Here is a 229,805-nt window from a genome sequence, read left to right as displayed (position 1 = left end):
CCACGATTCTCCTCATGATGACCCCTCAATGTCATGTCACATACAACTCGAGATGCAAGGTGCATCCTCCACCCAGCGCCAGCCCCGAGAAGATTAGACTGTGCCAAATGGGCATTAAATTCGTTGAATAACAGATTAATGGACAAGGATCAAGAACCAGTGTGTCTTGAAGAAGACTGCGCACAAGAAAAATCCACTTGCAGGCTCAGAATTACATGGCTAGATGGGCTCTTTAGCAGGAGATGGGCTCTGTCTCTAGGCAGGAAGTCAGATAAATTGCATATGTCAAGAGAGACAGTGAATGGAGCCAGGTCGATGTCTCCATCATCTTACAGTTCTCGAGGAAAGGCTGTTTTGTCATCTCCTTCAGTCACAGTTCTGAGCTGTCCCATCCCTGATACCCTGTGCCTGGTACACAAGAACACCTGCGCATAGATCTGAAACATTCTCTTGGCAATCTCCTTGTCTCTTCCACTGTTGTTTCATTTGGGGAGAAACTTCTTGTGACTCAGTGTCTTTCTGACCACCTCAGGTCAAAATCCCAAGGGGAACACCTCCTGCTGGCAAAATTCACCCCATGCCAACCCCAGCAACATTCCACCTCAGCCACCCTCTCTTCCTTGCTGTTGGCCAATGCAAACAGGCCTCTGATTTTGGCTGGTGGGGGCCTAAGACAGGGCATTCACTCCGTGATGAAATTGTTGATCCTGGTCAGCAGCACTGCTGTTTCTAGCCCTGGAGAGGTAAGAGGGGACACATAGGGAATGAGCAAGGGGAAGACTAGAGGAGGAGAAAAATGAGGTGAGGGGAAAGAGCTCTTACCGGTTCTCTGTCTCTCCTTAGCACACCTCCTATGGGGAGAAAAGCTTCACATTGTAAGTTCAGCCAGCATCAAGCACAACCTTTTGACCCTGAGTTCCCCCAAACTGACTTTCCCAGGTTCGAGCCAATTAGACACATAAAGGAAGGGTTTAAGAATCTCCAAGGGTCCAAACAGACCAAACCCCAAGCCCTAGGCAGCATCAATGAGTCTGAATATGCCCCATCACCAGGTCCCTAGGGAGAATGAAGACCCAGAAAGCTGAGGCACAAAGGACTCACCATTGTAGGAGGAAAGTCCACAAAAGCAGCAGGATGGAGACACAATTGATAATGATCCATATTATCAGGTAGGTTCGAGCAGGCTGTGAGACAAGAAAAAGGTCCCTGTCAGTGGCCAGAGTCACCCATATACAGATCCAGGGGATGTATGGGGGGAAATAAGTAAGGAAGAGGGGAACAGGGTTAAGGAGAAGCAGGGATAGGAAAAGAGGAGGAGGGGTGATAGTCCCTGAGCTCTTACAATAAGCCAGACAGGGTAACGCATCTGCTGCAGCAGCTGGCAGTCGTTGGTGGTGACGGAATCCACCCCTGCACACCAGAGTAGGGAGAAGAGCCAGGGCTTGTTCACTACAAATAGGTTCACCGAGACATTATGATGGTGCAGTGCCCTGTGCAGGCGGGGAAGAAATAGGGAACATTCAGAATCTTGAGGCTCCAGGCATAGGAGGGAAACAGCCCCTCTCCATATCTGAATCCACAGTGTCCCTGCTCCAGAGCCATCACTTCTGCCTTTGGATAGCAGGCCCCTACCTGCCCTGTCTCCCAGTGGATTTCACCCATGGGTCCTAGTTTTGCTGTCTGGGGTCACACAAATGTGTCTCTCCTCTTTGTCCCATGCCATCCCTTAAGAGGTCTGAGGGACAGTGTGACCACATACCCCTAAGTTTTCTTTTCTCCAGGCCCAACCACCCCTGTTGCTTCAATCAGGGAAGTGGGTTATCATTCCTTTCACCATACCAACCTCTCTAATCTGATCTTACTCCCATTTACCAATGTTCCTTTTGAAGTATGGAGCCTGCATCTGAATGTGATAGCCTGGGTGGGCTGGGACTAGCTTAGAGGAGAGCAAAACTCCTCCTGCCTTCTGGGTGCTATGTCCATGTGAAGGCAGCCCAGGGTCAGGCTAGTTTTTGGAAATGTCACATGACTTTGGCTCATTTGTTATGCACAGTGTACAATCAAAGTCCCGGTCTTTTTCACACATGTTCGTGCTGATGCCAGTGTCTCCCTCTCTTATTTTTGTGCAACTGAGCTTCCTCTGGACCTTGAGCATGGGTCTTTACATGTATCTCCATTGCATTTTATCTTGGTACATTTGACCTGTCACCTTAGAGTACTTAGACCTTCTGGGGCCTCCATTTTCCCATCACCTTTTTCATTACCAATTCATGCCTTCTGGAAACATGATCAGCAATCAATGTTGATCAGGACAAGACTAAGGGGAGTCTTAACCTGATATCCTATCTCCTCCCATGGTGACAACTTGGGGAAAGATCCTTGAAATACTTAATATGACAACTGGGCTATCATTCAGTCCACATTTTTTCCCTATCTAACCACAAGGATATTATAAGAGAGCTTGGTGACTACAGGTTTTGAAGTCTATTATGTTTTCTGGTTGCATCCACTCACATGTGGGACTCTCTTGCCTCTCTCCCCTGGATCCACCCTCTCTCTGGTGTAGAATGAAAGCTAAAATCCTGGTGGCCTACAAAGTCTTACCCAGTTTGGCCCCTGCCAACCTCTCCAATCTCAACTTCCCCTTGCTCATGAGGCTGCTGTTCTGCAGCTCTTCCCATTGTCACCTCCTTGTGACTTGTCAGGTCTCAGCCCAGACACCACCTCTTTCACCACTCTTTCTCTCCTCTTTTCCAATCTCTACCCCATTCCTAAATTTTTGTCTTCATGTCACTTATCACTATCCAATATGCATATGTTTTGTGCAGTGGTTTATTATCTGTCTCTCCCATGCCCCAAACCTGCAATAAATAGAGCCTGACACATAGTAGGTGTTCAATAAATATGTGTTGTATGAGCAAATGAATGAATGGCCTTTGCCCTCCTAACCTTGGATCTTCTACACCATTAAGCCTCACATGATCCCCTCGGCTCCTTTCCTCTGGCACTCACTTGATATCCAACAGTGGCAGGTCTTGATAGGGGAGGTTGAGAAACTGGGGTCTCTCAGTGCCATGGCCTTCCAGATGTCCGTATATCTGGCGCATTTGGGGGGCCCTTTCCTGGACATAAGCCCGATCTTCATCCGGCAGCCAAAGGACCTGTGGTTCAGGGTAGGTGGGCATGAAGCTGGAGAAGGCCTGGGGATTCTGGGGGTGGCAGCAGGGGTAAAGGTGTATGACCACAGATGGGGTATCTGAGCTGGGGCAGGACTCTGGGGAGGGGGGATGCCTCAACATTATTGTCATGGTCTAGGGAAGGCAGGGGAGAGGGGCAAGAGGAGGCACTTGGGGTCCTGACAACATCACCATGGCTTGGGGCACTCCTGAACTCAGCACAGTCTCCAATGTCTGATTCACAAAACTGTCATGATATGTGTGGTTTCCTGGGGGGCGGCGCAGGTCGAATATGATAGAAAGGTTGAGGCCTTCAGCTTCCTTCAGTATCTCTTCCAAGGATGGCACTGTTTGACTCTCAGCATCTTCTCGATCATGGCCTGACAGCAGCTTAGCCCCCCAGAAGGTTTGCCTCTATAAGAAGAAGAAAATTATTTCAAGACCGGAAGAAGCCTCCAGGCTGTGCTGCCATCCTCATTATCTTTACTCATTTCCCCCACTTGGTGAACAGCTTCGGCCCTCTGTTGAGTCAGAGTTTTTCCTTTTTCCTAACTGTGGCCTTTTCTCGACCCTCTGACACCTTACTCTGACCCCAACCTCCTACCCTCCGGGTTTCCTAACTTCCTCACTCTCACTACACTTTCTCTTGGTCTCATGGAGACCCCTGGGATCTTGACCCCTTGGTTTCCTCCCAGTACATTGGACCCTTTCTAGCCACACTTACATCCCCTACCCATGGTCCATCCTCAGCTTAAACTACTTTTCAACAACCCCCTCAACTCCTTTCCTGCCCCATGTGCCCCACAAATCCTAAACTCTGATTGAATTCTACAATTGTCCACCTCCTCCACCCACTAGAATTGGGGGGGCAGAGAATATCACGTGGACTGTTGGCCCTGTAGTCCTTTTTTGTGTTCTCTGTGCCACTTAGCCATCCTTTTACTTGCTCTTGATTTGCTCCCTCTCCCATTCCTCCTGCTGGCTATGCCAAACCTCTGCCACTCTCCCCTCCTCCCCTTGAAATCAACAAATGACCTTGCCTCCTAATCACATGGAAAAAGTGAGCTATCAACACATTAAATATTTACTACATGCTAGGCAGTATTAGAAGTGCTTTATGTGTATTAATTTATTTAGTCCTCCTGACAATCCCACAAGGTAAGTACTGTTGTTACTCCCATTTTATAGATGAGGAAAATGAAGAGCAGAGACCCTAAAGAATGTTGCCCAGGCTCACACAGCCAGGAAGTGGCTAAGCCATGATTCAAACTCAGACATCCCTTACTCTTAAGCAATCAGATGTCTTCATCACTCAGAATACATACCCAGCTGAAGGGTTGGATTACGGGAGATTTTTCAATTTTAGGTTATTTCTCTGATGTTTTACTTTTTTTTTTAACAAGGAACTTGTATTACTTTGGTAATGAAGAAAAGGGGGGTTAAACAAATTATCCTTTGAAATATTTTCCATCATCTGCAGGATTGAAGTCCACACTTCTGGGCCTGGCATTCAAAGCCCACCAGAGACCAAGACTCTGCTCTCTCAGACCCCAGCCAGCCTCAGCTCCCATGACTCCCATGGGAGTCATGTTTATCTTTATCTCCCATTTACACTGAGCCACTTTTTCATTGTCTTGTGTTTTTTTGTTTTTTTTTTTTTTGGCCACACCACACAGCTTGGGGGATCTTAGTTACCCAACCAGGAATTGAACCCAAGCCCAAGGTAGTGAAAGTGCTGAGTCCTAACCACTGAACTGCCAGAAAATTTCTACTGAGACACTCTTCATTCCCTGAAAACACTTCTTCATATTTCCGGGCTTTACCCAGCTTCTTCCCTCTAACCAGAATTCTTGTTCCCTGCCTTGCCCATCTTAAAAACTACCCTCACTTCATATGCTGCTCAGGCATCCTCTCCTGTGAACCCATTCCTGATCCTCTCCCACACTGCCCCTGCCCAACAGTGACCTCTCTCTCCTCTCTACCCAGTGCAGACCTTGTTCTCACTTGAGGTTTCCTACTCTGATAACCTTACTAGGAAGGAATGATCTGAGGGCAGAGACTGTATACCTATTGCCCAGCACAGGGCTCAGCAGATGGTTATCAATGAATGAACTCTGCCCAGAGTGCCCCTGTACGTGGCTGTCCCTTGCAGAAGGCTGTCCTCACCTGAAGGAACCAGGCCCCAGCATTGAGCCTCTTCAGTTCAGCCCAGGAGAAGTTGCTGCTGTGGCTGTTGACTCGGTCTGGGAACACAGAGGCTACATCTGTGGTCCTGGTTAGGCGCTCATCATGCATGAGAAAGGGGATCCCGTCGGAGCTGAAGGCACAAGGGGAGTCAGAGGACCAAGCTCTGGGGCTGGTCATCACTTCTGGAGCTCCCCTGCTGTGTCATTTGGGTGGGAGAAGGGGCCCCAGCTTTCCTCACCTGACCATCACGTCGGTCTCAAACACAACAGCTCCACATTCAGCTGTCTTCCGCAGGGACATCAGGGTGTTCTCAGGGGCCAGCTGGGAAAGGTGAGGGAGCAGGGAAGGTTGGGAGCCTGGGAACCCACAGGTCTGGCCGCAGCAGCCTGGAGAAGCAGACTTTCCCCACCCTGCCAGCATTCTGCCCCACACTCACCATGGGGGCCCCTCGGTGTCCTATCAACTTAGGCTTGTGTGGTAGGTCTTTGGGTTCCATGATACAGGCTGAGGAGATGAATAGGGGTGCCAGGTAGATGCCCAGGGTGGCTCCAAAATATAGGAGCAGTAGCAGGATCTTGGGACCTGTGGGGAGTGGGGGACAGGCCATGGAGAAAGGGTGGTGGTGGGCCCTCAGGGTAGAAAACAGAGCGTAGGTGTAGGAAATGGAGCAGCAGGAGGCAGAAGCACTGGTGGGCATTAAGGGGACTGGAGGGTAGGGGTAGAGATGGCACCTCTTTGGTGGATATGGTAGAAGGTATCAGCCACAGGCCAGGCCAGAAGGGTGATGCCAGCAGCTGCTCCAATGTGAAGGAATGGGGCTGTGGCCTGTGGACAAGGACTGGTAAGGAGGGCTCTTCTCCTTAGAACCTCTCCCCTTCTCGTCCTAGGAGCTGACTTTTGAAGTTGAGAGCTTCCTGCAGTCTCGGGGCACCAGGGAGCACGCTGTGTCCTGGGGCTGGCCACAGGCGAAGGTTCCCCCCAAGAGCTGGGTATCAGCCACTCACCTGCAGTGACAGACGTAAGCTATGCCACTCCTCCTGCCATTGGACCTCCAGCCCCACAAGGCCAGCAGCCACAAGAATTATGATGAGGAGCAGCAGCACCTGGAGAACCAGGGGTGAGGAACACGTTTGTGTCAACCTGGGCTGCCTAGGCTGCCCCTCACTCTGAAAACAGGAGCATTCCCTTCTCCTGGCTCATCCACTGTCCTCCTTTCATTCAACATATATTTACTGGGCTTTGGGTCCTGGGCTTGTGCCCAGGAAGAGAAGAGCCGGCTGAGCACCGGGTCCAGTGCTCCCCTCTCCCGCGTGTGCCCATCCCCACTCTACCTTGTGGATGGTGTGCAGACACAGAGGCTGGCCATAGAGCCGCAGGAGTAGGGCCAGGAGCTGGGGGGCAGAGGTGGTGGGAGTCATGATGTGCCAAGAGGGGTCACTGAGTGAGTTTCCTAGGCTGACCCCTCCCTCCTACCCTCCCCTCAGTGGCCAGGATGAGAGCAACGGCATAGAGCTGCAAGGAAGGGAGGGCTAAGGTTAGGCCAGCTGTCTCTGCACCCACCAAGAGCAGGGATGCGTATGTGACCAGTAGAGAGATGACCAGCAGGAATGCCGGGGACCAGTCCATCCAGTGCCCCCAGCGCTGGAATAGGAATCTGTGGGAGGGGAGAGGGAGGTGTCCAAGTGGGGAAAGGGTAGTAATAGTGGCCTGAGGGGAGTTGGGCTGGGTGGATCCAGGACCAGGGCTAGAAGGGAGTGAAGGAAAGCACTTCATGGGGTCAGGGGCTCCAAGGTCTGGGGAGACTTCATGGAAGGGTTTTCAAAGAGGCAGGGTAGGGGACAAGCCAGGCTGAGCACCCAGGGGTCCCAGGGTGGGGAGTAGATGGACATGTCTGCTGAGGAAGGGAGTTCGTGACACACTCATTGAAGTTGTGCAGGTCATTGAGAAGGATGAGCACGATGTACAGCCAGCCCAGGGAGAGGAGGAAGGTGAGGAAGAGCAGGCCAAACCAGACGCATTCGCACTGCAGAGGGGCAGGAGAGAAGCTCACAGCAGCTCACATCCCCACTTCGGCTCGGAGTCCCCAGGGGATGGCAGCTCAAGGGGGCTTCCTGCAAGGCGTGGGGCTGCTGTGCTTTGCAGGCAGTTCTTTCCATATTTGAAGGAATTTTCCTCCTGGGGAGAGAAAGTCCCTTCCCCATCCCTGCCCCTCCACTGTCTCTGAGCATACCTGGCTTTCTTTTCCCCTCCAAGTGGTCCCCGCCTTGGACTTCTACCCCTACCCACCCCCGCATCCATACTTCACCTTGTCGGTTTGCCTCCCATCTCTGGGGCATTGCTTCCAGTGGCAGCTGTACAGGCAGTGGAAGCAGCGGGCCCAGACAGAGCAGCAGCCGGGGGACTCAGCCATGGGAAGGGCCTGCGGGGAGGGACGCTTGACTCTCAGGGACCCTGGCAGAAGGCAGATCCCAGCCTAAGTGGAGGCCTGGGCCACTGCTCAGCAACGGAGGTTACAGGGCAGGCTCCAAGTGCCAGATTGGAGGAGGAGATGAGCAAAGGGGACAGTTTCCGGGGTCTTCTTTTCAACGGCACACCTAGAAATTCAGTAAGACACTCACGAGGTCTAGCCTCTAGGCGGATACACACCCACCCTGTCCAACTCCACCCCTTTTAACAGCATCCCTATCTGGGGATGGAGTGCTTGCCTCGGGTGGGGACTCAGGAAAAACTGCCTGGGGTGGGGCAAACAGGGTTTAGCAAGCTGAGGCAAATCTGGCCAAGCTTCAGGCAGCCCCATGGTGTGGGTTTCACCACAGGAACCAGGAAAAACCTGAAGCAGAGGCACCAGTCCTGGCCTGGGACCCAGGGAGGCCTGGCTAGTGGCTAGTTGGTCAGTTGCTGTGGATACAGAGATTGGAGACATCACAAAGCTCTGAACTGAAAGATTCTATTTCCATCTTCTGGAGGGCAGGGGGCACCACCAGCATGGAGAATTCTTGAGGAGTACAAGTTGCCTGGGTCACTCCTTACCTCCTGAAGGAACTTTTCTCCTGCTGGCACACACCTGGAAAATCGAAGCCCTTTTGCCCCAGTCCTGTCCCTTCCTGCCCAGTCATCCCCCCACCCTAGCCAGGAACCAAGTTGCCGCCTTTCCCCTTTCAGGGGCCCCGCCCTCTGAGGTCACTTTGGTGAAAGTACAACAGATACAGGGCAAAGGTATGCTTGGGGCTGTGTGGTTGTCTTAGGGCAGGGGATCCCTGGACCTTGTGCTTTGGGGTCAAGCTGAGACCAAGCTGGCTTACTGATCCCCAGACGAGGCTGGGCATGTGATTGTGAGTCTACATGAGAAGGTGTGGGGTTTGTGTCAGCATTTGCATGTGCGTGTGCACTAGTGGCTGGTAGCAAAATGGGTTTCTAGGTGACTTGGAATATGTAACAGTGCCCCTCGATACACCCAAAGTGTGTGTGGTCTGGGCTCCCCTGAGGCTGTGATGTCTTAGGCGTGCACAGTGGCCAGGACCCTGAAAGGGGTGAGGATGTGGCTGCTCCTGAAACAGCCCTTCTCACCCTCTGCTTGCCTTTGGAAAGGAGAGTTGGGGAAGGGCCTGGAAATTAGGGGGCTGAAGCTGAGGGAGGGTCTGAGGGGAGGAAACCTCTCCCCTCCCTGACACCCCTCTAAGGAAAAAGCCCACCCAAAGGGAGGTCCCCTGCCTCTTCCCATGGTGGGACCAGCAAGTGCTAGGAGCCTGCCTTGGGCTACATCCGTACCTCAGGTCCTGCCCCTGCACCCCAGTCACTGGCTTCCAGGGTCCCCTTTTCCTCCAGGAGCTGTAGGATGGGGCCAGGAGCTGAGCAGTCAGAAAACTCCAGTCAGGGATGCTGACCAGGGGTGCTGCTCAATCCCTGGGCCCAATGCCTGCCAGCAGGAACCGGTCTCCTCCCCGCCACTCCCGCCTGTGGCCCCAAGCCTTCCCAAGCCCTCACACCTTTTCTCAGCAGCAACTCCGCTCTGTGCTCTGCACTGCTTCCCAGCTTCTGTCCGAGTTGTCTGCCTCCTCCCTCTTCCAGTACTTGGCTCAGCCCCACCAGTCAAACAGGTGGCACTGTTGCCACCTACCGGAGGTTGTGTGGGTCCTCTCCTAAGGTCTGCAGCTGCTCTGTGGCCTGTGGTGTCTGTGCCCCGTCCGTCTGTCCGTGTGTCGGTGGGAAGATGGGAACAGGAAGGGGGAGGGTGAGCAGATCTGTTTCTTTACTCGCTGCCGCTGCCGCCGGTCAGGGGGCTTGGGGTGAGGAATTCCTTTGTGCAGCTTTCCCCATCCCTCTGTCCCTCCTCCTGTTCTCCTCTCAGTCACTGCTGGGGCTTTGTCCTGGCTCAGGGAAGCGAGGGCTGAGGAGGGCACGGGTGGGCGGGAAGCTAGGGGGAGGTGACCACACAACTTTGGAACTTGGCAGTAAGGAGCAGGGGCCCAGTTAGTCCCCTGGAAAAGGGTGTGTATGTGTGTGAGGAAGTCTAGCATTCAGTCTCAAGCTCCCTGGGAGGAGAGCTTTAATTTATCAGCCTCCCCTTCCCTCTTGGGATCCACGTCTGCAAGGTGGTGCATCTAGAAGAGAACTCAAGAGTTGCAAGCCACTTCCTGTTTCACCCTGTTTCTGGACCAGGAGTTTCTGGGGACCTGGTGGGGCCTGAGTGACACTAGCAGCCCTTCTCTTCCACCCATCAGCCCAGAAAGGAGATGCTCATTTAAGATGTGCTGAGATTTGCATCATTCCAGCTGCCTTGACCCCAAGGCATCTACAGTCTCTTTCCAAGAATCACTCAGAGTGTATAATGTTAGGCTTTTGGAAGGTGAACACATACAAAGGACACTGTCACCACACCATCAAGCAGGAGAGGGATGGCTGGCAGATTGTAGAGTCAGCTTAGCCCTAAAGCATGGGGCGGGCTCTGGGTGGACTGGGGACTAGGGGCTGGCTTTGACTGACCTTCCCTCTCTACCTTTTGGCTTTTTACTTTTTTACCAAAAGTGTTGGTGGGAAAGAATGTTTTCTCTGGGAATAAGCTTACCCCTCCCCCCAAACGCACTGGATTTGAAAACAGTGAGATGACTGGCTCTCTTATGCCAAGAGCTGGCCCCCCTCCTTCTCTGCCTTTCCATTGTATCCAGAGGCTCTAGTTGGCAATGGCAAAGGCTCCCTTGCTCCCTCGGTATTAAAATGCAAAGAGAAGCAGGGCCGCTTGCTGGCAGGAGGCCAGCAAAGGCTGCAGGGTCACCTCGCTCTAGGCAGGTTATCCTTCAGTTTCCTCTACTTGGACTCTGTTGGATTCTGGAGGAGTCTTGGCTTTCATGTGCCGAATTCTGGGGGTACTTTGGGAGCTTTTTTTGGGGGGTGGGGGCTGGGATTCAGAATGCATGGATGTGAAGGCCCTAGGACCAGGGTCTTAAGCAAAGATAGAGAGCCCTGATGCAGCAAGAGGAGTCAGCCACGACCCTCCTCTTCCCTTTTAGAGGAGAAAGCAGGCAGCAAGTGGGGTGCTGTCCGGGGGCTGGGCAGCAGTAACATCCCACGTCCAGGCAATGCAAGGTCAGGCTGCGGGGCATTAGTTAATGGCCACCACTGTCGTTCTTGGGTCACGTAAGTTTTGGTGTCACATCTGGGTTCAAGTCATAGCTCTATTACTAATTCTGTGACCAGTGAAGTGACAGCTTCTTTGTTATCTGTCTCCTCATGTACAAAATGAGACCTATTCACCTTGAACGTTTTTTTGAGGAGCGGATAAAATTGTGGCAAGCACATGGAAATGATTAGTAAATACGGTATCTTCCCCAGAAATCTGAAGGTCAGTGAAGCTCAGGTCACTGGCCTTGCTAGCATTATTCTAACTTCCTGAGATAACAGCAACATGAAGACACATGGCTTGTGCTCCACATACCCCTTGGGGAAAGAGCGCTGCTACAAGGCGGTGAGGTTTGGGCACTTGCACCAGCTTCCTTAATAGCATTCCTAGGGGTGGAGGAACATGGGTTGAAATTGTATTTCTCCCTCTGGCACAGAAGAATCTTTCCAAACAGCAGATGGACTAAGATTTATTTATTTACTTAACATTAACATTTAAAAAGATTTCATTTACCTCCAAGCAACATGAAAGACAACTGAGGGTGCTGTTAAAACATTGAAATCCAGAGACAGGAAAGATCCCAACCCCATTCTGGAGGTGGCATGAAGGATCTGTGCCAGGCCTCCAACACAGAGCAGGCTCTGCCATTAAGCTGAGACAACCTTGAGATAAGACAGCCTCAGCCTCATTCCCATCTGGAGACAGCCCTAACTGCTCACGAGGAGGAAAGAGCTAGATTGTACTGAAGACTCGTTCCTGATGAATCACCAGAAAGGTCTCTGAAGAGAGTTGGTTCTCTCTTCAGCAGGTAGCTCAGCACCCTTCTGGAGAGGAGAGTAGTCCGGGGCTGGGAGTGCTGGACACCCTTTTTCAGTAACGTGTTGTTCCTTTTATTCACAGCAAGGAGTCCGAAATCAAGAGGAGTCATTAAAAAACACTTCTGGCCGCAACCTGAATGCATCTCCCAGGCCAGACTGGGTCAGAGATGATGAATCCATCTTCAGTGGGCCTCTTCTTCAATGGGGGAGCAGCCAGAGAAGAAGCTGGTGTTGCTGGCCAGGGCTCGTTTCTTTTTCTTCCCTGGAGCTTTATTTCCTTGGGTTTCTGTTGCTACATGTTTCGACTCTGAGAGGCCAAGGGAGGAGGCAGCTGGAGCCGTCTTCTTTAACAGCACCTGCTCCACGTCACTCATCTCTTTCAGGATCTAGGAAGGACAGAGATAGCTGTGACTAGATCTGGGCTGAGTTCAGAAGCTCAGCACAGCCTAGCCACTACAAATACTTAGCACACTCCCAGAGGTGACCCCCCAAATTGCTCTGTTGAAGAAAACACTCTAGCCAATGCCCAATTCTCAGCAAGCTGATTGTACCTTTATTTCCCTTCCCCACCCCACAGCTCTCTGTCAGTACTAAAGCAGAGATGGACACTGATACATTTGGAAACACCTGGCTTTTAGCCCACCTACCTTGCTGTTGGGAGTGGCACAGACAGGGTTAAAGAAGCTCAATCCTGGGGTCACCTCTGTGGGATCCTCCAGTTTGAAGGAGCCTTCAGAATCCTGAGTCCGCTCAACTGTGCCCAGGCTATCCTGGGAACCAAGCAGACTGGCATGTTAGAAATTCAGCTCCTAGGGTTACATAGTTGATTTGCTCCCCTTCAGCCAGTGAGGTACCATCTCTGAGAGCCTCATCAGACAGTCTAAGCAAGTCTTAGGGTGATCCTGCTGGGCGGGGCTCACAATGCTCAAAGGAAGCCTCTGAAGGCAAAGGATTGGAGAGGAGAGCACAGGACACATCACGAGGCAAGGTTTAAAACAAGGCTGAGCCTTGGCCATTTCTTCCATTAATCCTCTCCCCTCCATAATCTACATTATCCTTTTTAGCATTTCTGCAGAGTGTTGCCTGTATCAGTCTTCCTTTCAGAGAGGAAGCTGAGGCCAAGAGAGAGGAGTTGCTTAGGTAACAAGGCGACTCTGTGGTAGAGCTTGGATTAGATTTATAGCCTGTTGTCATGGAAACTGAAGTGGATTAAAAGTCAGGAAGCCTGAGGTCTAATCTTAGCCGCCATGACCAGCTGTATAATATCGGGCGAGTCACTGAGGCTTATCTCTGGGCCTTAGTTTCCTTCTCTGTAAAATGGCAGTATTGGACTAGATCAGTGGTTTTACAACTGAAATTCTTAGAGGAAACTTGATAAATAAACAAGAGCAAGCTGCTTTGGCTGGCATGGGGTCAAACTGAGTTGGGCCATAATCCTCTGCCTGGAGCCACTGTAGGACTCTAGAACCTAAACTGAGAAAAACATGGGAACAGAGAACCCTTAAGGTCTTTCTATAATGCTACTTCTACAGTTCTTAGCCTGACCTCTAGCTTGTCATTTTAATTCTCTAATGACTACCTTTCCTAGAAGTCTTTTAAATAGAAGACCCAGGGCAAAACTGCGAAATGCATGGTGAACTAGTCTTGCTGGAATTCTTGTGTTTTACATGGAGAGCGGTAGGAATGAACTTTTGCTCGTGGGCACAGGTGGGCAGAAGGCAAGGACGGGGATCTGACCTTCCTGGTGCTGCCCATCTCCTGCACATTTTGTTCACCTGAGTTTGCTATTCCCGGGAGCAGTGTAAGAACAGTTACAGTCACCTTGGCTCATGAACAGTGCTTATTAGGAAGACCAAGTTCCTGTGGGTCTTTTCCTAGAGCCATGGAATAGCTGGTACCCATGGCAAAGGTCTAAGTAACTAATGTCTCAAGATGTCAGAAGGATTAACTTCTTTCCTGGAAGATGCTACCTCAGCACGTGGCCCTTACAATTCCAGCTAAGCCTCCTGACTAGTTTGATCCTGTGTGGCTGTATGCCTGTAAATGCTTGCTCTCTGGTTCCTTGTTCCTGCCTTAGACATTGCATAGAAATTTTATAGCCAAGGCTGGGGGTGAGGAACTGCATATCTGGGAATCTCCTGGGAGGGGCTGTGGCTTCTGGAGGGGTGGTGTGGACAGGCTAGCAGCAAGAAAGAAGGACTGAGAAATGAAATAGCTTTTTTCTGGTTCAGGGGGAAGGAGGGTAGGAAGGGCTGAGCAGGAGACTCCAGGTTTCAAGATTGAAGGTGGAAGAAAAGGGCACAGACTTCTGGGAGATCTGAAGGGATGGTGACGGGTGATAGCACTGATCCTACCTTGTCTTGCTGACGGTTCCTACACTTTGTGGCGTCACAGCTGCAGTCTGCGCCACAGTCCAATTTTTGCTTCCTGCACCCACACTGCTTGTTCCCACACCAGCCCTTGCAGGAACACTGCAAAACAGGTTTGTAGAAAGAAACATTACTGAGTCAGAAGACTAGGTTTGAAGTACCTTTCCTTCATTCGCAAGACATTCTAGAAAAAATGCAAAACTTCTATCTTTGCAGTCCTCTCTTCTTTAGTGAAACAATGATCACCAAGAACCACCATAGGTTTTCTAAGAACAAGTCATGCCACAATTTTGGGATAATATACTTGAAAGACAGATTGGAGGGGTACCATAATAATGCAGAGTAATTGACAAAGATTTTCATGATGATTTTATGGCCAAAGTGAAGGACTGTGAGCTGGATGGGAGTAGAGTTAGACAGATTTAATAAGTGAGTAGAGTTGCTCAGTGTCTTGAGATTTATCCAGCTGTACTTGCATCCAACTCACATTTCTAGTTTGTTTAGTGTTGGTCTCGGCTTTGTCCTCAGCAGTTTAATCATTCAACATTTTAATAAATCACTGATGATATGAAATAAAATAATTTACATCTGTATAGCACTTTACAGTTTTATGAGTACTTTCATATATAGTAATGCAAAATCTCATTTGAGTCTCATAGCCAGTCTACAAGGTAGGCATATTCATCAGTGGTAACAATGACATAAAGCTGGAAGGATGATTAATATGTAAGATAACAGAATCACAATACAAATATATTTTGACAGGCTGGAATCATGGGCTGGAAGTAGACAGAAAAGTTATAGCAGGGATAAATGTAAGTCTACCATTTAGGTTCCCCCCCAAATCAGCCATATAAATATAATATGGGTGGAAATCTGGCTTAAAAGAAGTTTGTGAAGGGAATTCTCTGGCAGTCCAGTCCTTAGGACTCTGAGACGTCACTGCTGAGGGCTTGAGGGCCTGGGTTCAATCCCTGGTCAGGGAACTAAGATCCTACAAGTTGCACTCGCAACTGGGTCCAAAACAAACAAAAACCCCGAAAACACACACATACACAAAAAAGGTAGTTTGTGCAAAAAAGGTCTAGGGACTTGAGGTGTCAGCAAGCTTCGAGTCAACAGTGTGAAATGGCTGTCAGAAAGAAAGTCAGGCAGAAATTTGGAGTTCAGAAATCACAAGAAGTGAAGAAATTTGCTTCATTATACTTGGGTCAATCAGATCCCATTTGAAATAACATATTCTATTTTGAAGGGAAGTTGCTCAGTCATGTCTGACTCTTTGCAACCCCACGGACCTACCACGCTCCTCCGTCCATGGGATTTGATCCATACTCGTCACAGTGCCACATTTCACCCTTACTAAAAAGGCTACAGTAGTAATATCTTTTATTAACATATGCCAGGCACAGTTACAAGTGCTTTCCACATATTAAGCCCATTTTATCAATATGTTTCCTTGCACACACATTCAGGAGTTCACCGTGTGCACGTGTTTCATAAAGAGGGCATTAAACAAAAAGCGGCAGGTGACCAGCATTACAGGAAGTGATGTTATAAGAGAAATGGTGGAAGAAAATAGGATAGTTTGACTTGGAACAAATATAGGTGGCAGAGCTCACAGAATGATGAATTAGTCAGAGGAGGCCTCAGTGACCACTTAAAGCCTGATTTGATGTATGAAGCCCCACTCTAACATCTCTAGTCTTATTATCCAACGATCTATTTATCCTGAGATAACAGTTTCTATATAAATTCTGACCTCAGGACCCAATTCTGCCATCTGGAATGACATGAAATCAGTTTAACCCCACTTTCACAGCACAGATGTTTAAACCCTAAGTATCATCTTCACTCCCCAGTCCCACTCTGTCCAAATCCTCTCAAAGCTAAATATACCTAGCTCCCTCAATGATTCACCACATGACATGGTTTCCAAGAATTCTCAGCACCTTAGCTATATATCAATTTGTCCAAGTTCATCTTTAATTGTGACATCCAGAAATGAGCACAACTTTCTAAATGTGGTGTGACCATTGTGAAGTAGATTGAGAGAAACACCTCCCTTGTTATGAACTCAATAGTTCTGGTTATGAGTCCTAAAATCACAGTAACATTTTTTAGCTTGCCATCTTTGTGTATTCATGCTGCATTTATAGTTAAATTCAAGTCCTCAACTCTCTTTCATATGGACAACCATCACCATTGTTCTGTAGTTGTAAAGGTAAAAGAAACCATTAAAACACCTACCCCTCCTTATTATGAGAATAATATACAGTACTCTATAAAATCTGAAAATCAAAATCATGATTTTTAATATTTAACAATTGCATATGGCCTTTCATTATGTGGAGATATCAATGTACTTAATCAGTCACTTAATGTTAGATATTAAGATTATTTTGAAAAAAAAAAAAGATTATTTTGAAAGAAATTGTTTACCATTATAAATCATGTTACACACAGCAAATATCCTGGTATATAAATACAATCCAAATCTTACCATGACTGACAAGGGCCCTGATTACCCCTCTGACCTGCCCTTGTACTGCACTCTTTCATTTCTCAATATCCTCCAGCCACACTGACATTTTCAGCTGCTCCTTGATAAGACAAGATCATTCTTACTCTGAGACCTTTGCAGTTATGGTTTCCTTTCCCTGAAATGTTCTTCTGACTTTTTCCTGGCTTGTTCCTTCACTTTGTTCAGATCTCAGCTTAAATATCTCCTCTTTAGAGAGGCCTCTTCCAAGCACTCTTCCAAAGTACTCTTTTCCGACCCCATCATTCTCTAAGATTTGACTATATTTTTGTTTCATCTCTTACCATCTAAAATTATTTTGTTTTCTGGTCACTATGTGTCTCTCTCCACAAGAATGTCTTCAGTTTCATGAGGCCAAGGATCTGACGTGTCTGTTTATTATCCTCAGCACCTAGAAGCAGGGCCTGATACATAGTCTGATGCTCAAAAATGATTTATAAATCTTTTTACATATCAATGACTATTTCCTTAGTATAAATACCTAGGTATATAATTATAGGGCTGAAGGAAAGGAACATTTTTTAAAATTTATTTTTAGTTGGAAGATAATTGCTTTACAATGTTGTGTTGGTTTCTGCCATACAACAGTGTGAATCAGCCATACATTATGTTCAGTCATATCTGACTCTCTGCGACCCCATGGACTGCAGCATGCCAGGTTTCTCTGTCCATCACCAATTCTGGAGCTTGCTCAAACTCATGTCTATCAAGTCAGTGATGCCATTCAACCATTTCATCCTCTGTCATTCCCTTCTCCTGTCTTCAATCTTTCCTAGCATCAGGATTTTTTCCAATGAGTCAGTTATTCACATCAGGTGGCCAAAGTATTGGAGTTTCAACATCAACATCGGTCCTTCCAATGAATATTCAGGGCTGATTTCCTTTGAGATTGACTGATTTGATCTCTTTGCAGCCCAAGGGACTTGCAAGAGTCTTCTCCAACACCACACTTCAAAAGCATCAATTCTTCGGCGCTCAGCTTTCTTTAAGGTTCAACTCTCACATACATACATGACTACTGGAAAAACCACAGCTTTGATTAGATGGACCTTTGTCAGCAAAGTAATACCTCTGCTTTTTAATATGTTGTCCAGGTTGGTCATAGCTTTTCTTCCAAGGAGCAAGTGTCTTTTAATTTCATGGGTAGTCACCATCTCCAATGATTTTGGAGCTCCCCAAAATAAAGTCTCTCAATCTTTCCATTGTTTCCCCATGTATTTGCCATGAAATGATGGGACCAGAGGCCATGATCTCTGTTTTTTCAATGCTGAGTTTTAAGCCAGCTTTTTCACTCTCCTGTCACCCTCATCAGAAGGCTCTTTAGTTCCTCTTCAATTTCTGCTATAAGGGTGGTGTCATCTGCATATCTGAGGTTATTGATATGTCTCCTGGCGATCTTGACTCCAGCTTGTGTTTCATCTAGCCCGGCATTTAGCCTGATGTACTCCGCATATAAGCTAAATAAGCAGGGTGACAATAAACAGCTGTGACGTACTCTTTTTCCAATTTGGAACCAGTCCATTGTTTCACGTATGGTTCTAACTGTTGCTTCTTGACCAGCATATAGACTTCTTAGGAGGCAGGTAAGGTGGTCTGGTATTCCCATCTCTTGAAAAATTTTCAGCAGTTTGCTGTGATCCACACAATCAAAGGCTTTAGCATAGTCAATGAAGCAGAAGTAGATGTTTTTCTGGAATTCTCTTGCTTTTTCTATGATCAAATGAATGTTGGCAATTTGATCTCTGGTTCCTCTGCCTTTTCTAAATCCAGCTTGAAAATCTGGAAGTTCTTGGTTCATGTACTGTTGAAGTCTAGCTTGGGGAATTTTGAGCATTACTTTGCTACCATGTGAGATGAGCACAATTGTGCCATAGTTTGAACATTCTTTGACATTGTCCGTTTTTGGGACTGGAATGAAAACTGACCTTTTCCAGTCTTTTGGCCACTGCTGAGTTTTCCAGATTTCCTGGCATATTGAAGGCAGCACTTTCCAGCATCATCTTTCAGGATTTGAAGTGGCTCAACTGGAATTCCATGACCTTCACTAGCTTTGTTCATAGTGATGCTTCCTAAGGCCCACTTGACCTGCACTCCAGAATGTCTGGCTCTAGGTGAATGATCACACCATCATGATTACCTGGGTCATTAAGATCTCTTTTATATAGTTGTTCTGTGTATTCTTGGCACCCCTTCTTAATATCTTCTACTTCTGTTACGTCCATAGCATTTCTATCCTTTATTATGCCCATCTTTGCAGGAAATGTTCCTTTGGTATCTCTAATTTTCTTGAAGAGATCTCTAATCTTTCCCATTCTATTGTTTTCTTCTATTTCTTTGCATTGATCACTGAGGAAGGCTTTCTTATCTCTCCTTGCTATTCTTTGGAACTCTGCATTCAGATGGATATCTTTCTTTTTCTCCTTTGCCTTTTGCTTTCTCTCCTTCCCTCAGCTATTTGTAAGGCCTCCTCAGACAACCATTTTGCCTTCTTGCGTTTCTTTTTCTTGGGGTTGGTTTTGATTACCACCTCCTGTACAATGTCACAACTTCCGTCCATAGTTCTTCAGGCACTCTATCAGATCTAATCCCTTGAATACATTTGTCACTTCCATTGTGTAATCATAAAGGATTTGATTTAGGTCATATCTGAATGGTCTAGTGGTTTTCCCTACTTTCTTTAATTTAAGTCTGAATTTTATAATAAAGAGTTCGTGATCTGAGCCACAGTCGGCTCCCGGTCTTGTTTTTGCTGACTGTATAGAGCTTCTCCATCTTTGGCTACAAAGAATATAATCAATCTGATTTCAGTACTGACCATCTAGTGATGTCCATGTGCAGAGTCGTCTCTTGTGTCGTTCTCTTGGCAAAACTCTGTTAGCCTTTGCCCTGCTTCATTTTGTACTCCAAGGTCAAACTTGCCTGTTACTCCAGATATCTCTTGACTTCCTACTTTTGAATTCTAGTCCCCTACAATGAAAGGGACATCTTTTTTTGGTGTTAGTTCTAGAAGGTCTTGTAGGTCATCATAGAATCATTCAACTTCAGCTTCTTCAACATTAGTGGTTAGGACAGAGTTGGATTACTGTGATATTGAAGGGTTTGCCTTGGAAACAGAGATCATTCTGCTGTTTTTGAGATCGCACCCAAGTACTGCATTTCAGACTCTTGTTGACTACAAGGGTTACTCCATTTCTTCTAAGGGATTCTTGTCCACAGTAGTAGATATAACAGTCATCTGAATTACATTCTCCCATTCCCGTCCATGATTCCTAAAATGTCAGTGTTCACTCTTGCCATCTCCTGTTTGACCACTTCCAATTTACCTTGATTCATGGACCTAACATTCCAGGTTCCTATGCAATATTGTCTTTACAGCATTGGGCTTTACTTCTATCACCAGTCACATCTACAACTGGGCATTGTTTTCACTTTGGCTCAGCCTCTTCATTCTTTCTGGAGCTATTTCTCCACTCTTCTCCAGTAGCATATTGGGCACCTACCGAACTGGGGAGTTCATCTTTCAGTGTCATATCTTTTTGCCTTTTCATACTGGTGGAGAGTTCTGACAAAACATGGTCCACTGGAGAAGGGAATGGCAAACCACTTCAGTATTCTTCCTTAAGAACCCCATGAATAGTATGAATCAATCATAAGTATATATATGTCCCCTCTCTTTGATCCTCCCTGCCTATAGGAATATTTTTAAGGCTTCTGATACATATTTGCAAGGTGCTTTCCAGAAAGGTATGCCAAGTTACATTTTAATAACAACAGACAGAAATGCCCACCTCAGTCACCTTTGCCAACACTGGATGTAATAAAACAAAACAAAACCCAGCTTCACTCCTTTGAATAAGACAGAGCAAAAGATAGCGTTCTATGACATGTCCGAGAGATACCTCACCAGAATGACATTGATCCATTGATTGCTATATACTAGATATGGTCCTCTGGCCATTTACACATTTATCTATCTGCCTCAAAAACACTCTGTATACTAGATATGGTCCTCTGGCCATTTACACATTTATCTATCTGCCTCAAAAACACTCTATTACCCAGGCCATGTGTCTTCATTTTATCCACAGGGTTAATGGTAGGAGACTGGTATCTGAGGGGTTGTTATAAGGAAAAACAAGTCAACTTTTACATAGCCAAAGTCTCATTGGGATGATCTATAGGACAGCACACTTCAGCTCAACAAAGTACAGCTTTCTAACAGCCACTTGGAATACAGTGGGATTCCCTGTGAGACTGTGAGCTTCCCCCTAGTAGACTGCTTGTTTTCGAGCAAGCAGAGGCGTGATAAACACCTGGGAGTGGTATTATAGAACAGTCATGACCTACACGTTAGATGTATTTACATGAATGCCATGTGTACTAGCTATAAATTCATCCTGTTTTCTCCCAAACCGGGATCAAAATATAAGAGAGGGAGCAAGACCTTGCCACAGACATAACCTCAAATATGATGTATGTGGTATATGTGTATACACACATGTGTGTGTACCACAACTGCTAGCAACCAACCAGCATGTCCCAACACCATAATTGGGAACCACTTTAATAGAGAGTCTTTATATAGAGTGGGAAGTAGAGATGAAAGACCTTTGGGGTTCCTTTACACCAGTGGTTCTCAACCCTGACCATCTGGTGATGTCCATGTGCACATAAGAAATCTCTGGTGAGCTTTTCAAAAAGGCCAGGTCCCACCTCAGACTAATTAAATCAGAATATCTGGGCATGGGGTCTCAGGCTCCCTGTGTTTAAAAGCTCCCTGGGGGATTCTAATGTGCAACCAGGGTTGAAAATTATTTCTTTAGAGTCTATAATTCTTCTAGCACTGATTTTAGTGCTATATTATATCTCAGAATGATAAAAACTGGCAAAAATTGTAACATAAAGAATACTAGGCTAAGAATTAGGAGACTTGGGCTCTAGTCTTATACTCAATACTTGGCATGCCCTTGGACAAGTCACTCCATCCCAGTTCATCTCCATTCTTTTATTACTAGAGACCAGAATACCTGCTCCTTCTTTTCTGCCAAAGGGGACAAATGGAAATATTTGTAATAGTGGTTACAGTGCTTTAATACCAATACCTGCATGACATTTTATCCTTTACAAGGTGCTCTCACATATATTCCTTCTTTTAACTTCTCAGACACCATATAATACCATATAAAGGTGGTATTATTAAAACCTACATATTAAAAACAACAACAAAACCCATATATACAACTTTAACTCAGGATATTTGTGCTGGAAGAGATCCCTTTATTACATAAATAAGGAATATGAGGCCCAGAGAGATTGTGTGACCTGCTTAAGGCCAACCAACTAAACAGTGGCAAAGACAGAACTCATGTCTACCTGGCTTCTAAGCTATCACTTCTTTATCCTTTGGCATCTCCTTAGTATATATAGGAAACACAGCTGAATGAGGAAACCTATTTTTTCAGCATTAGCTTTGGACAAGTTATCATTTTGGTGCTTGCTGCAGGTATCTGGATAGGATAGTGATTCAGCTGTGTTGCAACAGTAACAATCAGGATGGCCTTCATGCAAAGCATCAAGGTCTAAAGCTGACGTGTCTACAAGCAGTCCGATGAAAGAGCAGTCACAGCATCTGTTATACTTCAAGGTCACCAAAAAGGAGAAATTCAGTTGTCAACTTGCCCCCCTTAAAGCCCAATTATATTCTCAAGTTATAAAATCAGGGGAAAAGCCTAGAAATGAATCATCTCTCAGTGTTTTAGACATAGGATTTATCATTGATAACAATTATTACTTACTTGCAATATTTTGCTATACTTTTATATTTCTTTTTTTAAGCTTATAGCAATAGTGCATATATATATATATATACTTGTGTATGTGTGTGTGATAGGCATTCCTCAAAGATAAGTATACCCATATTTGCTTCCTATTTGGAAACTCCTTCCCAGAGCTTTAGGTCCTCTACCATTTGTTTCTGTGTGTACTTCTCATCTTTGCTTCTTATTACCTGACTGACCTTTTCATCAACATTCAGCTCATGCATTCTACTTCAATCACAGTAGACAGTATAAATGTTTGCTGAGTAAATGAATGAAAGACAATGTTCTGCCCCATTTTCTCTCAATGTCCCAACTCTGTTACACTACCTCTACTATCAAGACTTTGCAATATGCTATTCATTGTGCCAGAAAATGGTCTCCCCAAGACTGTATTTCCCTTTCTGTCTTATAATGCAGCAACAGTCATCTCTTTCATGGCATGACCTTAAACTCTATCTACTTGGTTTGGCTTTATAGTCACTCTTAAAGGCCCCTCAATCCATGTCCCTGAGATGAGTAGGTTGAGGTTCTATGTGTACATGCATGCTAAGTCGCTTCAGTGATGTCTGACTCTTTGTGACCCTATGGACTATAGCCCACCAGGCGCCTCTGTCCATGGGATTCTCCAGGCAAGAATACTGGAGTGGGTTGCCGTACCCTCCTCCAGGGGATCTTTTCAACCCAGGGATCGAACTTGTGTCTCTTATGTCTCTTGCAGGTTCTTTACCACTTGCACCACCTGGGAAGCCCCGAGGTTCTATGATGCTTCCTATTTCTTTGTCTTGTTTTCCCAATAAGATTATAAGCTTTCTGAGGCTAAGGATGAGCTCTTAGTTCCACCAAGAGCACATGGTGACTTTGTTGCATTCCTGATGACTTTGCAAATGACTTAATGCCACAATGGTCTAGTTCTCATGATTTGCTTCTCTCTGGTGTTTGTGGCTATACAAGGCTCAGTTCCCCAGTGGTGTGCTATCAGCTAATGAAATTGAGTAACCTTCTAGGAATCCAGCTAAGGTAATTTGTGAGTTGTTCTCTTTAAGTGGAATGTGGCTGCAGGGCACAGTTGGGGTAGTAATGAACTGTAAGGCCTGGGGAGTTAGTGTTTCAACATAAAACATCTAAGTTTGGTAAATATGTAGCATTGTCATTGTGTAAGTAAATAGCTGCTGCTAAGTTGCTTCAGTCCTGTCGGACTCTGTGTGACCCCATAGACAGCAGCCCACCAGGCTCCCCCGTCCCTGAGATTCTCCAGGCAAGAACACTGGAGTGGGTTGCCATTTCCTTCTCCAATGCATGAAAGTGAAAAGTGAAAGTGAAGTCACTCAGTCGTGTCTGACTCTTAGCGACCCCATGGACTGCAGCCTACCAGGCTCCTCTGTCCATGGGATTTTCCAGGCAAGAGTACTGGAGTGGGGTGCCATTGCCTTCTCCAGTAAGTAAAAAGAGCATGTCTCAAAGTCAGATTTTTCCTAACTAGCCTTAACTTTGGTGTGTTTGATTTTAAAGTTGGTCTGAGGTTTTTACTGATTTGACCATGGTGTGGTAGAAATAAACTGGACTTGGAGTCAGAACATTTGATTTCAAGTCCTGATTCTCACTTGGTTTTCTGTCCCTGGGCAAGGTCATTTCACTCTCCTGAGTCTCAGATCCAGCTGTAAAATACAAACAATAAACACCTCACTGGATTTTTTTTTTTTTTTTTTTGGTGACAACGAAAAGAGGTAACATATGAGAATAGTTCATAAACTGTAAAGTGCTATAAGAATGTGAAAGGTTATTATGATCACACAGGAACCAGTTTCAATGAGACGGTATAGAACACTACTACCTGTTCAGACTGGGTAAGAATCTGAAAACATGAAAAGAACCCCTCTGTGCACCCAGGCAGCCCTCTCACTTAGCCCTGGGTTCCATATAGAGCTTGCCCAATGAACGCCCCTCAGTGGAGCCAGTGCCTCTGAATGGGATCGAGGGGCTGGCACATTCTCACTGGCAGTGAAGACTAATGAACAGAACTCTTGAAAGAGATGAGCTGCCTCCTACCCCTTGGATGTTCTTCTTGGACACCTTAACTAATTTTGTTGGCTTCCATTCCTCATCATTCCCATCGCCACCATCACCATCACTGTCCTCAGGCTCATTCACAGAATATTCCGAACAGTATTTTAGGTCTTCGATGTCCATGCTTTGCTCCAGGAACTTTTCTTTAAAACGGGAAGGTTTGGGCTAAGAAAAAAGGTTTGGAATGGTTATTTAACTAAGAACAACAACAACACTTGGATCCTATCTTCTTAGTAGCTGCTGCCAGCTACATTATAAGAGCAGAGATTTTAGATGTCCTCAAAGACAGCCCACTTGGCTTTACCAATCAGAAGGAAATTCTACTTTAGCCTTTGACCTTACAGTCTTTGAAGGGAGAGAAACTGAAGGGACAGAGGCTGAGTAATCTGAGGGAGGAGGGAGAGACTCATGATATGATAAGTATCTTTAGATGGACAGCTGAACACTGCTCTTTGCTCCTCCTTCTCAGCTGTGTTGCATAATGCCTAAATGACCTAAATGACCTAAATAGCCTAAAGACAGGCTTCTAGGGAGGGAGGAAGTCTATTTTCCTCAAGATTGTACTGTAGTTTTATCTGGGACTCCAAGGAAACTTGGGATGCTGGAATGTAGGAATTTTAACTATCAACCACTTCTAAAAAGGTGATATTTGCACACTCACCACAAACCTTGGCTATGCGAAGGTATCACAGGCACTGAGTAGTTTACCTTAGGTGGGATATATTCAAAAGAAGAGTCTGGAGACAGAAGGGTATCCTTACGAAGATGAGATTTCTGTCTGCTGGCTACTTGGAGGAGGTTCAGTTTCTATTTGAAAAGAAGAGACAAAGTGTACTTTGCAGGGAAGCTTCTGAGAGTGTTCATGGATAAAACACAGAATCCTAATTAGCTTAATTTTAAGCCATGGTAAAGTGAGGCCGGATAATAGCAAAGTAGGTTGAAGGATTCCCACTTTACAGGATCAGTATTAGATTCAGAAAGGAGCAAATTTAAATATGTCTTTTATATCATCTGAAATGGACATGACCATATCACATGGAAACTAGATGAAGACCTCATAAAATAGAGCCAAGTCTATATATACTAGGAGTTGCTCCCAAGGGTTGGTCTCAGTTGCAACAGGGTCTCCCAGGGCTTACTGAATGGGTAGGAAGCTGCAGTACCTGCTTCATGAGTTCATTCTCTTGAAGAAGCTGCTGATTTTGCTCACACACTTCCCGCATCTTCTCAAGTTCTTCATCCTGTTTCCAGATAATGCAGTGATAGGTGGGGTTATTTTGGGTACTACATATGGGTTACCAAACAACTCAGAGATGAAAACACACTACTGCCAAGTTGCTGGCAGCAGATGGTTTTTGCACAGCAGGCATTGGCACCCAGAAAAATGCCTGATCCCTACCAATTCCTAGATGTCCTGAATGCCACCTCTATTCCAACATTCCCAAGCAGCCATGACCACACTCACAGGAAGCATGGGCTCTGCCCTATACATCTTCCACATTTTTTTCTGTTTTCTAGCCTCATATCCCTTATTCACATCAGGATGCCAATAAAGAAACCCACCCAGAGAGTCAGCTGTTTCTTTGACATCTTTGGATGCTTTTGTCCATGCTTCTCAACACAGATTAAGCAGTTTATTTGCTGCACTAATAAGCCTGATTAAACTTTCTTTTTTTTTTTCTGATTAAACTTTCTTGGCACTTAAGACAACTGGATTCATGCATATGACCTTAACAAGTTTGGTTATGTCTTCAGTGAGAGGTGCCAAGGAAAACTTAGAGACTGGTGGTTCAGGAAAAAGATGCTAACTTGGATAAAATAGTGCTCCAACATGCTATTAAAGGGTGTGGTGTTCCCAGACTCTGGAAGAAATGCAAACCCCAGGCATTTTACAAACATGTCAGGTCTCAACTCATAGCAGGCACAGAAAGAGAGAGCTAAATGCCCCTAGGATTCTACTGGATGATTTAACATTCTCAACTCTTTAGAGTTTAGGGTTGAGAGAAAGAACGAGGAGGCCTTAAAGTCTGGTACAGAGTATATACTCTCATTTCTGTACCAAAACAGAGGTTATCCTATGTATGGCTACATCCTAAACATCACTAAATTGACCAAATATGGGCTAACAAAGCAACAGAGGCTACCATTATAAACTTCTTTTCAGTAGGTAATTTTTTCTGCAGGTTAAACAATGGTCTAAATCAGATAGAGTTCTAAGTCAGGCCCATGGATCCCATCTCTGGAGACCTTTGCCTCATGTCCATACCTGACACTTCAGGGTGTTCAGCAGCTGTTGCTCCTTTTCGCTGACTGACTCTTCTAGCTGCTTCTCTGCCATTTGGCTTTGTTGCAGCTGACTGAGGAGGTACAGCACCTAGAGAAAAATACAACCCAATGGTACCAAAGGAATAAGAAGAAAAAGGAATTTCAGTTTAGCCCAATAAAGGACAGAAATAGTATGGACCGAACAGAAGCAGACGATATTAAGAAGAGGTGCCAAGAATACACAGAACTGTACAAAAAAGATCTTCACGACCCAGATAACTACGATGGTGTGATCACCCACCTAGAGCCAGACATCCTGGAATATGAAGTCAAGTGGGCCTTAGGAAGCATCACTATGAACAAAGCTAGTGGAGGTGATGGAATTCCAGTTGAGCTATTTCAAATCCTAAAAGATGATGCTGTGAAAGTGCTGCACTCAATATGCCAGGAAATTTGGAAAACTCAGCAGTGGCCACAGGACTGGAAAGGGTCAGTTTTCTTTCCAATCCCAAAGAAAGGCAATGCCAAAGAATGCTCAAACTACTGCACAATTGCATTCATCTCACACACTAGTAAAGTAATGCTCAAAATTCTCCAAGCAAGGCTTCAACAATACGTGAACCATGAACTTGTAGATGTTCAAGCTGGTTTTAGAAAAGGCAGAGGAACCAGAGATCAAATTGCCAACATCCACTGGATCATCGAATAAGCAAGAGAGTTCCAGAAAAACACCTATTTCTGCTTTATTGACTATGCCAAAGCCTTTGACTGTGTGGATCACAATAAAATGTGGAAAATTCTGAAAGAGATGGGAATACCAGATCACCTGACCTGCCTCTTGAGAAATCTGTATGCATGTCAGGAAGCAACAGTTAGAACTGTTTGGAACAACAGACTGGTTCCAAACAGGAAAAGGAGTACGTCAAGGCTGTATACTGTCACCCTGCTTATTTAATTTATATGCAGAGTACATCATGAGAAATGCTGGGCTGGAAGAAGCACAAGCTGGAATCAAGATTGCTGTGAGAAATATCAATAACCTCAGATATGCAGAAATTGAAGAAGAACCTTATGGCACCCTTATGGCATAAATTGAAGAAGAATTAAAGAGCCTCTTGATGAAAGTGAAAGAGGAGAGTGAAAGAGTTGGCTTAAAGCTCAACATTCAAAAAACTAAGATCATGGCATCAAGTCCCATCACTTCATGGCAAATAGATGGGGAAACAATGGAAACAGTGAGAGACTTTATTTTTTTGGGCTCCAAAATTACTGCAGATGGTGACTGCAGCCATGAAATTAAAAGACACTTACTCCTTGGAAGGAAAGTTATGACCAACCTAGACAGCATGTTAAAAAGCAGAGACATTACTTTACCAACAAAGGTCTGTCTCGTCAGGGCTATGGTTTTTCCAGTAGTCATGTAAGGATGTGAGAGTTGGACTATAAAGAAAGCTGAGCGCAGAAGAATTGATGCTTTTGAAGTGTGGTGTTGGAGAAGACTCTTGAGAGTCTCTTGGACTGCAAGGAGATCCAACCAGTCCATTCTAAAGGAGATCAGTCCTGAATATTCATTGGAAGGACTGATGTTGAAGTTGAAACTCCAATACTTTGGCCACCTGATGCGAAGAGCTGACTCATTTGAAAAGACCCTGATGCTGGGAAAGATTGAAGGCAGGAGGAAAAGGGGACGACAGAGGATGAGATGGGTAGATGGCATCACCCACTCAATGGAGATGAGTTTGAGTAGACTCTGGGAGTTGGTGATGGACAGGGAGGCCTGGCATGCTGTGGTCCATGGAGTCACGAAGAGTCGGACATGACTGAGTGACTGAACTGAACTGAAGTGATGCAGTTATTCCTCTGTGATTTCAAAGAAAATTATTCTCTTTTACTCTCATGGCTTGAAGTAGTAAGCACAGTCACAGTATTATCAGCATGTTCATCTTGGTATTAAGGTTGGAGCTTAAGGAACTTCCCAGGTGGTCCAATGGTTAAGAATCCACCTGCCAATGCAGGGAACATGGGTTCGATCCCTGGTTGGGGAACTAAGATCCCACATGCCGTGAGGTAATTAAGCTTGTGTACCACAACTACTGAGCCCACGTGCTCTGGAACCCTTGGGCCACAACTGGAGAGAAGCCCACGTGCTGTAAGAAAAGATGCTGATGCTGTAACTAAGACCCGAGACAGCCAAATAAATAAGGAGATAAATATTAAACAAAAAAAAGTTGGAAGCTAAGAGCCACTGTCACTGGCACGTGTAAACTTAGATAAGTCATTTTTCTGTTTCTGGTTTCTTATTTGCAAAGATTGAAAAAGACTACATGGCCTTTTGAAGGAAACTTCATACCTCCCACTATTATTATTTTAAACCAACAACAGAAAGCAACGATGGTTTCTCAGTATAGCTTCTTGGCTTGCCAGCTTACCTTCTCTTGGTGCTGTTGCTCCATTCTCACCAGCTCTGCCTGTAACTCTGCTTCTATTTCAGCAAAATGATTTCGTTCCTCAAACAGCATCTTCTGCATGTCAGCATAGCTGGCCTTGTTCTGTTTCAGGTTGCTTTCAAGCTTGCTGACCTGTATTTTGGAGGAGACCAGCTGCAAGGGATAAAAGAAGATCAGTTTATTTGGAGAATGGTCACCTTTCCCCATTCATTAGGCAGAAAAATGTCAGCTTTCTTGAAACTGACTGAGAAATATTCTTCCATGTCCAAGTCTAGTCTTATTTTTTCATGTCATGGATTCTACCATTGAATAGTAACAACACCATTCAAACCAAGAGCCCAGATAGCTATCTGCTGAGATAGATGTCTTAGAGCTGAAAGCCACCACTAAGGTCATTTAAGCTCTTGTTCTACTTCAAGGCAAGAATGAATCTAACACAAAGAGTATCAGACAATTCTAAATTCTGATATTCAAAAAGTTCTTCCTTAATTTTAAAGAGAAATCTATAAGTCACACGCTTATGGCTAATTATGTCCCATTTCAGAGTGCCTGTGTTCACATGTTGGAACTCGTAGACACACTAGCTGAAACTGCAGCTTTGGCTCTTTAGGCTAGATTGATATCCTATGCTGGCCTAGTTTTACATTCTCTACTAGTCCCGATGGTGAACATCATAAATACCAGTGTTCACAAGACTAATAAGGATTTCCTTAGTAGGATAAATCTGCTAACGCAATACAAAAATGTATAAATGATAGCATTGCTCAAACTTGCAGAGTTAGAGTTTGTATGCTTGCCTCAATCACCAGAGGTGATCAATTTTAATTCCTTTTGTGACAATGGATGATGATATATTATTTTAAGGTCAGTGAAGACGGATTTTCCTTAAGATGAATCTTTATATGTCAAAGGTTTTCTCTCTCCTAGATTGTACTTAAAACTTTTTGAAATACATATCAGAGGTAAAATGTAGTATAGTATAATATTTTATGTTTGATCAATGGCCTACTATGGTATCTTAAACTTTTCATAATAACAGTGAACATTATTGAGCACCTGTTATATGTCAGTCATGAGTATCAGCTTGCAAGTTATATATATATATTTTAAGTGACCAGGCTGTACTTGCTCACACAAATCTTTACCCATAAAACTATTTCTCTAATGATAGTGTCATTGTGGTTTCTACCACGAACAGTGGCAATAGCACTATGACAATATTCCAGGCTAATATCTAATTTCAAACCACCAAACCAGACCCCTAATGAATGATAGGAAGAAATGTTTACTTCTCCAGTTAAGTATTTCAGGGCACACTTGGCTTCCAGAATGGTAGCAATATTCTCCCAGCGGTGTTTTGGTCTGTCTTCACTTTCTGCGTCCAGCAGCTTCTGCTGTAGGTCAGCAATCTGAGCACTCCTTCAGGGAAAGAAACAGTGTGCCTTATTGCTAGTAGCCTCAACATCAAGGAGAGGGAGGAGCTCTAAGGAGAAACTACAAATACTTTTATGGACAGAGGTATCAGTGAAATATCACTTAAATAATGACTGAGTCATCTGGTTAGCATTTTACACAGTATCTCAAATATTGTTGTAAAGGAACTCTAAGACTATCCAAATGTTTTTATTTTATTAAATACTGTTTGAAATAAGTGGGTCATATAGTAGGCTTGGAAAGATTTGTTTTAGTGAGGCTTTTGTTGTAGCACATTGACTATAATATGATTTTGTCTTGAGGCCATATAAGCTGGAATTGTGACATGGTGGCTCACATTTACAAGGACAAGGTTCTTTATGATCAAGTATGGCCTGAGACCAAGGTCTGCATAATATTTCAGTTTCATCAATAGCTTCTGTCTCAAATTTGCTAGGTATCCCCATGCTAGGCAGTGTACTGGCATGTGTGTAACATGCAATAAGGTACTATAAAGAAAATGGATACTAAAATAATCTGAGATAGTAGTTCTTAACTTTTTGGGTCTCAGGACCCCTTTACACTCTTAGAAATTACTGAGGACCTCTAAGAAATTTTGCTCATATACATTATACCTATAGATATTTACACTATTAGAAAGTAAAAGTGAGGAAAATATTTATTAATTCACTTAAAGTCACAATAATCCATTATATATTAACAATTACATCTGCAGTGACACTATTGCCAAATAAAGTCACATTCTAAGGTCTGAGAAGGACATGAACGTGTGTGTGTGTGTGTGTATGAGTGTCTTTCTCTCTCTCTCTCTCACACACACACACAAAACAACATTTTCCAATACAAAAAACAATGCAGTAAGAAGGGTGAGATTGTTTCACATTGACATTTCTCTGTAATGTATGGTTCAGTAGAAGACAGCTGGATTCTCACATGTCCCTCTGCATTTAATCTTTTGTGACATGTTCTGGATGATGTAAATGAAGGTAGTCTGGCCACACATGGATATGTAGTTGGACAAAAGAGGAGCATTTTATTTTAATTTTTAATTTAATTTAATTTTGGCCTCGCTGCAAAGCTTATGGGATCTTAGTTCCCTGACCAGGGATTGAACCCAGGGCACTGCAGTGAAAGTATGGAGTCCTAACCACTGTACCACCCGGAAATTCCTGGGAGGAGCATTTTAACAGCCTTTTCAGAAAACTGTGGATATTCTTCTTTGAGACTACACCAAAACCCAACAAGTTCCTTAAAAGAGTTGAAATGTAGTTACTTGCCAACTGAATGGATCTTTTACTCTTACATGATTCTGTAACATGTCATTTGGAAGGTCATACAGAACCCTCAAATCAACACATTTTGTTACACAATAGAAATAAGATAACAATTGTTAATATCACTACTGGGCACATTAGAAAAGTTATGTAAAACTGCCAAGTTAACAGTGATGGATACACATCATACACAAAATTCTTAAGTTTTGCTTGAAAGCTCAAATTTTATTTTTGGTGACAAACACTGACAGTTGTTTTCCTTGATGTGACAGGCTCACTCTGCTCATTTTTGAGAAAATGTCTGCCAAGTACCCAAGTCTGAATAACCATACTTTGTCTGTCAGTAGTTGTTTCAAGTAAAACTGATGTTCTGTGAAAAAAGAGGCCTGTCGAGCTCACACCTCAAACCGCAGAAGTGCTTTTCCTTGAGACAAACATCAGCCTTTGACATCAGCACGAATGCTTTATGTATTCTTCCCGTTCTGTCACACGGAACATTATGAAGATCTGAACTCAAAAGTTGAGATTTTAAAAAATTAACAATTTTTATTGTTTTATCATAGCCATTCTTGAGTAAAACTGATTAAAAAAAAAATGAGAGTGTGTGATGATGAAGTATTCAATGATCGCTAGTACAGGTTTGTGCTGGGCTTCTCAGGTGGTGCTAGTGGTAAAGAACCCGCCTGCCAATGCAGGAGACATAAGAGATGTGGGTTCAGTTCCTGGGTTGGGAAGATCCACTGGAGGAGGGCATGGTAACTCACTTCAGTATTCTTGCCTGGAGAATCCCATGGACAGAGGAGCTTGACAGGCTATGGTCCATGGGGTCGTAAAGAGTCAGACATGACTGAGTACAACACGTGGCACAGGTTTGTGCCATTGCTTTGATTCAAGCTAAGGTGCTAGCAGTTTTGTCCACTATTGCTTTGGCATTATTATGGCAAATGTCAACATAGTAAATATGGCAAACAATTTCTTAATATTATTGTAAAAACAGGGAGTCACATAGGTTCCCTGAAAGGGTCTCAGAGATCCCCAGGAGACTGTACACCATACTTTGAGAACCCTGGTCTAATATGTAGTCCTTTCCTTCAACAAGCTTACAATCTGTCTAGATTGACAAGACTAAGAGATATAAAATAATCAATAAATATAAAGATAACATATATCATCTGTACTACAAGACTGAGTACTGTAATTTCTGAAGGAGTTTAGAGAAGAGGAAAGTTAGTGAGGGATGAAGAGTCAGGGAAGGCTTCTTGGAAGAGGTGGGCCAGAACACTTTAGAGTTGTTTTATCTATCAAATGCCCTTTCCTGTCTTTAGAGAAATTCCTTTGATTAAACTCACCTTTGTCTAATTGCACTCTATGTGGCACCTGCCCTACATTTATATAATCATTTACTTAGGCACAATGGTATGCAGGTAAATGTTTAACAAACAGCACCTAAAAATACCAGATCTGATTTGTAGCCTTTGCTAGTTTCCATAGTGTAAATATTCTCATCACGAGCGATTGTAAGCTATCAACAGTTTACAGCATTCCTGAAATTTTAACAAACAATTTCAACATGCCACTGTCAGTCAATAATGAGTGACTTCACTCAATGTTTCTACTTGAAAGCAAGGACAATGCCATCTATACTTTCTATATATCCCAACTACATCTAGTGTAGCACAAAGTGAAGTGAAGTGAAGTCACTCAGTCATGTCCGACTCTTTGTGACCCCGTGGACTGTAACCTATCAGGTTCCTTTGTCCACGGGATTTTCCAGGCAAGAATACTGAAGTGGGTTGCCATTTCCTTCTCCAAGTGTAGCACAAAGCAGAATATCAATTGCTGAGTGACTTAGACATATCCGAAGATATACAGCTAGTGTGTGTTGCTGAAAACAAATTAAATGATCGCCAAGGTCTTCTGGGCAATAAAATTCTATTATACCTAAGACAGTATAAAATATCTATCAAAGTTCTGTTCCTTATAGATTTCATAGATATTTAAAAGACAGTAATAGTGATTAAAGAGAAGAGCATTTATCGAGCACTTCTAAGATGCCAAGTTCTGTGTTACGTACTTTACTTTCTTTTTATTTATTTTTTTGGCTGTGCTGGGTCTTAGTTGCTTTGCATAGGCTTTCTCTAGTTGCAGTGAGTGGGGGTTACTCTTTGTTGAGGTGCTTGGGCTTCTCATTGTGGTGGCTTCTCTTGTTGTGGAGCACAGGCTCCAGGTGCGTGGGCTTCAGTAGTTGTAGCACGCAGGCTGTTGTTGTGGCATCTGGGCCCTAGAGAGCACAGGCTCCAGCAGTTGTGGTGCATGGGCTTAGTTGCTCTGAGGCATGTGGAATCTTCCTGGACTAGAGATTGAACCTGTGTCCCCTGCATTGGCCAGAGGATTCCTTTCCACTGAGCCACTAGGGAAGTCCTATACTTTACTTTCTAATCTCATTTAAAGCTCATGGTAGTTTACTTAAGCATTTTATCTACTTTGCTGATGATCTCTAAAATTCTTTCTCCCAGGTTGTTGATCTTCTGGTATCATTTATTGGGTTCTTCTAAAGTTTTGTTTTTTGTCAGTTCTTGTGATATATCATAAAGATAATAGATTTTGGAATTAGATAAAATGGGTTTCAAATCCTGGTTCTGTATAATCTTTAGCAAATTTTTTAAGATCTTTCAACTTTAGATCTCTAAAGTGAGAAGAATGATGCTTATCTCATAGAGACTGAAAGAGAAAATGTATCTAACATGCCTAGTGAAGTGTATAGTTCAAAAAAATCATTATTTTCTCTTGTTTCTCCAACATCACAAAGCTTTTGAATCACTGATTGATAGCTTCTATTTTGATTCAAGGCATAATTTTTTTTTATTCCTTTTATTTATTTTTCTGCTTTGATTGCTGTGGCGAAAACTTCCAAAACTATATTGAATAGAAGTGGTGAGAGTGGCCACCCTTGTCTTGTTCCTGACTTTAGGGGAAATGCTTTCAATTTTTCACCATTGAGGATGATGTTTGCTGTGGGTTTATCATATATGGCTTTTACTATGTTGAGGTATGTTCCTTCTATAGTGCTTTCTGAAGGGTTTTTATCATAAATGCATGTTGAATTTTGGCAAAGGCTTTCTCTGCATCTATTGAGATAATCATATGGTTTTTATCTTTCAATTTGTTAATGTGGTGTATCACATTGCTGCTGCTGCTGCTGCTAAGTCGCTTCAGTCGTGTCCGACTCTGTGGGACCCCACAGACAGAAGTCCACCAGACTCCTCTGTCTCTGGGATTCTCCAGGCAAGAATACTGGAGTGGGTTGCCATTTCCTTCTCCTGATTCAAGGCATAAATTGCTATAATGCCTTAGGGATAGTACCATTACCTGAGTTCCATTTCAGTCTCTAGACTTTCAATCTGCTTTTTCATGGAATCCTCTGACTCAGAAACCTGACCACGCAGTTCAGCAAGTGAGAATGTTCGCCTCTGTAAAGAAGAAGTGGGGATGAGGGTGAAGCTCTAATTGGAAAGAAGTTCTCCAAATTAGTGAGGGTTTCTGGGGAGTGTAGAGTATAATCATTGGCAACATATTTCCACAGTGTACTTACCCGGAGTTTAGGAGGTGGATTCTCCCCAGATTCCATTTTTAATTTGAGTTGAGCCACATCCTGAGCCAGAATCTTTCTGTCTTCGAGAAGGTCATTCAGATGGCGTTTGGCTTCCTCAGTACTGACCATTACCTCAATTTCATTTCCAAGCCAACTCTAGAAGATAAATCAATCATTTTAGGTTAAGGATGAGGAATCTCTGGCCCATGGGCTAGATTCACTCCAGGTTTAATTTCACTTGAACCAGAGCCCAAGTAAGTAGAAGTGAGATTTCCATTTGTGCCAAAACTCACCAAAAATCCCAATAGTGCTCTAAGAGCCTTTAGTGGCAATTTCCGAAAAGGTCACAAGAAAGCTTTCTGCAGAAAATATTTCTTCAGATATCCTAGCATTTCTATGTATTCTGTCTTTACCTTCTCCATTTTCTCCTTAATCTTTGTCCATAATAAGTCATAATACAGAATTGAAGTATATTGTGATCATCTGTTCTACTTAATAAACAGATAACCATTATTAATCTTTAAAATAGATCGATGGAATTTCAAAAAATGCAAACAAAATGAACTAAATTCAGTTTTTAGAAAGGTAGCCTGGACTTCCCTGGTGGTACACTGGATAAGAATCCACCTGCCAATGCGGGGGACATGGGTTCAAACCCTGGTCTGGGAGGAACCCACATGCCATGGAGCAACTGAGCCTAAGCACCACAACAGCTAAGCCCGTGCTCTAGAGCCTGCACACTACAACATCTGAGCCCAAGTGTTGCAACTACTGAAGCCCATGTGCATACAGCCTGTGCTGTACAACAGAAGGCACCACAATGAGAAGCCTGTGTATCGCAATGAAGATCCAGTGTAATAAAAAACAGATACTTTCAAAAAATGAAAATTTTCATTTTTAGATGAAGATATACCATGCTAAGAGTAGTCAAAGAAAGCCGAGTGGATATATTTTATAGTAATGATTATTAATTATTATTAATCAAATATAATTATTTGATATTAATCTGGAATCAATTCTGGCAATCTGGAATCAAGATTGCCAGGAGAAATATCAATAACCTCAGATATGCAGATGACACCACCCTTATGGCAGAAATTGAAGAGGAACCAAAGAGCCTCTTGATGAAGGTGAAAGAGGAGAGTGAAAAAGCTGGCTTAAAACTCAACATTCAAAAAAAAAATAAAAATAAAAAAAAAAAAAAAAAAAAAAAAAAAAACTCAACATTCAAAAAACAAAGATCATGGCATCCGGCCCCATCACTTCACGGCAAATAGATGGGGAAACAATGGAAACAGTGACAGACTTTATTTTCTTGGGCTCCAAAATCATTGAAGATGGTGACTACAGCCATGAAATTAAAAGACGCTTGCTCCTTGGAAGAAAAACTATGACCAACCTAGACAGCGTATTAAAAAGCAGAGACATTACTTTGCCAACAAAGGTCCATATAATCAAAGATATGGTTTATCCAATAGTCATGTATGGATGTGAGAGTTGGACCATAAAGAAGGCTGATCGCTGAAGAACTGATGCTTTTGAACTGTGGTGTTGGAGAAGACTCTTGAGAATCCCTTGGACAGCAAGGAGATCAAACCAGTTAATCCTAAAGGAAATCAGTCCTGAATATTCATTAGAAGGACTGATGCTGAAACTGAAGCTCCAATACTTTGGCCACCTGATGTGAAGAGCCGATTCACTGGAAAAGACTCTGATGCTGGGAAAGATTGAAGGCAGGAGGAGAAGGGGATGACAAAGGTTGAGATGGTTGGATGGCATCACTGACTCAATGGATATGAGTTTAAGCAAGCTCCGGGACATGGTGAAGGACAGGGAAGCCTGGCGTGCTGCAGTCCATGGGGTTGCAAAGAGTTGGACATGACTGAGTGACTGAACAACAAATACAGAATTTGCATCAAAGAATATTATTACCCACACTTATATGGGCAATAAATCTATGACAAAGGAGGTAAGAATATATAATGGAGAAAAGACAGCCTCTACAATAAATGGTACTCAGAAAACTGGACAGCTACATGCAAAAGAATCAAACTGGACTACTTTCTCACATCATACACAAAAATAAATTCAAAATGGATCAAAGACCTAAGCATAAGACCTGGAACCATAAATCTTTTTAGAAGAAAATATAGGCAGTGAGCTCTTTGACATCAGTCTTGATAATATTTTACTAAGGGAAACAAAAGCAAAAATAAACAAATGGTACTACATCCAACTAAAAGCTCTTGCACAGCAAAGGAAACTATCGACAAAATGAAAAGGCCATCTACGGAAAGGGAGAAGATATTTGCAAATGATATATCTGATAAGAGGTTAATATCCAAAATACACAAAGAACTCATAGAACTCAATATCAAAAACAAACAAAAACAAAACTAGATTTAAAAATGGAAAGAGGATCTGAATAGACATTTTTCCAAAGAAGACATACAGATGGCTAACAGACACATGAAAAGATATTCAACATCACTAACCATCAGGGAAACACAAATCAAAACCACAATGAGATATCACCTCACACCTGTCAGAATGGCTATTATCAAAAAGACAACAAATGATGTGTTGGTTATCCATTTTAAATATAGCATTGTGTACACCTGAAACTATCACAACATTGTTAATCAACTATACTCCAATATAAAATACAAAGTTTAAAAAAATTTCAAAAGAAACAGTGTTGGTGAGGCTGTGGGGAAAAGAGAACCCTCGTGCACTGTTGTTGAGAATGTGAATTGGTATAGGCACAATGGAAAACAGTATGGAGAGTCTCAAAAAATTAAAAATAGAACTACCAAATGATCTAGCAATTCCACTCCTGGGTATTTATCCAAAGAAAACAAAAAGCATAATTAGAAATCATATATGCACCCCAATGTTTATTGCAGCACTATTTACAATAGCCAGTGTACAATAACCTCAGTGTCATCAATAGGTGAATGGATAAAGATGTGAGATACATATATATATAAGATGGAATGTTACCCAGTCATAAGAATGAAAATCTTGCCATTTGTGACAACATGAATACACCTAGAGGACATTATGCTTAGTGAAATAAGTCAGACAAAGACAAAACTATGTGCTTTCATTTATAAGTAGGATCTAAAAAACAAAACAAATGAACAAAACAGAAACAGAGTTATAGAGAACAAAAAGGTAACTGCCAGCGGGGAGGGGGATAGAGGGAGGAAAGAAATAGGTGAGGGAGACTAAAAGGTACAAAATTCCAGTTGGAAAATAAAGGAGTCAAGGGTATGAAATGTACAGTGTGGGGAATATAAAATAACTATATAATATCTTTGTATGGTGACATATTGCAACTAGACTTATCATGGTGATCATATATTGAATCGCTGTTGTGTAACAGGAAGTAACATAGTGTTGTAGGTCAATATACTTCACAAATAAACTAACAAACTCATAGCAAAAAAGGTAAGATTTGTGGTTTCACAGGTGGGGTGTGGGGGAAGGAGGACTTGAATGAAGGCAGTCAAGAGGTACAAACTTCCAGTTATGAGATAAATAAGTATTAGGGATATAATGTGCAACATGATAAATATAACTAATACTGCTATAAGTTGTTAAAAGAGTAAATCCTAAGAGTTCTCATCACAAGAAAAAATTTTTTCTATTTCTTTAATTTAGTATCTATATGAAATGATAGATGTTCACTAAACTTATTGTGATTATCATTTAATGATGTATATAAGTCAAATCACTATGCTGTACACCTTAAACTTATGCAGTACTGTATATCAATTTATCTCAATAAAATTGGAAGAAAAAAGGAATATTGTCAAGGATAAAAAAAGATAATTTCATAATGGTAAGGGAGTCAATTATTCAAGAACTTAACCCTTAATGTTAATGCCCATAATATACAAAGCACCAAGATGTCTGAAACAAAATCATATATAAGCCAACAAAGGAGATAATGTAGAATCATAAATATACTCAATTGATCCAAAAGAAGCCAGAAAACAAGGAAAAGGGAATGAAGAACAGATGGGACAAATTGAAAAAATTTGCCTGCCAATGCAGGGTACACGGGTTCAATCCCTGGTCCAGGAAGATCCCACACACCATGGGGCAACTAAGCCCATGCACCACAACTACTGAACCCTGCATGCCCAGGGCTGGTGCTCCCCAGTAAGAGGAGCCACCTCAAGAGCAGTCCTGCTCCCTGCAACTAGGGAAAGTTTGTGCACAGCAATGAAGACACACTGCCATCAAAATAAACTGAAAACAAAACAAAGAAGGCACAAAGAGGTTAAAGCTAAAAGGATTAAAAAAAATATACCATGCTAACATTAAAAGAAAGCTTGATGGACTTATTATCAGAAAAAGTAGATATCAGAACAAAGAATATTGCCAGGAATAAAAAAGATCATTTTATAATAATAAAGGGATCAATTAATCTTAAATGTTTATGCCCCTAATAATAGAGCTTCAAAATATATGGAACTATAAGAAGAAAAAAACAAATCCATAATTCTAGTTGAAGATTTCAATGCCCATTTCTAAGTAATTGATAGAACAAGTAGGCAGAAAATCAGCAAGGAAACAGTAGAAATGAACCGCACAATCTATCAAATTGACATGATTGACATTTGTAGGACACTCTATCCAACTATAGCAGCATATACATTCTCAAGTACACATAGTGTGAACATTTGCCAAGACTGACCATATTCTAGGTCATAATATATCTCAATAAATTCAAGGGAATTCAAGTCATAAAAAGTATATTCTCTAACCACAATGGAATTAAATTAGAAATCACAACAGAAAGATATTTGGAAAAAAATCCCCTAATATTTGGAAACTAAATAACGTCCTTTAGATTTCATTAAAGGAGTATTAAGGGGAAATTTATAGCACTAAATGTTTATATTAGAAAAGAACTCAAATCAATGACCTCAGGTTCTACCTCAAGAGACTTAAAAAAAGCCAATTAAATCCAAAGCAGAAATAAGGAAATAATAAAGATCAGATTAGAAATTAATGAACTGGGGTTTTGGGGATAGTTTTTTTAACTATGATAGAATATACATAACATAAAGCTTACTATTTTAACCATTTTTAAGAATGAACTGATTCTTTGATAAACCTTAGCCAAACTAATCAAGAAAAAGGAGAAAAGACACAAAATATCAATAATATGAATGAGATAGAGAATATTACTACAGCTTTTACAGATATTAGGAGGGTAATAAGGGAATATTATGAATAACTTCATGCCTTTATGAGTCATTCATTCATGTGTTTGGCATGAAGTTATTCATGTCGAACACACAAACTACCAAACCTCACTCAAGAGAAAATATATAACTTGAACAACCCTATATCTATTTAAAAAACTGAATTACAGTTAACCCCTCCTCTGACCCAAAGCAACAACTAACAGAAACATCCTTCAGGCCTAGATGGCTTAACTTGTGAATTGTACAAAACTTGTAAGGAAGAAACAATATTAGTTCTATACAAACTCTTCCAGACAATTGAAGAGGAGGCAACACTTTCTCACTTATTCTAGGAGGCCTTGATACCAAAACCAGACAAAGACATTATAAGAAAACAACAGACCAAAGTCCCTCAAGAATACAGATATAAAAATTGTACACACAATTTTTATTTTAGCAAGATTTTAATTTTATACATTGTTGAACTCAAACAATGGCACTTTCCTGCTGGCTTAGCGGTAAAGAATCTGCTTGCAATGCAGGGGATCCCGGTTCAATCCCTGAGTCAGGAAGATACCCCTGGAGGAGGGCATGGCAACCCACTCCAGTGTTTTTGCCTGGAGTATCCCAAGGACAGAGAAGCCTGGTGGGCTATAGTCCATAGGGTCACAAAGAGTCGAACACAACTGAAGCAACTGAGCACACACGCATGCACACACGAACTCAACAATACATAAAAAGGATGATATATCACCACTAAGTGGAGTTTATTCAAAGATTGAAAGACTGGCTCAATATTTGAACATCGAAATCATTCACCAAATCAACAAACTTGACACAAAAAGTGTTTGGCAAAATTTATATCCACAGGGTTTGATCCCTGGTTGGGGAATTAAGATCCTGCAAACTGCATGGTGTAGCCAAAAAAAAAAAAAAATTATATCCACTCAAGATAAGAATTCACAGCAAACTAAGAACAGATAAGAACATTCTCAAGCTGATAAAGGACCTCTACGAAAAACCTATCGCTAATATCACACTTAGTGGTAAAGACTGAATATTGTTCCCCTGAGATCAGGAACAGAAGGGTTTCTACTGTCATTTCTCCTATTCAATATCATCCTGAATGTCCTAGCCAATGCAATAGGGCAAGTAAAATAAATAAAAGATATATATATTATAAAAGAAGAAATAAAACTGTATTTATGGATGACATGATTATCTATATAGAAAGTCCCAAAGAACCTAAAAATAGCTACAAAACTAATAAAGTCAGAAGATAAAAATTAATATACAAAAGTCAATTGCATTTCTATATACTAGAACTGAACAACTAGATAAATAATTTGGCAGTTTCTTGTAAAGTTAAATATACACTTACATTGTTGTTGCTGTTCAGTCACTAAGTTGTGTCTGCCTCTTTGAGACCCCATGGACTGCAGCATGCCAGGCTTCCCTGTCACACTTACCATATGGTCACACTTACCATATGACCAAGCAATCTCAGTCTTAGGTATTTACCCAAGTGAATGACTGACTACCTTTGTTATACAGAAACCTGTATGAGAATGTTTTTATAACCGTTTTATTCATGAGTACCAAAAACTAGGAGAAAAACGACTCCAAGATAACATTTAACAGGTGAATAGATAAAGGAACATCCATACAATGGAATAATATAGGCAACATCATGGATGAGCTTCCCTTGTGGCTCAGTGGTAAAGAATCCACCTGCCAATGCAGGAGACACAGGATATGCGGGTTCAATCCCTGCGTGGGGAAAATCCCCTGGAGGAGGAAATGGCAACCCATTCTAGTATTCTTGCCTGCAAAATCTCATGGCCAGAGGAGCCTGGCAGGCTACAGTCCATGGGGTCGCAAAGAGCTGGACATGACTGAGTATGCACAGACACACATGGATGAATTTCAAATGCCTTATTCTACGTGAAAGAAGTCATACTATATGTTTCCAGTTATATGACATCGATACAATGCAAAGTGAAAACAATAACGACAGAATGCAAATCACTGTTTATGAAAGGCTGGGGATGGATGTGCGAGATGGCTGCAAAGTGTTACAGGGCAATTTGGAGGGGATAACTATTCTATATTTTGATAATAACCAGTTTTAACATTATATATGATGTTAAAACTTGCAGAACTGTACTACACCAAAAAGGGTAAATCTTACTGTATGTCAGTTATATCTTAATAAAATAAATTGGAAAAAAATCAATGCCATTTGCCATACTGAGTAAAAACAAATCATAAGATCATCTCAAGAGGATTCAGAAAAAAACTTTTGGAAAAACCCAACATCTGGTCATGATAAAAAACTTTCAGCAAACTAGGAATAGACAAAAACTTATTCAACCTGATACAAAAACCTATAGCTAATATACTTAATGGTGAAAGATTGAAAGCTATCCTTCTAAAATTAGGAACAAAGCAAGGATATCCTCTTTTTATCTATTCTACTAGTGTTTTACTAGAGGTTCTAGCAAATACAATTAAGTAAGAAAGGCTTTTTTTTAGGGCATACAGAGTGGGCAAGGATAAATAAAATTGTCCCTATGTGCAGATGACATGATCACCTACATAGAAAATCTAGTGACAGAAAGCAGATTAATGGATGCCTGGAGATGGGGGGTAGAGGGAGATTGGGTAGGGGAGGGAGGGATTACAAAAGTGGACAAAGTAAGTTTTGTTCCTGATGGACACTGACATTATCTTGATTGTGGTGATGATTTAAAGGTGTATATCTGTGTCAAAACTTTTAAAAATGTACATATTGAATATGTATAATTTATTATAAGTGTAATATACCTCAATAAAACTGTTAAAAAAAATTTATCTGCTCAAACTTGATCCCTATGACCAATAGGGATCGAGACTCAGGAACAGAAAGAGTTCACTACTCCTGCTCTTTAAACAACCATTTGGAGGTAATCATATCATTGGGAAATAAGGTTTTCAGGTAGAACTTCAGATTTTGTAGTGTTTACTTCTAAATAAAAAGAAAGCAACTTCCCATTTTCCCTATTCCCAGTGTGCATAAGGCAAATGGTGCCTCAAGCTGTCCATACCTTCACCCGAGCTGCAGTGCCTTCCATTCCACGGCTCTGAGACTCTTTCCGCTTGTCTGCGACCTCTCGCTGTTTTTGGAGAGCATCCTTGAGACGCTTGTTGGCAGCTGCTGCCTAAATAAAAATGGTTCATAGTAATGTTGAATTAAAGGGTATGAAAGAAGAACATTCTCATTTCTAGCATAAAAATTCTATGGGTCTGAATTCTATAAGAACCACATTTCTAAGTCCCCATGTACATAACACTGGTTATGGCTTAAGAGCCTAGGGGAGGTACACATTTCAAGGAAGTACTGCTGACTGATAGTATCTAGAAATGTCACATATCAATATTGCTTTTTTTTTTTTGTAAAGAAGCAAGTCCAATCAGGAAAAAAATCCTTATTTGAATAGTGCCATTTTCAGCAGGTTTTATGCTCACAGTTTAAGACCAACAGGGATCAAGACTCAAATTGCTGTCAAGATTGGTATCCATGGTTTCTCAGGACACTGGCTTATTTAAGGGATGCTATTCTGCCAGCATCTAAGCCTGAAAGTGATAAAACACTTGACCTAGCAGATTGGATTTTCTTACCTCCTCAGTTTTACGTCTGAGCACATTAGACTGTTTCTGGAAGTTTCTTTCAAGTTTGAGCAGTTCATATTGCCTCTTGCGGTCCTAAGAAAAAGAGAGTCAGATTTTTAATTGTTATTCAGCTAGTTAAAATAAAACCTTATAATGTAACTGAAGAGTCTTTCAACAGTACAGTCATTATGGAAAACAGAATGAAAATTCCTTAAAAAATTAAAAATAGAAAGACCATATGATCTGATAATCTCACTACTGAGTATACATGCAAAGGAAATGAAATCAGTATCTTGAAGAGATACCTGCATTCCCATATTCATTGCAGCATTATTCACAATAACCAAGCTATGGAAATTACTTAAGTTGACATAAGTTGTTGACAAACGAATGGATAAAGAAAATGTGGAATATATTGATGTCTGAACAACACAAGGTTAGGGGTGCCAACTCTCATGCAATCGAAAATTCGTGTGTAACTTTACAGTTGGCTCTCCATATCTGTGGTCCTGTATCCATACATTCAACCACTTGTGGATAGTATAGTGCACGTGTGCTAAGTCGCTTCAGTCATGTCTTACTCTTTGCGACACTATGGACTGTAGTCTGCCAGACTCCTCTTGTCCATGGGATTCTCCAGACAAAAATACTGGAGTGGGTTGCCATGCTCTCCTCCAGGAGATCTTCCTGACCCAGGGATCGAATGTCTTTTATGTCTTCTGCATTGGGAGGTGGGTTTCTTACCACTAGCACCACCTGGGAAGCCCCTGAATGGTATAGTAGTGTAGTATTTACTATTGAAAAAAGTTTCATGTGTAAGTTGACCCATGAAGTTCAAATCCATGTTGTTCAAGGGTCAATTGTATACATAATGGAATATTATTCATTCACAAACAAGAAGGAAATCCTGCCATTTGAAACAACGTGGATGAACCTGGAAGTCAATATGGTAAATGAAATAAACCAGACTGAGAAAGACAAATACTATATGATCTCACTTATATGTGCTAAGTCGTTTCAGTCGTGTCTGACTCTTTGTGACCCTGTGGACTGCAGCCTAGTAGGCCTCTCTGTTCATGGGATTTTCCAGGCAAGAATACTGGAGTGGGTAGCCATGCTCTCTTTCAGGGGATCTTCCCAACCCAGGGATTGAATCCACGTCTCCTGCATTGTCAGGCAGGTTCTTTACCACTAGCGCCACCTGGGAAGCCCTCTCACTTATATGCAGAATCTAAAAAAGTTGAACTCATATGACCAGAGAGTAGAACGGTAGTTATCAGAGACTGAGGGGGAGGCGTGAAGAAAATGGGGAAAGGTTGGTCAAAGGGTATAAACTTTTAGTTATAGTGTATAACAAAGTACCTATAGTTAAGAATACTATATTGTATACTTAAATCTGCTAAGAGAGTAGATCTTAAGTGTTCTCACACTGAAAATAAAAGATAACTATGTAAGGTCATGGATTTGTTGGAATCAGGAAATGCCATATTTTCAAGTTTCTTCTCTTTCAAGATTGTTATGACTATTCTGGGTCACTTGCATTTCCATATGAATTTTAGGATAAACGTGTGAATTTCTATAAATGAGCTAGATAAAATTTGGTTGGGATTGTGTTGAATCTGTAGATCAATCTTGGGGTATTCCAACTTAATATTAAGTCTTCCCACTCATGAGCATGGGTTATTGTTCTTTTCATTTAGATCTTCATTTAGATCTTCAAAGGATGTTTTGTAGTTTTTAGTATACAAGTCTTACACTTGTTTTGTTAAGCTTATTCCTAAGTATTTTATTCTTATTGATGTCATTATAAATGGAATTGTCTTAATTTCATTTTCAAATTGTTAGTTGTTAGTGAAGAGAAATATAACCATATTTTGTGCATTGAACTTATATCCTGCAACCCTGTTGCTCATGCTATTTGTTTTAACAGTTTTCAGTTGATTCTCTAGGATTTTTTATATACAAGATCATGTCATCTCTAACAGAGATAGTTTTGCCTATTCCTTTTCAATCTAGATGCCTTTCATATATCTTACTTGCCTAAGTGTCCTGGCTAGAACCTCCAGGACAATGTTGAATAGAAGTGATGAGAGTGGATGCCCTTGTCTTGTTCCTGATCTGATGAGAATTCACCTGTTAATTTTATTGGGGTTTCTCTGTATGTGATGAGTCATTTTATTTTGCTGCTTTTAAGTTTTTTGTCTTTGTCTTTCAACATTTGGACATGATGTGTCTTGGGTGTGGATCTCTGTAAATTTATCCTACTTGTAGATGATTGAGCTTCTTAGATGTGTAGATTAATGTTTTTTTAAATCAAATATAGAAAGTTTTCAGTCATTAGATCTTAGAATATTTTGACTGTTGTTTCACTTATTGTTCTCATGAGCTACCAGTCTCCTAATTACTCACTACCAAAATTTCCACTGTTTTTGACAGCACCTTTAGGTTTTAACTTCCCCAGATTCTGTTGCCAAATAAAGTCAGTCCCCTTAGGGAGAACTGCATTCCTATGGCCTGCCTCTCCCCCTGGGCAGAACCATCTGTACCACTGTTTAGGACCTGGTGGGACAGCAGCCCACTTCTCTGAGTGACATCTCTGTTCTAGGATTAGGATGCTGAGCAGGGGCAGCATACCCTATTTTTCTTGGTTTGCCTCTCTTGACATGGAACCTACATCCTATGATTAGAGGGGTTAGGATAGTCAGACCCCAGTAGTTGTGGTCTTTTGCAGCAGAGGTAGAGCTTCCAACGCTGTGCATGGGGGTGAGATGGAAGAAGGGATCCCCAGACCTCTTGGCTGCTCATACTCAAAAAAAAAAAAAACTTCAGCAAAATGGAGCTGTTGGGGAGGAGGGAGGGAGTTGCTCGAGGCTCAAAGGCTACAGACTCTTTGATGTTCTTATTGAGATTAAATAGATTTCCTGGAATGAGCATTTACTTCCTGTATGCCCTTAAGACAATTCCAGAGACTTTTAATAGTTGTTTTTATACATGTCACCAGTTGCACTTCTTTTGCTGGGAAGAGAGTCCACAAAGCTCCTCATGCCACCATTCCTAAAACATTTATCTCATTTCTTGACTCAACATATCACATTCTGGCCTGTTCTAAAAATGATCCCAAATTAATGTCCTTTCCTGTGCTTTCCAAGATCACTGCTACTACTCTAATTCAGGTCGCTATTATCTTTCTGGATGATGCAATATCTGCTTGTATTCTGGCCTCTAGATTCCCAATACTTTAGTTTAACACCTGAATCCCAGATGTAACTTGGAAAGCAGTACTTTGCTGATATTACTTTGTTTCTCAAAAATCCTAAAAGTCTTTATACTAACAAAATAAATTTCATATTTCCTGAATCTTTAACAATCCAGCTTCAACTTGTCTTTCCAATGAAATCTTCTCTGACTATCCTTCATCCAATATGGACCATATGCTATTCCTTGAAAATTCGGACAAAGCTGTCATCTCTGTGTCTTCATTCCTGTTCTTCCATTTATCTGGAATGCTGATATTTACCTCTGTCAAAATCCTTTCTATTATTCAAGGCCTTTTCAGTTATCATCTTTTTAGTCCAGCTAGAAGTGTGGTACCCTTTCTTAACTAAATTGGCATTTTAGACTATTTGTAAAGTACAAATCTCTTTATTTCTTGTATTGAAGAAAACTATGCTTAATTTTTTTTATTTTTTAAGAAAACTATGCTTAATTTTTTATGGTTTTAATTTGTTTATTCTTATAAAAAGATATGACAACTGATAATATTATAATGAACTGTTTTCAGACCTTTGAAAAATTCCATGAGTTTTTTAAACCTTCTAAATAATTTTTAATTACTTTAGAAATATTTTAATTTAAAAATATTTCTAAATAAAACTTAAAAAAAATGGTACACTCTTTTTCTTAAACATTTTATTTTCTAATTAGTCTCCAGTGTACGTATTTGGTAACCACTTGGGCTGAACCTTGCTGGATGTCAGAACAACAAGAAAATGGAAGGTGGGAGGAAGGTTCAAGAGGGAGGTGACATATGTATACCTATGGCTGACCAATGAGGATACAAGGCAGAAACCAATACAACACTGCAAAGCAACCCCTGCCAGCCAAAAATAAACATTTTTTTTAATAAAGTAAACAAATTTTTTAAAAAATAAAAAGTGATTTTTATTATTTTCTGCTTTCCTGATTGTTATCCTCCCTGGTACTACATTACATACAAATATTATATAAACTTCATTATCACTCTCAAATTAATATATTGGAACACTAACTTGTTGAAGAAAACCATACTTATGTCTCACTTTTCCATTTAGACAAGATATTCTCTTTTTGCAATAGATTTCTTTAATAATGCTCAGTTAAAAAATAAAACTACCACCACCTTTAGAAATTATATTCTACCACTCTTTGTAGATAAGACATTGTTCAAGGGCAGAACACGTATATTACTCATCTTTCTATTTTCCATGGTATCTAGTGGATAGTACCTTGCAAATAGTAGACGTTTAAAAAATTCATGTTAAATTCATGAATGTATCATATATTTAGAGATCCAGTTGTTTGAAGAGAGGCTTTAATGTTAGTCAGCCCAGAAAATGGTTCATTAGGTAGGACTCTGAGAAGTTGCAGTTACTTACTCGTTCTTTTAACTGGATTACTTCTTTGTCTTTTTGTTGCTTCCATTGTCTAAACCTCTCTGCATCCTCTTTCATCTGACGCATTAACTGGACCCTCTGGTTTTTTATCACCTATGAAAACAAAAATCAGCACAAGTAGTAGTCATCTGCATTTATTCTGGGCTGATATACAGACGGATAGACTAATCATTAAGGAGAGAAAATCCAGGGCTGAGCTGAAAAGTTTGCCAACAGATTTTCTGATTATGCTTGCAATACTCCTTACTATGCTTGCACAGGGTTTCCAAGTATAGACTATACAAATGAACACTCTGAACAAATAATAGAAAAAAATAGATCAGTCACTCAATCCTGTCCAACTCTTTGTGACCCCATGGACTGCAGCATGCCAGGCTTCTTTGTTCTTCACCAACTTCTGGAGTTAGCTCAAATTCATGTCCATCCAGTCGGTGATGCCATCCAACCATCTCATCCTCTGTCGTCTACTTCTCCTCCTGCCTTCAATCTTTCCCAGCAACAGGGTCTTTTCTAAAGAGTCAGCTCTTCGCATCAGGTGGAGCTGATATTGGAGTATCAGATATACTCACAAAGTATTGGAACTTTGGCTTCAGCATCAGTCCTTCCAATGAACATTCAGAACTGACTTCCTTGAGGATGGACTGGTTGGATCTCCTTGCAGTCCAAGGGACTCTCAAGAGTCTTCTCCAACACTACAGTTGAAAAGCATCAATTCTTCATCGCTCAGCTTTCTTTAACGTCGAACTCTCACATCCATACATGACTACTGGAAAAACCATAGCTTTGACTAGATGGACCTTTGTCCGGAAGGTAATCTCTCTACTTTTTAATATGCTGTCTAGGTTGGTCATAGCTTTTCTTCCAAGGAGCAAGCATCTTTTCATTTCATGCCTGCAGGCACCATCTCGTGATTTTGGAGCCCCCCCCAAAATAAAGTCTCTCATTGTTTCCTTTGTTTTCCCATGAAAACAAAGTGCCATGAAGTGATGGGACTGGATGCCATGATCTTCGTTTTCTGAATGCTGAGTTTTAAACCAGCTTTTTCACTCTCCTCTGTCATCATCATCAAGAGGTTCTTTAGTTCCTCTTCGATTTCTGCCATAAGGATGGTGTCATCTGCATATCTGAGGCTATTGATATTTCTCCCGGCAATCTTGATTCCAGCTTGTGCTTCTTCCAGCCCAGCACTTCTCATGATGTACTCTGCATATAAAATAAATAAGCAAGGTGACAATATACAGCCTTGACATGCTCCTTTCCCAATTTGGAACCAGTCTGTTTTTCCATGTCCAGTTCTAACTGTTACTTTTTGACCGGCATACAGATTTCTCAGGAGGCGGGTAAGGTGGTCTGGTATTCCCATCTCTTGAAGAATTTCCCACAGTTTGTGGTGATCCATACATTCAAAGGATTCAGCATAGTCAATGAAGCAGAAGTAGATGTTTTTCTGGAACTCCCTTGCTTTTTCTATGATCCAAGGGATGTTGGCAATTTGATCCCTGATTCCTCTGTCTTTTCTAAATCCAGCTTGAACATCTGTAAGTTCATGTACTGTTGAAACCTTGCTCGGAGAATTTTGAGCACTACTTTGCTAGCGTGTGAGATGAGTGCAATTGTGTGGTAGTTTGAATATTCTTTGGCATTGCCTTTCTTTGGGATTGGAATGAAAACTGACTTTTTCCAGTCCTGTGGCCACTGCTGAGTTTTCCAAATTTGCTGGCATATTGAGTACAGCACTTTCACAGCATTATATTTGAGGATTTGAAGTAGCTCAGCTGGAAGTCTATCACTGCCACTAGCTTTGCTCATAGCTTTGCTCATTTGCCCACTTGACTTTGCACTCCAGGATGTCTGGCTGTAGTTGAGTGATTACACCATTGTGGTTGCCTGGGTCATTAAGACCATTTTTGTATAAAAAATGTACCTACAAGCTAAAACCAGCTCTAAATTCACTGCATATAAATGAAATTTCAAGGAAGTATCTACTAAGTCTCAAGGACAAATCTACCTAGCAACTACTGTATTCAAATAGGTTCAGTACAAAGATCTGTAACCACCACTCTGTAGATGTCAGAAGTCAAACATCAGTGACCAAAAATTTTCTCTAGGTGTCAGTCATTCTGTAATCACTTTGCAGAATTATTCCACATGATCATGCAAAGTGGTCAAAATATCACCAGTAAATATTAAGGTATCCTTGCCCTTTGGTTTCAGAGAATCTAACATTAAAATTCTGAATGTCAAAACTGAGTTTTGTTATTCAAATTCTAAATGACTACTATCACAATGTCCTTACAAAAAGGACATTTGTAGAGATTCAAGCTACTTACTCAGTTGAAAACACCTCTGTAGTATAATTCTAATAGAATGCCTATGGTTGTTAAGTTTCTACAGGGTAAATGCAAGGATGAGAGTTTATTACTCGTATTTCCTGGTTCAGTTTGGAGACGGTATGCTCTGTGGATTCTTTCAGCTTCAGAAGTTTAGACTGTTCATTCAGTTTCTTCTTCAGATCAGCTATTTGACCCTCTAGCTCCTGGAGACGTTTCCGGCGGCGCTCACTCAACCTAAACACAGATTTTGTAGGAATAAGGACTAGCAAGAGCAAAGTCTGATTTCAAAGGATATAATATTAGACTCCCAGGTTTACAACCTTGATATATTTAATATAGGTGACCAGTCATATAGCCATCTTAAATAAGGAAGACTGGACTTCCCTGGTAGTTCAGTGGATAAGAATCCGCCTGCCAATGCTGGGACAGGGGTTCAATTCCTGGTCTGGGAAGATTCTACATGCCTTGGGGCTACCAAGCCCATGCCCCACAACCACTGAGTCCACTTGCCACAACTACCAAAGCCAGCACACCCTAGAGCCTGTGCTCCGTAACAAGAGAAGTCCAGGCACTGCAACTAGAGAGTACTCCCCACTCACTGCAATTAGAGAAAGCCCATGCACAGCAACAAAGATCTGGCACAGCCTAAATAGAAATTTAAAAAAATGAATACTACCCTAAAAACTACAACTGTCTCAAAAATTAGAACTTAATACAAAGAGTAACGGAAATTTTTTGAGCATATAACTACGCAGTTGTCTCAATACTACCCCCACCCCCGACCGCCACTGCCACTTTGTGTTAAAAGGATGGTTCTTTAAAAGCATTTCACTTCACTTTAGTTATAAGGAATAATTCTGAGGATTGTTACATAAGTCTGAGATAGAAAGCAAACATTCAACATAACTTCTAAGAACGTGAACTTTGAATACTATAGAGAAATATAATAAAATCACTGAGTAAAAAGAAGGTAGAATAGCCAATAAGGCAAAGGTCTAAGGGACAGTAATTTGTCTTGGCTTTATTCTTAACTGACTAAGGGATGGCTAGATTGATTTTTCATTTACTAGCCTGAATATTAATTCTATTCACAAACTAATTTACTATCAGCATAGGGACCAAGAAACTGCTGGTCTGGTAGGTCTGATAATCTTTCAAAATCTAGCTCAAATGCTAACTTCTTTATTTTTATTCTGTTTAATTTTCAAATGCTAACTTCTTATAAAGCCTTCCTTGATTATGCCTCCCTGAACTGATACCTTCTGCCTCTGAACTCTGAAAGCGATTACTGCCTAAGAAATTTATTTGGCTACTAATCACATGCTGTGTTATGGTATTCTTTTACTGTCACCATGAAATGTTATTTAAAATCTCAATTCCTTAATTTTCTTTTGTTTTAGGTCTCCTCTCCATAATTAGGTTTAAATCCTCTAAGGGCAGGAAATGGCTCTTTTACTTTTCTATTTCCTCTACAGCTCTTCACACACAGTTAGGAACGTGAAATAGTATTTGTTGACTTTTTTCTTACTTGGCTTGGTTGACATCCTTCTTTGCTGTTTGAAGTTCAAGAACCAATTCTTCTTTTTCCTTTTGTAGATTGATGACTTCCAATTCTAGATTTTTTATGTTATCCTAGAAATGTTATAGGTTGAGAGAAAGAAAGTATTACAAGGTAAAGGAAGAAAATCATTTCAACATTTCACATCTTAAGAAGATATGCATTCAATTTCTACCACTTCAGTTGCACACTGAAAACATTTCTATTTGATTTGATGGAGATTAAAGTTATGTAGTGGGAAGGAAAAGTACCAACCTGGAATCCAAAGGCCTAGATTTGAACCTTGAGTCCAGCATACTCTATGTAAATAACTTAAGGAAAGCCATTTCATCTCTTTTAGCCTTAGTTTCTGTGCAAAAAAGAGCTAATGTGGCAGATCTGAGACTTATCAGTCTTAAAAACAGATCTGCTTGCAAGTTGGACCTGGGTTCAAGTCTGGGAACTTGGATTTTGGTAGGATTCCCACAATTTCCTAACTGTTAAGAGTGGCTCACTATGCTTGAACTATGCAAGCAATATGACTTATGCTGAGCACATTGCTTTCCTTCTGGGAGTCTAGAATTTTCATATGTGCTAGGGAGAGAATGCCTACATGAATTACCCCTGCTAACAATCCTGGATTCCTAGGCTCAGGGGAGCTTCCCTAATAGATAACATTTCACACACATTGTTAAAACCCATTGGTGGAGGAATTAAGTACATACTATGTGACTCCCCATTGGAAGAAGACTCTTGGAAGCAATCAGTTTCCTATAGACTGCCCCATGTGCTTTTTCCCTTTGATGATTTTGTTCTGCATACTTCCACTATAATAAACCTTAGCTGTGAGTATGACTATATTTGAGTCCTGTGATTCTTCCTGGTGAACTGCTGAACCTGGTGGTGGTCTCATCTGTGTAAACAATTAACAACACTATCTACCTCACAGGTTGTTGGGAAGATCAAATAAGACAAAAAAGTAAAGATATTTTGTAAACTGTAAAGAGCTGCACATTCTTATATTTTGAACTTTCAAATGTATGCATGTAACAGCAACTGCAGTTCTGCATGCATTTAGAGAACAAATTCTAGAAATGATAGTTTGGTAGCTTTTCCAAGATTGGAAAACTCAACGAATAGATTCCTATCTGCTTTCACAGGAAACTGGCTGAATGAGTGGTTAGTATCCAAGAAGATTACATAAAGGCCTTCAACCAGTATTGAAATGAGACAAAGAAGCAGAGGCAGGTTAGGTAGGGCCGTATCTAAATAGGCAAGAGCTATTTTTCAAGAAATACACTTTTAGTCATTTCAATATGAACAATGATCGCTTCTTGGTCTTTTGGCTAAGATCAAGTGTAATATGAACAATGAAAACCAATCTCACTGCTTTATATACCCTGTATATTTAGACTGATGATAATGTATGTGTGTGTACTTACAGAAGTAACACATGAAAACATTCTTACAAAAAATAATCCAAATAATACACATAAAGGGCAAGTTCCCTTGACTGCCCCACCCCTGCCAAAATTCCAGACCTCTCTCCAGAAGTAACCATTGTCATCAGCTTGGTCCAGATCTTCCAGACACTTTTTCCTAGACATTTACATACTATGTATCTGGACATGTACATATTCTAGACATTTACATGGAAGTGTGTGCATTTATTTATTAAACATGTTGTGGCAAATGCCTAGAACATATATGTAAATAGATTTGAAAATAATACATACATATGCATATATGTACATGTATGTAGATACCTACTAAAATATGTTAAAGACAGTGTCACATTATACATAGATAACATTTTGTAACTTTTTTTTTACTTTTTTCTTTTTTTTTTAGTAGTCTTTTTTTTAAAAAAACTTGGTCTTAGAGATTTATTTATATCAGTGCATACAGATCTGTCTCATTGTCTCAGTCTTTTTCTTTTTTGCCATAATGAAACACTCTTGTACATGCGTTCTGTGCACATGTGCAAGCCTCTTCTAGGGTAGAGACAAGTGGAATTACAGGTTCATGGGGGTACACATTTCCAATTTTAATAGATATTGCCAAATTGTCCACCAAAGTGGTTATTCCAATTGACACTCTAACTAGCTATGTATGAGAGTACTTGTTTCCCTGCACCCTTGTCAACATTTGATATTGCTGCATTTCAAAATTTTTATTAATTGGATGGGTAAAAAAAAAATCTTTTCATTATATATGCCACATTCAGTCAATCATTATCTCACTGGCTCTACAAGGGAAATAATTCAAATAGTTGACCTCTGTGCTATTATAATTCATGGTAATCTGCACTAACCAGAGCTTATACCTCCTCAACTTTTTCTATAGCAGGACTTCCCTAGTGGTCCAGTGGTTAAGACTTCATTCTCCCAATGCAGGGGGCCCAGGTTCCATCACTGGCCAGGGAACTAGACCCCACATGCCACAACTAAAGATCCTGTGAACTGCAACAAAGATCAAAGATCCCACATACCACAACTAAGACCTGGTGAGGTAAATAAATAAATAGATATTAAAATTTTTTTCTATAGAAATTCTTCACAGTGATAGGAAAATATTGTTTGAACAAAGAACTACCTTTATTTCTTAGAAAAGGAGAGACATTTATATGTGATTAAAAGGTACAGTTAACACTAAGAATTTATTTCCTTTTAACTTTAAAGTTTGGAAGCTCAAGCATATTTGATTCCAAGGGAAAAAAAAGAATACATTATCTTGCTACATCTATAGCTCTAGCTCATTACCAGCACCCATCATAGGGTCAGAAGTACACTGTGGAAACATATGTTCCTGAGTTTCTAGGCAAGTATACAAGAAAGAGAGGAATAATTTCTCAGCCTTATCATTAATCCTTTGTTTATCCTGAAAAGGCCAAAATACATTTGACCTAAAAAAGGTGCATTGTATGTCCTGTTTATATGGAGGATTGAGCTATGTATTTAACTTGACCTCTCTTGAAAACCTACTAAAATGACCTCCCCAAAGGGTATAAATCAACAAGGATGAAGAGAGAAGTCAAGAAATTAAACAAACTTTTTTGGAAGAGGAAAAGAATTGTGTAAGTGGTAACTGACTTAGTAGAGTAAATTTAAAAAGTTAAGCTATGACTCCCATAGGACAAATGTCAAGAAAGAAACAAGCCAATTTGTATCTGAACCGCAAAGAGGAGCAGAGCTTTCCTCTCTGGAGAAGCTGAACCTGACAGGCTGGACTCATAGGCAGGAGACACAACAAAAGACAGGGATAAATTAACACACTATTGATAGGGGATTAAATAAGAAGTCTGTATAAAACCAGAGAGACTTCAACTCTCCTATTTGCACTGAGTTACCAGAAATAGGGCATACTGCTATTCTCCCCACACAACTCTAGGCAGGAGAATGAAAGATTTCTTTAATGATAACTGACCAGCCCAGAGAAACCTATGCATAAAGAACTTCTTATTGGCTAATTCATTTACTTATGGCTGGGCTGGGTCTTCTTCACTGCATGTAGGCTATCTCTAGTTGCAGTGAGTGGAGGCTATTTTTTGTTGCAGTACACAGGCTTTCATTGTGGTGGCTTCTCCTATTGGCTATTAGTGTCTCTTAAATATCAACAGATAACCAAAAATCACTGGAAATTTGAAGAAAACATCTTACATTAGAGAAGGACCAAATCAAATACACTAAAGAAAGGAATTTGATTGAAACAGAGGCAAGGCAGGATGAAGAAGAAAAGTTCAACAAAATTCAATTTCTATCCTTAAAGATGAGTATTGCATCCATGAAAAAAAAAAAGAAGAGGTTATAAAAAGGAACAATTAGGGGATTTTAAAAAATCTTAGAAATAGGCAAATAAAAACATTTACCAGGAGTGGAAGGAAATCTCCCAGAGAGTGGAATGAAGAGGCAAAGAAATAGATAATATGAGGGAGGAGATAAGAAAAGCAGAGACTAAATCTCAGAGATTCAATATCTGGCTAAGAGGAGTGCAAGAAAGGAGAAAACAGAAAACAGTGATGGGCATTATTAAAGAAATAATACAAGAAAACTTCCCACTAGAGAAGAATACAAATTTCTACATTGAAAGGACTCACAAAGCACAAAGCAGAATACATGAGAACAGATACACACTAAGGCCCATCATTGTGAAATTCAAGAATACTTGGGGACAAAGAAAAGATCCTGAAAGTTGCCAGAGGAGAGGAAAATACAGGTCAAATAAAAAGAATCAGGGGTCTTCCCTGGCAGTCCAGTGGTTAAGAATCTGTGTTTCCAATGTAGGGGGGCTGTGGGTTTAATTCCTGACATGGGAATTAAGATCCCAAAAGCTGTTAGGTGTGCCCTCCTCCCCACAAAAAAAAAGTATCAGGAATTACAATGGATTTCTAATCAATAGCACTGGAAATAGAAGATAATGGAGCAAATCTTTCAGGATTCTGAAGAAAAACAATTCCCACTGCAGAATTCTAAACCCAGACAAACTAACAAATGTAAGAAACAGCACTATTACTTTCACCACAACAAACGAAAAGCTATTTTCAGGCATGCAGTGAATGGTTTAAAACATTTTCCTTTCATGTACACTTTCTCAGAAAGCTATTTGAGTTGTACTCCACCAACACAAAGAGGTAGCCCAAGAATGAGGAAGACATGGAATTGGTTTCAACACAGAGATGAGCAGTAAAGCATTGCTCCCAGTAAACAATGGTCCCAGGCTGATAGCTGGGCTAGAGAAAACAAACCAAGACAGAGATAGGAGGGTTGTCTTCAAGAAAGAAATGGACTGAAAAACTACCTGGTACATTTGTTCTACTGAGAGGAGCTTTATAATTCTGTTAAGAAGTTTAGAGATAAATTATCTTTTACATTATTTTTATTTATTTCTTTGGCTGCGCTGGGTCTCGGTTGTGGCACAAAGGATCTTTGACCTTTAGTTATGGCATGCAAACTCTTAGTTGCAACATGTGGGATCTAGTTTCCCAACCAGGGATTGAACCTGGGTCCTTTGCATTGGGAGCACAGAAGCTTAGCTACTGGACCACAAGGGAAGTTCTGAAGATAAATTATTTTTTTCTAAATTGTATTTATTTATTTTGGCCATGTTAGGTCTAGGGCGATTTTTTTGTTGTGGTGCACAGGCTTCTCATTGCAGTGACATCTCTTGCTGTGGAGAATGAGCTCTAGCTGCATGGGCTCAGTAGTTGTGGCACTCAGGTTTAGTTGTTCTGCGACATGTGGGGTCTCCCCAGACCAGGGATCAAACCCGTGTTCTCCGTATTGGCAGGCAGATTCTTAACCACTGGACCACCAGGGAAGTCCTGGGTGATAAATTGTTGACTGGCACACAGAAGACTAAGTAAATGAAAAAATGAGATTATTAATATTAGCTGCACTGCTTGGTTTATGGGATCTTATTTCCCTGACCAGGGATTGAACCCGGGCCCATAGCCATGAAAGCCCCCAGTGCTAGCTACTGGACCACCAGGGAACTCCCCAAAATGAGATTACTAGCTTCAGGAAATGCAAAAGGCTATACAAGAAAGAAAATGGAATCATATTATACTATGTGGCTCAGCTATAAAACTTATGCAATCATAAAATTTAAACAGTAATTATTCATTTAATCAAAAACTGTGATACAGCCATTTTGAAAGACAGGTGAGACAATGTGCATGGGGGAATGTGTAAGAGAGCTAATATTCCCATCTTCCATAGTGGGAAGTCAATTGATAATGTATAAAAATTTTAAAGTAACAACTATACTACCAACTCTTATCTAGAAATTTGGAGGTAAATGTCAGAGGAGACAGCTTTAAAAACTTAAAGTATAAGCCTAGGGAATAGGAGAGAAGGTAGTTTGCTTTTATTTTTCTGAGTATTGTACTATTTGACCTGTAAAAATGATATACATGCTTTTGTGTGACATAAAAAATAAGTTTTAAAAATGTTAAGACTGTGATAACAAAATGGAAATACAACCTCTACTGGCAACTTGGCTATTATTTTGGAAACAACTTCTACTCTATAGAAAAAAAAAGTGGTGAAAATTACTTAGTAGAAACACTTTACTTGCTTTCATTTTGAAAATTTACGGGAGCTGGTGGTAGAAATGTATAATATAGGGATTTCTTGAGAACAACATACAGGACTTTGGGGTTCTGAATAGGAAAACAATTCATCCTCTCCCCTTCCAGTTCTACTGACATCCCTTTGTGGATGGGAAACACCTGGCTACATGGGAAAATAAGGTCTGGAGCAAGGGTAACCTTGTGGACAACCTATGAGCCCAAGACATGTCTTTAAGTAAAGACCTGATTTTAATTAGCAAGAGACACTTAGGACTACCATTAGGAAAAGCAGTTTACCCATTTGCCAGGTCATGAGATACCCATTACCAGTGCCCTCATCATTCTCTCCTGAACCCAGACCATTTACTAAGAGATGTACCTTCCTTAGAATCCCAGCTTAGTTATTAAAACAATGTTTCTCTACAAGTAGGGACCACATTTATTATAACATTATCTATTTATTAAATACCTGTTATATAAGTAAGGTATTAGATTAAATGAAAGAAAATTCCAGTTTATTTTTCCTGAATGTACCCTTCTGTGTTTAACCAACAATACAATTCCAGTCATACTGTGTATTTTATGTTGCCTTGTCATCATCAAAAACGGTGTGTCTGTTTTCTTCCCGTATAACTAAAGAAAGATGGTCGACATGAATATCGTGTGCCCTAGTAAATATTTTACCTGGTACTGGAAATGGATGGGCTGTAGTTGGCTGTCATTCTGAGTCATTTTCTTGGCTAAGGCCTCTTTCAGTGCAAGGGCTTTATTTAACTCAACCAGCTCCTTAGACATCTGAGCTTGACGTAGAGCATGCTGAGTAGTGAAAGCATCAGAAGACCTGGTGCTCTCTGGACTGACGGCCTCTTGCTGGAAAAGATCAGGATAATGATTTGGAAGAGAAATAAGCAACTGGAGTTCTTAGGCACTGTTTCATCAAGTCTCACAGCCACTTCTCCATTATCAGTCCCTCTGTTCTTTTAAAACTGGCTTCTCATACATTTGCTTTAAACATCAGAAATAAATTGAGCTAACCCATTTCCCTGCTCTCACAAGCACCTTATTTTTCATATCCTTTGACTGACTCTTTCAGAATGAACCAAGTTTCTTGCTCTTTTCTTTATAGGCCTGGCCAAGATTTCTTACTTTCACCTTATTCTAAGGGGTCCTTCGAGGAGAGAGGGCTCTGGCAATGGCACTTTAGTAATGGCGGAAATGGAGAAGAGGTTTCATTTATTCTTAGAGCTGATCTCTGGCACCTGATTTATCTTCTATCTTTCTTCTTTCAGAATATAAAAAAAATACCAATTATATATTTGTTTTAGGGGGAAAAGGCTGTCTCAAGCAAACCATTGTCCAGTCTTTTATTTTGACTCTGCTCTATAACCATCAGTCAATTTCTAATACATTTGATCTATTCTTGCGACTTGAATGTTCAAAACATTTTCTTTGGTTCTTTTAGCCCCTAACCACCACATCTATAGAAAAGTATGCTGAGAAAAAATTCTCTTCCATTTCTTTTCTAATGCTTTTTTGATTTTGCCATAATTTCCTAATTTGTTTCCTTCACTGTCTTAATATGCTAGACAGTTGATGCAGAATACAAGCATCTAACAAGAAATCAGTATGCCAGACTGCAAATATAGAAAGTGGCATCCCTGAGAAGCCCTGTCACCCATTACCAGTTATACTACTAGAGAGAGCTCCTATCCAAGTTAGGGATTTTATACTTAGCTGAGATTTATACTCAAGATTTCTAGATTTCCAGGGCATTCTATGGAGGATGCTAACAATCAGGGATTCTCTTCCTCAGCTGAGTGATCAATTATAAGAAATGGCACAGTTAAATCTCCTGGTTTTACATAAAGGGGCCAGTTACTTACTGTTTCTGGTTCTACTGCAGTATCAATGGCTGCAGTCATGCAAGCAACAGTTTCATCCTGCAATGACAAATGATGTCTCAGTTTAGGAGCTTACTAGTGCATTTTATATGGGTTATTTACTTGTTTTCAAGTGTATATAGAGATCATTTAAGGTATTGGACCAATTCTGTAGTCACATATACCACCCCCCCAACACATGTTTCCACTTCCCAACTCTCAAGAATCTGTCTTCTTTGTAAAGGTCAATTGTGTGGTCTTTGTAAAAATAAGGTCATGTAGCAACTGACATTTATTGCACCTCTCCTGCTCTGCCAGAGATCACTGAACTAGAGTGAAACAGTCATTCGAACAGGCCAAAGTTTAATCCACTTTATAGATGCTACCCTTTCTTTTTATGTTTTTTTACCACTAAGTCTACCTCTGTAATATATAGGTCTAGTCAGTTCTTATGAACACAGCATCCTAAGACCAGATATAGCAAATAAAGGCAATGCAGCAGAAAAGTGAATATGATAAAGGATTATTTTTGATTTTTATTTTATAGCCAGTCAAGGTAGCAAGAGCCTACTCTACAAGGAAATAAACGTCCCAGAAAAATGTGCTCATGAAGTCAGACAAACATACTTCAGATTCTGTGCCTCATATGCATAGGAACCAATCATATGTAGTTACTCCAGGTAGTGGTTACTTGAAGGGAAAAGGTAAGCACTGATTCCCTCTCAGAGAAGGGCACAAACCTTTTTGGGGCATTAGAATAACAACCACCTAAAAGGGAAACCTAAAGCCACTTATTAGGACAAATTTGTTTACAGGCTATCACATGAACAAGCTTTGTTTTCCCCACTGGAATTTAGGCTTTATTTGGCATTGAAACATAAGGATTACCACTTCTGTTGAAGTGATTCTGCAAAGTCCTGGGAAGAAAGGATTGTTTTCAAGATGTCATATGATTAAGGTCATAGGTAAAAGAGCTATTGGCTCAATAGCAAGGAGAGAATTTAGGTTAGCACAGGGAGTCTCTGCATCAGCCCAGTGAAACATTACATAGTTACTGAAACTTCAATCTTATTACCTTTAAGGCAAGGAGTGAAAGAAGCCCTTAGTGGGACTTCCCTGAAGATCCAGTGGTTAAGACTCCATGCTCCCAGTGAAGGGGGCATGAGTTTGATCCCTGGTTGGGGAACTAAGATCCTGCCATGTCACACAGTGTGGCCAAAAAAAAAAGAAGAAAAAAAGAGGCCCTTAGTAAATGCTGTTTGTAAAGCATTTCCCTTATTCTGCCCAGAAATTCCTAATCAGTGAGACTCAAAGAGAATTCAAAGGAAGATCCAGTGTTCTCACATCCTTTCTTATTATGATTTACAGTACTGGTGATTCTCCAAGGTAAGGACATACTAAACTCTTCTTAAAAAAACAGAGCACTTCAAAATACTAAAAGTTAATGGTTACCTTTTCTCCCTCTCAGTAAGTCTCAGTAAAAGGACTAGTTATAGGCCTATCCTAGATTAATAGGGCCTACGACACTGGCTTTTGGAGACTTTTTCTAGGACCTTCCAGAGGGTCAGGATCAGAGTAGATCTGATTCAACATGCCCTGAAGAAGACATGTCATTACTTTGAGTTTACCTTTTGGCCCAATGAAATTTCACAACGCTAAGGTTTAAGCTTTGGTGACGTTCTATGTGAACATGTCAGGATTCTGCCTTTATAATCCTAAAGGTAAATATATAACAATAGGATTTATTTCAATCTAATAGCCTCTTTCTTCCCCATTTTAAGGCTATTATGAACCTCTTGTAATAAAAGGACATACATTTGCTGAAGGTAGCAGTCAGGCGAACAAGGCCACGGTACATTGAGCTACATTAACCAGCAATATCCACCAAAATGAAGTTTGTGCTTATAGGCTGTAGGCAATAGCATTACGGGCATGCAAAAATCTTTTTATGGAACTGGTCTTGAAGGAGGGGGTAAAAACAAAAAAAAATTTTCGATTTTGTGGGAATTGAAAGGACTGCATGAATTTCCTCACAGGTAACTGTTATAGGAGGTTTGCTTGAATTATATTTTAAAGGAAGAAATAGTACAGTTTAGCACTTAAAACCCCAGGGGAAAGGTCCAGGAACAATGACTGCCTCATAACTGAAAAGGGGGTGTTCGCCCATCACTTATAATTCAAAATGAAGGGCACAAGCATTTACATTTGAAACATTTCGCTTTCACTGTAGTGAGTCTTAATAAAAGCCACAGGATACATTGTTGTGTATTTCCAAAAAAATATGTAGCTAGGAGGGTCTCCAAACAATAGACACAGAAAACTCTGATTCAAAAGTCCAGCAGGAACCCTGAGTAAAAGGGTTATTCTACCTAATGGTGACAGTGGATGGAAGCCAGGGACTTTATCAGCTTGTGGCAATCTTTAGCACCCTCCTGCTGTGTGTGCTGAGTGAATTTTAGTGGCAGACACTGCAATTCTCTAGAGTTCCTCTGAGCCAACCACCACTAGCAACTTCCTCCATAGGCACGCCAGGCACCAGTCATACTGCCAGATCTTCACTGAGGATATGACTTCTATTATTTTTAACTTTGTTCCATTGATTTCCTTCTTCATCTTTCCCATGTGACCCAAAGACCCAGAAATAAGATGATGTAGAATCCTTTAAGATCAGTGTAGTGGCTATGAACAATGGTGCCCTGGATCACTCTTTTCTGATCTTAATAAGTTTCAGCTCCTGTAGGGTTCTGCAGCCTTGACTACCTGAATTCTGAGGCAGTTTCTCACAAAATTTTCATACATAAGATGCTTCACCTCTATTACAGATGGTGAAATTGAACCTTGTGATAGTCATTCTATAGCATGCACTCTATTTTCAGTCACAATGATATTCTTACCATGTTCTAAACATTTACACCTCTGCTTTTGCGAGTACCTTTTCCTCTATATAGATCATCCTTTCCCCTTTCTCTGTGTGGCAAACTCCTACTCATTTTTTAGGACCCGGTTTCTTCTTCCTGAATTTTCTAGGCAGTTAATCACTCCTTCCGTAGGGCTCCCATCACACTTTGCTCATATTGCTGATGTAAAAGGGTTAAAACAGACAATGAGAGAGGGTTCCTAGTTTTCCTTGCCTCCTTTTCCTTTCTCCTCTTTTCTGCCATCTCTCCCACCTGTCATCCTTGACCAACTGACAAAAAACAAGACTTGCAAGAACAATTCTTGAAAAAAATTAGATAATTAGCAGAATGGGATTGCATCAAAATTTTTGAGCAAGAAGCATGAAAACTAAAGCATCCTCCAATCAAAAGATTCACAGCAATTAACAACAAAAACTGCCACCTGAGTCAAACCACAAAGATACACATCCCTCTCTTCTTACTCTATGAAACTCCAATCATATTTCAACTCAGGGAGTTAGTTGGAGTTCAGGAGTACATCAGCTGAGTTCATAAGCTGAATAATGTCTTTAATCTTGACTTAAGTCACTTGAATTATTTTCTTTTGATATTAATGCAGTACCTAGCAAGGTTACACAGCTAGTGAGTGGCAGAATGGGCTTCAAACCAGGGTTTTTCTGGCTCTGGAACTCAGATTCTTAAATACTATGGCCTGTTTGTTGGATAAATGAACTGTCATCTTGGACTACCTGTTATAATTTTATACAGTACTACTTATTCTAAAACACTGCTTTCTAGTCTTTTGGTAGTTTATTCATTTTACCTCTTGAACTGGCCATCCTAAACATTCCTTCCACAATATTGTATGCTATTTTTTTCACTGACTCTTTAAGAGTAAAATAGAGGTCTGGATGATTTTATGATACTCTGTTGACAACTCTACAACACCATGGGGCAAGACCCAGGGTAGAGAATCACTGTTCTGGTAAAATTAAAACCTCTGTTTCAGAGTTAGGAATATCTACTTGGCATTTACATACACATTACTGCTTCATAATAATAATCAAGAGAGTACAGATGGAACAAAACAAACCCTAATCTTTTACCAACCAGGACCCTGAACATAATATGATTTTGACCTTTTAAAAAAGTATTTACGCCTAAGGACTAAGAGAAGGAACATCAAAATAAGAGGTTTTGAGGATGGTAGGATTTTAAGAATTTTTCATCAGGAAAAAACAACCACCACCATCCCAGTAAAACCCACCCACAACTACTGTAATAGTTCTAAAAATAAATAGAAATGGAAACTTATAGCAGAATGATCAGTCAAACTAATTTATTACTGGTTATAAAAGAGAGCTATGGTATTTCCTGGAGGCTCTACACTATGGGTCAGAATCCTGCTTATTTAATATCTGGGTATGGTATAAGGCCTCTTATTAAGTTAGCCTATAGTGAAAGGACAGCAAATTAATGACTGCTGCTTGAGCTACCCAGGCAATTTTGCACCCTTGTGTTGCTGTTTCCAGTGTGTGATTAGAATACTGAAATAATAATGTTCCATTGCACATGTGATCTATGAGTGTTTTAACTAATTCAATATTCAGATTATATTCAATGATCCATGATCTTTGTCCTCAACAGCTCACAATCAAGTTGTTTCAGCAAAAGGTACAGGGTTAGACGGGTTTAGAAGCAAATGAAAGCAATATGCCTATTTACACTACCCCTACTTGGCTTACCGAGAGCTGGGTAATCACATGCTGCAGGTTACGAATTATCTCTACATTTTCTTTTAATTCTTGGTCTTCCAAAGTCTCCACTAGCTTCTGAAGATCCACTTTGCAGCTGAAAATTTAAGCAAAGGAACCTAAGGGTTAATCAAAGACCAGCGAGTCCATGGTTATGCACTAAGGTGGTATAGGTCACTAACAAACATCTGGGAGGAAACTTACGCTGCATGCTTCCTGAGCTCTTCTAGCTTGGCATTCATTTTTTCATTTGCTTGTTCTGTCTGCAACAAAGACCCAAGAGATCATCAGGGGCAGTGTCTGATAGCCTCACCTAATTATGCCCTCTCTTCTACTCTTAATGGATTAAAACCTAGGTAGAGAGGCTGCCTCATTTGCTGTAATAGAGGATTTACTGGGCTTTGGTTATTTAGAAATGTGTTTTTTAACAGTCATGGAAATTAGCCTTTCAGTCAACATGAGCTACTAAAAATAGCATCCAAGCAGCTGGGTCTTCTGCTTGCCATGAAGTTCAGCTATGGGGTGGCGTGTGAAGCTTTAATTCCATAGAGAACTTGCAACTGGGAGAAAAAGCAATACTTCCTGGCATGCTATTCCTTGCTGTTTGCAAAAAGCCCACTTGCCTGATAGTTTCAGCAAAATAAAGCAAGAAAAAGGATGAGGTATAAGAATGATGGCAGAAAAAAAAAAAAAGAATGATGGCAGAGAAGACAAAATGGCAGAGACAGCTATGTTTTGGAAAGGGTGACTGATACTTTTCATTTTATTTCAATCACAGTATCTGTAACATGCTAGATGCTGCAACAGATTTGGGAAGGGCAGTTTATATAGGACAAAAATGCTGTGCTTGTTATGAAGTTCTGACAAGACATCAAACAAAAACCCTTTGGGCGGCCATTGTAACAACCTTAAAAAGGTCAGATAGGTACGTGGCTAGAATAACATATACTGTCTGTTACGTCAGCCACACTCACATGTTAAGCACAGCTTCTAGGGTTACTTCAAAGACATAAAATGTAGCACTGGAGATAGAAAACTGTATATAAAAAATCCCCTATACCCCATTTTCACCCTTCTGCTAGTAATGGACATTACAATGGCCCTAGGATTTGGCTTCTTTAAAAAGAAATCTTTAAGAAGCTTACCCTTCCTTGACTGGAGTACACTGATGCATGAAGGTGTATAAATTACAGATGTTCAATTACATTTTAGTGGAAACTCATTTTCACTGCTGGCAATAGCTGTGTTATAAAAGATTGAGTTGTATTTAGACTAGTAGAAAAATGTTAGTGACAAGAGCCAGCACTGATCTAGGAGGTTACTATCCAACAGGTAGTAGGACACAAAACTGGTGTAGTTAGTTACATTGTGATCCACCATTTGAAAATTGACCATATGTAAAAGGAGCTAAAATTAATTCCCCAGATGTTTCATCTCATCATGGCAGCTGTTAGGATGGGATGTGAAATGTGACAACATTTGGGGAAGAGGGATAGAAAGGAACTAAATTCTTAGTGAGGAGATAGTTACTTGGTATTATGGATGATTAGGCAGAACTTAAGTTGACAGAGGGACCTGGTTCTTTCCTCTCTGCTCTTTTAGAACAAAGCCATTTTAAAATGGGATCCATGAAGATTCTTTGTGGTAGATACATAGGTCTTCACAGTATAATTCATTTAACTTCTCTGTATGTTTGATTATACTTTGTTGGATTTTCCCTGGAGGGGTTCCATGGAGGATATGGCAATAGTAATCCATTTCTTTTCATGTAACTTGTCTCTCATAATGAGAAGTACATTAAATATTTCAGAAACTAAAGCTAGTAAATGTCCAGACTGCTAGTTTAGTCTTGGAGCCTCACCAAAATGATCCTCTCCAACATCTGAGCTGTCTGACCAGCAGCCTCACTTAGACCACGACTTAATTTTTCATTCTCCTCTACCAGTGACTGATTCTTCTCCATTAGGGATTGTAGATTCTCTGATGGTTCCACACTAAAACAAAGAAAGTAACATATTAGAAAAATATCTGATCAATAATACCTATATTAGAGGTGGATTAAAAATATATATTCCATAGGCCTTTGGGGGGCTTGGCTTAAAATTACCCCTCGCAAATCTAGAAAAAAAAGTATGTCCATTCTTTCAGCCAGGTAGTATACTGGCTAAATAAAAATGTATGCTTGAAATATTTTAAATTAATGGTTTGGAGGAAAGTAATAATTTAGAGCCAGATATGGTTGGAAAATTCTGAAAGAGATGAGAATACCAGACCACCTGACTTGCCTCTTGAGAAACCTGTATACAGGTCTGGAAGCAACAGTTAGAACTGGACATGGGACAACAGACTGGTTCCAAATAGGAAAAGGAGTATGCCAAGGCTGTACGTTGTCACCCTGCTTATTTAACTTATATGCAGAGTGCAACATGAGAAACGCTGTGCTGGATGAAGCACAAGCTGGAATCAAGATTGCCGGGAGAAATATCAATAACCTCACATATGCAGATGACATTACCTTTATAGCAGAAAGTGAAGAACTAAAGAGCCTCTTGATGAAAGTGAAAGAGGAAAATGAAAAAGTTGGCTTAAAGCTCAACATTCAGAAAACTAAGATCATGGCATCTGGTCTCATCACTTCATGGCAAATAGATGGGGAAACAGTGGCTGACTTTATTTTTTGGGGCTCCAAAATCACTGGAGATGGTGACTGCAGCCATGAAATTAAAAGACACTTACTCCTTGGAAGGAAAGTTATGACCAACTTAGACAGCATATTAAAAAGCAGAGACATTACTTTGTCAGTGAAGGTCCATCTAGTCAAGCCTATGGTTTTTCCAGTAGTCATGTATGGATGTGAGAGTTGGACTATAAGAAAGCTCAGCACCAAAGAATTGATGCTTTTGAAGTGTGGTGTTGGAGAAGACTCTTGAGAGTCCCTTGGACTGAAAGGAGATCCAACCAGTCCATCCTAAAGGAGATCAGTCCTGGGTGTTCATTGGAGGGACTGATGTTGAAGCTGAAACTCCAATACTTTGGCCACCTGACACAAGAGCTGACTCATTTGAAAAGACCCTGATGCTGGGAAAGATTGAGGGCAGGAGAAGAAGGGGATGACAGAGGATGAGATGGTTGGATGACATCACCGACTCAATGGACATGGGTTTGGGTGAACTTTGGGAGTTGGTTTTGGAAAGGGAGGCCTGGTGTGCTGCGGTTCATGGGGTCGCAAAGAGTTGGACATGACTGAGCGACTGAACTGAACTGAACTGAAATGATGGTTGCAACAGGAATGACTAACTTTTATCCTTAGCTCTTGGTTTAAGATCTTTCTACTTATTCCAAATATGTAAGAAGTTTCCCTCTTCTCATTCTCAATCCTTCATTAAAGATTAGGGAAACAGAGAAAGAAGAGGTATGGAGGAGGTAGAAATGAAACTCCTCATGGTCAAATTTTAAGCTCATTAACATAAGTGACTTACCGATCTGTTCTATAGTTTAGAGAAATAGCATTTAGGAACCAAAATGTTGAAAGGATGATCTGTGGTCACTAAGAACACATTTCACAACTTTCCATAAATAAGTGGTCCCTTCTAAATGCTTGCCTTGCTTCAAACTGATGACCCACAGCCTCCTGTTCATTTGTCTATCAATTTTTAATGGCTTAGTGTGGGTGGTGGCAACAATAGCATTCATTTCAAATAGGAGTGAAAGGAAGGGACAGAAATAGTTTAAAAGATAAGAATGTTTGGAATTTATGCAGATAATTTGCTATATCAGTTCCAGAATAATGAAGCAGATCAATAAAAAGCAGTTTTGATTTGCTTTTTTTTCTTTTAATTCACTGGGATTAATTGTTCAAAAGACTGGAAAATAGGACTGGCAAAAAAAGATCAGAAGAAATACGAAGATTCGATTTGAAGGAAATGGCATGGGGAAATGAATAGTTGCAAGGATATAATAAAGAGAAAAAAAGGACAGGGAACAGCTGTTCTCAATCTCAAGAAAGGACAGAAAAAGATTTTAGGAACAGATGCCCTCTCACCCAGTTTAAGACTTCCATGAATTCTTATAGAAGATCTTAGCATGTTCTTTATCAAAAAGTTAATAGCAAGGTCACACTATAGGGTCTCATATTATACTCTTGAGAATTTATTAGCACTCTTATGAAGGAATGCCCAATTAAAATGTGGATTATAAAAATAAACTATGGGTAAATTTAGTGTTACTTTAGATTGCTCTGATGTCTTTATTGTTGTTAAACTGAAAACTTCCAAGTATCATTCATGCAAGTTGACAAGCTCCAAAGTAATACTTTTTACTCAATAGTTTCTTCCCCTCTAAAAATTTCCAAGGTTTCTCCAAATGGAGAAAATACAATGGAAACCAATGTTTCTTCTTTACAGATGCTATTTAACTGCCAATGCTACTAGGAATTCAAGTTAGTTGAGTACGTGCAAATTGACAAACAGGCTCAGATAATCTATATAAAAGCTTCAATGACACATATTCAAAAAGATAAGTATATAACCTAAGGAAAACAAACAAAAAAATTCATGTATATAAACTAAATTTTGTTAAAAAGCCTTAAGAAACATCTCTAAAAATATAAGTGTACATTTTTGAGGAAAGTAGCAGCATCTTTATTTCTCTGAAAAACATTGAACAATTGAGTTAAATTGATTCTTTCATCAACTGTTTCTTAGAATCTGTTACTTTTGTAACTGAAATGATATCCTATAGATTTTTCTAGGTAATCAGAAGTCTGAAATGGTTTTGGTTAGTCTTGTCTTACATGAAACAAGTCTATACTAAATTGAAAGGAAATTAAGATAGGTCAACTGCTTCTAAATTGGCTATACTAGAACGAATGTTTAGCAGACCCTTTAAAAGATCCAAGCTTTCTTCAGTTTCTTTATCCAACAGTCTTAAAATATTATCAGGAAACCAAGATTAAATGATCCAGAGAGGGAGGAATTCAAAGAGAAAGACAGTCATTTCTGGGTGATAAAATTATGGCAATTTTAAGATTTATTCTTTATACTTTTCTAAATGTCCTAAAGAAGCAATGTATCACTTTTATAATCAGAAAAAATGATTGAGTTATTGAAAAATAAGGATATTAAAATAAAATAGGTTCACACCAAACTCCAAATGGAAAAATGAAATGTACAAAATAAAAGCAACATAAGTACCAGAAGAAACATGGGTGAATTCCTCTTTAATATTGGCATAGGGAAAGGCTTTCTAACTATGAATCAAAATTCAGAAACATGAGGAGAACATGAAAACAATGTAGCCACTTTGGAAAATGGTTTGGCAGTTTCTTTAAAAGTTCATCATATGACCCCAAAGTTCCACTTGTACCTTCCCAATAAAAAACATATATCCAAATAAAAACTTGCAATTGAATGTTCATGGCAGCATAATTGCTAATAGCCCCAAAGTTGAAACAACCCAAAAGTTCATCAACTGGGAAACGGATAGACAAAATGTGGTATATCCAGACAATGGAGTACTATTTAACAAAAAAAGGTATGAAGTACTGATAATCTCAGAAATATTATAGGTCAAAGAAATCAGACAAAAAGTTTACATACAGCAAGATTCTACATATATGAAATGTCCCTAATAGGCAAATCTTGTAGAAAGCAGATTAGTGATTGCCTGGGTTTGGGAGTGGGAATAGGAGTGACTACAATTGGACACAAAGGATCTTTTTGGAGTGATGGAAATGTTACAAAATTGGATTGTGGAGATAGTTGCACAACTCTGTAAATTTACTAAAAGCCATTGAATTGGACTTCCCTGGTGGTGCAGTGGATAAGAACATGCCTGCCAATGCAGGCGACATGGGTTCAATCCCTGATCCAGGAAAATTCCACATGCTGCAGAGCAACTAAGCCTGTGCGCTGCAACTACTGAGCCCGAATGCTGCAACTACTGAAACCCATGAGCATAGAGCCTGTGTTCCACAAGAGAAGCCATGGCAATGAGGAGCCCTCACATCACAACAAAGAATAGCCCCAGGTCACCGCAACTAGAGAAAAAAGCCTGGGCACAGCAAGGAAGACCCAGTGCAGCCAATAAATAAATAAAAATTGGAAAAAAAACCCCATTGAATTGTATACTTAAAGTGAATGGATTTAACGGTATATAAATTATATCTCAATAAATCTAGAGGTTAAAAAAATCCAGAGGTAATAAAAAAATGACTCAAACTTTTTATTACATAAAATTTATTTTTTTGCATGATCCAAAAAAACCACGAACAAAGTACAAAACAAATTAGGAGAAAATATTTGTGACACACACTACAGACAAAAGACTAATATCACTAACATACAAAGAACTATTGAAAATAAGGGCCAAAATTAGGGTGGTTATCATAAAAAAAAAAAGAAAGAAAGAAAATACCAAGTACTGGCAAGGATGTGGAAAAATCAACATTTGTACACTTCTGGAGGAATGTAAAATAGTGTAGCCACTATGGAAAAGCGTATGGCAATTTAATTAAAAAATAAAAAAAAGAATAAATATATGATCCAGCTATTCCACTTCTTGGTATATACCCAAAAAACTGAAAGCAGAGTTATTTGCATACCCATGTTCATAGAAGCATTATTCACAATTCCCAGGAGGTAGAAGCAACCCATGTCCATTGACACATGAATGGATACACAACATGTGGTATATACAAACAATGGAATACCATTCAGCCTTTAAGCGGAACAAAATTCTGGGACTTCCCTGGTGGCCCAGTAGTTAAGAATCCACCTTGCAGACTTCCCTGGTGGTGGAGTGGAGAAGACTCCTCCTGCCAATGCAGGAGATATGGCTTTGATTCTCGGTCTGGGAAGATTACAATAGAATGGGAAAGACTAGAGATCTCTTCAAGAAAATTAGAGATACCAAGGGAACATTTCATGCAAAGATGGGTACAATAAAGGACAGAAATGGTATGGACCTAATAGAAGCAGAAGATATTAAGAACAGGTGGCAAGAATACACAGAAGAACTATACAAAAAAGATCTTCATGACCCAGGTAACCATGATGGTGTGATCACTCACCTAGAGCCAGACATCCTGGAATGCAAAGTCAAGTGGGCCCTAGGAAGCAACACTATGAACAAAGCTAGTGGAGGTGATGAAATTCCAGTTGAGCTATTTCAAATCCTAAAAGATGCTGCTGCACTCAATATGCCAGCAAATTGGGAAAACTCAGCAGTGGCCACAGGACTGGAAAAGGTCACTTTTCATTCCAATCCCAAAGAAAGGCAATGCCAAAGACTGCTCCAACTACTGCACAATTGCATTCATCTTACACACTAGCAAAGTAATGCTCAAAATTCTGCAAGCCAGGCTTCAACAGTACGTGAACCATGAATTTCCAGATGTTCAAGCTGGATTTAGAAAAGGCAGCAGAACCAGAGATCACATTGCCAACATCTGCTGGATCACAGAAAAAGCAAGAGAGTTCCAGAAAAATATCTGCTTCTGCTTTATTGACTATATCAAAGCCTTTGACTGTGTGGATCACAACAAACTGTGGAAAATTCTTCAAGAGATGGGAATACCAGACCACCTGACCTGCCTCCTGAGAAATCTGGATACAGGTCAAGAAGCAACAGTTAGAATCAGACATGGAACAACAGACTGTTTCCAAATTGGGAAAGGAGTACATCAAGGCTGTATGTACTGCTTATTTAACTTATATGCAGAGTACATCATGAGAAATGCTGGGCTGGATGAAGCACAAGCTGGAATCAAGATTGCTAGGAGAAATATCAAGAACCTCAGATATGCAGATGACACCACCCTTATGGTAGGAAGCAAAGAACTAAAAAGCCTCTTGATGAAAGTGAAAGAAGAGAGTGAAAAAGTTGGCTTAAAAGTCAACATTCAAAAAACGAAGATCATGGCATCTAGTCCCATCACTTCACTGGCAAACAGATGGGGAAACAATGAAAACATTGAGAGACTTTAGTTTTTTGGGCTCTAAAATCATTGGAGATGGTGAATGCAGCCATGAAATTATTATTATTATTATTATTTTTTTACGTAAGAAGTGGATTTATTTAGAGAGAAACATAGTCCACAGACAGGGTATGGGCCATCTCAGAAGGCAAAAGCCGTTGCAGCCATGAAATTAAAAGATGCATGTTCCAAGCTAAGATGGCGGAGGAATAGGACAGGGACACCACTTTCTCCCCTACAAATTCATCGAAAGAATATTTGAACGCTGAGCAAACTCCACAAAACAACTTCTGATCGCTAGCAAAGGACATCAGGTGCCCAGAAAAGCAGCCCATTGTCTTCTAAAGGAGGTAGGACAAACTATAAAAGATAAAAAGAGAGACAAAAGAAATAGGGACGGAGACTCCCTACTCTGGGAAGGGAGTCGTAATAGAGGAAGTTTCCAAACACCAGGAAACCCTTTCACAGGCGGGTCTGGGGGAAGTTTTCAAATTTTGGAGGGCAACCTAACTGGGAGGAAGAATAAATAAAACCCACAGATTACATGCCTAAAAGCAACTCCCAGCAGAAAAGTACCCCAGACACTCGCATCCACCACCAGCACGTGGGGGCTGAACGGAGAGGAGCAGACAGGTAAGGATCCCTCTTGCTTAGGGTAAGGACCGAGCTTGAATGCCCTGAGGGCAATCGGAGGGAGATAACATGAGATAGCAACTTAAACTGTGGGATAGCAAGAGAGAGAAAATTAACCAGTGAAAAGCCTCTATGACCCACCTCCCAGAATGTTGGAAATAAAAGCAAAAATAAACAAATGGGACCTAATTAAACTTAAGTTTTTGCACAACAAAGGAAACTATAAGCAAGGTGAAAAGACAGCCTTCACAATGGGAGAAAATAATAGCAAATGAAGAAACAGATGAAGGATTAATCTCAAAAATATACAAGCAACTCCTGCAGATCAATTCCAGAAAAATAAATGACCCAATCAAAAAATGGGCCAAAGATCTAAACAGACATTTCTCCAAAGAAGACATACAGATGGCTAACAAGCACATGAAAAGATGCTAAACAGCACTCATTATCAGAGAAATGCAAATCAAAACCACAATGAGGTACCATTACACGCCAGTCAGGATGGCTGCTATCCAAAAGTCTACAAGCAATAAATGCTGGAGAGGGTGTGGAGAAAAGGGAACCCTCTTACACTGTTGGTGGGAATGCAAACTAGTACAACCACTATGGAGAACAGTGTGGAGATTCCTCAAAAAACTGGAAATAGAACTGCCATAAGACCCAGCAATCCCACTTCTGGGCATACACACCGAGGAAACCAGAACTGAAAGAGACATGTGCACCCCAATGCTGATCGCAGCACTGTTTATAATAGCCAGGACATGGAAGCAACCTAGATGCCCACCAGCAGACGAATGGTAAGAAAGCTGTGGAACATATATACACAATGGAATATTACTCAACCATTTAAAAAGAATTCACTTGAATCAGTTCTAATGAGGTGGATGAAACTGGAGTCCATTATTCAGAGTGAAGTTAGCCAGAAAGAAAAACACCAATATAGTATACTAATGCATATATATGGAATTTAGAAAGATGGTAACGATAACCCTATATGCAAGACAGAAAAAGAGACACAGATGTATAGAACAGATTTTTGGACTCTATGGGAGAAGGTAAGGGTGGGATGATCTGAGAAAACAGCATTGAAACATGTATATTATCCAGTGTGAAACAGATCGCCAGCCCAGGTTGGATGCATGAGACAAGTGCTCGGGGCTGGTGCACTGGGAGGACCCAGAGGGATGGGATGGGGAGGGAGGTGGGAGGGGGGTTCAGGATGGGGAACACATGTAAATCCATGGCTGATTCATGTCAATGTATGACAAAATCCACTACAATACTGTAAAGTAATTAGCCTCCAACTAATAAAAATAATTGGGAGGGGGAAAAAAAGAAATGTATATCCAACTGCTTGCTAGAAATCACCTGAAATTCTGTCAGACAACTCAAATGTAGAATTGCTCAAACTGAATTAAACTTCTTTCCCTATCTTAAAGAAAAAAAAGATGCATGTTCCTTGGAAGAAAAGCTAAGACCAACCTAGACAGCATATTGAAAAGCAGAGACATTACTTTGCCAACAAAGGTCTGTATAGTCAAAGCTATGGTTTTTTCAATAGTCATGTATGGATGTGACAGTTGGACCATAAAGAAAGCTGAGTGCCAAAGAATTGATGCTTTGAACTGTGGTGTTGGAGAAGACTCTTGAGAGTCCCTTGGACTACAAGGAGATCCAACCAGTCCATCCTCAAGGAAATCAGTCCTGAATATTCATTGGAAGGACTGATGCTGAAGCTGAAACTCCAATACTTTAGTCACCTGATATGAAGAAGTGACTCATTGGAAAAGACCCTGATGCTGGAAAAGACTGAAGGTGGGAGGAGAAGGGGACGGCAGAGGATGAGATGTTTGGATGGCAGTACCTACTCGATGGACATGAGTTTGAGCAAGCTCCGGGAGTTGGTGATGGATAGGAAGTCTGGCGTGTTGCAGTCCATGGGGTTGCAAAGAGTCAGACACAATTAAGCAACTGAACTGAACTGAACTGAATTGGGAAGATTCTACATGCTAGGGAGCAACTGAGCCCATGTGCTGCAACTACTGAAGCCCACATGCCTAGAGCCTGTGCTCCACAAGAAGAGAAGACGCCACAATGAGAAGCCTGTGCCCCTGCAATGAAGAGTAGCTCCTCCCCGCTTGCCTCAGCTAGAGAAAGCCCATGCACAGCAACAAAGATCAAGCACAGCCAACATAATAATAATAATAAAATAAAAAGAATCTGCCTTGCAATGCAAGGGACATGGTTTGGTTCCTGGTTGGGGAACTAAGATCCCACATGCCTCAGAGCAACTAAGCCCATGCACCACAACTATAGAACACATGTGCTGCAAGTACTGAGCCCGCGTGCCACAACCAGTCTGTGCACCACAATGAAAGATCCTGCACGACACAACAAAGATCCCCCATGCCGCAACTAAGACATGACTCAGCCAAATAAATAGATAAATATTTTAAAAAGAGGAAGGAAATTCTCACACATACTGCAACATGGATGAAACTTGAAGACATCATGCTAAGTGAAACAGTCACTAAAAGACAACTATTGTATTATTCCATTCATATGAGGTACTTAGAGTAATCAATGAACGTAGAATTATAATTGTCAGGGGCTGGAGAGAAGGGGAAATAAGGAGTTATTTTTTAATGGGTACAGTTTCGGTTTTGCAAGATGAAAGAAAAAAGTTTGGGGAATGGATGGTATTGCTGGTTGCTCAATATTGTGAATATACTTAATGCCAATGAACTTTATACTTAAAATGGTAAAAATTTTTATGCATATTTAATCACATTTTTTTTAAAAAAGGGTCAACGGATCAAATAACCCAATAAAAAATGGGACACATGAACAGTTTACCAGAAAAAGAGATAAAAGTGGCCTTGAAACATTTGGGAAAAAAAGTTCAAATTCATTCATGATTAAAGAAATGCAAATTAAAACAACATTGAGATAGAATTTGTCTTGTATCAGATTAGCAAAAATTGAAAATATATGACAACACATTCTATTGGCAAAGCTGTGGGGAAAAAAGCACTCTTACACACCGCTGTTGGGAATACAAATGGGTATAATCCTGGAAGGGAATGTGGCAATATCTAACAAAACCACACATGCACTTACCTTTTGTCCCAGTAATCCCATTCCTAGAAACCTACTCTGAAGAAAACTAACAATATGAAAATATATGCAGGGATTTCCTTGGTGGTTCAATGGCTGAGATTCCACACTCTCAGTGCAGGGGGTCTGGGTTCTATCCCTGGTCAGGGAACTAGATCCCACATGCCACAGCTAAGAGTTTACATGCCACAACTAAAGATCCCCCATGCTGCAACTAAGACCCAGTGGAGCTAATAAGGAAAGAGAGAAAAAGGAAGAAAATATAAACATAAAAGGCTATTCACTGCAGCATGTCTGTAATTGCAAAGTATTGGAAACCTAAATGTCCATACACAGGAGAGAAGGTGAATTACTACGTATGGCACATATACACAATAAGAGTACCATGGAGCTGTACAAAAAAGAATGAGGAAGACTTCTATGAACTGATAAATGACTTTTAGAAAATACTGAAAAAAGCAAAGCCACAAAGTATATTTATAGTGTACTATCATTCATATGAGAAAGAAGGGGATATGAAATAATATGCAAGTAACTGCTCATTTGTACAAAAGAAATATAGGAAGAAACTAATGAGATTGATTAAAAACAGGGGTAAGGAGAATGTGGTGGTAAAGAAGTAGAAATAAGGGTGGAATGGGGACAGGATAGCAGGGACAAACAGGAACATTTCTCTGAGTATACATATTTTTTTCTTTAAAAAAAATTGTGGTAAAAAGCATAACATAAAATTTACCATCTTAACCATTTTTAAGTGTACAGTTCAATAGTGTTAGTATATTCACACTGTTGTGCAATGACTCTCCATAACCTTTTCATCTTGTAAAACTGAAACACCATACCCATTCAACAGCAACTCTCCATCCCCGGTCTATTCTTTTAGTTTCTGTCACTGCTTTTATTCATAAAATGCTCTTTACCTTCACCTATATGCACAGAGAACTTTGCCTATATTTTTTTCTAGTTCTCTTGTAGGTTTTTTCTTTTTTTATATTGTGGTAAAAAAAACACATGGGCTCAGTGGGTAAAGAACCTGCCTATAATGTAGGAGACACTGGAGATACAGGTTCGATTCCTGGGTCAGGAATACCCCCTGGAGGAGGGCACAGCAACCCCCTCCAGTATTGTCGCCTGGAGAATCCCATGGACAGAGGAGCCTGGTGGGCTACAGTCTGTAGGTCACAAAGAGTCTGACACGACTGAAGTGACTGAGGACAGCACAGTACAGCAAAAAACATGTAACATAAAACTTGTCATCTTAACTGCTTTTAAGTGTACAATTGAGTAGCATTACATTTACATTGCTGTGAAACAGATCTCCAGAAATTTTTCATCTTGTAAAACTCAAATTATTTACCCATTAAATAATAACTCCCCTTTTGGCCCTTCCCTAGCCCTTGGTAACCACCATGCTGCTATTCATTTCTGTGAATATGACTACTTTAAATTCCTTATATAAGTAGAATCATACAGTATTTGTCTTTTTGTGACTGGATTATTTCACTTACATAATGTCCTAAAGTTTCATTCATGTTGTAACATGTGATAGGATTTCCTTCCTTTTTAAGGCTGAATGATATTGGGAACGATTGAGGGCAGGAGGAGGAGGTAACAGAGGATGAGATGGTTGGATGGCACAGCAATTAAATGGACATGAGTTTGAGCAAACTCTGGGAGATAGTGAAGGATAGAGAAACCTGGTGTGCTGCAGTCCATGGGGTCACAGTCAGTCAGACATGACTGAGAGACTGAATGAAAACAACAACAAGAACATTTTGTTGTATGTATATATTGTTGCTTAGTCCCTAAGTCATGTCTGATTCTTTTGTGACTCCATGGACTGTAGTCCATCAGGCTCTTCTGTCCATGGGATCTATTATGAATAGGTGGGTAAGCAAGTATCTCTCTGAGACCCTGTTTACAGTTCTTTGAGATATATACCCAGAAGTGGGATTGCTGGATCATATGGTAGTTCTATTTTTAATTTTTTGAGCTACCTCCATACTGCTTTCTATAGCAGTTATATCATTTTACAATCCATTCAACAATGTACAAAAGTTCTAATTTCTCCACATTCTCCTTGCATCCTTTCCAACATTTGTTATTTTCTTCTTCTTTTTTTTTTATAGTAGCCATCCTGACAAGGTGTATGGTGATATCTCATTGCAATTTTGATTTGCATTTCTCTGCTCTGAGTGTATCTTTTTGTAAAACCCTGACTCTTACACCATCAATAATGCTTCACATACTCTTCATATACCCAAAATATGAACAATTAAAACCAACCAAGCAAGATGTAGGGGGGATCCACAAAGGAATACAAATAGTACCTCTGGGAAACAGTATCTTGCCTGGATACTTTAAAGTCTAAAGACAAAAAGAACTGTATATATATGCTGTAATCTAGTTACTAAAAGTGTTTCTCACAGGGGTATGGGCTAGCAATTCCAAAATTATTTTATGTGTATACTAGAACTGAACTAGTAAGTAAACAGAATGCAGATAATGAGAGCTGGTTTTTCACTACTGGAGAAAGAAATTATAAATAAAGAGTGGGAAGATTAAAATAAACCCTGTAGTGTTAGACTGGAATCAGAGGTATCAGTCTAAAATCATGGTTTTTAACATATATTCAGTTAGATAAATATAAAAATATAGATATATGTGTGGTTTACTGTACATACAGATATTTCCTAGCTCTACTCACTGAGAGGGCCTAGAAGTAGTGATATCCCAGTAACAATGAGCACACCTAATGCCCAGATCTGTTTCTAAATACCATTTTGCAATTAAAAGAAAAAACAGGGCTCCTTGGACATATGATTGATTCCAGAGGCAGAGAAAATACAACATCTGGTGGAAATGCTTAAAAACTTGACGGTGTGTTAAAGAATACAAGAGCTACTCTGAAGGTGTTCCTAGTGGACAAGAAACAAAAAATAAAACAAGATATAAAACAAATGATGATAGTATTGGGTGCTAATGCATAGAATAAAATAAATACCCCCAAAAAATAAATAAATAAATAAATACCCATGGGTCTATATGGCTATAAATACATAATCAGATAAATAAGTGGTAGGAGGAGAAAAATAGCTCTTCTTCATAGTAGGATTCCAATTAATAAATTTCTGAGGTCAGAACCCATGCTTTTCCTATTATATCAGGTTGTCTCAAAGCTAACTAGCTAAGTCCTAAATAGAGAGCAAGTTTGTTAAGATCCCTACCTTGACACCAAGTGCTATCAGAAACTTTAGAATATCAGGGGGGAAACAATTATAAGGAGAAAAAGGCTCTGTTAGAATATACATTTAAAATTCGTCTACGAGAAAAAAAAATAATAATAAAATTCGTCTACGGCTCTTACTTTATAGATCCAGGCAGGGTACCTCCACGGGCTTGTAGCAACAAGACTTGTAGCTGCTGGACCTGGAAAAGGCAAAGAAAAATAGTCAGCTAGTTATCAATCAAACCTACCTATCCCTACTCAGCAAAGTTATCATGATTAGCAATAGGGTAATTTTACTTGATGCTTTTGAACTGTGATGTTGGAGAAGACTTTTGAGAGTCCCTTGGACTGCAAGGAGATCCAACCAGTCCATCCTAAAGGAGATCAGTCCTGAGTGTTCATTGGAAGGACTGATGTTGAAGCTGAAACTCCAATACTTTGGATACCTGATGTGAAGAACTGACTCATTGGAAAAGACCCTGATGGTGGGAAAGATTGAAGGAGGGGAGGAGAAGGGGATGACAGAGAATGAGAAGGGGACAACAGAGGATGAGATGGTTGGATGGCATCACTGACTCAATGGACATGAGTTTGGGTAAACTCCGGGAGTTGGTGATGGACAGGGAGGCTTGGCGTGCTGCAGTCCATGGGGTCACAAAGAGTCAGACACGACTGAGCTGAACTGAATTTTACTTGATGCCTATGAAATCTAAGGCATATCTTAGGTTTTACAGAAAGCAACATGGTTGATGATTCAATGATAAAAAGACAATCAGCACTACACGAATAACTAGTACTTAGAAGATGTCATCTCTTTTACCTAAGCATCTTCATAGTTTTTATTGAGCCTCTATTCTATTTTCTTTTTTTAAATCAGACTTAGCACTGAGCTAGGCAATGTGGGGGGACATAAAATAAACTCTTGTGGTTTATTATCTAGTTTACAATCTAGTTGATGAAGACAAGACTAAGGCCTGAAAAAGTAGGAAATAACACAAGACAGAAGATGCTAAGTCATCAAGTATACTTAAGTACTTTAGGGTTCTGAGAAGAAGCAAAGAAATAAAATCCCACAATAGGCTAAAGGAGGCTTTGTGGGGATGGATCTTAAACCAGAGTGCACCTGTAATCATTGTCTCCATTCCCTCTTATGACAAAAGAGGAGCTGTTCTGCTTGAGTTTTGGATCCCAACTCTTCTTGCCTTCTGATAAATCTTACTCTATTTGTTATCCCCTCTCTCTTCTATATATGTGACTTCTCTCTTTTTACAGTATCCTTCCTATTAAGATTAAAACATGTTCAAGTCTCTACCATCTTAAAAGCACCTCTCCCAATCCCACTTCCTATCACTTTTTGCTTGATTTCTGTCCTTCATAAAGTTTAAGAGAATAGTCTACACCCACTGTCTCCATCTCCTTTAGCTCTTCTCTCACTTGCTCTTTAACTTATTCTAATCTGATTTGTGCCCACAACATTCCACTGAAATAACTTTGGATAATGTCACCAATGATCTGCATGTCACTATATCCCATGGGCATTTTTTAGTCTTCATGTTATTTGACTGTTTGGTAGCATTTGGGTTACCAGACACCACACTTTCCTGGTTTTCCTTCTATTTTTCAAGCTGATCTTCTAGTCAATTTCTTAGTTCATCTTTGCTCCAACTGTCCTTTAGGTGATAAAGTTCCTCAAAGCTCTCTGCCTATAGTTTCAATTACCATTTATTAATAAAAACTGGTGACTCCCAAATTTATCTCAAACACAGATCTTTCTGAATTTAGAACTTTTAAAATGCAAGAACACTAGTATTTTACATTTACTGTCACATCATTATTTCCAAAGCATGACTACACATATGATTTCATTTGATCCACACAGATTTCTCTGGGCTTCCCTGGTGGCTCAGCAGTAAAGAATCAGCCTGAAATGCAGAAGCCATGGGTTCAGTCCCTGGGTTGGGAAGATCCCATGAAGAAGGAAATGGCAACCCACTCCAGTATTTTGCCTGGAGAATCCTATGGATAGAGGAGCCTGGTGGGCTACAGTCCATAGGGTTGCAAAGAGTCGGACATGACTTAGTAACTAAACAACAACAACACAGATTTCTAAAGCATTTACAGGGAACAAGGTTGTTTGACAGAGAGAAACTGATATTTTACCTCCATTTTATGAACAGGAGCCTTCAGGCAGAAAACTTAGGGACGATTTGCTGGCCATCAGTGAAGGAACTGCTGGTAGGGGAGTGCTATTCCTTCCAATCCAGCTCTCTCTCCCTTGCAACCTGCAATTAAGGCTTACATCCAATTGCAGGGAGAACTTTCTTGTTCCTTGAAAAGCCACTACCACTCCACTGGGGAGAGATAGTGGGAAAAGTCAAGGGCTGGCTACCAAGTGACTTGGTTCCTGTCAGTCTGCCCTGAACCACCATATTCATTTCTTAGACCCTAGTGTCTTAAAATGGGGATAAAGATACCTGCTGTGTTCATTGGCATATTGTGATGATAAAATTAAATAATGAATATAAAAGGGTTTTTCTGAACCATGTCAAGGTGAGACAGGAAATCTGAAACAAAGGGAACTTCTTTAAGGACTGAGTCTAGCCCCTGAAGCCAGACACCATGGAAGATGGTTTAGATATACTGTCTCATTTAGTCCTCAAATCAGCCCTGAGGGGACTGAGTATTACTATTGGGAAATATTAATATTATTAATAAATAATACTGGGAACTGAATATTACTATTACTGAAAGTGTTAGTCGTTCAGTCAGGTCTGACTATTTGCCACCCCATGAACTATAGCCCACCAGGCTCCTCTGTCCATGCGATTTCCCAGGCAAGAATACTGGAGAGGTTGCCATTTCCTTCTCCAGCAGATCTTCTCAACTTTTTTTGAATTTAGAACATTTATACTGAACTATCTACCTAATATTTCCACTTAGTTGTCTGCTATCCCAAACCTGGTTTTCTCTAGTGTATTCTGGTTCAGTGAATATGCAGTTTCACATGCCAGAAAGCTGGGTGTCATACCTTCACCCCCTTAACTAACCCACTGGTCACTTCTATCACCACCACCACCCTAAGTCCAAGACACCACTTTTCTTTCTCTTGGACCATTGCAGTAACTTCTTAAGTGGTCTCCGTGAGTATATTTTTGCTCCACTATAATCTATTTGTGCACAGCAGCCATACCATCTTTCAAAAGTGTAAATTATTAATGCTGCCGCCTAGGTTAAAATCATTTTTAACATAGTACATGAGGCTTCGATCAGGCCTCTGTTTCTTCTCCAGTCTCAGACTGGATCACCCATTCCTTGCTCTCTCCACTCTAGCCACAATGGCATTCTGAGGTCTTCAAATGCACTGCACTCCTTCCTAACTCAAGACCTTTGCAGACATGCTATATGTCTGGCACTGTTCTAAGTGCTTTATATGTATTAACTCATTTAACCCTCATAAAAACTCTATGAAGCAGGTACTATTATTTCTGTTTTCTAGATAGGGAAACTGAGGCACAGAGAACTTGCCCAGGGTACATAGCTACTGAGGTATAGAGCCAGGATTTGAACCCGGGCAGCTTGGCTGCATTGTCAATACTCTTTCCCATTATACTTTAATACACACACTACTGTGTTTTGCAGGTGGCTCAGTGGTAAAGAACCCACCTGTTAAGCAGCAGATGCTGAATCGATCCCTGGGATAGAAGATCCCCTGGAGAAGGAAATGGCAACCACTCCAGTATTCTTGCCTGGAAAATCCCATGGATGGAGGAATCTGGTGGGCTACACCCCAGGGGTCACAGAGAGTTGGACACAACTTAGCAACTAAACAACAACATGTATTTCTTCTCTCTGGAATCTTTCTTCTTTCTTTTCTGCATAGATGATTCCTACTTTGTCTTTCAGATCTCAGCTCAAATGAAGAAGAAGCCTTCTTCTCAGAGTAGATATTTAACAGAAGATCCTGTTCATACTTTCACAGTGCCCTATAGTACACTATTCCAGGTGTGATTGTGTGCTTAATGTTTGTTTGTCTTCTGTCTGAAGGCAGAAACTGTCTTCTTTGCTCAACAATATATTCCAGCACAGTACCTGGCACATAATAGTGTTCGGTAAATATTTATTGTTGGAATGGATTAACAAGTAAATGACCAGGAAGAAAAGCATTTCTGGCAACAGGAGTACACATGAAAGCAAACAAAGAAGCAGCACTGAATAAGGTACTTTATAATTAATGTGATTTTGTAAACAGATAAATTACTTATATTTTCTATAGTGAACCTTAGGAGGAAGGAAATAAAGGACAGTAAAAGGAAGGAAGACAACAGATTAAATGAGTTGCAATTATTATCACTGAGGAGGAAGCTAGAGATGGAGTGAGCACTAGACTGTTGAGAAACACTAGATTCCCACTGGGAAGAGTACTATACCAAGAAAAGCTGACACCCCTGCCAAGGGGTCAATCTTGCTACCTGCTACTCTGCCAGTGCTATTGAGCTGTTGCACAGTCATACTGATGCCACCACAAATTCATGTTCCTAGTCAGCTACTTCTTCCATTTCCAAGACTTTAAGCCTTCTGAGGTCTCTTCAATCCCTCTATGCTATCATCTGCTTGATTGCTCTTAGAAGATAACCTTGTCTCCTACTTCACTGAGAAGAAAATGGTTATCAGGCTGAAAATTGCTCAATTTCCCTTGTTTATCTAAATTAGTGTCACTGTATCCTTCCTATCTAACCACTTTTCTTCTAGTCTTATGGGCAGGTATTTCCTCTACTGTCTAAGCTGAAGCCCTCTTTATTTGTGCAGAGGATCTCAACTAAAAGAAAACACCTTATCAACTCATTCCTCTTCTCAGTCTCTCCCAACTGGTTATTTCATATGTTCAAGTCTCTTCCATATTTAAAAAAAACAACAACACAGATTTATATCCCTTGACCCTTGACTACCAGCTACTGTCTTCTCTTATCTTGCCTTCCTGAAAGAAGAGCCTACCAACTTCCTCCACTTCCTTGTCTAGCATTCACTGTCCATCCCATAGCAATCTGCTCCTATCATTCCCCTGACCCTCTTCTCACTGCAGTCATCAATAGCTTTCTTGCTGATTAAAAAAAAAAAATCAATGAACTTTTTTAACCCTTATCTTTATACTTTATAAATTTATACTTTTGATAGCCCTCCTTGAAACTTTCTTCCCTTGTCTTCCATGAACCACTGATTTTCTCACTACCTGTTTGCTCTTTCTTCATCTCTCTTGTTGTTGGCTCTCCTTTCCCACTTCCTTAAATACTGTTGTTACCTCCTGAGTTCTATCTAGCCTTCGTCTCTCTTCTTGGCCATTTGCTCACTCAGCAAATATTGAGTAAGTGCCTTTAACATGCCAGGCACTCTTCGATTTCATCTACTTTGTAACATCAGGTACCATCTAAATTCTCACTTTTGTCACTTAGTCATGTCCGACTCTTTGTGACCCCATGCACTACAGCATGCCAGGCTTCCCTGTCCATCAGCAATTCCCGGAGCTTGCACAAACTCATGTCCATGGAGTCGGTGATGCCACCCAACCACCTCATCCTCTGTCATCCCCTTCTCCTCCTGCCTTCAATCTTTCCCAGCATTAGGGTCTTTTCCATTGAGTCAGTTCTTCACATCAGATGGCCAAAATATTGGAGCTTCAGCTTCAGCATCAGACCTTCCAATGAATATTCAGGACTGATTTCGTTTAGGATGGACTGGTTGCATCTCCTTGCAGTCCAAGGGGCACTCAAGAGTCTTCTCCAACACCACAGTTTAAAAGCATCAGTTCTTCAGTACTCAGCTTTCTTTAAGGTTCGACTCTTACATCTATACATGACTACTAGAAAAATCATAGCTTTGACTAGACAGACCTTTGTTGGCAAAGTAATGTTTCTGCTTTTTAATATGTTGTCTAGGTTTGTCATAGCTAAATGCTGATGACATACAAATCTGTATCTTCAGACCTCTCTACATTAAACCTGCATACCCAGCCATGTTTGAATAACTCTACTTAGATATCCCTCAAGAGGTTCAAACTCAGAATGCCCAAAACTGAATTTCATCATTTCCATTTCCCTGCCTGACCCCTATTTTCCTCCTAAATTTCCTGACTCAATGATTGTTACTACCATTTATTCAGTTGTCCAAGCAAAAAAACCTGGGGATCAACTTTGATTCTCCCTACCTACCCTTTCACATCAAATCTGTAACCACATTTGTAAGCTCTATACATTCTACCTCCTTGTGTTTTTTTTTGTTTGTTTGTTTCTATCAATAATTTGTCCCCCTTTCTTTATCTCTATTGCTCTGTCTTTAGTTCAGGCCATAGTGTTTATTTGAGTTATTATAATTCTTTAACCAGTCATACAAGGACCTTTGGGATCTGACTCCTGCATACCTCTCTTGCCCCATCTCTCACTGCTCACTTCTTTATCAGTGAAATATACAGTGCCACCCTATAATCTTAAATATGACCAAAAAACATGTTCATAGGAGTTACTTTAACATGCCTCATACTAACAGAATGCTTAACCAACATCTCTAAAGTCCTGGTGGAGAAAAAGCTGAGAAAAAAGAGCTCTATCATTCCACTCACATACTTGTAATTTTCCCCATCAAATGTTAAGTCCCTTCTACCTGTTGCTTCAGATGATTAAGTTCAGCTGTCTGGGGATCAATATTAACAACAGGTTTGTTCTTGATTTTTCTTGCTCTGTCAGCATAACGAAGAGTGTTTAATGTTTCCTCTAGATTGGAGTCAGCAGGACTCACACAGGCTATCATAAGAGTGTGGCTATTACCTCCTAGAGAATCTGAAAAAGAATAATGGAAGGAAGTGAAATCCAACAAGTAGGACGCAAGCAAAGCTGTCCATTGGGTTGGAGATTTCAATCTCAGAGCTGTAAGAAAATAATTAAGTATGTACAAATTTCCTATTGCATCAATATAAAAACAGTAAGAATTTCTGTTGTGTAAAATGATATAGTTTAGCATCCTATTGCATGTGTCCTCCTTAAGTGAGACTGTGACGTTAGCAGTTAATCAGGTTAAAACAACTGGGGCCTGGGCCAAGTAAGTTAGGAGCCACTATTAGGATTAAACACTCTTTGGATACTCCCTCTAGGTAGATTTTAACTCTTTAGGGAATTTTGCTTGTCAGCATTAATAAATATAGTAAGCAAGTTCATTTCCAGATACAAAGTGCTAAGTACAGTTGACACTCTACAGATTTTGTTGGCTCTCAAATCCATATATGAAGACATTTTTCCATTACCTTAGAAGCCTGCTTGCCAACAGGTCTCTCTCCTGTTTATCAACTGGACAGCTCTGTATGTAATAGTCCAAAAATCTGGCTTTTTATTAATATCTGTCCTATCTTTGCGTTCTCATCACTATCATTCTAAGTTACTCTCTTATTTTTTAGAGGCACTTTGGGCTTACCTTGAAGCAGTCGAGTCAACTTGGAATCTCTGTAGGGCACAAAGCCACCCTTTTTGTCATCTCCAAGAGCACTGATTACATTTCCCAAGCATAGGAGGCCTCGGTTAATATTAATACCTAGTAGTAGGAAAGAAAATTTAAATTGCTTGGTAACATCTAAGATATACCTATCCTGAGAAAGAGAAATGAATAAAGACCCCATAGAATTATTAAGTCAGTAATCTTAAGAAAACCTTTTAATCCTGTTCACTTTTCCAAGAGTCTTTTTTTCCCCAAACAGAAAGCTCTATATAAAAGAAAAACATTATTTAAAAATCTTTAGTGTTCTTATCAAATATTCTTATGCTCTTTGAGAAACACACCATATTTTCCCTAGGTGGTATGGGTAGAAATGGGAATAAACATAATGCTGGTAGAAGCTGGAGATGTTCACACTGATATTTTACTTTCTTTGCATCTCTTCCTCTTTCAAACAGTTGGTCTTCCAGTTAAGTAAAGTTCAAAGGGCAAAGGTGAAAGCACAGTTAAGTCACTTGGCACTTCTTACCCTTTTCCATGGAAACAAAGCAGACAGACAGATGACAGATCACCATGACAACAACCATTTGTATAGTTATTTACTTTTTATACTTTTCTCTTGTTGCTTCAAATAGAGTAAACATTCTTTCCACTTCTTAAATTCCAAGGTTTACTTTTTCAACATTGTAATAATACGAGGTCCTTGAAAGCCCCCATGGTTATGTTTATCTTAGAAAGTCTATATAGTATAATGGTTAAATGCATGGGCAATGGTGGCTAGGTTCTAATTCTGGCTTTGTCACTGACTAGTTATGCAATTTTGGGTAAGTTCTACAGAAGGGGGCAAATCTACCCACTTCATAGGTTGTGGTGGGGAGTTAATAAGATACCTTACACAAAACAAAGTTATATGACATATAAATGGCATCATGATTGTTAGTGCTATTCTACTTTACTTATTCAGCCACTGGACTCCCTTATAGATCTATATCTATAAGATCTATATAACAACTACATCTATAAGATCCTTAACTCCAAAATTCCTCTCTGACTGTATCCTACTACCATCCTTCTGTTTCTTTCATGGATGCTGTTCTTCACCCTTATTGTGGCTACAAATTTACTGAAACTCTTTCTTTCTCTTTTTCACTGCACCACATGGCATACAGGATCTTAGTTCCCTGACCAAGGATCGAACCTGCACTCGCTGAAGTAGAAGCGTGGAGTCTTAACCACTAGACAAGCAGGGAAGTACCTACTGACTCTTTCTAATACCCTTGGTAGATCATCTTTCCTGGGCCTTAAACTACCTATTCTGAACCCTGCAGTCATTTCAGTTATACTTTCCCAAGCACTCATTAAACCCATGACCTTCTGCCATTCCCACCATGTCAATTCCCAGGCCTAGGTTAAACCAGTTGTGTGTGTGTGTGTGTGCGCGCGCGCGTGCGTGCACACGCATGTGTGCTTCTCTCTACACTGCAATGCAGGAGAAAGTTACATAATCAAATGGACTGGATTCATCCATTATAAAACATGGTATCTGACCTTGGCTGAACCCTTGGTTAACTGACCATCTTGTCTTCTTCATTCTTCCTTCACCATGGCAGCTATTCTAAACACTCATCATTTCCAAGACTGGAAATCTACCTTCACTCTATTAGTACATGATTTCAACAAATACATTATGGTGATCAATTCTTCACAAGGGTTCCCTAACCTCCCCTCTCCTCACTTCACAGTCTTTCCTTTGCTGTTACCGATTCCTCTGTTCTTCTCCTTGTTTCAGGAGGAAATAACTACCTTTATTTTCCCTTCAGCCTCTGCTGGTGTTTCTATTCCCTTAGTTTTCCCAGGGACCCTGGATTGCTCAATCTTCCACCTCCCTCTTAGATCTTCAAATTATTTTCCCTTTACGAATTCCTTCTTTTCAGTTTATTCACATGCTCAAATATCCCAATATATAAGGCTGAGTGCCAAAGAACTGATGCCTTCAAATTGTGGTGCTGGAGAAGACTTGAGAGCCTCTTGGACAGTAAGGAGATCCAACCAGTCAATCCTAAAGGAATTCAATTCCTAAAGGAAATCAATGCTGAATACACTGGAAGGACTGATCTGAAGCTCCAATATTTTGGCTGCTTAATGTGAAAAGCCAACTCATTGGAAAAGATCCTCATACTGAGAAAGATTGAAGACAAGAGGAGAAGGGGATGACTGGGAAAGATTGAAGGCAAGAGGAGAAGGGGACGACAAAGGATGAGATGGTTGGATGGCATCACCGACTTGATGGACATGAGTTTGAGCAAACTCCAGGAGAAGGTAAAGGACAGGGAAGCTCAGCATGCTGCAGTCCATGGGGTCGCAAAGAGTCAGACATGACTGAGCAACTGAATGACGATGATGAAAACAAAAACAGTTCCCTCAAGCAACCATCTCTTTCTTTTCCTTTTACTGCCATTTTCCAGGGTCATTTATCCCATCCAGGATGTGAAGGAGATCCTGCTGAGATTGATCAAACCTCACCATTGCCTGTACTAATCCTCATATTAGTTCAGTTCTTTCTCTTCTTATACCTTTTAGCCAAACAGAACATTGTGCCATCTTATTGGCCCATCTCCCATCTGGGATGTGAAGGAAAGACTGCTGAGGTGTTTTAAACCTATTAAACAAAATGTCCATCTATTACTTCACAGGAACAAAAAAAAGTCCAGATAAGCCCTGAGAAGAAATTATGAGAAGAATACTATGATCTAAGCAAGAAGCACAGACTTAAGAATAAAAAGGCTGAATTTTTTCTCCAAATGAGAGTTGGGGTTTTGGAATAGAAAAGGAGCAAGGGAAAAGAATGTCTCTCTGGAAAGAAATCATCACAAAAGAGCATCTGATTTCCTGTTGTTGAGAGAGAAATTCTTGACATGGATGGAGAATATATATCATAAAGACTGGGAAGAACATGTCTGAAGAGACTTAAAAGTTCTGATCAAGGATGGCTATGGAGAAAAATGCCTGGATAAAGTTGTAAGACCAGAAGTTCCTCTTCTCTCTAAAAGACTGAGAACAAAAAATAATAAATAAATAAAAGATTGAGAACAGATCAAGTGAGGAAAGGATCAAGAGTACTACTCAAAGCTTCAGGTATTTGTTCACTAGGGCAACAAATAAATAATAGAGATTTTAACTTTAAAAAGGGACTAGAACTTCACAGGAGAAAGCAATGGCACCCCACTCCAGTACTCTTGCCTTGAAAATCCCATGGACGGAGGAGTCTGGTAGGCTGCAGTCCATGGGGTCACTAAGAGTTGGACACGACTGAGCAACTTCACTTTCACTTTCATGCATTGGAGAAGGAAATGGCAACCCACTCCAGTGTTCTTGCCTGGAGAATCCCAGGGATGGGGGAGCCTGGTGGGTTGCCATCTGTGGGGTCGCACAGAGTTGGACACAACTGAAGCAACTCAGCAGCAGCAGCAGCACCACTTCACAAGTATAATAAACACATGTTACAATAGGTTTTACAAGTAGATTAAAAGGGTATATTTGTCACAGGAGAGATAAACAAGGTAGGAGAGAAAGGAGGTAGATCTATAGGAAGCAGCTCTCAACTGGGGACAATTTTGCTTCTGTAGGACTTTTGACATCTGACAAAACGTGGTCCACTCGAGAAGGCAATGGCAAACCACTTCAGTATTCCTGCCTTGAGAACCCCACGGACAGTATGAAAAGGCAAAATATAGGACACTGAAAGATGAATTTCCCAGGTCGGTAGGTGCCCATTTTGCTACTGGAGGAGTGGAGAAATAACACCAGAAAGAATGAAGAGACAGAGCCAAAGCAAAAACAATGCCCAGTTGTGGATATGACTGGTGATGGAAGCAAAGTCCAATGCTACAAAGAGCAATATTGCATAGGAACCTGGAATGTTAGGTCCATGAATCAAGGCAAATTGGAAGTGGTCAATCAGGAGATGGCAAGAGTGAACATTGACATTTTAAAAATCAGTGAACTACAATGGACTGGAATGGGCAAATTTACCTCAGATGACCATTATATCTACTACTGTGGGCAAGAATCCCTTAGAAGAAATAGAGTAGCCCTCATAGTCAACAAAAGAGTCTGAAATGCAGCAGTTGGGTGCAATCTCAAAAAAAAAAAAAGAAAAAAAGAAAAACACAAAACCAGAATGATCTCTGTTAGTTTCCAAGGCAAACCATTCAATATCACAGTAAGCCAAGTCTATGCCCCAACCAGTAATGCTGAAGAAGCTGAAGTTGAATAGTTCTATGAAGACCTACAAGACCTTCTAGAACTAACACCAAAAAAAGATGTCCTTTTCATTATAGGGGACTGGAATGCAAAAGTAGGAAGTCAAGAGATACCTGTGGTAACAGGCAAATTTGGCCTTGGAGTACAGAATGAAGCAGGGCAAAGGCTAACAGAGTTTTGCCAAGAGAACGCACCGGTCATAGCAAACACCCTCTTCCAACAACACAAGAGAAGACTCTACACATGGACATCACCAGATGGTCAACACTGAAATCAGATTGATTATATTCTTTGTAGCCAAAGATGGAGAAGCTCTATACAGTAGGCAAAAACAAGACCAGGAACTGACTATGGCTCAGATCATGAACTCCTTATTGCCAAATTCAGACTTAAATTGAAGAAAGTAGGGAAAACCACTAGACCATTCAGGTATGACCTAAATCAAATCAGCAGTGGCCACAGGACTGGAAAAGGTCAGTTTTCATTCCAATCCCAAAGAATGTTCAAACTACTGCACAACTGCACTCATCTCACATGCTAGCAAAGCAATGCTCAAAATTCTCCAAGTCAGGCTTCAGGAGTACGTGAACTGTGAACTTCCAGATGTTCAAGCTGGATTTAGAAAAGGCAGAGGAACCAGAAATCAAATTGCCAACATCTGTTGGGTCATAGAAAAAGCAAGAGAATTCCAGAAAAACATCTACTTCTGCTTTATTGACTACGCCAAAGTCTTTGACTGTGTGAATCACAACAAACTATGGAAAATTCTTAAAGAGAAGGGAATACCAGATCACCTGACCTGCCTCCTGAGGAATCTGCATGCAGGTCAAGAAGCAACAGTTAAAACTGGACATGGAACAACAAACTGGTTCCAAATCAGGAAAGGAGTACGTCAAGGCTATATATTGTCACCATGCTTATTTAACTTATACACTGAGTACATCATGCAAAATGCTGGGCTGGACGAAGCACAATCTGGAATCAAGATTGCTGGGAGAAATACCAATAACTTCAGATATGCAGATGACACCACTCTTATGGCAGAAATCGAAAAGGAACTAAAGTGCCTCCTGATAAAAGTGAAAGAGAATGAAAAAGTTGGCTTAAAACTCAACATTCAAAAAAATAAGACCATGGCATCTGGTCCCATCATTTCACGGCAAATAGATGGGGAAACAATGGAAACAGTGAGAGACTTTATTTTGGGGGGCTCCAAAATCACTGCAGATGGTGACTGCAGCCATGAAATTAAAAGACGCTCTGCTCCTTGAAAGAAAAGTTATGACTAACCTGGACAGCATATTAAAAAGCAGAACCATTAGTTTGCTGACAAAGCTCCATCTAGTCAAAGCTATGGTTTTTCCAGTAGTCATGTATACACATGAGAGTTGGACTATAAAGAAAGCTGAGTGCCAAAGAATTGATGCTTTTGAACTGTGGTGTTGGAGAAGACACTTGAGAGTCCCTTGGACTGCAAGGAGATCAAACCAGTCTATTCTAAAGGAAATCAGGCCTGAATATTCATTGGAAAGACTGATGCTGAAGCAGAAACTCCAATACTTTGGCCACCTAATGTGAAGAACTGACTCATTGGAAGAGATCTTGATTCTGGGAAAGAATGAAGGCAGGAGGAGAAGGGGATGACAGAAGATGAGATGGTTGGATGGCATCACTGACTTGATGGAAATGAGTTTGTGCAAGCTCCAGGAGCTGGTGATAGACAGGGATGCCTGCATGCTGCAGTCCATGGTGTCACAACAGTAGGACACGACTGAGTGACTGGACTGAACTGAACTGAGGACATTTGGCGATATCTGGAGACATTTTGGTTGTCACAACTTGGGAGGTCAGGGGGAGTACTACTGGCATCTCATGAATCGAGGGCAAGGATGCCACTAAACTTTCTACAATGCCCTGGACAGTCCTTGCCTCCCAATATTATTTGACCCAAAACGTCAATAGTGCAACAGCTGAGACACCCTGCTCTGTATAAGAAAACATGTATGAGCCTAAAGCAGGTAGCACAGTCGAGAAGATTAGGGAGAAAAACAGAAATAATATGATAGTATAGACACACTCTGCATAGTCAGAGAGAAAGGGAATGATTTGTTACTGCAATTGGTCACAAGACTTACAGGAGTAACTACTGAGAGGTGATAGGGTGAAAAGGAACTTAATTGGGAGACAGAATCTTAGCTCAAACTCTGCCTCTGGTACTTATCAATGTGTATGACCTTGGACAAGTCACTAAAACTTTCCTTTTATCCATGAAACAGGTTTAATACATACCTTACTTACCTCATGAGGTTATGATAAAAATCCAATGTGATCTATAAAGTGCTATCCACATGTAAGTTATTATTAATAGGATAGAGAAGCTTAGATAATGTAGTTATTTGCTAAGTTACATGACATTGAAAGCAGAGCACCCAATACAGTCCTTATCTATTCTCATGACAGTTTCTTCAGCAAAAGGATACTGCAAGAAGGAAATGGCTGCTTTGGCCTTCAAGTCAACACACATAGAAGAACTGACAGTGTAAGTGAAATGATGAGAATCTGGCTGTAGGGGACCGAGGTGCAGGGTCAAATATCAGTATGCTAGATGTTAAGAAAACAGATTTCTAAAACTCAGGGGAAAAGATAGTTATGCTTCTGGTACCGAAAGTCTAAAGGGGGAAAAGTATGAAAGGCTTTCAAAAAATAAAATTTTAATTATTTAAACACACATTATTCCAATAAAAATCGATACAGCTTCACAGGAATCAATGTAACAAAGCTGCATACAAAAAGAACACAGAGAACATTAGACGAAGTTCTGTTCAAAACATAAGAGACTGACCATCAGCATTTCTTTCCCCACTAAGATACCATTAAAAGGAATTTAGAAAGCAATAACCCATAAGATCACAGAGCACAGGAGAGGAAGTACCAACAGGCAAGAGATTTCAATGTTTTTAGAGTACAGGTGGAGAGCAATAACTGACTCAGCAAGATGGAGGAGCCTCAATCTAAAATGACTGCAAAGGGACAATAATGATGATGACAGTGATAATAACAGCTAAGTTTATATGGTGTTTACTATAAGCCAGAAACTTCTAGGAACTTTATACATATTACCTCACTTAACCCTCACAGTGGTCCCATAAAGTGTGCATAAAGCATGATTATCCTTGTGTCAACAGATATGAGAGCTGAGGCACAAAGAGGTTAGGTAACTTGCCTAAGGTCACATAGCTAATAAGTGGCAGAGTCAGGATTCAAATGGAGGCAGTTGAGCTCCAAAGTCCATGATCCTAACCTCTATGCTCTATGGAAATGAGCTCATTTGCTCCCTTAGAGGCACCAGGTACCTTGGAAAGAGGAGAGACTTGAGGCTGAAAAGATGGGGTTGGTAGAAACTATATTTAAAGAAATCTTGAACTCTCAAGTCTTCCCTCCAGAGCCATGTGACTACTATATCCCCCATTCTCAATCATTCCTAGTCTACTTAATGGGGTGAACTTTCCAGTACCCACCCATTAAATGTCGGTACTGTCTTTGGACTGTCTTAAGCTTTTTGCTTACTATATACATTCTTCCTGGATTATCTCATCCTTGCCTAGAGTTCCAATGTATTAATGACTCCCTCAAATCTGCATCTCCAAACCAGACCTCTTTCCTATTGTCCCAAGCTATATTTTATCTGCCGACTGAATAACCTCCAGTGGGCTGTGCACACATGACATTGCATAACACAGACTTGAACAACACAGAATTCATCTTTCAGTGCAAATCTATTTCACTTCCAGCACTGTTCCTTTTCATTGTCTCACCATCTAACCAGTCACCCAACAAACAGCAAATCTGAGATATCCTGGACTCTCCCACTTTTCTCGCCTCATACATTCGAGTCCTTTTCATTATTTAGTGAATATGTTCAATATTCTAGGCACTGTGCTAGGCATTATAGATACAAAGATGAATAAGTTACAATCCCTACTTTCAAAGAGTTAAAAATATAAAGGGAGGGAGACACACCAACAAAAAATAATTGCAAATATAATATTAAAGGAAAAGATAAAGATAGTAAAAATGAGTTCTCATAGGAGGGACTGGGAATTGAAAATTTGAGCTGAATTGTGAAGAATGACTAGGACAATGCTGATGGAGGAGGGAAGAGTAGGAAAAAAGAATGTAAGGGCATTCCAGGCAGAGAAGTAACACATGTCAAGGCACATATTTGTGAGAGAGGGAGAAGTAACATATGTCAAGGCACATATTTGTGAGAGAGGGCATCATACATTTAGGAACTACAGGTAGTTCAAAAGGAAAACAGTGCAAGTTACGAAATAAAGAGTAACAAATAATGAGGCCAGAGGACAATTAGGGGCAGATCATAAACAGCATATGTCATGCTCAGGTATCTGTATTTACCCTGTAGAACAGCGGTTTTCAAATTGTGTTCCTCAGAACCTTAGGGATACTTCAGGGACCCACAAAAATACTGCAGAGTTTCTGTAACTGTAATTTGAATTTTGTTTTAAAAATTATTTTTATTGTGGTAAAATATATAAAACATAAAATGTACCATTTTAACAGCTTTTAAGTGTACAGTTCAGTGGCATTAAGTACATTTACACTGTTGTGCAACCATCACTGCTATTTAAAATTATTTTAACTATTTTAAATAAAACTGCATTTAAATGGCTCATTCTAATATGCTATAAAGCAAATCTTAACACACTGGAGTCTATTGACACATTATCTTGTACAGCAAGGTTAATTAATTTTTCTGAAGTCTTTGAATATACCTCTATTATTTGTACACATGTTTGAATTTTTTGCAAATGTGTAATTTAAGGTTGTAGCTGTGCACGAAATTTTTGCTCAGTTTATGTGCACACTCACAGAAAATTGTACAAATAACTGTACCACTGTAGCACATGAGCTTGTACTGAAACACCAGACAGAGGCAGTTACTCAATTCATGTGCTCATCCCATTTTCTTTTTTTATTTCATTTTTTTTTCATTAATTTTTATTAGTTGGAGGCTAATCGGTTTACAATGACAAGTGGGTCTTGTCATACATTGACATGAATCAGCCATGGATTTACATGTATTCCCCATCCCGATCCCCCCTCCCCCCTCCCTCTCCACCCGATCCCTCTGGGTCTTCCCAGTGTGCCAGCCCCGAGCACTTGTCTCATGCATCCATTTTCATAGTCAGTTGTATGGTACCAAATGAATATGGAACTCAACATGTTATGATATGCTATTAAAGACAGTTTCACAATCTAAGTAGCCACTGATGAATGAATGAATAAAGAAAATGTGGTACACACACACAGAGGAATATTATTCAGCCACCAAAAAGAAGACCTTGCCTTTTTTAACATGGATGGACCCTGAGGGCATCATGCTGAGTGAAATAAATCAGATGGAGAAAGACAAACATTGTATGTCCTTACTTATATGTGGAAACTAAAAAAGCTGAACTCATAGAAAGGGAGTAGAATGGTGGTGGCCAGAGGCTGAGAGGTAGGGGAAATAGAGAGATGTTGGTCAAAGGCTACAAACATCCAGCTATTAGATGAGTAAGTTCTGGGATTTCACATACAGCACGGTGACTATAATCAATAGTACTGTATTATGTACTTGATGGTTGTTAAGAGAGTAAATCTTTTTTTAATTAAAACATTTTTATTGAGATGGTATTGGTTTATAACAATATATGTTCCAGGTGCACAAGATTACACTTCTACTTCTATATACACTATAGTGTGCTCACCATGAAAATTTTAGTTTTCATCCATTACCATACAGTTGATTCCCTTACTTATTTCATCTTTCCCTGACCCCCTTCCCCTCTAGTAACCACTACTCTGTTCTAAGGGAGTAAAGTTTAAATGTTATCACCACACACACAAAAATGGTAATCATATGAGGAGATGGAGGTGTGAAATAACCTTATTGTGGTAATCATTTTGAAATAAATACATGTGTCAAATCATCACATTGTATAACCTAAACATAATATATGATATATGTCAAGAATATCTCAATAAAGCTGGGAAAACAAGATGAAATGCAATAGTGTATATGAAGCACTTAGCCGATGGCACTCAAAAAAAGATGATTTCAGAGCTTATTGTAAGTTTTGTGAGTGTCTTGTTAGACATTAATAGTTTTTATATAACATAAATTAGGAAATATATTGTTAGTGATCCAACATTGAATTTAAATGTTCTATCACTTCTCATCGAAGCTCCTAGATCAGCTTAATAATTGAAGAGACTGTAAAGTAGGCTGTTAAAAAATATTTATAACTCAAAATTATGTATTAGTATGAATCAGGATTTTCTTGATAATGTATGACAAGAAAAAATTATAGAAAAAATTAGATGAAAAACCTTAAAGAAGATTGTAGTTGTCATCCAGAATCCCCATCATGTTACATACTAAGAACTAAGAATGTTCATTGGAGCCTAGTGTGCAAAAGTCTGGAACCAACCTAATGTTCATTAATAGGGAAATGGTATAATTAATACAATGGCACATCTATACAATATATGGACATGAAAAAGAACACAGTAGAGGTGTATATGCTAATATGGAACAATCCCCATAAATAAAGAGTAGATTAGAAGAGAGTACATAGAATACTTCCACTTAAGTAGAGAGACCGTCTAAACACCTAGACAAGGGATCTGAGGAGAGAGAAAAAATATTTTTCTTTATACTGCATTAAAAATATTTACTTTGAAATAATTATATATTCACAGGAAGCTGCAAGAAATATGTACAGCAAGGTCTTGTGTACCATTCACCCAGCCTCCCCCAATGGTAACATCTTTCATAACCATAGTACAATAATCAGCAAAGGGAAATTAACATTAGCACAATCCCCAGATGTTATTTAGTTTTCATATATACTCTGTGTATGCGTATAGTTTTGTATAAAATCACATGTATAACTTCATGAAATGATCACCAAAATCAAGATACAGAACTTTTCTATCATCTTAAGGGTCTCCTGTACTACCCTTTCTAGGCACACTTACCTCTTCACACTCCAATCCCTACACCCTGACAACCATTAATCTTTCTCCCCTACAATTTTGCTAGTTCAACAATGTATAAACAGCACATATAATGTATAACCTTTTGAGACTAGCCCTTTTTTTTCCCACTCAGCATAATAATAATAATCCATTCAAGGAATCTGTTTCAATAGTTCATTCTTTTTTACTGCTGAGTAGTATTACATAGTGTGGATGTACCACAGTTTGTTTAACCATTCATTTACCTGCTGGTAGACATTTGAAATGCTTCTAGTTTTTGGTTATTACAATAGAGCAGCTATGAACATTTATGTACAGGTTTTTGTGTGAACATTCACTTTCTCTGGAATAAGTGTTCAATAGTGCAATGTATGAGAAATTCGATTTCACCACATTCTTGCCAGAATTTGATATTTTTTCTTTTAGTTATTTTGAGAGGTATCTTCTTGTGGTTTTCACTTGTATTTGGTTAATGACTAAGGATGCTAAACATCTTTTCATGTGCTTACTGCCACTGTATATTCTCTTCAGTGTAATATCTGTTCGTGTCTTGTTCATTTTCTAGTTGTATTGCTTTTTATACTATTGAATTTTGAAAGTTCTTCATATATTCTAGATACAAGTCCTTTGTTAAATGTATTGCATTTTTTACCATGAACAATTTCATGATATACAAGTGAATATAAAGAAAGAAATTGTGATAATAAAATAGCTGTAATATTCTTATTGCTTGAAGATTGACCTACTCAGTGTTATATATCTGAACTTACAAAATAAATTTATGTGAATTTTCAAATCTGTTTCTTAATTTATTTCAACCATGAGAATTTATGACTTCATTTTAAAAATAGTTCCTCTGCTTTAAAAGGAAGGCAGATTAAAAACATCTAATGTAGATGATGGACACAAATGAAAGGTTTTGAAGAGGGCATAAACATGATCAAATTTAGATTTAGAAATATTGTTTTGGTAGTCATTTGGAAGGTAGATTTGGGAGTTAAAAAACTGGTGTTTAAGAAACCATTTAGGAGGTTATTTAAATAGTTCAGTTGAGAGATTGTTAAGGACTGGAACCATGGGAGAGGAACAAAGTCTTGAGAAGTTAAAGGTGTTTAAGACATAAAATGACATAACCAAAAGACTTTCTGGATGTGGGAGACAAGAAAGAGAATGAATACAGCATGTGCTCATATTTCAGGAGTAGGTCAGATATTCATATTCATATATCTGGCCAGTCAATGGTTATAGAACACCTACTGTGTGTCAGGCACAGTGCTTAGCACAGGTGGCAAGAAAATACCAACTAGTCTCTCCCTTCAAGGAACTCAGAATTTAACAAGAAAAGAAGACAATATAATTACAATAAAAAGAGAGAATGCTGCGAGACTCAGGCTAACAATCAACTGAGAAGGGTGATAATCTTTTATATATCATGAAAATGCTTTGGATTACAGTCTTTTAGGTAATGCATTTGTCAAAATTCAGCTAAGATACACTTAAAATTTGTGCTTTTCATTGTAAATTTTACATTAAAAAAATCTCATCAAATATTAAACTTCAGTTAATAATACAAAAACTTAAGAATTTGGGAGAAAAAAAAGAATTTGGGTGTGCAATTTATTTAAAAATGCATTTTAAGAAAGAGTGTAGATTAAGAAGTAGATAAATGGACAGATATATAATAAAGGAAATATACTGAAATATTAATGGTGGAATCCAGATGCTAGATGTAGAAATGTTACTGTATAATCTTTGTTGTCTCTTTGAAAATTTGAAAGTGTTAGGAAAAAACAGTATGGGAGCATCAACTGATGGAAAGTCTTCAACCCAAGAAAGAGGTTTTATAGATGGGTGACATCCAAACTGTGAATTGAAATATCAGTAGGAACTACCAGTCAGACCAAAAGGAGAAAAAACTCAGGCATTCAATGAGGGCCTATGACAATACGTCAGGCCCTATGCCAGGCCCTAGGGGTTCAAAGATGAATAAGACCTAGTTTCCACTTTTGATTGGCTTGCTGTCTACTGGGAGTCAGGCAAGGAGATGGCTTTAGTACAGAGTTGGGGTAGTGTTAGCATAGGAAAGAAGCAAGCACTAGATGCAGGGGTTGGGGGTGGGAGAAGTTGGAGGCAGTCAAAGAACTGGAGGTCGTTCAAGGGGATGAAACTGGAGCTGAGTAGAGAAGGGTGAAATAGAATAAGCCACATGAAGACAGGGGGAAGGCATTTTTGGCAGAGGGAATGGGATGTACAAAGACGCATAGACGAGTGAGAACTTAGCACACTTAGCATGGCTAAGCAGACTGTGACAAAGGGCTGGGGAGAGAAGAAGCTAGCCAGGGAGGCAAGGCTGGAGTGTGAAGGTCACTCTAAGTGCCTGGTACAAAGTGAGGAGCTGGGAAGAGCTCTAAGAAGGACTACCCAGTTTAGGGAGAGCATCCTGGCTGCTGGTCGGGAGATAACTTGAACAGGTGCCTAACTGAAGATAAGGAATTCAGTTAGAAAGCTTGCTATATGCTAATGATGAAGGCCTGAATGAAGGTAGCGGTAGTAAGGGTAGAGAAAAGAAAGTGACTTGAGAGATGAGAAAGTAAGACTGACAGGACTTGGTGACTGATGGGATTGGAAGGAGGAGTCAGAGTGAAGGAAGAATGTGAAATGATGCCCTGGTTTCTGGCTTGGGTGACTGGGGGAATGCTGATATTACTGAACACATGTAATGGAGGGACAGGTTTAACAGAGGCAGGGAGGGATGAGGAGTTCAGCTTTAGACACATGGCATGGGAGGTACCTGTGGGACATTCATGAGATGCCCCTTAGGCAAATACATTTATAGGCTGGAATGTAGATGCAAGATATGGGCTGGAGACAGAGGTTTGGGATCAGCAGCCTATGGGTAGGAGCTATAAGCATCTAAGCATTGAGATAATTTAAGGTGGTGTAGAGGTGGCAAGGTGAGGGGCTTGAACAGTGGGAAGAGAAATAAAAAAATCCCAGGCAGAACCTGGGCCATATTTCAATTATAGGCAGGTAGAAGAAGAGGAGCCTGAGAAAGAGTCCTCAGAAAAGTAAGAGGAAGGGCTTCCCTGGTGATCCAGGGGTTAAGTATCTGACGTGCAATTTAGGGGACACTGGTTCGATCTCTGGTCCAGAAAGGAGCAACTGAGCCCATATGCCACAACTCCTGAGCCTGAACTCGAGAGCCCTTGAGCCGTAACTACTGAGCAATCATGCTGCAGTTACTGAAGCCTGGGTGCCTAGAGCCCATGCTCCACAACAAGAGAAGCCACTGCAATGAGAAGCCAGGCACCACAACTGCAGAGGAGCCCCCACTCACCGAAACTAGAGAAAAGCTTGTGCAGCAATTAAGACCCAGTGCAGCCGAAAATAAAAACAAATAAATAATTTTAAAAAAGAAAGAAGAGTAAGAGGAAACCCAGGAGAGGGTAGTGTCACAGATCCAAGGGAGGAAAGAGACTGTCCAGAAGAAGGGGCAGGGTGTCAGACCCAATGGAGTCACCAAGTAAGAGGAGGATTGAAAAGAGCCTAATGGATTCAGTTATTCAGGTCACTGGTTGATCTCAGCAGCGACAGTTTCAATGGGATGAGGATGGAGGGCTGCCAAAAACACAGAGTGAAAGGAAAAGGGAAAAGAGCAGTAGTGTGAGGAGGATGAAGGATTTTGTTTGTTTTAAAATGGGAGAAACACATTGGTATGTTTCTATGCTGAGGGGGGAAAGCCAATACAAGTACCACAGTGCAGAGATCTGAAACAACAGTACTGTTTGGAAAGCAGGGAGTAGAGATTGCTATGGCTAGATCCCTGTAGTTTGTGGGGAAGTGGTGAGAGATGAAGCTGGAAATACAGAGGGGCCAGAAAATGACCAAGTGGCTCCCTGGTCATACAGAATTTCAAAGAAGAAATAATTAGAAGATAAAATAGTTATAAAAAGTGACATCAAAAACCCAAGACTTAAGTTGGACCTTGAAAGATAGCTATGTTGCAGATAGTCTGATGGGGAATGGGGAGAATGACTTCAGTGTGGGAGAGAAGGGGAGACAGCTGTGATATGTACACAGAAGCCAGAAATAGCAGGGTATGTTGTGGAGGCCATGTAGCTGGAGGAGAGAGCGTGGGCAGAGAAGCTGTGAAGGACAGCTGAGGAGGTAAACTGGGACCAGGGTACAAAGGTTTGGAAGGCCTAGCCATAGTTTTTAGAATTCATCCTATAAGCAGTGATGTGCTACTTAGTTTCTAAGCAGAGGAGGTGCCATGCACAAAGTGGTATTTTAAGGAGATCAGCATAGCTATGATATTTAGAAGGAAAAAATCCTCAGAGTGACAGTGTTAGGAGACTCCTGACCAGGTGTGTTGGGAAAGGCATGGGCTTCGCAGAGGCAGCAGGAACAGACTGGAAGTGGGTGAACTGTGGCAATATTGCTAAGGAAGAACTAACAGCAGGTGATGGGTACTGATTACTAGTCAAGGAAATCATGCTGAGTACAATAATTAGCATATTATTAAGAACAGAAAGAAGTGAAAGAAACTGAAAAGGAGTAGTTTGAGTTAAGAAAAGAACTAGGAGAGCTGGGAAGACCCAGAGGAATCGGGTGGAGAGGGAGGTGGGATGGGGGACCGGGATGGGGAATACGTGTAACTCTTTGGCTGATTCATATCAATGTATGACAAAACTCAGTGAAAAATAAGAAATAAAAATTAAAAATTAAAAAAAAAAAAAAGAACTAGGAGAGTGAGGATTCACAAACAAGAAGAGTTTCAAGATGGATATGTTCAAGTGTCAATGCCACAAAGAAGTCAGGTAAGATGGACACTGAAAAGAACCAATTCATTTTGGCAATTAAGATATCACTGGTGATCTTTTACACAGTAGTTTTAGCAAGGTGGGTATAGATTACAGAGAGAGTGAATCAGGTTCCTAGATACAAAGTCAGTATTAAAAAATAAATTTTACTTCCATATACCAAAAGCAAAATTACAATATAAAAATTTAAAAGATTATATTTATCCTGGTTATATGAATTTATTCAGTTTATGAGAATTCAGCAAGCTATTCACTTATGATATATGTACTTTTGTTTGTATATCATACTTTACTAAAAAAGATTTTAAAATATCACTTGCAATACAGTCAAAATACAAATTACCCAAGAATAGAACAAAAGATGTATAAGATGTCTATAAGGAAAATTATCGAGAAATATTAAAGAAGTCCTCAATAAGTGAGGAGATATACATAGATTTGGAAGACTTGTTTTTACTTAATATTTTTACTTAATAGAACAGAGTACCAGAAACAGACAAAGGCACTTAATATATGACAGAAGTGGCACTGCTCATTAGAGGGAAAAGGATGGAGTTTTCAATAAATACTGCTAGGACAAATGGGTGTTTATATGGAAAATGAAAACTGGACCTCTACATAATTCCATGTTTATAAAAGAATCATAAATGAGAGTGAATGAGCAAGTCAGAGATGAATAAGATATTAGGAAAACATGTGGGGTGGGTAGGTTTGCAATAAATATAACTGAACAGTGACTTGCCTTGAGAACCCCATGAACAGTATGAAAAGACAAAAAGATATGACACTGAAAGATGAACTCCCCAGGTTGGAAAGTGTCCACTGTGCTATTGGAGAAGAGTGGAGAAGTAACTCCAGAAAGAAGGAAGAAAAGGAGCCAAAGTGAAAACAATACCCAGTTGTGGATATGACTGGTGATGGAAGTGAAGTCCGATGTTATAAAGAGCAATATTGCATAGGAACCTGGAATGTTAGGTCCACGAATCAAGGCAAATTGGAAGTGGTCAAACAGGACATGGCAAGAGTGAACATAGACATTTTAGAAATCAGTGAACTACAATGGACTGGAATGGGCAAATTTACCTCAGATGATCATTATATCTACTACTGTGGGCAAGAATCCCTTAGAAGAAATGGAGTAGCCCTTATAGTCAACAAAAGAGTCCAAAATGCAGTACTTGGGTGCAGTCTCAAAAACAACAGAATGATCTGTTCATTTCCAAGGCAAACCATTCAATTACACATGGACATCACCAGATGGTCAATACCAAAATCAGATTGATTATATTCTTTGCAGCCAAAGATGGAGAAGCTCCATACCACTAGCAAAAATAAGACCGGGAGCTGACTGTGGCTCAGATCATGAACTCCTTATTGCAAAATTCAGACTTAAATTGAAGAAAGTAGGGAAAACCACTAGACCATTTAGGTATGACCTAAATCAAATCCCTTACAGTGGAAGTGACAAAATAGATTCAAGGGATTAGAAATGATAGAGTGCCTGAAGAACTATGGATGGAGGATCGTAACACTGTACAGAAGGTGGTGATCAAAGCCATCTCCAAGAAGAAGAAATGCAAAAAGGCAAAACTGTTGTCTGAGAAGGCCTTACAAATAGCTGAGAAAAGAAGAGAAGTGAAAGGCAAAGGAGAAAAGGAAAGATATATCCACCTAAATGCAGAGTTCCAAAGAATAGCAAGGAGAGATAAGAAAGCCTTCCTCAGGGGTCAATGCAAAGAAACAGAGGAAAAGAATAGAATGGGAAAGACTAGAGATGTCTTCAAGAAAATTAGAGATACCAAGGGAACATTTCATGCAAAGATGGGCACAATAAAGGACAGAAATTGTATGGACCTAACAGAAACAGAAGATATTAAGAACAGGTGGCAAGAATACACAGAACTATACAAACAAGATCTTCATGACCCAGATAACCATGATGGTGTGATTACTCACCTAGAGCCAGATATCCTGAAGTGTGAAGTCAAGTGGGCCTTAGGAAGCATCACTATGAGCAAAGCTAGTGGAGGTGACGGAATTCCAGTTGAACTATTTCAAATTCTAAAAGATGATGCTGTGAAAGTGCTGCACTCAATATGCCAGCAAATTTGGAAAACTCAGCAGTGGCCACAGGACTGGAACAGGTCAGTTTTCATTGTAATCCCAAAGAAGGGCAATGCCAAAGAATGCTCAAACTACTGCACAATTGCACTCATCTCACACACTAGCAAAATAATGCTCAAAATTCTCCAAGTGAGGCTTCAACAGTACATGAACTGAGAACTTCCAAACGTTCGAGCTGGATTTAGAAAAGGCAGAGGAATCAGAGATCAAATTGCCAACATCCATTGCATCATAGAAAAAGCAAGAGAGTTCCATAAAAATATCTACTTCTGCTACATTGGCTATGCTAAAGCTTTTGTGTGGATCACAACAAACTGTAAAATCCTTCAAGAGATGGGAATACCAGACTACCTGACCTGCCTCCTGAGAAATCTGTATGCAGGTCAAGAAGCAACAGTTAGAACCGAACATGGAACAACAGACCGTTTCCAAATTAGGAAAGGAGTACATCAAGGCCATATATTGTCACCTTGCTTATTTAATGCAGCCATGAAATTAAAAGATGCTTACTCCTTGGAAGGAAAGTTATGACCAACCTAGACAGCATATTAAAAGGCAGAGATGTTACTTTGCCAACAAAGGTCCATCTAGTCAAGGCTATAGTTTTTCCAGTAGCATGTATGGATGTGAGAGTTGGACTGTAAAGAAAGTTGAGCGCTGAAGAATTGATGTTTTTGAACTATGGTGTTGGAGAAGGCTCTTGAGAGTCCCTTAGTCAGTAAGGAGATCCAACCAGTCCATCCTAGAGGAGATCAGTCCTGAGTGTTCATTGGAAGGGCTGATGTTGAAGCTCAAATTCCAGTACTTTGGCCACCTGATGTGAAGAGCTGACTCATTTGAAAAGACTCTGATGCTGGGAAAGATTGAGGGCACGAGGAGAAGGGGATGACAGAGGATGAGATGGTTGGATGGCATCACCGACTCAATGGACATGAGTCTGGGTAAACTCCAGGAGTTGGTGATGGACAGGGAGGCCTGGCTTGCTGCAGTCCATAGGGTCGCAAAGAGTCAGACACGACTGAGCTACTGAACTGAACATCATGCAAAATGCTGGACTGGATGAAGCACAAGCTGGAATCAAGACTGCTGGAAGAAATATCAATAATCTCAGATATGCAGATGACTCCACCCTCATGGTAGAAAGTGAAGAAGAACTAAAGAGACTCTTGATGAGGATGAGAAAGGATAGTGCAAAAGTTGGCTTAAAACTCAACATTCAAAAAATGAAGATCATGGCATCTGGTCCCATCACTTCATGGCAAATAGATGGGGAAACAATGGAAATAGTAAGAGGCTTTATTTTCGTGGGCTCCAAAATCACTGCAGATGGTGACTGCAGCCATGAAATTAAAAGATGCTGGTTCCTTGCAAGAAAAGCTATGACCAATCTAGACGGCATATTAAAAGGCAGAGACATAACTTTGTCAACAAAGTTCCATCTAGTCAAATCTATGGTTTTTCCAGTAGTCATGTATGGATGTGAGAGTTGGATCATAAAGAAAGCCAAGCACTGAAGAATTGATGCTTTTGAACTCTGGTGCTGGAGAAGACTCTTGAGAGTCCCTTGGACTGCAAGGAGATCAAACCAGTCCATCCTAAAGGAGATCAGTCCTGGGTGTTCATTGGAAGGACTGATGCTGAAGCTGCAACTCCAATACTTTGGCCACCCGATGTGACGAACTGACTCATCAGAAAAGACCCTGATGCTCAGAAAGATTGAGGGCAGGAGGAGAAGGGGACAACAGAGGATGAGATGGTTGGATGGCATCACCGATTCAATGGACATGAGTTTGAGCAAGCTCCAGGAGTTGCTGATGGACAGGGAAGCCTGGCCTGCTGCAGTCCTTGGGTTTGCAAAGTGTCTGACACAACTGAGCTACTGAACTGAAGAGTGACTGGAATGCACAGTATATAAAGAATTAGTTTTTTTAAAATCAGTAACAAACAGACCAATACAAAAGAAAAATGAGCAAGAATAGAATAAGCCTTTAATAGAAAAGAAAATATACATGGGCAATAAACATATGCAAAGGTGATCAACCATCCATCCAGGTAATGAAAATTAAAACCAAAATGAAGTTTGCCACTCCACACCCACTGAACTGGCAACTATTTAAAATTCTGCTAAATCATGTGGAATATAACCACCTCAGGAATGCTGAGCAACATTGACTCTCACACACTGGAACACTTTGGAAGACAACTAGGTGTATATGTACCCTATGACCCAGTAATTCTACTTCTAGGTATATACATTAAAAATTCTTACACATATGGATCAGGATACATGAACAAAAATGCATTGATTATAAGAACCAAAAACTGGAAACGGAAATATCCATCACCAGTAGAAAGAATAAACAGTGGTATAATCATACAATGGAAACTATACTGAAATGGAAATAAAAGAACTATGCCTATATGCAACATATGAACCTTTTACACAATGTTGAATAGAAGATGTAAGACATAAAAGATTACATATAGTACAATTCCACTTACATAAAGTTTAAAAGTAAACAGAACTAAATTATATTGTTTAGATATGTATAAACAAGTGGCACCACTACCAAGGAAAGCAAGGGAATTACTATCATAAGAATCAGGAGTGTTTACTCTTAGAGAAAAGGGAGGGGATTGTGAGCTGTGAGGGTTATATATGGGTGCTGGAAATGGTGTTTTTTTAAAATAAAATGTTTTGTTTTTAACCTAAGTGTAACTACATGGATGTTCACTTTATAATTATTAATAAACTATATACATGGTTTGTGCAATTTTCTGTAGGTATATCTCACCAAAAAATGTAAGAGTGAATCACACATGTTGCTAAGCAGTATAAACATTTTTAAGGAGTTTAAAGGGAAGCAGATAGGGTAGCAGTTACCGGAGAAATCAGGATTGAAGAAACTTGTGTATATATGTTTCCCAAAATATATGTACAAGAATATTCACAGCAGCACTATTCAATAGCTCCAGACTCGAAATTACTCAAATGCCCATCCAAGTAGAAAGGAATAAACTGTGGAATATGTATAGTAATGAAAATGAATACAACTACATGCAATAATATGGATGAATCTCACAAATATAATGTTGAGTTAGGGTTACTAGATTTAGCAAAAGAAAAATATACAGGATATCTAGTTAGTTAAATTTGAATTTCAGATAAATGGTGAATCATTTTTAATATATGCATCCTCCATGCAAAATGATTCACCATTTAACTGAAGTTCAAATTTAACTAACCAACCTGTATTTTCTTTGACAACCTTACATTGGATGAAAGAAGTCAGACACAAAGGTTACCCTCTGGCGAAGACAGAGACTGGAAGTGGGCACAGGTGGTAATTCTAGGATGTTTATATATTGTTTCTTGATCTGGGTGCTAATTACATGGCTATATTCACTTTGAGAACATTCATCAAACTGTATAATTATTATTTGAGCACCTTTCTATATGTATCTTATACTTCAATTGAATAATCTACCTGTTATCCATCTGTAATCTATTTATAACCTATCTGGCAGAAATCTGAACATGTTTTATATTTTAAGTCACAATAAAAAGTACAGATAAACTTGGGACTTCCCTGGCAGTCCAGTGGTTAAGACTCTGTGCTTCAAATGCAGGGGGTGCAGGGTTGATCTCTGGTCAAACTAAGTTCCCACATGTTGAACTGCATGGCCAAAAGAAAAAGTAGGGATAAACTTAACAAGAAATGTACAGTACCCACAATGACTAAAGGGAGAGAAACACTTTGAATGGGTAATTTAATCCAAAATATAAATGGCCTATAAATATAAAAGTATGTTTAATTCATTCATAACTATGGAAGTGAAAATGAGATACCATTTTTAATTTATCAAAATGGTAATACTTAGTAGAAAAGTGAGAAAACTTTAGAAAATGAATAATTGCATACCTTCATGGGAATTTAAAAATGTAGATGGATTTTTAACAATATGGTAGGTTAAAGACATCCCAAATTCCCTCTATTCCCAAGTCTGATCCATCTACTCTGCTCTTGAGCCAAGTAGGTACTGTGGTCAACCAAGAGAATGAGGTCACAAGATGGGTTTGAGACCTGAGAATAAGGGGTGAGGCAGGATTTTTCACCTCTGGAACAGATGAGAGCTCTGGGCTACTGGCCTGGTGTCTGATGTAGGAGAGACAAAGTGCAAGAATGAGAACACAGCTTCCAGTGAAGGCTTGGTCTGCAGGACTCTATTAACTCCTAAGGGAGAGTCAATATTGCCTATCAGAGTGTGCCAGGTTTCCCTGGATCTGAAAATGCTGAGAAGAAACTAAAGAGTTGGATTGGGTCCTCCCTACCTTGAGATAAGGACAGAACCCAGGGAACAAGAGTACAGAGAGGCCTCCTCTTGATCCCTCCCAAGAATGTGACAAGCTGACTGACAACATGCTTGCTGCTACAGCCCCGGCTCATGGGCAGAAACCACTGTGACTTTTCCATTCGACACAGCTGGTTATGATGTAAGGCACCCCAGCATTAGACTTGAGCCCCAGTGAGTAGACAAAGGAAAATAACAACACACATAAGGAGACCGGGAAGTCAATAAGAGGAATAAGCAGAATGCTTAGAATAGGGCTTTTATGAAATAGAGTTGCTGAAAGAAGCAGACAACTTGAGCTTAAAAGAGATCTCTCAAGGACATTAAAGTACAGCATAAAAACGACTTCTGGAATTAGAAGAATGAGATGCCATTTACCAAAACCAGTAGCAATTACTATTCCAAATAGTAAAACGCTAAAACTATTCCAATTAAAACCAGAAACTAGATTCCTCCCAAGGAAAGCAACTTTACAAGCTCAGGATGTATCCTGTGACATGCTTCTTACTAATAAAAGCAAAAAAATAAGAGAATTAAAAAACAGGAATAAATTTTGGTAAAACGATAATTTTCTTTTTACTGATATGATTTTATACTAAGAAAATCAAAGACTTTAAAATACCTAGAACAGAGCTATATGCTTTGCGACCCCGTGGACTATATTGTCCATGGAATTCTCCAGGCCAGAATACTGGAGTGGATAGCCGTTCCCTTTTCCAGGGGATCTTCCCAACCCAGGGATTGAACCCAGGTCTCCCACATTGCAGGCAGATTCTTTACCAGCTGAGCTACCAGGGAAGCCCCTTAAAAACTTAGAGCTATATGGATCAAGATGGATGAATCTCAGGACTTCTCTGGTGTTCCAGTGGTTAAGAATCTGCCTTCGATCCCTGGACAAGAAACTAAGATCCCACATGCTGTGGGGCAAATAAGCCTGTGTGCCACAACCAGAAAGCCCACTTTCTCTGGAGCCAAAGCGCCACAACTAGAGAGCCTGCAGGCCACAACTACTGAGGCTGTACACCACTACTAGAAAGAAGCCTGTGCAATGAAAGATCCTCAATGCTGCAATGAAGATCCAACGAAGATCCTGCATGCTGCAACTAAGACCTGATAGGGCCAAATATATAAATACTTTTTAAAATAATAAATATTTTTTAAAAGATGGATAAATATCACAAATTTAACACTGAGGAAAAAAAATCAGTGATGAAAGGACAAATCTATTTGAAACCACTTATGAAAACTTTAGAAATAGGTAAAATATCACTATATATCATTGCTGCTGCTGCTGCTGTCACTTTAGTTGTGTCCGACTCTGTGTGACCCTATGGACAGGAGCCCACCAGGCTCCTCTGTCCCTGGGATTCTCCAGGCAAGAATGCTGGAGTGGGTTGCCATTTCCTTCTCCAACTATATATCATTAAAGTATAACAAGAGCAATGAAATTAGTGGAAAAGATAAACATCACATTCAGAATGGTAGGTACACGCATATCTCAGTCTGACACAACCTGCCCCAATTCCTTACCACACAACTGACACTGTTCAGGTAAGGATCACCAAAAACCTCGATGGAGAGACAAATCCATTTGTTTCTTCTCAGTCTTCATCTTACAGAACTACTCTGAAACATCTGACCCAGATGACAACCCCTTCTTTCTAGAAACTCTTCAGTTTTTTTTAGCTACTACTATCCTGTGTCTCTTGAACCTCTTTAGCTGGCTCCTTTACCCTTGACTCTTGAATATTAATACTCCTCACTAATATTTAGAGCTGGTTCTCTCAATATCTGGAGAAGGAAATGGCAACCCACTCCAGTATTTTTGTCTGGAAAATCCCATGGTCAGAGAAGCCTGATAGGTTATAGTCCACGGGGTCACAAAGAGTTGGACACGACTAAGCGACTTCAATTTCTTTCTTTCAATATCTAGTCTTTCTCTACAACTCTCTCCTGGGCAACCTCACCCATAGATTCCAAATATTTTGCCTCCAATCCAGGTGTTCCTTTTACACTCTAGTACTGAATTTTCCTATTTTTTCCTGGACTTTTCTAATATGCATTCCAAATCTGACACATCCAAAACCAAACTCATTATCTTTCTGCTTTCTGTTTCCTATATACCTATGGCTTGTTTTCTTACTAGCTTTCCTTTCAGTTAATGGCATCTCTCACTTGATTTAAGACTCAACTATGATTTTGTCATAAACTTCTTTGCCTCATAAATCAAATCTGACACTTGAGTACACCTCCTTCCTCCACTCCCAGTAATGCAATATGCAACAAAATTCTGATGAGCCATATCCACCCTCTGAAAATATTTTAGAGGGGCTAGCAACCTTCTTAGCTCTTGACAGGTAGAAAATCATGCCCTCTAACAGTAGGGTCTTGGCTTTGGGAATTATATTTTGTTAGCCAAATAACACAATTCCACTGGTACAAGTCACATTCCCATAAGCCTCTTCCACCCTCAAAAATCTATCTCAGATGATGATAAGCACCATAGCAAGCTCCTAGGAGTCTTAGTTCATCTGAGTTTGTTTATAAGTATCAGTAGGACCCCTATATTCTATATTAAACACCACTCAGAGCAAGTGAAAACACAGAAGACGGAATTAACAATTACTAAGAGGTTATTATATACCAGGAATTATGTTGTATTTTTTTTTTTACAATATGAGTTCATTTAATCCTCACATCTTTATGGAAGTATATATTCAAATCCTATTTTACAAATGAGGAAATAGAAGCTCTGATGCAAAAAAAAAAAAAAAGCAACCTGGGATGTAAATGCAAAACTCTAATGAAATTGAGTTAAATTCCTTTGAGATTTGAAGATGCTGCCAAGTGAGAGGCAATCACTTGTGACTCTATCACTGGTGGATCAGAAATGGCAAAATCTTTGAGAGATTAAAAGCAGCTGAATCAGACTAACATAAGAAAAGATATACAGGAAAGAACTGCTGTAAAAAGGTGGCACCAACTCTATGGATAATGTAGACTTGAAGGTAGTGGATCCAGCAAACAAGAGAGAGCCTTGGGACAATAATCAAGGTAATTGGTTGTAGTACCGGAGTAGGAGTAGGTCAGTGGGGCTAGTAGCAAATGATGTGGCAGGAATAAGTCCAAACACAAACATTAAATAAAACATGTAGAATAAAAAAATCCTCTGTTAAAAAAGAACATCTGATTGGGTATGAATGAATGAATGAATTCAAGATACATAGTTTCAATTAATAGATGCAAAAAGACATACCAAGCAAGGGCTAACAAATAGAATGTAGGTGAAGAAATATTAATCAAACAAAATAGATATAATCATGTAAGAAGATACATGCCATGATACTTTATGCAGCTAGCAACATAGCTTAAAAATATATAATACATAAAGAAATAAATGGAGAAATTGACAAATTCTTGATTGTAAGAAAATAACATTAAGCAAATAACAGGATGGGACGTGGAGGGTGTGAATAATACATTTAATGAGTTTCATAGGTATACATAGGTATACACCCAACAGAAAAATACTCTTTTCAAATATACATGGAATATTAACAAAGATCAAATAAGAGGCAAAATTTCAAAAAACAGAAATCACATACACTTAATGATCATAAATGCAAAAAATCAGAAAGTAACAACAAAAGAAAATACATAGAGATACTTTCTACCTGTTAGGTTAAAGAGAAAATTAAAGAGGAAATCTCCCACAGCTACTAAACCCTGTGTGCCTAGAGTCCGTGCTCTGCAACAAGAGAAGCCACCACAATGAGAAGCCTGTGCACCACAATGAAAAGCAGCCCCTGCTCGCTACAACTAGAGAAAGCTCATGTGTAGCAATGAAGACTCAGTGCTGCCGAAAAATAAATAAGTAAACAAATAAATGAAATTTTAAAAAGGAAACCTCCTATTTAAAAGTGAACAGTTAGAGTACCATTTGTCACAATTATAATATTATATTCAAGTGGTACTTAGAGGAAAATGTATAGTTTTAAATATATCTTTTTAGACAGGGACAGTTGAAAATAAAGGAGCTATACCACCTAAAGAGAGATAATCAAACAGTATGTACAAATAAAAGAAAAAAAAACTGATCCTGAATGTGATTTAGCCGCCAGATCCAACTAGCAATTTGTAGGAAATACAGAGGAAAGACAAACATGTTAAAACTACATGGGCATATAATCAGTGAAGTTCAAGACTATGAGAAATTCTGTAAGAAAACCTGCTTTCTTCAATAAATAAATTCTAGGAAGTTGAGGAGGAAGGGGAGATGGAGGGGGTACCTATAGATTAAAAGACCTATCAAGTAATAACAACATGTGGACTTTATTTAAATCCTGATGCAAACAAATAAAATCAGTGAGACTTGGCAATTTGAATACTTACTAGACATTTGATGATATTAAGTCATTATTATTAATTTTTAGGAGATTATACTTTTAAAGAGTTCTCATTTTTTTTTCAGATACAAACTGAAGTAAATAAAAGCATATGTCTGGGATTTGCTTCAAAACAATATCACAGGGAGAAAGTGATTAGGATACAGATGAAACAAGACTGGTCATAAATTAGTCACTGTTGAAATTGCATGATATGTACATGGGGGTTCATTATAACATCCTGGCTTCCTTTGAATATGCTTTAAAAGTTTTTTTTAAAAAAAATAATTTATTTATTTTAATTGGAGGCTAATTACTTTACAATATTGTAGTAGTTTTTGCCAAACATCGACATGAATCAGCCATGGGTGAACATATGTTCCCCATCCAGAACCCCCCTCCCACCTCCCTCCCCATTCCATCCCCCAGAGTCATCCCAGTGTACCAGCCCTGAGCACCCTGTCTCATGCATGGAACCTGGACCAGAGATCCACTTCACATATGATAATATACAAGTTTCAACACCACCCTCTCAAATCATCCCATCCTCACCTTCTCCCATAGATTCCAAAAGACTGTTCTATACATCTGTGTCTCTTGCTGTCTCGCATGTAGGGTCATCGTTACCATCTTTCTAAATTCCATATATATATGCACTAGTATACTGTATTGGTGTTTTTCTTTCTGACTTACTTCACTCTGTATAGTGGGCTCCAGTTTCATCCATCTCATTAGAACTGATTCAAATGCATTCTTTTTAATGGCTGAGTAATATTCCATTGTGTATATGTACCACCGCTTTCTTATCCATTTGTCTGCTGATGGACATCTAGGTTGCTTCCATGTCCTGGGCTATCAAAACAGTGCTCCAATGAACATCGGGGTACATGTGTCTCTTTTAATTCTGGTTTTCTCAGTGTGTATGCCCAGCAGTGGGATTGCTGGGTCATATGGCAGTTCTATTTCCAGGTTTTTAAGGAATCTCCACACTGTTCTCCATAGTGGCTGTACTAGTTTGCATTCCCACCAACAGTGTAAGAGGGTTCCTTTTTCTCCACACCCTCTGCAGCACTTATTGTTTGTAGACTTTTGGATAGCAGCCATCCTGACTGGCGTGAGATGGCACCTCATTGTGGTTTTGATTTGCATTTCTCTGATAATGAGTGATGTTGAGCATCTTTTCATGTGTTTGTTAGCCATCTGTATGTCTTCTCTGGAGAAATGTCTGTTTAGTTCTTTGGCCCATTTTTTGATTGGGTCGTTTATTTTTCTGGAATTGAGCTGCAGGAGCTGCTTGTATATTTTTGAGATTACTTCTTTGTCAGTTGCTTCATTTGCTATTATTTTCTCCCATCCTTAGCAGGATCCTCTATGACCTACCTCCCAGAGTAATGGAAGTAAAAGAAAAATAAACAAATGGGACCTAATTAAACTTAAAAGCTTTTGCACAACGACGGAAACCATAAGCAAAGTGAAAAGACAGCCTTCAGAATGGGAAAAAGCTTTTTAAAAAAGAAAAGGAAGAGAAAAAGAGAGTTAAGCTTTCAATTCAGGAAGCCACAAAAAGCATGCATGGATGCATGCTCAGTCATTTCAGTCCTGTCCAACTCTTTGCGACCCTATGGACTATATAGCCTGCCAGGCTCCTCTGTCCATGGGATTCTCCAGGCAGGAATAATGGAGTGGTTGCCATGCCCTCCTCCAGGGGATTTCCCGACCCAGGGATTGAACCTGCGCCTCCTGCATCTTCTGAATTGCAGGCAGATTCTTTAACCACTAAGCCACCTGGGAAGCCCCATAAAAAGCATATATCTAAACAAAACAAAATAACCTGGGAGGAAGTCACTAATTGAGAGTAAAAAGTTAAATAGGGGAAAAGTACAGTTAAATACAAATCTGTCAAATAATGATAGGAAAAAAATAGTGAAGATATGTAAGCAAATGAACTGAGACATAATTACAGAATAGATTAAAAATAGTAAATGTGTATACAGTATTACATCAATAAACTTGACAATCCAGACAAAATAATTTTCTAAGAAAATATAAATTACCAAAAATTGGCTCAAGATATACATACTTTAAAAAAAAGTTACAGACTACTCTCTCATAGGAACAGACATGTAAATGTCCTAAATTGGATATCAGTACATGAAATCTTACAATGTACAGAAAGTAATTTATCATGATCAACTGGGTATGATTCAATGACAGAAAATTTATATTTATAATTTATTCTATCAATAATTTATAAAAGAAAATACTAAATGTTCATTAATTCCCAGTCAATGATAAAATCCAATACTCATTTCTTATTTTAAAAATATGTAATTCTCAAACCAGGACTCAAAGGTCACTTCCTTAACTTGATAAAGGCTATCTGCTGGTAGATAAAGGTAAAACACTAGCAACATTCTGCTTAGAGCAAAAAAAGGGAAAAAAGATGAGAATGGTTACTATCATTGGTACTACTCAACCTTATACTGAAAAAAGACATGAAAAAAATATATATATTGGAAAGGAAGAGGTCAAAGTATGTATTTAAAATAATGTGAATATCTACCTAGGAAATCCAAGAAACACAACTGACAAATTACGAGAAACTAAGAAGGTAACTCAGCAGTGTGGTTAGATATAAGTTGGAAATTTGAAAATGAATACTTTTCCTAAACAAGACTAGAAAATAAAATAGAAAAAGAGGTATTCAAAATAGCAACAAAAACTATAAAATTCCAGAATAAGCCTATCAAGATCTGTGGTATAATAATTACATTAAGACTACAAATCTTACTGAAAGACATAAAAGAAGACTTGAATAAATGTGGAGAGATCATGCTCATGGATGGGTCAGGCTCAATTATACTTAATCTATAAATTGAATTCAGTTCTCAATAAAAACCCCAAAAAGATTTTTCATAGAAACTGACAATTTGATTCTAAAATTCACTTGGAAATAAAATAATCAAAACAGTTCTGATAAAGAAAAGTGAGGGGAAACCTGTCCTCCCAGAGATTAAAACATACTACAAACTAGATTCAATAAAAGGTTTAAGAATAAACAAATTCACTAATAGGGCAGAATAGTGGCCAGAAATAGATCCACACATTGTATTGGTCAACTCAATACACTCAGATACTAAGTCAAAGAAGGAGTGAAGGAGTTTTAATAAATGGTGCTAGAAGAACTGGATATTCATGGTGGGTAGAGGATGATCTTCAACCCACATCTCAGTTTATAACCAAAAACTAACTCAAAATAGATTATACAACTAATGTAAAAGCTTAAACTCTAAAGCTTCAAGTAGAAAACTTTGGAAATGATCTTCATCACTTTGGGTATACAAAGATTTCTTGGACAAGATACCAACAGCTCTAAGCATTAAAGAAAACAAAACTTGATAAAAACTGAACTTTATAAAAATTAAAGTTTTTGTGCAAACAAAAACTGCAGTGACATACCACCTCACACCAGTCAGGATGACCATCATTAAAAGTCTACAAATAACAAATGCTGGAGAAGGTGCAGAGAAAAGGGAACCCTCCTGCACTGTTGATGGGAAGTTAAGTTGGTACAGTCGTTATCAAAATAGTATATAGGTTCCTCACAGAACTAAAAATAGAGCTGCCTTATGATCCAGCAATCCCACTCCTAGACATATATCCAGACAAAACTGTCATTCAAAATGATACATGTACCCCTACATTCATAGCAGCACTATTCACAATAGCCAATATGTGGAAACAACCTAGATGTTCAATGATAGATGAATGGATAAAGAAGATGTAGTACATACACACAACTGAATACTACTCAGTCATAAAAACGACTGAAATAATGCCATTTGCAGCAACATGGATAAACCCAGAGATTTTCATACTAAGTGAAGTAAGTCAGAAAGACAAATAACCATATGAATCATTTATATGTGGAATCTAAGCTATGACACAAACGAACTTTTCTACAAAACAGACTCACAGACAGAGAGTTCAGTTCAGTCATTCAGTCATGTCTAACTCTTTGCGACCCCATGGACTGCAGCACGCCAGGCCTCCCTGTCCATCACCCACTCCCGGAGTTTACGCAAACTCATGTCCATTGAGTCGGTGATGCCATCCAACCAACTCATCCTCTGTCGTCCCCTTCTCTTCCCACCTTCATTCTTTCCCAACATCAGGGTCTTTTCAAATGATTCAGTTCTTCACATCAAGTGGCCAAAGTATTGGAGTTTCAGCTTCAGTATCAGTCCTTCCAATGAATATTCAGGACTGATTTCCTTTTGGATGGACTGGTTGGATCTCCTTGCAGTCCAAGGGACTCTCCAGAGTCTTCTCCAACACCACAGTTCAAAAGTATCAATTCTTCGGTGCTCAGCTTTCTTTATAGTCCAACTCTCACATCCATACATGACTACTAGAAAAACCATAGCCACAACTAGATGGACCTTTGTTGGCAAAGTAATGTCTCTGCTTTTTAATATGCTGTCTAGGTTGGTCATAACTTTTCTTCCAAGGAGTAAGCGTCTTTTAATTTCATGGCTGCAGTCACCATCTGCAGTGATTTTGGAGCCCCCCAAAGTAGTCAGCCACTGTTTCCACTGTTTCCCCATCTAGTTTGTTTCTAGCAGATGCAAAGTAGTATATATAGAATGGATAAACAACAAGGTCCTACTCTATAGCACAGGGAACTATATTCAATATTCTGTGATAAACCATAATGGAAAAGACTATGAAAAAGAATGTATACATATATATAACTGAATCACTTTGCTGTACAGCAGAAATTAACACATTATAAATCAATTATACTTCGATAAAAAATTTAAAATTCTTATTCAACAAAAGACATTACTAAAAAGATATACAGGCCACATACTGGAAAAAAATATTTGAAATATACATATCTGATGACTGAATTCAGAATATATAAAGAACTGCAAATCATCAATAAAAAGATGATAACACAATTTTTTAAAATAGGCAAAATACTTGGATACCCTCCCCCAAAAAAGATATGAATAGGCAGTAAGTACATGAAAAGGGGCTCAGCACTGTCATCCTGGAAATGCAAATTAAAACTATGATGAGATGACCAAGTGAAGTAAGTCAGAAAGAAAAAAGGCAAATAACCATATGATATCACTTATACGTGGAATATAAAATATGACACAAATGAACATACCTATGAAACAGAAACAAACTGACAGGCACAGAGAACAGATTTGTGGCTGCCAAGCAAAAGGAGGGAGTAGAGGATGGAAGAGTTTGGGATTAATAAATGCAAACTATTATATATAGGATGGATAAACAACAAGGTCCTACTGTATAGCACAGGGAACCATATTCAAATTCTATGATAAATCATAATGGAAAAGAATATGAATATGTATAAACTGAGTCACTTTGTTGTACAGCAGAAATGAACACAATATTGTAAATCAACTATATTTCAATAAAATTTAAAAAAAAATTATGGTGGTGGGGGGGGAATTCCTTGGTGGGCCAGTGGTTAGGACGTGATGCTTTCACTGCCGTGGCCCAGGTTCAATCCCTGGTCTGGAAACTAAGATACCATAAGCTGCACAGTGTGGTTAAAAAAAACAAAACAAAAAACACTATGATGAGATGTATTTGACACCCACTAGAATTTCTAAGACAATATCTTTATTTATATTCCAGCTGTGATAAGCTGGAACTTTCATAATATTGCTGGAGTATAAAACAGTACAAACCATATTACAGAATTGTTTGGCACTCATAAAATTAAGCATATATCTACCTCTTCCACTCCTAGAAAAATGAAAATGTATGTTAACAAAAAGACCTGTACATGAATGTTCAGGGTAGTTTTATTCATTCATTCATTCATTCATTCATAATAGCTAAAAACTGGAAATAATCCTAATTTCTATCAATAGGAAAATGGAAGAACAAATAGTATTATAATCATATAATGGAATACTACTCAGCAGTACAAAGGAACACATTATTAATCAAAGAAAGAACACGAAAAAAATCTGCCCCAAAATCTTATGTTGAGCAAAAGCCAAACACATGAAAAAATTCCATTTTTATGATTCCATTTATATGATATCTAAGAACACATAAAATTAATCTGGTGATAGAAGTCAGAAAAGTGGTTTCCTAAAGTGGAATATGGGAAGGGTGAATTGACCGGAAAGAGGCACAAAAGAATTTTCTAGGGGAGATGGAAATGTTTTTTATCATGTTTGGGGTAGTAGTTGCATGAGTGTATAGGACTATCAAAACTCAAGAAATTGAGCATTTTAAATATGTGCATTTTATTGCACATAAATTTTACCTCAAGAAAAAACTATATAGGAAGAAATACACACATAAGTGAATCAAAAGATTAACAAATTTAGTGACTTCCTTGGTAGTACAGTGGCTTAAGACTCTGAGCTTCCAATGCAGAGGGCCTGGTCAGAGAACTAGATCATACATGCCACAACTAAGAATTTTCATGGCACAGCTAAAGATCCTGTGTGCTGAAAATAAGACCCAGCACACCCAAATAAATGAATAAATAAGATTAACAAAGTTAAAAAATGAGACAGAAAAATATATGCAATATATGTAACAAGGTTTAATATCTAGAATATAGAAACAACTCCCAAAGTCAACCAGAAAAATTCAACCTGATAGAAGACAAAACAAAGGGATGAGTAGGCAATTCATAAAAGTAGAAAGAGAAATGGAATAAACATGAAAAGATGCCCTATTTCATAAATGATTGGAGAAACACAAGCTTTAAAAAATAACATGCAATGTTCAAGATAGGCACAAATGAAAAAGGTCAATAATATTCAATATTGTCAGCAGTACAGGGAAACATAGTCTCATATATTGCAGGTGATGTGCATACTGAGACAGACATTTTGGAGGACAATATTTAGTAGTATTTAAAAACCTGAAATATATACACTTCAAATTAGCAGTTCCTCTTCCAGGTGCATAGCCTAGGGAATACTCTCATGTGTGTGTCATGCACACGGTTGTTGACTGAGGCATCATTTTGCCACAGTCAAGACTTGAACAACCTAAATGTCAATCAAAATAGGAATAGTTAAACAAAGTGAACTTGGTATACTCTGGATAGTTATAAAAATGAGGTAGATTTATAAAGAGTTCTGAGTTGGGAAGATCCCCTGGAGAAGGGAATGGCTACCCACTCCAGTATATTCTTGTCTGGGAAATCCCAGGACAGAGAAGCCTGACAGACTTCAGTCCATGGGGTCACAAAGAGTCGGACACGACTGAGCAACTAACACTTAACAGAGTTCAACCATATATTGCTGAGACAAAGGCAAGCTAAAAAACAATATATGCTCTGCGTGTATGCAAGCATGCTAAGTTGCTTCAGTTGTGCCCTACTCTTTGCGATCCTATGGACTATAGCCTGCCAGGCTCTTCTGTCCATGGGATTCTTCAGACAAGAATACTGGAGTGGGTTGTCATGCCCTCCTTCAGGGACCTTCCCGACCCAGGGATTGAACCATGTCTCCTGTGGCTCCTGCACTGCAGGCAGATTCTTTATTCCTGAGCCATCGAGGAAACCCCTAATATATGCAATATGATAGCATTTATCTTTAAAAGCAACAGGAAACACCAATAAAATACACAGAAAAAAGTCTTGAATGCTATCCCCCAGGCAGGTAAAAGTAATTACCTCTAGATTAAAATTAGATGGTAAATCAAGGGGAATTTTATCTCATCCATATTGCTTATGTTTGTATACTAGGAATTGATTCATGTACCACTTGTTGATTCATGAACTTTGGGGCTTCCCAGGTGGCGCTAGTGGTAAAGAATCTATCTGTCAATGCAGGAGACATAAGAGACATGAGTTCTATTCCTGAGTCAGGAAGATGCCCTGGAGAAGGGCATGGCAATCCACTCCAGTGTTCTTGCCTGGAGAATCCCATGGGCAGAGGAGCCTGGTGGGCTACAGTCCATTGGGTTGCAAAGAGTCAGACATGACTGAAGCAACTTAGCACACACGCACACTACTTGTGTAATTAAAAGGAAATAAATTAATTTAGCAATGCCAAAATTTTAAAAGGCATATAGCAAATATATTACTAAATGTGCACACACACACACACACACACACACACACACACACACACACATATATTGCTGTTGTTGTTTAGTTGCTAGGTCATGTCTGTTTGTGACTCCATTGACTGTAGCCCACCAGGTTCCTCTGTCCATGGGATTTCCCAGGCAAGAATACTAGAGTGGGTTGCCATTTCCTTCTCCAGGGGATCTTCTCAACCCAGGGATTGAACCTGCTTCTCCTGCATTGCAGGTGAATTCTTTTAATGCTGAGCCACAAGGGCAGCCCATGCATATACATGCATATAAAAATATCTGGTGATGATACACACCAGACTTAATAAGCCATGGCCAAACAAGAGCCTGGCTGAAAACTTAAAAGGAAGATCTGGGGAGTGAAATGTCCACTGAGGACTTTAAAATTGCTGGAGAGCTAGAAAGCTGTATGCATGCTCAGGAAAGACCTAAAAGGCCCTCATTTTATACCTGTGGCTGACTTTGAGGCTCTGCTCAAGAAGTAAAAACTAAGACAGAATTGTAAAGAACCTGGGCATTGAAGATAAGCCCCAACACAAACTCAGAGCCCTAGGAAAATGCTGGAAGAGAGTTATAGGCTCAAGGCATTGAAGGAAATGAGACCAATCATTGGGCTTCCCAAGAGGTGCTAGCGGTAAAGAACCTGCCTGTCAATACAGAGACGTAAGAGATACGGGTTCGATCCTCAAGTCTGGAAGATCCCCTGGAGGAGGCCACTCCAGTATTCTTGCCTAGAGAATCCCATGGACAGAGGAACCTGGCGGGCTACAGTCCATAGCTTTACAAAGAGTTGGACATGACTGATGCAACTTAGCATGCACACTTGCACGTATGACCAATCATTAATTAACTGTAGCTCAGATGGTAAAGCATCTGCCTACAATGCAGGAGACCTGGGTTCGATCCCTGGGTTGGGAAGATCCCCTGGAGAAGGAGATGGCAACCCACTCCAGTATCTTTGCCTGGAAAATCCCATGGACTGAGGAGCCTGGTAGGTTACAGTCCATGGGGTCGCAAAGAGTTTGACACAACTGAGCGACTTCACTTAACTTCAAAGTAACTGAGCATACACTTCTGTGACCACAAACCTCAGGGAATTATAGAATTAGTCCAGTAAAGTCATGAGAGGTATAAAAACAATAAGTTAGATTTATTTAAGGAATACAAGATGGTTCAGCCCCCAAAAATCAATTAATGCAGTATACCATGTTGACAGAACAGAAAATAATGTGATCATGTCAATAGATGATGAAAAAAACATTTGACAAATCCATGATTAAAACACTCAACAAACTAGGTATAGAAAGGAATTTCCTCAACTTGCTAGGGGGATCTATGAAAAATCCACAGCTAACATCAGTCTTAACAGTAAAAGACTGAATGCTTTTCCCCTAAGATCAGGAACAGGACAACAACATCCACTTACACCACTTCTACTCAACACTGTACTGAAGGTTCTAGTCAGGAGAATTAGGTAAGAAAAGGAAATAAAGGTATCCAGACCAGAAAGAAAGAAGTAAAGGTATCTCTGTTCACACATGACATGACTTTGTAAATAGAAATTCTAGAGAATCCATTAAAAAACTATTAGAAACAACAAGTTCAGCAAGCTTACACACACAACATCAATATAAAAGCTCAATAAATAATTTGAAAATGAAATTAAGTAAAAACAATTCCATTTACAGAAGCATTGCATTGAAAGAACAAAATATTCAGGAATAAATTTAACAAAAGTAGTGCAAAATTAAAATTAAAAAATGAAAATTAAAAAACATTATTGAAAGATATTAAACAAGAACTAAATAAATGGAAAGACATCTGATGTTTATGAATTGAAAGACTTGAAAAACTTGAAAGACACCAATACTTACTATATTGATCTACAGATTCAACACAAGCCCTGTAAAAATCCCAGTTGACTTCTTTGCAGAATATGACAAGCTGACTCTAACATTCATACGAAAATTCAAAGGACACAGAATAGCCTAAGTAATCTTGAAAAAGAACAAAAGTAGAGCCCTCACACTTCTCAATTTCAAAACTTATTACAAAGCTATAGTAATCAGGACAGTGTAGTAATGGCCTAAGGATATATCTATATATAGATCAATGGAATAGAACTGAGATTCCAACTGTTCCTTGACAAGGATGCCAAGACAATTCAATGGGTAAAAAATAGTCTTTTCAACAAATGATGCTGGGATAACTGAATATCTACATCATGCAAAAGATAAAAGTTTGGACTGCCACTTTATACCATATATAAAAGTTAACTCAAAGGTTTCCCTGACTGCTTAGTGGTTAAGAATCTGCCTGCTAATGCAGGGGACATGGATTCAATCCCTGGTCCAGGAAGATCCTACATGCCACAGAGCAGCTAAGCCCCTGTGCTGCACTACTGACTCTGTACTCCTGTAAGTCACAACTACTGAGCCCACGCACTGCACCTACTGAAGCCGGTATGCCTAGAGCCTACGCTCTGCAACAACAGAAGCCACCAAAATGAGAAGCCTGTGTACCGCAACAAAGAGGATCCCCTGCTCGCTGCAACAAGAGAAAGCCCAGGCACAGCAATGAAGACCCAGTGCAGCCAAAAATAAACAAATAATAAATCTTTTTAAAAATTTAACTCAAAATGAATCTCAGATCTATATTTAACATCTAAAACTACAAAACTCTTAGAAGAAAATAGAGACGTAAATCTTTGTGGCCTTGGATTAGGCAACAATTTTTTAGATATGACACCAAACACAAGAAATAAGAGAAAAAAACAAATGAGGCGGAATTCATAAAAAAATCTTAAATGTGTGCTTCAAAGGACATCTTCAAAAAACTGTAAAAGCCATCCAAACAATGGAAGAAAACATATGCAAAGCATGTAACTGATAATGGGCTGCTGCTGCTAAGTCGCTTCAGTTGTGTCCAACTCTGTGCGACCCCATAGATGGCAGCCCACCAGGCTTCCCAGTCCCTGGGATTCTCCAGGCAAGAACACTGGAGTGGGTTGCCATTTCCTTCTCCAATGCATGAAAGCGTAAAATGAAAGTGATGTCGTTCAGTTGTGTCCGACTCTTCGAGACCCCATGGACTGTAGACTACCAGGCTCCTCCATCCATGGGATTTTCCAGGCAAGAGTACTGGAGTGGGTTGCCACTTCCTTCTCCAGACAATGGGATAGTATCTAGAATATATAAAGAACACACACAATTCAATAATAAAAATATAAATAACCCAATTGCTGATTCACATCAATGTATAACAAAACCCACTGAAAAATAAAAAAATTAAAAAAAAAAAAAAAAAGAAATGGGCAAAGAATCTGAATGGATGTTTTTCCAAAGAAGATACACAAACTGCTGAGAAGCTCACAAAGCATTATTAGCTGTCAAGGAAATGCAAACCCAAACTACAATAAGATACCACTTCATAGCAACTAGGTGTCTATAATTAAAGACATAGTAAAACAATTAAGAATATGGAGAAATTACAATCCTTATATATTGCTGGTAAGAAAGTAGAATGGTACAGTTGCTATGAAAAACAGTCTGGCAGTTCTTCAAAAAGTTAAATATAGAATTATCATTTGAGCAATTCCACTTAGGTATATACCCAAGAGAAATGAAAACATATATCCACAGGAAAACCTGTACACCAGTGCTCACAGCAGCATTATTCATAATAACCCAAAATGGAAACAATTCCAATGTCCATCAACAAATGAATGGATAAATAAAAACTTAATATATTCATGTGGTAGAATACTGTTTGGCAATAAAAGGAAGGAAGTACTGATACCTGCTATAACAGGAAGGAACCCAGCAAAGACGTTAATGAAAGAATCCAGTCACAAAAGCTCACATATTGTATGTTTACATTTATATGAAATGTCCAGAATAGGTAAATCCATAAAGACAGATTAGTCACTGCCTGGAGGTGGGGTGGGGGGAGATAGACAATGGAAAAAAATGAATGACTACTAATGGGTGTGGGTTTCTTTTGAGGATGATGAAGTATTCTAAAATTGATTGTAGTGATGGTTGTACAACCTTGTGAATATACTAAAAAAGTCACTGAATTATACACTTTAAAAAAGTGAGTTTTATGGTATATTCATCACGTTACTATTTTAAAGAAATATAAACAGCTATCATATGACCCAGGTATAACACTCCTAGGTTATACCTAAAGAGAAATTAAAACATTTGTCCTCATAAAAAATTATACATAGATGTTCACAGAACAATATTCAAAATAGTCAAATTGGATACAACTGATGAATGGACAAACAAAATGTTGTATATCTGTATAATGGAATATGATTCAGCAATAAAAGGGAATGAAGTAATGATACACACTGTAACATGGATGATCCTTGAAAACCTTATGTTAAGTGAAATAAGACAGTCACAAAAGACCAGAAATTATGTGATTCCATTTATATGGAATATAGGTTAGTGGTTGCCTAGGGCTAGAGAAGGGGGTGTGGATGGTGAGTGACTGCTAATGGGTATGAGTTTCTTTTGGGGGGTGATGAAAATGTTCTAAAATTAGATTGTGGTGATGGTTGCACAACTCTGAATATACAAAAGTCCGTTGAAATGTACAGTTTAAATGGGTAAATTTTATGGCATGTGAATTATATCTCAATAAAGTTGTTTTAAAAAAAAACCTCAGAACTGTACACCTAAAAAAGATAAAGGAGCCACAAGAACCTTTAAAAATAGTCTTAAGAAGGATAAATCTCAAAAGTACAAACATAGTACAAAAAGGGCACTTTTAAATATATTCAGAACAAAAAGCTGAATGAGGAAGAAATAGGTCTCTACCCTGTGTCAGCAATATAATAATGATAAATGACAAAGAGGTAAAATTCCTCAATTACTATTTCTGTTTCTGCCTTCTCAGTTCCCAAGAGGGAACTGAAGCCCAATATGAGTAAAGAAGTAGTAAGTGAGAACTCAACTACTTTAATAAGAGTTCAAATATCTTGGACCAGATGAATTATAGCTGAGGGAACTGTGAGTAATTTCAAACAAGAATGCTGAAGCTATGTCAATGATATTTGAGGAATCACAGGGAAGGATGTTCCAGAAGAGTGGGCAGATGTAATTTCAATTTTCAGGAAAAAAAAAGGTTAAGTTAATTCCATAAATTACAGACCAGTAAGTTTGATATGTCTTCTAGATTATTACAGGGATGGAGTATTACAGGGATGGTTTGCAAGAACCTAGAAATGGTAGAATAAGCACTAGAAGCCAGCTTGAATTCACTTAGAAAAAGTCAATTTAGGCTAAACCTTATTTATTTTTTGCACTGTTAGTAAGCTGGTAGCCATGAGAAATATGGTAGACATAGTATATCTGGATATTAGCAAGGCATTTGACAAAATCTTTTATGACATAAAAGATAAATAAATATAAATTGAGAAATGGGAGCTGGTTGTTAATTTTTGTTAGCTAGATTAATAATTGCTTGAAAGACCATTCCCAAAGCATGCAGATTACCAGGTCACTAGCATGCTAGATGAAGGTTTCTAATATTAATAGCATACACCATGGGGTTCTTCTAGCCTTAGGAGCATCATCATTTACATCTAACAACTTAAATGAAGATATGGAAACCATGCTGATGAGGTTTGTAAGTGACAACATCTGGGGAAGGATAGTGAATACTTGGAATGACAGAATCAATATACTGATTTTAATTATAAGTAGTTGGGGATAAAACAAAACAAAAACTTGCCTGGGCCAGATGAAATCAAACCAAGGACCAGATCCAAATCTCATACCTAAATTAGGAAATTAGTGCAAGGGAAAGAAACAGTTTTTCACCATTTCTGAAATCAGCCTCAAACTTGAATTGTCGATACTGTTAGAACATGACCTGAAATATTCCAGTCAAGACACCAAAACAATAGCAATAAGAATATTAGAGGTTTTTAACTATGACTGTGGCCTTAATTACTCTCACCCTCTTTTAGACGATCCCCTTCAGCCTTGGTTTTCTTCTGTCTTTCTGATCCAGCAAGGTCTACGAGATGCAGCTTGGAGCGAAAGCTGCTATTCCTATGAAAATAACAGCATGTAAGTGAGAACGGTACACAACTTTGAGGGTAGGTGAGTATCAAGGCTCATCTGCCTGCTCTCATTTTCTTTCAAGTCAGTCTAAATGGACTGATTCATTACTAGTGCTCAGAGTACTGATGTTTGATTACTTGTCAAATCAAGAAGCAAGCTATTATTCAACTTTAGTAGAACTAACATTAAAAATCTTAACTCTTTAAACTGTAACTTACTTGTCACTTTTCTTTCTTTGCTCTATGGAGATTGTGAAGATGGCATGAGATCGAGATGACTGGGAGTTCATAGCTGTGGAGGCCACAGTCCTACAGTTGTTGCCCTGCTCCAAACAGGAAACAGTATCCAGAGCAATGAAAACAGTCTTCTCAGTGAGTCCCACAATCTAATTCGGAGAAAGAAAAAACTCTTATAATTCAACTTCAAATATTTTATCATTTTAGGGTAGCAATGGATAAGTGCCTTCCAGGGAACCCCAGGTGAAGATAAGCTTTGGCCCTAAGAACAGTAAGGGCAACACAAATAGCTGTAGTATTTCTTTTTGCTACTTTCTCCTCCATGTGGCCCTATGTTCTTTCCTATATCTTGGGTCCATTTTATACTTCATTTTCACTAGGGAAAATAGCATGGCACAATTTCCACTGGATTAGGAAAACAGGGTCCTAGGTTTGGTACTGTATCTACCCAGGAGAATCTGTATAAGTTAAAATCTCTTGGAGCCTCTGGAGATTGAACTAGATGATAATGAAGTCTGTTCTAGCCCTAATATGCTACAATTTTAGTATGCCATAACTTCCAAATCAACTTCTGTGGCCCTAATTTCTAGTCCTACATTTCAAAACCAAACTCATCTTCCTTCTACCAACAGTGATTCTCTCCACTACTTCATTTCTAGATCTCTATTCTCAAAACTTCAGATTTGCCTTTAATTCCTCCTCTTCCTCCATATTTCATCTATCATCAACTCTCCATAATTCTTCTTTTGAATCCATTGCTTCCTTTTCCTTTCCATATCTACCTGTCTAATCCAGACCCATATTACTTCACATGCCTGAAAAATAAGGCAATTTCCCCAAATTGTCCTCCCTCATCCTAGTCTCTCCTTTTCAATCCATTCTTGTTTAGCCTTCTGAAAATCCTGCTTCCTATGTCACCAAACTCCTAAGCCCCATGTGAAATAATGAGAGTACAAAGAGATTTTAAGATATTCTCCTAACCTCCCAGGAGCTAACTTAGTCAGAGATATACACATAAGATAAAAACTTGATAAAAGTAGCCACAGGAAGTATTAAGTAGCTTATATACTATTCACAGGGATAGAAACTAAGCTCTTTAGTCTGGCTTCATAATCTGGTCTTAACATAGCTCCTATTAGTTCCTAAGACATATCCTCTAATCCAGATAGACTGACCTAGTCTTACTACCCCCATAAGTATATTCTCTGCTTTCCTGCTTTAAGCTATTCCATACTATAAGAATGCCCTTACTTCTTTACTTACTTCTTACCATCCATCCCATCTGAACAGTACTTACAAACTTTTCCTTACCCATCACAATTTGAATCAGAAATTCACACTTCTCTGTATTGCAAATTTCCCCTCAAATAGTGTTTGGGATTTAATTCCTGCTCTAGTATAGTTTAAGCACACGGAAGATCTTAGCCCGTCAAGAGCTGGCTAAGTACCAACATTCTTTCTGGTGATAGCATGCATTTTACCCAGGTTTCTTATCCCCACCATGCAAATTGTCTCCCCGTATTCCACACTTATCAGGCTTTCAAAACAGGTCTGATCCTTCAAGCTTTGCCTTAGTGCTCGGTTAATGACTTAACGGCTCAGAAGGAAAAAAAAATTCCAGAAGCACAGGCATCTGCCTCTCAGGCACCTGCAGTCTAAATTTCAACTTTTGGTGCAGAGAGAAGGAGAGGGAGATGGATAAGGTATTATTTTACCAAGTCTACTTGTACCAAGTCTACTAAGTCTGCACTACCCTATTCTTATCTACTCCCCTCCTCAAATTCTCCCACTCCTGAATACTCAAGCTGCTGCTCGAACCGAACTCTGCCTGTTTTCAACACTGGCTTCTGGATTTGGCCCATTCCCATATACAAAACTCCCAACCTGGCCTCAAACTTTGTTCAGCTACAGGTCCTCAGCCTACATCTATACCATGTGACAAAAGCCTCTCAAATAAGTGATCTCTTCTTCCTATGGTAAACTCAAAATTTTTATCATCTTACTTTCTAAATATTTTTACAGAGATCTAGCACAATGTCTCTTACAGGGCTAACAGAATTTTCTATGACCATGTTCCGTATCTGTGCTATCTAATACAGTAGCCACTAGTCACATGAGCACTTGATATGTGGCTGGTGTGACTGAGATACTGAATTTTAAACTATATTCAGTTGCAGTTCATTTAAGTTTAAATAGCCATTTGTGGCTGGTGACTACCATAACGGACAGCCTAGCCTCAGAACTCTGTAAATAGCCAATAAACATTTAATTGATATTAGCATTCCTTCAAGAGGTAATATGGAGAAGGAAATGGCAACCCACTCCAGTATTCTTGCCTGGAGAATCCCAGGGACAGAGGGCCTGGTGGGCTGCCGTCTATGGGGTTGCACAGAGTCAGACACAACTGAAGCAACTTAGCAGCAGCAGCAGCAGCAGCAAGAGGTAGTAAGAAGGTGGTAAAACTTCCTTCCCCACAAGAGTTCCCATCTAGGAATTCTAGATTAACAAAGGGAATTAGGACCTAATTCACACAGAACCTAAAAGACTGAGGTGCTAACGGTCATTTAAAACCACAGTGGCAAATAAAGGGAGTGTGAACAGTTAGAAGTGGCCAACATTTTAAAATAACATCAAATGAGAGACAAACACACCTTTATGCCTTCCTTAGGATCCTCCCGTATATTTATTTGAGAGGCTTTCTCACGAGATGGGCATAGAAGATCCAAAATTTCTTCATTGTAAATCTGGCATTATTGAAAACAAAGTGGTAAAAACAAGATGTCAACAGTGGTAATCAAGGAGTTGTGGGACCACAGGTGATTTTTAAAATTCTTTGACTTTCTGTATTAAAAATTTTTTTTTTCAATAAACATATTTTTTATAATTAAGAAAAGGATTTTAACCCTAAATGTAATCATTGATACTTATAAGAATAAATTCACATTTATTACTTGTAACAAAATTAAAACTGCTATCTTGAGAGTGAGCTTCTTAGGAATAGTAGACACAATGAAAAGTTACATGGGTATTTAAATTCAGTTCTTTGATGGTCATAACAACATCAACTTCACCGATTTTGTTAAAATATAAGTAATAGGTCCTTATTGGAGGGTGAATGGCAATGAATATTTCAACAACAACCAGAACTTTAAGCACAATGTTTGTTTGTTAAATTATATACATTTAATTACTGCTCCTTAAAGATAAGACATCTTATCACTGCTACGGAATCAACCAGGTAGATTATCAGAAGTTCTAAGTTCTCTAAGTATCTGTTTCTGGTATCATGAGGGCTAGATGTAATTGGTCAGTCTTTTGTATACTATTATATACTAGAATGAAAATATCCACAAGAGCAGGGACTTTTGTTTTGTTCACTGATATATCCCAAATACCTAAAACAGGGCCTGTAACACAGTAGGTACTCAATAAATATCTGGTGAATAAACACTCTATCATTACTTACACAGTTCAATACTTCACCCAGTTTTTATAAACATTCTTCATGGAGTAGCAGCATGATCACTCAAGCCTCAAAACAGTAAAGGGATATCAAATATTTTTCTAAAGACTCTACAGGGAATCAATAATAGAGGCCAAATTCAAAGTATTCCTATCTTCTTTTTATATGGGAATGCCAACTTCTCTAACAATCAGATTAAACAGACTATTCTGACAAGTAAAGAACTGGGTGAGAGCCAGATCCAACTGAGCCAGTAAGTTTTCTCTATCAATTTATTAAAATGCAATTTACTAAAAATTCAATTTATTAATTTGAGTCATACCAGAAAAAATTCAATTCGCATTTATTTTTCTACCCAAAGATAAATTTGAATTCAGAATAAAGATAAATCATTTACCTCCAAGTATGATACTTTCAGAGTAAATTCGAAGTCACTCTTTTTATCAATTTCTTTGAAGAGCAGTTGTATTACCCTAGGAATGACCCCAACTGTTGGTTCATTTTCTTGCTCTGCAGTATATGCACCTCCCATCGAATAGGTTTTTCCAGAGCCAGTCTGCCCATAGGCCAGGACGGTTGCATTGTATCCTGGCAAAACAGAAGTCACATGTGTAGTGATGACTCAAATATTTTCATCCAATCAATGCCCTCCATTTCCTTCAGTAATTACTTATAGCAGAACTGAGATTGCTCTCTGGACACAAGGGTCTCTTGGGAATGTCAGACACAAAGAAAAATTATATGGGTGCCATGACTTTGCACTACTCCAAATAAGCAAAGAAGAAAAATATCTAACCCACATGTGTGCTTCTCTTGCTAGCTCTTAAAAGCTAGGAAGTAAAACACTTAAAAAGATATGACTGAGATAGGGGAGGAGCCAAGATGGCGGAGGAGTAGGACGGAGAGACCACTTTCTCTCCTAGAAATTCATCAAAAAAATAACTGAACGCAGAGCAAACTTCACAAAACAACTTCTGATCGCTAGCTGAGGTCATCAGGCGCCCAGAAAAGCAGCCCATTGTCTTCGAAAGGAGGTAGGACAAATATAAAAGATAAAAAGCGAAACAAAAGAGCTAAGGACGGAGATCCGTCCCGGGGAAGGGACTTAATAGAGGACGTTCCCAGACACCGGGAAACCCTCGCTCTGGCGGGCCTGGGGGAAGTGTTGGAATCTCAAGAGTTTGAATCTGACTGGGAGGGATACAATAAATAAAACCCACAGATTAAGAGCCTAAAAGCAACTCCCAGCAGAAAAGTACCCCAGACGCCCGCATCCGCCACCAGCAAGTGGGGACGGAACGGAGAGGAGCGGGCGGCATTACTTGGGGCAGGGTCCGGGCCTGAGCGCCCTGAGGACAATCAGAGGGAGCTTTTGTGTGTTGCCAACTTGAACTGTGGGAGAGCAAAAGAGACAGAAAATTAACCGGCCCGAACACACTGCCGGCCGTTCGCAGAACAAAGGGACCGAGATTCTGGGCGGCCGAAGCCCGCCGGGAGGGTCGTGGCGAGACGGAGGGCGCGGGCGCCCGACCGGCGCGGGCGGGAGCTGCGGCTGGGGACGCGGAGGGCGGAGGGCGCACACGCCCGACTGGCGCCGGCGGAATCTGAGACTGGGACCGCGCGGGGCAGAAGACGCGCCGCACCCGGGGAGAGAGCGCCCGTCAAGCGCCTGGCTGCCTGGGCCGCTCGGGCGGCGTGGGGCCGGAGCGCGGGCCCAGCTTTGTGTGCTGTGCTTTTGTGAATCGCCCGAGGGCTGGAGCCGCGCGCAGCGTGGCGCGCGCTTCAGACGGAGCAGCCCGGAGCCTGAGCAGCGCAGACCGAGAAAAGAGCGCAAGCCTCTCCCGGGAGCGCCGGTCCCTCCCCGCACAGCCCCTCGCCGCAGCGCGACGGAACTAGCTACCTGAATAAGAATCCACCTCCGCCCCCTGTGTCAGGGCGGAAATTAGGCACGGAAGAGAGACCGGCAACAGAACCCAAATAAACAAAGGGAACCGCTTCAGAAGGGACCGGTGTAACAGATTAAAATCCCTGAAGAAACCACGGACTGACTACACCAGAAGGGCCTGTAGATATCGAGAAGTGTAAGCTGGAACGAGGAGCTATCTGAAGCTGAGCCGAACCCACACTGACCGCAACAGCTCCAGGGAAACTCCTAGATATATTTTTTCTTTTTCTTTTTTTTTTCTTTTTTTCTTTTTTTTTTTTTTTTAAGTAAGGAAAAAAAAAAAATTTTTTTTTTCTTTCTTTTTTCTTGGTTCTCTTTTATTTTCCTTTAAAAATTCCTTATTACTCCCCCATTACTCCTTAACTTTCATTTTCATAGATTTTTACGATTTTTTTTAATTAGGCAAAACAATTTTTTTCTCTTTCTTTTTTCTTTTTTTTTTTTTCTTCTTTTTTTCTTTTCTTTTTTCTTCTCTTCTATTTTCTTTTTCTTTTTCTCTTATTTCTTTTAAAGCCCTCTAGCACTCCTTTTACTACGCCTTAATTTTCATTTTCAATCCACTATAACCTTACAGAAGAAGGAGAAAGGGAAGAAAAAAAAAAAAAAAAAGAAGAGAAGCCCTATTTCTATACCAAACTTCATATATATTTCTAAAATTTCTTTTGTGTGTTTTGGTTTTTGTTTTTAATATAGTATTTTTAAGAGTCTAACCTCTACTCTAGATTTTTAATTTTTGTTTTTCAGTATATGATATAAATTGTGAACATTTAAGAATCCAATATTCAGCTCCCATTTTTATTCACGAGTGTGTTGATTATTCTCTCCCAATCTTGACTCTGTTTTCTACCTCAGAACACCTCTATTTCCTCCTTTCCCCTTCTCTTCCCAATCCAATTCTGTGAATCTTTGTGGGTGTCTGGGCTACGGAGAACACTCTGGGATCAGACAACTTCGTAGATCTGTCTCTCTCCTCTTGAGTCCCCCTCTTTCTCCTCCTGCCCATCTCTATCTCCCTCCTCCCTCTCCTCTTCTCCATGTAACTCGGTGAACCTCTCTGGGTATCCCTAACGGGGGAGAAACTTTCCACCATTAACCTAGAAGTTTTATTATCAGTGCTGTATAGTTGGAGAAGTCCTGAGACTATAGGAAGAATAAAACTGAAATCCAGAAGCAGGAGACTTAAGCCCAAAACCTGAGAACACCAGAAAACTCCTGACTACATGAATCTTTAAGTAATAAGTGACCCTACAAAAGCCTCCATACCTGCAACGAAACCAACCACCACCCAAGAGCCAATAAGTTTTAGAGCACGACATACCACGCAAATTCTCCAGCAACGCAGGAACATTGCCCTGAACGTCAATATACAGACTGCCCAAGGTCACACCTAACACATAGACCCATCTCAAAACTCATTACTGGGCACTCCATTGCTATCCAAAGAGAAGAAATCAAGATCCGCACACCAGAACACTGACGCAAGCTTCGCTAATCAGGAAACCTTGACAAGCCAATCGTCTAACCCCACCCACTGGGTAAAACCTCCACAATAAAAAGGAACCACAGACCTCCAGAATACAGAAAGCCCACTCCAGACACAGCAATCTAAACAAGATGAAAAGGCAGAGAAATACCCAACAGGTAAAGGAACATGAAAAGGGCCCACCAAGTCAAACAAAAGAGGAGGAGATAGGGAATCTACCTGAAAAAGAATTTAGAATAATGATAATAAAAATGATCCAAAATCTTGAAAGCAAAATGGAGGTACAGATAAATAGCCTGGAGACAAAGATTGAAAAGATGCAAGAAATGTTTAATAAAGATCTAGAAGAAATAAAAAAGAGTCAATTGAAAATGAATAATGCAATGAATGAGATCAAAAACACTCTGGAGGGAACCAAGAGTAGAATAACGGAGACAGAAGATAGGATAAGTGAGGTAGAAGATAAAATGGTGGAAATAAATGAAGCAGAGAGGAAAAAAGAAAAAAGGATCAAAAGAAATGAGGACAACCTCAGGGACCTCTGGGACAATGTGAAACGCCCCAACATTCGAATCATAGGAGTTCCAGAAGAAGAAGACAAAAAGAAAGGCCATGAGAAAATACTCGAGGAGATAATAGCTGAAAACTTCCCTAAAATGGGGAAGGAAATAGCCACCCAAGTCCAAGAAACCCAGAGAGTCCCAAACAGGATAAACCCAAGGCGAAACACCCCAAGACACATATTAATCAAATTAACAAAGATCAAACACAAAGAACAAATACTAAAAGCAGCAAGGGAGAAACAACAAATAACACACAAAGGGATTCCTATAAGGATAACAGCTGATCTATCAATAGAAACCCTCCAGGCCAGAAGGGAATGGCAGGACATACTGAAAGTAATGAAAGAGAATAACCTACAACCTAGATTACTGTACCCAGCAAGGATCTCATTCAGATATGAAGGAGAATTCAAAAACTTTACAGACAAGCAAAAGCTAAGAGAATTCAGCACCACCAAACCAGCTCTTCAACAAATGCTAAAGGATCTTCTCTAGACAGGAAATGCAGAAAGGTTGTATAAACGTGAACCCAAAACACCAAAGTAAATGACAACGGGACCACACCTATCAATAATTACCTTAAATGTAAATGGGTTGAATGCCCCAACCAAAAGACAAAGATTGGCTGAATGGATACAAAAACAAGACCCCTATATATGCTGTCTACAAGAGACCCACCTCAAAACAAGGGACACATACAGACTCAAAGTGAAGGGCTGGAAAAAAATATTTCACGCAAACGGAGACCAAAAGAAAGCAGGAGTCGCAATACTCATATCAGATAAAATAGACTTTCAAATAAAGGATGTGAAAACAGACAAAGAAGGTCACTACATAATGATCAAAGGATCAATCCAAGAAGAAGATATAACAATTATAAATATATATGCACCCAACATAGGAGCACCGCAATATGTACGGGAAACACTAACGAGTATGAAAGAGGAAATTAATAGTAACACAATAATAGTGGGAGACTTTAATACCCCACTCACAACCATGGATAGATCAACTAAACAGAAAATCAACAAGGAAACACAAACCTTAAATGATACAATGGACCAGCTAGACCTAATTGATATCTATAGGACATTTCACCCCAAAACAATCAACTTCACCTTTTTCTCAAGTGCACACGGAACCTTCTCCAGAATAGATCACATCCTGGGCCATAAATCTGGTCTTGGAAAATTCAAAAAAATTGAAATCATTCCAGTCATCTTTTCTGACCACAGTGCAGTAAGATTAGATCTCAATTACAGGAAAAAAATTGTTAAAAATTCCAACATATGGAGGCTAAATAACACGCTTCTGAATAACCAACAAATCATAGAAGAAATCAAAAAAGAAATCAAAGTATGTATAGAAATAAATGAAAATGAAAACACAACAACCCAAAACCTATGGGACACTGTAAAAGCAGTGCTAAGGGGAAGGTTCATAGCATTACAGGCACACATCAAGAAACAAGAAAAAAGCCAAATAAATAACCTAACTCTACACCTAAAACAATTAGAGAAGGAAGAAATGAAGAACCCCAGGGTTAGCAGAAGGAAAGAAATCTTAAAAATTAGGGCAGAAATAAATGCAAAAGAAACTAAAGAGACCATAGCAAAAATCAACAAAGCTAAAAGCTGGTTTTTTGAAAAAATAAACAAAATTGACAAACCATTAGCAAGACTCATTAAGAAACAAAGAGAGAAGAACCAAATTAACAAAATAAGAAATGAAAAGGGTGAGATCACAACAGACAACACTGAAATACAAAGGATCATAAGAGACTACTACCAGCAGCTCTATGCCAATAAAATGGACAACTTGGATGAAATGGACAAATTCTTAGAAAAGTATAACTTTCCAAAACTGAACCAGGAAGAAATAGAAGATCTTAACAGAGCCATCACAAGCAAGGAAATCGAAACTGTAATCAGAAATCTTCCAGCAAACAAAAGCCCAGGACCAGATGGCTTCACAGCTGAATTCTACCAAAAATTTAGAGAAGAGCTAACACCTATCTTACTCAAACTCTTCCAGAAAATTGCAGAAGAAGGTAAACTTCCAAACTCATTCTATGAGGCCACCATCACCCTAATTCCAAAACCAGACAAAGATGCCACAAAAAAAGAAAACTACAGGCCAATATCACTGATGAACATAGATGCAAAAATCCTTAACAAAATTCTAGCAAACAGAATCCAACAACATATTAAAAAAATCATACACCATGACCAAGTGGGCTTTATCCCAGGAATGCAAGGATTCTTTAATATCCGCAAATCGATCAACGTAATACACCACATTAACAAATTGAAAGATAAAAAACATATGATTATCTCAATAGATGCAGAGAAAGCCTTTGACAAAATTCAACACTCATTTATGATTAAAACTCTCCAGAAAGCAGGAATAGAAGGAACATACCTCAACATAATAAAAGCTATATATGACAAACCCACAGCAAGCATCACCCTCAATGGTGAAAAATTGAAAGCATTTCCTCTGAAATCAGGAACAAGACAAGGATGCCCACTCTCACCACTACTATTCAACATAGTGTTGGAAGTTTTGGCCACAGCAATCAGAGCAGAAAAAGACATAAAAGGAATCCAGATAGGAAAAGAAGAAGTGAAACTCTCGCTGTTTGCAGATGACATGATCCTCTACATAGAAAACCCTAAAGACTCTACCAGAAAATTACTAGAGCTAATTAATGAATATAGTAAAGTTGCAGGATATAAAATTAACACACAGAAATCCCTTGCATTCCTATACACTAACAATGAAAAAACAGAAAGAGAAATTAAGGAAACAATACCATTCACCATTGCAACAAAAAGAATAAAATACTTAGGAGTATATCTACCTAAAGAAACAAAAGACCTATACATAGAAAACTATAAAACACTGATGAAAGAAATCAAAGAGGACACAAACAGTTGGAGAAACATACCGTGTTCATGGATTGGAAGAATCAATATTGTCAAAATGGCTATTCTACCCAAAGCAATCTATAGATTCAATGCAATCCCTATCAAGCTACCAACGGTATTTTTCACAGAACTAGAACAAATAATTTCACAATTTGTATGGAAATACAAAAAACCTCGAATAGCCAAAGTAATCTTGAGAAAGAAGAATGGAACTGGAGGAATCAACCTGCCTGACTTCAGACTCTACTACAAAGCCACAGTCATCAAGACAGTATGGTACTGGCACAAAGACAGAAATATAGATCAATGGAACAGAATAGAAAGCCCAGAGATAAATCCACGAACCTATGGACAGCTTATCTTTGACAAAGGAGGCAAGGATATACAATGGAAAAAAGACAATCTCTTTAACAAGTGGTGCTGGGAAAACTGGTTAACCACTTGTAAAAGAATGAAACTAGAACACTTCCTAACACCATACACAAAAATAAACTCAAAATGGATTAAAGATCTAAATGTAAGACCAGAAACTATAAAACTCCTAGAGGAGAACATAGGCAAAACACTCTCCGACATAAATCACAGCAAGATCTTCTATGACCCACCTCCCAGAATATTGGAAATAAAAGCAAAAATAAACAAATGGGACCTAATGAAAATTAAAAGCTTTTGCACAACAAAGGAAACTATAAATAAGGTGAAAAGACAGCCCTCAGATTGGGAGAAAATAATAACAAATGAGGAAACAGACAAAGGATTAATCTCAAAAATATACAAGCAACTCCTGAAGCTCAATTCCAGAAAAATAAACGACCCAATCAAAAAATGGGCCAAAGAACTAAACAGACATTTCTCCAAAGAAGACATACAGATGGCTAACAAACACATGAAAAGATGCTCAACATCACTCATCATCAGAGAAATGCAAATCAAAACCACAATGAGGTACCATTACACGCCAGTCAGGATGGCTGCTATCCAAAAGTCTACAAGCAATAAATGCTGGAGAGGGTGTGGAGAAAAGGGAACCCTCTTACACTGTTGGTGGGAATGCAAACTAGTACAGCCACTATGGAAAACAGTGTGGAGATTTCTTAAAAAACTGGAAATAGAACTGCCATATGACCCAGCAATACCACTTCTGGGCATACACACTGAGGAATCCAGATCTGAAAGAGACACGTGCACCCCAATGTTCATCGCAGCACTGTTTATAATAGCCAGGACATGGAAGCAACCTAGATGCCCATCAGCAGACGAATGGATAAGGAAGCTGTGGTACATATACACCATGGAATATTACTCAGCCGTTAAAAAGAATTCATTTGAATCAGTTCTAATGAGATGGATGAAACTGGAACCCATTATACAGAGTGAAGTAAGTCAGAAAGATAAAGAACATTACAATATACTAACACATATATACGGAATTTAGATAGATGGTGGCGATAACCCTATATGCAAACAGAAAAAGAGACACAGAAATACAGAACAGACTTTTGAACTCTGGGGGAGAACGTGAGGGTGGGATGTTTTGAAAGAACAGCATGTATATTATCTATGGTGAAACGGACCACCAGCCCAGGTGGGATACAAGAGTCAGGTGCTCGGGCCTGGTGCACTGGGAGGACCCTGAGGAGTCGGGTGGGGAGGGAGGTGGGAGGGGGGATCGGGATGGGGAATACATGTAACTATATGGCTGATTCATGTCAATGTATGACAAAACCCACTGAAATGTTGTAAAGTGATTGGCCTCCAACTAATAAAATAATATTAAAAAAAAAAAAAAAAAAAAAAAAAAAAAGATATGACTGAGATAATGATAGTGACCAAGTCACTGTCTAAAAGCCATTCAGGGTTTTAGAATTCTGCTTTCTACCTGAACAATTCTAAATTATGGGAATTAAATGGAAGTCTTAGAAAATGCATAGATAGAAGGGATTCCAACATGTATTTCTTTGATTAACAAAGTCTTCATTTGAACTCTATTATCAGGTTCCTCATAGAAATGTCATTATTTAAGTATAATTCAATGTGATGTATGTCCTTTTTTTTTTCCTTTTTGAGAGAACTTATTCATCTAAATGAAGACCTTGATGTTCTGGAAGATCTTAAGATGTTACATTGAGATTTTCACTGTAATAGATTGCTAATATCAACTGGCGTGACTCTGGGGCAAGAGAGTAACATTTCATAATCATCTGCACTATCACAGATATATATATATATATATATATATATATATATATATATATATATATATATATATATACATACACACTAATAACAGGGGAAATCAAGTTTCAGCACTTTTTACAAAAAATTCAGGGTGCTGTTGAGCTGACTGAAAAATACTGGCTTTATCTTTGCAGCTGAGAGCAATATTAACCAAACACATATATATTAAAATCACTTTTTACTTTATATTGCCTCTAAAGACTATAATTCCCATAGTTTCCCAAGTTAAGAATATGAAAGTAGGGGACCTGGAGACACACAAACAGGGCAGCAGCAGTGACGAAGACACTGATGATGACAGCAGCAGCGTTGAACAAGGTGGTGGGGGTTACTCAGTGTGGCTGCCAGGTGAACTCTGTATGGCTTTTCAGTTTAGTTGAAATTCCCTCCATGGCCTTCTGGAGTTCCTTGGTGTGTCTCCAGAGTAAATTTAAATTACTCTACATTTCATCAATGTTGGAGTGGCAAGAGAAGGGGGAAATTGATTTGGGGTGAAAAGGTATAATGAACTGTAAACTCCATAAAAATATCTCAAAAACAAAGATGAGTGAAAAGAAACCAGAGCCTTTGGATTTCGTGAAAGATTTCCAGGAATACCTGACTCAGCAGACTCATCATGTCAACATGATTTCTGGATCAGTTAGTGGGGACAAAGAAGCAGAGGCTCTTCAGGGAGCTGGAACAGATGGTGATCAAAATGGACTCAATCACCCATCTGTTGAAGTTTCCTTGGATGAAAACTAAGGAATGTTAGTAAATGGGTTTGAAAGGACCTTTGATGGAAAGCTCAAGTGTCAATACTGCAACTATGCCAGCAAAGGCACCGCCTGGCTCACTGAACACATTTAAATCCACACAGGTGAGAAACTTCATTGATGTCACTTATGCCCATTTGCATCTGCCTATGATTGTCATCTGGAAGCCCGTATGTGTTCCCATATAGGAGAAAAACCATACAAATGTGGACTGTGTTCCTTTTGCTGCAGTGATTGAAGCATCCTGTCCTATCATCAAAAGCACAAATCTAAAATGGCACTAGGTTAAAGGTACTTGGTCTTCCTTAAGCAGCAAGAGAATGTGCAGGGATTTACAAAAGAAAATTAGCAATCTGAGCTATAGCAGAGGAGCACTAATCAACTTAAGCCCACCTTCCACGGTGGTTCAGGAGCCAGACTACCTTAATGATTTTATCCATGAAATCCCAAATATCCAGACTGACTTCTATGGAAGTATGGCAAAAACCACACCAACAGGGGGCCTGCCAAGAGACCCCCCAAGAACTCATGGTTGACAACCCATTAAACCAGCTCTCAACTCTAGCAGGACAGTTGTCCAGTTTGCCACTTGAAAACCAAAACCTCACACCCCCTGATGTAGTTCCCTGCACCAAGAAGCCTTTCACTGATGCAGCAGCCCTCTACCCAGGCAGTAGTTTCTGTCATGTCAGCAAGTATCCCTTAGAGTTCCTCTCCCACCAGCCCTGAACCTCAGCCGTCACACAGTCACAGGAACTACAGTCCAGTGGGAGGTCCAAGCAGTGAACCAAGTGCCCACACAAGTAGTCCGAGCATGGGAAACAGCCAGCCGAGCACTCCAGCTCCCACCCTGCTATATAAATCTAGAGTAAATAAATTTGAATAGGAGGCTGTCATTTTTATATTGTGTAATAACTAGCTTACTCTGAGGACAGCTTGGTCACACAATAAAATATATTGTTACTAACTCTTGCTTTCTGTGTACTTTGCAAAATTTTTAAAATTTGATTCAAATCTTGAAAGTGTTACTAACTGGCTTCTTAAAGCAAACATTGTAACTATTAAGTATTAACTAAAAAGCACTTCTACACTTAGAGTAAGTGAAAGGGACATATTGGTGGTATGTGTCCACAAAAACCCCAAAGTGCCAAGTTAATGTATCTTCTGCCCTCTCTTCCAAATGCTACAAAGCCATTAGAATGAGTTCTTGTGGTTTAATATCTAAACTAATCTCCACTGCACTGTTGAAAGAGCAGCATCAAGGAGTTTCTCCACATAACTCTCCTTGTCAATCTGAGGCTTGTGAATCTAAAGTCTGCAGTCTGTTCTGCTGTTGCTTTTAGCACTTAGCTCAGATTAGTTTTAGAGCAGTCACTTCCAAATGTGTAACTTGGCCCTTGTATGTATATATTGTCAGAAACAGGATGCTGTCATTTTGACACTTTTGTGGCTATTTTTTTCCTACTTATTCTTCATATAAAAGCAATACCACAAAATAGAAAATGAAAGCTTTCATTAAACAAAAAGGAGGACCTCTCATGCTAGAACCAGTTTATTAACTGTATATTCTGGGCCAAGTAGTGACCAACACATTTTTTTTTCTGACAACGAAGAAAGAAAGAGCAATGTTTGAAAGAGCAATTTAGTTCAGATTTTTTTTTTCAGAACTATAAACTAGAATGTATAACTTTAAAATTCCTATGAATTAAAGTTGGAATACAGTTGTATTCCAAAGGTATCAATTCTTGAAAGCTAGTTAATTCTAAATGCACTATATTTTTGAAGCAAATCTACATTAGAAACTTTTTTGGTATTGTATTTTTTAAAATATTTAAGGTTTTAATTTAAATTTTTTGTGAGTTAAATTCTATATTGGAAAGATGTTGGTATCTTCCATTAAGTATTAAATGTTTCTCCCATTTTATTTTTAATCAAATACTTTATAGAAATGAGTTGAGAAAAGCTTAATATGGACTATTTATAATATTTCACTGTTAACAGGCAATGTTCTGAAACTAAATTTATTTTTGTTCAGTGAATATAACTAGATTTTAAAGCTGGTAGATAATTTATTTCCACTAATATTTTTTTTTAAGAAACTGTAAAGGGATTAACAGGGAATAATTTTATTTCAGATTTTTATTAATATAGTATGTAGCTACAACTTCTTGAAACTCAAGTAAAGAATATACTTTTACCTTGAAAAAATTTCACTAGCTATTTTCCAGTGCCATTTCATTTTAGAAATAGGTGTTTGCCATTCATCTGCAGAACTGTTTGACAAAGGGAATATTTACTAAAAAAAAAAAAAGTCCAGAGATAAACTTCATTTAAGTTCTACAAAAATGGATGTATTATTATTTTTTTAATTCCCTACTAGGGACTCTTCATTAAGTAGGCTTAGAGGATATATGATTTCTAGAACTTAGTTTTGTTAATATGTACTTTGATGTAAAGAACGTATTTTGTATGTAAAACATAAAACTTGAGTATGGTTGCAAAACACACTGCATTGTTTAGGGATTCCAGAAATCAGTTTAATGCTGGAATAACTATTTAGCATGTAATTCATATTGTGAATGAAGCCTTGCTTTTGTGATTTATGAACAAAAAAAAATCACACTTTCAAAAAAAGAAACAATATAACAGTAGAACTTTAACATTCTTATGAAGTTGTGACGGTACATTCTGTGAAAGATAACAGAATAATACAGGGTCTGGATGCCATATTTTTCTTTAGGAATGGCTAAAGGAAAGGAGGGATGGTTAATTAGAAGAAAATTAGAATAAAATAATGGTCCTCCAAATATATAGATAGGAAAAAGTTTAACTTTATAGTGGAGATGTCTGGCAGATATCACCTTAATCAAATGATCATAAAGAACATCAGTAGTAATGGAACAAATCAAAATTGTGTGCTGTCCCATAGGATTCAATGAGAAGAATACAGCACCACTTCTGCAATATTCCTGCTAAAGATATACAATCTGAATCTAATCATAAACAAACAGTATTTACAAACTTGGCTTGTGATTTTCAAAACTGTCATGATCATAAAAGTGAAAAGACTAGATGAGTTTTATAATAAAGAAGACAGTACAACTAAATACACCATATGACTTTGGACTAGATCCTTTTGCTATATAGGACATTATTGGGACAACTGGTGAAACTTGAATGAGGTCTGAGTACCAGATGGTAGTGATGTAACAATGCTAATTTCATGATTTTGATGGTCGTATTGTAGTTACATAGGAGAAAGCTCCTGTTTGTAGCAAATATACACTAAAGTATTCAGGGGACCATCAGGTCAACAACTCATGTCAAAAGGTTCAGAAAAAAAAAGTACTTTATGCTGTTCCTGCAACATTTGTTTGAAATTAAGTTTGAAATTACTGCTTTACTATTTTAAAAATCTGAAACAAAGTGTTCAATGTGTCTTAAGCCATGACATCATTTTAAAAAGTGAAAAAAAAAATGTGAGGAGCTGTTGCCTGGTAGAAGGCTTCTGTTTGTCTAGAGGGATGAACTAATGTCACTGGGTAGAAATTACTGGGAAGCAAATTTCATCTCAATATAATCTAACACAATTAGAGTAGTTCAAAAACCAATCTGTGATATTTCTGTCAAAGAAAAAAATTTTAACCAGACGCTGGAAGTTCACTTAACATAGATATTGCTAGAAAGCACTTTACTTTGGATGGAAAGAAAAATAGACTAGATGATGTATAAATATCCCTTTGAACTTTAAAGGACTAGTATGCCATGGTTCTACTTCTTTTAAATCCTTTGAATCTTGAATAACCACTGTACTAGACTAACAATTAGACACCCCTCTGGCACTGCTCCCTTCTTCAGAACTTTGCCATAGTCTTAAATAACACTAAAGCACTGGCTTCTTTCTGTAATCAAGATTATTAACTGGCCAGTGTATGCAGGGGCTTTAGGAAATCTCAAAGGTTTTAACAATTAAAATACTTTTGTCTAAAAAAATGAAGCAAAAAGTTTAATATTTCTTATGTGTTTAAAAGTGTGTATGTAGTCGTCTACTTTCACTCCTACCCCTGGACTTTGAACTCTTTCAGGGCCCAGAAGCTGTATTATTTACCTCTGAATTCCTCAAGAGGTTTTGCAGTGCCTGGGCCTCAACTAGTGCCTCATCAGCACCCATCAAAGAACTTAAAATCTAACGAGGTTTCAGAGCAAACAATCAAAAACATATACAAGCCAATGACGAGCGGAACCATAGAAAGCAAACACAGCATAAAGGTACTTTCATTGGGTTAGTTCTTAGGTTGTGGGCTTTTTGAAGGCAGGACTCATGTTTCATCCATTCCTGTATTCGCAGCACCCAATCACAGTGCCTGACACATAGTGTATGTTCAAGAACCGTTTGAAGAATCAACCAGTCTCACCTTTAAATACGCCTTTTATGAGTGGTGCTACTGCTGTATTGAAGACTTCCTCCTGTTCAGTAGAGGGGTCAAACACAAAATCGTAGGTAAAGGATTTGTCAGTACCAACCACCACCTAGAGAAGGCAAGCGACAAGGAGTAAGTAAAAAAAAGAAAGGCTAGACCATGCCCCTCACTGCTATTTGGCACCAGCTGTTCAGAGGGAGGGCCAGGACTCCACTACGCACCTGAGGTTCCCCGGGTACGAAGGAAAGGCACATTTGGCAGCCCTCATCAATCTCTTTGGGGACCAAAGGGCGACATCGCAGTGCCACTCTTACAGGAATGCCCTTCACCTCTTCCTTCATGATCCTACTTCCGCACCGTCTCTGCTGAGGGTAAAAAAAAGAAAAAGATGCTCTTTGATAAACCTTGCTAGGTCGGCAGGAGTGGGAGAGCGTCCTCCTTCAGCTCTGGCCCTCCTTGGAGGGTGTTGTGGGTTAGGGAAGTCAGCGGTAGCCTACGGCGGCAGCCTTTCCCTCCCAGCGGGATCGCCGCCTCGGGAAAGTCACTGTCTCTCGGACTTGGCCACGACAGGACTGCCCATCACCCTGGCCCTCTGAAAACAGCGAAGAGGCCTCTGAAATGGAAAGCAAAAGCCCAGCGGAGACGACGACAAAGAACCAAAGCACCAGGGTACCGAGAAGGGCAGATCCTGAGCTAAGGTGCCCCCTTAACTCACCAAACTAAACGTCCCTTACCAGGTCTCCCGCCGCCCTGTCCCAACCAGAGCTTTAACCGCCAAGTTTCAAATCACTCCCGGAGGCGCCAGCCAATCGGAGCGTAGACAGCCTGAAGGCGGAGCACGCACTCGGCGCGCGCAGGAAGACGCATGGGAGGGGGACTTGCGCGTCGCGCCCTGACCCCGCCTCTTTCCGACTCAGCCTAACATCCGCTTCCGGTTCCCAGGCTGACTTGGCGGTGAGCTGAGACTCGGCGCCTGAGGCCTGCGGGTTGGAGAGGTAGTAAGACAACTTTTACAGTGCCTGGGCACAGGACTCAGGCACAATGCGGGAAAGAGATCTGGAAGGCGGCTGGTGGTGAAGGAAAGGCCAATCTGCAGACCTCCACCATTACTGATCACATTAGGGAATGTGGGGCGGTGCCTTGCCCCGAGTTTCAATGGATAGTTGGAATCAGTATTCCGTTGAATTTCGAAAGTAGTCAGATATTTTTGGATTCGACCCCGATTTCCTCCTCTCTAGAATGAGGACGGTAACATATGTTTCACAAGATTGTTGTGAGAAAGCAGATTGTTTCTATAGTGTATCTATAGACAGGTTGTTGGCATCCAAATAGTCAGCCAAGTTGATAGTTTTCTTCCTTCTCTCCCAAAATCTATCATCTACCTAGAAGTGGGCTGGGCGTATAGACTGACAGTCTTGGAATGGGTTCGGATTGTTTTCTGAAACTTGCTGGGCTGTTTTCCCTTTTAAACCATTTTCATCAACTTTGATTCATGCTTCCATTCCAGGTCCTAGCTGGAGATGGACAGCCGGATTCCTTACGATGACTACCCGGTGGTTTTCCTGCCTGCCTATGAGAATCCCCCAGCATGGATTCCTCCTCATGAGGTGGGAACCATCTGTACAAGGAATTTTTTTTCCCATAGGCACAGGATGATATATGAAAGGTAGGATGGCAGTTAAAAAGCTCAAGGGAGAGTGGATCTTAGCTAGAAGTTGGATTCTGAGCAACTGGGCCCATTGAGAGCTTCTTGTGGAATCTTCCTACCAGAGTCCATTACACCAGAGAATTCTGGAAATTCAGAGCCCTAATTTTCATTCTGTTGAGGTAAAGAAGTGAGGGGCTCCTGGGCCGCTAGCATTTCCCCATTTCTATCTATCTACCTGTTTGGACAGTGTTATCTGTTTTACTTAAACTAAGTCCATGATTTCACCTTCTCCTGGCTTCAGGGTGATGTGTTTGTGTTCTGGATGAAAGTAGTAAGCCTGATAATAAGATTTCTGGGGTTGCTATGTCTTGCAGAGGGTATACCATCCAGACTACAACAATGAGTTGACCCAGTTTCTGCCCCGCATCGTTACACTGAAGAAGCCCCCCGGAGCTCAGGTGAGCTTATGGAACAATTGCCTCTTATTCCAGGCTAGGTTTGTCCATACCAGGCCCAGAAGCTGGCCATGGTTGGGGGAGATGAACTGGGAAGCAGATAAGAAGGTGAAGAAACTTCCTTTTATGAGCAGAAAAGCTGAGATGCCACTTCCACAACTTCTGACTGCTCTCTGAGGGGCATAAGGCAAGCTATCATACATTGATGCTACTAGATATTCCTGTGTTTGTGGTCTGTATTGAGCCCCCTTTTGTGCTCTTGTCTTACAGTTGGGGTTTAACATCCGAGGAGGAAAGGCCTCCCAGCTGGGCATCTTTATCTCCAAGGTGCGTCTGCCTGGTAGGCAATATGGATAGCTACTTCCCTCTGTTATCCGATTGCTGAACCCTGATGTCCCAAGGCTGGGGAGAAGGATGATTCAGTAGACTTATAAAATGGGCATAGTGAGACTGTCCTTGCCCACTTACAACTTCCTACCTTGCAAGCTACCTGTTTCCCCACATCATCTCTCTCTCACACACACACAACCAGTATAGTACCTTACATTTGAACAGCACTTAATTTCACTTACATTGTTTGAAATTATCCTACCTTGATCATATATATTCTCTCCTTACCAACAGGTGATTCCTGACTCTGATGCACATCGAGCAGGACTTCAGGAAGGGGACCAAGTCCTAGCTGTGAATGATGTGGATTTCCAAGATATTGAGCACAGCAAGGTGAGCACAGCACCTGGGCTGTGGTGAGGCCAGAAGCCATCCCAGATAGGATGTAGCAGATAAGATTAGCCTAATGTGTAACTTGATGAGAAAGAATTTCACCTCGATAAGAGGGAGGCAGCTATTGGTGCCCCAGAAGGTTGGAGTGGCAAACTACTTTCCTCCTGTTATGATTCTGTCCTGGGTTGTATCTCTTCATTTGTACAAGCTGCCATGTTCCTTCCAGGCTGTTGAGATCCTGAAGACAGCTCGAGAAATCAGCATGAGGGTCCGTTTCTTTCCCTACAGTAAGTACCTCTCTCTTTTTTGCTTACCTGGTAGGACCCTCAGTGGGAACTCTTTAAAATACTGATTACTAGAGGCCCCACAAGTTGGTGATGGGGAGTTGGGAGCTCAGGCCAGAAAATAACCTGTGCTTTTCTTCCTTTTCTTTCTTGTTTTCCCCAAGATTATCATCGCCAGAAAGAGAGGACTGTGCACTAGAGAGTTGAAACCCACAGCCCTCTACATGGGATCTCCTAGGACAAGCTAGCTAGGTCTCAGGGAAGCCACTTGGGAAACTACTCTTAGTCTCACCCTGGGAGAGTGGAGTCGGGAGGATGGGGAGACAGCGAGACCCTGCACTGAGCCAGCCAGCCAACTGCATTTTCCCAACTGTCCTGTGCTTTGAGTTCCCTAGGTTTCTTTGTGGGCTTCATACCCTGGAAGGAGAAGGATGGTGATGTCTAGGTATCTCTTAGCCTGTGGAGAACCCTGCTAGAGAAGGCAGCTGACATTTATTGAATACCATGTGCTAGGCAATTCCACAAATGTCATGTCATTTTCATTAGCATATACAAATCAGTAGAAAAATGGATCTTGGGGGCCTCCCCGCTAATCTGCCTGACCATCTCATCCCATCCTTATACTATATACCCATACACTTTGGAGACTGCAGCGGAACCCTGTTTTTCCTCCCCTCCCTCATTCTATTTTCTCCCTGCAAAAAAGTAAAACACAATGCTGAGGACATGTTGGTGTGACTTTTGAATGATACTGGTTGGGTGGTAAATGCTTTTGAGATAAAAATAAAAGCTCTTCCAAAGAGAGGAACCACTAGAAGCAACAGAGCAACACTATACGTGCTTCACAATTATCTCTTTCTGGCCAGAACGTTAGGGAGACCCAGGAAGCTTATCTGGAGTATGACTGAGGAATGGGTATAGGGTGAGGGGTACTGGAGGAAACAGTGTCCCTTCCCCCATGAACTATGGCCACTTCTGTTCAGGGACCAGTATTAATATAGTCTGTCTTCTCTTTTCCCAGATTCTTTCATCTGGAACATAAGCTAAGGGAGAGGCTTAGATGCATTTCTTTTCAGGGATAGCAGTAAGCAATCGGTTCCCATTTTCCACCTGGTCGGTTGAGTAGTACTGACTGCTTGCTGATTTCCCCCTTGTCTTCACCCCAGCCCCCAAATAGCCTTCTGCCATGTTCTTAGCAATCCATTGTTAGATATTCCAGGCCACATGTAGTGCCATTGACATGTTCACAATACCCATTAAGAATAGAAAGTTATCTAATGAGGTATGGGGTGAAGTCGTACCCCATAATGAAAGTCCCAAATTTTCCTTGAAGAATCCTGGGAAACTTCAGTATATATTTTGAGGCCCTTCCCCCTGAAGAGTGATGCTGTTGGTTTGAGATGTAGCCTAAATGTCTGATTTTTTTAAAATATATTTATTTTTTATTTTTTTGTACTTAAAGATCTTTTTATTCAAAGTCACAGTACAATTGTGCACATCAACTATGCCTCAGTTTTTAAAAATCACAATTAGAAGGCTGCACCTCTGCACTTTCAGCACCACTTCTACTCATGTTGCCACAGTTAACTCACTTTGCCACTCTACTCTCCCCAAATGTTGCACAAACCAACCAATTTACTGACTCTGCCAAGCACTAATCAACCAGGGTTTCCATGCCACTTCTTTTTAATGAATTTGAGTAAGTCTTCAAATATGGGAAACTGTTCTAAATAGTAGTCATATATCTCTGTGAGGAAGTTCTGTTTCTTCCTATAAGTATCCCCCGCCCCCTGCAACCCCAGCTCTACTATGGTACCTCTTCTAGAGGCTCAGTGCTATTGTCAGGTAGCAACATCCTGGTGAACAGATCTGGAGGTATAGTCAATCTAGCTGTCTCTGTGTTTCCTGGAAAGTGAAAGTGTTAGTAGTGTCTGACTCTTTGTGACCCCATGGATTGTAGCCCACCAGGCTCTTCTGTCCGTGGAATTAATTCTCCAGGCAAGAATCCTGGAGTGGGTTGCTGTTCCCTTCTCCAGGGAAATCTTCCTAACCCAGAAATGGAACCTGGGTCTCCACTGCAGGTGGAGTCTTCACCATCTGAGCCACCAGCGAAATCCTCCCCCAGCCCCACATAGAATATATGTTCCTATTTGCTCTGCTGCCCCCCAATGGCCATCTGAGTAAGAAACTAGGGGCTGAGATGCACAAAGGCGTATTGGCTGAGTCTACTGAATGTTGAGGTTCAAGATTCTCCCTGTGGGTAAAAGGTTTTAAAACAACTCATCTAAAAAGTGTAGTGAACAGAGTAAAAAGTCCCAGCTAGGTGCCACGGGCCTAAGAAGCAAAAATCCTCTTGCCCTAAATTGGTTCTTACTTTGAGGTACTTAGAATGGTTCTGTGTTGGGACACCACCATGGTGCAACTGCATTGTAGAGGTGTAGGTATGGTGTGGAGAAGGTGCAAACAATAAGAGACTGAGGTGAAAGGACCTGTCATATATCGAAAGTGTAGATAGGAAAACAATGGAGAAGGAACTGTGTTGGTCTTTGAGATATTCTAGCTGCTGTAGAATTGCATCCCCTGCAGATGTTGTTTATCAGTAAGACATCCTACATGGTCAGGTGGGATTGATTCCTGGACTCTGCAAGAACTTTCCACCTTGTAACTGTGAGAAGTGGTCGAGGAAAAAAGATAGCATTTTCAGGGGTTCTGTTTTACTCCTAAGCCTAGGAATTGAATAAGAGCTTTGTAAGTGGCCAAGTATTTAAACTGTAAACGTGAGGTGGGGGAGGACTGGAACTGGGAAGCCCAAATCCAGCAAATTGATCAAATTAGGCAGAAAGATAGCCTAAGCTGTCACCTGGAACAAAGGTTTTTGATGCCTGACTTATTGGAGAGTCCCAGTTGGATTTCACCACCAAAGTGTGTGTTAAAGAAGGAAGGTAGTAGAGTGAAGTGGCTGGAGTCAAATCTCAACTCTCAGGAGCGTCTTCTGGGAGACACAGAAAAGAACTTTTTATCTTCTCATCCCTTTCACCTAAAAGCAAAACAGGCAGCTGCTTTGGACTGAAGTTAGTCCCACTTCCCCTTCAGTATGTCAGGCAGAAAAATTGGCCTGGCCATCAACTCAGCAAAGGAAGTTTGCCTACTCTGCTTGTACCCTCCCTACCTCAGCAAGACTGGGAGAAAGGATCCTCTCCTCTTCCTTCAGCAGAGAGGAATTAACCTCTGGAAAGAAGGGCAGAAGCCATGACTTGGAATAGCTCTGTGTATATGTGTGTGTGTGTGTTTCTGTGTGAAATAAAAAACAAAGGTCAGGTTCAGGGACATGATTCCAGGCCTTTGCACTGCATAGTAGGGAGATGAACCTAACCTCCACCCCACAATAGGATAAGCCAAGGTTATCTGAAAGAGTAAGCCATGGTGAATAACTAGGGACAAATGCAATGGAGAGATTATAAAGAAACATGAGTTATATTTTTTGCATTGCAACTGGTTTTGGCACTGGGCTCAATAATTCTGCCTCCTCTGTAGAGACTTCTCTGGATAAATGAGAAATGAAGGAAGTGATCAGATAGTGGTAAGACCCCTTTCTGACCCAGAGTTACTGGATAGGGATAGTCCTTTCTGAGGCATAATGATGCTTCCCTAGGACCAAGAAGCCTCAAAGCTCTAATCCCCGACACAGGTAAATCTCTCAAGTAAATAAAGTATTAAAAAGCAGAGACATTACTTTGCCAACAAAGGTCCGTCTAGTCAAAGCTATGGTTTTTCTGGTAGTCATGTATAGATGTGAGAGTTGGACTATAAAGAAAGCTGAACGCTGAAGAATTGATACTTTTGAACTTTGGTGTTGGAGAAGACTCTTGAGAGTCCCTTGGATTGCAAGGAGATCCAACTAGTCAATCCTAAAGGAAATCAGTCCTGAATACTCATTGGAAGGACTGATGCTAAAGCTGAAACTCCAATACTTTGGCCACCTGATGTGAAGAACTGACTCATTGGAAAAGACCCGGATGCTGGGAAAGATTGAAGGCAGGAGGAGAAGGGGTCGACACAGGATGAGATGGTTGGATGGCATCACTGACTCAATGGACATGATTTTGAGCAAGCTCTGGGAGCTGGTGATGGACAGGGAAGCCTGACACACTGCAGTCCATGGGGTTGCAAAGAGTCGGACATGACTGAGCGACTGAACAGAACTGAACTGAGACCCTCCCCATTGGGACTGAGCTAGATATGCCAGAAGCAGTTGTAGTTAAGCCTTTCCTTTTGTTCAGATCAATCTTGTTACCCACCAACATGATAATGATATAATCACCTCTCTATGCTCATACATCTTCTACTCACTTATCTGTTTCCTCAAAAAAATTGATGTCTACAGGATAATGTGTTGCAGAGAGTTGAAGCATTTAGTTGAGATTCAAAGAGAATAACATACCTGTCTTTCTCTCTGCTCGTCTTTTTTTTCTCCTTATGCACTCATGCTTGTATTGTTTTTATCCTCTGTGCTAATTTTACCAATCCCTCTATTGCTTCCTGCAATCGCCTTTTCAGGTAAAATGCGGCATAATATCCACTTGTGATGTCGAAGACAACCACAGCAATAATTGAATCACGAATGTTGCTAGAAATTAGGCTGCAAAAGTGCTTCTAGCCAGCTGTGTTCCATAACTGCAGCTAACCAGCTTTCTAAAGGCTAGAATTTAACGAAGGGAAAATCAAAAGAGTCAAGGAAATTGGGTTCCTGAAAAGTAGCGGCTATGGCTACAACCAAGTAAGTGCCTACCATCCTAAGAGAGGTCCTATCTCAGTAGACTGTTTTCATTAAGGAAGACCCTGCAGAGCAACAGATTTAAGTATTTGAGACTATTTGTACTTTGTTACATACAGGTAGAGATTAGATGAGAAGAGACAGAATAAGAAACAGCACAGGATTTGGTGATTTGGGGAGGTTTCACTTTTTTTTCTTATTTATTTAGTTATTTTTGTAGAGGTTTCACTTTTTAGTTCTCCTTTATCCACAGGTAATGTGGGCTTACATTACAGTAAGCACAGCACAATAGGTGCTACCCTACTGTAGATGAATAGGCTTAAGTGGTTGAGGTACCGGGCTAGTGATGTGGGAGTGAACACTCACTATTCGGTCCTCCAAGGACATGACCTTAGACAGGAAGTCAATGCTAAAGGTTGCCGGCAAAGGAGGGGCAGATATTTACTCTGTACGCCTCCTCTACCCCCAGTACCAGGCAGTCTTAGACCCAGAAGTAGAGAATGGCCCTTGAAAAGTGTCCTGGTTCAACTTTTCAACGCTTACAATAGATAACTTTGAGGAAAAGAATCCCCAGGTAAGTCGGCCAAAGGGGGCAAAAGCGTACTGTGTGATGCCTTGTACTGGGCTCACCCAGCAGGTGCCTTCCAAGCTCTTGTACATAAAGTGGGTGAGAATAAGTAGGCCAGATGACACCCTAGGTGAAAAGGATATTGATTCCCCTGAGAGCCCCCTACTCCATTCTGTACCATCACATCTTCTTATCCCCAAAGCCCAACCTAGGTCCCCACCACTCTGCCAGCCAAGGATTGCAGGGCTTGGATTTGCACAGAGACTGGCGCTCGGGTGTGATGGATCCAAGGCTGAAGCCTCGGTGGTGGGCCTTGAGGTGTCCTTTGTGCTTGGCAGATGGGTGGCACTTGCTGCCTGGGGTCCCTTGGCACTCTATCCAACCATCAATGTCACCTTCAGGCCTGGCCTTGGGGCCATGCCCTCTCAGGCCCTGCCCACAGCCCTGAGGTGGGGCAGCTGGGCCGTGTGTGATCCTGGGAGTGGGATAGTTGGGGGTGGGATGAGGGCAGGGATGGCCAAGAAAGCTGAAGCACTCACAGAGGGTAGGTGGCCTTGCCAGAGGGGAGTCGGATCGTTTGGAGGAAAAGCATGTGCTGCAGGAAATCTAATCACTGGTGTGGAGTGGGGGTGGGAGGCTTGGCGGGGGGGAGTTGGTTCATTCTAGATAGTTCCATTACCCTCCTCCAAGAGGAGTAAGTACCAAAGAGATCAGAAGGCACATCCGGACAAGCTGATTTATTGAGTTGCAGTGGGACTCCCACACATAGGTACTGGAGCCAGGTGCTCAGCTGCCCTCATCCCCCTCAGCTGCCAAAGGCTCCTGGCTCTCCTCTCCACTGGGCTCCTGCTGAGCAAACTCCTCGATGACTATGTCCTCAGAGCTTGCAGAAGCAGCAGAAGGGAACGGAGGGTTAGGAACAACTCTCTGAGCATCATCCACTCCAATTTCCTGACCCCAGAGAAGTGATCCCTTCCTTGCCACTCAACTCAGACCCTCACCCCCTCTCAGCTGCCCCCACCCCACATGGACCACACTGGGCTTGTTTCCTTCATTCCTTCCCCAATCTCCCAACACAAAAGTCCCCCCCCCCCCACTCTCAGAGGGGAAATAAGAATGGAGGGTGGGAAGGAGAGAAGGCATGGAAAAATGAAAAACAGGAGAAATAAGGGCTAGGAGGCAGGGAAAAAAGACAAGACTGGAAGGGATGAGGATGAAGGACGACTGGGAGAAGAGCAGGAGGTGGAGGGTGGGGGATGCAAAAAGGGAAAGTGGGGCTTATGAAAAGCACTGCACTGAACTATGACACGAAGTTAAACCATATGTTTCCACTGCACACCTATTGAAAGCAACACTCCAGGGAAGCTTTTTAATATTTCCATTGTCCTAAAACAGAGAGTGGCATGGGGAAAGGGGTGGAGGGCGAGGTTTCCAGGCCTCACATTTTCTTACCTAGCAGCTTCTGTAGTGAGCATATAGAGAGGGAAGGAAATATGGATTAAAGCTGATAAGTTCCCTGAAGAAATGTCTTGTTACTCTTCCCTCTCCCTTTTTGACCGTCTCCCTCTCATATATATACAACACACACACACATGCGCGCGTGCACACACAGATACACACAATTGCCCTGAAAACCTATTCACCCACCCTACCTACTGCTATAGAATCTCTACGCAAACTGCCAGTCCTAAATTCATGAGATCAGAATTGCTTGGTCCCCAACCCTCGGGACCACTGTTCTGTGAGTCCCACCTGGTCACTCACCGTCTGACGGCTTTGGATGCATCAGGATCAGGGGGAGCTCCACACCAACATCACTGCAAGGATCCCAAGGTTGAGTTACAGATCTCCCTCCAAGACCACTCCCTGAACCTCTCTCCCTCAGTTATTTGGTCCTAGGATGCCCTTAGATTCTCCCTCATCACTCTTTTGATCTCCTGATTGCATCCTCCCTTTCTTGCCCTGGTTCCCCCCACCCCATAGTCTCTTACCTGGCTGTCAGGTCGCCTAGGATGCTGAGGGTAGAATGACACCCTAAAATTAGCAGCTGGAAATGGAATGTAGCAACCTACTTTGACACGGGAATTAGGGATTGTAAGGCCAACCCAACCATAGAATCGGTTTCTGGAAGGGAAGGTAGCCTGCTCATGGAACTCACAGGTTTGGGAAACGGGTCCAGAGAAGGGGTGGGTTGAATGGGTCAGTCCAACTGGGAGGAAAACAAAAGTGGCTCCCCAGCCCCTACCCAGACAGACCTTGCATTCTCACTCACCCTCCACAGGACACCATCAGGTTGACTCTGACTTTGTAGGACACCAGGATCCCCAGCAGCTCCTTGTCCACTCCTGGTCGAAGACTGGGAGGTGGTAGTATTCATTGTTGTGTGTTTGAGGGGAAATGGCTGCGAGGGAGCTAACTCATTGAATCCCCCAGTCCCTTCCTGTGCATCTTTTGTCATCTGACAGGTCTCCCAGGCTGTGATCTCCTACTCATTGGGATCGCATTTCTGTTCCTCAAATCCAGTTTTACCATGTCACCCTCTGCTCAGGAGGCTACCTCTCTGAATATAATTAGTACACTGCTTGACTTTCACAACCCTTAACAATTTGGCCCCACCTAGCCTCTCTAACCTTCCTGCCCTAACTCCCTAACACCTGGGATACAACCTAACCGGACCCATCCTCTCTCCTTGCTCACAACAAGCCGTGCAGATTCTTACCTTCTAACGTTTCCCCAGGCTATATTCCCAACTTGGAACTCTCTTTTCTTCCTCTATTGCTATCCAAATCCAACACATTCTTCAAGATCTACCTCCTTCTGTCTCCTCCAGCTATGCTGGCTTCTTTGAACTCCTATTGGATTTATAATCTGAACTACACATACTAACATTTAACTGATAGATGGCATTTGCATTCCTCTTTGTTCCCCATTTAAGCCAAACTGAAGGCAGAGACTATCTTCAACTTCTTTGTACCCTCCCACATTGCTTAGCATAGGAATGAGTATGTAACAAGCATTCAATGAAAACTGACTGATTGAAAAATAAGGCACAGGAGTTCCCTGGTGGTACAGTGGATAAGAATCTGCCTGCCAGTGCAGGGGACACAGGTTCGGTCCCTGGTCCAGAAGATTCCACATGCTGCAGGGCAACTAAGCCCTTGTGCCACAACCACTGAAGCCCACACACTCTAGAGCCCATGCTCCACAAACAAGAGATGCCAGCACAATGAAGAGTAGCCCCTGCTCACCTCAACTACAGAAAGCCCACACACAGCAGCGAAGACCCAGTTCAGCCAAAATTAATTAATTAATTTTAAGAAAAGGAAAATACAGAAAGCTATATGATCTTGGAGATTTTCCAAGATTTTTCATTGTCCTGGGATGCTGATCCTTTATCTGCAAAGTAATGCTATTGGGATGATTTCTCAGGCTCTTTGAAGCAATAACAATGTATTGCTACATGATTAATAAGGCACAGAGAAAGGCAATGGGAATGAATGCTTGTCAGATGGTGGCAGATGGTTTTCGGTAGGAGACACATCTTACACTAGGGCCTCCAAGTGTTAGGCATAGGACCAAATGAATGGCAATATAATTCTATCAGTTCCTATCATGTTCTTTTTTGTCCTCTTTTCTCTCTATTTCTCATCTGTCTTCCACTGAACTTCTATCTTCACTAGAGAGTAGCAGCTACAGAGATCGCAGTGTTAGAGCCAGATGACATGTGATAGCATTTTTTCCACCTCTGCCACTGTGCAAGCTTAGACAAGTTCCTTCGTCTCTCTGAGCCTCAGGCATTAAGTGTAAAGCAGTAAGAACACATATCCAGCCTAATTAATAAGATTCTTATGAGGATAACAGTACCATAAATAAGACCTTTTTGAGCTGTAAAATATACATTAGGAATTTTTCCTATCCACTTTTTCCTTTCTTATTGCCCATGACCTAAGCCTGTCATTGGTCCCATGGGTATTATTTAGCTTACTGTTGGCCCTCTTGCCTAGAGGTGTCTCTGAATGTTTAAAATTTTTTTGAAACAGGTAGGCTTCGTTGAAAGTGAAACCTCAAAACTGTGTATATAGCACACAGAATGGGTTGGGGGGTAGAAAATGAAGGCTGGGAGTTACGTGTGAGCTTACATTGTGCTAGAGGCCAGATTGGTGTCACCCTGCTTGAGTTTGCCATCCAATGCCAGGCCCTGTTGCTGGCAGTTGGGTGCCAGAAGCGGGGTTACTGCAAAGCTCTTGGAGAAGGTGGAGTTAGCAGCTATAGTCTCCCTTTGAAAGGAAAAGAAGAGAAGAACTTAAGCTAGGCTTGCCAACTAAGTGATTCTCATTCCCAAGAGTATTTTGCACAATTCCATGAACCTACTGGAATATCCAAGAGAGCTGACATGTCTGACTGTGGAGAGTGGGAATGATTCACTCTGGTGAAAAATCATCTTGTGCCCCCACCCTCTCAGAATTCGATGATCCTCTTGTGGGTATCCTCCCTCTAGCTCTCTTGAGAATCCCTTCCTTTTTCCACATCAGCCCTCACCTTGATCTTTCTCAGTCCTGCCCTCTTCCCCATTTCCTTCTTTCCCTAATCCTCTCCTCTGTCTCCAGACCCCGACCCTCTTCCCACCACCCTACCCCTCAGCTCTCTGACCCCAGCCCCGGCGCCAGCTCACGTGAACTCCTGAACGAACACAGTCTTGGTGTACTTGTCTAGTGAATACAGGACAACATCTGTGATCTGGTCAACTGAAGAGCCAGGAAAAGCACATGACTATAGTTAGTCATCCTCAAGACCCCAACTCACTGCCCTTGTACATGGGTACACTTCATGTGATGTACTAAGATGTGCATATATGGATGAACAGAGATGTATGTTTTGATAAGCCTGCAATGGAAGGAAAGCCTAGATGAATGCAGACTAGGTAAGTGGGGGCAGAGTTCTGGAAAAAGACCTATGAATTTGGGACCAGGGGCAGGGAGACAGGAAAAGAAGCTCACCTGAAATCTTGATTTTTTTGATGACCTTGTTGGTGGAGTTGTTGATGGAAACATTGACAGAGATGGGTTTGCCATGATAATTTACCTAAAGCAGGAGGAGAGGCCCATTATAAGGTTGGAGGGAGAACACTCAGATAACGACCTAGAATTTGTTTCCTCAGCACTCTTGCCGACCTGGCCTCCACCCTTGTCTTCCCAAGTAGGAGATCAATAAAGAAAGGGTTTCAGAGTGGTTGCATGCTAGGGGGCAAGAAATGGGGGTCACAAACCTCCTTGTCCATCCAGGCCTGGAGTTGTAGGGGCTGAGCTGACAGGAGGAAGCGGCGCACAGTCTGGGCACAGGGGCCAGGGCCTGGTTCCAGGGGGGCAAACTGTATTTTCCGAATCACCAGCCGCACAGAATCTCTAAGTAGAGGCCAAGGGGACAGCCAGAACATCTCCTTAGGACCCACAGACCTTTCTTGTGCCAAACCTATAGCCCAGTCCTCACTTGGGTGGTGGAGGTGGCAGAAGGTTTCCCTCAGAGAATGCCTCTGGACCCTCAGGGTAGGTATCTAGACCATAGGTCAGCAAACTATGGCTCACTGGCTAAGTCTGGTCTGCTGCTTGTGTCTGTATGGCCCACAAGCTAAAAATGGTCATTACATTTTCAAGTGGTTGAAAAAAATCAAAGAACAATATTTTATGACATGTGGAAACTATATAAAATTCAAATTTCAATGTTCTTAAAGTATTGGAACATAGCCATGCTTGTTCATTTACGTACTGCCCATGGCTGTTTTCATGCTACAGTGGCACAGTTCAGTAGGTACAACAGGAAGTACATTGTTCACGAAGCCTAATATTCCTTGTCTGGGCTTTGACAGAAGAGTTTGCTGACTCATGCTCTAGAGCAAAGAAGAGAAATTAGAGGGGAGTCAGAAATGGGCATCTGAATTGGTGATGCTGCTACAGAGGTTAGAAGTAAGGATGTTTTTGTCCTGAGAGCAAGATCTGTGTCCTGGTGCAGGCTAGAGGCAGGGATTTTGAAGTTGACCACAGAAACACCTCTTGGAGACTTTCTCCTCCAGGTTTTCGGCACAGAAACTCTTCACTTCAAAGTCAATACCGCAGGCCTGCAAGGGGGCAGAGGCAAAGAGAACTCATTTCTGACACTGCCCACTCCCTTCCTCATGGGTTTATAAGGAAATGTCTGATCCCATCCCTTAGCTGTCCCTTTCTCCAGTCTTGTCCATTTATCCCTCTGTCCGTCTTTTTGAGAACCCAGACCTCACCTTTCCTGTATCATCAGGACCTGGCTGCAGTGTCACCGAACAGGGCAGGTTGACAACCATCTAAAGGATCAGAAGGAGGTCAACAAACAGAAGAAATAGGGATCCCTTTCCTCTGTTCTCCTTGTTTAGCTTCCTCTCTTAATCTTCCCTAGAAGCCTTACCTAGGGCTTGGGGTCAGTACCTGCAGGGTAAAGGGGTAGGCATTGTCCCCCAGCTTGTGCAGCAGTCGCTCCTGCAGGACTGTGAGGGGGCCCCGGGGGCTGTTGGGCTCAGCTGGGACCACTTGTTGGACCTGTACGTACAGATCTTTGCGGAATGTCAGACCAATCACATCCAAGTCATCATGGCCATAGCGAAAGGCACAGGTCAACATGACAAACACTGCAGGCAAAGGAACAAGAGACCTGTCAGGTCTGATGGGGAAAGGAGGTCTTAATGGCGTCAGAGGAAGCTCAGAGGAAGACATGGAGAAACAATGTAATATTATCAAACCAGTATGGCCATAAAGAAAAGGATTAACACATTTGACTACAGTAAAATTTAAAACTTCTTTACATTAAGAATCTTTATAAATAATGAAACAAGCAAAAGCCTGAGAGAAAATATTTGCAACACATGTAACAAAAGTTTAGTGTTCATAGTATCTAAAAAAACTCCCACAAATCAGTAATAAAAACACAAACATTCTAATATAAAAGTGTGCAAAGTATATGAATAGGCTGTACACAGAAGCGTGGAATGGAATGGCCAATGAAGTATGAAAACATGTCCAGTCTTATTAGTAATCAGATAAACGCAAATTAAAGCCACAATGAGAACATTTCTGCTTCCTCAAAAATTTTTAAGTCTGACAGCACTAAGTGTTGAACAATGCTCCAGATGTGAAACAATTGATTACATACTGTGGTGGGAGTATATGTTTGTACAGCCACTTTGAAAAACTGTTGGGCACTGTCCAATAAAGTGGAATCTGCTCATATCTTATGAAATAAGAAGAATTTAGTGGAACTCTTGCTCTTGTCTATAAGGAGAAACATATGAAATGTCCATGGCGTCAGTGTTTGTCATAGCAGAAAACTGGAAATGATTTAAATATCGATCAGTGGGAGAGTGGGTAAACAGTTATGGTATATTCATATCGTGGAGTATTAAACTGAGGTTAAAATAATGAACCTGAACTCAATGTATTAACATGGTTAAGTCTCAAAAGTTGAGTAAAAGAAAGATGATATACACAATCATACCATGTATATAAAGTTGAAAAGCACGTAGAACAATACCAAAGTTGCTCACTGATATATAAAGTTAGTAGTATAGAAACATCATGGGAACAATAAATATCAAATTTAGAATAGTTATTACCCGAGGTGGAGGCAGGAAGGAAAGGAGGAAGGGAGGAAGGAGTGTGGGATTAGGGAAGGATACACGGGAGACTTCAGTTGGTTTCTGTAATTCTTTTTAAAACTAGGTGATGGGTACAGGGTATTCATTGCATAATTCTCTAGGGTCAGAACCTAGGTTTGCATACAACTTGTGGAAATCCCTCGTGTTGTCTGAGCCTCAGTTATTTCACCTGTCAATAATAAGACTGCAGAAGAGCTCTACAGTTATTACCTCTGTTTTATAGGTAGAGAAAATGAGCTCAGAGCAGCTAAATGACAGCCCAGGATTTTAACTCAGACATGACTCTAAAGCCCAGACTTGTATGCTCAGCTTAATTCACAGGATGGTTGTAAGGAGGTGATGTACGAGAAATCCCTGTGGAAATTTAAATTATAGATGTGGATGATGATGATGATCATGGCAATATTAGAGAAATGGAACAATGATAATTGAACTTATGCATTACAGCTAGTACCTAAGATTATTGGGACAAATAGAAAGCTACTTCAGTGCACTAGTGGAGTGTGGGATGGGGTAGAGAGAGATATCTGTCCAAGGACAGTGACAGAGACTGAGGGAAGGAAAGATTTACAACAGGGGTTGGGGAAAAAAATGGAATAGGGGTCGAGAATCTTATTTTTAATCAGGAGCCCTGACCCAAAGAAAAGAAAACTACCAAGAGCCACACACTAGTAGAAACCAACTTATTTTTGTATTTTTAAGAAATCAAAATATACAACAGCCAGATTATCTGCTTTTAAAATTACAAACAAGCAAAAAAAATGAATCTATATTCAAAAGATACAACAAAGACTGAAAGTAACGATAATGGTAGTGCTTATAATGTCTGGGACAATGGGCAGCCTCATACCCTGCATGAGGGAGAGTTAATTGGTACAACCATTTTGAAGGGCAATTTGGCGATAGAAAGCTTTAAAAATGTGTGACTACCCTTTGGCCATTCATTCCTTTTCCAGACATTTAGTCTAAAGAAATAATTGGACAAGTATGAAAAGAAATACATACAAGCATGTACTTTATGGGGTTGTTTGTCATAGCAAAAAATGTCCAGTGGTTAGTTGGCGAAATACATTATGGTGCACTCATAGAATATAGTACTAGGCAACCAAAAAATTTATAGATTATTACATAGGCAAAAAAGAAGTTTAGAAAGTATTATGTATAATATAGAATTTAAAATAAAAATATAGGTATTTTTACACAGAAAATATGAATAAATGTGAACTGGAATATCTGTGAGTATCTCTGGGTGAGAGGATTACAGTCTTTCTCCTTCATCTGTACTTTCTAATGTTTCTTCATGAAGACAAACTTAACAATTTTCAAAAGATACAACAAATTAAATTCATCTTGGTTTCCCGGTTATGCCAAAAAAAGTGGGAAAAGGAAGAGAAAGAATAGGAAAAGGAAAGAAGGAGCAAAGGAAAGGAAAAAACAGAGAAGATGAGGAAAAGAGAAGGCTGGAAGGAAGCAAGGGAGGGGATGAAGTGAAAGAGAAATCAGAAAAAGAGGAGGGGCCAGGCAAAAGGGTATCTAATAGACCCTGAGCTCAGGGTGTGTTAATCAGATGAATTGTTCTTGACACATCCTGCTGTGGTATGTGGTGGGAAGGGCATCACCCCACCCCCAAGATCTTATTGATTCTCTGACAGTTTACAATCATCCTTTTTTGTGTTAAGAAATAGCTTATTTTAATTTTTTTATTTCAACATCTATTCTAAAGTTATTTATATTTGTGTTTATTATATAAATAATACATATTAGTTGTGTGACAATTAGAAAACAAGAACAAAAAGAGAAATCAAAGTCCTGCCATCATACATATTTCAGAGATAACTGCTCTTAATTTGTTTCATTTGCTTCCCAACTTTGTTTCTGTAATTAAATATAAGGCCACCTTAGATATTTATAACTTCTCTTTCATTGCCTTTTTGAAATGAAACATTTTATTTTGAGATTATTGTAGATTTACATGCAGTTGTAAGAAATAATACAGAGAGATCCCACATCAATTTTTGTTAAACCACACTTCATTCACACTCCCACATATATTGCCCTACAACTGGCCTTTTTCATTCAGTGGTGTAGTGTTAGCATATTTTACAACAAATGCACCTCAAAAGAAAAAAATACATATTTGGAAATGTTATGCAAGTAAGATTATCTTGATAAAAGTAACAAAGCATATAAAAAAGCTAAGGAATAAACTTAAATACATACAGCTTAAATGAATAATAATATAAAACTAAGAGAATGAAGATTAAAATTAAAGGAATAAACATTTTATTTCCTGGGCTGACATACATTTTTTAAACTAAAGATTTTTTTCTGTAGGTTATTCTGAAAATTTTGTAGGGCTGTGAAAAAATGATTTAGGGTTTAGAACTACAGAGTAATTGAGAGTCTTAAATAAGTTGATTAATTTACTGGCTATACCCCAGAATTCCTCTGATATTTAAAAGTGGGTGGACTGCTTATCCGCACTGTTTAATCTGAGCAATTAAGTTTGGTTTATTCCACAATACCTAAAGGTTACATTTGAACTAGTATTCATCAATTTGTTCTGAACCTTTTTCAAATCGAACCCAATTTTCAATCTGTTGGATCACAGAGCAAGAATTAAAGAAAAAAATGGCAAAGCAATTATTTCAGTGTAATCTGGAACTATAATACTGTAACCAGAGTAATGTCTTTTGCTGTTACTTGCTGTAATTATTGTTTTGTTTATTTCTTTGTTTGGGATTTTTTTTTAATGGAAAAAATGGGTTTCCCTAAACAAAGGAGATACGGAAAGACATATGCAAATAAAGGGGAAAAGAAATGCAAAGTGGCAGCCTGAAAGTCACATTCAGCCCTTGGAAAAATGAAGTTTTTTGATTTATCCAGGGCTTTAAAAAAAACCTCTTAATTAGCTGCCAACATTTGAAAATCAGGACATTTGCTTAATGCAAATTTTAATAATTTAATCCATATTTTAGTAATATGGATTTCTGGTGTACTGGATCTTTCAGTAGGCAGTCTAAGTGTGTGTTCAGGTTAGCAGTGAAGCAAAGGCCCCACCAACAATAAGGGAGAAAATTAGAGATTTTAGAAAAAAGCATTAAATTTCAGCACACATGTAAATTTTGTGTGATCTTGGAAAAGAAAATGTAATTAATGCTTTAGAAATATATCTATTTTAAATATTATTTGGAAGAGGCACTAGAATCTTTTCAGACTTTGAGCCTCTCAAAGTCTTATTCTGACCTTTATTTCCAGTTCCTCTTTAACAATCAGAAAATTTGGCCACACAGGGCTGAAATTCCCAGTTGTTAGCTTCTGTCAGATAAGACATTCACAGTTCCCACCACTTTTTAATTTTATTATAACCCTCTGGTCCACTTGTCCAGCCCACTCATTCAGATTACTTGTCTGGTGTATGTGATCTTTTAGGTTGGGATCCCTGGCATATACACAGACCAATAAGGATTTTTACTTACTCTTTCGGCCTTTTAAGTAATCAGGGTCAACCAGGACTACACCATCTATGGAGAGGGGAAGAGACGGCATTCTGGTCAGGAAAAGTCCTCAGACTATGAAACAGAAGTTCTTCTTCTGCATGGTCCTTTCTTGGCTTTCTTTCACTCCCTTGCTCCCACTCCCCTCCTTCTCCCTAGGCTCTTTCTCTTTTCGGACTCACTGACCGATGGGTTCCACCATGTCCACATGGTCCACGAAGTCCCGTTTCCCCAGGTACATGGATAGCTGTTGTGGAACAACCTCCCATGTTACTCTCATAATCTTCTTTTAATGGATTCCCCTGAAGGCCCCAACCCAAGGCCCCATCCCAAACCCCTGAGACCTTGAAGGATGTACACACCTATCCCTTTTTCCCCTTTCATTTGCCCTGCTGGGTCAGGTTCTCTCACCTTGCCATTGGAGCAGGTCTTCTTAAACACCCTAAGAGGAGAAAATCAGAGGATATGGAAAGGGATTGGAAGAGAAGGGAGGGGGAGAAGAAGGGAAAGGAAAGAAAGGGAATTGGGGAGAAAAGGAACTATTTCTAGGATTAGAGGAAGAGACCCAAGAAGAATGAAGTGACACTCAGGTGGAGGCAACACAAGTAGAAGAGAGGTTGCAAACTCCTCCACCCCAAAGGCAGGTCGTTGGGTTTGGGTAAGCCACAAGTCCCAGAAGCAGAGAATTAGCAGTTCTTACTTACCTAGACATGTTGGCCATGGTGTGGATGTTGAGCCTTTTCTGGCAAGAGGGGAAGGAGGGAGGCTCAATCATTTGATCCCATTCTCCTTACCTGGCTTTGATATACCATCTGGACACACCTGGTGTGACATAACCTTTTCTTCTTAGGTAGACACCTCACCACGGTCTATGCTTCCTATTCTCCCTCCTACCAGGGTTACTTATTCAGGCATACTCTCACCCATCCAGGACACAGGAAAAAAACTCCCCTAGTTTTTACAAATTATTGACTAATCATACTGTTTGTTCTCCAGAAAGGATGAGGCTTTTTTAAATAGCTGGGGCCCTCTCCTCTCTAGTGTTTTGGGAGAAGGAATTTGTTTGGAGAAAGACCTTCATCCAGGAAAGTATGAAGAAAATTGTACTGAATGAGGTTGAGCATCACCTAGCACAGGGTAGATGCCAAGACGTGTTTGTTAGATACATGAGTGAATGAATGAACAAAACCCAGACTCTGGTTTCTGCCTGGATTCTGAGCCTGAGTTCACCTCACGGTGGCCTTAACACAACTAAGGAAGGAGAAAGGTGCAGGAGAGTAAAGGTGCCCTCATGCTCTTGGTTGTTGATGGCAGAAGCCTCTATGGAAGTTGAAAGCCTTCCTTGACACTATTCATTGTTCTCATCATCCTCCCCAGATTTGCCCACTCTTACCCCCATCAATGTATCCAGGTGCTAAGCCTTGATCCTTAGAGAAAGATATCTCTCTAATGCTTTTCTTTGATGTGTATTAGATCTGGCCTGAGAGGAACTTAGGGGAGTTTCAGAGGTCTCTCCCAGGGTATCTCGGCCTGAGTGCCTGTCAGCTCTGTTGGGAAAGGTGCCCCTCAAATGCTTCTTGATATATAGAGGAAGGTGCTAAGGGCAGGGGATATGGGACCTAGTATGGGCTGGAAATAAGAGGACTTTGGACTATACCTGGGGAGGAAGGTGAAGCTCACATCCGTCTCCAGCTCTGGTCGCTATGCTCGCCTCTCCAACCTCTTATACCCAAGGTCCTGTGAATTTTCAGATTGGTGGGGGTCAAGGGAGAAGAATAGGGTCCGGGGGCGGGGTCTAAAATACTGCTTTATAAATAGCTCAGGTGCCAAGAGTTTGGAAAGCAGATTAGTGGACAAAAGATTAGTTGCTAAAAGATTAGCTGCTTGTTGCTGAGACAGGGCCAAGGTCAGGGGTTGAATCTGATGGTGTTAAAGTCAGGGGAGCTTGAGAAAAGGAACTACAGGGTTTTGGCCTCATGAGGCCTTGAACCTGAGGACTGGGATCAAAGGGGAGTTGGGGACATTAAAAGAAATGCAAGGTGAGAGATAGAAATAGGAAGGCTCAAAGTATAAGCCTTTGTGATTCTGAAAGGAGAGTCTTGTGTCACATTCCAGTCTTTCTGTATCTCTTGAGCAGGTATAACAGGCCACACAAAAGCCAAGGGTATGGGAAAGAGCACCCTTTCCCTAGCCCACCGCTACTTGGGACTTGGGGCTCTTGAAGTAATGTTTAGAGACCCAGTTATCCCAGATTATGTGCACAGCAGGAGTAGATCTCCTGTAAATGGGGGTGGAGTGGGCAGGGGAGGCTGAGTGTACTGAGCTGTGTGCACACATCTGTGAGCCTTGAACTTCTTTTCTTGTTGAAGAGGAAGGTAACACAAGATTCTTGGCCCAGGGGCAGGTTATCCCAGCAGAATGTTGCCTGTGGACAGAAAAAGCAATTGACATCTTTACATGTCTGCCCCTGCCACAGTCAACCTTCCCCCATTCGCGCCCTCAGCCCTTGACTCGCTCCAATCCCTAAAACTAAGTCCACGCTATAGGCCCTAAGCAGCTTCCCTCACCTCATATGACCACTCATGGAATTAAAGATATTTCTGTCCTGCAGCTGCCAGGACCCCTGCAATGGCAGCAACAAAAGTAATCTTCCTTTCTTGACCGTCCTTCCCATAGAACACAGGCCCAGGTTTCATGGACATGGAGGATGTAGAGACAGGATCTCCAAACTCTGGGGGTACGGGACCCCACCCTACTTTACCTCACCATAGCGCTAGCTGGGCTTCAGTACCTACCTATGCAGCCTCAACCCTCCAGGACAGCCTGTCCATTCCTCACAGGGTGGCCACGGCTGTGGCTCAGGGGCTGGGCCTTCCCTACCTCCCGCTCGCCACTGTGGGTGCTGAATACAGCTGTCCTGTATTCTCTTTGCCCAAATAACCATGTTAGCCTTTGCCATTCCCTGTCAGTATGCATCCCAGGGCCTTGGCTTTTAGTCATTGTAACTCTGCTTCTTTAGCTAGAGCTAGAAGCCCAGACTCTGAGGGGAAGGTTGATGTCCATGGGGAAGGTGAAGTGAGAATGAATGTTCTTTTGGACTAGGCTTCAACCTATTTTTGTCTTTAGACCCACATTTGAAGCTTAGCCTCTCTTTCAAATCAGGTCTATGGTCCTCCCAGCAGGAAGAAAGTAGATCTGGTAGGCCTTTAATTCATTACTATGATTGAACTTAAATCATTCTCTCTTTTCCTGAAGTATGTGCATTTCTTGACTGAGGTATAATTTAGCGAAAGTAAAATGCACAAATCTCAATTGCACAGCTTGATGAATTTTTACCTACTGTAGAAGGCTGAATAATGGGCCTCCAAAGATATCAGGTCCTAATCCCAGGAAGCAATGAATTTTACCTTATATGGAAAAAAGGAACTTTGCAGATGTGATTAAATTTAGGATCTTGAGAGGGGGGAGACTATTTTGGATCATCTGGGTGGGCCCTAAATGTAATCACTAGTCTCTTTATGAGAGGGAAACAGAGGGAGATTTGACTGCTGAGACAGAAGGCAATATGAGGATTGCAGCCAGATGCGATGCTACAGGCTTGGAAGATGGAGGAAGGGAAGATGGAGGAATGCAGCTCTAGAAACTGGAAAAGGCAAGGACACGGATTCTCTCCCGTAGTCCCTCATGGTTGCAAGGTGGCTGTCACAGTTCAGGCATAGCCCTGCTGATACTTTGGTTTTGGCCCAGGGAACCTGATTTTGGACTTCTGAGCTCCAGAACTGTAAAAGAATAAATGGTATTTTAAGCCATCAAATCTGTGGTAACTTTTTTGCAGCAGTAATAGGAAATTACTACAGCTATGTAACTACTACCCAGATCAAGATATAGAACATTTCTAGCTCCCCAGGAAATTCCCTCGTGTCCCTTTCCAGTTAGTAGTCTCCGAAAGAGAACCATTACTCTGGTTTCATTTCGATCAGGAGTATTTTCATTTTAGGGCTTCCCAGGTGGTGCTAATGGTAAAGTGCCAGTGCAGGAGATGTAAGAGACATGGGTTCAATCCCTGGGTTGGGAAGATCCACTGGAGGAGGGCATGGCAACCCACTCCAGTATTCTTGCCTGGAGAACCCAATGGACAGAGGAGCCTGGCAGGCTATAATCTATAGGGTCACACAGAGTTGGACAGGACTGAAGTGACTTAGCACATACATTTACATTTTATGAGGAGGCAAGAGTAAGAAGGCAAAGGAATGCATCTCTAATGGTGAAGTATCTGACCCCTGTGATAGATTAAGGGGAGAGCTATTTTCAGGTCTTTATGTGCCCTCACTCTGCACACCCCAATGATATTTCCAAACCCACCCTTCCAGTTAGGAAGTGATGATCAGATCTCTGAGTGAGAAATGGTTGGCTTATTCCATAAGGCATCGTAGCAGACAGGATTGTTTATCAACTCAATAGGCATCTCTCACTTCCTTCTTTTTGTTTTTATAATTCATTTATTTTTGGTTGAGCTGGGTCTTCATTGCTGCCCTTGGGCTTTCTCTAGTTGCATAGAGAGCTGGGGCTACTCTTCTGGCAGTGGACAAGATTATCATCATGGTGGCTTCTCGTTGTGGAGCAGGGGCTCTAGGCACATGGGCTTCAGTAGTTAAAGCATGCGGACTCAGTAGTTGTGGCACATGGGCTTTAGTTGCCCATAGCATGTGGAATCTTCTCCAACCGAAGACTAAATCCCTGTCCTCTGCCCTGGCAGGTGGATTCTTTTTATATATCTGTATCTATCTGTCTTTATTTATTTTCTTATTTGGCTGCATTGGGTCTTAGTTGCAGCATGTGGGATCTAATTCCCTACCCAGGGATCAAACCTGGGTCCCCTGCATCGAGAGCCTGGAGTCTTATCCAGTAGACCACAGGGAAGTCCTTGCCCTTCCTTCTTGTGGACAGAATCCTCATTTTTCAGGTACCCCACCTTCCTCCACATGGCTCACTTCTCCTCTTGCCCTGTCATGGTCATTTCATCCTTCTTGCCAGTTGTTGGTTTAGTTATGGGATAATGAAACTCAGGCCACTGAGATATGAGGGGAAGCATGGTAGGGCGATTCTGGGAAAGGTTTCCTGAATAATAAAAATAAACACACAGGAAGAGAGCCCTATCATCAGTGGTATTTCCACGTTTGGATGCAATGCCAGAAATAAAACAGCCACCTTGTGACCATGAGGGTTGCTGAACAACAGGCTGAGGGGTGCAGATCAGAAAGATGGAAAGAGTCTCTCTTCCTATAAAGAATTTTTTAATGACAATGTTAAAGCTCCCTGCTCCTGGACTTAGATTATATATTTCCTTATTTTTTTTTTTAATTTTATTTTATTAGTTGGAGGCCAATTACTTCACAACATTTCAGTGGGTTTTGTCATACATTGACACGAATCAGCCATTGAGTTACACGTATTCCCCAGTTGGAGTATTCTGTTATTGCAGCTGACAGCATACCAGCAGACTTAAGTGGCGTGTGGACAATGGCACTGTATCAGTGTGGGAGGATGGAGAGGAGGCAGACTAATCAAATAGTAGAAACAGACTTCCCCTGCTGGCCTAGGTACTGGACACAGAGGTTCTGGCCTCTGGTCTAAAGTTGTTAACAGCCTTGCTGGAGATAAAGAGCATTTAGAAACACTAAAAGGGAAGGCTTTAGAAAAGACCCCTGGTACAACACTAACCTGAATACAATTATATGGAACCAGCCAGTCTCCCATGTTTTACTAATAAATTTGGATTGTTCAGGATTTCAGATTACTACTCCTTTCCATCAAGCCTGTGGGGACTGTCTTTTTCCACTCCACACTGCACCTTACTCTCAGCAGGTGACCTCACTTTTTCACCTCACAAAGAAAACCTAGGGAATTGGGGTGAACTTCTCAATCTCCAAACCCTCCAAATTCACATATACTTTAATTCCTAATGATGAAGAGGCTGATAACTGCCAGACACTGAGAGTTGACACATTGCCTCATTTTCTCCTCACAACAAGGTCGCTACTAGTATCCTCATTTTATACACGAGGAAATAGAAATTTAGGAATACTTATCCACAGTCCTATAGCTAGTAGGTGATGAAGCCATAGGTAAACTCTAAGTCTGTATGACTCCAAAGCCTGCATTTCCCCTACTATTTCACTTTTCTCTCCTGTTCTTCCTTCCTTCCTTCCTCCCCACTCCCCCCACCCCCAACTCAGAGAAAGAGATTAGAAACCATGCCTTTCTCCCTTATCCTTCTTTAGGCCCCAGGGAAACAGTTAACATTGCAGAGAAACTGTCATCAAGACATTTATGAATATTAGATATGAGGGGCCAAGAGGGGGAAGACTGGAAGAGAAGGGGCACCAAAGGATCTCAGCAGCAACAGTATCCATGTTGCTCCTTTCTCTCATGGGAAAGAAGATAATGAACTTTGCCTGGCACACTAAATTCTAGATATCAGTGAGATACCCAAGTGGATACATGTTACAGCAAACAATAAATACAGGGCTTAGATTATAGATGTGAGAATCATTCAATTCAACTAACTGTAACAAAGACTGTTCATTCATGCAACAAATATTTATTCAACACCAGGTGGCGCTAGTGGTAAAGAACCCACCTGCCTAATGGAGGAGATGTAAGGAATGCCAGTTCAATCCCTGGGTAGGAAAGATCCCCTGCAGAAGGGCATGGCATCCCACTTCAGTATTCTTGCTTGGAGAACCCCATGGACAGAGGATCCTGGTGGGCTACAGTCCATGGGGTCTCAAAGAGTCGGACTTGACTAAAACAACATAGCTCATAGGCTCTTGTATAAGATTTATCTACTTTCTTAATATTGAAATGAATGACATTTTTTGGACAACAAGGTGTATAATTTGGGGGGAAAAATCCTGGAACATATATCATCATAACTTTACCTGGAAGGCTTTGAGAAAGACAGAAGTAAAACCAAATTCTTGTTCTTAGGGAACTCTGGGTATGATTTGGGCGTGGGAAGATCTGGAGGAGATACATAAAAACACAAATGAGTATAATTCCAGGCAGTCTGTGGTATGTGCCATAACCTCAGTAGAAATCAAATGTGATAAGAATGTGAGAGAGAAATTTGGTTGGAGACAGATCTGTATGCTGGAACCTCAGTTCAGTTCAATTCAGTTCAGTCACTCAGTCGTGTCTGACTCTTTGCGACCCCATGGACTTCAGCACGCCAGGCCTCCCTGTCCATCACCAACTCCCGGAGTTAACTCAAACCCATGTCCATTGAGTCGGTGATGCCATTGAACTATCTCATCCTCTCTTGTCCCCTTCTCCTCCCACTTTCAATCTTTCCCAGCATCACGGTCTTTTCCAATGAGTCAGTTCTTCACATCAGGTGGCCAAAGTATTGGAGATTCAGCTTCAGCATCAGTTCTTCCAATGAATATTCAGGACTGATTACCTTTAGGATGGACTGATTGGATCTCCTTTCAATCCAAGGGACTCTCAAGAGTCTTCTCCAACACCACAGTTCATTGGTCATTATAGTTATTCATAACTTGTAAGTTAAATCATGACAGTGGATGGAGAGAGAGAGAGAGATGGAGAGAAGGAGAGAGGAATAAACAATGGAAGAATGGAAAGAGAGAAGAGATTATGGGAATAAGCCTTGGGGAAGGGGACATTTGGAGGAAGGAGGACAGAAAGGAGCCAAGGAAGGAGACAGAAGGAATATCCAGAGGAATAGGAGAATCAGAGTAATGTAAAGTCACAGAAATGAAAGTGAGGAAGAGTTTCACAAGAGAGAGCCAGTCTGGTCTGCAGCCTTTCATAACGTAGGCATTCCTTTTGGCCTAGGTGACATCAGCGGAAGCTAACTTCCGGTTGGGGAATGTTGGGAGAGGTGTTTTCCTGAAGTAGCCACTGGGTGGTAGTGGTGGCAGCGGCGGCAGCTGCAACTATGTCCAGGGACTGGCAGAAACTTGGCAAAACTAAATCAGCTTGAAGCAGTAGGAGAAAAACTGGCTCCTGCTGGGGCTTCTCTAGTTTTGTGGACACTGGAGTGTCCTCTTGAGTATATGCCAAGCCTCAGATCACATTTGTCCTCCTCTGAAGAAGCCAGCTCCATCCCAGGGAGCAGAGTAAATAATACGAAGTACTTCATAGATTAGCAGCATTTTAAGGTTTACAAGGGGCTTCCTAGGTGGCACAGTAGTAAAGAATCCACCTGCCAATGCAAAAGACATAAGAGATGCAGGTTGGATCTCTGGATCCAGAAGATCCCCTGGAGGAAGGCATGGCAATTCACTCCAGTATTTGTGCCTGGAAAATTCCATGGACAGAGGAACCTGGCGGGCTTCAGTCCATGGGGTCTCAAAGAGTCAGACATGACTAAACACATTAGCACACATAGTTTGCAAAGTGTTTTTACATCTATTAACCAATTCAGAAAACCCTGAAAGGTTGGTATTATTGACCCCACTTCACTGATGAGAAAACTCAGTTATGAAGAGGGATCTGGGGTGACACAATTAATATGTGGAAGAACAAGGATTTGAATTCAGGTGTGTCTGGCTCCAAACACCTGGGCCTTTTGTGCAATATCACAGTGTTCAGCTACCCAGGACTCAGGCTATGATCTCTTATGCCTCGCCTACCTTTTATCCACACCGTCTCACACTCCCCACCACTGGGCAAGGATATTCAGGCTTTTCCCCCCAAAGAGATTTCTGGACCTTCCAGGAAATCTAGATTCTAACTTCTAGAGCCTCCCCTGCAGCTCTGCCTCCTCCTCCCAGGATCCAGCTGGGTAATATTCTTAGAACCTGAAGATCAGGTTCAGAGTCTCCATTGCTTCGCAGCTCCCTTCAGAGTGGTCTGCTGCAGTCATCTCTCCCTTCCCAAGAGCACTACCCACCTCACCCTCAGAGTCCTCCAGGCCCAGAACTTGCTTCCTGAGCCTAAGACCTTCATAATCACTCAACCTTAGTTAGTCCCAGGAACCTCAGGCCCAGAGCTCCTGACAATTCTGCATTCCCTAGTACTAGCCTGTTAAGCATCTAGGTTTGGCATCTGTTCTTTCTTGGCTGTATTCAGACAAGGGTCTGCTGGGGTGACAGAGAGATGAGAGGTGGCATGTAGGAAGAGGTAGAGACTGTAAGGGAAGCATGTTGGTTAGCATCCTTGGGGAAGAGTGAACCATGTCCTCACCACCTCCTCTTACGTGTGTAATTGTTGTTCAGTCACCCGGTGTCTGACTTTTTGCGACCCCATGGACTTCAGCATGCCAGGCTTCCCTGTCCATCACCATCTCCCAGAGCTTGCTTAAAGCCATGTACACTGAGGCAGTGATGCTATCCAACCAACTCATCCTCTGTTGTCCCCTTCTCCTCCTGCCTTTAATCTTTCCTAACATCAGAGTCTTTTCCAGCTCAATAGGACTCTTGAAATTGGCAGGTGAAAAAAACCTCATCTTTCCCCAGATCTACTTTTCCCAGAGCCTTCCTCATCTTTGTCAAGTCCAGTTGCTCAGGCCAGAAATCTGAGAGTTATTCTTGACTCCTCTCTTTCTCTTATATCCCTTATCAATAACTATTGTTGTCTTTACTTTCAAAATCTGGCCAGAATCTGCCACTTCTTACAACCTTCACCACTGTGGTCCAAGCCACCATCATCTTTATTGGCAGTAGCCTATGATCTGGTCTTCCTCCTGTGTACACCATCCTGTAGTTTGTTCTCAACATAGAGCTGGCCAGGGAGCCTTCTAAAATGTGAATCAGATCCTGACACTTGTCTCTTCTAAACCCTCAATGGCTTTTCAATCACTGAAAGAAGAAGCCAAGGTGTCCTCACAATGTCTTCCAAGGACCTTCATGATTTGGTTCGTGCTGAACACTCTGACCTCATCTCTGTGTTTCCTCTTCCTCACAATCATCTGGTCTTTGTTTAAGTAAGTAAAGTCACTCAGTCGTGTCCGACTCTTTGTGACTCCATGGACTGTAGCCTACCAGGCTCCTCTGTCCATGGGATTTTCCAGGCAAGAGTACTGGAGTGGGGTGCCATTTCCTTCTCCAGGGGATCTTCCCGACCCAGGGATCGAACCGGGTCTCCAACATTGCAGACAGACGCTTTACCATCTGAGCCACCAGGTCTTTGTTTAAAAGTCACCCTAATATTTAAAACAGAAACACTCTCTGTTTTCTTTTTCTCCTATACTTTTTTCCATAGCAATGATCATGATCTGTATATTTTACTTGTTAATTTTATTATCTTTTCCTTCCCACCAGTATGTAAGCTTCATTAGAGTAGGAGTTTTTGTTTTGTTTAGTACTGGTGAACTACCAGTGCCTAGAGCTGGACCAAGCACATAGTAGGCTCTCAGAAAGTATTTGCTTATCCTTTCCTAGATTATGGCCAGTGGCTTAGAGAGGCCACTGAGAGAGCAATTTGCTGGGAGCCAACACATGAGACCCTACCCCTAACAAGGCCATAAGGGAGAAAACCTGACAGGCAAGGCGGATCAGGTTTTCAGGGGTTTCGAAAAGGCCAGCTCACGAGATCCCACCCATGACAAGGTCACGAGAAGAAAACCTGACAGGCAAGGCAGATCAGGTTTTCAGGGATTTCGAAAAGCTGCCCCCGGCGCTCACCTTAAAGATGATATCTGTCTTTCTGATGCCTCAATGAACTACTCTCTAATTTCTCTGACACAGGCAGGAAGGCCTTCCCGATCTCTTCCCAAATAAGAATCAATTTAGAACTTTAATCAATAAGTTTCCCAGGGTGTGGTATTTTATGAGATTATTCAGGGTGAAAGGAGTCTTTTCATTTAAACTCCTTTGCTGGTAGTTTGTTAGCCAAATGCATTTATGCCCTTGGTACTAATATGCATGATTGCTTATAATATCCTAATCATAAAATAGCATAAAGAACCTGATTATATAAAAGCCCTAATAGATATAGAGCCCTTTTAAGGGGTAAAGGAGTCCTATTAGAAAACATAAGAAAAATTATTCTATAGGTGGTTATTGGGTTGTGATTTGCTTGCTGTATTTTTGCCTTTAATGTGCTAAGGTTGTGTTATAGAAACCATTGTTAATATAGTTAAAGATCTAGAGAAATAAGAACTTAGCCCTAGTGTGGTAACAATGAGATGGTTGTTAATTGTCAGTCAGGAGTGCTAGGCAGAAGCTGCCTCACCAAAGTCGCAGAGTCAGTATGGGGTAAACTTCTTAGATAAACGCAACTGACAACTTTTGCAGAAAGATTAATTTTTGTATTAACAAGAATATAATTCTACTCTGTACTATTTCCTATGACACTGTTACCTTTCAGTTAAGGTCACCGTAAAAACGGAAAATAGGTTTACAATCACCTGACCTGCATAAAATGTTAATAGCCCCAAGGCCAGAAGCTCATGTGCTAAGAATTACTATAGAATTAGAAAGCAAAAAAAATCCTGCTTTTCCTAAAAATCAAAATGATGTAATGCTAATCCTGTGTAATCATGAGTAAGCATCTTGTACCTTGAAAACGTTCTGTGAAAGGGTATAAAACCGGTTGTCAAAAAGTAAAACACAGACTTGGCCCTATCAAGGCTGGTCTCACGTGTCTTCTCTCTCTCTCTCTCTCTCTCTCTCTCTCTCTCTCTCTCTCTCGCTGACGCCATTCATCCTGAGGGTATCCCCTGGATCCTGCCGAGGCTGAACCCTGGCAGCAATTAAGTCCATGGATGTTAGAACCTGGTTCAAAAGCCAGCCTGCCTGGGTTCAAATCTTTACTAATTAAATACTTCAACTCTTTGTGCCTTAGTTTTCTCATCAGTAAAGTAGGGATAATCATGATAGCTACTTCAGAGAGCTTGTAAAGCCCTTAATAAGTATAAAGCATTTAGAACAGTGCCTTGCATGTAGTTAGTGCTATATATACATTTCTTATCATTAGATGCACATGGAGTTAAGATTTATATCAGTAGTTTAGATTTTCTAAAATTTTTCAATGTGTTACCCATGTTAACATTCATTTCCCATTTTTCTGCTCATACAGATTTCTATGATCGTCCTTCAGGTTTGGTTATCTCCAGTCACCTGGCTCTTCCTGTGTCAACTTGGATGTTTCCTTGTGTACTTTCTCCTACTGTCATTTAGAAGCTGTTAAATAGTAATCTCGCTGGACCGCAGTTTCCCAATCTTGATGGGCCTTGCTATCGCTAATGATTTCCCAGGACGCAAGGAGGTACAAGCCCCACCCCCAATCCCGCCTCCTTGGTTATGCCCTCTGGCTGCCAAGGGGAAGGGTGACAGAGTCAGCTGGGCTCAACCTCAAGGGGACCAGGTAGGAGACATGTCAAGTTTCTTCCGTAAGGGTGGCAATGGGTTCTGGGCTGGCCCAGGCTGGGGGAAGGCGTCAGAGATCACTGTAGTACAGAGACACTGGGACCAGGGGAGAGAAGTCACTGTGTGGAGAGATGCCCTCTTCACAGGATATCGCTCTTCTGATGAGCTGGGAGAAAATTTGGGTCTGGGTATCTTCCCACACTGGTCCTGGTAGGCCCCAACTCCCTTCAACTAGCTAAGCTCTGAAGGACAGAGTTAGCTGCAGAAGAGCAATCCAAATCTACTCACTGCCCTCCTGAGCCCCAGTGCTGCCTGCTACCTACTACTCCCTGGGCTGGACCAAGGGATCTCTGGAAGAAGCCAGGCTGGCCTAGGTTACCTCCAGATGTATCCTCTCAACCCCTACTTGTGCCTCAACCATTGCCCTCCCTATTCTCTGCTTTCTTTCCCCAGGTTAGGGCTAGGGGGCCAGGGAAATCCAGCTACCCTCACTTCTGTGCTTTCTGTCTCTAGGGGGACCATGGCTAGTACAGAGTCCTTGCTGTTCACAACCTTAGGCGCCCACTCAAATCCTGACAACAGTGAGATGGAACTGGACTGCCAGTTTAACGAGGAGTTCAAGTTCTTCCTGCTGCCTGTGACCTATGCAGTTGTCTTCCTGCTGGGCCTAGGCCTCAACACCCTGACCATCTGGCTCTTCCTCTTTCGCCTCCGACCGTGGGATGCAACAGCCACCTACATGTTCCACTTAGCCCTGTCAGATACTTTGTATGTCCTATCACTGCCCACTCTTGTCTACTATTACGCGGCCCGCAACCACTGGCCCTTTGGCACTGGGCTCTGCAAGTTCATCCGCTTTCTCTTCTATTGGAACCTCTACTGCAGTGTTCTTTTCCTCACCTGCATTAGTGTGCACCGCTACCTGGGCATCTGCCACCCACTGCGGGCGCTGCGCTGGGGCCGCCCACGCCTTGCTGGCCTTCTCTGCCTGTCAGTTTGGTTGGTCGTAGCTGGCTGTCTCGTGCCCAACCTGTTCTTCGTCACCACCAGCCTCAAGGGGGACACCATCTTGTGCCACGACACCACTCGGCCTGAGGAATTTGACCATTATGTGCACTTCAGTTCGGCAGTCATGGGGCTTCTCTTTGGTGTGCCCTGCCTGGTCACTCTTGTCTGCTATGGACGCATGGCCCAGCGCCTGTATCGGCCCTTGCCAGGGGCCACCCAGTCATCTTCCCGTCTGCGATCTCTGCGTACCATCGCTGTGGTGCTGACTGTCTTTGCTATCTGCTTTGTGCCTTTCCACATCACCCGCACAATTTATTACTTGGCAAGGCTGTTGGAAGCTGACTGCAGGGTGCTGAACATCGTCAACTTGGTCTACAAAGTGACTCGGCCTCTGGCCAGCGCCAATAGCTGCCTGGATCCTGTGCTCTATTTGCTCACTGGGGAAAAGTACCGACGTCAGCTCCAGCGACTCTGCAGGGGTAGGAGGCCCCAGCCCCCCAGGACTGCCTCCTCTCTGGTGCTGGTGTCCCTGCCTAAAGACAGCAGCTGCAGGTGGACAGCTGCCTCCCAGGACAGCAGCTGCCCCACCCCTCGGGCAGATAGTTTGTAACATTGGAAGCTTGGAAGTGAGAGAAAGGGGGTGAGTGCAGGGCAGAAGGGGGGGAACCTAATAGTGACACCGGATTTGGCTGCTTTCTCCTCTTCTCTGGGCTCTGGAAAGAGGCCCTCATCTTAAGGTTTAGGAGGAGCCAGAGAAATCACATGTGACCCTATCACTCCTAAACCCTTCAGTTGCCCTCTCCTTTTTAGCCCAAAACACTAGAAGCCACTCTTTTTCCTCAACTCCTTTCTCTTTGTTTCTGTCCCCTTCCTGAGGCCACTGGTCCTGTTTCTTAGTCCTACATGATTTCTGGCCTCTCCCCCTGTTTCCTTGTACAGCATGCATTCCTTCAGCCAGACCAGAGCATTTAACTGGAGGGGTGGAGAAGCTGGGGTGATCTCAGGATTGGGCTGACTTATTTGACGGTGATAGCCAGAATCAAGAAGTGGGGGCCTCAGCATATCACAGGTGCCTGGGATGTGACATATATAGCGCCCACACCCACTCCCTGGTTTCCCCTGGAAGACAGGATGGTCCTGCTTACCCAGGCGCTGAACTAGGGCACAGTCCAGACAGCCTGCCTTCCAGGGTCCCCACATGCAGCTGGAGACATGGCTCTGTTGAGTGGTATGTAGCCGCGACATAGAGAGGGAGCCCTCTCATGGGGTGGGAAGTCTTCTTTTCGGGTGGGGACCTTGAGAAGCTTCAGGGGCAGAACCCCAGCTGATAATGGCCTTTGGAACAGGAATGGGATTGGCCCTTCTTTATGATGTTTGCTGAGAACATATTTGACAGCTCTCCTGTACTTAATGAAAGGCAGAGTGGATGGCTCAGGATAGGAGGGAGGAGCTCTCGTGTCTATGGCATAAATTCCAGCACCAAAGGGTGGAGCAGGTTTGTGCAGAGATCGGGGTGGTGACAGGGACTGAGGCCCACAGCTGGCTCTTCACTGGTCACTCCCCTTTCTCTGGCTCCTGTCCTAGATAAATGATAAATCTGTCACCAGCTTTTTCAGATCATGCTTTAGGACTTTGAGGACAGGGCAAGGCACAGGGGCTAGGACAACTTCCCTCAGAGTTTGCCATCCAGTCACTCCTCTCTAGCACCATCTTTGTGCTTACAGGCTGCTAGGAGTGGAGGTGGGATGTGAAACTTGGGGAGCTAACCCTCAAGCCATGGGAAGAATTTCTGGGCAGGCTTCTGTGAGAAGGGTAGGCTTACACTTCTAGGCATCCACTGTAAATCGCCTTCCAGCCCTTTGGTCTCCTGAATCTGCAGCCTTCCTTTCCTTTTGCCCTGCCCTTGCTTATCTGACTCTGATCCCTTACTTGTCTCCTGGCTTCTGTGGGGTCTCTGTGGAGAGTAAGGTTAGGGTTGGTCTGCAGGAAAAAAATACTCCAATGTCCCTGAGTTCCCTTTTGCATTCTTTTAAGGGCTCCCTCTTCCTCTTTAGATATCAAGGGCCACTTTCCTTTTCCTTTGTTTGTCCTTCTTCATCACTTTCAGTCTCTTCTGTAACAGATTTCATTTTGTCTTTAAAAAATTCTATTCATCTTATTCATTTCACTGTCAAATTTCTGGGAAGAGTACCATGAATTCCATTTCCTCACCACGAAGTCATCCCCTCACTCTCTGGATCTGGTTTCCTTTCTATACTTTTCCGTACCTAGAACACAAATTGCCTCATAAGGAAAACTTTTAAGGATCTTTTCTCTGCCTTCATCCCCTTTGACTTTTCTTCTTTGCTTAACTCTGTTGCATACCTACTTTAAAGCTTTTTTTTAAAATAAAAGCCACATTAAAAAATTCCACTGATCCCTGAATCAGGAAGATCCCCTGGAGGAGGAAATGGCAACCCACTCCAGTATTCTTGCCTGGAAAATCCCATAGACAGAGGAGCCTGGCTGGCTACAGTCCATGAGGTTGCAAAAGAGTCAGACAAGATTCAGCAACTAAACAGAAACAGCATGACAATATAAAATAAAAATTTGAAAGAAAATATTCACCTCTACTTCACAACCCTAGACAATTCTTTTCATTTTTCCACGTTCCATGCTTCTCTAGTTTATATAATACATATGTGTGTGTGTATATATATATATATAGGTTTAAATGCAATCAATGTACATATATTTTAAAATTTTTTTTTAAAAATTTTTATTGCAAATACTCTCCTTGTGTTACAGTCTTTCATATTCATCATTTCAATGATGACATAAAATTCTGTCCATCAGTAGATTCTATTTTATGTGACTGTTCTATTATTGGTCATTTAGGTAACTCCCAATTTTTCTGTGCTTTGAATAATTTAATGCATATAGCTGCTTTTTCCTTCTTTGTAATTCTCTTCCTAGGACAAGTTCCCAGGGGTGGGATTACCAGATCAAAGAGCATGAGTGGTTTCATAGAGCTTGGTTTCCCAAAGGACAGCACAAATTTTCAACATCAAAATGACACGTGAGTGTTCCAGTTCCCTTGCAGCCCTGGTATTGGACTTTATGAGAAATCTTTTTGGATGGCTTAAACATTTAACTTATTAATTTCATTTCTTTAATTACTCATGGGATTGAACACTTTCCCACATGTTCACTATTTGTATTTTCTCTTGGGTGAATTGTCTGTTCATATCCTTCTTGAATTGGTATCTTAGTGGTATTCTTTTCTATATAAATGTATTCTTTATTTGACATACATGTTAACCCTTTGTCATATTTGATATAACCATTCCATTTATTGTAATCCTTTTAGCTTTAGTTCCTTATTTTATCTCCTTGCTTTAAAATTTCTCTCTGGTAATTTGCAACCTTGTGAACATAGTAAAAACTATTGAATTGTGTACTTAGAAATGGTGAATTCTATAGTAAATAAACTACATCTCAATAAAACTGTTAAAAAGAGAAAACATTCTCTCTTCCTACTTTTCTCACTCTTATTACTTCTTCTCTTTGCTTCCTGCTCTTTCTTTTTTATTCCCTAAGTGAACAGAGTTCCAAAATCTGTCATAGTCAGAGCATTTGGGGATTATTTAATCCCCTCCCCTCATCTGAGCTTTGATTTTTCTCTTGGAGAGAGCATATATGCATGTGAATACAATTCAGTTGACTCATAGTCCTTGAGAGTACCTTGGAAATCTTCTAGGGCCTTGGGCACTGCTTCACTTTACAAAGGGGGAAACAGGTCCTGAGATATGACTTGCTCATGACTTAGTAAGTTAGGGGCAGAGCAGAGACTAGGCCCCAGGGCCCCAGAATCCCAGAACTCCTTCCATTACACCAGGCCAACTCAGTTCCAGGTCTGACCTTTCTCCCAAGCTCTACCTTTATGTCTTCAGTTGCCCAGTGGACAATTTCACTTGGATCTTCCATTGTTACTTCCAACCCAAATTGTCAAAAACTAAACTCCCTAAACCAGTTTCCCTACTTGTCTCGCTCATTTGTTTATGGCATCTTCTTTTCTCAAGTCACCTAGGCTTGAGAATACTCAGGTAACTTTGACTCTTTGCCCTCCCTGTTTCCTTTATAGTTCCAGTGCTACCATTCTATAAAAGAAGGCCAATTGTAATTGACATGATGAGGGAATAAATGTCTGAATCTTATGAAATAGGGAGGGCAAAGAGTCAGAGTTTCCTGAATGTTTTCAAGCTTAGGTGACTTTATGGTTCCAGTGCTACCATTCTGGGGCTTCCCAAGTGAGTGCAGTGATAAAGAATCTACCTGCCAATGCAGGAGATGCAAGAGATGCTTGTTTGATCCCTGGGTTGAGAAGATCGCCTGGAGTAGGAAATGACATCCCATTCCAGTATTCTTGTTTGCAAAGTTCCATGGACAGAGGAGCCTGGTGGGCTGCAGTCCATGCGGTCACAAAGAGTCTGAACTTTGTGACATGACTGAGCACACACACTGCCATTCTAATACTGGCTCTTGTCACTTTCTCCCTGACTGTCACTGCCTCCCAACTGGTCTTCCTTACCTCTAATCTCTCCTCGCATGATATATTCAGTGCATATTGCCAGATTAATTGGCCCCAAAACTGCTTTCACAGTTTCACTCTCTCACTCAAAATTCTTTCATGGTTCCCCATTGTCTACAAGGCAAGTTGAAATTCTTTTGTCAGAAATTCAAGAGTACTTGTACATATACCTCCTCATCATTAGCTTCACTTCTCCTCTCTTTGTTTTTACTCTTAAAAATTAAATCCCTCTTGCCAGGTGTGTGAGAAGGTGATCTGTGAACTTAGTTACCATTCTTTCCATTCTTTGGCCACTGAATAAAGATTGTGCTTTGTCAAAATGCAAAACAAAAACACATACAGAAGAAGAAGAAGAAATTAAAGAATGTCTTTTTCAGTCTTATTTTCCATTCTTCCCCAGTACAAATCTCTCTTCTCCAGCTATTTTGATCTCCTCATTCTTTTTTCCAAATATGACCTCCACTTTCTTACATCTCCACTTTTATTCTTCCTTTCCCACACTCTTGAATGCCCTCCCTTTATTTTCCCAGTCTTTTTCCTACCCAGTGTCTAAGGCCCCAAGTGGCACTAGTAGTAAAGAACCTGCCTTTCAGGGCAGGAGACCTGAGAGAAATGGGTTTGATCCCTGGGTCAGGAAGATCATTGGAGAAGGAAATGGCAAGCCACTCCAGTGTTCTTGCCTTGAGAATCCCATGGACAGAGGAGCCTGGCTGGCTATGGTTCATAGTGTTGCAAAGAGTCAGACATGATTGAAGTAACTTAGCATGTACACCCAAGACCAAGCTTAAGTCCCACTTCCTCTGAGGACTTCTCTGCTGACTCTTTTGCACGGTGACCTTCCTGGTCACTCCTACAGTAATTATTGTCTATGTCAGTCATTTGGCACTTATATTGTCTTTTGATATTGCTTATACTACTATCCTGAACTGTTATTTAACCCTTTATGTGTGTTTTGAGTTTCTACCTGTGATAGAAAGGAAAGAGCATAGAACTAAAGATCAAAGAACTAAGTTGGAGCCCTGGTTATGAAAGTGGGGATCAGGTGTGTCACTTGGGTGAATCACTCAGACTCTCTGAGCCAGTTTCATCATCTGTAAAATGAAGATTGTAATCTCAGCTTTAGGTATTCCAGTTTATGGCAAGACTCTGTGAATCTAGGGAGCTAAGAAAATATAATTGTTTGTTATTTTATTATCCCATGTGCTTAATAAATATTTGTAGAATGATTACATGTAGTAATTTAATGTTTCTTCTTCTGGGAATATTTCCATGTTAAGAGACCACAGACCAAGGAGTCTGAAGATCCAGGAACACTTCAGGAGTAGTGGAAGTTGGAGGGCATTGGAAAGATACTGTGAAGGAACGTAGGCTTGTCAGCAGTGACTGCCACAGGGGCAGGGGCTCTGGGTACAGCAGACCTGGGTATGGCATAAGCCCTCTTGGAAGAGGTCACCATTAAACCCACCATAGAGCTGCCAGAACTTACACAGGACTGGGGAAACAGACTCTTGGAGGGCACAAACAGAACCTTGTGTGCACCAGGACCCAGGAGAAAGGAGCAGTGACCCCACAAGAGACTGACCCAGACTTGCTCATGAGTGTCCAGGAGTCTCTGACAGAGGCGTCAGTTGGCGGTGGCCTGCTGCAGGGTTGGGGGCACTGAGTGTAGCAGTGCGTGCATGGGACGTTTTGAAGGAGGTTGCCATTATCTTCATTACCTCCACGATAGTTTGGCCCCAAGTAAATAACAGGGCCAAATAATAGTTCTTTCTATAAAGAAAGCTGAGTGCCGAAGAACTGATGCTTTTGAACTGTGGTGTTTGAGAAGACTATTGAGAGTCCCTTGAACTGCAAGGAGATCCAACCAGTCCATCCTAAAGGAAATCAGTCCTGAATATTCATTGGAAGGACTTGTGTTCAAGCTGAAATTCCAATACTTTGGCTACCTGATGTGAAGAGCTGACTCATTTGAAAAGACCCTGATGCTGGGAAAGATTGAAGGTGGGAGGAGAAGGGGATGACAGAGGATGAGATGGTTGGATGGCATCACTGACTCAATGGACATGAGTTTGAGTAAACTCTGGGAGTTGGTGATGGACAGGGAGGCCTGGCGTGCTGCAGTCCATGGGGTCGCAAAGAGTTGGACATGACTGAACAACTGAACTGAACTGAACTGAGGCTTCTCCAGGATGTCTCACATCCTACTACACTGGCTACTCACTGCTTGGCCTACCTGTAAGAGTACTGTGGATATGAAGAGAAGGAGAAGTTTGTGTATCTGAGCTTTTGCTTTCCCCACATTTTCTACTATAGCATCCCACAGTCCCTAACTGGTTATGCTAAATGCTTCACCTAGGGCCTCTTCTGTCTCATTCATGTGATGAAACTCACTGTCTTGGTGAATGAGGTGATGAGGAGTAGTAGAGGAAACAATTTTAGTCACATAACCAGATGGTATCTTTGAATTCTTGATTTACTGCTCATTAGATGCATGATCTTGGACATTTTACTTAATCTCTCTGAACTTTTAGTTCCCTCATTGATAAACTGGAGATAGTAATATCTATTTGGCAAGGCTGTTATGAAGTGTCAATGGAGTAATGAATGAAAAAATATCATTTACAGTTCCTATGGGTGGAAACCCCTTCTCAAAAATTCTCAACCTTAGTGTAGCTGGACAAAGAACCAGAATTCTAGATATGGATTTGCTAATACTTAGAAGTGATAGTTAAGTTCATGACAAGAATGAATCCCTGAGTGTGAGAAGCAGAAGGCTAAGAACTGATCACTGAGAGATGACTACTATAGTGATGGATTGGTATGAAACAGATTGGGACTGTGGCATTGTATCAAGGGAGAAGGGAGTTTCCACCCAAAAAGGATTTATAAAAGTTATCTTTTGAATGAAAGGAAAAAAGAAAGATTAAGAAACTAAGCAATGGTGTCAAATGCCTAAGAGAATTCAGGGAGGATGAGATATTCAGAAAGGTAATAACAAACAAGTGATTCCCTATCAACCTGGATCTATGCGTACAAAATATATTAGCCAATGAAATTAACTAAAGAGACCAACCTCAAATAACTTTTGTAATCATGATCTGTTTACATGCATGTATACTGCCCCCTCCCTTTGAGTTCCTAGGTGCCTCTACCTCTTTCCAAAGATTTCAGAACAATTCATTCAATGGGTTACTTGCCATAACCTACAGAACTGATATTTCCAGTGTGAACTGAGATATGACTTGTCACCAAAAGGAAGTGCAAAAATACTTGAGTACAACCAAAGAGTGATGAATATCTTGGTATATTTTTTACTTCCAGAGCTTATGTATTTGGTCCCAAAGTGGGAAGAAGGTGAATTATTCCTTATTGAGTCAAAAGTGTACATTATTGTTTTTGTTTCTCAGTTGTGTCCGACTCTGCAACCCCATGGATTGCAGCACGCCAGGCTTCCCTGTCCTTCACCATCTCCTGGAGCTTGCTCAAATTCATATTCATTGAGTCAGTGATGCCATCCAACCATCTCATCCTCTGTCATCCCCTTATCCTCCTGCCTTCTATCTTTACCAGTATCAGGGTCTTTTCAAATGAGTCAGCTCTTCACACCAAGTGGCCAAAGTATTGGAGTTTCAGCTTCAGCATCAGTCCTTCCAATGAATATTCAGGACTGATTTCCTTGAGGATGGACAGGTTGGATCTCCTTGCTGTCCAAGGGACTCTCCAGAGTCTTCTCCAACACCACAGTTCAAAAGCATCAGTTCTTTGGTTCTCAACTTTCTTTATAGTCCAACTCTCACATCCATACATGACTACTGGAAAAACCATAACTTTGACTATGCCACCTTTGTTGGCAAAGTAATGCCTCTGCTCTTTAATAAGCTGTCTAGGTTGGTCATAGCTTTTCTTCCAAAGAGCAAGCATCTTTTAATATCATGGCTGCAGTCACTAAATCCAGTGATTTTGGAGCCTAAGAAAATAAAGGCTATCACTGTTTCCATTGTTTCCCCATCTATTTGCCATGAAGTGATGGAACCAGATGTCATGATCTCAGTTTTTTGAATGTTGAGTTTTAAGCCAACTTTTTCACTCTCCTCTTTCACTTTCATCAAGAGGCTCTTCAGTTCCTCTTCACTTTCTGCCATAAGGGTAGTGTCATTTGCATATTTGAAGTTATTGATATTTCTGCTGACAGTCTTGATTCCAGCTTGTGCTTCATCCAGCCTGGCATTTCACATGGAAAAAGAAATGGCAACCCACTCCTGTATTCTTGCCTGGAGAATCCCATGGACAGAGGAGCCTGGCAGGCCATGGTCCATGGGGTCGCAGAGAGTCAGACACGACTGAAGCGACTAAGCACGCATGCACACACTCTGCATATAAGTTAAATAAGTGGGGTGACAATACAAAGCCTTGATGTACTCCTTTCTCAATTTGAAACCAGTCCGTTGTTCCTTGTCCGGTTCTAACTGTTGCTTCTTGCCTGCATACAGGTTTCTCAGGAGGCAGGTGAGGTGATCTGGTATTCCCATCTCTTGAAGAATTTTCCACAGTTTGTTGTGATCCACACAGTCAAAGGCTTTGGCATAGTCAATAAAGCAGAAGTAGATGTTTTTCTGGAATTCTCTTGCTTTTTCAATGATCCGATGGATGTTGGCAATTTGATCTCTGGTTCCTCTGCCTTTTCTAAATTCAGCTTGAACATCTGCAAGTTCTTGGTTCACATACTGTTGATGCTTAACTTGGAGAATTTTGAGGATTTCTTTGCTAGTATGTCAAATGAGTGCATTGTGCGGTAGTTTGAACATTCTTTGGCATTGCCTTTCTTTGGGATTGGAATGAAAACTGACCTTTTCCAGTCCTGTAGTCACTGCTGCCTTTTCCAAATTCGCTGGCATATTGAGTGCAGCAGTTTCACAGCATCATCTTTTAGGATTTGAAATAGCTCATCTAGAATTCCATCACCTCCACTAGCTTTGTTTATAGGGATGCTTCTTAAGGCCTGCTTGACTGAGCTCTCTGAGATGTCTGACTCTAGTTGAGTGATCATGGTTATCTGGGTCATGGGAACTCTCCAAGAGCAAGAAAATGAAATCCTACTTGGGGCTGACTGGTTATCACGGTTAATTTTGTACCACAGCTTGAGGCCCTGGTCATGCTCTTGGATCTACTGATGAGAAGGAGAAACCAGAGGTACTTAGAAAACTCAAGAGAAAAGTCAACTAATGACCTCTCAGGTGATATTGTGCTGCTGGCATCTGCTCAACGTGTACTTTTTACTGATATTTAGCTTATTGCTCATTGCAAGCCCCATTCCCTTTACTATACCAATAAGCTTTCACTTCCAATGTGAATTAAACATTTTTCTTACCCACTCTCACTTTTGCTGGATTCCTTTCCAGAAGACAGCCATTGCACTGGTTCTTTGAGGATTTAGGCTAGTTTGATTCTACAAGTTTTTGTTTTTATTCATTTATCTACTGCAGTTTCCCAAAGCACATGTTCTCGGATAGTAATAGGTGTTACAAAGTTTTTAAAAATTAATTAAGTTTTCATTGTGCTGGGTCTTCGTTGCTGTACATGGACGTTCTCTAATTGTAGTGCACAAGCTTCTCATTGTGGTGGCTTCTCTTGTTGTGGACCACAAGCTGTAGGGCTTGCGGGCTTTGGTAGTTGTGGCACGTGGGATTAGTAATTGCAGCTCATGGATTTCGTTGCCCTGTGGCAAGTGGAATTGTCCTGGACCAGGGATTGAACACATGTCCCCTGCACTGGCAGGCAGACTCTTAACCACTGGACCACCAGGGAAGTCCTGTAACTAAATTTTTAAGGGATTGGGTTTAAAAATGTTAAGCAGCTTTCTTTACTACAGGTTTTATCAGAGTCTTTAACATTATAATGCCCACTGTGGATTTCTAAGAAGCAGGGGCTCTAGATGCAGTATCTACCAAACTTATTGACCAAGGAAATTTTTCTTTCTTTCTTTCCCTGTGGTATATCTCAAGAACATACTATGTGAAGACACATTTTAGGAGACATTGCTCTCATAAGGGAACTCTAATATCTTGATCCCACTTGGTCAGAGAAAAGCAGTTATCTTATGTCTCCTACTCTCTTAGCTGTCTTGCTTTCCACTAAGAGCAAATACAGACCAAAAAAAGGAAAGTAGTTTTCTTTTTGCAGAAAATCTCATTACTTTCCAATGAAAAAAAAATCACTTCTTTTCCTAATAAAATGTTAAATGTTTTCCTGCAAATCTTTCCCTTTTCAGATACAGTGTATCAGTTAGGACTGCATTTGACTGCATGTAACAGAAACTCAACTGTGGTAGCTCAATAAAATAGGTGTTTTTTTTTTTAACCAAAAAAATCCAAGGTAGGCAGTTCAAGGGTGGGTGCATCTGCTCAAGGTGATCAGCATAGCTTCCTGCTTCACCCGCTTTGTAGTGTGTGTTTTTCATCCTTATGGTTGTAAAAATGGCCACTCAACTTCCAAGCACTGTATCCGTGTTCTATGCAGGAAGAAAGGTATAACAGCATAAGGCAAAAGTCTAAAGGATCTGGTAAACTAAACTGTTTTCCTTTATTAGAAAAGAAATAGCCCTTCTAGAACCCCACCCAGTTGACTTCTGCTTAAATTTCATTGGCCAGGGGTAGGTCATGTGACCACTTTGAGCTATGTGTATGGGAAGTTGGATTTATTGCTGCCCCAAACAAGGTTGGAGTTCTCTATGTGAGAAAGACTGGTGACAATGGGTATTGGGTAGGATATGAGCAGGGTCTGTTACATACTGCTTAGTTTATTTCTGATTTAAAAACTGACTTTCCCACACTGACCTTTTATAACACATTAAACTCCTTTCTGAAAGAACTCAGAGTTACAAAAGCAAGATTAACAGTATATAATGTTTTGTCATATGTATTATGGACTTAAGCAACTTTTTGGAAAAGCAAGAACCTAATGAATCTGAAACTCAACAATTTAAATTCCTCCAGTTGTCTTGTACTCATTGTATACATTCTGTTGTAACATTCTGTTGACATCATCACTTCTCTTTTATGTGCAAAGCTTTATACAGTCTGTGTGTGCGAATATTTGCTACATAAGAAGTCAACGTTAATAAGTATAAACTTCATTTGAATATTCATCCAGTAGACTAAGTTTCTTAAGGACAGAGTAAGTGTCTGACTTATTTATTCCCACTGCCTAGCAGTTAATGGACGATCAATAAATATTGCTGAATGATGTGAGTGAATGTGTGAATGTCTGAGATATCCAGAAGACATATCAGGGTTATCAATGAAGATCCAGCCTCAGAGTAGGCAAGGACTAACCTGCCAGGTGAAAAGATAGCAGAAAAATAGAACAGTCAGCAGTTGATTCAGAAGCAACTTGTTGTGGATTCTTAGAGAAAGTGAAAGCTTTTCCTCTAATAAGAGAAATAGACAAGGATCCTCACTCTCTCCAGTTGTATTAAATATAGTATTGGAAGTCTTTGTCAAAGCAATTAGACTAGAAAAAGAAATAAAAGGTATGCAAGTTGGGAAAAAAGTAAAACTGTCATTATTTGCAGATGATGATGCTATGTAAAGAAAATGCTGAAGACTTCATTAAAAAAAACTGTTAAAATTAATAAATGAATTCAGTAAAGTTGCAGGACAGAAAATAAGTACACAGAAATCTGTTGCATTTCTATATACTAATAATAAACTATCAGAAAGAGAATTTAAAGGAAAAAAATCCCATTTGCAGTTGCATCAAGAAGAATAAAATACTTAGGAATAATTTTAACCAGATCTGCATATCAAAAAATATGACATTAAAGAAGACACAAATAAATGTAACATTATTCCATGCTTATGGATTGGAAAAGTTAAATTGTTGAAATTTCCTTTCTATCCAAAGCAGTGTACAGATTAATGCAATCCTTAACAAAATTCCAATGGCATTTTTTTCCACAGAAATAGAATGAACAATCCCAAAATTTCTATGGAAACATTAAAACCTTGAATAACCAAAGCAACCTTGAGAAAGATGAACAAAACTGGAGTCATCATGCTCCCTGATTTCAAACTATATACAGAGCTATAATAAGACAGTATCATATTAGCATAAAAACAGATGCACAGATCAATGGAACAGCATAGAGAGCCCAGAAATAAACCTGTATATATGATCAATTAATTTATGACAAAGGAGTCAAGAATATACAGAGGGGAAAGGAGAGTTTCTTCAATAAATGGTGTTGGGATAATTGAACAGCCACATGCAAAAGAATGAAACTATACCACTATTTTATACCCTACACAAAAACTAACTCAAAATAGATTAAAGATTTGAGCATAAGACCTAAACTGTGAAACTCCTAAAAGAAAATAAATGTGGTAACCTCTTTGTCACAGGTGTTGGTGATGATTATTTTGAATTTGACATCAAAAGCAAAGACAACAAAAGCAAAAATAAACATGTAGGATCACATCAAACTAAAAAAGTTCTGCATAGCAAAGAAATCCATCAACAAAACAAAAAGGCAACCTACTGAATGGGAGAAAATATTTGCAAGTCATATATCTGATAGGGGGCTAATATCTTAAAATATATAAAGAACTCATACGACTCAATAGTAAAAAACCGAACAAACCAATTAAAAAACGGGCAGAAGATCTGAATATTTTCCCAAAGAAGACATTGAATGGTCAACAGGTACGTGAAAAGATGCTCTGTATCACTAATCATCAGAAATGCAAATAAAAACCACAGTGACATACCACCTCACACCCGTTAGAATGGGTGTTATCAAAACGACTAGAAATGACAAGTGTTGGTGAGGTTGTAGAAAAAAGAGAGCCCTTGGTGGGAATGTAAATTGGTGTAGCCACTATGGAAGGTAGTTTGGAGAGTTCTCAAGAAAATTAAAACTGCCATATTACCCAGTAATTCCACTTCTGGGTATTTATCTGAAGAAACAAAAAACACTAACTCAAAAAGATGTATGTCACCTTCATGTTCATAGCAGCATTATTTTGAATAGCCAAAATTTGGGAACAATTTAAGTGTTCATCAATGGATGATTGGATAAAGAAATTGTGAAATACACACAAAAAATGGAAGATTACTTAGCCATAAAAAAGAATGAAATCTTGCCTTTTGTGACAACATGGAAAGACCTTGAGGGCATTATGCTTAGGAAAATAAGTGAGACAGGGGAAGACAAATACTAATGATATTTCTTGTATGTGGAATCTATAAATGCATACATACACCCAAATTCATAGATACAGAGAACAGATTGGTGGTGGCCAGAGGTGGGATCAGGGTAGATGGGAGAAATGGAGGAATTGTTTTTATTTTGTTTTTTAGTTTAAATAAACAGAATTTTTTTTCATTTATTTTTATTAGTTGGAGGCTAGTTACTTTACAATATTGTAGTGGTTTTTGCCATACATTGACATGAATCAGCCATGGATGCATTTTTGAATTCAAATATGAGTGTTATTATGCTTGTACATGAAAAGAAAGTGTAATAACTTGTTTTGTTCATTAATACAGCTTAAGGCTGTATACTGAGAATTTTAAGAGTATATAGCAACACATATATCTATTCCTTCACAAGGAAACCAACAAAAGACAGATTTAAAAATATAGCAAAGGCTGAAAAGTTGAAAGACCATTTAGAGGGACTTTCCTGGTGGTCCAGTGGTTAAAACTTCACCTTCCAAGAGTGCCCGCGGTGTCCATGGAGAGAGGTTGAGATGGCCGACCTCCAGCCCTAGACACCAGGGCGGCAGGATGGCGAGGATGTCGGCTTCCTTAGTCCGGGCCACTGTCCGGGCTGTGAGCAAGAGGAAGCTGCAGCCCACCCGGGCCGCCCTCACCCTGACACCTTCAGTGGTAAACAAGATAAAACAACTTCTTAAAGATAAGCCTGAACATGTTGGTGTGAAAGTTGGTGTCCGAACCAGGGGTTGTAATGGCCTTTCCTACACTTTAGAATATACAAAGACAGAAGGAGACTCTGATGAAGAAGTTATTTAAGATGGAGTCAGAGTGTCCATCGAGAAGAAAGCACAGCTAACACTGTTAGGAACAGAAATGGACTATGTTGAAGACAAATTATCCAGTGAGTTTGTGTTCAGTAACCCAAACATCAAAGGAACATGTGGCTGTGGAGAAAACTTTAACATTTGACTCCTCAGGACTGCTCGGGCTGCAGGCCCCAGGAGAGCTGTGGAAGCTCTAGGGCTTATTGAAGAAACCATGTGACTATCACATGCTTAAGGTGTGTAATGTATGACTGCCTTCCAAGGAAAATAAAGTGATGCATTTGAAAAAAAAAAAAACAAAAAACTTCACCTTCCAGTGCAGGGGGTGTGGGTTAAATCCCTGGTCAAGGATCTAAGATCCCATATGCCTTGAGGCCAAAAAACATAAAACAGAAGCATTATTGTAACAAACTCAATAGAGTTTTTAAAAAAGACCATTTAGAAACTCTTACAGCTCAATAGCAGTAAAAAACAAATAATCTGATATTAAAATTCACAGAGGATTTGAATAGATATTTTTCCAGAAAAGACATCCAAATGGCCAACAGGTACATCAGAATATGCTCTACATCACTAATCATCAGGGAAATGCAAATCCAAACCAAAATGAGATATCATCTTACACCTGTCAGGATGATTATTATAAAAAAGACAAGAGATAACAAGTGTTGGTGAGAATGTAGAGAAAAGGAAACCCTTGTGCACTGTTGATGGAAATGTAAATTGGTACAGCCAGTGGAAAACAGTATGGAGGTTCTTAAAAAAAATTAAAAATATAACCCCAATATGATCCAGCAGTTGTATGTTTGGCTATATAGCTGAAGGAAATGAAAACACTATCTCGAAGAAATATCTGCACCATCATGTTCTTTGCAGTATTATTACCCACAATAGTCAAGACATGAGAACAATCTAATTATCCATCGTCAGATGAATAGATAAAGAAGATGTGATGCACACATACACAGACAAAATATTATTCAGCCATACAAAAGAGGAAATGGTTGCAAATACCTTGGGATTACAGTGTCAGAGGACATCGTAACCTATGTGAAATGCTTCTGCCAATTGAAATGTAATCCTGAGTAAAATACCTTCAATCTACCTACCTGAAAAGTATGCTTGTTAGCTCAGTGGTATGGACATAAGGAAAAGACATATTTGGGGACAGATGATTACCACACAAAAGTTTGTATTTGAATGTTTATACCAGCATTATTCATAATAGCGCCAAATTGAAAATAACCCAAAGTCCATCAGTTGGTGAAATGAAATGTTTATTCAATCATAAAAAGAATGAAGTACATGCTACAACATGGATGAACCTTGAAAACATCATGCTGAGAGAAAGAAGCCAGTCACAAAAGATCACATATTCTATGATTCCATTTATATAAAAAGTCCAGAATTGGCAAATCCCTAGAGACAGAAAGTAGATTAGTGGTTGGCAGGGGCTGGGGATGAGAGAATGGGAAGTGATTGCTAATGTGTACTGGGTTTCTCTTGGGGGGTTGCAGAAATATGTTCTAAAGTGAGATAGAGTATTTGCACAACTTTGAGTATACTAAATACAACTGAATTTTACACTTTAAATGGGTTAAATTGAGGGTATGTAAATATATCTTAATTTAAAAATGCATTAGCACAACAACAACCATAGTGGTGGTTACTCAGGCTGCCTGGCTAACATTTGAGTCCTTCAGTCCCTAGTGGGTTGGGCTTAGAGAGGAAATCTGGTAGGGGACGGGACAGGGGGCAGGGCAGGGGGCAGGCCTAAAATAGTGACTCAGTGAAGCAATTCAAGGAGGAAGACTGCAAAGGCTCTGTAGCAAGGAAGGAATTCCTAGTGCCCTTCCCTACAACACACAGCCCTCTGGCTTCTCCCTTTTTTTGGTTGGCAGCTAATGAATCTTTTCTCCCAGACTTGTGCTATTGGGCACACTGCCCCTTCAGTCACAGGAAAAGCAGCTTTTGGGTCTCTGGGCAGCCGTACTGGGTCTTGTGCTGATCAAACAGTTTGGTCAGGGCCTTCATATAGAGGGCGTGGTATTTGTCCACCATCTCCTGGCTTGGTTTTTCGATTTTGGGCAGAGGCAGAGGCTCCCCCACTGCCAAGAGAGATGGAAAAAGAGAAGGGTCAAGTGTTAGAATCTTTTCTTTTTTTAACCTCCTTCTCCTTCCCTGGGCCCAATCCTTTCATATCCCAAGTCAGCTCCCAACTTCTCCCCCTAGGCTGTTCTCTTCTTTGGTGGTGGGGGGTGTGGAGATTGGGAAGGCCTGAGGTTGAGGTTGAGGAAAAGCTGAGCTGGCCTAGGGGCTGAGAGCAGGACTCACCCACAGTGACGATAGGCAGCGGGTATGGCAGGAGCCCAATGGAGCCTTGGCGGAAGCCTCGTCCATAGAAGATGCAAAAGTAGAAACCAACCACCTGGCGGAAGTAGCTCTGGAACTTGTACATATAGCTGTCCTTATGGAACACCACCTGATCATACACCTCAGTTTCTCCAAAAGTGTAGGTGGGGACCAGATGAGCCCTGTAAGAAAACCCTGATTTATTTCGCAAACACACCCTGGAGTGGAGAACTCCCCAGGAAAGACTTTTGTTCCTGGCCAGGCTCCCATCTATTATAAAATCCCTGTGGTGTAAAACATTTCTTCTTGCACTGAATACGGCTCCTGTATTTAGTATCTCTTTTTCCTGAAATTTTCAAGGCCAATGAGAATACTCTCTCTGGGCCAGGATCACAAGGACAAGATATGGGGGCAGAAATCCACAGGAACCCACATTGCATAAAGAAAAAGCTTCCAGGAGGTGTCCTGAAGGGGAATATCTATTAGGATATTCTAATATCTAGTAGGATACACAGAGTAAAAGATGATGGTTTGGCACAGATGTGTATGTATATGTATGAGGTGCCTCTCGCCTGCAGGGACTGTGCATAAGGTGTTCTGTCCTAGGTCTTGAGATTAGAGCAGAGTAAAGTTGTTTCCCTCTCACAGGGCCATGGGAATCCACCCTGACAGAGCCCTATGTAGTAAAGCAGGCTCCTTATGTCTTCCTTGTGAGAGTAAGGGCAACAGTCTCTCTTACACAAATCTTTGTGAATTACTACCAGCGATCTCTTAGTGTTTTGGCATATGTTACCTTTTTTGGTTCCTCACAGCAGAGACAGTGGAAAAACACACCAAGGGGTTATTTTCTTTTTTCTACAGCTCCAGAAGCCCACGTTCAGGAAGGGGAGGGTCACATAGGTATTCAGTGAGTGGCAGGAGCTGGACTAGAACTTAGGTCTCTTTCCTCCCAGCTCAGAGCTCTCTCCACCACATTATGCTCCAGACTGACAAACAGGCCACTCAGACAAGGTCCTTAGAAGAAGTACTTCCCCTCTTCTGGGAAGCTGTTATAGGACAGTTGTCCCTGTGTCCAGTGAACTGGCATGCTGACATTATGGAGCCCCCACAGCTCTAGCCTTGGACTCCTACTCTTTTCGTGCATACTAAGTCGCTTCAGTTGTGTCCAACTCTGTGTGACCTATGGACCGTAGCCTGCCAGGCTCCTCTGTCCAAGGAATTTTACAGGTGAAAATACTGGAGTGGGTTGCCATTTCCTTCTCCAGGGGATCTTTCTGACCCAGGGATTGAACCAAGGTCCCTTATGTCTCCTGCATTAGCAGGCAGGTTCTTTACCACTAGCTACACCTGGGAAGTCCCTCCTGCTCTTTATGTCCTCTCTTTACCCTTGATGCAGGAGACTCGGGTTTGATCCCTGGGTCAGGAAGATCCCCTGAAGGAGAGCATGGCAACCCACTCCGGTATTCTTGCCTGGAGAATCCCATGAGCAGAGGAGCCTGTCAAGCTATAGTCCATAGGGTCCCAAAGAATTGGTCCCTGACTGAAGTGGGGCTTCATTGGTGGCTCAGCGGTAAAGAAACTGGCTGCAATACAGAAGACAATGGTTCGATCCCTGGGTCAGGAAGACCTCCTGGAGAAGGGAATAGCAACTTACTCCAGTATTCTCACCAGTAAAATTGCATGGACAGAGGAGCCTGGCGGGCCCCAGTCCATAGGGTCTTAAAGAGTGAGACACGACTAGAGAAACTTAGCATGCACAGCAGAGTGGCTAACGTTTATCTCTTACTGTGTGCCAGGCACATGGTAGGTGTTTTATATGGATAAACTCATTTAAACCCCACAATAATCCTATGAAACAGGTACAATTGTTAGTAGCCACATGATGAAGAGGAAAGCAGCAAGGCTCAGAATGGCTGAATAACCTGTCCCAGAATTCACAGTAAACCATGGGGCCGGAGTTTGAAATTAGGGCCCCTGACTCCAGACCCAACATGCATACTCACCATAATGTACTGCTTCTTGTATTTACTATTAACAGATATAGATATCAATGTTGCTAGAGATGATGTGGGCATCATCTGTGTCTTAGGTAAGCCCTAGCCAAGCCCTCTGATAATGAATCTGGATCTCTGGTTGGCTTTCTGGGAACTGGTCCAGCTAGCTCCAAAGGAGTGGATGACCTAAGTCTCTTTGAAATTCTACAGTCATCTCTTCCACTCACTAGTAAGTTTTATGAGGGTAAGACTCGTGTCTGATTCATCTTGGCATCGCCTACCAGGTCATGCTGCTCAGAGGCCACCCACCTCTGCCCAGGGAGGGACACCTACCCGTGCTGGAGTGCCATGCGCACAAAGCCCTTGCGTTTCTGGAGGATGAGTGTGGTGGTGTTGGGCACACTCTGCAGGGCCTCTCCCACTCCTCCAATTACAATGCCCACAAGGTTGCCAGTGCCATGGCTCAGCAGGTAGTCAATAGCTGGCTGACTCACAGAGCACACACCTGAGGAGAGCCAAGGAGCAGAGAGAGGAGCAAAAGGATCAAGAGAGGGGAGAATGGCTGAGGGGGAATACCCTCTGCTTGACTCATTGGCTTGTGTACCCTCCTTTCCCTTGGGACCCAGAAGGAGAATCAATGAACGGAACAAAGGGTATGGAGAAGAGAGGGCTAAGACAAGCAAATGCAGCACATTTCACTTTGAGGCAATATTTCCAGTTCACAGGAGGCACTGGGTCAAAACTATAGTAGGAAGGGGGAAAACCAGAAAGACTTTCTAAATCCCCAACTGTAATTCTACCCTTTTCTTTTCCTGGATTGCCACTAATAGCAACAGCTATTATTTATGGAGCACATACTATTTGGCAGGTGCTATCTTGGGTGTTTTACTTGTATTGTCTCATTTAATCATCACGCCACATCTGAGGTTAGACTATTATCATCAGCACCACTTTACAAATGAGGAAACTGAGACCAATGGAGGTTCAGTAGCTTGCCAAGACCACACAGTAAGCGGCACAGCCAGGATTCGACCCCAGGCAGTTTGCTCTACAACATATGCTTTTTAACTACTGTGCTATGATGGCAGGAGTCCGGGATGAGAGGGGGCTGAAAAGGAGGGGTGGGGCTTGAAAAGGTGTATTTCCAAATGGGGAGATGAACCAGAAACTCTAGTAAGTATTCTCAGAAGCACCTTTGGCCATGAGGTAGTCCCTAATAAAGGGGATCTTGAAGAACCAGGACAGCGTGGCCAGATGGGGAGTGATGCCTGGAAAGATCTTTGAGAAGCCTGTGGCCTCAGTGCAGAAGTTACAGAAGGCGCCGAAGGTCAAGATGCCGTGGGGGTGAACTCCCATGAGATAGTTGTGCTCAGGTGATAGATCTTTAGTCTTCAGGATCTGCAGCCACAGAGAGAAATGTCAAAGGTGACAAAATGAGATCACACAAGAAAGCAAGGGTGAAGATGCCTTAGAGGGTTCAGGGAACTCTCTAAAGCAGAACTTTTCAACAGAGAGGCCAGGAGTGGCTTTGAGGGGGTCAAGATATCTGACTCCTCACCCTCTGGGAGACCAGTAGGATCGGGGGTACCTACAACTGCTGGGCTCCTTGCCTGTGACTGGAAAGCAGTCTCTGCCCTTTAGGCATGGGATCATTTTCTGTGAGTGCTGTTATATGAAAAAGGTTGGCAAAAATCTTGGCAGTATCTCTTTTCTACTCCAAACAGTGCACAGAGGAGCAGCATAGCAGTACATTTCTAGAACCTCTTCCTGGTATTTTCTTCCCCAACTCCCTACCAGGGCTAGTTTACTGAGTTTTGAAAACCAGTTTAGATATCACTTTGTTTATGAAGCCTTTCCTTACACCTCATCTGAACTACTTGTGTACCTTGTACCAAACCATGAATATGTACTCATCTGTCCTCCCCATTGGATGTGAACATTTTTAATGGCAGAGGACTGCATCTGACTCACTTCTCTTTACCCCAAACTATGTGGTATAGAGTAGGTTTTCAATCAGTGTTTGTTAAACTGATCTGAACTGTACTTGTGTTTCTGCCTGCATCCTCCGGTAGGTCATGCCTACCAGGACATCCAAAGTATATTAGCAACGTAGCAAATGCCCAGTAGCAATGTTGGACCCTGAAGTCTGTCTAGCCTGCACTGAGACTTCTCTGAGATGCTCACGTTCCTTATGGACAGCCCTAGTCATTTAGCATCAATGCTTAGTATTTGGGGAACTGTGAGGGATGCTGGGGAAGAGACACTTACGGAAATGGGAAAATAGTCCCTGATGTGGGTCCAGGCACACCAGTTCCTTACCCAAGCCGATCGCCTGCCACCTGAGATAGAAATATCAGTAGGGGATGTGTCTGTGTGTGCCAAGCCCAGCCCTCCCACTCACCCAGCACTTCCAGAGCAGCCTGGAAGGACTATAGCTCTGCTAGGGAAGTGGCAAAGGAAGAGACCCCAGGATGGTCCTGGCTGGCCCAGCTCCTCTCCTGTGGCTCCGAGAACTTGTATGAGAGGTCTGTGGCATGGTAAGTGGAACTCCTCGGTTACAGGTTGAGATGGAACATTCTTAAATCCTGTTATTTCTAGGTCCATGAGTCTTACCTTGCTCTGGGGTCTTCCAGTCCAGGAGTAGCCAGGCAAAGTAAAGGGCTGGTAGTGGCCACCAGGATGTAAACAGTAGGTAAATGGCCAATGGCTGCAAGATCCAAACTGATGAGGGAACTGATCAGACCAAATTTGTGCTGCCAGCAGAACTTGATCATGTCCAGCCCTATTAAGAGCCCTCCAAACTCTCCAAGCCCCTGGTCCTGGCCTTCTGCACAATCCAGCTCCTGCCTGTCCATCAGCCACATCCACCTGTCCTTTCCCTCTTTCATCTACCGTACACACCAGCCCTATTTCTTTGCTTACCTCTCATCTCTCTGTCCACCTGCCTGCTCACCATCCCCCTACTCCTGCTCCCTGCCTGCTACCAGCTTTTCACCCACTGCTTCCATTAATACACTGTCTTTCCCCTCATCTCCTGTTTCCCTCCCTATTCCTCACCCGTGAATGCTTGTTAAACCACTAGCTCACCCTCCCTTGCCCATATAGTATCGACATCTCTCCATACTCCCTGCATACAGCATCTGCAGCCCTCTATTATTGCCCATTCACCATTCCTTCCATTATCTGGCTCCCCTTCCACCCCAACCATGCTACTACCGCTCCCCTCCCAGAATCCAATGGTTCAAACACAGGTTATACTACTCTGTCTTTAATGCTAATGTTTCTGCCTGACTCCCCATGCTACCTTAAGATTACAGATGTATCATCTTATTCCATGGGCCTCATTTTTCCTCTCCAGATAGTGAGGGTTAGGAAGGGGCTGAACTTAGCTAGATCTGCTCAGAAGTATCATGACTCTGTTCTACCTCCCCCCACTCCTCCTGTCTTTACTGCCTCCGAGGTTCTATCTTTTCCTTCTCAGGGCACTCAGGGAGCTCAAGACTCCTTGACCAGAGATGAGACTTCCCATGAGCATAAAAATTGCCCCAGATCTGGCCCTGGCCTCTGATTATGGCTTCTTGCCATGCTCTCTTGGATCAGTACTCACATATGCCAAGGTAGCTCAGGGGCCAGTGCAGAAGTACCAGACTCTGGAAATGCTTAGGCTGCTGAAAGCAAGGCATTGTGCTCAGGAGCCTGAAGGAAGTGAAGATCCCAGAACGGTGTTCCAACCAAAGGTGCCACTAGCCTCTGGAAGCTCGCTCAGTAGCGAACACATGATTATGAGGATTTTCACCTGCCCTGTCCGTTCTTTGTCCTGCCCCATACCTACCACCCACTGAAGTGGGCAGGCCCTGGAGTATAAGGACAGTCTTAACAGATCTGAGCTCTGGCCCCTGCCCATTTGCCCTTTGACTCTCTTTCCTGGGATTATTAGGACATCAGGGCAGAGAAAAGGTGAGGAGTGCTGTTATCCAGTCCTAGTGACCCAGAGGTCCAGAGAAGGGAAACACCCCTCACATCACAGGTTACTCTGAAATTGTAGGAGTTGTGACCTCAGAGAGATGGCTAGTGGGAAGGGAGCACTGCGAGTTTGTGGAGTTGGGGAGCACCTAGAGCTAGGTGTCTGTTGAAGCTGTTACCCTAAGACAGCCTGGTTTGGGGATGTCCCTCTTTTACAATTTTCTACTATAAAGATTTCCACATACACACAAAACTAGAGAATGCAAGAAATTTTCATCTTTGTATTTATGTTTCATGTTCATCTTCAACAACTATTAACATTTTGTCATACTTGTTTCATCTATCGCCCCACTTTTTTTCTTGGAGTATTTTAAAGTAACTCTAAGACATCATTTCACCCCTAAATTTCACTATGCATCTACAAAAATTTGGATGTTTTCTTCTATAAGAAATACCATTATCACCATTAGCAAAATTAATACTCCTCTATTAATATCTATTATCCAGCCCATATTCAAATGTCTTTTTACAGATAGTTAATTTGAATCAGGATCTAAACAAGGTCCACTGATTATATTTGGATGTTATGTCTCTCTCTTTAAATTTTCATTGTAAAAAAAAATCCCAGATACAGATACCCAGATGTCTTAGAATAGCTTTTAAAATACTCCAAGAAAAAAATGAGATAGATTAAACAAGTATGACAAAATGTTAATAGTTGTTGAAGATGACCATGAAACATGAACACAAAGATGAAAATTTCTTGCATTCTAAAACAAATGTATGGCTTAATGAATTATTATAAGACAAATACCTTGCAACCACCATTAGGTCAAAAAAGAGATGTTTTTCACCCACCCCAGAAGCCACTCACATGCCCCATTACAATCACAACCCTCTTCCTCCTCCCAAAGTAACCATTATCTTTGCCATTTAGAAAAACCTTTCCCTTGCCTTTCCATGGTTTTATTACCCAAACACACTTCCCTAATTACCATAGTTTAGTCCTGTCCATTACAAAAATTATTATGTGCCTTAGGTTCTCTCTTTTTAAAACTTTTTATTTGGGAATAATTTTAGATTGATAGAAGAGTTGCAAAGTTCTCTATGCCCTTTACCCATCTTCCTCTTATGTTACCATCTTATGTATAGTTATCAGAGCTAGGAAACCAATACTAGAACATTATTGTTAACTCCAAACTTTATTCGAATTGCACTAGTTTTTTCTACTAATGTCCATTTCTGTTTCAGGGTGTCATCAGGTTCCACGTTGTATTTAGTCATCATGTCTCTCTAGTCTTCTCCAATCTATGATGGTTTCTTGGTCTTTCCTTGTCTTTTACGACTTTGGCATTTTGTAAGAGTTTAAGTCTGTTTTAGTTTCCAGTTTCCCCGTCCATCCATTTCTTTTCCTGACCATTTTGACCTAGAGAATCTCCCACAGTCTAGACTCTGCTTGCTGTGTGTCTGTATTTCCCCCAGATTGGCAGCTGGATTCAAACACTGGATCAGACTCAGGTTTGAGCCCTTCAGCAAGATCTTCATTTATTTTTAATACAGAACAATCCTACTTCCTATTTTCCTTTACCCCCTGCCATTGACCTGTCAAAGACTATTTCCCTTGGAGTAAGCCAGTCTTCCAGACCTCAGAATCAGCTCCCAGGAGCAGGAGTGAGGGTGTAAAGCCTAGTGCTTAAGTTATCACCACATACAGGCCAAAGTGAGGGGGACAGCAAAGCCCTCATTCTTCTTTCTGATTTTCATCTCTTGCCTTGTTATAATTTCATGCCCGCTGAAACAAATTGAATTGTTGGTGTTTTGTTTTCATTTGATTCTAACTCCTAGGGTTGGTATGCTTCTAAAGGAGTAGGGACCATATCTTATTTTTTAGTGCATCTGCCCATAATGTCTGGAAAGTCCTAGGCCCTCAGTATTAAATGAACAGTGAATGAGTATCTTAGTTTGAGGTCTGTGATTTCTTATGGGTAATGAGATCATAGGAATCCTATGGAGGAGTGTGTCCTGGGTTATGAGTTGGGGGGGCAAAAGGTTATATAGAAATAGAGGACAAGGGACACATTGCAAAATAAGAATGAGAGGAAGGAAGGCAAGTGCTGACCTTTGAGTCAGTTTGGCAAAAGACAGAGTTCTGCATACTTTGCCTTCTCTGCACCTGGAAGGCTGTTCCCACTTCAGTTCTTCCTGCTAATTGAACATCAACCTTGCCCTGGAGCAAGCTTGAGCATTCAGGTATTGCAGCATCTCCTGCAATCCTTGTTGACATCCCTGTACCTGGGGTTGAGGACTAGTCCCTGGCAACATAGGGGAGATTAGTATTCTGTCTTTCCAGAACAGAATTTTCTAGGCCAACATCAACTCCCTGTCCATGCCCTTTCATCCTTGTGAATTGTCTTCTTCAGGACTTTTCCTGGATTAACTTTTAATAATTTGTGCATTTTTAGTTTTTCCCTTTTATCCTCCTGCCAAAAGGAGGTAAGTTGTTGAGAAGACACTCAAGCTACAGAGAGTGTATGTGTACATATATTTTTCCTTTTAGTAGCAGATCATATCCTTTATTTTCCTATTTTAATGTTTACAATATCATGGACTTCCACATAATAATAGTTGTATTTTTAACATCCATTGATTGAGATAGATAGATAGATAGATAGATAGATAGATAGATAGATAGATAGATAGATAAAACAAATGACAACACTATGGCTATACATCATGACAGTATACATCAGGACATTTTAAAAAAATATGTGTAAGCATATTTTTAATTCATTCTGGACAGTGCTTGGGCCATATAGGAATTTCCAGAACCCTTATAATAATAAGTTAGTCCCCCCACCCTCACCTACCCACAGTGGTTTGCTGCTTACAGGTTAGAAACAATGGTTTATTTGCTTTTTTTCAAAATGGAAATTGATTTATTATTTTCCCTGATTATAAAAATAATCCATGTAATTACTAAAAATTTCACACTATACAAAAAAATATAAGGGAAACAAAAGTCACCCATGGCCTCACAATCCAGAAATAACCACTGTACACTGTTCTTATCCTGGTATCTCTCTTTCTTGACTTTTTCCTGTATGAATATAGAGATAAATATTGTGTCACTGTGAAGAGTTTAGGCTCTTGAGTCCAACATATCCAGGTCTGTATCTCAGCTCTGCCACTTAAGGGAACTATGACCAGTTACTTAACTGCTTAGTGCCTCAGTTTCCTCCTCTGTAAAAGGTGAGTGTAATACCTACTGATACCGTCAATTTGTCAGGAGGGTAAGTAATTAATGTAAATCATTTTCTTCAGTTCCTTGTTTATTTATATGGTCATATTTAAAGCTCAATAAATGTTAGTTATTATGTATAATTTCTTAATCAAAACAGAATCATATTCTCTGTACTGTTTTTTTTAAATTAATTTATTTTTGGTTGTGGTGGGTCTTTGTTGCTGTGTGTGGGCTTTCTCTAGTTGCAGGCAGTGAGGGAAACTGTTGCAGTGCTTGGGCTTCTCATTGCAGTGGCTTCTCGTTGCAGAGCACAGGCTGTAGGTGCTAGGTCTTCAATAGTTGCAGCTCCTGGACCCTGGAGCATAGGCTCAGAATTTGTGGCACATAGGCTTAGTTGTTCTACAGCCTGTGGAATCTTCCTTCTGCAATGGCAAGCAGATTCTTATCCACTGCTCCACCAGAGAAGACCCTCTGTACTGTGTTTAATCTGCTTTTTCACCTACAGTATATTATGGACATTTTTCATGTCTGTTTTCTTCTATAATATCATCATTTCATTGTATGGCTATGCCATGATTTGTTTAACCAATACCCTATTATTGAGGAAGCAGTCATTTTTAGATATGCCTCTTTTACTAATCTGGCCAGACTTCTAGGTCTTTTAATGGTAGGTGAAAAGTCACTGGTCAGAAACACTCACTTACCCACAGCCCTTTCAGTGGGCACTGCTCAGTTTCCTGTCTCCCAGCAGTTTTTAGGATTTACTGGTGCAAAAAGTGGGCCACTTCCTCAAGCCTCAGTTAAGCTGGGTAAGGTCCAAGGACCAGGTAGTGTGGTCAGCAGAATCAGCCTCTCTCTCTCCAAAGAGACAACTAGGTCTGAAGAAAGGGCTTGACCCTCTTCTCCAAACAGCTCAGGAAACAGGTTTCTTGAAGGTTCCCAATGTACTAGACCTAGAAGGGCTGCTGATTAGTTTCACTTCCGCTCAAACTCAGGAATGTTTAAACACAAGCCAAGTCCAGGGCTAAGGTGAAACATGAAAAAATGGATCTTGAAGGCTGTGGATCACTGAGATCAGCCTAAACTTAGGAAAAATAAGGGAAAGAAATCTGCTCTGTCAACACGTTGTTTTCTTTACTTTCATATTGTTTTCTTTTTGAGAAAAAAAAAATCTAGTCTCACCTGAACTGAGGAGAGTGATTGCAATTTCCCTAGGCTGGGGACTTTCTTGGTATATAGGTAGTCCTGACCACTAAGAATTGTATCAGAGAAAATGGAGTAATGGACAAAAGAAGTTAGAAAACCTGGGAATGTGAGAACTGACTGTTGGTAAATATATCAATCCTTTCTTTTCTACCCCCACCCTTTTTTAAACATGACCTCACAGAATTGTACTAATTAAAATTCTTGGTTGATTAGACATTCTCATTGTTTATGGAAGTCCCCCTTCCCTAATTATCCACTTACCTATGTATGTATGTATCTACCTACCCATCTTTGCAGTAGGAATTGCCCTCTTGAGCACTACACACGAGAAATACTATCTTGCCCCTGGGTCACAATTTAGCAACTAATTATCTGCTCTTGCCCTTCACTTCCTTCTCAGATGTCCAAAGGTATTTTCGTCTTTTTTAGTTTATTTTATTGAAGTATAGTTGATTTACAGTGTTTTGCCAATTTCTGCTATGCAGTAAAGTGAGTCAGTCATTCATATATATTTTTCCATATTCCTTTCCATTATGGTTTATCACAGGATATTGTTCCTGTGATAGTTAGTTCCTGTGCTACACAGTAGGAGCTTCTTGTTTATCCATTCTATATATTGAAAATATCTTCTTGATACTACAGCTTTGATAATAGAGCTCCTCTTTTTCATATCTTCAGTTCCTGGCCTGATAAGGTTTCATGATAGCAGCATCAAATCCTTAGGTGAGTTCTCTCACAATAGGAAGTGGACAGTAAATAGCCAAAACAGGTCATGGGGAAAGATGGACAGGCATCAATATCCCCCAAAGCTAATCCTGATCCTACGGAGAGCTGGATATCAGAAACAAGTTGAAGTGTTAAGATCTGGAAAGTCAGCAAGGTGTGGAGGTCAAAGCAAGAATAAACCAAAAGACAAGTCCATTCGATAAGTTGACACAGCCAGTAGAAACCACCCAGGTCGATGGCTAGGTCAGAGATGAGTGGAGGTCAGAAGTTGAAATGATCTCCGTCTTTCTTTTCATGTGATAAGAACAATCAGACTGCAGCCTTGTGCTTTCCCTACCTGCTTTGGCATTCAGTGCCACCAGTCAGCCTCAGTTTATTCCCTAAGTGACCCTGCCTGCCTCTGGCTCTCTGCCTAGTCCTTTCTAAGCCTATTTGCTTGCTAAACAATTGGATGCATTCATGCTGTGTGGTGTGTGCAGAAATAGGCAAGCTGGGGGTGGTAGGAATCAAGGGTTTGTTTAGTGCAGTGTGAGCGCTGCGGGAGTGAAAACCAGAGTTTGCAAAGAAAGAACCTGTCATATCACCAAATATGGCTGGGCAGATGCTAACTGGGAAGCTGCTTCAGTTTTCCCGGTGCCACTAGACTCTATGGGGCTAAAAACTGATCAGTCTGAAGAAGAACAGTTTATTGGCTACAGACTCTCTGATGCCTAAGTACCTTCAAGGGATTTTAACTCACAAGTCAAGGCACAGGTTACAGCCAATTATCTCATACTTTATATCCCTGATACAGTTGTTTACCTCATGGGCCCCTTGATGTTGCTGGAAGATTTTCCTTTCCCATCCTTTTCACCTTTGATGCCAGAGAGTCATATAGACTCATTGATGTCTTCCTCTTATCTTCTAGGAGAAACTAGCTGGCTTGGCTAGACTTTTTCAAGGCCCCACCTTTATCTCAAAAGGTGTGGTGCACTTGCTGAAATTTCTGTAACTGCTGGGAGGAGGGTGAAGAGGGCTTCCCTCCACAAACATATATTTGGTATTTCTCTCTGACTTGACTGTTTCCACTCAACCACTAAGACTTTGAGTTTCATCTTTGTTGACATATGTAGCTCTGCTTTTTTGTATTCCATTCTATGAATATGGATGGATGTACTGTGATTTATTTATCCATGGTCTTATTTGATGGACATTTGGTTTGTTTCCAGCTTATTTTTGCTATCATGAACCTTGTTTCTAGGACATTCTTATCCATATGTTGTAGTGCTCATGTGTAAAAGTTTCTCTAGGGCATATGCATAGGAGTGGAACTGCTGAATCATAGGTTCTGGGCAGATTCTGTTTTACTAGGACATGCAAGATTGTTTCCCAAAGTGATTACATCATATGCTTTCAGCAGGGTGTGGGTTCACGTTGCTCCATATCCTAACACTTGGCTTTAACTTTAAAGTTTTTGCCAATTTAGTGTCAAATGCTACCTTTTGCAGTTTGAATTTGTATTTCCCTATTTACTAAAGAGGTTGAGCATTGGTTCTTATACTTATGGGTTATATTTCTTCTGGAAACTCCTTGCTTACATCTTTTACTCATTTTCCTAATAGTTATCTTTTACTTATTGATATGTAGGATCTCTTGACAAATTAGTATTGACAAATACTGATCCTTTGTCAGTTAGGTACTGTGAATGTCCATATAGCCTCTGGAACCAGATTATGTTCAACTCCCAGCTCCTCTCTTCAATAACTATGTCATCTCCAGCAGTTAATCTCTCTGTGCCTCAGTTTCCTTAACCTCTTTGATCTACATTTTTCTCATCTGTGGAGTACTTAACTCATAGACTTGTCATAGTGAAAGTGAAAGTGAAGTCGCTCAGTTGTGTCCGACTCTTTGCGACCCCATAGACTGTAGCCTACCAGGCTCCTCCCTCCATGGGATTCTCCAGGCAAGAGTACTGGAGTGGGTTGCCATTTCCTTCTCCAAGACCTGTCATAGACACACATATATATGTGTGTGTGCCAATTAAAGGAGTTAATATATATAAAGTACTTAGGATGGTACCTGGGCCTTTTGCTCAACATATTATGCATTTCAATAGAATGCTCCTTAAAGGCAGGAATTTTGTTTTGACTTGTCTACTAATTTATCCTAAGGACCATTACTGTCCTGTTAATAGGTGCTCAATAATATTTGTTGAATGGATGATCTTTATCCTTGTTTGTAGACTGTCTTTTCTCTTTTTGTAGAGATTTTTAAAAGTTCTTAATTTTAATGTGAATGTATCAATCCTTTCTTTTAAGGTTTGCATGTTTGTGTGTTTGTTTTAATAAAAATTTCCCCGAGATTGTGAAGAATTTTTTCTATACTTTATTCCAAAATTTGAAAACTTTGCTGTTTTAAAAATTTTTTTATAACTTTGGGAAAAAGACAGAGATGCAAAAATAGTAGGTTTAGTTAGTTACAGAAGACATTAAAATCACCACGAAAGTTGATTTGAGTGCTTTTCAGTCTATAAATGAGATTGAGCTAAGCTTCTTAGCTCCTTTTCAAACTCATTCCTCCATGTTCTTTGCCTCAGGGCTGACCATTCCATCCTAGGCCTTCCCTCCTCATCTCTTTTTTTTTTTTAAGAAATTAATTTTTACTGGAGTATTCCTTCCTGCAAAATTCCATGGACAGAGGAGCCTGGCAGGCTACAGTCCATGGGGTCACAGAGTCAGACATGAATAAGTATGCACACATACACACATGCTTATAGCTGCTTTACAATGTTGTGTTAGATTCTGCTATACAGCAAAGTAAATCAGCCACATGTATACATATATCCCCCCTCTTTTTTGGATTTCCTTCACATTTAGGTCACCAGAGAGCACTGACCTTCCTCACCTCTTTTGCCTCATGTTTTCTCTAAAAATTTTTAAGGTCAGTTACTAGTATAAGGGCTTAAGTAAATCTATTTTACTTATCTCATTCATTCATTCATTCATTCAACAAATATTTATTATGTGCCAACTATTGTATGCAGTGTTCTAAGTACTGGGATTTCAGCAGTAAACTAAACAAGGTCCTTGTCCTCATGATACTTATATTCTAGGGAGGGATAACAACAACAGAGAAATATATAATGCCAAATGGTGATATACTCTGTGAAGTAAAATAAATCAGAATAAGGGGGATGGGAGAGGGATGCCATTTTAGGTAGACTGGTCAGGGAATGTATATAGATATCAAGGGGAAGAGCCATTCTAGACAGAGGGATCAGCAAGTACAAAGGCCTTGAGGTAGGAGCATATTTGTTCAAGGAATTTATATCAGTTCAGTTCAGTTCAGTCACTGGAAAAAACATAGTTTTGACTATGCCACATTTGTTGGCAAAGTAATGCCTCTGCTCTTTAATATGCTGTCTAGGTGTGTCATAGCTTTTCTTTCAAGGAGCAAGCATCTTTTAATTTCATGGCTGCAGTCACCATCTGCAGTGCTTTTGGAGCTCAAGAAAATGAAGTCTGTCACTGTTTCCATTGTTTCCCCATCTATTTGCCATGAAGTGATGGGACTGGATGCCATGATCTTAGTTTTTTGAATGTTGAGTTTTAAGCCAGTTTTTTTTTTTTTTAAGTTCTACCACCTTATTGCTACCAACGCATCTCCCTCCACCCTCATGCACACATGCTCAGTCATGTAACCCCATGGACTGTAGCCCACCAGGCTCCTCTGTCCATGGAGTTTTCCAGGCAAGAATAAAGCCAGCTTTTTCACTCTCTTCTTTCACTTTTATCAAGATGCTCTTCAGTTCCTCTTAACTTTCTGCCATAAGTGTGGTGTCATCTTCATATCTGAGGCTATGGTTATTTCTCACAGAAATCTTGATTCCAGCTTGTGTTTCATCCAGTCCGGCATTTTGCATGATGTACTCTGCATATAAGTTAAATAAGCAGGGTGACAATATACAGCCTTGATGTACTCCTTTCCCGATTTGGAACCAGTCCCTTGTTCCATATCCATTCTAACTGTTGCTTCTTGACCTGCATATAGATTTCTCAGGAGACAGGTAAGGTGGTCTGGGATTCACATCTCTTGAAGAATTTCCCACAGTTTGTTGGGATCTACACAGTCAAAGGCTTTGGTGTAATCAATAAAGCAGAAGTAGATGTTTTTCTGGAACTCTCTTGCTTTTTCTATGATCCAGTGAAAGTTGGCAATTTGATCTCTGCTTCTTCTGCCTTTTCTAAATCCAGTTTGAACATCTGGAATTTCATGGTTCACATACTGTTGAAGCCTGACTTGGAGAATTTTGAGAATTACTTTACTAGCGTGTATCTTCCCTGGTGGCTCAGAGGTTAAAACGTCTGCCTGTAATGCGAGAGACCTGGGTTCGATCCCTGGGTCGGGAAGATCCCCTGGAGAAGGAAATGGCAACCCACTCCGGTATTCTTGCCTGGAGAATCCCATGGACGAAGGAGCCTGGTGGGTTATAGTTCATGGGGTCACAAAGAGTCGGACACAACTGAGCGACTTCACTTACTTATTAGCAGGTGAGACGAGTGCAATTGTGCAGTAGTTTAAACAGCCTTTGGCATTGCCCTTCTTTGGGATTGCAGTGAAAACTGGCCTTTTCCAGTCCTGTGGCCACTACTGAGTTTTCCAAATTTGCTGACATATTGAGTGCGGCACTTTCACAGCGTCATCTTTTATTTATTTTATTTATTTATTTTTTATTTATTTTTTCCATCTTTTTTTTCCATTTATTTTTATTAGTTGGAGGCTAATTACTTTACAGTATTGTAGTGGATTTTGTCATACATTGACATGAATCAGCCATGGATTTACATGTGTTCCCCATCCTGAACCCCCTCCCACCTCCCTCTCCATCCCATCCCTCTGAGTCGTCCCAGTGCACCAGCCCCAAGCACTTGTCTCATGCATCCAACCTGGACTGGTGATCTGTTTCACACTGGATAATATACATATTTTGATGCTGTTCTCTCAGATCATCCCACACTCGCCTTCTCCCAAGTCTGTTCTATACATCTGTGTCTCTTTTTCTGTCTTGCATATAGGGTTATCGCCACCATCTATCTAAATTCCGTATATATGTGTTAGTATACTGTAATGTTCTTTATCTTTCTGGCTTACTTCACTCTGTATAATGGGCTCCAGTTTCATCCATCTCATTAGAACTGATTCAAATGTATTCTTTTTAAAGGCTGAGTAATATTCCATGGTGTATATGTACCACAGCTTCCTTATCCATTCATCTGCTGATGGGCATCTAGGTTGCTTCCATGTCCTGGCTATTATAAACAGTGCTGCCATGAACATTGGGGTACACGTGTCTCTTTCAGAACTGGTTTCCTCGGTGTGTATGCCCAGAAGTGGTATTGCTGGGTCATATGGCAGTTCTATTTCCAGTTTTTTAAGGAATCTCCACATTGTTCTCCATAGCGGCTGTACTAGTTTGCATTCCCACCAACAGTGTAAGAGGGTTCCCTTTTCTCCACACCCTCTCCAGCACTTATTGCTTGTAGACTTTTGGATAGCAGCCATCCTGACTGGCGTGTAATGGTACCTCATTGTGGTTTTGATTTGCATTTCTCTGCTGATGAGTGATGTTGAGCATCTTTTCATGTGTTTGTTAGCCATCTGTATGTCTTCTTTGGAGAAATGTCTGTTTAGATCTTTGGCCCATTTTTTGATTGGGTCATTTATTTTTCTGGAATTGATCTGCAGGAGTTGCTTGTATATTTTTGAGATTAATCCTTCATCTGTTTCTTCATTTGCTATTCTTTTCTCCCAATCTGAGGGCTGTCTTTTCACCTTGCTTATAGTTTCCTTTGTTGTGCAAAAGCTTTTAAGTTTAGTTAGGTCCCATTTGTTTATTTTTGGTTTTATTTCCAATATTCTGGGAAGTGGGTCATAGAGGATCTTGCTGTGATTTATGTCAGAGAGTGTTTTGCCTATGTTCTCCTCTAGGAGTTTTATAGTTTCCGGTCCTACATTTAGGTCTTTAAAAAATATGGAACGCTTCACGAATTTGCATGTCATCCTTGCGCAGGGGCCATGCTAATCTTCTCTGTATCGTTCCAATTTTAGTATATGTGCTGCCGAAGTGAGCACACAGTGTCATCTTTTAGAATTCAAAATAGCTCAACTGGAATTTTATCACCTCCACTAGCTTTGTTCATAGTGATGCTTCCTAAGGCCCACTTGACTTCGAATTCCAGGATGTCTGGCTCTAGGTGAGTGATCACACCATCGTGGTTATCAGGGTCATAAAGATCTTTTTTGCAGAGTTCTTCTGTGTATTCTTGCCACCACTTCTTAATATCTTCTGCTTCTGTTAGGTCCATTCTCTTTCTGGCCTTTATTGTGCCTATCTTTGCATGAAATGTTATGCAAAGATACCTTGGTACCTCTAGTCTTTCCCATTCTATTGTTTTCCTCTATTTCTTTGCATTGATCACTGAGGAAGGCTTTCTTATCTCTCCTTGCTATTCTTTGGAACTCTGCATTCAAATGGGTATATCTTTCCTTTTCTCCTTGGCCTTTAGCTTCTCTTCTTTTCATAGCTAATTTTTAAGGTCTCCTCAGACAACCATTTTGCCTTTCTTTTTCTTGGGGATGGTTGATGTTGCCTCCTTGTATATAGATATCAAGGGGAAGAGTCATTCCAGACAGAGGGAATAGCAAGTACAATGGCCCTGGGGTAGGAGCATGTTTGTTTGAAGAATTTATTTAAGGAACAGCAAACAGGTCCTGTGGCTAGAGTGGAGTTAGCAACAAGTAGAGGAAATATTGGAGAAGGCAATGGCAACCCACTCCAGGCTCTTGCCTGGAAAATCCCGTGGACAGAGGAACCTGGTAGGCTGCAGTCCATGGGGTCGCTGAGAGTCGGACACAACTGAGCGACTTCACTTTCACTTTTGTGCATTCGAGAAGGAAATGGCAACCCACTCCAGTGTTCTTGCCTGGAGAATCCCAGGGACCGGGGAGCCTGGTGGGCTGCTGTCTGTGGGGTCTCACAGAGTCGGATACGACTGAAGCGACTTTGCAGCAGCAGCAGCAGCAGCAGAGGAAATATTAATAGTAGGAAGTAGAGACAGAGAGGTGGTGGTAGGGTTAACCATGGTAAATCACTGAGAAAGTAAGTTATCTTGGATCATCTATGACTATGTGTTGGGTAGAAGCAAGATCTAAGGCTGGGTTCCTACTCTGGTCTCCTGGTCTCTGATTTTTTTTCCTTTCTATACTCAATCTTCTGAGAATTCCTTCTGTACTATCACTTTCAGGGGTCCTCTATTGCTCATGAGAGAAAAGCCAAATTGCACAGCCTCTGAAACCTTACTGATGCTGTTCCTCTACCCAGAACACTCTCTCACCCCTTTGCTTAAAGTCCAATACAATCAAGACAAAAAGCTAGTTGTCTTGACTCCCAGTCATAATAATCAGAGCGTGTTAGAATAAGAATGATTTGTTAATTAGGATGTAGGTTCAGTGAATGTGACAGAGATCCAAAATAAAATGTAGTTTAAAGAAGATAAAGATCTGTTTACCTCTGTTTCAGACACCGTGAGGTGGCTGTTGTGCTGGACTACTCTGTGAAGTTATCAGGGTCCCAGGTACTTCCATCCCTAGGATGTTGCCTTTATTTGCATGATACAAGTTGGCAGCATCTTAATGATCTCCCTGCTTTGGTATCTGAACTTTTAAATTCTATTTTTTCAAGGCAGCTAGAGGAAGGCCTCTAAACTTTTAGTATGTCAGAGTATATTGTTACCTTGCTCAAAACTAATAATGAAGAAGATATTGAGACAGATATGAAGTGATTTCCAGGATATATTTTAAGTGAAAAAGGCAAGATACAGCAGTGTAACCTTTAGTCAAGAAGGGGAGGAGGGATATGAATATATACATGTACATACAAATATATCATATAAATGCTTCTAATTGGAAAAAGACCTCTAGAAGAAAAAAAAGCAATAAATTACCCATTCCTGTTGAGAAAGGGAAGGAAGACATTAGAGGGGGTAGAGTTGGAAGTGAGGCTTATCAATATACTGCATTATGTGAGCTAATAAGTATGGATGGAATGATAGAAATAGAAAAACATCATTGTACAACTTATGATGAAATAATTGTGTCATGTAAGGATTATCATTTACTGCTAATACCATGAGGTGAAGGTTGATGTGGAATATTATACTGAAAAGATCAGGCTATCACCAACTAAATTTTAATCTCAGTAGCATAAAAAAAGGGATAACTCCAATATGAAGCACATACCCATCAAGTTCTCTTACCTTCAAAACTGAGCCAGAATCTAAACAAGCCTCTGGCTGACTTCCAGGCTACAGGAAATAGGAAGGATAAAGGAACAACTTCAAAGATCCCATGAGAAAGCTAACAGACAACTTCAGGTAATGGAACTTTTTATAAGACAATGACCTAGGGTTTTCAATAAGTCAATGGTTTGAAAAAAGTGAAAGAGGGCCGAGAGAGAACTTTTGTGGATAAAAAAATTGAACTGACATCATAAACCAAGTGTAAAAAAAAAAAAAAACTATTTTGACAGGAAGGAGGAAAATTTGACTACAGACTGAGTATTAGATGATACTAAGGAATCATAGTTAGTTTTTTAGGTGCGATAATGGCTTTATTGTTATATAAGAAAATAGTGGACTTCCCTGGTGGTGCAGTGGATAAGAATCTGCCTGCCAGTGCAGGGGACACAGGTTCAGTGTCTGATCTGGGAAGATTCTACTTGCCGTGGAGCAACTAAGTCCATGCTCCACAATTACTGAACCTGCGCTCTAGACCTTAAAAGCCACAACTACTGAGCCCCTGTGCTGCAACTACTGAAGGCTGAATCCTAGAGCTCCGTGCTCCGCAACAAAAGAAGCCACTGCAATGAGACTTGTGCACCGCAATGAAGAGTAGCTCCTGTTCACCGCAACTAGAGAAAGCCTGTGCAAAGCAACAAAGATCCAGTGCAGCCAAAAATAAACAACAAAACAACAAAAGAAAATGGTTATTTTCTTTTTTTTACAATAGAGAGAAGATAGCCTCTTCAATAAGTGGTACTTGGAAAACTGAACAGCTACATGTAAAAGAATGAAATTAGAACACTAACACCACACACAAAAATGAACTAAAAATTGATTAAACACCTAAATGTAAGGCTGGATACTATAAAACTCTTAGAGGAAAACATAGGCAGAACACTCTTTGACATAAATTGCAGCACAATCTTTTTTGACCCACCTCCTAGAATTTTGAAAATAGAAACAAAAATAAATAAATGGAATCTAATTAAAATTAAAATCTTTTGCACAGCAAAGGAAACCATAAACAAGACAAAAAGACAGCCCTCAGAATGGGAGAAAATATTTGCAAATGATTCAACTGACAAGGGCTTAATTTCCAAAATATAAAAATAGCTCCTAAAACTCAATATAAAAAAATACAATCTGTATACCTATGGCTGATTCATGTTGAGGTTTGACAGAAAACAGCAAAATTCTGTAAAGCAATTATCCTTTCATAAAAGATTAATTAATTAATAAAAAAACTACAAACAACCCAATCAATTAAAGGGCAGAAAACATAAATAGATATTTCTCCAAAGAAGACTGTCCCAAAGCACATGAAAAGATGCTCAAGGTCATTAATTATTAGAGAAATGCAAAGCAAAACTACAATGAGGTATCACCTCATACTAGATAAAATAGTTATCATCTGGGAGGGAGGTTCAAAAGGGAGGGGATATATGTATACCTATGACTGATAAATGTTGAGGTTTGACAGAAAACAAAATTCTGTAAAATAATTATCCTTCAATTTAAAAAATAAATAAATGTTGGTGGGAATGCAAACTAGTACAGCCACTATGGAAAACAGTGTGGAGATTTCTTAAAAAACTGGAAATAGAACTGCCATACGACCCAGCAATACCACTCTTGGGCATACACACTGAGGAAACCAGATCTGAAAGAGACACGTGCACCCCAATGTTCATCGCAGCACTGTTTATAATAGCCAGGACATGGAAGCAACCTAGATGCCCATCAGCAGACGAATGGATAAGGAAGCTGTGGTACATATACACCATGGAATATTACTCAGCCGTTAAAAAGAATTCATTTGAATCAGTTCTAATTAGATGGATGAAACTGGAGCCCATTATACAGAATGAAGTAAGCCAGAAAGATAAAGATCATTACAGCATACTAACACATATATATGGAATTTAGAAAGATGGTAATGATAACCCTATATGCAAAACAGAAAAAGAGACACAGATGTACAGAACAGACTTTTGGACTCTGTGGGAGAAGGCGAGGGTGGGATGCTTCGAGAGAATAGCATATATATTATCTATCGTGAAACAGACCACCAGCCCAGGTGGGATGCATGAGACAGATGCTTGGGCCAGGTGCACTGGGAGGACCCAGGGGAATCGGGGCGGGGGGGCGGGGGGAGGTTGGAGGGGGGATCGGGATGGGGAATACATGTAACTCCATGGCTGATTCATGTCAATGTATGACAAAACCCACTGCAATGTTGCAAAGTAATTAGCCTCCAACTAATAAAAATAATTGAAAATAAATAAATAAATAAATAAAATTTAAAAATTAGCTATCATCAAAATCATACAAACAATAAATGCTGAAAAGAGTGTGGAGAAAAGGGAACCCTCCTACACTGTTGATGGGAATGTAAATTGGTACAACCATTATGGAGCACAGTATGGAGGGTCATTAAAAAACCAAAAATAGAACTACCATATGATCCAGCAATCCCACTCCTGGGCTTGTACCCTAAGAAAAACATAATTCAAAAAAGATACTTGCACCCCAAAGTTCATTGCATCACTATTTACAATAACCAGGACATAGAAGCAACTTAAATGTCCATCAACAGAGGAATGGATAAAGAAGATGTGGTACATATATACAATGGAGTATATTCAGCCATAAAAAGGAACAAAATTGTGCCATTGGAGAGATGTCGATGAATGTAAAGACACAGAGACACTCACTTACACAGTGAAGTAAGTCAGAAAGAGAAAGCAAAATATCATATAATATCACTTATATGTGGAATCCAGAAAAATGGTACAGATGAACTTTTTTGCAAAGCAGAAATAGACAGATGTAGAGAACAAATGTATGGAAACCAAGGTGGGGGAGAGGGAATGAATTGGGAGATTGATATTGACATATGTACATTACTATGTATGAAATAGATAACTAATGAGAAATACTGTATAGCATGGGGAACTCTAGTCAATGCACTGTGGTGACCTAAATAGGAAGGAAATCCAGAAAAGAGGGGCTATATATATACACATAGTTGATTCATTCTGGTGTACAGTACAAACTAACACAACACTGTAAAGCAACTATACCTCAAGAAAAATTACTAACAAAATAAAAAAGGGAAGTTGACATAGATGAAGCAAATGGCATTATCTTAATAGTTATGGAGTCCAAGTGATATGTTTATGGAAGTTCATGATTATTAATGCTATTCTCTCTAGTTTTGTGTATGTTTAAAAATTTTTCTACTAAAGATATCGAGGCTTCTAACAATTCCTCATCTCACTTAGAAAATCCAAAGCTATCACACTGTCTTATAAGACAGTGGGCCTGCCTGATTAGCTTCTGTCTACTTCTGTCACCTCATCTTTCACTCTCCTCTTGTTCATTCTACTTCAACCAGTTACCGAACAATCTGTAAAAACAATTTTTAATTGAAGTATAGTTGATTTACAATGTTGTGTTAGTTTCAGATGTACAGTAAAATGACTCAGTTGTGCCTCCATCTGTATATTTTCAGATTCTTGTCTCTTTCAGGTTATTACAAAATACTGAATATAGTTCCCTGTGCTATATAGTAGGTCCTTGTTGGTTATCTATTTTATAGTGGTGTATAACTATTATTCCCAAACTCCTAATTTGTCCCTCCCCTCTCCCTTCCCTACCCTGCTTTTCCCTTTGGTAACCATGAGTTTTTTTTCTATGTCTAAACCAGACAATCTTGCTGTTCCCTGAACATGCCAGTCTCTTTGTCCTTGCTGGTTCCTATGCTAGGACTGCCCTTCCCTGTTCTAAGATGACTGCTGCCTCACTTCATTCAAATCTCTATTCCAAGAACACCTTTCCAGGGAAGGCTTCTCTCACCACCTTAGCTGAAATAGGACTTCCCATCACACACTGCTCCCTTATTTGCTTTATTTTTCTTCATGGCACTTATCACTATCTGAAGATGCTTGTTTGCTCATCTGCCTCTTCCAGCTAAAATGTAAAGTCTGTGAGAGCAAAGTCTCTGTTTTACTGAGTGCTCCAATCCCACATCTAAAACAGTGCTTGTCCTGTGGTAGGAACACCATAGTTCAGTTCAGTTCCTCAGTTGTGTCTGACTCTTTGTGACCCTATGGACTGCAGCACACCAGGCCTCCCTGTCCATCACCAACTCCAGAAGCATACTCAAACTCATGTCCATTGAGTTGATGATGCCATCCAACCATCTCATCCTCTGCTGTCCCCTTCTCCTCCCACCTTCGCTCTTTCCCAGCATCAGGGTCTTTTCAAATGAGTCAGTTCTTCACATCAGGTGGCCAAAGTATTGGAGTTTCAGCTTCAGCATCAGTCCTTCCAATGAATATTCAGGACTGATTTCCTTGAGGATGGACTGGTTGGATCTCCTTGTAGTCCAAAGGACTCTCCAGAGTCTTCTCCAACACCACAATTCAAAAGCATCAATTCTTCAGCACTCAGCTTTCTTTATAGTCCAACTCTCACATCCATACATGACTACTGGAAAAATCAGAGCTTTGACTAGATGGACCTTTGTTGACAAAGTAATGTCTCTGCTTTTTATTATGCTGTCTAGGTTGGTCATAACTTTTCTTCCAAGGAGCAAAAATCTTTTAATTTCATGGCTGCAGTCACCATCTGCAGTGATTTTGGAACCCCCCCCAAATAAAGTCTGTCACTGTTTCCCCATCTATTTGCCATGAAGTGAATGGACCAGATGCCATGATCTTAGTTTTCTGAATGTTGAGTTTTAAGCTGGCTTTTTCACTCTCCACTTTCACTTTCATCAAGAGGTTCTTCTTTGCTTTCTGCCATAAGTGTGGTGTCATCTTCACATCTGAGGCTATTGATATTTCTCCTGGCAATCTTGATTCCAGCTTGTGCTACAAGCAGCCAAGCATTTCTCATGATGTACTCTGCATATAAGTTAAATAAGCAGGGTGACAATATACAGCCTTGAGGTACTCCTTTCCTGATTTGGTACCAGTCTGTTGTTCCATGTCCAGTTCTAACTGTTGCTTCTTGACCTGCATACAGATTTCTCAGGAGGCAGGTCAACTGGTCTGGTATTTCCATATCTTTAAGAATTTTCCACAGTTTGTTGTAATCCACAAATTCAAAGGCTTTGGTGTAGTCAATAAAGCAGAAGTAGATATTTTTATGGAATTCTCTTGCTTTTTCAATGATCCAGTGGATGTTGGCAATTTGATCTCTGGTTCCTTTGCTTTTTCTAAATCCAGCTTGAACATCTAGAAGTTCACTGTTCATGTACCGTTGAAGCCTGGCTTGGATAATTTTGAGAATTACTTTGCTAGCGTGTGAGATGAGTGCAATTGTGCAGTAGTTTGAACATTGTTTGGCATTGCCTTTCTTTGGGATTGGAATGAAAACTGACCTTTTCCAGTCCTGTGGCCACTGCTGAGTTTTCCAAATTTGCTGGCATATTGAGTGCAGCACTTTCACAGCATCATCTTTTAAGATTTGGAATAGCTCAACTGGAATTCTATCATCTCCACCAGCTTTGTTCATAGTGATGCTTCCTAAGGCCCACTTGACTTCGAATTCCAGGATGTCTGGCTCTAGGTGAGTCATCACACCATCGTGGTCATCTGGGTCATGAAGATCTTTTTTTGTATAGTTCTTCTGTGTATTCTCGCCACCTCTTCTTACTATCTCTTACTTATGTTAGGTCCATACTGTTTCTGGCCTTTATTGTGCCCATCTTTGCATGAAATGTTATGCAAAGATACCTTGGTACCTCAATTTTCTTGAAGAGATCTCTAGTCTTTTCCATTCTATTGTTTTCCTCTATTTCTTTGCATTAATTGCTGAGGAAGGCTTTCTTATCTCTCCTTGCTATTCTTTGGAACTCTGCATTCAAATGGGAATATCTTTCCTTTTCTCCTTTGCCTTTCCCTTCTCTTCTTTTCACAGCTCTTTGCAAGGCCTCCTCAGACAAACATTTTGCCTTTTTGCATTTCTTTTTCTTGGGGATGGTCTTGATCACTGCCTCCTGTACAATGTCACGAAACTCCATCCATAGTTCTTCAGGCACTCTATTAGATCTAATCCCTTGAATCTATTTGTCACTTCCACTGTATAATCATAAGGGATTTGATTTAGGTCATACCTGAATGGTCTAATGGTTTTCCCTACTTTCTTCAATTTAAATCTGAATTTGGCAATAAAGAGTTCATGATCTGAGCCACAGTCAGCTTCCGTTCTTGTTTTTGCTGACTGTTTGGAGTTTCTCCATCTTTGGCTGCAGAGAATATAATCAGTCTGTTTTCAGTATTGACCATCTGGTGATGTCCATGAGTAGAGTCTTCTCTTGTGTTATTGGAAGAGGGTGTTTGCTATGACCAGTGTGTTCTCTTGGCAGAACTCTGTTAGCCTTTGCCCTGCTTCATTCTGTACATCAAGGCCTAATTTGCCTGTTACTCCAGGTATCTCTTGACTTCCTACTTTTGGATTCCAGTCCCCTATAATGAAAAGGACATCTTTTTGGGGTGTTAATTCTAGAAGGTATTGTAGGTCTTCATAGAACAGTTCAGCTTCAGCTTCTTCAGCATTACTGGTCGGGGCATAGACTTGGATTACTGTGATATTGAATGGAACTCTGTAAACATTTGTTAAAATAGCAAAAGAATAGTATTGTGATAGCTTGAATGCCCTTAGTGATGCAGCACAAATAACAATTCATGCTGACACATTTGCTGAACTGCTAATCCTCTAGAAACAGCATGTGCTGTGATGCTTTGTATATGTCATATGGTGGGAGAGATCTTGGGGATAAGGAGTGAGGCATCTCCCAGACTCTGCTTATCCTCAGGGAGGATGTGTTTGCACAGATGCTTTGGGGCTGTGTCTCCAGGCTGTTGGGTTTGTCAAGAGGGTGGAGTTCCCCTCCAGACATAGGCGTGACTGCTCTGTCTTCTGACTCACCAGTTCCCAGTCCTGGGCCATCCCTAAACTCAATATTCTGCCAGTTACTGGGGCGGTGGTGAGGGGTGGAAAACAAACTGGTTATTGAGAAAAAGCACCAGGTCCTCAGAGCCAGAGATTAGGCTCTAAAAACTTCTTAGTTTTTCCTCAGACAATGTGCCTTGAGACTGTGGTGGTTTCTATGTGTGCATGTGTGCATGCTCAGTCATGGAGGGTAGCCCACTAGGTTCCTCTGTTCATGGAATTCTGCAGGCAAGAATTCTGGAGTGGGTTGCCATTTTCTTCTCCAGGGGCTCTTCCCAACCCAGTAATCAAACCTGCGTCTGCTTTGTCTCCTGCACTAGCAGGTGGATTTTTTTCCACTAGCACCACCTGGGAAAGTGGTGGCTTCTGCATGTGTTCAGTTCAGTTCAGTCGCTCAGTCGTGTCTGACTCTTTGTGACCCCATGGACTGCAGTACACCAGGCTTCCCTGTCCATCACCAAATCCCGGAGCCTACTTAAACTCGTGTTCATCGAGTTGGTAATGTCATCCAACCATCTCATCCTCTGTCACCTCCTTCTCCTCCCACCTTCAATCTTTCCCAGCATCAGGGTCTTTTCAAATGAGTCAGTTCTTCACATCAGATGGCCAAAGTATTGGAGTTTCAACTTCAGCATCAGTCCTTCCAATGAATATTCAGGATTGATTTCCTTGAGAATGGACTGATTGCATCTCCTTGCAGTCCAAGGGACTCTCCAGAGTCTTCTCCAACACCACAGTTCAAACATCAATTCTCCAGCACTCAACTTTCTTTATAGTTCAGCTCTCACATTCATATATGACTACTGGAAAAACCATAGCTTTGACTAGATGGACTTTGTTGACAAAGTAATATCTTTGCTTTTTAATATGCTGTCTAGGTTGGTCATAACTTTTCTTCCAAGGGGCAAGCATCTTTTAATTTCATGGCTGCAGTCATGATCTGCAGTGCTTTTGGAGCCCAAGAAAATGAAGTGTCACTGTTTCCATTGTTTCCCCATCTATTTGCCATGAAGTGATGGGACTAGATGCCATGATCTTAGGTTTCTGAATGTTGGGTTTTAAGCCAACTTTTTCACTCTCCTCTTTCATTTTCATCAAGAGGCTCTTTAGCTCTTCTTTTCTTTCTGCCATAAAGGTGGTGTCATCTGTGTGTGTGTGGGGGGTATAAAAAGGGGGGTTTCCCTGGGACAGCCTTGGACTTGGGAGTAGCAGTGAGTCTGAAGATCTCTTCCAACCCTTAACAAGGCACTCTCCTCCTCATCTGTATCCCCTCAGACCTCTTTGCTTTGTCCCTCTTGTTATGCAGCCATTGGATAGAAGTGAGCAAGGACCTGTGGCACACTTGAGCAAAGCCTTTTCAGAGATGTCTGTGCACAGACCCCATTCAGTTCTTCAGTTGAACAATTTCTGAGGGACCTTGGCCACTGATTTTGCTGTGCACTCAGATAATACTGTTATGCTATTGGGTTGAGGTCTTGCTTTGGTCTGGAAAACACCAGGGTCAAGGAAAAATCTTTGTAGGTGCTGAGGAAGCTTTCTCCATTTTCTCCAGAGGGAAGAACCCATGAAGGAACTGTAAGCAGAGAGATTCTTAATCTCGTTAAAAGCCGAAATTCAACTGAGTTAATTTGAAAATCTAATTTGCTTTATTTATTAGACAATTCATTATTCAGTCAGCATTCAACCTAACACCTAGAAGGACCCTCCCAGTAGCAGTACAAAATGGAAGGTTTTTAAAGAAAGGAGGTTGGGGAGAGGAAGTTATTAGCAAAATAAAAGTAAGGGTTATTTTAGGCCAAGACATCTTTTTGTGGGAAAGGGAACTAGGAGACTGCCTCTTCCTACTCTTGGGGAGGGGAAGTGGGCAGATACAGTGGTCCCAAGTGATAGGTTACCTCCTTGGTACTGACTAAAAATTTCAGCCTGCTTGATTAGATTACATTTCTGGGGAAGGTCAAAACTGCTATCTTGGGCTTAGGATTGGCATCATGGGTTTTAACACAAGTGATGCCATTTTGGCCTGTGGTTTTTCTCTTTAATATTTCTCATTGGTTATTATTAGTATACAGGAAAATTTATTTTTGCATATACTATCTTGTATTTAGCCACTTGATTGAACTCTCTTACTAAGTCTAACAATTATTCTCTTGAGTTTTTATTTTTTAAATTAACTAATTTACTTATGGCTGCATGTGGGCTTTCTCTAGTTGTGGCAAGCTGGGGCTACTCTCTAGTTGTGGTGCGTGGGCTTCTCATTGTGGTGGCTTCTCTAGTTGCTGACAGAGCACAGGCTCTAGGCACACAGGCTTCATCAGTAGTTGTAGCACATGGACCCTAGAGTGCTCAGGCTTGAGTAGTTGTGGCATACAGACTTAGTTGCCCGGTGGCATGTGGGATCTTCCCGGACCAGGGATTGAACCAGCGTTCCCTGTGTAGGCAGGCAGATTCTTTTACTGTCTGAGCCACTAGGGGAGCCCCTGACAGGCAGATTCTTAACCACTGGACCATCAAAGAAGTCCCTCTCTTGAGTTTTTAAATTAAACAATCATACTGTTTGCAAATAACTTGTAGCCTCTTGGTTCCTGAACCAAGTTCAGGCATTAAGCTATTATAAGGTAAATTCATATCCTAGTGCAATATAATACATTCTAATTTGTTCCTGAAAACTCATTTGATACTTAAAATGCCAAAATTGATAGTGAAAATAAATGAACAAGAAAAGAAAATCCAAATATATGCTTTTAAAAGATTCTTATTAATTATTTAATAAAAATATTAAATAGAAATGCTACAGCATAAACGCTTCTTTTGGGGAGAGGTTAGTTTTCCTCATGGACTGACCTAAGATGACCACTGTGAATATACGAAAGACCACTGAACTGTACACTTTCAAAGGATAATTATGTGGTATGTAAAGTACATCTGAATATTTTAAAAAAGAATAAATATAGTTCTAGAAGTTTGGGATGGAGATGTCATATTTTTCTGCTAAATATTCCTCAAGTGAACATAGGCATTCTTTATTACTCTTAGGACCTTCCAAGTGCATTTTATTTTTATTTTTTTTTCCAAGTGCATTTTAAAATAGGATCATCTCTCTGGAAAGTTTTCATTGCCAGTGAGTTGAGTATATATTGGTAAATAATTGAAGAGGGATAATTTCTATGGCAACTTGAACAGTGACCCCTTGCTCTCCTATTTCAATAAAATCTTCACAGCTGAGTTCCTCTGAGAAATCTAACAATCTAACAATTCAACCACCTCTGCTTTATAGCCAGGTCTTGATTTATATTTCTTGACAGCAGAGATTTGTGACAGCTGTAGCTTACAAAAATTCCTGCTTTATTCATATTAAACACCTGTATGGAAATAGTAACCTCCCTCTTCAATGATTTCAGTTAGCTTTTCCAGGAACTCATTCAATGCTTTTGTGCCAGGACCTGCAGATATTCCCTCCTCCAATTCTGATTTTGTAGCAAAATTTATTTCTCTCTTGAAAAAAAGGTCCATCTAGTCAAAGCTATGGGTTTTCCTGTAGTCATGTATGGATGTGAGAGTTGGACTATAAAGCTGAGCACCAAAGAACTGATGCTTTTGAACTGTGATGTTGGAGAAGACTCTGGAGAGTCCCTTGGACTGCAAGGAGATCCAACCAGTCCATCCTCAAGGAAATCAGTCCTAAATATTCATTGGAAGGACTGATGCTGAAGCTGAAACTCCAACTTTGGCCACTTGATGTGAAGAACTGACTCACTGAAAAAGACCTTGATATTGGGAAGGATTGAAGGCCGGAGGAGAAGGGAATGACAGAGGATGAGACGGTTGGATGGCATCACCGACTCAATGGACATGAGTTTGAGTAAACTCCTGGAGTTGGTGATGGACAGGGAGGCCTGGCATGCTGCCGTCCATGGGGTCGCAAAGAATCAGATACAACTGAGCGACTGAACTGAACTGAACTGAACTCAAACAGAAGGATACTTTGGTCAGGATGAAATGCTTTCTTTTAATTGCTCACTCTATTTTTATGTGAGAGACAGTGTTTTTGTCAAAAATTATTGCTTGGCTCGTTATGCATTAATGGAGTCAAGTATCTTATTTATTTATTTATTTTTAGCTGTGCTATGTGGCTTGCGAAATTGTAGTTCCCCAACCAGGGATTGACCCTGGCCATGACAGTGAGAGCTCTGAGTCATAATTGCTGGACCACCAGGTCATTCCCTAAAATATCATTTTAAAGTTATAGTCTTTCTTGATTCTTTATTGATTTGGCATTACTTTTCTCATATATTGGGGAAAGTGAAAATGTTTTTCAAATTTGAAGAAAACTGATCAAAAAAAGTGAAGAGCGTTGTAAAGGGGATCAGATATTGTCACTTCCTCATTCAAAACTTTTCAGTGCTTTCCCATCTCACTCAGACTAGCAACCAAAATATTTACCATGACCTCCAAGACCTTATGTAATTGAATCCTTGCCTAACCCTCCCACTCTGTTTTTATTCTTCTCCTTATTCACCCATACTTCAGCTTATTATCAATTGTTGTTCAGTTGCTAAGTCGTGTCCGACTCTTTGCAAACCCATGGACTGTAGCTTGCCAGGTTCCACTGTCCTTCCTCATCTCCTGGAGTTTGCTCAAACTCGTGTCCGATGAGTTGGTGATGCTATCTAACCATTTCATCTTCTGCTGCCCAATTCTTTTGCCTTCAATTTTTCCTAGAATCAGGGTCTTTTCCAATAAGTCAGTTCTTTGCATCAGGTACTCAAAGTATTGAAGCTTCAGTTTCAGCATCAGTCCTTCCAATGAATATTGGAAGGGTTGATTTCCTTTAGGATTGACTGGTTTGATCTCCTTGCTGTCCAAGGGACTCTCAAGAGTCCTCTCCAGCACCACGATTCAAAAGCATCAATTCTTTGGCACTCAGCCTTCTTTATGGTCCAACTCTCACATCCATAAATGACTACTGGAAAAACCATAGCTTTGAGTGCACAAACTTTTGTTTGCAAAGTGATATCTCTCCTTTATAATATTCTGTCTAGGTTTGTCATAGCTTTCCTTCTGAGGAGCAAGCATCTTTTAACTTCATGGCTGCAGTCACCATCCGCAGTGATTTTAGAGCCCAAGAAAGAAAATCTGTCACTTTCCACTTTTTCCCCATCTATTTGCCATGAAGTGATGGGACCATATGACATGATCTTAGTTTTTTGAATGTTGAGTTTTAAGCTAGCTTTTTCAACACTATTTTTCAACATCATTAGCCATTAGGAAAATTGTAGTGTAAGTGCCTGACAATTAGCTTTTTTTATTATAATGTAAATGCCTGTCATCAAGCTTTTGATTACTGAAGTGTCCATTTCAAAAACATTCATCTCGAATAAACACATTGCCAGCTACACAAAGAGATAAAGAGCCAGGCTGTCCCACTCCTGAAGTTCCCCTTTTAGAAAGCTCTGGACGACCTAGATAACTGAAAGCATGAGTGACCCTGTTTTTTCCTTCCTGTGCTTTGATCCGCACTTTTAAGTTTTAAATTCCCAAATAAAGAATGAACCTGTGAAATCCTGAGTACTCCATCCTCAATCCCAATAAGGGCAGAACTCCAGATTCACATTCTGTCCCCCTACCCCCCCACCCATGACCTCTCTGTGTGGCCATTATGTGCTATGTACCATCCAGAACTTATGAGTAATGAACCCTGTTTTTCTAAAGTTCCCTGGTGGTTCTTGCTAAGGTTCATCTTACAATCATAATAAGAACCACAAGAACTGGTCCAGCCTAGCCACAACATCAGCTCTGCTTAGGGAAATGTCCTTGGGGGCTTGTCCTCAAGTAGTAGGGCCCAGGTGAGTGCCCCTAGATATTTTAACTGAAAACGTCACCATTGGTGTGCTGAAACTGATCCTCCCAATTTCAAATTAAAATTGCAGTGAGATAGCACTATATATGTATCAGAATGGCTAAAATAAAATCAGTAACAATACCAAATACTGGTTAAGATGCAGAGAAACTTACTCCTTCATATATTGCTGATGGGAATGTAAAAATTATATAGTCACTTTAGAAAATCATGGGACAATTTCTTATAAAACTAAATATGCAATTACTTATATAGCCCATGATTGCACTCCTAGGCATTTATGACAGAAAAATAAAACATGTTCACACAAAAACTTATACATGGTTGTTTACAGAAAGTTTATTGACAGTACCCCAAACTGGAAGCAATCCAAACAGTTTTCAT

The 229,805-nt window shown here is 40.5% G+C and overlaps 6 protein-coding genes, 1 non-coding gene and 3 pseudogenes across 11 annotated transcripts; 5 read left to right on the top strand and 5 right to left on the bottom strand.

Annotated features, from left to right (window-relative positions):
- Window positions 1–357: 357 nt before the first annotated feature.
- GDPD2 (glycerophosphodiester phosphodiesterase domain containing 2) lies at window positions 358–8,421 on the bottom strand. Its single transcript, XM_065916403.1, has 16 exons — window positions 8,394–8,421; window positions 7,669–7,957; window positions 7,283–7,386; window positions 6,924–7,017; window positions 6,695–6,754; window positions 6,368–6,466; window positions 6,095–6,188; window positions 5,800–5,945; window positions 5,602–5,684; window positions 5,343–5,493; window positions 3,369–3,590; window positions 3,013–3,161; window positions 1,343–1,490; window positions 1,102–1,184; window positions 823–851; window positions 358–735 (listed from the first exon to the last, which is right to left on the bottom strand). The coding sequence occupies exons 2-16, from the start codon at window positions 7,771–7,773 to the stop codon at window positions 683–685; spliced, it is 1,620 nt and encodes a 539-aa protein (XP_065772475.1). The 5' UTR covers window positions 7,774–7,957; window positions 8,394–8,421; the 3' UTR covers window positions 358–682.
- Window positions 8,422–11,436: 3,015 nt separating this feature from the next.
- On the bottom strand, window positions 11,437–147,959 carry KIF4A (kinesin family member 4A). Of its 3 annotated transcripts, XM_065916392.1 has the most exons (31): window positions 147,940–147,959; window positions 147,446–147,589; window positions 147,219–147,333; window positions 133,287–133,477; window positions 132,078–132,170; window positions 129,409–129,575; window positions 129,084–129,178; window positions 87,989–88,105; window positions 87,185–87,360; window positions 80,672–80,733; window positions 67,441–67,573; window positions 65,784–65,842; window positions 65,571–65,676; window positions 60,932–60,988; window positions 59,733–59,918; window positions 52,970–53,073; window positions 51,531–51,675; window positions 49,091–49,201; window positions 44,466–44,549; window positions 43,892–44,005; window positions 35,602–35,757; window positions 35,379–35,479; window positions 30,591–30,720; window positions 29,284–29,454; window positions 26,856–26,963; window positions 25,753–25,830; window positions 25,298–25,396; window positions 24,572–24,754; window positions 14,153–14,269; window positions 12,446–12,568; window positions 11,437–12,184 (listed from the first exon to the last, which is right to left on the bottom strand). In XM_065916392.1, exons 2-31 carry the CDS (start codon window positions 147,563–147,565, stop codon window positions 11,981–11,983), a joined length of 3,705 nt encoding a protein of 1,234 aa, XP_065772464.1. In that variant the 5' UTR covers window positions 147,566–147,589; window positions 147,940–147,959; the 3' UTR covers window positions 11,437–11,980. The 3 variants fall into 3 exon arrangements, with proteins under 3 accessions (XP_065772464.1, XP_065772463.1, XP_065772465.1); XM_065916391.1 differs by lacking the exon at window positions 147,940–147,959 and having other exon boundaries at window positions 147,446–147,920; XM_065916393.1 differs by lacking the exons at window positions 12,446–12,568; window positions 147,940–147,959 and having other exon boundaries at window positions 147,446–147,920.
- On the top strand, window positions 54,305–54,446 carry LOC136155004 (U2 spliceosomal RNA; annotated as a pseudogene).
- On the top strand, window positions 142,592–143,689 carry LOC136153816 (zinc finger protein Pegasus pseudogene; annotated as a pseudogene).
- Window positions 147,960–148,136: 177 nt separating the features above from the next.
- Window positions 148,137–179,025, top strand: PDZD11 (PDZ domain containing 11). 2 transcript variants are annotated; one of them, XM_065915490.1, is made up of 7 exons: window positions 148,137–148,219; window positions 148,732–148,831; window positions 149,247–149,330; window positions 149,598–149,654; window positions 149,952–150,050; window positions 150,277–150,337; window positions 178,894–179,025. In XM_065915490.1, exons 2-7 carry the CDS (start codon window positions 148,745–148,747, stop codon window positions 178,992–178,994), a joined length of 489 nt encoding a protein of 162 aa, XP_065771562.1. In that variant the 5' UTR covers window positions 148,137–148,219; window positions 148,732–148,744; the 3' UTR covers window positions 178,995–179,025. The 2 variants fall into 2 exon arrangements, with proteins under 2 accessions (XP_065771562.1, XP_065771563.1); XM_065915491.1 differs by lacking the exon at window positions 178,894–179,025 and adding an exon at window positions 150,499–151,059.
- Window positions 156,463–167,569, bottom strand: ARR3 (arrestin 3). The gene is made up of 16 exons (XM_065915743.1): window positions 167,553–167,569; window positions 167,260–167,290; window positions 167,035–167,095; window positions 166,831–166,875; window positions 162,129–162,328; window positions 161,948–162,007; window positions 161,721–161,788; window positions 160,943–161,078; window positions 160,674–160,758; window positions 160,349–160,421; window positions 159,816–159,953; window positions 157,949–158,032; window positions 157,668–157,691; window positions 157,441–157,493; window positions 157,129–157,138; window positions 156,463–156,559 (listed from the first exon to the last, which is right to left on the bottom strand). The coding sequence occupies exons 1-16, from the start codon at window positions 167,567–167,569 to the stop codon at window positions 156,463–156,465; spliced, it is 1,182 nt and encodes a 393-aa protein (XP_065771815.1).
- P2RY4 (pyrimidinergic receptor P2Y4) lies at window positions 178,933–186,032 on the top strand. 2 transcript variants are annotated; one of them, XM_065915489.1, is made up of 3 exons: window positions 178,933–179,082; window positions 179,697–180,831; window positions 183,147–186,032. In XM_065915489.1, exons 1-2 carry the CDS (start codon window positions 179,060–179,062, stop codon window positions 180,799–180,801), a joined length of 1,128 nt encoding a protein of 375 aa, XP_065771561.1. In that variant the 5' UTR covers window positions 178,933–179,059; the 3' UTR covers window positions 180,802–180,831; window positions 183,147–186,032. The 2 variants fall into 2 exon arrangements, with proteins under 2 accessions (XP_065771561.1, XP_065771560.1); XM_065915488.1 differs by having other exon boundaries at window positions 179,060–179,181.
- Window positions 186,033–194,482: 8,450 nt separating this feature from the next.
- LOC136153974 (iron-sulfur cluster assembly 1 homolog, mitochondrial pseudogene) lies at window positions 194,483–195,092 on the top strand (annotated as a pseudogene).
- A 1,662-nt stretch (window positions 195,093–196,754) lies between these two features.
- On the bottom strand, window positions 196,755–202,830 carry AWAT1 (acyl-CoA wax alcohol acyltransferase 1). The gene is made up of 7 exons (XM_065916600.1): window positions 202,755–202,830; window positions 201,761–201,868; window positions 201,416–201,486; window positions 200,341–200,545; window positions 199,481–199,652; window positions 197,136–197,335; window positions 196,755–196,909 (listed from the first exon to the last, which is right to left on the bottom strand). The coding sequence occupies exons 1-7, from the start codon at window positions 202,828–202,830 to the stop codon at window positions 196,755–196,757; spliced, it is 987 nt and encodes a 328-aa protein (XP_065772672.1).
- An 11,457-nt stretch (window positions 202,831–214,287) lies between these two features.
- LOC136154827 (U6 spliceosomal RNA) lies at window positions 214,288–214,394 on the bottom strand. Its single transcript, XR_010660536.1, has one exon. It is a non-coding gene; the product is annotated as a U6 spliceosomal RNA (small nuclear RNA).
- Between the last annotated feature and the right edge of the window lie 15,411 nt (window positions 214,395–229,805).

This window comes from Muntiacus reevesi, chromosome X (assembly GCF_963930625.1).
Source record: "Muntiacus reevesi chromosome X, mMunRee1.1, whole genome shotgun sequence".
NCBI classification, from domain to species: Eukaryota; Metazoa; Chordata; class Mammalia; order Artiodactyla; family Cervidae; genus Muntiacus; species Muntiacus reevesi.
The sequence above is the reverse complement of the archived record's forward strand: the minus strand, read 5'-3'. Positions and strand labels throughout refer to the sequence as shown.

Bases quoted from the DNA above. Each gene is read 5' to 3' on its own strand.
- GDPD2 (XM_065916403.1), bottom strand. From the start codon at position 7,773: ATGGCTGAGTCCCCCGGCTGCTGCTCTGTCTGGGCCCGCTGCTTCCAC. The intron at 7,387-7,668 runs GTGAAGTATGGA...GCCCCTCTGCAG, and splicing joins ATGGGAGGCAAACCGACAAG to TGCGAATGCGTCTGGTTTGG. The intron at 5,494-5,601 runs GTGAGGAAAGCT...TTGTGCCTTCAG, and splicing joins GAGACCGACGTGATGGTCAG to CTCCGACGGGATCCCCTTTC.
- KIF4A (XM_065916392.1), bottom strand. From the start codon at position 147,565: ATGAAGGAAGAGGTGAAGGGCATTCCTGTAAGAGTGGCACTGCGATGT. The intron at 49,202-51,530 runs GTAATAAACTCT...TTGTTTTCATAG, and splicing joins AACTGAACCAGGAAATACGA to GTGATAAAAAACCAGAGGGT. The intron at 35,480-35,601 runs GTAAGTACACTG...TCTTCTTTACAG, and splicing joins ATCCACCTCCTAAACTCCGG to AGGCGAACATTCTCACTTGC.
- PDZD11 (XM_065915490.1), top strand. From the start codon at position 148,745: ATGGACAGCCGGATTCCTTACGATGACTACCCGGTGGTTTTCCTGCCT. The intron at 149,655-149,951 runs GTGCGTCTGCCT...CCTTACCAACAG, and splicing joins TGGGCATCTTTATCTCCAAG to GTGATTCCTGACTCTGATGC. The intron at 150,338-178,893 runs GTAAGTACCTCT...CTGCTCATACAG, and splicing joins GGTCCGTTTCTTTCCCTACA to ATTTCTATGATCGTCCTTCA.
- ARR3 (XM_065915743.1), bottom strand. The intron at 166,876-167,034 runs GTCAGTGAGTCC...CCCTCTCCATAG, and splicing joins GGACATGGTGGAACCCATCG to ATGGTGTAGTCCTGGTTGAC. The intron at 160,422-160,673 runs GTGAGCTTCTTT...CTGGCTCTTCAG, and splicing joins CAAAAAAATCAAGATTTCAG to TTGACCAGATCACAGATGTT.
- P2RY4 (XM_065915488.1), top strand. From the start codon at position 179,060: ATGATTTCCCAGGACGCAAGGAGGTACAAGCCCCACCCCCAATCCCGC. The intron at 179,182-179,696 runs GTAGGAGACATG...TTCTGTCTCTAG, and splicing joins CTCAACCTCAAGGGGACCAG to GGGGACCATGGCTAGTACAG.
- AWAT1 (XM_065916600.1), bottom strand. From the start codon at position 202,830: ATGCCTTGCTTTCAGCAGCCTAAGCATTTCCAGAGTCTGGTACTTCTG. The intron at 197,336-199,480 runs GTAGGTGTCCCT...GTTTTCTTACAG, and splicing joins CGCATGGCACTCCAGCACGG to GGCTCATCTGGTCCCCACCT. The intron at 196,910-197,135 runs GTGAGTCCTGCT...CTCTCTTGGCAG, and splicing joins GCTGCCTATCGTCACTGTGG to TGGGGGAGCCTCTGCCTCTG.